Source organism: Myotis nattereri, assembly GCF_964212035.1.
Source record: "Myotis nattereri genome assembly, chromosome: 6".
NCBI classification, from domain to species: Eukaryota; Metazoa; Chordata; class Mammalia; order Chiroptera; family Vespertilionidae; genus Myotis; species Myotis nattereri.
In genome coordinates this window covers 51,757,403-52,045,760 of record NC_138081.1, presented here as the reverse complement: position 1 = coordinate 52,045,760, position 288,358 = coordinate 51,757,403, and the positions used below count along the sequence as shown (strand labels likewise).

The 288,358-nt window shown below is 36.2% G+C and overlaps 1 pseudogene across 1 annotated transcript; it reads right to left on the bottom strand.

Annotated features, from left to right (window-relative positions):
• Window positions 1–72,462: 72,462 nt before the first annotated feature.
• LOC308520842 (TCF3 fusion partner-like) lies at window positions 72,463–273,629 on the bottom strand (annotated as a pseudogene). Its single transcript has 4 exons — window positions 273,535–273,629; window positions 269,298–269,380; window positions 267,895–267,920; window positions 72,463–73,249 (listed from the first exon to the last, which is right to left on the bottom strand). The product of its transcript is annotated as a TCF3 fusion partner-like (transcript).
• Between the last annotated feature and the right edge of the window lie 14,729 nt (window positions 273,630–288,358).

Below are 288,358 nucleotides of genomic sequence, written 5' to 3'. Positions count from 1 at the left end.
GCCAGCCTGCAAACAGCCATCAGCCCCTCACTCAGTCCTGCCAGGCACCCCAGCAGGGACCCCCAGGCTGAAGGGACTGCAGACAGCCTGCAAACAGCCATCAGCCCCTCACCCAGGCTGGCCAGGCACACCAGCGGGACCCCCACCCTGATCCGGGCCACCCTTCAGGGCAAACCAGCCGGCCCCCACCCATGCACCAGACCTCTATCCTATATAGTAAAAGGGTAATATGCAAATTGACCCTAATAGCAGAACAACTTGGAATGACTAGTCACTATGAAACACACTGGCCACCAGAGGGCAGACGCTCAATGCAGGAGCTGCCCCCTGGTGGTCAGTGTGCTCCTACAGGGGGAGCTCTGCTCAGCCACAAGCCAGGCTGACCACTGCCAGTACAGCGGTGGTGGTGGAAGCCTCTCCTGCTTCCTCAGCAGCACCAAAGATGTTTGACTACAGCTTAGGCCTGCTCCCTGCTGGCAAGTGGACATCCCCCGAAGGCTCCCGAGCTGCCAGAGGGATGTCTTACTGCCAGCTTAGGCCCAATCCCCTGGGGAGCGGGCCTAAGCCAGCAGGTGGTCATTCCCTGAGTGGTCCCAGACTTTGAGAGGGCACAGGCCGGGCTGAGGGGACCCCCCCCCCCCAGTGCACAAATTTTTGTGCACTGGGCCTGTAGTTATGAGTATAGAGTAAGAACCCAAGTGAAGTGAAACTACCAACAGTATTTACAAAGAAGCAGAGAACATTTGAAAAGCTATTAAGAATAAACAGTATACAATGGGGCTGAGGGAAATTTATGGTTCATATTTAACTCTCAGAATAATATTCCTTTCCTTTTCTTTCATTCCTCTTTCCTTTCTTATTTAAATTGCTTTCAGATTCTTGATAGCACTTATCAATTTAATCCATTAAAACTGTTATGAGCCCTAGCAGGTTTGGCTGAGTAGATAGAGCATCAGCCTGTGGACTGAAAGGTCCCGGGTTCAATTCTGGTCAAGGGCACATGCCCAGTTGTAGGCTCAGTCCACAGTGGGGGGCATGCAGGAGGTGGCAGATCAATGATTCCCTGTCATTATTGATGTTTCTATCTCTCTTTCCCTCTCCCTTCCTATCTGAAATCAATAAAAATATTTTAATAACTTATGAATTCAGATTAAAAAGAAATACACAAAAACAGAGCCATGAACTGCAGAGTGGCAGTGAGAAATAACAAAGATACTTGTACAATTTTGCCTGTTGGATACTATTAGTATTTATTACTATAAATCCTATTCTGCTTTTAACTTGTAAAATGTAGAACTACAGAGAGTAGCAAGATTTACCGATCTTTGGTTTTGCAAATACTAATTTCACACTACTTTGATACCATCATGGTTTTCTAAATTTATAGAAATAATATCCACATTTCAGGTAATCTAGTATAATACATATATTTGTATAAGTACATGAAATTCAACATTGGTATATAAACCAGTGCCTATGTAGTCAAACTTGTAAATGGACGCTATTTCCTTTTTCCTCGTCTTTTATATAAGACCTCTGCAAATCATACACCAGTTGCATTAGGTGCTATATTGACATAACATCCATGATAGACTTGTCTGAGTAATAATAATGTTAGAGGAAATTCAACATAAATTGCAAGAAAGAGGCGATTGGATATTAATTGAATAGCTGTATATGCCAGATTTCAGATGTTTCACACACAATCTGTCATACCATCAGCCATTACGCCCTGGTGGTTTTTCCTACTAAATATATCTTGATCTGCCCTTCTTTCTTCATAACATTGCTTGCCTTTATTTAAAGTATGAACCATTCACTTCTTCTTGGGATACTCGGGTTATTTCCTAACTGTTCTTCCTGCCAAGAAGTTTTGTTTCAACATTCTGCCATCACTGATTATCTTTCCAAATCACAGCTTTAATCATGTTATTATTTTTGTCTCTTGAAATTATAATTTTTTGCCTTTGAAATGAATAATGTATAAGATTATTCCTGACCTACACACAAGCCTCTTTTCCCACAACTTTTACCAGTCCTTCCTTACCTTCCCCCCTTCCCAGCCCAAATGTAACCCATAATCAAATTACTTATGACTCCTGACATATGAATACCATTGTATATGAAACTCCATTTATCCGGTTTCCGAGTTTGCCCTTCTCTGAAAATGCCACTTGCCCTTCATAAATTTCCAACCTGCAAGCTGTGAGTTATAACCTTCTCAATGTCCCCATGCCTACTGTGCATCAATCACTGCTCTAATATATCTATCAGTCTCTACCTAATCAAAATTTAGTTTTCCAAAGAAGAGCACACATTTCACATTTCTCCAGTTAAGTATATTCCTGCACGAGATAAATCAGATCATTGTATCAAAAGATCGTTCCATGAGATTTAACCAAGGGAAGCTAAACTATCTCTATAATCATAAGGAGGACAATTACTGTGAACCTTACTTTTCTCATCTGTAAACTTATGTACTGGAATAGTGTCTTGAAATATTTATCTCTGTATTGTTTCCCTTCCCTCTCTCGTATGTGACCCTCCCCCGTTCAGTCAAAGAAGCCCATTTAGTCAGGCAAGAGGAAAATTGGTCAGGTTGACTTTAATTCTACCTCATATACATCTGAGAGAATTTTGAAAGCATAGACAAGAATGTTAACATGAAAGTCATTTACTCTGTAAAAGTGTGATTTTTGAAATAGAGAACATGTTTACAGACTTAAAGCAAACCCAAGAAAAATTCAGGCTTAAAATTTAGAATTCCAAGCCTCTCACAATTTTCTATATCTATGTTAGGAGACTAGGTAAGGACTACCAGAGAGAAGAGGAAGTGAAGCAGGTACAGGTGCATAGAGTTCTGAAAGGGGCTGCCACCTATTGTTGCTACCTAAGTACAAAGAACATTGGGAAGGAAATAAAAGGTTCTGGAAATGTGACGATCAGAAATTATGGGACACATTCTCAATTACATATCTATTTATTCTGAGTAGAGGCAATATTTTCAAGATTTTCCTTCAAAGTACTTTAAAATTCTTACCCAATAAATAATAAAAATAATAATAGTGGGCATTTTCTCAATTTCCATGATAATCATGACCATGTCAGATTAGCCAGGTAATATGAACTGTGAAATACAAGTAAAATTTTAACATGATCTCTAAATCTTGAAGATTCCATCTCATTTTTCACCTAGACCCCATTTCCTCAATTTATTAAAATTTAAATAAAATACTTATTTACATACAGTACTATATAAAGCAAGATCAAAGGTAAAGTAAACATAAGGTGTTCTGGAAAACAGTAGAAATTCCACGCTTGTATTATCTCTAATGCTGAAGAAGGTGGATTAGGAAATGTACTCATAAAGAAATTGTGCTATGATAAAAGAGTTCTCTCTATATAATGCTTTTGCTGATGATCGGTACTTACTAATAGGCCTATAATCTATATCTTTGATAGTTTTTTATTCCTTTTTTTTTTTTTACCTCGTACATTCTAAAGTCAACTTAGAAATATCCATGCATATTCCTTTTCCACTATCTACCTTTCTGTGTCATTCCTTTTCTTTTTTTAATATATATATTAAAATATATATATTAATGATTTCAGAGAGGAAGGGAGAAGGAAAGAAAGATAGAAACATCAATGATGAGAGAGAGCCACTGATCGGCTGCCTCCTGCACACCCCCCCGCCGGGGATCGAGTCCGCAACCTGGGATGTGTCCTTGACCGGAAATGAACCCAAGACCCTTTAGTCAACAGGCTGATGCTCTATCCACTGAGCAAAACCAGCTAGGACCCTGCTGTGTCTTTTCATGAAAATTCTCTCTTCATTCAGATTCCTAAGCAGATATCCCAAAAGAAGACAAAAACACTTCCTGGGCTCAAGCTAAATATAAAAATAAAGCAACACAGAAATTGACTATTATCAGTTAAGTGGAGCCATCTAGATAGCCAGACAATGTCAAAACAAAGAAAATCAAGTTATCTAGACTGATAAAATGAAATGGATAGTTGCCATATGCCCACTTCTCTTTCCACTCTGGGTACATCAGGCTTATTTATTTGCAATTTCATTGCAATGTGTAATAGTCTCTTCAGCTTGCCTGAACTTAATGTTGCTTGTACACTCCCAAAAACTTTCTTTCCAAAAATAAAAATAGAAATGTATTTTCTATGTGGATGTATATAACATTCTAATACGTGACAAAGTTTATTTCGGTTTTGACATGATGGTTGTCAGATAGAAACCTGTCATTTATAAAACTGAGAAGTCTTTCTTGCAAATCTGTGCATAATTTCTGGCTGGCTCTAGAGTCAAAGAAAGAAAAAAAAGATGTGGAGGAGGGCAGTGTCCTCTCCCCGACTGTCACTGTTTACCTGTAAGTCTCCTTTGTCTGTGTCATTTCCCCCAGATTAGGCGGAGGAAGAGAGTGCGGAGGCTATTGGCGAGGTTCTAGCAGGTTTCAAAGACAAAGTAGTACCTATTTAATATTATTCTTGCCAGGATTAAAGATAATGTATGCAAAACTTCATGATACAAACTGTTACCTGACTATTTTCTTAAACAATTTGAACAAGATTACTTAGTAACTAAGTGGAAGATTAAACATTTCAATTCCGGTCATCAGAAGCCTAAGTAAAATTAATGTTTCAGTTCTGTAATTGTTGATGTACTTCTTTCTACTTTCTAGTTTTTGGTATCCTGGTGTTTTCAGGGTTTCTCCTTAAAAAAAAAAAATACACTAGAATACTTCAATAATATCAAATGCACACGATGATTACTTTTTCCAGCATGTTTTCATTCAAGATACTTTACAGAATGATTGGTTCTAGCTTTCTAGTCTTACTTCCCACGAACCTTCACATATATCCTGTGATTCATAATCAATAACTCTAAAATTCTCCTAACAGATCCCAAAGTTTCCCTCTCCTGTGTCTTTGGTCACGCCTTTCCCTGGGTAATCTTTCCATGGCCTACCCAACTGAAGCCTTATAGGCACCCAATTTCCAAGGCTAGCTGTTCAAGATTCTTTTTCCTATTATCATTTTCCTATATTAGGCTTTCATCAACCCTTGCTTGAACCTATTTACTGATTCTGAATCTAGCCATTATGCAGAATTACCACTTTCGCTGTTGCCTAGGTGTTTTAACAGTGTAACAAATTTTACTGTTACTGTCTTGATTAAAATGCTCCGCCAACTACAGAAAAATTACAGCCTGCTTATCATGAAATGAAGTCATTCATAATCCTAGCCAACATGTATATTCTTATATTCCATAATGCGTGACTAGAAATCTCCTACTGTATTAATCCAGAATTATGCATAATTTTTCTTTACATATCTTGCTATTGCTTATCTCTTTCTTCCCAGTGGATGCTGTCTCCATTCTGTAACTGGTTTCATTAACTTTTCAGAATACAAACCTGTAGTAGACAGAATTCTAAGATGGTCTCCAAGATTTCTGTCCCAGTCTACACATTTTGTATAATCCATGGGATTGTGAATATGATGGATGTCATTCCCATTATTAGTTTTTTTGATATGGCACAGTCGACATTAAGAAAGGGAACTGATCTTTTAGTAGGCAGGATCTAATTAGTTGAAGACAGAGACTAGACTTTTCCTGGGGAAAAACAGGCAGGGTGGAGGGGGGGGGGGGGGCTCAAAGCATGAGAGGAATTCAACATGAGAGGTTTTCCTTTGCTGACTTTGAAATTGGAGAGACAATATGGAAAGGAATATGAATGACCTCTAAAGGTAAGAGTGGCACCTGAATGACAGCTGGAATAGGACCTCAGTCCTACAACTTCAAGGAACTCAGCTTCAGCAAACAACATAAACCTAAGAATCTCGAACTCCATATAAGAACACAGCCTGTCCAATAACTTTATGTTAGCAATGGGAGACTCTGAGCATGGGACCAGTTTAGTTGTGATTTGATTTTTGATCTGACAATACTGTGAAATGATAAATGAATGATTTTTTAAAGCCATAAATTATATGATAATTTACACATGGCAGTATACAATTAAAAAAAATCAAAATATTTTCTCAAGAGACCTTCTCACTATACTGGGTATAATGCCCGTCCTTTGCTTTCTTCCAATTATATATTCATTATCATATTTATGAAAAGATATGAACTATACCTCAAAGAGTCTTTGAATGAGACATAAAACATTTGTAATTAACTTGAACTGAAAAATCAATGAAGAAACAAAGTATTGCAGATGAATATATATATATATATATACACACACAAAAGAAATTATTTTATGGCTTTTTTTTTAGAAAAAAATTGCTACTGATAGCAATGATCCTGACACACACATCTTGGTTTCTAAGATCATTCTCCAATAAAAGAAATTATAGTCCCTAGGAGAAATGGCTAATTCTAGAACTGGGACAGAAAATATGCAAGAGGATCTTAAAGTGTCTTACATTGCCAATATTAAGGCACTAAAAACAAACAAATGAAAAACAAGAGAAAACAAAAGAAACAAAGATTTGTTAACTCAAATGGACATTAGAGCTTGGTAAATGAACCCCAATGTACTAAACTGAAGCATTGTAAGGGGGAAAACAAGTTGCATTGTATTATGCAGAAAGCATAAAAGAAAAATCCATTTTCATACTGATATAAATAAATTAAGTACTGAATAAATAAATGGAGTGAATTAGGTCAATGTCCCATGCAGAAGAATCCCAAATACTTCACAATCAAGGTGGAAGGGCATAACCCTTGACTCCTTCAGTGGGGTGACTTCCTTCCAAAGATTCTTGTATGGAAACGTAAAAAAATTAAAGAAGTAACTTTATAGCGGAGAACCTGACAAACATTACTTAAGCCAGCTGAGCAGAGTCAACATCGACAATGATAAGTTATGTAGATAATTTGTTCTCTTGGTATTGATGACATTGTAATAGCCTGGTTATTATTTAGCAGGAGGAAAGGGAAGACTAGATGTAGGTATGCCATTTATACAGCTTTGCCAAAGAGCTGCATTTAACATCATCCAAGTTTGTTCCACACTGATTGATGGTGAAAGTACTAGACAAAGGCAGATGAGATACATGATCAGTAAAGGTCTGATTGACATGGGACAATGCCTACCTGTCTGCCAGTCATACCTGGGAACAAATCAGTGGCCAGAATGGGCGTGGCCACTGCAAGCATGGGAGACCCAAATGTAGAAACTTCCAAACAAAGGACAGTCCTTCCTTCTTTCTCTCTCTCTTCTCTCTCTGGCATGCTGGGTTCCTGGCTCTCCTGGGGAAGGAAGATGCGCTCTCTGTGCCCACCTTGTGCATGGCCATGGGAGACCCACACAATGGACTGATGGATTTAATTAGCCTGAATGCTGTACTGGACCTGGCTGCAACATGGAACAGAAGCTCTGGACACTGGCCTTGCTTCTGTCTCTGCTGGAACCCCAGCTGCCCCTTGTCCAGGGCTGGCCTAAGGGGCAGGGACTTGGGACCCAGAAAATGTAACTCCATGCCAATAAAGCCTTCTTCCAAGTCCATCCTCCCATGGGGAGTTCTGAAAATGCTTATTTCAGCAGGTGCCCCAAGAACCTCTACATCACTCCCGCAAGTGACAGGGGGATTTAATTTTCTGGTAAAGTATGATGTAATGAAAATGACACTTTACAACTGTGGTCTTCTTACCAAAAAGCACATAGTGGGACTCCCAGTCTTATCCTGGGGAAAGCAAAGGATAATTCCCAATTAAAAGTCATTGTACAAAATATATAACCAGTCTTCCTCAAAATTGTCAAGGTCATCAATCCCAAAACGTGAGAAACTGTCACATCTAAGAGCAGCATATTATGACTAAGCAGTGGGAAAGCCTGGATGACATCCTGGGAGAGAATATAAACTAAGAAGACCTGACTAAAGTGCAGATTTAGCTAATAAGAATGTATCATTATGGTTCATTGTGACAGGTTTCCCTCACTAGTGTTAGAAGTTCATAAAAGGAGAATGTGGATGAGGGTATATGATAATTCTATGAACTACTTTTGCAATTTTTCTGTAAGTTCCAAATCATTCTAAAATTGCCATTTTTCTTTTAAATTGTAAAAAAGAAATCATTATGATACAGGGAAGGTGAAAAGATTAGAGCGGAGAGGGAGTAACTGCCTCTAGTGCACAGAGAGGCACGGCACATAACTAGGAGAAACGTCTCAGCGGATTAGGCAGCCCGTGGCTTATTAAATGCTCTCAAGCTGTGGTTTCCAGGCAACAATGTGGGTACAGTTTTGTGCCAGAAATTTGGAACAAACTTTTACCAATGTTTCATTGATATGTACTTAAATTTAGATAAACAATATTTGGATTGGATATATTTTATTTTTAGTGTTTGCTTTATAAATAGCAGGAAAATGAGGCTATCTGCTTTCTCTTGCTGAAAGCACTAATAGAAATGCTAATAATACCCTAATAGCTTAGCACTTGCATTCCTTAAAGTACATGAGACAATTCAAATGCAAAAAGTACACAATTAAAATGAGCTTTTCCTTTAGTTTATATTAGAATCTATACATATGGCCAGTTTTATTCAAAATTTGGATCTTGAGAAAAAAGAAATCTTGTTTAAAGTTACATTAAATTTAGAATCTATGCATGACCAAGATAAATATTGGAAACATGGTGATCCATTCAACGTTGAGAGAATTAAATAATTATTATTAACACTTACTTGTGGAAAAAAAGTATCCAATAAGCTGGAATACAACTTGTTTTAACTTGTAATGTTTTTAAAACACAATAAAATTTCTTCCAACCTTCACCTTTCAGTATATCCAATTACTATCTGTCTGCCTGTTATCATTCTCAGATCAGTCAGTTTCATCTACTACTTGTCTCCTGTATATAAACTCTAATACTCTGAGTGTGATGATGAAGTAAATTGATGCTCAGCTGTGACAGAAATCATATATATTGTACTTCAAAATATCCTACACATGGAATTGGTTGAAATAAAGAAAATTTTGTTTCTGTCCCTGAGAGCACAGATGGAATAATATATACTATCACCAAAACTGGTAGTGATCATACATTGTCAATAATGGTAAATGTACATTTACAGTTTTGTATAAAGGAGCAGATCCTATACCACAAAAAATAATTTTCTTCTATGTCCCCCAAGGTTATATGTTCTTCTGCAATAATATGTACGGTGGCACTGCCATCAACTCTCCCTTTCACACCTGCCATGTGGAGGTTATTGTAGATACTCTCTAACCCTCTCTTGCGATTCCGTTGGTCACTAAGTTCAGTTGGTTATATTTCTTAAAAGTTAGAAATTAGGGCAAAAATTGGAGTGCCACTGCCTGGCATTTTGATGGGATTATGCAGGGGCATAGGGACATCTTATTTGCTATTAATCTTATCTTGACAGAATCATCACCCTGCCCCAGTATATCCTGGATGGAGACAGACAAAAAGTAACGGAAAGTGGGATAAGTGGTACTCTTTTATTGTTAGCATTTTTTGTATGAGAAATCCCAAGATATATCTCTGGTGTACTGAGCAAATACATGTGACTTAGCACAACATTTACACATTGAAGAATATAACTTGTACTGTGCTTCTTCACTCAGAAACATCATCTTAAGGCTAATACATTTTTTTTGCAGTTACTCCTCCATGGACCTCTGACCCCTCACAGTTATCTACTCCTAAGCAGCTAAAACAGCTAGGAATGTAGATGATACCCACAGACTCACAAAGATACCGTGGGCTCCAAGCATTTATACCCCAAAGAGGTTGACCAGGAAGCAATATCCAGGTGAAAGGCACCCCACTATGCTGGTGGGTAACTACCTGAACTGCTGTAAGAAGAGACCACAAATCCCATGCTCTCTGTACCTTTTCTCTCTATCCTTACCATCACTATGAGAATCCACCGAAACGTCTAAATCCCATTCGTTATCATAAACTTTCTCATCTACAAAGATGTTCCATATGGGGGCAATGAATCTACACTGAAGAAATTGCTGCTGCCTCACCTCTTTATAGACTGTCTCCTGCTTAGGAATATAAAACACAGAAATTCATATTAGATTGTCTAACAGTGGTGAAGGCCTAATCTCAAACCTAGAAATAAAAAGGCAAGCAATGTTTTAACATCTGGCAAATTCTGAGAACCTCTAGTGGCACTTAGTGAATGAGTTTTTGAGTAGGAGGAGTTGACCCTATTAAATTTTAAGTCACACTACTAAAAATAACTATAGCAAAGTTTTATACATTGAAGAGGCTTTTGTTCAACAGCTCAGTTATTTCACTCTATACCCATTAGTTATCTATGGACATGGACTATTTTTTCTCTTGGCTTTCCTGACTCTTCCTATGTCAATTTAACTTGGTAGTTTTAATCTGGATGAATTTTTTTATTACTAACTCGTAAATTTCATAAATTTTTAAATTCCTCTCTTCAGAAATTGACTCATTGTCTCATAATGCCCAATAGTGGCCATAAAATACATTTAATATATGAGAATAGATATATAAAACCACCAAATATTTGGTTTAGATAATAGAATGAGTAGTGTTGCTATTAACTAGACAGCAATAGTTGATCTTAAAAGTTTGTTAGTTCAGTATTTCATTTATTGAATTTGAAGTATGTAATGAGATAAATATTACCCAGGAATAAATATTATCAAATTGAAGAGATGTAGCGTATATTTGATCTGTTTATCAAAGTCACTTAGAGATTACAAATATAAATAAAGATGCACAGATATAACACTGTAGGTTCTGATATAACAGGCCTCATATTAAGCATTTACAATAATATTCAAATGTTTCCAGGTGATTATAAGACATAAAGTTGAGAATCACCGGTATAGATAAAAGAAACACAGATATAAGAAAAATGTCAGTGTGCATGTCAGGTAGGAAGTTAGACAGGAGCGGCTGGGGTGGGGCCTGCCCTGGGGTCCAGAACAGGGGTCAGCCCGACATTGCCTTCAGACCGCCTCTCCACGGGCAGCCCAGCAGCCAGCGGACTGCCAGCAGGTGGGTTTGGAGCCAGTCGGTCGGTTCTTGGCACAAGCTCAGAGGAAAATGACATGACCTCAATGTGACCTTGCCAGAGTCTTGGACTAATTATAATAATATTTGCATTTAGGTTTTCACCCCGCCTACCTGTGGGTTTTTCTGTATGCATTATGGGTAAAGTCATGCCCAGAAGAAAGACAGTTTCAGTTACTCATCCCTGAATGCAAATTAAAGTCTCCACCCAGAAAATTCCTTTTAAACCCTGAGTTCGGGGGCCATGATCTCTCTTGACTGATCTGCTCGGCTATGAAATGTAAGCAGCCAGGACATACATTATCTCTCTCTCTCTCTCTCTCTCTCTCTCTCTCTCTCTCTCTCTATCTCTCCTTGCCTGCTCCATATTTGGAATGTATCTTCAGAATAACCCATTTTGCTTTACTTTCATTTTCATTGACCTTAAAATCTTTTCCTCATTGTTGAAAAGAACCAAGGACCCAGCTGGTAACCCCAATTGGTAACATTCAGACAAAGGAAAATTAGCAGAGAGTGGAAATCTTGATGATATGGAAGGTGTAGGCAAATCTTCAGATATCAGAGAAAGATTAAAAAAATGAAGAAAACTGCCAATTGAATTTTTCAACATAAAATCATATTTTGCAATAAAATTATTATAATCCTGGAAATACCATTTTCAGCATCAAGTTTGAGAATAAGTAAATGACCAAGCAGTATGACTCTTATTTATTTATATTTTTTTGGCAATCTAGTAGTCTAGAGAACCTAAAGCAAAACTTGGCACAAAACACCTAAAATGCTGTTTAAAACACAAGATACATCAGAGCTGAGGCAGCAATAGAGTTAGAGAAAAATCTCAAAGGTCAAAATCTAAATGGATGAAGCCTGAAGTTGGCACTTGATCTAGGGAAAATATAAATCTCGGTTTCCTATAGCTCAGGTTGTTACAGGCTCCATGCAGAGGAAAGAGCAAACACCTGAAGGCCTGCCCAAATGGAAACATCAATATAAGTCTGGAATCACTGTAAAGCAGGATCCACACTGAGTGCTCTAGGGAAGGAAAAACAAATAAACTGCCACACTAAGGAAGATGTTTAGGAAATTTTTGTGTCCTGTTCTTAGACCTGAGTGAAGGGGGGAAATAACTTTGTGGAAGAAAAAAATGACCAATTTGAAAAAAACTTAGGGTTTGGAATATGTCTTTTTGAAGTGAAGTTTCACTTCAAAACATAAAATAAACCATTGTAAAATGTACAATTTGGTGCCATTTAGTATAATCCCAATGTTGCATAACCATCATCTATATTAAGTGCCAAAACAATTTTATCATTTCTAAAGAAATTTCCAGCCCTGACCGGTTTGGCTCAGTGGAGAGAGCGTTGGCCTACGGACTGAAGGGTCCCAGGTTGGATTCCGGTCAAGGGCATGTATTTTGGTTGCAGGCACATCTCCATTAGGGGATGTGCAGGAGGCAGCTGCTTGGTGTTTCTCTCTCATCGATGATTCTAACTCTCTATCCCTCTCCCTTCCTCTCTGTAAGAAATCAATAAAATATGTTAAAAAAAAATTCCATGCCATTAAAGTTACTTCACTTTCTCCACTTCCTCTATTCCCTGGCAAACACCAACACATTTTTTGTAGTTATGGATTTAACTATTCTGGATATTTATATATATAAAAGCCTAAGTGACCATTAAGACTGGAATGACCAAAACAACCAGAACGACCAGTCGGCCAGTCGCTATGACGCGCACTGACCACCAGGGGACAGATGCTCAATGCAGGAGCTGCTCCTGGTGGTCAGTGCGCTCACACAGCAGGAGCACTGCTCAGCCAGAAACCAGGCTCATGGCTGGCTAGTGCAGCTGTAGTGGCAGGAGCCTCTCCCATCTCCACAGTGGCGGCAGGCACAGAGGGACTGGGGTCAGTGTGGCACCGGCCCTGGGTCAGGTTCTTCCCCGGCCACCGGATGCTTCAGCACTGCTACATCCCCCAGTGGGTCCCAGATTGCAAGAGGGCAAACGCCAGGTTGAGGGACCCCACCCGTGCATAAATTCGTGCACCTGGCCTCTAGTTTAATATAAATGGAATCACATAAATGTGTATCCTTTTATGACTATCTTCTCATAGTTAGTATGTTTTCATATTCAACCACATTGTACCTTGTATCAGTATGTTTTTCTATGAAGACATAGTTATGCATATGTCACATTTTGTTTCTCCATTCATCCATTTTTGGAAATGTGGGTTGTTTCCCCTTTATGCTTATTGTGAATAATGTTGCTATGAACGTTCATACACATGCAGTATTTACTTAGGCATTTGTGTTCAGCTCTGCACTATTTTCAATTGTGTACTTGTGTTCATAATATGTGTGGTCAGTTCTTTTGGGTATATACGCAGGAGTGCCATTGTTGGATCATATGGTATTTCTATGTTTAATTTTTTGAGGAACTGCCAAACTACGAGGTGTACCGGTTAATAATGTGAATTTTGTAATAAAAGAAAACACAATAATTTTAAGAGAAACATCAAAAGTGCTTTATTCAAAGTAATGTCCATCGCTAGCTACACATTTCCCTCATCTTTCAGGTAATTTGTGGATACCGTCCTAATAGAACTTTTCTTGTTTTGAGGCAAGCCATTCAGAGACCCAATTTTCCACTTCTTCATACGTTTTGAAGTGCTGCTCAGAAAGTGCATGTGCCATCGATTGGAACAAGTGGTCATCTGAAGGAACAAGGTCTGGTGAATATGGCAGGTGGGTTAATACTTCCTGGGCAAGATCCTTTAAGGTGTCTTTAACTGGTTTTGCAGTGTGTGATGGTGCGTTATCATGAAGCAAAATTACTTTGCTATGTCTTCTGGCACATTCTGGTCGTTTCACGATCAAAGCATTGTTCAAATAGATTATTTGTTGTCAGTAGCGATCAGTATTAATGGTTTCACCTGGTTTGAGAAGCTCATAATACACCACACCTTTCCGACCCCACCAAACGCAGTGCATTGTCTTCTTTCTGAAGCGATTTGGCCTTGCAGTCGATGTTGATGGTTGACTTATAATTTTGTGTCTTTGGGATTCTCAAAATAAATCCGCTTTTCATCGTCAGTCACAATTGAATGCAAAAAAGACTTTCTTTCGTGCCTTTGAAGCAACATTTTACTGATGACTTTTCAGTTTTCCATTTGTCTTTCATTCAGTTGATGTGGTACCCATCTTCCTTCCTTTACAGTCTTTCCCATTGCTTGTAAATGGTTGGAAATTGTTTGCTGAGCAACGTTTAATCTTTCTGCAAGTTGTTTTTGAGTTTGACACCCATCTTCATCCAATAATGCTTGTAATTGTTGGTCTTCAAACTTTTTCGGTTGACCTGGATGTTCTTTGTCTTTCACATCGAAATCATTAATTTTAAAGCGTTTAAACCAGCGTCACAAGTAGCTTGAGATGGAGCATGTTCACCATAAGCTTCCCGAAACATACAATAACATTCAGCAGCACTTTTCTTCAAAATAAAGTAATGAATTAAAACTTCCCACAAATGCTTTTTTTTTGGCACGAAATTCAACATTTTTAAGTGTAAAAATATCTATGATGTTAACACCTTCAGCAAATTTGACATATGAAGTTTTGAAGCTTGCTGTCAATACAACAAAATAGCATACATATCAGATCGCATATATGTCAATACATGTGTAACTCGATCTATTGAAAAAAATCTGCATTATTAACTGGTACACCTAGTATTTTCCCCAGTGGCAGCATGATTTTATATTACCACCAGCAATACTGTATATGAGGGTTGAAGTTTCTCCATATCCTTGTCAACACTCATTATTTTCCACATTTTTTTATTATTGCCATTCAAGTGGGTGTGAAGTGGTATTTCATTGTGGTTTAGGTTTTCATTTTCCTAATGACTAAGGATATCATCTATGGTACATACTTATAAATACTTCCCTATTCTGTAGGTGTTTTTTGTTTTTTTGTATTTACTTTATTGATAATGTCCTTCGATGCAAAAAGTTTTAATTTTGATGAAATTTATTTATTCTTTGTCATTATTATTTTTAATCAATTTATCTGTTTTTTCTTTTGTTGCTCATACTTTGATGCCATATCTAAGAACACCTTGCCAGATACAAAATTTATTCTTATAAATTTTTCCAAGATTTTATAATGTTAGCTTTTATATTTAATTCATTTGTACATTTTGAGTTATTTTTGCATATGGTGTGAGATAGGGTTTCAATTTCATTCCTTTATGGATATCTAGTTGTTTCCACACAATTTCTTGAAAAGACTATCATTTCCCTATTGAATTATCTTGGCACTCTTATTGGAAATCCACTAGCAATAGAGATTTGTGTTTATTTATGAACTCTCAATTCTATCCCATTGAATTTTATGGTAATCCTTATGCCAGTACCCCACTATTTTGGCCACTGCAGTTTTATATTAAGTTTTGAAATCTGGAAATACAAGTTCTCCAACTTTGTTCATCTTTTTCAAGATTGTTTTGGCTAGTCTGAGTCCCTAGAATTTCTATATTGTATATTTATATATTTATATATTTATTAATGTAATATCATCCAGGTATGCAAAGGAAGAAACTATTGATGCACTTAAATATGAATGCTTATTATAAAGATCATGTAGAGCAACATTCAGAGATAAAGGATTTTACAAATTATTCTGACTCATAAAATTGTTATACAAAAATAATTAACATATTATCTCAAGCTAAATGAAGAGATTTACAAGCATACTCTTTATGATAAATTTGATTTTAGTATAAAATATGTATTACTCCAATACTAGAAGATCTATTGATGTAATTTCATGGATTATTTAACAAAACAAAACAAATCAAATAAACAAAAACTGCTCAATAGATGCAAAAAAAAAATGTTTAAAAAGTACAAACTTTATGTCTCAATTTTTCTTAATCAGATAAAAAAAATCTTGAAAAAATTATGTCAATCATAAAATGTGATTTTTAAAAGTTAAATAACATTAACACTAAAATCAGGAATGAGGCAATAATATTTTCATTTTCTACATTCTATGAGACTTCAAATAGGAATAAAAACATTTATCTATAATAAATGTCTTTATACAAAAATGATAAAATTATCTATGTAAAAACACAGTAACATATTTAGGAAATACATTAGAATTAATAAGAGAGTTTACTGAGACTGTCATATCAATCTAATCTAATATATATAATATAAACCACAAAAACACATTAAGCTAGTATATAATATAAGCCACAAATATTTAGAACATAAAAGTTAAAAAAAATGTTATGACAGTATCAAAATTTGAAATATATTGGATGAACTCTAACAAAACACGTAATAGCCTTTTATAGAAAAATATATAAATGGCCTTAGTAAATATATTGATATTTTAAAAGTCTATGGCTAAGAGGATTTAAATATCTTAACAAGCTGAATATATATATATATATATATATATATATATATATATATATATATCCTCATACTCCTGATAAGTTGACCAAGGAAAAGTTTCCATAATATATTAAGAGTTCTTAAGAAAGTGAAATTTTGGTGAAGGAATTGGCATACAAATCAAAGGAACAGAATAGATTCCATGCACAGACTCATGTAAGCAAAACTTTTACATGACACAGGTGTTGGATGAAGATTAGTGTTGTAAGAATAGCTTAATCACTAAAGGTGCTAATGTAGTTGATTATTTTTAATGGAAATATCACAAAAATGATTTATTTTCTTAAATCACACTAAAAATCAAGCATAAATGAATTTCTGTCTTAATTGTAGAAAAATATTTTTATGAACTCAGAATAAACATGTTTATGGATTTAAGTATGGAAAATTACTTAGATAAAATATGAAAAGTGTTAAACATTAAAAAGTTTTGTGTTCTTTATACAAATTATAATCAAAAAGTGTGGTAAACAAGCTATAAACTAGAAAAATTATTTACAATGTAATTCAACATTAACACTAAGTAAGTTAGTATACATATAAAAATGGAAAGAAAGCCCTAACCGGTTTGGCTCAGTGGATAGAGCATTGGCCTGTGGACTGAAGGGACCCAGGTTCGATTCCAGTCAAGGGCATATACCTTGGTTGTAGGCACATCCCCAGTGGGGAGTGTGCAGGAGGCAGCTGATCGGTGTTTCTCATTGATGTTTCTAGCTCTCTATCCCTCTCCCTTCCTCTCTGTAAAAAAAAAAAAAAAACACAATAAAAAATAAAAAAAAATTTAAAAATGGAAAGAAAGACAGCTAAAAGATGATAATGAAAAATAAACATTAAAAATGATTGATTCATAATAAGACAAGAAACAAAGGAAAGAAAACAGTTGAAACAAATGAAAATAGCAAACTGATAAAATAAACAAAAAATATCAAGAATTACATTTCCCTCACTGGTGTGTCTAAGTAGTTAGAGTGCCAGGCCATGGACCAAAGTGTCTTGGGTTTGATTCCTGGTCATGAGCATGTACCTGGGTTGTGGGTTCACTCCCAGCCCACAGTCAGTGTACTTGTGGGAGGCAACCAGTTGATGTGGCTCTTACATTTATGTTTCTATCTCCCCACCCCTCCTTCCCTTCCACACTCTCTGAAGAAGCAATGGGGGGGGGGATATCCTCAGGTGAGGCTTAGCCAAAGGAAAAAAAAATAGAATTACATGAATTGCATTAAATGCAATTGATGCTTTCAATCAATAGACAGAAATTGTCAGCCTGAATGAAAAACAAGTACCAACTATGCGCAGCCTAACATGCATTTAAAATACAAAGGCACAAATAGATAACAGTAAGAGACTGGAAAAAGGATACTATACAGAGAATAATAATAAGAAAACTCAAGTTGTTCTAAAAATGTCAGGGAAAATAAGTTTAAAATCAAGAATTATTATGAGCAACTTCATAATAATAATGAATCCATATAGCAACCAATATAACAGTTATAAATATACATTTTCCTAATAAAAGGGCATCAATATATGTGAAGCAAAACTGACAGAAACAATTTTGCAGTTTCTTATATGTTAAGCATACATTTATCTCACTTCTAGGTATTTAAGGAAAAGAAATAAAAATATATGTCCACATAAAGAGTTGAATGAGAACTTTTATTCATAATATTCCTAAACTAGAAACAACCCAAGTAATCATCCATTGAAGAATGAATTACCAAGTTGATGTTTTCCCATATGATGAATTATAACTAAAAAAAATAAATGAATTGACTATTGCAACATACAAGTCAGACATACAATTCATTTACTCATTCATTTATTTAACATTCTAATAAATGTAAACTGTATGATAAGAAGCACATCACTGATTGTCAGGGTCTGTGATACAGGAGAGGATACTACAGAGGAACACAAGAAAAGTTTTTGGAAAAAACTACCATTATTATTATTGTGCTAAAATATGCACAGATTTATGCAATTGCTAACCTCATCAAACAGTACACTTAAACTTGGAAAATCATATTGTTTATAAATTGCATCTCAATTTTCAAACTGGGAAAAATGAATAAAAAAAAGAGACCAGGGTAAAATTAAGATAAGATGGTGATAGAAAGACAGAAGTAAAATTATTTTCTGATATAGCTTATATAATTATTGTTAATACATCATTATTTTTGCCTATAATTCTATCCTACATTAAAAGATTTATGAGTTTATGATATCTGTATGAAAAAAGAAACAAAAGCTTATAACCTAGGTAAAGTAGAAGAAACTCTCATAATCAACTAACGGAGAAACGTTTCTATTAGTAAGATAGACTATATTACTTTTCCAAATATTTTCAAGTCCTTCTTTATATACAAATATATACCTCTGTCCTGTCCCTATCTGTCTCTGCTAGGCATCTTAAAATGTTCCTTGCAAAGGAGGCATAATCAATCACCATGTTCCTTTCAGGAGCAACCACATCGATACTAGTGACTTGCTTTGCCAGATGAAATTGAAATGCAATGTGTGTTGCTCCTAAATATACTATACTTAAATTAAAGGCCATGAGATCTAACTACAGTTTTTATTAAGCCAACTGAAGGCAGATCATAAGTGCCAGATATATGGGATAACCTATTTTATGATGTTGGTGACAGGACAATGATAAACATAGAAAACATTACATTTTTAGATTTAAAATATATTACTGTGAAAGGATTTCGGGTCTAGTTTAATCTATGGGTAAACTAAAACTCCTTGATATTCACTAATCTAGACAAGAAGAGTCAGGAGAAGCTCTTGGATAACAACGTAAGTATCCTCACCCTCTAGTCCAGCACACTTTTCAGAAAAACACCTGTATCATTTGGACAGTGAAGATTGATACCTACTTTTTTTTTAATATATATTTTATTGATTTTTTACAGAGAGGAAGGGAGAGAGAGAGAGTTAGAAACATCAATGAGAGAGAAACATTGATCAGCTGCCTCCTGCACACCTCCCACTGGGGATGTGCCCGCAACCAAAGTACATGCCCTTGACCGGAATCAAACCCAGGACCTTTCAGTCCACAGGCCGACGCTCTATCCACTGAGCCAAACCAGTTAGGGCGATACCTACTTTTAATATCATGGTTATATAGTGGTCAAATATATCAACAACATAGACAAAAATTATATATATATATATATATATATATATATATATATGTGTGTGTGTGTGTGTGTGTGTGTATATGTGCACACACACATATAATTTTACATATATATATATACATACATGTATATATACTAGTATATACTTTAATTTATTTTTATTTTTGAAAGTATTGAAGATGCCCCCTTTTCCCCCTGATTCACCCTTTCTACCCCACACCTGTCCCTCCCAAGCCTTCACTACATTATTGTCTGTGTCCATGGGCTATGCATATCCTATATAATAAAACCTAATATGCAAATCGACTGAATAGCAGTACTACCAGCAGAACGACCAGTTGCTATGATGCACACTGACCACCAGGGGGCAGACACTCAATGCAGTCAATGCAGGAGCTGTCACAACTCCTGTGTTGAGCATCTGCCCCTTGATAAGGGGTGACCGTGGCAGCGATCGGGGGAGGAGGGGGTAGGGCTAGCCAGTGAGCGGCACCAGGCCAGCAGCCAGGGCAGGTGCCAGCAGGTGCCCCCCCAATCGCCCCTCCTGCCAGTCGCCCCACAGATCGGGCCTGATCGGGCCAGGCCTAGGGACCCTACCCTATATATTGGGAATAGTCTCTTAGATTTAAAAATTAAAACTTGGCAACGCTACTCTAACACTGCAAAAACAGGATGATGCAGCAATGACATGCATGGACTCTGGCTTGCACATTTTGTGGTCAGCCCTGATTCTGACACTTATGACTGTGTGACAAGCCAATTACTTAACTTCTCTCTGCTTCAGTTTTTCCACCCATAAGATGGGGAAATGGTACTACTGCCTCAGAAGGATCATGTTATGTACTACTTTTTATAATCAGGGCAAAAAAAATGTAGCTGCCCATACAACAGCAAGATGCCTTTCACCTGTATGAAAAGTATTGTCACTGGTGCATGCAGCATCCTGAATTATGAGAGGGATGTCCGATTGCCAGGCCTGATCTCTGCAGGCACAGGACCCCTGCTTCCCCCATGCATGAATTTTGTGCACTGGGCCTCTAGTATGCATATAAGTGTCCCAGTTAATCACTCCCCCCACCACAATAATTATATTTTATGTATTAAAATGAATACATCCAAAAATATATTAAATATTACTTTGTGTGGTAAGTAGAATAATATCCATTCCCCCTCCAAAGAAGACTACATACTAATTTCCAGAACCAGTAAACATATTGACTGTTATGGAAAAAGGGACTTTGTAGATATGATTAAGTTAAGGATTCTGAGATGATGAGATTGTCCTGAATTATCTGGGTGTGCCCAACATAACCAAAGGCTCCTTATAAATGACAGAAGAAAGGACGAGAGTCAGTCAGAGAAGACACCTGATGAGGAAAGTACAAGTAGGAATGATGTAACTGCAGGTTTTGAAGATGGAGGAAAAGGCCATGAACCAAGGAAGGAGGTGGCCTCTAGATGCTGAAAACAAGCAAGAAAACAAAAACAGAAATAAAAAGGTAGAGCTTCCCGAAGGAATAGTCATGTGCACATCTTCAGACTTCTAACCTGAAGAATGTAAGATAATAGATTTGTGTTTCAAGTTGCTAAGTTTGTGGTAATTTGTTATAACAATAGAAAATCAATATAATAGGAAATATCACAGAAATTAATGAAATTCACAGAATTTAAGAACTAGACACAGATAGTATCATTAAATATTACTGATAGTTTATGATAATTTGAGAGAGTTTGTTATGATCACTTAGAATAATATAAAGTTGAAAAAAATATACAGAGAACATGATGTTCTGAAAGAAATATAACAACAGCCTGGAGCATATTAAGAATAGTGAGGGAATATATTAAGAATGTAGATCCTGTTGTGGAAATTCAGATAACTGCAATTAAGCTAAGATTAAAACATTACATAGGACATGGAATAGTGATACAACAAAATCTTGTGTGTATGTGTGTGTTTAAGTTACATACATAATTATCCTATGCCTTTTATTGAAATATCATTTCACAGACTGTATGATAATTATATGTTTGGCATGATGAACGTTAAATAAACATAACGAGCATGGATTTTTGAATTTTTTTGGATCCTAGTTTTACCTTTGTAGATGAGCAACCTTGAGAACATTTCTTAATCTCTCTGCATCCTAGTATGATCAAAGATAAATTGTGAAAAATCATACACTCCTAATATGGAAGAGATGTGAAAAATAGATAAAATACCTGACATGGTTTCTGACACATCATGACACTTAAGGCATGTCAGGTTTCTTTTCTGCCCATGCCCTTTACTCCATATTAATCATGCTAACATACCTAGTTTTTAAATTATTACTATGATCTGCATATTTTGCATATATTTCCTCAAAATATCTTACCACTTGCTGTGAAACATGTTTGTTATAAGGTTTAACCCCAGATTCTATAAATGCACACAATTTTAATGGACAATTCCTTAACAGAATTCTGATAAAAATCAATTCTTGTTCAAGGGAATAATAATTGCTAAGTGTTTTTTTAGAAAACTGGAAGTTGTGCATTGATATCATGGAGAAAATATTAATCACTGACAAAAATAATTTTAGATCTAAGTCCTCCTCAGATTTACTGGTGGGCAAAATAAGGTAATATAGGCAAAATCTCTTAGAAATACTATGACAAAGAAAGTATAATTATTCTAATGAAAAAATGACAGTTTTCAGTAGAAGAAAATTTCACAATACTTTATCTCAACAGTTAAGATGTTGCTATTATGTTGATTAATTCTGATATCCTTAAAATAAGTATAATAAAGAGAAAACTTAATATTTGATGCTTGTCCATTAATAGCTTTCAAGCCCCTTGCTTCCCCTACACCTTTCACCCCATATCTGAACAAGCCTGCATGAAAGACAGCCCCACGTTTTAGCCAAAATGAAAATCAGTCTCCCCCCTCCAGCTCTCATGTTTCACTCAGACAACCTGAGCCATTCTCTTTGGAGAATCCTAGAATCCTTTGCTGTTTACAATGTAAGTAAAGATTTTTTTTTCACATACTCATTAGTGCCTAGATGTCATTTGTCCTGAGAGCTGTATTAATAACTAGTGTAGGGACTGCTCAGAGCCCTTAAATAAAAATAAATAAATAAAACAAGTAATATGTTAGTTGGGAAACTGTCATTTTTTCATTTTCTTTGTCTGTTTATTTTTCTCCTCACTCCCAAAAGTTTAAGAGTGGCTTACCAATTCAATAATCATGATCATTTAAAAAAAATCTGAAATCACTCTTTCTATCTCTATATATGCAATGCCAATAAGTAGCAACACACATAATTACTGACAAAAAATAAGATTCTTTTACATGTGTCATGAGACATAGTCCTTCAAAGACCAGTCTCATTTGTGTACTCAGGAAAGAGAGTAGTTTTAATGTATACAAAACACAAAAAAAGCTAAACATATTTGTCTGTGTTGTTTCTATCATCTTGAAAGGTAAATCTGTGGACATGTTTGCCTACTAAACTAAAACTGTCCCTGAGGTTTAACAGGAGACATATGGGAGCGAGATCGTACCTGTCAAAAGTCACTATAGAGAAAACTTTGGTGTGGGTGTATGTATTGATGTTCTTAATTGTTAATGTTTGCTTTGTGACCTTCCCATCAGCAGATATGTGTGCCTCTACTTTCTGATACATTCATCCATCTCTCTAATGGCTCTGCCCCTGTAGCTGCTGTTAGCAAGTTATTCATCACTGCAAGTAGTATAGTTCTACTCCTGACATGGCCTTCATTTCAGCTAAATGTGGGATGGAAAATTTATAAAATCAGGCAAATTTATCATTTTTAATATTTTATGTGGTTTAATACTACTTGCTACAAATTTAAGATTTGGAAACATAGACTTCTTTCCCCTTTCAAATTTGAGGGAAAATATCTTTTCTGAGCTAAAATATAAAGTAAGATGGAAGAGAAATTTACCTTAAGTGACAGATTATATGTTGAAAAATATTACTCTATACTTTAAATCAATACTTGTTATACTTTTATAGTATTAGAAATTAAATAAAAAGTAAATGATATATAAATAAGGCAGTTTCATTTTTAGGAAAATATAACCATATGGCGATACTCTTACAACATCCATGTAATTCTTTCCATTTATTCCATACATTTTTAAGTTCTTAGAATGAACTATATTTTCAGTATTTTCTTATCTTCAGATGTATGTATTTTTATTCCATCTATAAAGCCTAGATATAAACCCTTTCATTCAATCCTATATAATTTCTAACAGAGAAAACTGCCAAAGTAAGATCCCATTGCTCTGTGGTTTATAAGTAACTAAATGTCTTACTTTCATCCATAAGACAAGTTTAGAGTTAGATGTCTAATACATTAAAAAAAATAAATAATTTTGCTTGCATAAGATATTCACTGAGATAAATGATCTTTGTTTCATAAATGGCCTTTGCCCAAACAGAATAATTTCCAAATTATTAAGAATCCATTCCCTGAAATCTTTATGAAATTAAAACTAATGAGAATTTAAAATTTTAAAGTGTATATATAAATATGAGATGATGCATTCATGTTGAGACCCAATCTGAGATTATCTATTTCACATTTTTGCAAATAAATTGAATGAATCATATAAATACTGAAAGCACCCTATTAAGTCTTTTTAAATGAATGTATATAAAATTTTAAACATGAATCTATTGACAAGAATTATAATTACCTGTTGTATTTACATTGAAAGAAAAAAAAAACAGGCACACACGTTGATTGTAAAATTACTTATAGAAACAAGCACACTTGAAAGGCAGTGCTGTATAATAATTAAAGCAGTGATTTTTCAACCAGTGTGCTGCACTGCACTGGTGTGGTGCAAGGATTTTTAGAACATGCAATACCTACCTATTTAGTCCGGTGCACTGACCTCTTTTACCTTAGAGTGTCAGATAAGAAAATGACAACAGCTAATACAGCAACCGCCGTCCGGTGTAAATGAATCAAAATCATACCTATTTTTTGTCAGATAGGCAAAAAATTATTTTTTTTGTTTTTTTTATGGGTTTTTTTGTTTGTTTTTTTGTTTTTTGTTTTTTTGTTTTGTGTGTGTGTGTGTGTGTGTTTTGTTTTGTTTTTTTGTGTGTGTGTGTCTGTGTTTTTGGTGTGCCATAGAATTTTAATAATTAGTTTATGTGTGCCAGGCAATGAAAAAGGTTGAAAATCACTGGGGGAAAGCATCACTTTGCAACTGACAATCAATGTTGGTATTACCACTTACCAATTGTGTGACCATGGCCAACTATTTAGCTTTGTGGCTCAATTTCCTCAAATCCAAAATAGGAGTAATAAGACTAATTCTCTCAGAGAGGCTTTTGATGAATACATTTATTAGTTACTAGTATATGCAAAGCACTTAGAACAATGAGTGCTTAATACCTAGTAAGTACCATGGTAGTTTGCCATTATTATTGTTAAGCTGTTAAACAACATAAACAACAGAATCCCAGCAAACTATTTTAACAAAACCATATTTTCTCTCATTTTTATTTTAATAGATTTTCACATAAAAATCAAAGTTATGAAGAAATTAAATGACTTTCTCAAATACCCCCTGATGTAACAAGAACAAAATTTCATTTATGTTATATGCTAAGGGGCCCTACTCAGGAAATCGCTAGTGTCCAAGGTGAAGTGAGACTCTCAGTTCATATATATTTGGCAATAACAATAAACCTTTCATTGGTTAAGTGCACACTGCTTGACACCATACCTGTCTTTGTCTTTCTCTTCTCTTGTTATTTATTGTTTTAATCCCTACAACACTGTAAAGTAGAAATTATCAACTCACCTTGGACAAGAGAGAAAGTATAAAGATATAATTTGCCCAAGGTTATCTAACTAATAAGTGGGTGAACAGAGATTCAAGCTAAGGATTTCTCCGAAATCTCAGTTTTTTCCTATCACATCATTTTGGATGTAACTTTTATAAAATGTAGGGTAAGGAAAAATATAAGATAACTTCACAAAGCTTTTAAAAAAATTAAGTCCATAGGACCTCACCTGACAAACATAATCTGCTTCTTAATATAATTTAATATTTTGCTCTGCTCTAGTTTATGTAGTGCTAGATCAATAACTAGTCTGCACGATATTCAAGACTGAATTCTGAACTTCATAGATTCCTGTCAATTAACACTTTCCAGGAACTTTTCAGAGTCTGACAAGGCTATTGCTTGTGCAATGTACTGTAAAATCATTGAATGAAGTACTTTAAAATACAGAATATAATTTATTAAGTGGTTGCTATCTTGGTGGAATGGGAAAACAGTTCTGATTAATAAGTCTGGTGTTTCTCATTCGATCTGGTTTATAAACTTTGCTTGTATATCCGGTTTTAACCATCCATGCATGCTTAATAGCTTTTTCTATTGAGTCTACCTGAAGGTTAATCTAACATCTGTATTAGGTCAATAGATTCTGTAACAGAAATCTATGCAAATGGGCTATTAGATGTTATCAAAACTACTCAAGCAAGTTAAAATGGCCATTTATTTTACCTTAATTTCCTTAGAATATGGGGACGATCTTGAAAGTGTATATAAAAATGTTAATAGAGAAGGCTGAAATCTAGGAGCTATTGCATCAGTTCATCTATTTTTTCCCCAAGTGAAAAAGAAATATAACTAATTATATTATAAGTATAAAATATTGAAAATAAGGCTTTTTTCCTAATATATATTTTTAAAAAGCAGAATTAATCTCATATCCCATTTATCTTTAATACAATCTATAAACATATTGAAGGCTATGTGTGTGTATGTGTGTGTGTGTGTGTGTGTGTGATCACTGATTAATTTAGTGCAACACTAAAGAAATCATATGTCTTGACTTCAAGACTCTAACAACCTAGTGAACTGTGAATTAGATATTTAGCACAAGAAAAGTTGGTTTTTTAGAGGTATTCTTAAATATCCACTCAAGAAACCTTTATTAGAGGTCTAATATACATAGGTATTGTACTGTAAAAAGACTAAAATAATTAAGACAAACCATTCAAACAAAGAAAAATAAAAACAAAAATAAGTATTCTAACAGTGCTATGAAGGTGGTATTACAGTAAAAGATAAGAAGGTTTTTGAAAATTGATCTGTTGATTTCACGGGATTTTCTCTTTCATCATGGTTCAGTCTTGATTTGTTGTATATTTCTAGGAATTATCCATGTCTCCTAGGTTGTCCAACTTGTTAGCATATATTCATATTAGTCTAATGATTCTTTGTATTTCTGTGGTATCAAATATAATCTCTTTTTCAGTTCTGATTTTTTAAAAATATATATATTTTATTGATTTTTTACAGAGAGGAAGGGAGAGGGATAGAGAGTTAGAAACATCAGTGAGAGAGAAACATTGATCAGCTGCCTCCTACACACACTGAACTGGGGATGTGCCCGCAACCAAGGTACGTGCCCTTGACCGGAATCGAACCTGGGACCCTTAAGTCCACAGGCCGATGCTCTATCCACTGAGCCAAACCGGTTACGGCAGTTCTGATTTTTTAATTGACTCCTGTCTTTTCTTTCTTGGAGATTCTATGAAAAAGTTTGTCAATTTTTTTATTTCTTTTAAAAAAATCAGCTTAGTTTCATTGAGATAATTTTAAAAAGATTTTAAAGATATACATATATTTTTTAGAAACAGATTTGATCATGTCAATTCCCAATTAAAAACTTTTCGCTGATTCTATTTTGATGACAGGAGAAAGTTGTTGACCAAACACATTTCTCTTTCTTCTATCTCAACAAAACACCATTTTCCAAGTTTTCAACCTAACCCTATAATGACTGAGTGGAAAATGACCCCAAGCTGAGCCCCTGGACTGATGTTAATTATCTGAGCAAATAATAGCAATCTGTTGCTCCCTTGCTACTAATGGTTTTAGAGATAGGCATGTGGTCCAGTTCTGGCAAATGAGAAACAGTGTCCTTTAAGGGAAATACTAGAAAAAATTTCTTTACTCTTAAGAAAGATATATGAGATGACACCTCTTGATGTAGTACCTGGGAAAGCTGTACCCATTATTCAATCAGCTGAAGAATAAAGTGAACACAAATTTCAGTAAAACTTAACCCAGATCCTAAAGTTCCCAAGACTGTAGGACATATTGACTCTGGGCATGTAGCAAATGTCTTAATTTAATTAAAATTTACGAAGTGAGGGTTTCTCTTACCTATATCATTACAACATGCCAGACAAGGTCTTCCTTGTCTGCTTCTGCTTTTTAACCTCATCTCTGCATCCCTTACTTTTGGGGATTATGGTTTAAATTAAATTGGCTAAAACACCAAGGTATGAATAATAATCGTCTGGGAACTTGTTAGAATGCAATATTTGATTCAGTACGTTTGGGGTAGGGTTTAGGGTTTTGAGTTTTAGGTTACACCATGTTGCTGGTCCATGAATCACACTTTGATGAAGAAGGAACTAGATTACCTATCATCATGCTTCTTAAATCATTAAGACAGGAAAATTACAAAAGCAGAATTGGAGCTGTGTATATTATGATATATTTTGAATTCTCTGTCTTGTCAATCATTTCTCTATAAAACACTATTTCCTTTTGAAGTCAGCTGAATTTTCAATAGAATGAAAGGAATGGGCTGCCCACTACAACACTCGATCCAGGGGGAAAAAAGTACATATAGAAGATACACACACATACACACATATACTTAAATGATTTTATTTAATTATTATCATGTTTTCTTGTTTACTCTGTATGTTTCCTCTGAGATAACTCCAACAATAATCTAAATTAAGGATTTGAAAGTGGTACTTTTTTCTAAGTTGGGTCATTAATTTTTAAATTCTATGGCATTTAGAAGAATTCCTTAGGCAGAATATCTAGATAAATTTTAAGGCAATATTAATTACTTAACTAGTTTCCTGCAGCTAAGGAATGCAAATCATCTAGGGTAATTGAAGATAAATACCTACTGTTATTAGCACTAAACTTTGTTTTCTAAGTTACTGTTAAAATTATCTAGTTTTTACTAATTTTTTCCTATTCATTAGTATCCAGGGTGCTCTTTTTCTTTGGAACTGAAAAATTTTGAAATACTGATAATTTTGAAATTGAAAACCTTTAAACCATAGGATACATTTGTCTTCTTTTATGCACTTTTCAATTATGGGGAAAATGTAATTAGAGAGAAAACATCAAGATGATTATACATGACCATTTTTACTCAAATCAAGAGATTAATAAGTAATGTAAATTGTAAATTTTTAATAATTCATCCATAGAATAATTACAAAAGAACTATACCTTTAAAATAGAATACTTGTTTTTCCTAGAGACAAGGGTCCCAGAAGTCTCCCAATCTATATATTTCCCAGTTATTTCTTTGTCAGAAAGAATATACATTTAAATTTATAATTTTTACATTTAGTTGTCTACAGCTTATTTTTCATAAAGATACAATTTAAAATTTAGCACACAGTATAATTTTAGTTATAAAGTAAAACATTTATGAATGAATGTGGCCATTTCCCCTATTTCATTTGAACCCAAAGACTAACATATTTTTTAAAAATCTTGGAAGAAATATTTTCCTGTTTATGATTCTCTTCAATTCTTCCACTCACATTACAATTAATTAACCTAGAAAATTTATCTCTGTAAAATTCTCTTTTTACGGCAAACATCCAGAAGTCCATTATTCATAATAATTAGAGTATTAATATTATATTATTTTGTTTATTAAATTATGGCAAGTTTGTTTAAAATTATTATTTATAATGGACTCTAAGAGATGTTAATAGTTGCTAGGAAAATCATTAAACTCTGCAATAATTTTGATGAACCAGATTGAAAAAAAATTAATATTTCCTGTGTGCCAAACTATTCTCCTCTTCACTACAGCTTTGGTATCATTGTTTTCTCATTATTATTATACTATAGAGTACAATTGATTTAGCTTGGAAAATTGTTCTTTTAAAATTCTCTTCTTCCCAGAAATAGCCTGAGGTCCAATATTCATTCACACATGAATTTGAATAGCATGTTACCTTAAAATAAGATCTATTACATTTGTTTTTCCAATTATGATGCTTGTTCAATTACGATTCAATTATGAAAATATGTATTGTCTTACAATTATTATATTAAATAAATTCAAAAGGTATTAATGAATCCTTCAAAGATAATTAACTCATCTAGGGATTTTAATGACTCAGCAATTAAAACAATTAAAATAGCAGTAATAATAAAACAGTGATAATAATAGGCATATTTACTATGTGGTAAATGAGTTTGATATCATGAAAGCATGTATTTCTCCATACTTTTCTACTACACAGCCATTCCCCTTCTCGTAACACAGTTTATTTTATGAAGCCACAATTTTACTTCAATATGGTTAAATCTTCAGTTGGTCTGTTCAGTCTCGGCTTTCTTTTTCCTCTCTTTTCTCACTACATAAAGAAAATTAAGCTCTAATGTAATTGTTATAGCATTTTTGTAAGAATGCATATTTATTTCCTTATATTTTAAATGTGCCCAGAGGCTCCATACTCTATATCTGTGAATTTAAATGTAGGTCTAGTTATTTAGAACTAAATGAGAAAATAAATAAAATATGTAGGACGGATGCAAGCGGATATGCAGCAGAGCACAATACATTTTGATTGTTGACTAGAAAACATGGGAAATTTTGTCATCTTCAATTTACCTTTCTTCCTTCTGACCAAAACTTCCTTGACACAAATAATGATGTGTAGAATGGAGATGTGGTTTGTGGAATGGTTGAGATTTTGTGTGCATATGCGTGTGTTTTCCCCTGAAGCAGTATATAAGCACAGATGCCATTCAGCTGGAACATTGACTACAAGTTGAACACAAAAGGTCCTGACCTCATTGAAACAGTTATTTATGGTGAAGCAGTTTCTGCAAATAGCATCCATTAGGACTAAATGCCTACTGCATGAGATGCAGAAAAGGCACCTTCACACAAAAATGTAATATCCAGATTAGGTGCCTGCTGCTGAAATTATTGAGTTTGGGAAAAAAAAATCCATTTGCTCTCAGCTCTGAGGACTACACAATGCATTCTTCTATCTCCAAAATCAGCCCTGGGTAGAGAAGATAGAATTTTAGAAGTGAAATGGAATGTTAATATTCACTGGGTCCATTTCAAATTTTTATTGTCAGGGCATATGAAACTCAAAAGTTTTCATATTCTATGACATGTCTTGGCAAAAATATATGTGTATTTTTACATGTGCAAATAATCCTAATCTATGAATGTTAGAACTTGCAGAACCAAAAACTAAATTGAGTAACTAATTTCACTAAATCCAAATATTACTACAAATGTCCAAGTCTGGGTTTAAGAACATATTCTTCTTAAGCTGTCAGCTCTTAGAATGTGGTAATGGCATCAAACTTGAGTAAGGAAGTCAAGTCAGCTGTGGAGGAGAGGGTTAAAGCCTTGAGCCATGGCAATGAAAAGTTATGTCTCTTTCTTGGAGCATTGTTACAATATTTAACCCATTATATCTATTACATTATGCTCATTTGTCTAATAGCTCCAAAATCTATAACCACGAAAGTGGTATTCACTACTGGATTCATATGTAATGTGAAGAAGCAAGAGATTGGTACAGCCCTAGCCGGTTTGACTCACGGGATAGAGCTTCAGCCCTCAGACTGAGGAGTCCTGGGTTTGATCCTGGTCAAAGGCATATATCTCTGTAGCAGGCTCTATATCCAGCCCTGTTTGGAGCCTCTGCAGGAGGTAATCAATCAATGTGTCTCTCTCATACTGATGTTTCTCTCTCTCCTCCTTCTTTCCACTCTCTCAAATCAATGGAAAAATACCCTTGGGTGAGGATTAACAAAAGAAAAAAAAAAGACAGAGAGATTGGTAATATTTGCAAAGTTAATGTATGAATGTCATTTTCATACACTATTACAGTTATATAATAATTACAATTATAATAATTGCTTCTTACATGCATATGCAATTGATATTTTTTAAAAAAATTCTTAAAGAGGACTATGTCCTGCTCCTGCATTTAACTGCATCCTTTATGTGCTTGCATAGTGATTTTTACATAGTAGGTTCTCAAAATACATATTAATTTTTTTTATTTTTTAATCAAGGACATATCAGGAGTTAATTTAGGTAGGCATCTTGCTACATTAGAAAAAATAATCAAATAGAAAAAAAGCACACACATTTGCTTATATATGTCTACACTGTCAATTAGTAGCATTTACTCTGGAGTGTTAATCTACATATCATTTATCCTAATATATTTTAAACGTAATGAAATAACTAAGTTTTTGAAATTCAGTTACCAAGATAGGTAACGTAAAATAATGGCTCTATGTATTATAGTTTTAGTGTTTAACACATTTTTATTTTTCATATAGCTGTGGGAGTACAAGTGCTTTAGATCTTAGAAAAAACTAAATGTAGCTGTCCATGCATTGGTAGACACCATATTTTTCTCTTGATATCCAGTGAGTTAATGCCTGATTCACTATAGTTTTATTCTTATTCTAGCATTTCTTTTTTTACATGGAAAACTGTTGATTGTTCTACTTTTATATATAACTAGAGGCCCGGTGCACTGATTTGTGCACCGGTGATGTCCCTTGGCCTGGCCTGCAGGATCAGGCTGATATCAGCTCTCCAACATTCCCTGAGGGGTCCTGAATTGCGAGAGGGCAAAGGCCAGACCAAGGGACCCCACCAGTGCACAATCAGGGCTGGGGAGGGGCTAGGAGAGGGCTCCAGGGCGTGTCCAGCCTGTCTTGCCCAGTCCTGATTGGCCGGATCCCAGCAGCAAGCTAACCTACTGGTTGGAGGTTCTGCCCCCTGGTGGTCAGTGTGCTCCATAGTGACTGGTTGAATGGTCGAACAAACAGTGGGACACTTAGCATATTAGGCTTTTATTATGTAGGATACCTTATTCTCTGTTATGTGGATCAAAATAATAGTTCAAGTGCCTTCCTTTGATGATCTATACTAACTGAGGGAAGTTGTTATGTTTCTATGTATTTAGATCAACAGTACATACATACAACTTCTTACATTGCATGATTTTTTTGAAATGCTAACTTGGATTTCTCCATATTTTTCCTATTTCATCTCTTTATAATTGAGAATGAGGACCAGTGAAGGATGTTATATAAATTTCCAAATGCATAATAAAATTGATTGATGGGGTCATAAGTAACTATTCACATACTATATAGTATGCAATCAATTATAATATGTTGGAGCAGTATTAATAATTTGATATTAGAGTCTGGCTCCATTTTATTCATCAAACATATCTAGATTAGTATTATTATTTCTGCTTCCATTCAGTTCTGTTCTTTCTCCATCCTCTTGAAATGATCTTTGTAAGTTGAATTTTCTAAGATTCCTCATTTTGATGTAAACAATTGCAGCTGATTTCCTCAGCACCTTAACTGCTTGTCTAGTCTGACTTTTGATCACAAAAATAGCTCTAATTTTTGTGACATATTGAAATATCTGTAACACTGACAGTGACTTAAACATAGTTTTTTTTTGTTGTTGTTGTTTTTTTTAATATACCAAGTAAAAGAAGTACCTAACAAAACAGTTATTTTTGGGAAAAAAGTAGTATTTTAAGGGTTCAACAAAAAGGAATAATTCAAATAAAAAATAATTTGTGGTCCTGCTAGAAATGGTAAAATTTCACCAAAAATAAAATCCAAGTTATTAGAAAAACTTAGCAAGTCCTCACGATTCTGTCACTAGGCTCAAATGTGCAGCTGCAAGAAATAAACGGAGGGAACTCCTTCTCAGGACATTGACATTTAATTCTATTTGAGGCTTGTTAAAGGTCATTCAATTTCTTTGCTTGCATTTTGCTTTCATTATGTTGCAAGTTACTTTGGTGAATTAATTCATTTAATACTCTGAAAATGAAAATTGATTTGCATCAGATCATCTCATTCTGTAGATAACTTGCCAATTTCAGAACATTTCATTCTTTTTTTTTTTCGCTTTTCATTTTTTTTTTTTTTTGTAATGAGGGAGAGAGGGATGGAAAAGATTTATGAGAAAGAAAAGATGAAGGAAATTGGATATTATACTAAAGGCATTATCTTCCTGAGTTTCTTTTTTTAATAAGTACTATAATTTTATTTTGTTAAAATAGTAAACGGAAGAAGGAAATGGCTTCTATAAAAATGTTTATAAAAAACCAAGGGAGAGGAATAAAAGTATAAATAGTACTGGAAACATCATCCCAAGTAAAAATATCAAGAGATATCTAAAGTATGTGTTCAACCTGGGAGCAGTTATAGCAAACATGGAGAAGGCAAAATTATCCCTGCAAATCCTTCTGGTTGCAAATATAAACAAAAGAGGAGTGTAAACTAGGTAAGAGAATACAATAGACATGATTAGATCAATTCTATTAAAAGCCATGAAAGACAAGAAATGATTCAATAGAAGTAATCTGCATCCGGGTTTGTTTAGTAATCCACTGGAGGCCTTTGTCAAAATCTTTGGACAAGTTAATTAAAAGCAGGCAGTTAAGCAGCATTTGGTGTTTGTCTTGGTGAAATGAATCAACTCATCTTCAAGTCCCTCTATTCATATTTTCTCCACTGCCCTGTCATGGTGACCTTTATAGTACAAAACTAGGAGTAAACTGAATATTCATCTAGACAACCTCAGACTCACAATAAAAACCAAATGTCCCCAGAAAAGATTTTTAACCAATATTTAACTCAATGAAATAAACATTTATTGAACATAGAATGTGTCCTGAACATTCTACAGAGTGAGAGAAGCACACAAATAAAAGTCAAAGTCACTGCCCTTAAGGAGTTCATGATATACCAAATATCTTTTTAAAATATGTAGTATGAAATTTTCATTGTTATGTTTCTATTTAAATTTCTTTTTTTTTTCTGAGTTAGTGAGATATATTTTCCTCAAGGTAATAATGTTCCTTTTACAATACTGAGCAATATATATTCACAAAGAAAAAAATCTCAAAAAGGTTACTAAAATAAGGAAAAGATAGCAAAAGGTTGATTTTATTCTGTTGCTGGTTTTAATACATATTTTGGAATAATTTTGCCGTGGTTTCATAGGATAAGCTGATGCCTTGAGGCTAATCTAGTTTGTATTTTCCCTAGTGCCTGACAAATAAGTGGAAACTGGAATAAACTATTCTTTACACCGGTAACGTCCTTCAGGGTCATTTTTGCTCTAACAAATTCCTCCTATCGAAAGATTCAAAGTAGGCCAACTTTCCTTCTGTAATCCATCTCCGACTCAGGCTCACAACTAGGCCAGGAAGCTTGGCCAGGCCAGCTGTTTCTCCACACTGCTGGTTTTGAAAAATCACATTGCAACGTGTTAAGTGCTCTGGGAAAAAATAATCTTGAATATATGAATTAAATGGGCAAACAGAACCTGACTAATATGCTAGGAAACATTTCTTTAAGCAGACATAGGAGCACGGACTTTCAAAATCTCTTTTCATAGTTTAAATCTAGGAAAAATCAATGAAAATGTTGAAGGAAGAGTGATGTTTCTGTGTTCTTGTCACTAATTCTTCAGTACACATTTTAAAATGAAGCCAAGGTAACATTCTTATGATTCTGATATCACTTTTTTTTTTTACTATAATAGCCTGCAATATAGTACTTATTATGTACCGGTACTAAGCACTTCACAAATATTACCTCTTTGAATCCTCTTAACAGCCTTATGAGGCAGTTACAAATACTGTTTCCTTACTGCATGTTAGGAAATTGGGCATCAGTAAGTGAAGTAACATGTTCAAGTCTGACTTAATCAGTGGTAGAGCTGAGCTTCCAAACCGGGCAATCTGTATTCAGATCCTTAGCTTTAACCAGACACACTGAAGCTTCTGAGTATAAGTTTTGACCTGGTGATAACTTTTGTTTATGATTTATACTTTTAATCAAAATAATACATGTACAGATCTACTAACTAAATAATGACCAGCAGCCTCCTGCTCACGACTGCTCATCAGATTCCTACTGACCCAAAGCAACCACTTTTAATATTCGTGTTTTTTGTCATTTATCTCTGTAATTGCAAAATTAAACAAAACCTGCTTACACTATTATTATTTCTTGATCTTTAAGTGCATGCCATTTTCTAACAGCTACAAAGAGATGAGAGTCGGTGCTTTAAACCATAGACACACATGGATACATCCACTCCTGTTATCCCACTAATGATATTTCACCTATTTTGTTAAATAATTACGCATAATGACATCATATTATATAAATATTTGGCCTGGGTAAGCAGCCACAGATATTATATATTCATTCCTATACAACTTTTCATTTTCCCTGAAGTTGCTAATTATCTCATTTCATTCCCTTAGGTTTCTAGAGACCTGCCATTAATTAATTCTCAAGTATTTTGACAAATTACAAATTTCCTTGCTATATAGTAATACACACAGTTAATCTGCCCAGCATTCTTTATCCTATCTCTGGGCAGTTAATCTTCCCAGCATTCTTTATCCTATCTTTATCCTATCATCCATTTATTGGAATCATCTTCTTTCCTGCACTGACCTGAACTGAATGGTTACCTGTCACCGGAAGTCCTTTCACTATGATTCTCAACAGCTGTCTCCTCTTTGTCTGGGTTTGATGATTGTCTTTGTAAAGACTTACAATGAATTCTTCAGTTTTCAACAACATCCTAAAAAACAAGCCACCTTCAAAAGTACCTGGTGTCACCAAATTCCCAGCCTTCCTATGGATAATGATGTAAACAGAAATGCATGCCAGGGATATTGATAAAAACAGATGGGTCTGCTAGACATCTGAGTTGAGGAATCAGAGCTAAGAGCCCGAGGGGACCAAAGTAACTAGACTTACAAGAAAGTAATTGAGAGAACTATACAGAAATGAGAGATTAATAAAATGAGCAAACATGTTTCTATATACTACCAAAAACCAAAAATTGGAAAAAAACACACATGTATAATAGAATAAAAAATAAATGCTTACAGATAAAACTGTCCAGTCCAATGTTGCTCAGTGGGCCACAGGTTTGATTCCTGGTCAAGGTTGCCTGCCTGGATTATCGGCTTACTCCTGGCCCCAATTGCAGATTGGGTTGAGTATGGGAAGGCAACCAGTCAGTGTCTCTCTCACATGGATGCTTCTTTCTCTCTCTCTTTCTCTCTCTCTCTCTCTCTCTCTCTCTCTCTCTCTCTCTCTCTCTCTTCCCTTTACACTTTCTCTAAAAGAAAAGAAAAGAAATAAAATCAATGGAAAAAAATGTTCTCAGGTGAAAATTAGCAAAATCTAAATAAATGAAGATATTTACCTTGATTGTGATCAGAAGATCCAATATTATTTAGATATTAAGTGTCAAGATTGATCTATACCTTCAATATATATCCTAAATTAAAATTCCATAAGGCTTTTTTTATTTTTGTTTTGATAGAAATTGACAAACTGATTTGAAAATTCAGACAGAAAGGCAAAGGGTCAGTAAATACCAAAACATCTTGAAAAATAACAAAATTGATGGCTAACAAAAACTGATTTATAGACTTAATATAGAGCTACAGGTAATAAACATATGATGATACTGACAAAAAGTAAACACATGTCAATGGAATAATACAGAGTCTGGAAATAGGCTCCTTCACACATATATACAATTGATTTTTGATACAATTCCAAAGATAATCAGTGGAGAGAGAAAAATGATTTCAGCTTTTGATGCTGATACATTTAAATATGCAAACATAAAAATTAACTTTGATTCCTAGTTTTCACCATATAGAAATTTCAAAATAAATCATAGATCTAAAGGCAAAATGTAAAACTATAAAAATTATTGAAGATAACATAAGGGATTTGGATTAAACAGATTTGTTGGATACAATCCCAAAAGTCTGATCGATAAGAGAAAATTGATAAAATAGATGTCAAAATTTAAAAATTCATATGTATAAACTTGAATATGTATATAAATTTATATGTAACATATCATATATGATGGATAAATAATAAAAGATACATATATAGAATGACAGCAAGAAAAGGAGTAAGAGATCTCTCTCAATAATCATAGAAAAACAAGCTATAAAAATCCAAAGGAAAAAAATTGGAAGGTTTTGGAGTAACACTTAAGCAAAGAAGACAAATAAACATATGAAATGATACTTGACATCATTAGACACTAAGGAAATGCAAATTAAAATCACAATTAGACATCACTAAGTTCTTATTATAATGGGTAAAATGGAAGTCTATATCTAGTTGTCAAAATGGGGAATACCTTGAGTTCTCCTATTATACTGATGACAATGAAAATGTTACTTCAGAAAAGAGTTCGGCATTTCCTTAAATTATTAAACAATTATCTGACAGATGAACTTGCCATTTTATTTTTGATATCTATTGAAGGGAAATGATAACACATGCCCATATCAAAACTCGTGCATCAATGTTCCTATCTGCTTAATTTATAAAAGCCCAAATTAAAAACAAAAAATAAAATATCTATCGAATAGTCAATGGATAAATTTGGTATATCCATACACTGGAAAACATTTAGCAAGTCAAAGAATAAACATACAGAAACAACATAGGTGAATCTTTTATTCTGTTAAAGCCCAGGTTAAAAAAGCAGTATATTATATGATTTAATCCACATAAATTCCAAGAAAATGCAAACTAATCTAGTGATAGAAAGAAGAATTGTGATTGACTGAAGTGGTAGTAGGGCCATAAGGGAGATAAATATTACAAAGGAATAAAAATACTTTTTGGTGATGTATAAAGTCACTATCTAGATTATGATAATGAATCTTAGTTGTATACAGATGTCAAAATGTTTCAAATTTTATACACAGTACTAAACAAGCCAACAAAAAGTAAGGAAAAAGTATTTACTCTCCTGTTCTCTTTGTTTTTATAAAGTATTGCTGTTTAAAATTCTATCATTTCCCTAGTTGATTTGGCTCAGTGGATAGAGCATCCACTTGTGGACTGGAGGGTACCAGCTGATTTTGTTTGTTTGTTTGTTTGTTTGCTTGAATCCTTACCCAAGGATATTTTTCCATTGATTTGTAGAGAGTGGAAGAGAGAAAGACAGAGAGAATATCAATGTGAAAGAAACACATCAATTGGTTGCCTTCTGCATGAGCCCCAACCAGGCCCAGGCTGGGGAGGAGTCTGCAACTGAGGTATGTGCCCTTGACTGGATTCAAATCTGGACCCTTGGGCCAACCCTCTCTCTATCCACTGAGCCAAACCAACCAGGGTGCAGGTTTGATTCTGGTCAAGGGCACTTACCTCGGTTGCAGGCTTGATCTCTGGCCCTGGTCCAGGCGTATACAAGAGGCAACCAATTGGTGTCTCTCTCTCATATTGATGTTTTTCTCTCTCTGTCTCTCCCACTCCCTTCCAATTTCTCTAAAAATTCTTGGGTGAGGATTAACAACACCAACAAAAATTCCATCATTTTAGGGGCTTCTGGTCAAGATGACAGCATAGGTAAATGTGACATGCACATTCTCTCACAACCAAATCAAAATTACAACTAAACTACAGAACAACCATCATTCAGACTGCCTCACATCTAGCTGAACAGAAGTCCTATGATCAAGGATATAAGGAAGAAACTGCCAGGCCTGACTGGCAGACCCTGAGCAACGGATGAATGATTACTTTGACACATGTTCCTGCGAAAGAGAGGGCTAAGGGACTGCTTGTCTTGAGGAACCAAACAACCCTGTTTGCCTGCCTTCTTAGGCTTTTATTGTAACAACAGCTTGAACTAAAATTAACTATTAGATACTATCAGTAGGTTAAGCATCCTTGAGAAGGCACATGTATCTGCAGTGTCCTTTAAGCAAGGATGTCTGAAGACTAAGTATAAAGATTCTAGTAAACACCTGGGGGCTTAGACTTATTTGGAAAAGTCAAAGCAGGGTCTGCTGCCTTTGGCAAGGTCTCCCTAGAGGCCCCCAACCTTTTGGAGATTCCTCCTTACAGACTTTCCAACCAAGTCCCATGCTTCCCCACAAGAAACTACACTGACACTGGTAGGAGGAGCAGAGATGCAAAAGGGTCTCCTCCCACACCCTCATGTGGTAAGTAAAAATCAGGAGGGATATCTGGGCTATGGAGGTCCCCTGAGGAGCAGGGGTCCCAGTCCCACACTGGGTCCCCCAAGTCTAGGGTTCCAGGGCCAGGAAAATAAGTCTCTGTAAAATTTCTAGCTGTGAAAACCAACAGGGATAGGGCTGAGTGAGACAGAGGGCTCGTGGAGTCCTAGGACTCCTCTTAAATGACTCACACAAAGACTTTCTGGGACTCACTCTGAATTCCAGCACAAGGGCAGCAGCTTGAAAAGCACCATGTAGATACAGTGAAGAAATGAATTATTTGTCATCAGGGTTAAAGCAGGAAGGGCAACTTTCTCCCAGACAGAAATGTTGATAGAGGCCATTGTTCCTTTTCTGAACCCTCCTCCCACAGAAGTGGCAGGTGTGAGCCATATCTGAATCCATCAACCTGGCTATTACTGTTTTCCCTGCCTTTGAATTCCCTGAGACCCTGCCCCACCCAACTATTTGTAGCTTTTTCATACAAATGGCATTTCTTGGCTCATAGTTCAGATTTTCCTACAATTTCTCAAAAGCAGCATCTGGCTTTGTTGTGCCCGTACCTCTCACTAAATGACTTCAGGCCTGGCACTAGCAGCAGCTGGTCATATTTTGCATCTTGGCCTTTCCTGGGTACTGCAAACCCAGCAAAAGTAGCAGCCATCTGAAGATGGCTTTATAGCTCATGTTGAGTGTCCCTTGGAAGAACACAGGCAGCAGCAGACTGTGGCCTGTACTTTCTAGGAGGCCCTAGAGCCACCACACCCAGTGGACAGTTTCACACCATGTTGAAGCACCACCCAACCACCTCCACAAGCAACACACTCTAGGGGTGGACTCAGTAGGAACTATAACCCTACTAGAACCCTGCTCCTTGGGGTGGACTCCTGAAAAGCTGACTCTCCACAGTTGTTTCAGCCAGTCCAAGAAGCTGTTCAGCCTGGAATATAAATTCCTCCTATTTATGTACAAACAGCAATCAAGGCTTGACTACAAAAGGAGAATGTACACAGCCCACATGGGGGAAACACTTGGAGTGCCCAACTTGGGTAAGCAGGGAGGCTGTGCCACTGGATCCTACAGGATACCTACTTAAGAAGCCACTCTACCAAGCCCAAGAGACATAGCAACTCTACCTAATACTTAAAAAAAACTCAGAAAGGCAGCCAAATGAGAATACAAAGAAACATGTCCCAAATGAAAGAACAGAACAACAACAACAAAAGAACTAAATAAAGTAAAATGACAAGCAATCTACCAGATGCTGATTTCAAAACACTGATTATAAAATTGCCCCATGAACTTAGGGGAATAGTAGATGAACTGAGTGAGAACCTCAACAAAGAGATAGGAAACAAAAATAGAACTAGAACATATAAAAAAGAACCAGTATGAAATGACAACTACATGAAATGAAATGAAGAATAAATTTTAGGGAATTGACATTAGAGCAGATGAAGCAGAGGGTAAAATCAGTGACTTGGAAGATAAGGAAGCAAAAGATATCCAATCAAAACAGCAAAAAGAACAAAAATCCAAAAAATGAGTATAGTATAAGGAGCTTCTATGACAGGAGCTTCAAGCATACCTATAATCACATCATAGGGGTACTGGAAAAAAGAGAGAGACAGCAAGGAATTAAAAATCTATGTTAAAAAAAAATGACAGAAAAAGACATACAAGCCCAGATAGCACAGAGTGTCTCAAACAAAATGAACTCAAAGAGGCCCAACCAAAAAACATCATAATTAAAATACTAAAGGTTAAAGACAAAGAGAAACTCCTAAAAGCAGAAAGAGATACACAGTTTGTTACCTACAAGGGAGCCCCCATCAGACTGTAAACTGATTTCTCAACAGAACATTTGCTGGACAGAAGGGAGTGGCAAGAAATATTCAAAGTGATGAAAAGCAAAGACCTACAACCAAGAATACTCTACCCAGCAAAGCTATCATTTAGAATCAAAGGACATATAGATTCCCATATAAGAAAAAGCTAAAGAAGTTCATCACCACCAAACCAGTAATACATGAAATGTTAAAGGCTCTTCTTTAAGAGGAAGAAGAAACATGAAGATAAAAATATGAATAAAATGGCAATAAATACACATCTATCAACAATTGAATTTAAAAATCAAAATAAATGAACAAGCAGAACAGAAATGGACCCATAGATACAAGGAACATTTTGATGGTTGCTAGATGGGAGGGACGTTGAGGGAATAAGTAAAAAGATGAAGTGATTAAAAAGTAAAAATTGATAGATACAGAATAGTAATGGGGATATAAATTACAGCATAGGGAATATAGTCAATAATATTGTAACAACTATGTATGATGTCAGATGGGTATGAGATTTGTTTGAATTATCACTTAGTAAGTTAAATAATGTCTCATCACTGGGTTTTACACCTAAAATTAATATAATACAGTGGGGCCTTGACTTATGAGTTTAATTCATTCCGTGACGGGGCTTGAAACTCAAATTACTTGTATGTCAAATCAATTGTGAACGAGTGAGACACGTGATGCTGGGCTGATGTTGTGGCATTCACTGCGACGTTTGCTGTGCCAACTAGCAGTGGGGTATCTGGAGCTGGCTCATAACCCAAATTTTAGCTCGCAACTCAAAGCAAAAAATCTGCCGAGAGACAGCTTGTATCTCAAAAAACTCATTAGTCGGGACACTCGTAAGTCAAGGCCCCACTGTATTATACATCATCTGTAACTGAAAAATAAAAAATATATATTTAAAGACAAAAATTAAATAAATAAAACTATTCAAAAATTTAAAAAATTCCATCATTTTAGTGATTTTGGGGGTGGCGAAGTAAGGGATGAATGGGGAAAGCTGAGTTGAAATAAACTTGTATATTCAGCCATTTTTAACTTAGAGGTAAAATTTACTTTCAGTGTCTAGTTTATTTTATTTTAAAATTGAGACCATTTAATAATAGCACTATATTGAAGTTGTATTCAAAAAAAAGTTTCAAAATGTCAAATCAGTTAATTTCCATCAGCAATAACTAGAATACTACAACCTATCTCTTAGGGAGAAATGCAATACAGCACAATGGGAAAACGGATGAAAAGTGGCTTGCTTATAGCTTATAAATTACTTTCTCCTTTCTCCTGCACCTTCAAAACATATGGGCATGGTAGCAGGTGGGATTGTGAAAAATAATATTAAAATGCAAGGTGACATTATTACTCAGCCACCTGAAGAAAAGATATGAATCAGAACAAGGATTTTATGGTTAAATTAAGTGAGAACATTCTACACAACCAATAGTAGAAGGATTCCTGGAAAAACGGCTATATTTTATAATTGTTTCTTGAGAAGATATTTGACAGGAACAGAAAGAGGCCCTGAATGCCTTCAGTCCTAGATCATTAAGGTATACAGAACAAAGCTGAAACCCTATGGGCTAAGGTCATTGATCTCTATCACAAAGAAATTACCAGATTCCTGGAGGGCAATATTTACTGGCTCCTTGTTGGAATCTCATTCCGCTACACACAAGAACCCTGCTATCTACTGAATAGAGATTAGTGGTTAAGAGTCCTAAATGCCTGAGTATGCATCCTGCCTCAACCACTTCCTATCTGTAACCTTAGGATGTTAAGGCTGTTCGTAAGAAAGCATGTCTTTCAGGTATATGGTAGAACTCCATTTTCTCTTTGGAAAGCTGCTGTGACCTTGTGACATGATTTGACTTAAGAAATGTAAACTGAATATGTGTCACTTACGGTAAGAAGCTTTAGGATCCAGTGTATGATTTGTCACAGTTGTTTTCTCTTGTCAAAGTGAGAGAGGGAGCGGCTGTCAAAATGGGGACTTGGCTAACTTAGGCCCCTGAGCAACAATAGTGATCACAAACCCTTGTACACCTACTGACATGTAGTTTTAGGAAGAAGCTTTTGTTTTCTCAAGTCCCTTAAGTTTGCATTTATCACAGCACAACCTAACTTTTGCAGACCTTGTGTGAGACATTGGGCAAATTGACTGACCTCTTAGCTCCTCAGTTTCCTATTCTAAAAAATGAGAGTAATAATAGTATTTACCCTGGGCGTTGTCATGTGAATTAAATGAGAAAATGCAAGTGAAAATTTAAAAATATTACAAGCACATACTTACATTATCAGCACCGCCATGAAAGATTGAAAGCCCAATGATTCCCTTTCATTTTAATCCAATATTTAATGAATTCTAACTGTAAGCTTGGTAATATAATAATCATTTTGCATAAAATATGAAAAATAATACTCATAACATTGTAAAATTTTATGAGCACTATAGGCATTATTCAAATCTATAGTTTCCACATATGAGTACTGAGAAATATTTGTATGGCTTTGTTGTTGGCAAAAAATGTACTATTTTGATTTCAGCAATTTATTTCAAGTTTTCATTAGAAGGACTTAATTGAATCAAAATATCTAAAAGTAGATTATTCTCAACACAATCAGAGTTGATTTCTATCTTGGTTAGATTTATTCTGGCTGCAATAACAAAGTGACCCAAACCTGTGTAATGGCTTATATACAATACAAGCTTAATTTTTCTTCACATGCCAATGATGCATCTCTTTTCCATTCATGGAGCCATCCAGAGAGCCAGACACTTTGAACAAAGAATGCCCAAGGCCCCCTTGCAGCTTGTAACCATTCTATCACTTTGAAGAAAAAACAAAAATAAAATGAAAAAACTATAGAGAAGTCTACATGGAAGCTTTTCATGGGAAACATCTAGGTGTCAATTACATCATTCTGCTCATACTCTCCTTATTATGACTTAGTCACTCGGTCACACATAAAGGAAGACCTAGAAATATACTCTAGCAACTTGCCCAGGAAAAGTAGCAAACATAGATTTCTGTGATGTATATAGTAATCTCTCCCTCAGTTTTGTAGACCCTGAAATCTGTGATTAAAAGAACTATCCACTCAAGGCAGCCTCTAATAATAATTGTAACATTTATTACAACATTTTCAGCTTGTTAATGTGCTTTCACTTTCATTCATTCTCATTTTGCTGCCTACAACAACCCTCTGAGGGATAAGACAGGTGTTATTATTATTATAGAATTGAAATAGGGGTAAGAGTCTCTGGGTCAAATGAGGCAGAACTACCTGATAGAGAAGGTAAGTGGATGTGGTTAAAAAGGATGAAGTGAAGCTATGCTAGATTCCCAAACCTCTAAAGAGGGCTCAAGCGAGACCTAGTTTCAATAAGCCTTCATTTACTCATAGGGACATTGCTTTATGTATATCCTCAGTTCATGTTAAAGTAAACTATTTTTTTAATTTTCTGTAAGTATATGCTTGTATCAGGTTGATGTGTTATACATAAAAATACAGTACTTAAAATCATACATATATACAATCTGACACAGTCTTTTACTGCCCTTATCTTTTCTAAAGTTTGATTCAGTCTAGATGGGTGAAAATAGAAAAGGAATCAATAATTTAACAAGCAGATGTACATATGAAGCATTCTGCTCATATTCTGCATATATTTATTCATTTTAAAAAGTTTATGAGCAGTACTATTGTCTAAATTTTATACATCTGAATCATGAAGCTAGTACAATTAATAAAAATTCCTGTAAATAATACAATCAGGAATGAAATTCTGGGAGATTAAGTGTTTCCTGAAATAATGGTGATATAAAGCTATGAGGATTGTTCTGGAGATTGTGAAGGCGATTTTTAATAATAAGTATCACATAAATGGCAGGAGAATGTTTACCAATGGAATCTATACCAATTATAGTTGCCAATATTGACCTTAGCAAAACTAAATGTTGATGGTTAAAACATTAAAGAAGTCCTGTTGTGTTGTCAAATCAAATGGTAAAATCCAATTTCAATTTAATTCCATTATTAAAAATAAGCTGTAAGTCAATGAAGAAGGTAATTCTTGAGTAATTTGTGAGCTTAAACATGGTCCCTTCAAGACCAGCTGGGTTACTCCTGTGCCAAGTAACTCATCTATCCCAAGTACACAAGCTGAGACCCTGGCAGAGGGATGAGTAATTCTTCAGAGAATGGGTGGACAGCTGGTGCATGCAGAATCCCAAATAGCAGATCTAGAAGTGCTCTCCAATTGCTTGCCCTTTATCCACATGTGTTTTGATCAAAGCATTATATTTGTAAGAAAAGCCAATGTATCTGTGTTATCTTTCCAGTCACCTTGTGAATGCAGATGAGAATGTACAGTTTGGAATTCTATTTTAGTCTCTGTCATAGCTTGTCTGTGTTGTGCTGCTTAAAACCCTCCCAGTTGAGCCTGCTTCCTCATCTGTTAAACTGAGAGAATAATAGCAATCTTCAAAATAGAAAATATTAGAGATATTGTAAGTATCAGAAACCATTCCTAGCACATAGTAAACCATCACTAAATGCATGTAATTGATGTGATTGTTATCTTTAGGATGATAACAATGATAATATTGATTACAATTAAGATGATATTTGACTTCCAAAGCCCAATTCATGAAAAACAGCAGAAAATCTTTGTAGTGGTTATTTGCATTTCAGGCATAATACGTTTAAAATTAACTGTTATTTAGTGAAACCTTACTTTTGGGGAAAATTTCCACATATGTCATCTTGTATGATCCCCAAGCTATTACATCCTGTTTTAGAAATGCAGTCAGTCTAGCACTGATGTCTCAGAGCCAACTTATGACTCTGTTCCAATGCTATTTTTATCCGACCTCAACATTTCTATGAGAAACATTTTTTAATACTAAGCACAAATATGACATTGAGCATAAAATGGTTTCACCAACTCAATTTCATAATTTTAGTAAAAAATGTCACTATTCTCTAGTCAAAACCCAGAACTGCATACATGTGACACAAGTGAATCACTGTAAATGATTTCTCCAGAACAGATTCAGTGCCAAAGGGAATGTCTCTCACTTAGTATGGACTAAATAAAAAGTATAATGAGGCCTCTGGCTCTGCAACCAGGAAGAAGTGGAAATGATCTGTTAGATGATATATTTGCCTTCAGAGAGCAAAGGGTATAATCTAAAATATTAAAAGTATAATATGCTAATTAGACTGGATAGCTGAACGACCTTCCAGACGTCATTCTGGACATCCTTCCAGACAAAGCTGTGGTGGTGGGGGCCGAGGCAGAGGCTGATAGGGTTGATTAGGCAGGCAGGCAGGCGAGCAGTTAGGGACGATCAGGCAAGCAGGCAGACTGGTTAGGAGTGAACAGACAGGCAGGCAGGCAGATTAGTTAGGGGCAATGAGGCAGGCAGGCAAGTGGTTAGGGACGATGAGGCAGGCATGCAGAGTGGTTGGGAGCAATCAGGCAGGCAGGCAGGCAGGCCAGCAGTTGGGACCCAGCGATGCCAGATTTTGAGAGGGATGTCTAACTGCCAGTTTAGGAATTCCTGCGGGATCGGGCCTAATCTGACAGTCAGATATCCCCTGAGGGGTCCCAGATTGCGACAGGGGTGCAGGCTGGGCTGAGGGACCCCCCATGCACAAATTTCGTGCACCGGGCCTCTAGTCCAAGATAAAAATAAGTGTACACATTTAGAAAGAGCACAGTGAGTGCTCTAATCTATACTAATAATCTATACTAATAAACGGGTAATATGCTAATTAGACCAGACATCTTTCAGGTGACTTCCGGACAAAGTCACAGTGGTGGAGCCAAGGTAGAGGCAGTTAGGGCTGATCAGGCCGGCAAAGGAGAGCAGTTAGGGGGATCAGACCGGCAGGGGAGAGCAATTAAGGCAATCAGATCGGCAGGGGAGAGCAGTTAGGGGGATCAGGAAGATAGGCAGAGAGGTTAGGGGCAATCAGGCAGGAAGGCAGAGGCGGTTAGGGGCAATCAGGTCAGCAGGGGAGCAGTTAAGGGCATCAGGCCAGCAGGCAGAGGAGGTTAGGGATGATCAGGCAGGCAGGCAGGCGAGTGGTTAGGATCCAATTGTCCCAGATTGCAAGAGGAATGTCCGACTGCCAGTTTAGGCACGATCCCTAAACTGGCAGTTGGACATCCCCTGATGGGTCCCGGATTGTCGATGGTGCAGGCCGGACTGAGGGTCCACCCCCCCCCCCCGCCATGTGCACAAATTTTGTGCACCGGACCTCTAGTCCTATATAATAAAAAGGCTAATATGCAAATCGACCAAATGGCAGAACAATCAGTCGCTATGATGTGCACTGACCACCAGGGGGCAGATGCTCAAGACAGGAGCTGCCCCCTGATGGTCCAAGTGCTCCCACAGGGGTAGCGCCGCTCAGCCATAAGTTGGGCTCACAGCTGGCGAGTGCAGCAGTGGTGGGAGCACTCTCGCCTCTGTGGCAGCGCTAAGGATATCCATGGGAAGCGGGCCTAAGCCATCAGTTGGACATCCCCCAAGGGCTCCCGGACTGCAAAGGGGTGCAGGCCGGGCTGAGGGATCCCCCACCCCCACCCCCTGCCCTGCTGAGTTCACAAATTTTGTGCACCGGGCCTCTAGTATAGACAACTACTTCATTGTGCTCTCCTTTAGTAATGAATGGAGTGACATGAAGTGAAGTTCTGGATTTTACATAGAATCAAACCTGGTCCCAAACACTGTAAAATAGGGATAGATATAAGACTAACCTTAAGGACTTGTCATAATGGTTCAAAGTGTTATTGTATGTAAAAACTTTAAAATATAACCTTTGCATGCTTTTGTGTGTTCAATAAATGTTAACTGCTATTATTATTGTTTTTATATCCACTGTGACTATAATTGTCATATTTTAAACAATGATAATTAATATTATTTAAGTATTCATATTTTTGTTTTTAACATTTCATGTATACCTGACATGGTACCACAGAGGATAGTTTTTATGTTCCTTGGGAAAAACATAAAACACGGTGACATGGACTTTTATACATAATAGTTATCTGCAATAGCTGGACAGAGTCATTGTAATAAAAAGACAGTACACTTGGGTTACTCACTCAGTACTCCTGTTTTTCAAGATCCATATGAGAGAGACTCTTAAGTCAGTGGAGTTTAGCTTCAACTTATCCATGCTGAATTTCTGCAAGATTGTGGGAAATCTTGAGTGTGGCTTTCCAACAGCTCAATGTCCAACCAGGTAATCCTAAAACTCTGTGATAATTACTTGTTCTAATGCCTTTAGCAAACCATGTTGACTGACTCTAACATCTGGATTCTGAATATAAATTCTTACTATGCCATTGGAACCTTCTTACTTCCTTTCCACAATTGAAAAAAAAATGACCAGACATCACACATGCACAATTCCATAACAGTAATGAAATGACCAGGCGATAGACAAGAGCTGTCCCTATTCTATAAGATGGAAGAGGAACTCAGGACTCCAGTACTGGGTTGGGCCTATCCCACATTTTGGAGTCCTCTTTACTTCTATTTCCTCAATTTATTTCCTTGAATAAATTCGTAAAGGAGGATTTCTGGTTCAAACATTACACATAGTTTATGTGCTGATATCACTGTTATACTGTACTACAGAAAAGATTGAACAAATTTGTGTCCCCGTGAAAAATTATCTGGGGAAGGAGTCGCTGCATTTCTGCTTGGATGGATTGATGTGCTAGGCTCACCTCCTACATTCTAGTGCTTCACAGTTCTTGCCTCAGGACCATCACTGCATGATACTCACCGTCAATGCCTTGGTCCAGGCCCTTGCCCACTCCCGCAGAAACCTTCGCAAAATTTCCAGGTGGGCCTCCCTGGAACCATTCTGTCTCTAATCCACTTTTGCTCATCGGCATGATGATTTAGCCAAAACCACAGACAGTAATAATGATTGTACAGCAAGAAAATAGTATTCCTAAATATTTTCTACAATGTTGTCTGAGAAGCAAAATGTCCAGTTTTATTGTTACTAAAAAAAAAAAAAAAAAACAACCTTAACTAAAAAAATGTACCCCATAGTAACTATATTTATGCTTCATAAAAGACAATGGAAGGGCATGCATTTATCATAAAATAGCAATCAAGACTACCTTAAATATTGCTGTACTGCTTAGTGCAGCTTGTAATTATGAAAATTGCACCCTATTGTGTTTTATTGATTAATCTTTTTGGCTAAGACCCATATATTCATGCATTTTATAATTTGTATACCCAAGCAAATTCTTCTATGATAAGAAATGTAATCCAATGTCATTAATTTGTCAGTTCAAGTACATGTGCAGTCTTTTGAGGTTAATGCAGTTAGTTCAAATCTATACTTCACAAACTTAGTGAGAACTATATGCATCAAGTGCAAAAATACTATACATGTGATATTTTTATTCTATTGCTGAGAATCGGTCCCTTGAATTTTTTCTAGAGCACTGGTTGTTCTAGAAAAGCAGAGGAACTCCACTTGGAAGAAAGTACCCTCTCCTTTATTCCTTTTGCTTTATACCTTTAGAGAGACAAAAAGAATAAGAGTAAGGTTCGGAAAAATAGCAATGGTGAATTAAGCCTGCTGCAACAGACCTTATTTTCAGCACTTCTTAAGGCGTTTCCAACTCCCTCAAGTTATTGCCACTCTCACAAGAAGTTTAATTTATATTCTGGAATCAAATAAATATATTTTGTGCCAATGTATCAGGCTGTTTAGCTATAGATTCTGCATCTCTCTCTTTCAAAATCTATGGCATCTATAGGCAGTTGGTTTAGGGAAAACTATATTTTTGTTGTTGCAATTGCTTTGTTTTGTTTTCCAAATGTCAGAACTTTAATATGGTGAGAAAAAGAAATTGGGGTATAAATTATAATTACATACTACCACAGGATCACAATTCATGATTTCCATTTTACACACACACACACACACACACACACACACACACACACACACACACACGGTCCCAAATTCTAACAGCTGAACTCAGCCCCAGCAGCATCCACCTCTGAGGTAGAGCCTGGACCTAAACCGGTAGATAAAGGAGGCTGGTTGGCCCCACAACTTGGTACTGACACAGTGTCAGCACTGCACCTCTTCTGTCTGCTTTGGTGTAGTGGTTTCACTAACCTTTTTGCCTGTGTAAATATGTGTTTTGTATTGCTCTTTAACCACAGTTTCACTCGTTTATGATAAGCTAATCACACTCTCCATGTCTTTAACTTAAAATTTCTTAATAAAATACCCTTCAGGGCTTTTGTCTTCAAAACCAAATAATTACACAGTTATTTCTGTTTCCTCAACTAATGCCAGGAGCCATGTCACTAAGGGAGATACAATACTACGATTTAATAACAACATCAAAACTGAGACAGGGTGGTTTAAAAGATAAAAAGAGTTGCAACCTGCAGCGTGTTATTATTTCCCTGAAGTGAGAGGTTCTAGAAAGACACAAATAAGGTTTATGTGCTCACTATTAACTCCAGGCCAAACCGAGAGCTGGTAATACAGTGTCACCAATTATTTTTTAGTCTATTCTTCAGATATTTTAAATCACTAATATACATTTATTGCAGTGATACAGCCGACATTGGGTATATGGATGGGAGAATATCGTTGCTTTATGGAGTCTTAAATTCACATCAATGATAAACACAGGTTGTCAGGATTCTCTTCCCATTCTGTGATTTCATTTCTTTGGCATCTAAGTTTCCCATTCATTTGACAGGCTCAAAAATATTAGTTGTTTCCTGTGAGGATTGTCAGCGTTACTCTACTGATAGACTTGCCTGATAGGGTACCGTATCTAGGCGACCCACTCTGGAGTCTCCTCTTGGTCCTTATAACTACTTTACATTGATTTCATTTTTGCCATCACCATTTATCCCCTCTCTGCCCTCTTCCACCTCCACCCACACCCTGTCCTCCCCTAATCACCACACTGCTGTCCATGTCCATGAGTTCTCTCTCTTTTTCTTTTTTGCTCCATCCCTCCACCCCCAAATACCCTACACATACACTTACCCCAGAGCTGCTCTCTATCTATGAGTCTGTCTCTATTTTGCATGATAGTTCAGTTTGTTCATTAAATTTCACATATGAGTGAAATCATATGGTACTTGTCCCTCCCTCTCTGTCTGGCTTAGTTCACTTAGCATAATGTCCTCCAGGTCCATCCATGCTGTTGTAAAGGGTAAAGACAAAGGAGGCATAAACATACAATGAACTAAAGACAGTCTAATCAATAAGTAATGTTGGGAGAACTGGACAGATACATGCCAAACATGAAACTAGACCACCTTCTTACACCATACACAAGAATAAACTAAAAATGGATTAAAGACTTAAATGTTAGACTTGAAACCATAAAAATCCTAGAAGAAAGCATAAGCAGTAAAATCTCAAACATTTCTCATAGCAATATTTCTAATATGTCTCCTCAGGCAAGGAAAACAAAAGGAAAAATAAACACATGGGACTACATAAACTAAAGAGCTTTTGCACAGCAAAGGAAACCATCAACAAAATGAAAAGACAATCCTTATAATTATTTTGTATTGAAACTTTTCTGCAAAACACCTCTGAGTGCATTGAAATTTCAAGCTCAAAGCTGGTAAACTCTCAGTTTTCCTTTAACATAAAAACTTGTATCCTATCACTTATACGTGTATTTCTTCCATTGCAGGTATGCTGTATTCTAGTATAAAACATAACAAATTAAATGCAATGAAAAGTGATAACAATTCAAACACAATGATATAATACTCTCAAGCTAGTTTATGAAATTAGAAGAAGCAGAATGTACCATGATGGATAACACACAATACATGGAGGGGTTGAAGCAGGGACCCTGGGCGTGAATTCTGCACAACCCTGACTGAGTTCCTCCTGGTGTCTTAGTGATCCAGTAATAACAAACATGCCTAACTCAGGATGCTGTGCTAAGGATTAACTGAGTCAGCATGTGTTGAGGGGAACAATAGCTGACATTTGGAAACATGCCATTAAAATAAGCTACCATTTCTTCACAGTTTTCCACACTTACAATTACAGCAGTTGACCCTTCCCTTATTAAAGAGAGAATGCAACAACCTGTCCTCCACTACTTCCTTTCTCCCGGCCAATTTTGTAGATCCACTTTTGAGCATATGTACACTAAATGAGACTTTTTCCTGTCACTGAATACACTGCAAATTGATTTTTAAAAATTTTATCTTATATCCTAAGCCTTTGGACTGTCAGGAATCGACAGGGGGAAAATTTTTTTGTTTTTCTTTAGATACTGTTTTTCATAGTGGCTACACTAATTTACAGTTCCTCTAACACTGCAAAAGGATTCCCTTTTTTCTACATCCTCCCAATATTTATCACCTCTTGCCTTTTTGATAATAGCCTTCCTAACAGGTGCGAGGTGTCTGGTTATGATTAGCATTGCCCTGAGGGTTAGTGATATTGAGCTCCTTTTCATGTACTGTTGGCCTTTACAAGTTTTTCTTTTGTTGTTGTTTATTTGTTTGTTTGTGTGTGTGTTTTTTTTAGAAAAATGTCTATTCAAGTCCTCTGCCTATTTTTACTTGGATTATTTATGCTTTTTTTTTTTTTTTTTTTTTTGCTAATGAGATGTATGAGTTTCCTGTATATTTAGAATGACCCCTTATCAGACATATGTTTTGCAAATATTTCTCCCATTCTGTAGGTTGCCTTTTCATTTTGTTGATAGTGTCTTTTGCTGTGCAGAAGATTTTTAGTAGTCTAGGAGCTTTCCCCCTATTATTTCTTCTAAGTGTTTTATAGTTTCATGTCTATGTTTAATCCTTCAGTGCATTTCTAATCCTCACTACCTCTCTGACTTTGTTCTTTCCACACATTCTGCTCCAGCCACCTGTTTTCCATGATCCTAAAGCATACCTGATATACTTGTTTGCATACTACTGATCACCTTCTAAAACACTATATAATTTTCTGTGCAGAGAGAGTCTTTATTTCTTTGTTTTATTTTAAATTCAACAGGGAATTTTGGTCTGTTGTTTCATTGATGTTTCTAAGCACCTAGAACAGTAAATTCACACATAATCAGTGCTCAATAAATATTAGTTTATGAATGATGAACATAATTCCCTCAAATATTATGTGGAAGAAGACAAAGCATACGGAGATACATACATAATTCATGGTCAGGCTGTGCTGCTCGTAGGCTTTTATTAATAAAAGTATATTTTATGTTCCAGAGTGAGCCAGTAGGATAAACCCTTTGTGGTATGATGTAAGTTTAGAAAATACTGTTTAGTGTGACTTAGGTATATTTGGGGTCTCAGATACAAGTGACCTTTGTTTTAAAAACCATGTTGGAATTGATTAGCAATGCTTTCTTACTGAAGACAGGAAATACAGGCCCATTGTGGAAGTCATTTACAGTAAATGTGTCCTCACTGTTTGCAGCACATTTTCTTGCCCCTCTTATAAAAATATTTAGCACGTTTTGGATTAAAGCTTTCTATTTTTCTTTTAAACAACCTTGTCTCAATTTTTATTATATGAATTATATGATTATATTACACAGTGTCCTGTATGCTGTAACTATACGTATAGATTCTTTTTTTTTTTTTTAATCCTCACTCCATACTGTCTTCCATAGTGGATATCCTCACGAGGATATTTTTCATTGATTTTTAGAGAGAGTGGAAGAGAGAGGGAAAGACAGAGAGAAATATCAATGTGAGAGAAACACATCGATTGGTTGCCTCCTGCACAGGCCCTTGACCGAAATCAAACCTGGGACCCTTCGGTCTGTAGGCCCATGCTTTATCCACTGAGCCAAACTGGCTAGTGCTTTAACTATACCGATTCTAATACAAGTCTGGGAAATTTCAAAAAGTATAATTATTTATATTGAGAGAAAGCACAAAAGTTACTTCATTAGGGCACTAAACATTATGGAAATACAGAAACATGAAGAAACATCATCACCTTATTCTATTTTGAAGGTAGAGAAACTAAACAAATAGCAGTGTAGAAATTAAATTTAGTGTTGCTACTTTACAAAGTAGAAGTTAAATTTATGAGCCTTAGGACTAATATATGTTGCTCATGCCTAATCAAAAGAACCTCAAGTCCAGGGTTAAAAAAATTAAAGCAGCATTCTAATATATATTTATGAAGTTAAAAATAAAATATATTTTTATAAATTTAAAAAATCTTATTTATGCCAAACATAAGTAAGAGTTCCTGATTCAAAGTTAATGCTCAGTGAGTACCACCTCCTTTTATTAACTTCTTTGCAATCTTGCCAACATTTAACACTAAAAACTTTTTTTCAATGTGAAAAGTAAAATAAGTTATTTTATTATTGTTTTAATTAGCATTTTTTTGCCATTAAACCCACTTTCCATAGATTTATTAACTATTAGTACTCTTACTTTGCTTGCTTGGGTCTCCCTTTAATTTTCTAATTGATGTTTTTATCCCTTGCTATTCATTTCTTAAAAGTTTTATAGGAAGTGATTATAAAGCCTTTAATTAACCTATACAGCTAACATTTACCATTTGTTTATATCTTTTTCTTTTTACTTCAGAATAATTAAGTCTTTCCTTTGCTGAAATACTTAGGAAGAACTTTCCCAGTAAGATCAGACATATGTTTTCTTATACACTTTAAAAGCACCTGTCAGAATGGCTATCATCAACAAATCAAAAAATGACAAGTGCTGGAGAGGATGAGGAGAAAAAGGAACACTCATGCACTGCTGGTGGGAATGCAGGCTGGTGCAACCACTATGAAAGACAGTATGGAGTTTCCTCAAAAAGTTAAAATTGGAACTCCCATTTGACCCATTGATCCCACTGCTAGGAATATATCCCAAGAAACCAGAAACACCAATCAGAAAGGATATATGCATCCCTATGTTCATAGCAGCACAATTTACAATAGCTAAGATTTGGAAACAGCCTAAGTGCCCATCAATGGATGAATGGATTAGAAAACTGTGGTACATATACACAAAGGAATACTATGCTGCTGTAAAAAAAGAAGGAATTCTTACCATTTGCAACAGCATGGATGGAACTAGAGAGCATTATGCTAAGTGAAATAAGCCAGTCAATGAAAGAAAAATACCACATGATCTCACTTATGTATGGATAATAAAGAGCATTATAAACTGATGAACAAAAATAGTACAGAGGCAGAGCAGCATTAAACAGACTGTCAAACTACAGCAGGAATTTGGGGAGGGTTGGGGCAGGGGTAAGAGATCAACCAATGGATTTGTATGCATGCATATAAGCCTAACCAATGGACACAGACACCAGGGGGGTGAGAGCATGAGTGGAGGCATGGGGTGGGGGAGAGTGGAGGGGGGTTAAGGACACATATGTAATACCTTAATCAATAAAGAAAAAAATCATATTTAAAAAAGCGATTTTCTGGTTTCATTTATTATATTTAATCTATCTGTAATTTATTTTAGAAGAAATACAAAGTAAAACTCTAACTTGGGTTTTTGTTCTAAATAGATAACCAATCTGTATGAGCTTAATGACATGGTATTTATCTTTTATAATTAATACTAAGCTGTAATTATCATGATTTAGACTGCAAATAGAGATGTGTTCAACAAAATTAATTTTAGTTGAGTTACTCGGTGTCTATATTCAGGTTCTAGATGAAGAAATCCAAAATGGACATACTGAATGCATTCCATGAATGTGTTGATATGAGAATATTACTATTCCAGAAACTGATAATAAAAATTATGCTTTATAGAAATGACCTCCTAGAAAATAAAATAAAAAGTAATGGGGAAAGAACAGACAGGTCAATATAAATGAATGGAGACCATAAAAATAGACCCATACAAATGGAGTGGCCTAATTTTTGACAAAGGATGATCAAAAGCAACTTAATGAAGAAAGGGTGGTTCTTAAAACAAATGAAGCTGGAACAACTGAACATCCTTGGGGAAAAAATGAATTTTTGATGCATATTACTAAGTGAAAGAAGCCAATCTAAGAAGGTTGCATACTTTATGATTCCAATCATATGACATTATGAAAAAGGAAAAATTATGGAAATAGAAAAAAGTCAGTAGTTGTCAGGTGGTGGGAGGTGTGTGTAATAGACATTTTAGGGCAGGAAAAATATGCTGTTTACTATAATAATGGATATATGTCATTATACATTTGTCCAAACCCACAGGATGTACAGCACCAAGACTAAACTATAATGTAAATTAAAACACCAACGCGATACCACTACAGACTTATTAGAATGACTACCCTCTAAAGCACTTAAAGTACCAAATACTGACAATATGGGCAACAAAAACTCTCATTCTAATGCAAAATGATCCAACCACTTGGGAAGATAGTTTCTTACAAAATTAAACATACTCTCGCCATACTATTCAGCAACTGTGCTCCTTAGTATTTACTCAATGAGTCGAAAATGTATGTTCATACAAAACCTGCACATAGATGTTCATGGCAGCTTTATTCATAATTTCCAAAACTGGGAAGTAACCAAGTGGTTCTTCGGTAGGTAAATGACGTAATAAACTTTTGCAGATCAGGATAAAGGAATATTATCCAGCTCCAAAAGTAAGCCTAAGGGTAATAGTTGTACTCAAAAGGTATATCATTGTGTTGATAGGATGAATATTCCTTCCAAGTACTGAAATACTTATAAAGAAGAAAGTAATATCATATGATATCTAGAGAAAATAGAAAGTAAAGAATAGCGTTTTATAAAGATAACTGTAAAAATAAGATGATTCCCTTCACTTCCTACCTCTAAACACTTTGACTACTTTTAATTATTTTGGAGTTTATTTAGTAAAAAACATCTCTAATATGTTAGTACTACCTACCAGCATTACTATTGCAAAAGAAAATCCTCTATATCTTCAGATGCTAGACTAGCATTCCTGTGAAATTTGAGGGTTGGTAAACTAGCAAAGGGAAATACCGATACTCTGTTTATGGATATTGTTGTGAACAATAAACTATCCTTCACCTTTGATCCAGGAGTCTCATGTCTTCTTCTAGCATCCATGAAACTGGCAGGCTGAGCTGATAGCTTGAAAATAGGGTAAATCTCTAATCTTTAGCCATTTTTTACAAAGGGAAGTCGTGATCTGAAAAATCATTTATGTGAATTAATGTTCTGGAGGACTAGAGAAATACTGTATTCTGATAAAGGCTTTAGAAGCTAGGGTTCAGAGTTGTAACATATTCACAATGTCCAGAGTCCAAACGAACTTGCACAGTTACATAAACAAAGAAAAAACATAACCTGTTTTCTGGTTCAGGAAAGCTTGATTCCTCATGGAGCTGTAAATAGAGGGAAATGTCTCCACTAAGTATTAGAAACTCCATGCCTAAACCACGCATGGATATATAGACAGACTTTCCACAGTCCACAGGTGCTGGATTCTGGGAGATGTGATCATATCATAAAAACAAGTAAAACCCCTGGGGCTGAACAAGGGCAAAATCCCTCTCTAGAGATATTTCCTCATCTCAGGAATATATTGGAATTTCATAAATATAATCTCCCGCTGAAAATGAGTTCAATAAAAATGTAAAACTGCATAAAGAAGCAATTCACAATAGGAGAGAGATGACAAATTAATAAACAGGAGTATTACAACTCCAAGGCTAAAAGGTAATAAAGTCATCTGAAAGATAATATATAATAAATATATTTAAATGATTAAAATATAAAAGAAAAAAATTGAAAGAACAAGAATACAAACAAAAAACAACATATACTACATAGACTGGACAGAGATATATTGAAATTCCAAACATAAAATGAATTATTGCTTAAAAAAATATGTGGATTCATTAGTATAGTGGATACAATAGATGAAAAAAATGATAAACTGAGAAATATGACCCTGGCCAGTGTGTCCCAGTTGAGTCAACATTGCCCTGTGCTCTGAAAGGTCGCCAGTTCAATTCCTAGTCAGAGCATATACCCAGGTTGCAGATTTGGCACCTGGTCTGGGTGTGCGCGGAAAGCAAGTGATCTATGTTTCTTTTGCACATCAGTGTTTCTCTCTCTTTCTCCCTCTCCCTTCCTCTCTCTCTCTAAACACCAATAAACAAATTTTAAAAATAAAAAAAATGATCTTTAAAAAAAGAATTCTGAATAAGTTATAGGATATGAAATATATAGGAAATGAAATAATAGATAGCGTTGAATATGTTTATGCAATTTAAAACACAGCTTTGTTTAACCATAGAAATAATACAGTGAATTAAAAATATTAGATTGGAAGAAATGCAAGCACTAGTAACTAGAGTAAATATATATACATATACACTGAGTGGCCAGATTATTATGACCACCCCATCAGTACTTTGTTGGGCCACCTTTTGCCTTCAATACTTAATTTGTGGCTATTCTTCTTGGCATTGACTCCACGAGATGTTGAAAGGTGATGCGAGGAATCTGACACCATGCCTGATGAATAGCACTGTCCAGTTCTGTGAGATTTGATGGTTGTGGAACGAGCTGCCTGATGGCTCTTTTAACTTCGTCCCACAAATGCTCAATTGGATTGAGATTTGGTGATTGTGGGGGCCACCTAAGCAAGGTAAAGTCTCCCTCATGTTCTTGAAAGCACTCCTGCACAGTACAAGCACCGTGGCATGGTGCATTGTTTTGTTGGAAGAAGCCATCTCCAATGGGATACACTATCAACATGATAGGATGAACTTGATCAGCAACGATACTTAGGTATGTTGTGCTATTCAGACGTTTATAATGATCTGGCCCTCTAGCAACTTCAGCAGGAAATTATAGCTAATTTGCCTACAAATATCAGGTGGTCATAATAATCTGGCCACTCAGTGTATATATGTATATATACACACATACAGATATACGTGTGTGCTTATAAATATATATTGCACCATACAAAAATAAATATGTAAAGAATAAAATTATTTTAATATAGTGGAATATATATGAGTATATCCTATATAATAAAAGCCTAATATGCAAATTGAACGAATGGTTGAACCACCGGTGGAATGGCCAGTGACTATGAAGTGCATGACCACCATGGGGCAGATGCTCCATGCAGGAGCTGCCCCAGCCTGCAGGCCCCAGACGAACCAAGACAGGTGCCAGCGGGGGGGCCCCATATTGCCCCTCTGGTCACCCCTCAGAGGGAGGTGACCAGCGGCAGTGGCATGGGACAGGGCCAGCTGGCAAGCAGGAATAGTGCCACCCCCTGATCGCCCCACCAGTTGCCTCCCACAGAGGGAGGTGACTGGCAGCAGCAGTGGGGGACAGGGCCAGCGAGTGGGCGGCACCAGGCAGCCAAGGTGGGTGCCAGCAGGGGCCCCCTATTTTGCTCCACCAGTCACCTCACAGATCGGCCTTGACCACTAGCCAGGCCTAGGGACCCTACCCATGTACGAATTTTGTGCACCAGGCCTCTAGTTACTGTATATATAACTGTCAGAATTTACTTACACTTAGTTATACTGTTTGAGACTTTGGAACTATATCATTGTGTTCATATTGGGTCGCAAAAAGAAGTAATACAATTAGCAAATAGAAAAACATGTTTTATTTGCCTTTTAGAAAGTTTGATCAGTAGGCCTATATATTTACTTCATTTTGTCTATTAAAGGAAAACAACATATACTAAATATGATTTCCAATGTCCAGAAACTAGTTGCAATGTATGTACATTTGTTTTCAAGATTTATATGTTCCTACTGAACTAGTTATTCTCTTATCAGTGTACCTTAACTTTGCATTTTTCCTTCTATGCTGTATCAGTTGTAAGTCAACAAAACTCTACTTCCAGTAAAATGTTAAAGTTTATAGGACCTTAAGGAACAAATATTTTAATCCTAGCCTTTTCCATATGAAAGAAGTATCTGAGAACTTGAATGATTTTTCCAGGGACATATACATCTAGTTAGAAACTGAAATGATTACCTTCAAAATAATCACCGAAGTTGAAACAGAGTTCTTTATGCAGAGCCTCAGGGAAATGTAATATTTACACCAGTGATGAGAAAGTTAGAATATAATTACCTCACTATATGCTTTAAATTTTCATCTTTTTATGTTTTTAAATCTTTAAAATATTTTATTACTTGGTTCACAAATTTATACTGAGGGAAAAAGAACATTTAAGATGGGCCCTGTTACTCTCCTATGGAAAGAACCATCCTTATTCTTCAGCAGTGCTCGAACAATAGGACCCCTTGGACAAATGGACATGGAGGCTTTTATACTATTCTCAAAATGAAGGATCAGGTTTTAGCATTCATATTGGAATCAACTGTTATCATTTTATTTTGGTGTTCATTATAAAATAACTTTAATGTTTCCTCTTACTTTATAGACTCTAATATAAGCTAAATATGCAACACAACACACTTATACAATCATACATGGATCAGATTTTGAGCTAGAAATATTTCATGAATTTGGTTTTGTTCTTGGATTTATTTTTCCTTTTTATTTTTTAATAAAAAGTCACCAGTGTTCATGAATTGATCATGAATTCCATAAAGTTACAAATAGGATGTCAAATATCCAGATAAAAAGTGAAAAGTGTTAGAATGGATGTACATACTTGACTGCTGATCTAGCTTGATAAAAAGACTGGTGCTCAAATGATAGCCACAGTTAGCCTGTCAACACAAGAACCAGAAATATTGCTTTCTTCCCTTCATAAGGACAGGTTGCTTACATTGTTAGAGAATGGGCTCTGGAATAACACAAAGGTGGTGATAAGTGGTGGAATTCATCCCTTAAATATATTGCTGTATACCACAAATAATTTTTGTAGTGATTAAATAAGAGTGTATATAAAGCACATAACCACGTGTTGTCATCTGGGAGGCAACTATTCCTTGTATATTCCCTCTCTTTATATACCCAATTCCTCTGCCAACCTTCCCTTACTGAAATATTGCTACTTTTACTTAACATCTCTTCACAGAATTTCTTGGTGCTCCTGGCGGAGTGAATCATATCTTCCTCTACCTACTGTTTACCTGTGGCTTGCCCCTCTTTTGCGGTATCCCTCTTTTCATTAATATGAAATTGAGTTACGTCTGTGACCCTCTAAATAGTAGTGGCTCCTGAAGTGCTGATTTTATGCATAACTTATTCTTTTATATTAAATTTACTTGATTTTCGATAAAAATATACTTGTTCACTGAGCTAAAATAATTAAGTATTAAAAAAAATAAGTCTACTGAGAAGAGTGTTATGTCATGTCTTCATATTGTTATATATCTGATTAGCTTGAATCAGGTTTTATTTGTTCATTTCTAAATACATAGCTAAAATATATGTCTTTGTGTTGTCAAAACATTGTCATTCCTGAAAAAATGTGTTAATAATTTGTGTATATTTACATTGAACGTAGCCTTCAAGTCTGCATCTACATTATCAAAATATATTGCTCATTTTGCTTACTTTGCATAATATTTGCATTGATACTAATTTCTCTCAAAGCATTAAAATTACTTTTGCTAGCCTAGCCAATATGTTGCTAATAAATTAAAATTTAGGTGTTGGCCAGTTCTGGAAATAATTTCCAATATAACATATATAAAGCTTCTAAGAGATGCTAGTGTAATGTTAAAGAGACTAAAGAGAAAGTTATCCTTTGGATTATGTGTAATAATGGCTAGGACCATATATTTTAATGCTTATTAAAAAATCACCCATTTGTTTTATATTAAAAAGTAAACTTTCCCTGTTTCACGTGTTATATTTTATTTTTTCACTTGAACCTTGTTACACCTAAAGTGACAGGGGAAAAAAAAAAGACAATTTTATTTTAATCATAGGTCACTGACATTTGAAAATGTAATTAACATCCAAAACTGTAAAGAAAATAATACAAACTTTAAATTTAAACCCTTGATGTAAACATATTTGGTTTACAATATTGGAAAATATGAGGAAGGATTATACATGGTCTCATTATCTATTTATTATAATGTATAAATTTAGTACTTTTTTGCTTCGATGGAAGATATCTTCCTTCAATTATACCAGATTCTGCACTTCCCGAAGTATTGCATGTTATTTGTTACTATTCAAAACCATAGACCTCCTCCCTCCTGGCTCCTCCCCCAATTACCCTCCCCCCTTCCCTCTCCCCGACACAAAAAAAACCCCCATATATATGGTTTAATAATGCCTGAGGTGTTTCAAGAGTAAATATTAATTACATCTGTGATAAGTTTTTTATAGGGTTGCAAGCTTTTCTCCTTGATAGGTTAAATGCAAAATTAAATACTACATCCAAATAGGTCATCCTGGGTCATGAATCTGCCTTTTGCTTTTATCCTTCCAGTCCAAAACTTTATTTATTTATTTATTTATTTATTTATTTATTTATTTATTTATCTGGAAGAGATATTTAAGTTACTTCTGTAGGGCCAATTAGATCTGGACCAGAAAAAGGAACTTTTTTCATGAAATAATTCTATAATTCCTCAGATGAATAAGTTTGGGGAATTTTCATAGCAGCAATAATGGTATTCCTGCATATATTTATTACTTATGCATATCAAAATTCTGTCACCTAATAGATTTCTTTTCAAAGGAGATAAACAAATCCTTTAGTGCCTGCTACAAAATTAACCTTTATGTTCTCAACCTCTGTACCTTCCAAAGCTATGTTAAACCTGTACACCTCAGAAAAACCAAAAAGATAGCACTGATCAGAATTATCTCAAAGAGGAATAGCTTACAGTAATGGAGACACACTCTAGGTGGTATTAACCATGAGTTATAATCAGAAACTTAAGACAAATTCCCATTATGAACTTTAAAATCACTCTGAAACTAAGTTAGGAATAGAGAAAATGCACTGGCGTTGCATACTTGGTTGCTTTAACTTGTTCAAACTATCATTTTATGCATCCTCCTAAAGTTGCCATTACTTATTAAAATTTTATTTATTTTTTCTTTATCTGTCATTGATATTTTATTCTAATATTTCCCTCATTTCCATCTGATGATTCTAAATTCTTGGTCATTTTAACCAAGCATTCATAAGATATTAAACATGCATATGTACGTGACTATATAATACCAGTAACATGAAATTGGTATTGCACATGCATATAAAATTTCTAACTTATGTCATTTTCACATAGGTACAGATACAAAAATAATGAATTATGAAAGAGAATATTGGTAAAATATTATATACTTTTACAACGTGAAAAATATGACTAATGTCTCAAGTGCATTTATTTATGTTTTCTTGAGATTAAAAGTAAAGGGAGAAAATTGCTTTTTTACAATGTATTGGAGAAAAATTTGTCCAATACAAACTTCATTTGTACTGCAAAAGCAAAAGTTATGTTTTGTACTCAATTTCTCTCAAAACATTTAATAAAAGCTATAAGTAAATTTTTAATTTTAATTTGCATAACAAACTGGAATATTGCATATGACTGTTCAACCATATTATCATGGATATTTGGATTACAATAATTTTGAAATGGCAAATTTATTATTCTGTATTTTCTAAATGATTTGGAAAACATGTATGACTTTTATAATCAGAACAGAATATTTTTCTCCAAACAAAATAAAATGGTTTTTGAAAAAAAGTGTTTCTCTTTTTTATATGTTTTTCAAGTCTGCCCTCTCATTCAATGTATCACTGGAAAGGTCTGAATGTAAGTACAGGAGTTTCGTGCTCCTATTTTTATATTTTTATCACTAACATATGCTCCATTTTAGCGCTGGATAGAATATGGATTTTGTACTTTAAGTGGTTTAGTGTTGACATGCACAACCACCCCCAACTTATAGACTAGTTCACTGAACAAGAAAATTAGTATATAAGGATTTTCTGGACAAAATGAGAGTGCTGCAGATGTCCAAACTATCTAGATCATCAAGAGTATATTGTTTTATTTTAATTCAAAGTGTTATCACTTTGCAAATATCATTGACATTATTGATTATGCTTGTTAATAAGATGCTCAAGCTTTATGTCATTTTCTATCAGTAAAACAAATAATAAACTCAATTTTGCATTAACATATCTCTATGTAATTGTCATGAGAATTGCTAACATCACATATGGCATTTGTAGAATTATTCTAAGTGATCTGTAACGGGAATATTTGGGATTGTACTTGGCCACTCATCATGCAAATTTAAAGGCAAATCTTCCTAGAAATAACCCCAAACAATGTTTTCATAATTATTTTCCCCAGAATATGATAAGTTGACAAGTGTGAATCACCTAATTTGACTAAACTTTATTTAAATCTTCTCTTAGCTATTTTGAGAATTTTATATCATACTAATAGTAACTTTATTTCAATCTGTTATCTGTATTCTTAGCTCTAGTGCTGTACATTTAGTCTAAGTCTTTGGATAATACTCTCAAATACTTTCTGTTTTCAGTGAAACATCTGTGTGTTACCACCCGCCTACAACCACCCTGCAAAAATGTGGATTCTGGCAAGCTACCAAGAACAAACTGCCATCCCAGACATGCATAGCTGCGGGTGGGTCTAGGTCTTCCATCTGTGGCACACGCCACTTAGGCAGTCATTTGACAATTTATATATAGGTTGGAATAATATGTGCAAGGCAAAATTAAAAACGTATATCTAACCAATATTGGCGTGTTTTATTTCATTTACCCTTTTTAAAAGAATTTTTTTTAAAAAAGAGGGAGAGAGAGAGAGAAACATCAATGCTGAGAAAGAATCACTGATCAGTCACGTCCTGCACACTCCCCACTGGGGACCGCCTCCTGCACACTCCCACTGGGTATGGAGCCAGAAAACTGGGGCATGCTCCCTTACCTGGAATCTAACTGTGACCTCTTGGCTCATAGGTTGATGCTCAACCACTGAGTCATGCCAGCCAGGCTTTCACTTATCCTTTGATTATATTGCTAAATAAGAATAAAATCAACATTGGTAGTGTGCTACAAAATTATTACTCATAAATATTTACCAAATAAATATTATTGCTGTGACTTTAGCAATAGGTTAGATTATTGCATTTATTTTAAAATAGGATATAATTTTTAGAGGGGTTAATATATTCTCCTCTCTCTTACTTTGGAAATTTTCCTATCAACATGATACAGTGTAAAGTGTTAGCTTCTAACTATAAAATTTTGAAATTTTACTCTAGCACAGTTTAACTATATGTCTCTATTCTATGATTCAGATACCCAGTTAGCTATCAGGATGGTTTCACTTTGAATGCGATAATGTAAAGTCTAACTATTAATTATAATGCCTTTCTAATTATTAGAAGTTTTTATTTTAAAGAAAACTTCAATGCACAATAGGAAAGTAAGCAATTTTGTTTGGTATAAATGAGCAGGCCTTTCTACGCCATATTATGTAGCTTAATTTCAAATATTTATTTCTGTCTTATTCATCTTCAAGGAACAGATATTCAACTAATACATGATGAAATAATTGTTTTTTCTCTGGCAACAGAGCATACCGTATATTTATTTTTTATATTTTTATTGATTTCAGAGAGGAAGGGAGAGGTCGTGAGAGATAGAAACAGCAATGATAAGAGAGAATCAGTGACTGGCTGCCTCCTCACACCCCACACTGGGAATCGAGCCCTCAAGCAGGACATGTGCCCTGACCGGGAATTGAACCGTGACCTCCTAGTGCAGTGATGGCGAACCTATGACACACGTGTCAGAGGTGACACGCGAACTCATTTTTTGGTTGATTTTTCTTTGTTAAATGGCATTTAAATATACAAAATAAATATCAAAAATATAAATCTTTGTTTTACTATGGTTGCAAATATCAAAAATTTCTATATGTGACAGGGCACCAGAGTTAAGTTAGAGTTTTTCAAAATGCTGACATGCCGAGCTCAAAAAGTTTGTCATTACTGTCCTAGTTCATAGATTGAAGCTCAACCACTGAGCACACAGGCTGGGCCAATTTTTAAATTATATTTTAATATTTCAAGTCAAATCAATTCTTAATTTTATAGTTAGTGTTCTTTTGTGATTTTTCAAAGAAATATTTACCTACCCCAAATACAGAAAGATGATCTCTCTTTAGCTTTATTCTTTATATTTCATAGTTGGAGCTTTTAAATTTAGGTGTATGCTATATTTTGAATAAATTTTTGTTGATAGTGAAAAGTAAGGTTTGAAGTGTTTAGCTCATCTCTCAAGTGTATATTCATTTGGACTAATATAATTTGCTGATAACCTCATCTTTTCTTTTTTAATCTAACATCTTCATTGAAAGTCAGTTAATGATATACTTGCCAGTTTATTTATAGTATCTCTATTTTTCTTTATTCATATACAAGTCTATTATCACATTATCTTGAGTCCAGTTATTTTATAGTAACATTAGAGTCCCAGTGCACGAATTTGTGCATGGGTGGGGTCCCTCTGGGTGGCCTGCAGGGATCGGGACAAAACCCACAGTCCAATGCTACCTGCAGCTCCTACCTGCTGCTCCCACTCATCCAGGCCCCACTGTGTCTGCTGGGATCACGCCCAATCAGTCCCTATTGGGAGAGGCTTGCGCTGCCACAGCAGCACTCACCAGCCATGAGCCCTGTGTCTGGCACCCTCCCAAGGGGAGTGGCCTGCGGGATCGGGCTGAAACTGGCTCTCCGACATCCCCCAAGGGGTCCTGGATTGTGAGAGGGTGCAGGCCAGGCTGAGGGACCCCAATGGTGCATGACCAGGCCAGGGAGGGACCATAGGAGGGCTCTAGGGCATGTCCAGCGCATGTCACTCAGTCCCGATGTGCCTCTAGGGACCTTACCTGTTCCCAAATTTCATGTACAAGGCCTCTAGTTTATAATTTGTACTAGTTTTCGTTGTTCAGGATCCAGCAAAGTATTTTACAATGAAATTTTTTGTATATATAAAAAAAGCTTTGATAATCAAATGATACTAACTGAGCAGAAAAGACATACAATCCAAACTTACTTCTTGTGTCTGCTTTTAGCCAAAATGGAAGAAATGGAACTTAAATTACAGTATCATAATAGAAAACTAAGGAAAACCTACGAATCAAATGCTTTCAGATATTGAACGATAGGCAATGTCAGAGACAGATGTCAGAGTGTAAGGAGCTCAGCAGCTGGATCCTGTAAAGCAGGCTACTGGGAAGGAGAGGAAGCCACACAACGAAAGAGCTCCAGAGTAAAAATCTACGCAGGGGCAATCTTGAACGTTGGGGTACACACTTATGGTATGTGCATGGGATAAGGATTCATAAAGCCTTGCCAAGAATAAATTCAAGGGCAAGAAAAGCTAAGGTGATTTAAGATGAAATGCTCCTTAAATTTAAGCAGGGCACAGAGATGTCCAAGTTTCAATCAACCAGTTCAGAGAAAATTAATTGAATAACTCTGATATTCAGTAGAGACCCAAGAAGGTTTATATCTTGTAGTAAGGCTTAATTAACCCTAGAGTAAAGACTATGTTATCCTCCTCTAACAAAATTTGAAAGTATAAAACTGATCCTCACATAGTTTAACTGCCTCCCCAAAACTCCACTTTAAGGAATACTACTCCTAAAGCATTAGATTAAAAGTCCACCTCAGCCCACAAATTGATCTTAATAGTCATAACAAATCAAACATAAGCATCATAAGCTTAATAAAATAATAGCATAGCTTTTTTATAAGAACATATGGAAAGAAAAAGAAATAATGTAGTATAGAAAGGCTGTCTGTAGCAGATGGAAATTGAGTAGGGAAGAGCATGAAGAATATGAATGAAAGAAATTACCTTAAGTAAGAGAAAGTCTTTCTTTTATCAAGGACGATAGTGTAACCCTAAAAAAAGAATATTATTAACCTATCTCTCTCCAAATAGTTTAAAAACAAATAGCTTGACAATAGCATAAGAGTGTCTATTAGCTAAGGTCCATAAAACCAAAACAAAACATATAGGGAACAATGTTTAATTTGGTTAGTATAAAACATCAATGTGTGTCACTTCCTCTGAATATTGTCTTGTTTTTATTTACCTGAATCATCTGTAAAGCTGATTTAATTTGTCATGGTTTCACTGTAGATTACTGGCTGACACATTGCTCAGATGACTTTTTTTTTTTAATCAATTTAATGATCACAAGTAAAACTCCACAATCTAGAGAGAGAAGAAAGCAGAGAAACATAAAAAAGAAAATGGAAAAAAAAAATAGAGGAAGGAAAAATGAGAGATGCAGGAGGCAGATGTAGGAGAGAAGAAATAGCAGAAAAGTCATGAATAAGCTGGACATTATAGTTCCACTAGAGCAGTGGTTCTCAACCTTGGCTGCACATTAGAATCACCTGGGAATCTTTATATAATCAATCCTGATTTCTGGGCCTGGTCCTCCAGAAATTCTGTTTCTTTGTTACTAATGTTGTGGCCCCACCCCATAACAAAGAAACAGAATTTCCAGAGGATGAGGCCCATAAATCAGGATTTTAAAAAGATTCCCAGGTGATTCTAATGTGCAGCCAAGGTTGAGAACCACTGCACTAGAGGCCTGATGCACAAAATTTGTGCAGGAGTAGGCCTCCCTTCCCCCAGCTGCTGGCTCTGGTTTCCCTCTGGCACCCGGGACCGGGGCTTCCCTCTAGCCGCCAGCAGGCACCCAGGACCCAGGCTTCCCTTGCAGCCCTGGCTTTCATCCAGAAGGACATCCGGTGGATTTAGGTGGATGGTAAAGAATAGGAAGTACGTCGCTAAGCTTTAGCTGCACTCCTCTAACCCTCATGTCAGGGTCTTATCTTCTGTCAGTTCACACATTTCCATAAGCAGCAACACAACTGATGTTAGGAAGTTCAAAGTTTTCACATACACCACCTTAGAAAATTGACAATAAAAGGTTTTGACTATTAGTAAATTAGGGTATAGTAAACTTGGGTACAGCTTCATCCACAGAGAAGATCAGTGAAATAAAAATTACAGGCAAAGAAACACAAATGTTTTTAATCTTTCTGGTGCCAAACTAAACAAATGCTCTATTAGAGTTGGAGGGACAAAAGAAGAGAACATGTACTTTTCACAAAGACATATATTTCTGATACTTTCTGTCTAGGTTTTCCTTCCTTCTTTTTATCTATAATAATAAAAAAAGTGTAATATGCTAATTAGACATGACATCCTTCCTGACGAAGCCAGGGCTTCGAGGATGAAGCCCGGGTCTCAGGTGCCTGCCAGTGGCCCGAGGGAAGCCTGGGTCCTGGGTGCCAGAGGGAAGCCAGTGCCCGCAGCCATGGGAAGGAAGGCCTACTCTTGCATGAATTTCGTGCATTGGGCCTCTAGTTTTATTACAATACTTTAATAAGTTTACCTTTACTGAGAAACAAAAATGTAATTATACATTGTATACAGTAGCAAGCTCTGTAGAAGGAAGGGAATTTGTATGCCTAAGGGAAGGTGGTGAAGGCAAGAGGTTGACAACAAAACAAAAAGGCCCATAGTCTGATTTAATCAGACTTTAATCATAGACACAGGAATCTTTGGCATATATCTCTGTGTAACACACACATTCTCCCTCAATATATATACATAGATAATTAATATATATTAATATATAATATAATATATGACATTTTATAATATACTATACTCACTTTTTAACTACTACCTGCAGTTTCTTTCCCTTCTCACTCTACTCTTAATAAATGACCCCTCCAGCAGCTGCCTTCCCTGTGAGTTCTGCATCAGTCCCCACTGATAATTGCTTGTGTTAAGCATAATGTTTTCACAGCTGCAAGCAGGATTTTTAAATAGCCAAGGTGCACTGAAGCCATCCTCAGCAATTAATAAATACAATATTAACAATATTTGCACTTGTGCCTTTTTTTACTCTGAGCATACCAAAGCACTTTACAAATAAACATGTGTTATTAACCTAATTTTTTACAGATGGGGAGAAAACCCACTGGATTCAGGTTAAGGCCACATAAGTGACTTTCTTGAAGATTGCCCAACAAATCAGATGCATGACCTTGAATAACAGCCAGGACTCCAATAGGGCCTCTGCTTTGCTTTGTGAAAATCCATCCCCTATTAACATTTGAACTTTAAATGAGCACCATTTAATAAACTTTGCACATCACCATATTTGTAATAACATTTGCCATGAAAACCTCTGTGTCATTTCTGATTTCCAATAATTCTTTCCATATATTGTAAAAGCAAACATTACCTTTTAGAGAGATTTTTACAGAGGAAGAAAAGCTCAAATCAACCACTCAAACAATGAATGATATGTATTCTCAGAGGTCCTGTCGGTGGAACCCATGGGAGCAAAGGAGGAACAAGTTGATATGGACGTAAGGAAACTGATGTAGGGCCCTGGATGGCTTTCGGAGGATGAAAAGTAGGTAAAGACTCTAAGAGAAATAAAAGGAGATTTGTTTAATAAATGTCTTCCTACCCAGCTACCAAAGCTCATGAGCCTTTTTTATCAACATTGAGAGATTAGATATTTTAAGATTATATCTCAAGTTCACACTAAATGCCCAAAGGTTAAACTTGTACAATTTTTAATAAATTGTGCCCTACTTTCAACTATTTTATGAACTCTGCAGAAACATGAGTTTTGAGTTACATAACTAAAGCCACATTTCATTATTTTTAAAAAGATTACAGAAATATGTCAATCTTTATGAACATATATGTCCTCTATTTTGAACATTATGGTCCTAACACAGATTTTTTGTTTGTTTTGTTTTATTTTTGTTTTTTATCTTCTGGGACATTCTACCATCACTCTTCTTCAAGTCATTTAATACTTCAAGTATGACAGTACTAAATGAAAACATTAAAAAATACAATTAGATTTGTTAATTTAAGTTCCCAAACCATAAATCTATCTACTTATCATTGTGATATTTTAAAGCATTATTTTTATGGAAAACAGTACATGCAAAGGTATAGAAATTAGAATAGTCTTATATTTAACAGAAATACAGCTATTTCCTATTAAGATTATGCAAAGACTTTCTTCTAGATACTTTTTAAAAAACTAACACATTATTTTTTTTAAGTTAAAGAGCAACTGAAACACAAGTGAGATTATATATAATGACTAGAGGCCTGGTGCACAAAAATTTGTGCACTCAGGTGGGTACCTCAGCCCGGCCTGTGCCCTCTCGCAATCTGGGTCCCCTTGGGTGCCCCTTCCCCTGGCTGCTGGCACCAATTTTCCTCAGGTGCCCGGAACCCAGGCCTTCGCTCTTCGCCGGGAGGGACCCGTGCGGTGGGCGAGGGGCTTAGCTCTTTTAAAAATACTTCTGAATGTTTGGTAAATAACCCTGTAGGAATCTACTTTCTGAAACATGCTGGTTGTTAAGGGCTGATTTGGGTAATCAACAAAATGTATGTTAAAATCCTAATTCCCCAGAACCTCAAAATGTACCTGTATATATACGGAGATAAAATCTTTAAAGAGGGGATTACATTAAATTGAGGCATTTCCAGTGGGACCCTTAGCCCATCTCACTGAAGTCCTTATAAGAAGAGGAATGTTGGGGTCCAGCTCCAGCAGGTCCAGGGGTTCCCAAAGGTGTGGACGGAGTTGGCGAAGAAGAAATTACACAGAGGCAGCGTTCAGGTGATCATCATAGCCAGGTTCTCTTTTTATTGCCCTGTTACATATATATTTATACTATTTGATCCTATAAGCATGCCTCTATAAGCTTTTTTTTTTTTTTTTTTTTTTCCTGAGGAAAGCATGGGGCCTGTTTATTGGGGGGTCAGTCAAAGGGGGAGTTGGCTAAGGTGGGGTAGGGCAGCAGCTTGTCTGGCCGCCAAGAAACCCAACTTGAGTCCAGAGCCTCGACTGCTTTGAAGCCAAAGTCTTCCTCCACCTTTATCTGCATGGGGGCCAGATCCGGAGTCAGCGGGACTCCCGCCCGGCACCCTTCCGTGGCACTCACCGCCTCTTCCGCCCACTGGGCCCCTCACCAGGGGCTGGGCTGCTGGCTTCTGTGGGCGCTGGCGTCCTCCTGGGCAGGGACAGCCCCTCTTTCTCCGGAGGCTCGTTCTCAGTGTTGCCTGGGGTGGGGGCGTCTGTGCCCTGGCTGCCCTCGTCCTCCAGTAAGATGGTGAACTGGCTGGCCCAGGAGTTATCACCGTAGGAGTCCAGCACCCTCATGAGGAACCTCTGCTCCTGCTGGAGTCCCCCTGTTATCCTCTGTATCTGATGGACCCTGTTCAGGACCCGCTCATTCACCTGCTCGATCTCCCTGCCGCGCCGACCCAGCGCCTGGTACTTCCTGCGATTGAGTTCCCGTTGGCACCATCGCCGCTGGCCTTGGGCTGCCTCCTCCTCTTCCTCTAGCTCCTGGAGGCTGGAGCTGCCCAGACCCCCAGACACGAACTCCACTTTGGTCTCAAGCTCGCTCTCCAGGATGTGACCACCTGCAGCGGAGGCAGCGCCAGCTCCAAGCCGGGAGGTGCTGAGAACTCCTCAAAGCCCACAGCTGCCATGGACCCCTCTCTCTGCTCCAGCTCCCTTTCTCCCTGGCTCCCGCTGCAGAACTTTCAACCTTGCAAGCCTCTTAAAGTGCAAAAGGAGAGGGCCCCTCTGACTTCAAGGCCAGGAACCCAGGCCCCAGCCGCTAAGCCTCCTGGGAGTTGTAGTTCTCTATTTCTCGCTCGCCTCCCTTGCCCCACTGCCACCTCGAGGCTGAAAGGTCCTGCTGGCTGGTCTCATGCCTCGGCCAGGCATCTGAGTCACCTCCGTCCTTATTCCTGTCCCGACACCGCGCCATCTGACCATGGAGACTCTCCTCTTGGGAGGCCCTGGGTCTCCTTCTGGGACCTGGCTGCGTTGCCCCGGGGAACCGGATCGTGTCCCCAGGCAGCAACACAGTCTGTCCGCTGGCCCCACCTCTGGGTGTTCTCTGATCACTGGTGATCAGTGATCTGAGAAGCCGGGCGGGGTAGGGAAGAGGTGGACATCTGCCTCTTCCCTGCCCCACCCGGCTTCTCTGATTACTGGCCCAGGGCCGGCAAAGGCAGCCCGGCTTCTCCGATCACAAAGGCGGCCAGGTTCTCTGGCTCTTGGCTGCCTCCTGGGTTCCGTCAGCAACAGGCGGCTTCTTCCGTCCTTCCCCTTTCGCCTCCCATCATTGTGCCTACCCATGCAAATGAAACGCCATCTTTGTTGGCGGTTGACCACCATCTTTCTTGGCAGTTAATTTGCATATCACCCTGATTAGCCAATGGGAAGTGTAGTGGAGGTATGGTTAATTACCCTTTTTGTCTTTTATTAGATTAGACAAGTAAAATTCCTCTGTTGGTAAATAAGTTTTCACAATAAATAAGAGTTAAATTATTATAAAAGAGGGACATAGGTTTATGCCATTGACATGGCTATTACAAAAGGACACTATCTAATATGTCAAAATCCTGTTCTTAAGTGTTACATTCTGGAAATCATAGAATTATAAATTCTTTTTAGGGCTCTATTGATTATAAAGCTCTAATGCCCATCATATTCAAATCCTATAACAATCCTTTGAAATAGGATTTATTATTTTCTTTAAAATTCTTGTTTTTAATTAACTGAGTATTTTTTAATTTATAAAAATAATAAACATTATTTGAAAAAGAAACTATGAAATAAAAATAAAATACACACTAAAAAATATAACATTCCTCTTTGCTTCACCATCTCCAGTTCTATACCTCGGTTAAACAAAATAATACATAGACATGTTTTTATATAGACTAGTCACATATTCATATATGCATCTTCTTATTGTCATTATGTATATAAATGGATATTATGCATACTCTCTAAAACCTTGATTTAAAACTAGACATTGAATTTTGAGAAATTTATATACCAAAAAAAAGTAGATTTGTCACATATTACCAAGATATGCTTAATATCTAAATAATCCTCAATTGCTAAACATTTCTATTTTTTCCAGGTTTGTTTTTCTTTCAAGTAATGCAACAAAGAACAATGAACTGCACATTTTTGAACATATCTCCATAAACTTCCTCAAAGTAAAATTATTTGGTCATCAAATATATAAAATTTAGAATGCAATAGATATCACCAAATTACCCTTTTTTGTTTCAACTAATTTACAATTACTCTAGCAGTATATGAGAATACTTAGACAAATGTATATTTTCTCATTAAATAAATAATACATTCAATTCAAAATAGGATGACTAGAATACCACAAGATTATCTATACAGAACGTTCAGTAAATAACCATAAACAAATTGGTGTACTCTCCAAACTAGACTCTCAGACAATTGTGTACCTGATCACAGATGTATCAATATTAATTAAATAAGAGTAAGATTAAAAAAGAAATGCATTTATGCTTTTCAAGTCTGCCTAACATTCCTGTGTTTCAAAACATAATATAGATTAACTTAAAAAACTTAAGCATTATGCAGTCCCCTTCATTGTCTAATTTCAGTGTTAGGGACTCAGAGCATGTAACAATCAGAACACTGGTCAACTCTCAATCTGACATTTTCAGATTTTGTTCTCAGAATCTTTATGAGCCATCAGTACCTCTTTGAGACCATCTTCTTACAGTGAGTATATCACAAAATATATTTGTGCATTAAAAGAGCTCTAGGGAGAAAGTGCTATAAAAGGAATTGGTGGTGGTGGGGACCATTGTTTATGTTATTGGAAGAACAGTTTCTCAAATACACCACTGGAGAAAGAGTTGAAGACAAAAAAAAAAGCTCATAATTGTGCAGTATTTAGAACTTTTAGTTTGCACATGATTTAAAAGTATTAGAGAATCAAATGTGGAGTAGAGAGAAGTTCTGGAGGAAGCCTAAAATTATCCAAAATTATTGCATTGAAAACATGTCAAAACAACTTGTGCTGTAGCTCCTTGTATGAGAAGAGAGAAAGCAAGACATCAAAAATCTATTTGAAGAAATAATGACTTAAAACTTTGCAAACCTGGTAAAAGAAAAAGAAACCCAAAGAGGCTGTTTTTATTGATTTCAGAGAGGAAAAGAGAGGGAGAGAGGGAGATAGAAACATCAATGATGAAAGAGAATTATTGATTGGCTGCCTCCTGTACAACCCAACTGGTCAGCAAATATATAACCCGGGATGTACCCTGACCAAGAATCAAACTGTGATTTTTTGGTTCATGGGTCAATGCTCAACCACTGAACCGGCTAGGCCCCAGCAGTACTTTTTAATATTTACTTTAATATTGTTATTTGAATTTCAAATTATAAAAATTCAGGATGGAGTTTTGAGCCACTCTCTACTTTATAGAGCTATAAAAACCTAAAACAAAGGACTTGATCATTAATGGAAACAGATTAAAATGTTGAGTTTTAAATTTGGCATTAAATTCTATAGTATAATTTTAGTTATTTTGAGGTTATCAAAGGAATTGACATAGTCATGGAAATATTATGTCATAAAAAATCTTCTCAAAGGTGTTTCATTGTGTTTATTAAGTAACTTAAATAGACTTGTTCTTTCTAAAATATATTCCTTTGTATTTTCTTTCTTTACATTTAATTTTCTTTAGTAGCTCTTAACAATGATTCACTGGTTCCAGAGTTTATTATCCTGATTGAGAAAATGTGAAATGAAGTACCTCAGCCACTTGAGTTGTAAAACTACCACATCATTTAGCTTGGGAAATGGGATCTGTGTTCCACAACTCTCCATTCTCATATTCAGAGAAAGCCAATATAACTGAGGGGAATTTGTAGGAAAATATTTGAAATGAACAAGTAGATGAGACTTTTCTTTCCTCTAAATCATTGAACATATATTTCTTTTTGAGAAAGGAAAATTATTATCCCTCTGTGAAGTCATATTTGAGGCAAGAGCATTCAGCAGTGAGTGGGAAATGTAGTTCTGGCAGAAGTAGATATAAGAACTGCTTTTTAACTTATTGAGGAAGGGGAAGCAGATAAAATGATTTTACTGCTGTGAATGTCATTCTCTATCATGAATTCACAGGGAAATTTAATGAAACAGGCAGTTTTACTAGTGCCTACCTAAAGTCAAGAAACATTTGATTTCCATCAAGTAATTCATTTAAATATATTAACTGATTAGTTGATTGATTTGGTTGATTAATGGAATGCTGTCTGTATGTTAGGAATTGGGGGTATAATTCTGAATGTATAATTTAATGAAGAAAATATCTTCTTTGCTTTCTAGGGATCTTTTTTCTTTCAAAAAAATTATCTATATTCAGACCTGAAGAAATGAAATGATTTTTCCATTTGGATCTAAGTAGACGAAAAATTTTAAACTACTTCCTAGATTTAGTGCATACAGTAGAAGTAATGGAAATGCTGGAAGATCCTGAATTGGAATCAAATTCTCTAAAATGCTCCCATTACCATTTCAAGATAAAAGCACAAAAATACACTAATGGTTACAAAATATGTCAATTGGCTCTTTACAGAGGTTTACCATTTGTGTGTTTAATGTTGGATGTATTTATTCTACAGTATGCATTATTAATTAATCCTTTAAATATAGTTGAGTTGTATGGAAACACTCCTTATTTATAATTATTGTAATTCAGCTATATTCATAATGTAGTATAACAAGGCATATAGCAAGGCATTTTTCTAAGTGCCAAAACTTGTTAATATATTTAAAACTCATTGCATCTCTATGAAAGAGATACTAATTTTATACCCACTTTCAGGTGAGGTAACTGAAGAAATAATGTTAAGGAACTTTCCAGAAGTCACACAGCTATTAGCAGTGGACCTGGGATTTAGAAAGAAAAAAAAAGCTATACTCCAGATAACATGCTTTTTCAGTTTTGCTTTGTATGTAGAGATAAGAGTAAAGTTAATCCCATGTACCCTTCACCCAGTTTCAATAATTAGAAACATATATTTGTCCAATGTTGTTTCAACTATGTACTGCCCATATATGTACTTTTAATATATTTTGGTAGAGTAAAAGTGACTAAGTGACTACCTTGAATCTACAGCAAAAGAACATTTCCTTTTAGGGGAAGATAATGATGTTATTGACTTGGTAGAACTTTCTTAGAATGATAGTAGAATTGGCACAAGAAACATTCAAAGAAATGACTTTCTTTTGACCCAGAGTAACTAAGGAAGGCTAAGTCACAAATAACCATTTCTGCTATGGAAATGCAGGTACAATCAGCCCTGAACTTTTCAGGAACAGTGAGTGATGCTGGACGGAAGGGGTACCTAGATTTAGAAACTTGTAAGAAGCAGGATATAATGCTGGGAGTGGACAAGCAACCTGCTTCCCAAGAAAGCCAGGTAGAAAACATTGAACATACATGGAGATCTAAATAAAGTTAAATTCATTCAATATTACCTTAATACTGGTAAGAACAAAAACGTGTCACAGTTATCTGAAAGTTCACAGAAGGCAGAATTTAGTGATGTCAAAAATATTGAACCAGCGGGAATATACATCACTTAGTAGTCTTCTTCCACAGGCAGAGTGATCCCTCAACTAAGGGCAATAAAGAGCCAAATAAACCTGAGGGTGGGGAGGGAGAGGGAGAGGGAGAGGGAGAGGGAGAGGGAGAGGGAGAGGGAGAGGGAGAGGGAGAGGGAGAGGGAGAGGGAGAGGGAGAGGGAGAGAGAGAGAGAGAGACCCTTTCACTGCAACTGTGTTCTTCAACTTAAGAAAATATGAGAAAAGAATCTCTAGACTGCTCTTCAAAATCTACACTAGTTAACAGCTGCAAGGTACACAAATAGATAACAAATGTGAAATTCAGTTATGCCTATTAAAGAGAATTCAGGTAGCCACTGAAGTTATACTTTCTTCAAAAGATGAAAAAGGCAAGACTCCACTCATGTTTCTGTACATTAAAGTGGTAAAACCAATGCGAAAAACCCTTGCCACTCACACTGCAGTCATACACTTTCCAGTACTTTGGCAAACAAAGGTAGCAGCCAGATTACTGTCTTGCTGGTCCTTGGAAGAAAAGTTGTAAGAATATCTAAGACCATCATGGATCCAGGAAAGCCAGCAATTTTTTCCTATACACTAGTATCTGGCTAGTTGAGATGTGCTCACATTCACTGAGGATTAAGGGCATGTCAACTTTAAATCCTCCCTGTCTTCTCTGTAGCTCCAGAATCATGCACTTCTCTGGAACCAGCTGCCAATGACAGTGGTATTCTTAGGAGATTTGTAAAGTATCCAGAACTTGACTTACAAACCTGAGACATTCTGGTTTCCCTACTTTAACTCTGAGTATTAATTAAAACATAGTGGATAATTCCACCTTATTTTAATCATCTAGTATAGCAGTTTCCAAACCTGGTACTATTGATATTTTGAGCTGAATAATTCTTTGTTTGAGATGATGATGTGTGTTGTACAATGTTTAGTAGCATCTATGGCTTTTACCCACTAGATGCCAGTACGCACCTCCAACTGGGACAACCAAAAGTATCTCCACACACTAACAAATATCCATGGAGAGAAAAATTGCATCACATTGAGAACCACTGATCAAGTATTGGACCATTAGGCCGGGCCTATATTCCATTCTGAAAGAGACTGTAAGTAATAATGGCCAAAACATGTTGAAATTTGACAACTTCAAATATATATCATACTTAATTATATACACAGTACTATATTCATCTGTATATATTTTGTTTCCCTTAATAAATCCTAATTTTTTTGCAAAATATTTTATTAAGAAATTAACAAACCAATTTCCCCCAAATTTTCTGTGTTAATACTTAGTATGCATTTCTAATAGCTAGAACAGTTTTATATAAACCTGAACTTAGTAACCACAAAAATACAATTAATAATAATTCCTAAAAATTATCTAATATATAGCTGATATTCTAAAGTCACCTATTGTTTCAAAATATAATTTTATTGTTGACTCATGTGAATAAAGATCAAACAAGATCTACACATTGCATTTTGATTGATATGTCTCTTTGTGTCATTTTTACTGTAGGGAATTATCCATCTTTCTTATTTTCTTCTGGCCATTTATTAGTTGAATAAATGCACTAATTTGTTCTGTAGGATTTCCCACATTCCCACATTTAGTGAAATGTGCTACATGTATGACACTGAGTTATAGGAAGATAAGTATAAGTTTAGGAAACCTTTCTGTTCTGTAATAGTAATTACACTTACTCTTTGCTCTGGCAGGGAACATCTTAATTGTAATGGACACCAAGCATCTCTTCGCCGTGCTCTTAAGGGAGATACTATTTCTATCTTCCAAGGAGATCTCTATACAAATATCATTGAAAAGAGCCATCAGTGTCTCACTCATAAGGCATTCTGAGGTAGGAGAGATCTGTGTAGAATTGTCTCACAATATTATTCAGCTCTCATTTCCACATCATCTTGAATTCTGGAGAACTGTCCAAATATGACACTTCATTGGCCATTCTTATTAATCTGACCTTCAGAGGCTAGGAACAAAATCCATTCAATTGTTTCTTACAACATTTAATTAAGGCTATCCTTAATAAGATTCAAGAAGCCTAATGAGGACAACCTCAACTATTGACTAAAATATGCCCTGCAAGTTACCAGACGCAGCTGGCCAAACAAATCAGGTTTTCACGTAGAAAGCCTGGTGTTGTTCTCCATACATTCAGCACTGACCTTTCCACTTGGCTTATGGCATTACTCCAGGCATAGCAGTTGCATTAGTGATTGCACAGACTCTGCTTTGGATTGGAAGAAACATGTTTCAGGAAATCATTCATAACACACATGACCAGGGAGCCCAGGGTGCACTGAATGCCTTCCGGGGCCATTGCAATGTAATTGATCACTTCAGTTAAAGTCAGGGATAAATCTGGTACCAAGGTTTCTAATTTGTTGACTCACATTAAAGAGATAACTGCCTCCAAGGAGCACATAAATAATGAATTGGTTAGCCCTTTGGGAAGTACCCCAAGCAACCAAGAGCAGCCTCGTTTTGAAAGAACACCAATAGTCATATGTGGGCTGCATGATCTGCTGTTAAAGTTTCATAAATCACCTGAAGGTTACTTACATTTACCCCTAAGTTACAAATCACTGCGTTTTTAGGAGAGGAGTAAGTTAGTTCACTATTATAGGTAAGCAGTACAATGCTAGAAAAAGGTAAAGGGTCCCTAGAAAAAAATCATTTTCCAAAACTGTGGGCTCTTGCAAGTTGAACTAATATCCACTGAGAGAGGGCAGAAGTTGAGAATGCCTCCAATATAGTCTCCCCTCAAATTAATAAGTTTTAGGTTTCTAGGTTTAGTTTAAATAATTGATCTAATTCTTATTTGGAAGGGAGTGCCCAAGTTACCAAGGGTAGCATGTATAAATCCCACAGAATGACTAAGTGATGGCTCTGGAATGTGTGTGTAGAAGACATCCAAAGACTTTGAAAGGTATTTTGTGTTGGAACTGTAGTTGTTGGGGGTCTCTCCTCTGTTCTGATCTGAGAAACAAGAAAATTGAATTAAAAAATAAGCATATCCTCAGAATAGATCATATGTTAAGCCATAAAAAATGTCTCAAAAAACTTAAAAGGTATTGTCATCAGAGTTTGTTCTTCAATCACAATAAAAAAATTAGACACAAAAGGATATTTGGGAAATTCACAAATATGTAACAATTCAATGATATACACTTAAATAATCCATGGGCTGAAAAATAAATCATAAGAAAAATTTTTTAAATACTTTGAGATTAATATAAATGAAAACACAAAATGCCTAACTATTTTGAGTGTAGCTAAAATAGGGCCTAAAGGAAAACTTATAGCCGGAATGCATATATTAAAAAGAATAAATATCTCTAAGCAATAAACTGAAGTAGATGAGTAAAACCAAAACAAGTGGAAAGGAGGAAATAAAGATTAGAGCAGATAAATAAAATGGAGAAAATCAATCAAACAGAAAGTTTCTTTACAAAGTTCAACAAAATTTTAAAATGTTTACCCAGATTGCAAAGAAAAACATAGAAAAGACCCAAATTACCATACAAGAAACAAAATAAGGGACATTACTCAGGGCTTTATAGAAATTTAAAGTATATATATGAGGGAATACTTTGAACAAGTATATGAAAATAAATTAGACAACCTAGATAAAATGAACAAATGCCTTGAAAGACACACACTACTGAAAATGACTCAAGGAAAAATAGAAATCTGAATACATATTTAACAAGTAAAACAATTCAACTCTTGGTCAAAAAACTTCCCCTACACAAAAGTCCAACAAAACATTAGGGTAAATTAAATAATAATAATAATAATAATAATAATAATAATAATCTACACTAATAAAGGACAAACATGCAAATTGACTGTACTTTCACTATGCCTTAAGCCAGGGGTCCTCAAACTATAGCCTGTGGGCCACATGCAAATACAAATATTGTATTTGTTCCCGTTTTGTTTTTTTACTTCAAAATAAGATATATGCAGTATGCATAGGAATTTGTTCATAGTTTTTTTAAAACTATAGTCCGGTCCTCCAACGGTTTGAGGTACAGTGAACTGGCCCCCTGTTTAAAAAGTTTGAGGACCCCTGCCTTAAGCCATGCCCACCAGCCAATCAGAGTGACTATATGCAAATTAACCCAACCAAGATGGCGGCCGGCAACCATGGAGCTGGAGTAAGCAGGAGGCTTGGTTGCCCCATGATGGAGGAAGCCAAGCTTCCCGCCTGCCGCGGCCCAGCTCTGAGCTCCACTCAAAGCAACAAAGTTTCAATTATAGAAGGTAAATAAACCCCAGATACTTGCTTTCAGCCAGCCGTGGCCACTGAGCTGGAGGGAGCAGGAGATGGGTTGCCCCTGGCGATGGAGGAAGCCAAGCTTCCCTCCCTCCCATCCGCCCTGGCTGGCTCTGAGCTCCTCTCAAGGCTACAAACTTTCAATTATAGAAGGTAAATAAATCCCAGAATAAAAAAAAGAAAAGAAAAAAAGGAGAGGCTGGGAGCTTCTGTCAACAAGAGGCTTGGCAAGCCTGAAAATAGCCCTCAGCCCCTCACCCAAACAGGCCAGGTACCCCAGTGGGGACCCGCAACCCTAAAGGGGGTGTGGTCAGCCTGAAAACAGCCATCAGTCCCTCACCAAGTTTGGCCAAACCTCAATGGGGTGAGGGTCCCCACTGGGGGGGGCTTGACCAGCCAGCAAACAGCCATCATCCCCTTACCCAGGCTGGGCAGGCACCCCAGTGGGGACCCCCACACTGAAGGGGGTGTGACCAGCCTGCAAATAGCCATCAGCCCCTCACCCAGGCTGGCCAGGCACCCCAGCAGGGACCCCCACCATGATCCGGGACACCATTCAGGGCAAACCAGCCGGCCCCCACCCATGCACCAGGCCTCTATCCTATATAATAAAAGGATAATCTGCAAACTGACCCTAATAGCAGAACGACTGGGAATGACTGGTCACTATGACACACACTGACCACCAGGGGGCAGACGCTTAATGCAGGAGCTTCCCCCTGGTGGTCAGTGCGCTCCCACGGGGGGAGCTCTGCTCAGACACAAGTAAGGCTGTTGGTGGTGGGAGCCTCTCCCGCCTCCTCAGCAGCGCTAAGGATGTCCAACTGCAGCTTAAACCTGCTCCCTGCTGGCAAGTGGACATCCCCCGAGGGCTCCCGGGCTGCCAGAGGGATGTCTGACTGCCAGCTTGGGCTTGATCTCCCAGGGAGCAGGCCTAAGGCAGCAGGTGGACATCCTCTGAGGGGTCCCAGATTGCAAGAGGTCATAGGCAGGGCTGAGGGAGCCCACCCCCCCCCCCCCGAGTGCACAAATTTTTGTGTACCAGGCTTCTAGTAATAATAATAATAATAATAATAATAATAATAATAATAAAGATTTAACACAAATCCTTCTGCCAAATAGTAAGAGAGTAGTTTCAAATTCATTCTATTAGGTCAGTATCACTCTAAAATTAAAGCCAGCTTTAGAAAAATATTAACAGATTGTATCCAGCAACACAACCTAGTACGATTTAGCCCATGAAGGCAAAGTTGATTCAACCTATCAAAATTAATCAATGTAATTTCCTACATTTCTAGGATAAACAATAAATACTCATGATCATTTTCAATAGATGTAGTAAAAAAAAGTGTGACAAATAAACACCCTTTCATAATAAAAACACCCAAACAAGGAATAGAAGAGAATCTCCTCAAGTAGATAAAAGAAACATTTTTAAAAAGCTTAGGTAAACTCAAACTTAATGGTGAAACACAGAAAGTTATTATCCTAATAATTTGAACAAGCTAAGAGTGTCAATTTTTGTATTTTTATGTTGAACTGGAGATTATTTTTGCAATCAGGCAAAAATAAATGGAAGGAAAGGAAAGGAAAGGAAAGGAAAGGAAAGGAAAGGAAAGGAAAGGAAAGGAAAGGAAAGGAAAGGAAAGGAAAGGAAAAAGGAAAGGAAAAAGGAAAGGAAAAGGAAAGGAAAAAGGAAAGGAAAGGAAAGAAAGGAGGGAGGGAGGGAGGGAGGGAGGGGAGGATGAAGAAGGAGGAGGAGATAGTTGGGGAAGAGGAGGAGAAAGAGAAGAGGGAAAGAAGAAGAAGAAGAAGGAGGAGGAGAAGGAGGAGGAGGAGGAGGAGGAGGAGGAGGAGGAGGAGGAGGAGGAGGAGGAGGAGGAGGAGGAGGAGGAGGAGGAGGAGGAGGAGGAGGAGGAGAAGAAGAAGAAGAAGAAGAAGAAGAAGAAGAAGAAGAAGAAGAAGAAGAAGAAGAAGAAGAAGAAGAAGGAGGAGGAGGAGGAGGAGGAGAAGAAGGAGGAGAAAGAAGGAGAAGGAGGGGGAGGAGGAAGAAGCAGAGGAGGAGAAGGAGCAGAAGTAGGAAAAGCATCCAGTTTGGAAAAGAAGTAAAACTAAATCTATTCATGTATCATGTGATCTTATACTTAGAAACATTTAAGGAATAAACAAGAATGTATTAGATTTAATAAGCAAGTTCACCAAACTTGCAGAACATGAAATCTATAAAATGACTCTATTGCATTTCAATACTTAAGCAATGAACAATCCACAAATCAACAATTCATCTCCAATAGCATCAAAGTGAATAAAATATTTAGAAATAAACTTAACAAAAAAGCATTATACTTGCACACTGAAAAATACAAAACATTGTTCACTGAAATTAAAGAAGAATAAATAAATGGAAAATATATCAACTGGAAGACTAATATTTTTATGGTTGCTATACTCTCCAAATTGTTCTACAGTTTTCAATGCAGTATCACTAAAAGCTTCAGCTGCCTTATAGCAAAATTTGACAAGCTCATTAAAAAATTTATATGGACTTTTTAAATCCACACCCAGGGCATGTTCATTGATTTTAGAGAGAGGAAGGGAGAGAAAGAGAGTGAAAGAGAAACATTGATGTGATAGAAACATTGATCAGTTGCCTTGCCTACACACTTGGACCAGAGATTGAACCTGCAACCTCGGTATGTGCCCTGACTGGGAATCAAACCACAATCTTTTTAGTGTCTGGAATGATGCTCCAAACAACTGAGCCACCTGGCCAGGACTAGAATTTATATGGAATTTTAAAGGATGCAGATTATCTGAGAAATATCATGGGAAGTGGGGAGAACAGATTTAGATAATATTGGAGGACACAGCCTTCCTGGTCTCTAAATTTACTACAAAGCTTCAGTAATCAAGTGTGGTACTGAGATATATATATATATATATACACACACATAAATATATATATATATATATATATATATATATATATATATATATATACACACACACACACACACACACACACACACACACATCCTATATAATAAAAGCATAATATGCAAATCGACCAAACTGTGGAATAGTCGGCCGGGAGCGGGGCTGGTGAACAGGTGACTCCAGGCTAGGCAAGGTGCATGCCAGCGAGCAGAGGGAGGGTATGTCAATGGGGGGGGGTGGGCAGCGACCAGCGGTAGCAGAGGGGCGATGGATGGGGCCAGCACCATGCCCGTCCAGTTGCCTCTCATAGAGGGAGGCTGGGCAGCAGTAGCAGCATGGTGATGGGGTGGCACTATCCCCTGATTGGCCCAGTGGTGGCAGCAGCAGGATAATGGGGGCAGTGCCCTCTCTTGATTGTCTGCCTGGTTGCCTCCCCGTGGGGAGCTGGCCTAAGCCATCAGTAGGACATCCCTTGAGGACTCCAGATTGTGAGAGGGTGCAGGCTGGGCTGAGGGATCCACCTCTGCTCTCCAGTGCATGAATTGTCATGCACTGGGCCTCTAATATATATATATATATATATATGAATTGAGTCCAGAAATAAATGCTTAAATTAGGTCAATTGATTTTGAGCAAAGTTGCAAAGAAGAATAAATGGTGCAAGTATGCTCTTTTCAACAGATGATGACAGGACAATTGGATATCCACAAGCAAAAAGGTGAAGTTGAATTCTTACTTCATACATATACAAAAATTAATACAAAATGGATCACAGTCCTAAATACAAGAGCTAAAACTTTTAAAACTCATGGAAGAAAGCAACAGTGTAAATTCTTCTGATGCTGAATTATTCCAAAATCAAACTAACAAAAGAAAAATAATAGATAAATCAGAGATTTTTCAGAATTAACAACATATGATTTAAATGATACCATCACTAATTTGAAAAAGACAACTCATAGAGTCAAGGAAATATGTGAAAAATATAAGGGACTACTGTTAACACATTATAAAAAGCTTCTGCAACTCAACAATAAGAAAAAACTCAATTTTAAGAAAGACTAAGTAAATAAATTTCTCTAAAGAACCTATAAATATGGCCAGTAAGCACAGTAAAAGGTGTTCAAAATCAAGAATAATTAGTGAAATGCAAATCAGCCCACAATAAGATACTACTTCACACCCCCTAGGACTGCTCTAATAAAAAATGTAGACCATAACAATTTTGAGTATACTACTAAATTATAATACATACATTGTTAGTGGAAATGTAAAACAGTGTAGCCTCTTTGAATAACAATTTGGCATTTCCTCAAACATCTATACATAGAGTTATCACATGTCCCAGCAATTCCACTTCTAGGTATGTGCCCAAGAGAACTGAAAAATTATATTTACACAACTTGTACCTCAATGTTCGTAGAAGCATTGTTAAAAAAACAACTAAAATTGGAAACAACTCAAATGCCCTTCAACGAATAAATGGATACCCATGATTTATTCATACAGTGGAAAATTATTTAGCTATGAAAACAAATGAAGCACTAATACATGTTGCAAAATGTTCAAACCTTGAAAACATTATGTTGTTAAAAAGACAGAAAAAATGCTACATATTTTATGATGCTAATGATATGAAATGTCCAGGAACGACAAATTCACAAAGTAGATTTGTTGTTGCCAAGTACATAGAAAAGGGGGAAATGGGAGTGACTCCTGAAAGATATGTGGTTTCTTTAAAAAATGATACAAATATGGTGGCGATTGTTGCAATACTTCGTAAATACAGTAGAAAACCACTTAACTGTACACTTTAAAAGGGTGAGTTTTGTGGGATGTGAAGATATATTTGAATAGTAAACACACTGTTTTTCAATTTGGTATTTAGATGACATTACCTAGGGGAACTGATGTAGATGTAAAACAAAGAACCCCCAAACGTTCTTATCGCTGCCACTTAATAGTATCCTGTAAAAACAGGCCTGTGGAAATGGAGCTTCTCTTTGGAGACTTGTGAATGGTTCCAGAAGTTGATTTGCAATGCAGAGAACAGACTTTTTCATGAAGAACTCATCTGGTGTGCCGGGATGGACCAAGCTGACTAGTCTCAGTTTCATTCACATGCTAAAAATTTAATTTCTACCTGTTGGAATTTGTGCCCTGACTCTCTAGTATTAATGAAATAAATAATCATGACTGTAAAAAACTTACTATATTGTAAAAATATATATGCACTCTCCTAGAACTGAGTCATTCATACAAGTGGTCTTTTTTATATGCTATAAGCAGCTATAAGTCAGAAAATAACTGAAAATACTTTTCTGAAAGTGGTCCATATTTGAGGAAAGAAAATAATTTGAGGGAATTTTTTAGAAGAACTATACCTGTTTAGCTTAGCTTACCTGTAGGGAACGCCAAGAAGTAAATGCTCATGGTATTATGAATAAACTGTGAAGTGAATTTTCTTCAAAAAATCCCTTGTAATTATAACAGACACTTGTAACCTTAATACTGGAGGCAGCTGAAAAGTGATATAATTGTTAGTTAGCTATCTAGAATAATAAAAGCATAATATGCTAATTAGACCAGACAGCCTAACGACCTTCCAGCTTCCAGACGTCATTTCGTACATTCTTCCAGATGAATCCGTGGTGGTAGGGGCCAAGGCAGAGGCAGTTATGGGCAATCAGGCAGGCATGCAGAGTGGTTAGGGACGATCAGGCAGGCAGGGGAGCAGTTATGGGAGATCAGGCAGGCAGGCATGCAAGCGGTTAGGGGTGATCAGGCAGGCAGGCAGGCAGAGTGCTTAGGGGCAATCAGGCAGGCAGGCAGGCAAGCAATTAGGAGCTAGCAGTCCTGGATTGTGATAGGGATGTTCATCTGTGGGATTGGGCCTAAACCAGCATTTGGATATCCCCCAAGGGGTCTTGGATTTCGAGAGGGTGCAGGCCGGGCTGAGGGACCCACCCCCTCCGTACACAAATTTCGTACACCTAGCCTCTAGTAGTGATATAAGACTCAAGTATAAATGACTGGTTATGTTTAATAATCCTAAAAAGGATATATATATATATATATATATATATATATATATATATATATATATATATACCAAATGTTTAATTTGAATGTTGAACATCAAAGGCACATTTTTTTTCTTCTGACAGTTAAACTACTTTTAACACAGTCTGGAAATTGGTTTACAGACTTTTCTTACAGCCAAAGACATGAGAACAGAGATTCTGGCCATGTGGCTGCCTCAAGCTGTAGCCCTTGGCCTGCCATCGATGATTAAAAAGGTTCCATAGAGAAACAGTCAAGACTTTCCTGGTCTATGATATAAGTGAGTGTGGTTTGGAACAGTTTAAATGGGGAGAGACCCATATTTTTGGAAACCTGAGTCTTTTTTTTTTTTTTTACTTTCTCGTTCTTTCCAGCTGGCCAGAGCCCCTGCTTTTCTCCAAATCAGGTGCCTGTGTAGATGGAAGCCAACTTTTTAAGAATTAGATGGAAATAACACTTGTTATTTCATATTTTCAAATGTCAAATCTCCAATGAAAGGCAAGGGCAATTTAAGCCAAAAATATGCATGAGTTGGCTTGAAATTGCCAGGAGGAGTTAAATAAATAGATATGTTTTTGTAAATCATATGGCAGAAGTGCCACCTCCAGCCTGAGTCGCACGTGGTTTTCTTTAATAGAGGAGTCACTCTTATTATGCAGAAAATACTTCCCTGTAGCTAGTCACATCCATTTAGTGTTCACCAGCTTGCCAAAGCGAGTGTCTCTGAAAGCTTAAGTGTATTCATACGTTCATAAAAGTGACACACTCATTAACAATTATTGAAGACCAAAGAGAGCTTTGCGTTTTTTCTTCAACATTTCAAAAATAACAATAAAAGGAATCTCATGAATAGCAACTAAAGTGTTTTTGTTTGTTTTTCTTTTTAAATCTAATCCTTATTGATCCTGTATCACATGCTGGTACTTTACATAGCCCAAGGGGCCAGAGGAATCAAATCAGGTCAGTTTTCAGACCACTCTCTGTTTGAACTTAAGCAGTTTATTTAACCCTGTTTGTCTCATTTTCTTATCTATAAAATTGCTATAGAATAACACAATTTATGGAGTTGTTTAGGATTAAATAAAATTATGTCTGTGAAACTTTTAGGGTAGGACTTTTAGGGTACATCATACGCAGGCCTATACATGACATAGGAGGAACTCAACAAAACTACTACATAAAGATTACTTACTGCTGCCATTGTTGCAATTGATCCTCATGAAAACCCTGTGAGTAGGCGGTTTTATTAACAATTTTAATCTGATGCAATTGAGAATTTGTTTTTTCTCAAATTCATTCAGAGATCAGGTGAGGAGGTACACAAGCCAAGTCTCTCCTCACAGAGCCAACAACTCTTCTCTCCAGCTTGTCAAATACCATTCAATACAAATATTTTGAGACCCACGTATGTGTCAGGTCCTGTGCTTGGATCTAGGTAGGTAAGATGAATAAGTTATGATCCACCACCTAAAGAGTTTATTTTCTTCAGAGACAGTCATATGTGAAAATCATTTAAATAAAATACATTAAGGACATACAGAAACATTAAAGTAAGAGTAAAGGTGCTGCCTCACTGTAGCAATGTAGGCTGTTGTCCATGAGAAGGGGGTAGATATCACAAGTATCAAATGTCCTTACAAGGTATCAATAAACAAAATTTATATCTTTAATCACCAAAAGTTTTTAAGAAGAAATTAAATCACTAAAAGCAAAACCCAGAAAAATGTGTCAATAAGTGTTTTTATGTTATTTAAATCTGAAAACATTTTGTTTTATAAAATTTTTTAATTTAATTTTTAAATTACAGTTTACACTTAATGTTACTTTACATTAGTTTCAGTTGTACAGTAACCAATCATATACTTTACAACGTGTTGCCCCTGATATTTTCAAGTTATTACAATATTATTGACTACATTTCCTATGCTGTACTTTACATCTCCATGATTATTTCTGAAATTTCCCATCTGTAATTCTCAATCCCTTCACCTTTTTCATGCAGTCTCCCAAACCCCCTCTCCTCTGGCACCCATCAGTCTGTTCTCTGTATCTATGATTTTGTTTCTAGTTTGTTCACTTATATTGTTCTTTAGATTGCACATGCAGGTGAAATCATGTGGTATTTGTCTTTCTCTGACTGATGTGTTTCACTGAGCATAATACCCTCTTGGTTCATCCATGCTGTTATAGACGGTATGATTTTATTTTCTTAATGGCTGAGTAATACTGCATTGTATATATGTACCATGCTTTTTTATTCACTTGTCTATTGATGGGCACTTAGATCACTAGCATAGCTTGACTATTGTACATGACACTGCAATGAACACAGGGGTACATATATTCTTTTGAATTAGTGTTTTTTGTTCCTATACATGTACTAGTGTCCCAATGCACAGATTCATGTACATTGAAAGGAATTTAATTAGAAGAAATATTTTAATATCGCTATTCACCCTTCCTCTATAATAGAAGTGTCAGCCAAAGTAACGATTGACAATGACAGATGAAAACACATGTGTGAGATTGGCACCAGCAAGATATATATATATATATATATATATATATATATATATATATATATATATATATATATAAACTTGCTTAACTAGACCTACTTTCTGATTTACCTAAAATTTTTCCAGCCTAGTGAAGCACCCCAACTTCTCTTTCAGGTAATTGTCAGCAACACAGCAGTAAATATCAACACAAAGCATATTATTATTATAGATCATGCAGAGAGAACAAAAGATAAAATATTTAACTGCTGCAGTATTTGACTATATTCTGTGCAGAGAGAAAAGCTGAAGTCATTTTGAAGGTCCACCATTTCTTCTTTTCAGTTGGGTCAAGTTTCTAAGCTTTCTAAATCTCTGTTTTCTGACTAATGAGAAAAAAATAGGATTCTACCAAGTCTCCTTTCTACCTACTCCAGGATTTCTGTGAGGATCAAATGAGATGAGGCACATGAAAATGCTTCACAGACGTTTGGTTGAAGTGTAAAATGTTTGCACCTGGCTATAAAGCAAGTTGTGTTCCTGGGCTGAAGAAACTCCAAAGAGGCTAGTCGCTAGGGGGAGGAAGCTGGGCATTGCTACGTGATATCATTAATCAGCGTCCACAATGACTGTTTCTGGGCTCGGCTGGGCTGGGCTGTGGGTTGCATTTAGCTCCATGGGGTCTCAGCAATGTTGGCTGTGATTTGGTGAGGTGTCACCTGGGTGGTAATGGGGCCTGTATCCCACTCTGCTGTGCTGTTTCTTTGTACGTGGCCAGTACATGTCACAGCAGCTCCTGTGTTGAGCATCTGCCCCCTGGTGGTCAGTGTGCATCATAGTGACAGGTCAGACAGTCAGAGGGACACTTAGCATATTAGCCTTTTATATATGTAGATACCCAGAAGTAAATATGCTGGGTATTTTACATTTTTAATTTTTGAGGAACCTCCATATGGTTTTCCACTGTGGCTTCATCAATCTAAGCTCCCACCAACAGTGCAAACTAAAAACTAAAAAAAACACACACACAAAAACACAAGAAACTCAGAAATCTTTCACAAACCTGAGTAAAGCATGCATTATTACTTAGTGTGGTACATTAAAGACATGATTATGTATAATAGCTTTCCACCATAATTTTAACAGAACATTACTTTAATTAGCTTAACAAAATCCTGTTCATTGAAAAATGTTGTGGCAGTTAGTCTGGTGACAGTTCATTTTTTCTGATTATACACATAATAATATTTTATCGATTACATGAAATGTAGTTTTGTCCATGTGATAACATGGCAAGAAATCTTTCATAAGTATACTGAATATATTACTTTTAGTACTGTATTAAGATCACAATTCTGAGTTTCTTGTAAAGTTTTAAAACTTTTCCTTATAGTTGGAAAATAAATAATAAAAATGTTATCCATATTCAGTGGCAAAAAATATTTATGTTATTAAATTTAAGGGAGTGGCATGTCTACCAAGATATAGAGTAATCAAATTATTCTTTTTTAAAAATATTTTATTGATTTTTTACAGAGAGGAAGGGAGAGGGATAGAGAGTTAGAAACATCGATGAGAGAGAAACATCGGTCAGCTACCTCCTACACACCCCCCACTGGGGATGTGTCCACAACCAAGGTACATGCCCTTGACCGGAATCGAACCTGGGATCTTCCAGTCCACAGGCCGACGCTCTATCCACTGAGCCAAACCACCTACGGCTCAAATTATTCTCATTTCATATTTACTCTAGAACCTCATACCATGTTTTAATGGAAATGTGTTGAAGCCTTTGGAGTGAATCAGCCCTAACAAATAGCGCCAGGTTTCCCTTGGTCAAATTTAGTTCTCTTGGTGATTACTAAACTTGTGCTTCTCATCTAAGCTCTACTTCTCAAAGACCTAGTCCTAGACTGATATAATGATTGTCTTTGACAATGCAAAATCTTATAATAATTAAATTATTAAAATAAATTATAAAATTATAATCATACTAAAGGCCCAATGCATGAAATTCATGCAAAAGTAGGCCTTCCATCCTCCAGCTGCCAGCACCGACTTCCCTCTGGCACCCAGGACCCGGGCATTCCTCGCGGCCTTGACTTCACCCGGAAGGTTCCGATGTCTGATCTAATTAGCATATTATGCTTTTATTATTATAAATTAATTATATGAATGCCCTTTTTGTAGATTATGAAATTAGTGTATTATGTATGTTTGGTGCTTTTTCTCACTATCCCTCATTAGCATATCTCTTCTGTATTATATTTTCTGTCCTCTCAATTTTTGGACACATCTCAAATGTTACTGTATTTACATTTTGAACTGAGTAGTCAAATTGTGCAGTGGTAATAATTTTCACTCTGAATTCACATGGCACAGGCCTATGAATAATGGAAAATATTTATAAAGCTCATTCATTTTTTTAGTTATACTTATGTAGTTATACTTATGTCACACAAGAATAATTAGATCTTTGAAAACATCTTTTTTTTCAATAGTCTATGTTCAAGCTCAATAATCTGTATTGACCATGGTCAAACCACATGCAGATTCTTAAATTCTTAAACAAATTTGTTCCAACATTTTTTAATGACTGAAGGTAAATTGATGCTTTCAATTTTAGTAGATATTTATCTCATACAGAATATCTTATGTTCACCATCTGCTCTCCTATCTTAAAAAGAAATAATTCATTGGCCTACAACATAATACTATTAGTTGTGTCTTCTTTATAGAAAAAATGTCCATATGAACATTCTTCAACTTTCTTCTCCAATTTTTAAAAAGATTTACTTCAGCTCTAGCCAGTTTGCCTCAGTGGCTACAGCATCAGCCTGTAGACTGAAGGGTCCCAGGTTTGATTCCAGACAAGGGCACATGCCCTGAGATGTGGGCTGGATCTCCAGTAGGGGGAGTGCAGGAGGCAGCCGATCAATAACTCTTTCTCATTATTGATGTTTCTATCTCTCTCTCCTTCTCCCTTCCTCTCTGAAATCAATAATAATATATTTTTAAAAATAAAAAATATCTACTTCAGTTGTAATTTTTGTTACCACAATTACAAATAAATTTCTATCCCCAAATTCTTATTAATGTAAGATCCATTTACTAGTAACCTGATCCAAAATCAGTTCTTAATTCTCATCGATCTTCAACATTTAACTCAGATGATTATTTTCTTCTTCCTAAGAGCATTTCTCTGACTCTCATCCCACCCTGCCTTTCTAGGAGCTGTCCGAGCTCCTTAGCCAGTTTTGCTGCTTTCTTCACACTTCATCACTGTGGTAAGTGTAACTCACTTCTCAATCTCTGCCAACCTTTCTTTTCTACATACTTTCTCCTTAGAGGTTCTTATCAAGTCCCATGCCTTTAAATACTGTCTTCATACTGGTGACCACCTAAGTTTATCTCCAACTGGTAGTTAGTCTAAACACCCAGTTCATACAGCCAAGAGTTAATTCAGGTATCTTGTTTTATGTTTTTTTTTTCTTTATTGATTAAGGTATTACATATTTGTCCTTATCTCCCCATTGACCCCCAACCCCCACTTGTGCCCTCACCCCCCTGGTGTCTGTGTCCATTGGTTAGGCTGATATGCATGCATACAAGTCCTTTGGTTGATCTCCCCCCCTTATCCCCACCCTCCCTACCTTCCTTCTGAGCTTTGAGGGTCTGATCAATGCTTCTCTGTCTCTGAATCTGTTTCTGTTCATCAGTTTATGTTGATAATTATATCCCACATATGAGTGAGATCATGTGATATTTAACTTTCTCTGACTGGCTTATTTCGCTTAGCATAATGCTCTCCAGTTCCATCCATGCTGTCGCAAATTGTAAGAATTCCTTTTTTACCATAGCATAGTATTCCACTGTGTAGATGTGCCACAGTTTTTTAATCCACTCATCTGCTGATGGGCATTTAAGGTGTTTCCAAATCTCAGCTATGGTAATTTGTGCTGCTATGAACATAAGGGTGCATATAGCCTTTCTAATTGGTGTTTCTAGTTTCTTGGGATATATTCCTAGAAGTGGGATCACTGGGCCAAATGGGAGTTCCATTTTTATTTTTTTTGAGGAAACTCCATACTGTTCCCCACAGTGGCTGCACCAGTCTGCACTCCCACCAGCAGTGCACGAGGGTTTCTTTTTCTCCACATCCTTGCCAGCACTTGTAATTTGTTGATTTGTTGATGATAGCCATTCTGACAGGTGTGAGATGGTACCTCATTGTCATTTTGATTTGCATCTCTCGGATGGTTAGTGACTTTGAGCATTTTTCCTATGTCTCTTGGCCTTCCTTATGTCCTCTTTAGAAAGGTATCTATTTAGGTCCATTGCCCATTTTTGATTGAGTTGTTTATTTTCCTTTTGTAATCTATCTTCTTGGCTATCTAAAATGCATTTCAAATTTGACATGTCCAAAAACAAACATTTGTTTACCCTCATCATATATGATCTCTTGAGTTTTGCCCATATTAATAAATCACAATATAATTCCTCCAATTGTCTAGGACAAAATCCCAAAGACACATTATTATCTAATATTATTATCTCAAACACTACACATAATCCATGTGCAAAAGCTATCATGTCTTTATTCTATACACATCTCTAATCAACATTTATTTATTCATTATTTATTTATTTATTTGATTTTAGAGAGAGAGGCAGAGGGTGACAGAGAGAGGGAGAGAGGGAGAGAGAGAAACAGATGTGAGAGAGAAACATCAATCTGTTACTCCCATACCTGCCCTTAGTGGGGATTGAAGCCACAACCTGGATATGTGTCCTAAGGAGAAATCAAACCTGTGACCCTTCGATGGGTCACTGATCCAACCAACGTAGCCACACCAATCCAGCCAACCACTATTTAATTCTCCACCACTATCATCCAAATACCAACTCATTTAGAATCTTACTTGAATAATTGCTGTTTCTCTGTTGCTACCACTTCCATCTCTAACCTACAAGTCTCTATCTGACATTGAAAGCAAATACAGTTGACCCCTGAACAACAGGGTTTTGAACTGCATGGTTATTCTTATAGGAATATTATTTCCCAATAAATACAGTAGACCCTCTTTATCTACAGATTGCAGATTGGCAGATTCAACAGTATTTTTGGTGAATGACCGACTGTAGTTAAGCTTTGGGGAGTCAAGAGTTACACACAGATTTTTGACTGAGTAGGGATTGAGTCCCTAACTCTGAAGTTGTTCAATGGTCAACTGTATATATAAATATGTAGGAGTAAGTACTTCTCCATTGCATAACATATGATTGTATTCCACCTTTAATTCAAAGTAATACCTAAAATCCAGCATCCTTAATATGGCTTTAATGGTGCTGCATAATCTGACCTCACACTTCCCTTATGCAGTTCCCCATTCTTCTGCTTCAGGCACATTAGGCTTCTTGCTCCACACTCTAGGTTTGAAATGGCTTCCTCCGGGTTAATTATCTAGTCTAGTTTAATTCATTCATCTCAAAAATCACAACAGGTATTCCATACCTACTTTGTGTAAAAGAGCAAATGCAAATCACTACATTTACACTTGAAAATATAATACTGTGTGTCAACTGTACTTGAATAATAATAATAATTAGAGAGCAACCAAAGGACTTGTGTGCATGCATATTAGTGTAACCAATGGACACAGACACTGGGACAGCGGGGGTTTGCCTGGGGTGGAAATGGCTTGGGGGTGGGGGTTAAGCGGGGGGAAAAGGAGACATACGTAAAACTTTAGACAATAAATAAATTTAAAAAAATAAAACAAAGTAAATGCCACCAAGTGTTGACTACTTATCATTGCCTGCCTACCAAGAATTATTTTATGGAGTTATTTCAAATTTTGAACTTTTTTTTCCTAGCTAAACTTCTCTTGTGAAAAGCAATTGACCTATAGAGTGAGAACAGGTTTTATTTTTAGTGTAAAAAAAGCATTAATTGTTCAGGGTTAGAAAACTTGTACTGAATAGTGCGTCTCATGATATCATGTGAAGAAGAAGAGCTCCTAAGGGTGAGAGCCAATTTAACTTCTTCCCATTCTCTGAGATAATTGACATAGGGTATGTAATGGAAGAAAGCACTGAACAAATATCATATTTCTCTCTAGGATAGCTCAAATCCATATCCTGCTATTATTATAGTTTGCGCTACGAAATGACATTTCACAACATCAAAGTTCTTTAGGCAATTCAAAAGGTAACTGAGTTGTATCATTGATATTCTTCATATTTAAATGTTTACCTTTATTACATTAATTTAAAAAATAGTAATGTGCCGTGTTATGCCTTGAATTGATGGAATGGAAGTTCATGCTAGCATTCAAAAATCAAGGCCAACAGAGAATAATTACATGGAGGAAGAGATAAAGGAGGGTCATATGAGGCTCATTCAACAGTATTCCACTCAAGCATGTTCCACTTCCCCTCAGGCATGGTTATAAAGAAGGTTCCTGCTGAGTTGATGTTTACACATCACTTATTATATCTAGAGAGAGAGACACTTAATGGTTTTACATACCCCTTGCTGAGCTCAGAATCATATGCCCCTTCAATCAAATGATACAGATAATTAGTATTTCTAATAAAGACTCAAGCTTGACAAATTTTAAAGAATTGATTTAAATTTGTTTGCAGGATGTTTAAAATTCCCAAAGTTTTAAGGCAAGCTAGACTTGGCCTTGATTTTATACTATAACATGTATTTTAACAAACTGATTCAGGGTTAATTCATCTTTGAAATCAGGTTATAGATCTTTAACAGAGTTTAACATTCTGTTTTCTAATCTATGAAATGGAAGTATTTTATTAATAGAATGCAGGTTAGTAATCAATAGAGCAAAATACAAAAAGTGAGTTTTGTAGCTATTGTTTCACACATTGAAAGTATTGTTTTATATTGTAGAGTTAGATAAATAACAATTACATAACACTGAGTTTAATTAGTTCTTATTAATGTATGTTTCTGGAAAAATAAGGATACAAATAGAAGATAATCCTTAAATTACTTAGAATATAATACGTCTTTTAAGAAGAGATAGTGTGCAAATTAAAAGTTTTGGGACTAGCTTTCTTACATTTCATGAAGTATAAGAACACATCTTTCAATGTGGGGTGGAAGGATTTCAAGTAAATCACAGAAACATAAAGCATTCATTGGATAATTCAATAACAATTAAAATTTTTAACATTGAAGAATTCCTACAGTAAATCAATGAGTTTAACTTTGCTTAAATCAGATTTTCCAAAAATGTTTATTATAGTCCTAGAGACCCGGTGCACGAAATTCATGCACTGGCAGGGGGGGGGGGTGTGAGGGTTGTCCCTCTTCCCGGCCTGCACCTCTCCAATCTGGGACCCCTCAGGGGATATCCAACTGCCAGTTTAGGCAGAGATTGGGCTTAAACTGGCAGTCGGACAGCCCTCTCACAATCCGGGACTGCTGGCTCCCAACCACTCGCCTGCCTGCCTGCTTGATTGCCCCTAACTGCTTCTGGCTGCCAGCCTGGTCACTCCCTAACTACTCCCTTACCAGCCTGATCAACACCTAACTGCTCCCCTGCCAACCAGATTGCCCCCAACTGCCCTACCCTGCTGGCCCGTAACCCATAACTGCCCTCCCCTACCGGCCTGGTCACCCCCAACTGCCCTCCCCTGCAAACCTGGTCCAACCCCCCCAACTGCCCTCCCCTGCAGGCCTGATCCCCCCACCAACTGCCCTCCCCTGCAGGCCTGATCCCCCCGCCAACTGCCCTCCCCTGCAGGCTTGGTCACCCTCAACTGCTCTCCCATGCAGGCCTGGTTTCTCCTAACTGCCCTCCCCTGCTGGCATAATCACCCACAACTGCCCTCCCTCCCCTGCAGGCCCGGTTGCCCCCGACTTCCCTCCCCTGCCAGCCTGGTTGTCCCCAACTGCCCTCCCCTACTGGCCCAATCACTCCCCTCTGCCCTCCCCTGCTGGCCCAGTTGCCCCCAACTTCCCTCCCCTGCAGGCCTGGTCGCCCCCAACTGCCCTACCCTGCCAGCCTGGTTTCTCCTAACTGCCCTTCCCTGCTGGCATAATTGCCCACAACTGCTCTTCCTCCCCTGCAGGCCTGGTCACTCCCAACTGCTCTCCTCTGCTGGCCTGCTCGCCCCCAACTGCCCTCCCTCCCCTGCAGGCCCAGTTGCCCCTAACTGCCCTCCCTCTCCTGCAGGTCCGGTCACTCCCAACTGCCCTCCCCTGCTGGCCTGATTACCCACAACTGCCCTCCCCTGCCAGCCATCTTGTGGTGGCCATCTTGTTACCACATGGGGGCAGCCATATTTGACTGCATGGGGGTGGCCATCTTGTGCGAGGGCATGATGGTCAATTTGTATATTATCTCTTTATTATATAGGATATATTCAAAGGACATTTATTTTTACTATGTACAATATATCTCTTTAGCAAGACATACTTTCGTAAAGAGAAGTAAAGCCATAATTGTTTCTTTGCTTTCTTCTAAATATATTAACTATGATAATTATGGAAGAAACTTTTACTTCCTTTTATTGAGATGGGAGAAAACAAAAACAAATTTTTCAGGATTTTTTTTTTACCTTTTTATAACACATAAAGAAAGATTGTTTCATTATATTCCTAAAATAGTTTTTAATCATATTTCTGTTGAGTTGCTTCATTCTTACCTATGGACTTTGGAATAAAATATATGATGTAAATTAGAAGCACAATATCAAGCTATTTTATCAACCCCTGCATTAAAATTGTGTTAATAATTTAAAGTCACAGTTAGTGGCTTTATATTGTTTATATAGGTGGGCTGCTTTTTAATTTTGGATTTATAAGAATAAATCAAATGCAGAATGAACAGTTGGGGCAAGCTTCACATAAAATATGCAATCTTTTTTCAGCCTATTCTATTTTTATATTATCCTAAATTCTTCTGGTAATTCCACATCTCATCAGTTTGCATTGCTAATTATTGCATCATATTTTGAATACCCAATATGTGGTTTTTGTTTTATTGTTCTTTCATTTATTTCTTTGCTTATTTGTTAATACAATATGAAGAAGCTGTCTAAGCTATTATTGAAGAAAAAATAGATCATGAAAAATAAACACATTTATTCTTTCTTTCAAAAAGTGTATGCAAGATGTTTTTAAGTTCTTACTAAATATGTTTGTAATGTGCACCTTTGGGGTTCCATTGTGACAATATTAATTCTTCTGGACATATGGTCATTACACATGTATTAAGAAGAGCAGCCTTAGCTGGTTTGGCTCAGTGGATAGAGCGTCAGCCTGTGAACAACCAAAGGGTCCTGGTTTGATTCTGGCCAAGGGCACGTGCCTGGGTTGCGGGCTTGATCCCCAGTAGGGGGCATGCAGGAGGCAGCCAATCAATGATTCTCTCTCATTATGTTTCTCTCTCTCTCTCTCTCTCTCTCTCTCTCTCTCTCCCCCCTTTCCTCTCTGAAATACATATATATATATATATATATATATATATATATATAGAGAGAGAGAGAGAGAGAGAGAGAGAGAGAGAGAGAGAGAGACAGAGAGAGACAGAGAGAGACAGAGAGAGACAGAGAGAGACAGAGAGAGACAGAGAGACAGAGACAGAGACAGAGACAGATATAGGGCTTTTGATTATAAGGAATAGTGAAAGTGGATGGAAGTGGAGAGTGACCTGAGAACTACTAGTAGAACTTCAGTTTGGGGTGAGATTTCCTGAGCAGTTCAATGGTTTGAAGAAGGTTAACTAGCCATTAGACAGAGCCCATGTCGTGTTATTCTGTAAAATGAATGTAAACATGAGGAGTCCCAGTACATGTCTTTCTCTAGAATTGTAAGAACAGTGATAAGAGGGACCATTGCTCAGCTTCTCAATCTTGCACTCAGAATTGTGTCATCGGATACCTACTGGAATGGGAAGAAACCTGTATCAATAAATCGATGTCATTCTATGACATATTTGTGCATCTTGGGCTAGACAGATTGGACACTACCATCACTTGATATTTTTTCATTTGATTCATTCTTTTTAACATATTTCATTCTTTAATTATAGTTTACATTCAAATCACTTGATATTTTTAAGTTTTAAATCTCAGCTCCACAAATGTTTAGGCTGATATTATCTTATTACTGTGTGACAAGAAATTAAAATTCATGTATGCTTTGTTTCATTTTAATATTTTAATTTCATACCCCTGTTTAAATTACTATATTATGACCTTTACTGAATGCACGTAAGGTCAAAGGGCAGAGAAGCTTTTGTGCCCTAAAAACAAGTAGATAGGACAAATATAATTATTTCAGATTGTTGACCTTTCCATAATTCAGTCCTGAATTTTAAGTTAAAAATAAAGTTGTCAGAATTGGCCAGTTAATGTTGATGCCTATAGACTCTTGGGACAAAACACCTGCAAAAGTGTACTCCTGAGTTCTAACAAAATGAGCAGCCATTTAGACATTTTTTCTAGATTTCTTGGTTGGATAAACCTGGTGTTGAATGAAAATGTGAGGAAAGAATCAGAAATAAAAAAATGGCAAAATCATTTAATAACTTCAAAAGAAAATAAATTAGAAAAGTTTGCTTTTAGAAATGACTTAAAATGCAATTTAGCATTGAGTGGCTAACAGCAACTGGTAGGAAAGAAATGCTGAGAAACAGCATAGTGCACTGGCAAGTAGGGGTGCGGGGATCATAGATGCTGGTGGCAATCACGAAAGATAAATTCTTTTTTTTTTTTTTAATCCTCACTCTAGGATAGTTTTTGCATTGATTTTTAGACAGAGTGGAAGGGAGAGGGAGAGACAGAGAGAAACACAGATGTGAAAGAGACACAGAGATTGGTTGCCTCCTGCATGCCCCGACCAGGGTTGGGAGCCTGCAACCTAGGTATGTGCCCTTGACTGAAATCGAACCCAGGAACCTTTAATCTTCAGACTGATGCTCTATCCACTGAGCCAAACCAGCTAGGGCAAAAGACAAATTATTTAATTTAAATATTTAGACTATTTTAAAACTCTGATCTGTGATTATTGCTTCATAACTCTCCTCTCCTTGTTTTTTCCAAGCATTAGTCATAGCCTGTCTCATCACAGTAGAAATGATTTTATAATTATTTTACTTGAAAGTAAACCTTAATTGTTTTATTAAAATCTTCATAATATATAAAGTTTCTCTTCATATTCCATCTAAAGAAAATTCCTGTTAGCATTCATTTTACCAATTAATTTAAATCTTGATAGATATTTTAGATCTATAAATTTAAAATAGGATTAATATGTATAATGCTTCTTTCATGTGAAATTTCTTATCTATTATTTATTTATTTATTTATTTTAAATATGTTTTTATTGATTTCTTGAGAGGAAGGGAGAAAAAGACAGAGATAGAAACATCAATGATGAGAGAGAATCATTGATCGGCTGCCTCCTGCAGGCCCTCCCACTGAGGATGGAGCCCACAACCCGGGCATGTGCTCTTGACTGGAATCATACCTGGGACTCTTCAGTCTGAAGGCCGATGCTCTATCCACTGAGCCAAACCAGCCAGGGTTTATCTATTTTTACCATGTCAAATCAAATTGATTTCTAGCAATTTTTCATTTTATGAATACAAATGTATTTGATCCATTTGGTTGTATTAAATTTTCTGCTTCATAAACATTGGTGCAATTAATATGTTATAGAAGCATGTCAGGGAGTTATTAAGTTCTTTCTTTGAGATGAATTCCCAGAAGGAGGATTGCTGGGTCAATGGTTATGCATATTTTACATAACTATGCATGTTTACCAAGTGCCTTCTAGAAATTTTATACCAGATTCTGTCTTGCAGTCTGTTAGATTATCTGTTTCTTAATAACCTCTTCAACAATGGAAGTTTTTCATATATATATTTAAAATTGTTCATCTTTCATGATTATTTCTCAATATTTTGTAAGAATTTTGTGTATAATGGGCATGAATCTAATTTACCACATATTGCAAAAAAATGTATAATAGCTAAGATCTGCAAACAGCTCAAGTGCTTATCAGTAGATGAGTGGGTAAAATAGCAGTGGAATATTTAAGCCATGGAATACTATGCAGCTATAAAAAAGAAGGATCTCTTACACTATGAGCCAGCATGGAAAGATGTGGAGAATATTATGCTAAATGAAATAAGCCAGTCAGAGAAAGCCAAATATCACATGATCTTACACATATGTAGAATCTACAGAACAAAATAAACTAATTAACAAAATGGATCAGAGACATAGAAACATGACAGACTGATGAATCTAAGAGGGAAGGCAGAGGAGGGTGGGTAGGTGGGAAGAGATTAACCAAAGAATTTACATGCATATATGTATAACCCATGGACATAGATAATAATGTGGTGAAGGCCTGGGGTGGGGTGAGGGAGTGGGCTAGAAGGGGTCAATGGGGCAAAAAAGGGTACATTTGTATTATTTTCAACAATAAAGATACTTTTTAAAAAAATTTCCTTTGTTCTGCTTGTCTTTGTTTTATTTTAATTACTTATTCTGTTTAGAATCTCTTTAATTTTTATATCATTAAATTATCAACCTGATATGATGATCTTATTGGTATTATTTATAAAATGGATTTCCTGCTTGGCCAGTGTGTCTCAGTGGTTGAGAGTCTATGTATGACCCAGGGGGTCACAGTTCAATTCCTGGACAGGGCACATGCCTGGAATGAGGGCTTGATCCCCAGTAAGGGGCATGCAGGAGACAGCCAATCAATGATTCTCTCTAATCATTGATGTTTCTATCTCTCTCTCTCCCTCTGTGTGTTTAATAAAAAATGGCTTTCCTGGTTTTCTAAATTAGATAAACAAAGCCATACAGTTTGATATTAAAAAACACAACAATCCTACCCTATATAATAAGAGGCTAATATGCAAATTGACTGAATGGCCAGTTGCTATGATGCACACTGACCACCAGGGGGCAGACACTCAATGCAGTAGCTGCCCCCTGGTGGTCAGTGCGCTCCCACAGGGGCAGCGCCGCTCAGCCAGAAGCCTGGCTTATGACTAGCAAGTGCAGCAGCGGTGGCAAGAGCCTCCCCTGCCTCCGCAGCAGTGCTATGGATGTCAGGTCTGACTGACAGCTTAGGCCTGCTCCCCAGGGAGGGTGGGCCTAAGCCATCAGTTGGACATCCACCAACGGCTCCTGGACTGCAAGAGGGCGCAGGCCAGGCTGAGGGACACACCCCACTTTCCTGAGTGTGAGAATTTTGTGTACTGAGCCTCTAGTTATTTATATAACAGAAAAGTATCATGAGTAAATAAAAAGTTGTGATATAGGCCCTAACCGGTTTGGCTCAGTGGACAGAGCATCGGCCTGTGGACTGAAAGGCCCCAGGTTTGATTCCGGTCAAGGGCATGTACCTTGGTTGCAGGCACATCCCTAGTAGGAGGTGTGCAGGAGGCAGCTGATCGATGTTTCTCTCTCATCGATGTTTCTAACTCTCTATCCCTCTCCCTTTCTCTCTGTAAAAAATCAATAAAATATATTAAAAAAATAAGTTGTGATATAGGAGGACATTTTTAGCAATATGTATAACAAATGATTATTATGCATAATATATGCAAATAGCACCTTAAAATTTTAAAAATAATAATATAAATAATTTTTCTAAAGATGTTAAGATTATTGCCAGAGAAATTGCATATCAAAAACAGAAACGGCCAATATACATATAAACATTATAGACCAGTGATTCTCAACCTTCCTAATGCCATGACCCTTTAATACAGTTCCTCATGTTGTGGTGACCCCCAACCATAAAATTATTTTTGTTGCTACTTCATAACTGTAATTTGCTATTGTTATGAATCGTAATGTAAATATCTGATATGCAGGATGTATTTTCATTGCTCGCGACCCACAGGTTGAGAACCACTGTTATAGACCATGATAACCTTTACTAATATGTCATTATTCATCTGATTATAAAAAATATTGGTATTATTTAGTGTTGGCAAAGAAGTACTTGATCAATAATCTGTGTCATATGTAATGTAAGGTTAAATTAAAATAAAAAAGAACAAAATAATTTGATTACACTTATCAAAATTGAAACTATATAAATTGGACTCAAATAAGCAACTTCTAGCTATTTTTCCATAAAAAATATAGTTGCACATTTGCATGACTACATGGATTTATCCATTTTAGCATTAGTATGATAGGAAATATATACAGAGAAGAATAGGAGAGCGAGAGAGACTTAGCTCTCCATATTTATTAATTTTGGTTGCCAATGACAGAACCTAACTCAAACAAAATTAAGATAAAATGTATATATTCTACATGGAGATAGTCCTGGCATTAGTCAGAAAGAGATTCAGCAATATACTCAAGTCATACTATCACTTTCTCTCTCTCTTATGAATACTTTATTATTTGTGTTGGTTCTAGGTTGACTCTTTCTGGTGACAACATACTTGCCATTTATTTCAGGCTCAGTTTTCAACCCAGTAGAAATGTTAATCTTTTAAGTAACAATAAAAGAACAGAACACACTCTGAATTTTGTTGTACTGTACCAAACCAGATCATTTGCTTATCCCTAAACCAGACACTGTGCCTGGGAAGATTAAAATACCTATTTAACTAGGCTTGAGTCACATGACCACCTTTGGGGCTAGGGCAAATGCTGGCCCATCCAATCCACTTAGACTGGATTGATAGCTCAGAAATATTAAAATAATAGGAGGAATAGATGCTGGAAGCCCAATGACACATGCATTATAATGAATTATGTTAGGTGACAAAAATTCAATTTACAGAATGATATAATTATATATGGTTTTTAAAAAGTAAACAATAAGTAAAGATTTCCTTAAAATATACACGTGTTAAAATAGATACAATAAATGTTAAAGTGTACACATATCTGTGAATGTTGGTTACCTATGGGGAAGGGATATAATTTGAATGAGGTCTTTTTGTGTTAATATATTTCTGATTGTGTAAATTTTTAAAAGTTAAACAATAACACTTATTGAAATTTTATTTTTTAACTACAAGGCTTTTATATATTTAAATATACATAGTATACATATATGATAATTATGCATATATAAAATCAGACTATTTTTAAACATATTGCATATCATACTATATTTGTACACATTACATAAATATATAAACAAATATTAAACTGTATCTTGTGTTCATTATTTTATTTTATATTAAAATACTCTATTTTCCATATTCATACTATGAAATAATACCTATATTCTTCAACTACTTCTAAAATTTACGGTGTTTCATTGAAAACTTTAATTCATATACAAATTATATACGACATTTGGATGGTTAAATTTTAGGACTAGACAGGGCAAAAAAATAACCGAGTTTCTCTTCTTTCTAAAATGGTTCTGAGAATAATGACATTGGTATTTGTGGTTCCCTGTGGTCAATGGGTTACAAAAATGGGCCTTAGTGAATCAGACTGATTTAATCTTTGACCATGCTCAATTAGACTGCACACATATGAATATTTCCAATGTTAGAAGTTATTGACATTCTTGTGAATTAGTGTTTTGCCTACCCATTAATGTGATAGCTATAATAGGCTATTCTAAAACACCCACTGAACTTCCATTTAGTCTGACTGAAATTGAGATTATAGTTAAGATCCATTGACTTGTTCTCAGTATAACATTTATTTAATACAGTAAAGCAAAATCTTACTATAATTCTTGTTCAAATAGAATTAGGTGGTATTAGTCCCCACTTCCTAGGATGGAGCCTCCTAATCCTAGGAATTTCCCATTCTGAGGGAATGTGTTTGTTATTTATGGTGAGCTTCTTAGACCACACTTGAATTTATGCTAATGAGGTGGGGGCCTAGATTGATTTTGAATGGGGGCTGGCCATAATAAAAAGGCTGGCCAAGTGATGGTAGGGATTTTGAGTAAAGTGACATCAACACAATTTGTTGCAAAGAAATGAGGGCTGAAGTTTCAGTTCAATCAAATGCCCCATGACTTGATGAATCATGCCTCTGTAATAAAATCCAATAAAAACTATGGACACCCAAAGCTCAAGTATGCTTCCCAGTTAGTCATTGAAATTGATACACCAGGAGGGCATCCTGGTTCCTCATCTTGAGGATTCCTCTTGATTCCAAGGACAAGTACACAGAAGGTCCAAATTTGGGGCCTTCTCAGACCTTGTGCTCTGGGTCTCTAAAAATGGCTTTTCCTGATTGTTGTGCTTTATACAAAAAATAATACTATAATCATACCTATAGTCTTTCTAAGTTCTGTGAGTCATTTTTACTAATTATCAAACTTGAGTGAGTAGTTGGAACTCCCAAGTTTGTAGCCAATTAATCAAAAAAGGGTAACTGTGAGGAGATAGATGTGTCCATTAAATTGATTGTGGGAATTATTTCACAATGCATGCATGCATCTAATCATCATGTGTACACTTTAAGAATATTACAATTTTTGTCCATTATAAAGCTGAAAAAAAATAAAGGAGAAAATGGGAAATGGAGCGGTAATATGTTTTAGAAGCATACTTGGATATTCACTAAGTGTTAATGCTTATCTTTTGGGATTAAAGTTACTAAAAACTAGGAAATTTTAAATTAGTTTAAACCTTTATGTCATCTTGCAATTTATACAATTTCATGTATTTTCACAATATGGAAACAGCTGATTCTGCTCTAGTTCATTGTTCTGCCTCACATTGTGCATCCACCTTAATGAACATATCATTGACAATATTGTTTTCTGTAGAATTATCTTGATGCTATTTGATGGCACTCTTGTCCAGGATCTACCCATTATTAAATTATAATAATTTGATGATACTTTAATAATCAAATTTTTAATTTGGCAAGCTTTATTTATAGATTATCAGGTTTAAAATTAAGTACCTCTAAATGTGTTTTCTCTCTGGATTGCTTCCAGAAACCAAGGGAAATATATTCTCAGTCCAATTTATATAGCTACCTTCCAGAAGTGGCAGATCAACACATAAGCCTGGAGCTATTTTTATTTAGAGTTCTTTTGTGGCAGGCAACTGTAATGAATTTGTGATTTTAAAAAACCTGTACTCATATACATATATTCGTTAGAAAGGGCCAATTGACTTAACCTCCTGACAAAATCAAACAGGATCAGTTTGTAACATAAAGTTAATCTATCAAATTATAATGAAGACCCAAAAGAAAAATTAGGGGGGAAAGTTTCTGGTTAAAGAAAAACATCATAGTAGTAAGAAAAGGCAAGGTTTGATGAAGGAAAGAAATCATATGCCTGGGATAGTCTCAAACATAAAAGATATGCATACTAGCTTAAAGCATTAGAGTAAACAAATTATGAAAAATGTATACTGCAAAGGTTAAGCCACTCATCAAAATTGTTTATCTATTCATTCCAGTACTTTTCCTTGAATTTCTTTTATTTACTACTTTCATCAACTATATTTGCACAACAAAAATAGTGTACTTGTAATTTTTTCTCTATTATTTCTAGACTTACTTCCTTTATATTCTTACAAAGACTAAAGAGTCCGTCAAAATTGTATAGTGACTAGATAATGTAGTATTTTCTTTGCTAGCACTATTGCAACTTACAAAAATGATATGCATATTTTAAATTTGTGAAGTTAGCCTCAATAGAAATTATAAAAATGTGTTGTTTACTTATAAATTAATTAAATCATGTTATGATATTTTTGGATTTTAGTATCATAGGACATTCTCTTAATGTCCTTTCATTTTAAAATTATTTTTTTAATTTGCCATTCAATTTAAATAGCTTCTCTTCTGAATTCAGCAGTACACTCCTTTTATTTTGATAAATGTTAAAGTGGAAATGAGTCACTTATTTTACTTGCTTTAGACTATTTAACATAACTCATAGAGAATGACAGTTAGAATAAAATGAAATATTTGTAGTTAATCCCAATCAAGTCTGACCAATCCATGCTAATTTATCTGTTTCTCAGTGTGGCTACAGAAAATGAAGTTGTGATCAACTTGGAGAAGCTGGTGAGTTAACAATTAATATTATCTAAAAAAAGAATTTCAAATTAACATATCTACAGGAGGCCCCTAAAATTCTTCTAGAATGTGTACTATGAAGGGTCAGCTGACTTGAAGCATTTATGTTTTTGTTTTTCTGCCAAGTATAATGGGAGGGATGTCCCAACACTTAATCCTAGCTTTCTCTATAACTCTCAAAGATGTAGTATATGCTAAATGCTTTTTAAATTGTAAATATCAAGGTATTAGAATTACAAAAAAGAAATGAACCTTCCCTGGCTCAATATCTCATCTGGTTAGAGCATCGTCCCCAATATGCTAAGGTTGTGTGTTCAATCCCTGGTCAGGGCACATATAAGAATAAACCAATGAGTGCATAAATAAGCAGAACAACAAACAGATCTCTCTCTGACACACACACTCTCTCTCTCTCCCTCTCTCTCTATTTCTCTCCCTTCCTTTCTCTTTAAAATCAATAAATCATTTTTGTAAAAAAAAGAAATGAGCCTATGAAGAAAAATAATTGGAGAATGTAGAATTCTAATAGTTAATGCAGATGGGAAATCGCTTATTAAAGTTTTTGTTTGCATCATAAATACCAACTTCAGATGAGATGGTATCACAGCCAAGAATTTCAAATTCATAATAATTTGAATTCATGTTATTAAAATAATATAAAAATATTAAGTGACTTTGGTTTTACCATGCTTTTCCTTCTACTGTAAACATTTTCAAACCTGAAAAAGCTGAGATTTTCAGTGTGCATTTTTATGTAATTTATATATATCCTATCTAATAAAAGACAACAAGGGTAATTAACCGTACCTCTGCTATGCTTCCCATTGGCCAATCAGCAAGATATGCAAATTAACTGCCAACCAAGATGGCGGCCGGCAGCCATGCAGCTGAAGTGAGCAGGAGGCTTGCTTGCTCCAGTGATGGAGGAAGCCAAGGTTTCCCGCCTGCCGCGGCCCGGCTCTGAGCTCCATAAGCAACAAAGCTTTAATTATAGAAGGTAAATAAATCACAGAATAAAAAAAGAAAAGAAAAAAAGGAGAGGCTGGGAGCTTCAGTTGCCGGTAAGCCTGAAAATGGCCCTCAGCCCCTCATCCAGGCTGGCCAGGCACCCCAGTGGGGACCCCCACCCTGCAAACAGCCATCAGCCCCTCACCCAGGCTGGCCAGGCACCCCAGTGGGGACCCCCACCCTGATCCGGGACACCCTTCAGGGAAAACCAGCCAGCCCCCACCCGTGCACCAGGCCTCTATCCTATATAGTAAAACTGTAATATGCAAACTGACCCTAACAGCAGAAAGACTGGGAATGACTGGTCACTATGACACAAACTGACCACCAGGGTGCAGACGCTCAATGCAGGAGCTGCCCTCTGGTGGTCAGTGCACTCCCACATGGGGAAGCTCTGCTCAGCCACAAGCCAGGCTGATGGCTGCCAGTACAGCGGTGGTGGTGGGAGCCTCTCCTGCCTCCTCAGCAGCATTAAGGATGTCCGACTGCAGCTTAGGTCTGCTCCCTGCTGGCAAGTGGACATCCCCCGAGGGCTGCTGGGCTGCCAGAGGGATGTCTGATTACCAGCTTAGGCCCAATCACCTGGGGAGCAGGCCTAAGCCAGCAGGTGGTCATCCCCTGAGGGGTACCAAACTGCGAGAGGGCACAGGTCGGGCTGAGGGACTGCCCCCCCCCCAGTGCACAAATTTTGTGCACCGGGCCTCTAGTATATATATATATATATAGTATAGTATAGTATAGTATAGTATAGTATAGTATAGTATATATATACTATATATATATAGTATAGTATAGTATACTATAGTATATATATACTATATATATAGTATAATATATATATATATATATATATATATATATATATATATATATATATATATATATACTAGAGGCCCGAGGCACAAAACTTCATGCAAGAGTAGGCCTTCCTTCCCCCAGCTGCCTGCACTGGCTTCCCTCCGGCACTTGGGACCCGGGCTTCCCTCCTTGGGCTGCTGGCAGGCACCCAAGGCCTGAACTTGCTTCCCCTGGGCTGCCCGCAGGCACCCAGGACCTGGGCTGGCTTCCCTCCAGCCCCAGCTTCGTCAGGAAGAACTTCTGGGATGATGTCCAGAAGACATCTGGTCTAATTAGCATAGTACCCTTTTATTATTATAGATATCTTCTTAAATGTCAGTTTTGGCCATATTTAGAGTTTTTTTTTTTACTTATTTTAGAAAGATACCATCATGCTGCAGAGAAATGGACCGAATATTTAAAAGTAACATAACATCTTAAATGATTTACTACAATGAAATATTAAAATGTAGACTTGATGGTTATCACTTGAAATGCAATAACTATTCTTAGTATTGATCACATTCACAATGTGGTATATAACATATTAGATCTTTTTTTATATCCTCAACTAAGCAATACAAGAAAAATCATGACATTCTAATATGTATAGAGCTATAATTAATGGCATCATCAAAATCGGAAATTTTCTTAAACTTATTGGATAGATTTCATTAAAAAGTAACTTTAACAGTGTGCATTGTGAAACATGAGAGTATATAGCTCATGAAGAAAAAAAAGAAAAAATGTATTTTTTATTTCACTAGGAAGATAGAATTAGAAAACCAATATTTTAATTTTGTGGCACGACTCCATGTGTATAAAAATGTATTTGGTATTCATAGTAATATAATAAGTTCCCAATGATATATACAGTAAGACATGCAGTAAAATAATAAAAGCAATTCCTATGTTTTAAATGACTACTGCACAAAGTTTATATATATTTTGTTGGAGGGAATTACCCTCCAACAAAAGGATTTCACCTGACAGCCAATTTTCTTAATAGAGTTGTCAGCATTTGCAAGTTGGAATATTTTGCAGAAATGCATGAAATTCTAAATTCTTATTGAAAAATTTTAAGATCAGGAAAATTGGGCCCGAATTCTCTCACACACAAAAAGTCATTTAAAGCACTGAAGTGGAATAACAGTGACCCCACTTACAAGGAGTACATTCTTTTTGTCACATTCCAAGTCATACCCAACTCTACCCACACTGTGAAGCTAGGTGTCAATCGATATTTATTATCTGTTTGTTCTGCACTGCTTTGCTTCAACCCCACTGGCCTGGCCTTGTGGGCACATGTGTCTTTGATCCACAAAGCACTAGGTGAGGGTGTAATAACAACCATAACCCGGGAGACTGCAATGGTACACTGGCTCTGGTTGCAAAATCCTTATCAGAAAGTATTTTCAAGATAAGATACAAAAGTTAACCAGTGAGAGAGATTTAAGCTTTTGGAAGTAAAGCACAAGCATAATCCCTGGTGATCTAGTGAGATGCCCCAAGCTGTGCATGAAAGGCTCTGAGTGACCAGGAGGACCTCATTGTTAAAGGGCTGTGAATGAGGGCCTTCAGGATCTTCCTCATCAATTTACTTTTAAACAGTTCCTTCTTTCTTGCCTCAGTATGAAGTGTCAAATCTGGTATTTTTAGAACTTTTTTCTTTCCTTGAATGGTTCCCCAACAGGCTTTTTTGAAAAAAAAAAAAAAATAGTACATTTAGAAGTTTTATGTAATTACAACCTGAGGTCCACTAGCACTGAGAGGAGCTTTATGGTTAGAATGCCTTGCTGTTTGCACAGAAAAACCCTGTGGTTCACTGCTTGTCTGATACTTCAATTACTTGGCTGTAATAACCTACTAAATCAGATATTGATTGCCTAGGTATTCAAATTATACCCCTAATTGCAAGCACCATTAAAAGGGCTTTTTATCATTTTAAATGATATACAATTTGGTGTAATGGGCTTGTTCTCATTTAAGGGTATATATTCATGTATTTTTAAAGCTATATTATAAACCTCTGTCATGGGGATATTTTTTTGGACATATTTAGACTTGTTCTTGTAGGACGTGTTCTTTTCATTGGCATGTAAAGGAAAGGTATATTAAGATTAGAAGATCATGGCATTCATGACAGTAAACAGCTTTATTTTCTTCTCTTACAATGTAAGCAGCCCATATATATTTATTATTATATTTTGTGATTTATAAAAGGTCTCTGATTATAGATTATAGAATCTTCAGGTATATCTAAAATATAAAAATAGTATTAGCAAATTAATGGAAGCTTGCATCACCCATCGTGGTTATCAAACTGTTTTTTTTTTCTCAGTATACCAAGGGCATATCAGGGAAAGATAGTTAATGTGGAGCCTATTTGAAAATGATTGATTAAATTAGTTTGAGTTCATAACTAGTGTTTAAATATTCCTATTAACAACTCTTGACTGGCAACAGCAAAAACATCTGACTAGCCATTCACAAATTTGGCCCTAATTTTTTTTTTTCCGCCAAAGAAACTATATTATTTTCAATGTGTTCCAAAAGCTGAGGAATAAAAATGATGCTCCTAAATTTTAAAAAAGGAAACATTTCCGAGTTGTTCTTATAGGTTGGGGTAGCAAATCTGAGTTGGAACAGACAAGCTATATCCCGGGAGAAAGGAACTGGTACAGTCCAATAAGTTCAAGCCAACAAGTGAGAACTTTCGAAATGAACCTTTCTTCTTGTCTGTGAAGAGTTTGGGTTAAATCATTGACACATTTATATTAATGCCTTGGACAGAAATATGTCCAACTTTTTTGCCCTCCTCCAATTAAATGAAACACTGTGAGAAATCTTCTATAGATGACTGAAATTTTTCCTTGTTTTTCTAATGGCCACAGGTTTAAAAGAAAATAGCATGTACAGAGGTGTATATTTAATACTTGAATTTTGTGCCAGTTTTCTTTTCTTAAGGATTTGCTCAATCCATCAAAATAATTTATCTTAAAATATAGTCACCATCTTTGTCTTGATATGCTTTCTCATATATTTCATTAAGTAATAATGAAAATCAGGATTAGTTATTCTTCCATTTCTAAGTCTTCCATTACATATTCAATACATAATCAACATAATTAATATGATTCAAAATGACAGTCACACTATTTGCAAGGATACCAAATATCAAACTGAATATATTGTTTTGACTTTATTATAAAATTATTTGACATTTATCTCCCCAACAAAGATGCATTAACAAGGAAAAGAGAAACACTATTGGTGTCTGTGATCTTAAGTTTTCTAATTATATGAAGCTCTGAGTGGTAAGCATTTACAGAGAATACTAAGCCTATGGAGTAACTATTGAGAAGTAATTCTATGATTGGTTTTATATTATACACTTTTTTGCTCATTTTTAAAAACTATTGAGAACATCAAGAAAAGTAAACCCCTTGCACATCTGTTTAAAGCATGTGTCTATGCAATAATAATCATGATTTTCACAAACACACAAAATCAAGTGTACAATGAAATGAGTGGCAGTATCTTACTGACTAAGTTTACTTAGAACTCAATCTCTCTCTTTTTTCATACGCTTATTAGGTTTTATTTTGGAAAGCTGCTATACGATAACTACAAAGCATTTGACAGCAGAATAAACTGTGTTGGAACCCAGTTCCAATTTACCTATTGAGTGACCCTTAACAGATACTTAACTTTTGATACTTTCCATGTTCAATAAAATGGTGATCATTAAGTGCATTGCCTAGTGTTTCTCAGCATTTGTTAACTGACAGGGGAGCTACCACCTATACTACCTTTCAGTTTATAGCCTAAAAGTTTTAAAATTATTTTCAAAATGCCATGTGGTAAAGTGAGCAGCTATTAAAAGGTACTTAAGTTTTTAATAACCAAATTAGTTTCAAAAAGAATGACTGTAGGGTGAATTGTGTCCCTTTCTCCACACCCTCAAAAAGACATGTCCCATCCTTAAGCACCTGGTACTTGTGAATTTAAACTTATTTTGAATTATGACGTTGAAGGTGAAATAAAGTTATGATGCAGTCATTCCAGGTTAGAGTGGGCCTTAAATCCAAAATGACTGGTGTCCTTGTAAGAATAAGAGATGCCACAGAGACAAAGGGGGAACAAAGGGGAATACCATGTCAAGGCGGAGACAGACATTGGAACGATGAGTCCACAACCAAAGGAACACCATGGATTGCCTGCAACAGCCAGAAGCAAGGGAGAGGCAGGGGAAGATCTTCCCCACGGGCTTTCAGAGACCAAGGCCTTGTTGACACCTTGATTATGGACTTCTAGTCCCTAGAACTCAATGTTTTAAGCCATAAGCTTTGTAGTTCTTTGTTAAGGCAGCGCCAAGGAACAAAAAATTGGTCATATTTCATTACAATAAGCTACTTTAAACTCCTAAATAATGAGTTAGGTATGGATTACATTGTACCAGGTGTCCGTCAGATGGATATAATTTTCTTTAGTAAATTTTACTTATGAACAAATAATTATTTCTACTACTTATTAGTACTTACCTCATGATTTATATATATTTCTATATATCATTTAATTCTCAGAACCTCTGAGATATATATTTATATTTTACAGTTTTCACTCTATTTTATTTCATTTGGTAAGCACATCAGATTCAAAATTGATCTTAAAGTTCTGTTTCTTTTCCCTTTTTCTCCCTAGGATAGTTAACGTCATAACCAACAGAACCCAGGATAGTACCTGGCCTAAATAAACCTACATTTACAATAGTTGTTGTTTTTTTTTTCTGTGAATGGTTTCACAGGTGTTTGCTTTGTTTGTTAAGGTTGTTTACGAGGACCCTGGTCGGAAAACTGCATCTCGCGAGCCACATGCGGCTCTTTGGCCCCTTGAGTGTGGCTCTTCCTAAGCCTTAGGAGTATCCTAATTAAGTTAATAACAATGTACCTACCTATATAGTTTAAGTTTAAAAAATTTGGCTCTCAAAAGAAATTTCAATTGTTGTATGTTGATATTTGGCTCTGTTGACTAATGAGTTTGCAGACCACTGTACTGGATATCTATATATATATACTAGTATAAGCCTAAGTGACTGTTCGACCATTTGACCATTCGCTATGATGCGCACTAACCACCAGGGGGCAGACACTCAATGCACAGACATGAAAACATGGAACAGACTGATGAATCTCAGTGAGAAGGGTAGAGTGGGGAGGGCAGGAAGAGATTAACCAAATATCTTATATGCATACTAGAGGCCCAGTGCACAAATTCATGCACCAGTGGGGTCCCTCGGCCTGGCCTGCAGGGATAGGGCTGAAACCGGACCAGTGCATGGATTCGTGCACTGATGGGTTCCCTTGGATGACATCTCCCGAGGGGTCTGGATTGCGAGAAGGCTGAGGCCAGGCTGAGGGATCCCACTAGTGCACGAATCCATGCACCGGGCCTCTAGTATTTGAATAAATAAGATGAAAGTACTGACAATATTCCAACCTCCCATGTTTGATGTGTACAATGTATATAAGGAGAGGGCTTACCTTACCTATCACGTGTGGGTGCTGATTTAATCAATATCCTTGTCAGAGCTACTAGGAGCAGCCAGACCCATCTGAGAACTGTGAGGGCTAATTGAGTTCTCCATTCTGTGGGCATGCAGTTTTATTGTGATCATCATTATATGCCTGGTGTTTAATACAGTGTCTGGCACATACCTTACACTCAGTACTCTTTTCATTTAAATGAATGAACAGATTTGATCAATTGACAGATGCTACAAATTCATAATAAGTAAGAAGTTTCATGAGATTCCTGAGATTCTGTGGGAAAAACTACAAAGGGGAGGAATGTATCCATGAAGAGGGTGACACTCACTCATCTATCTTCCTAATAATCTCGAATTACTACGGGTTATACAGGTTTCTGTTGTGTTGAAGGTAAGAACAACAAACTGAAAAGGATAGAAAAAATGATGCAATATGGAAAGGGCTTAATCTACATATAAAATGTTGTTAAATCCATTGAATATAAAATCTTACATCACCTATTTCAGTTCCAGGTTGCTCATATTAATCAGAAAAGCTGTATAAATATTGACTTTTGTCCTCTTTAGGTTAATCCAGAAATTGCATGAGTTAGGACTAGTGGACAGGGGTACCCTGAAATATTAGGAGACTTTCTCAAAAGTACTCCTTTGGTAGAGAATCATTTGCTGTTGAAACTTGAAGAACTTTTTTCAGTTAAGTTAGAAAAAATAAAATTTTGAATATGTTAGGGTGCTAAACTTGCTTGTGACTAAATATCTTAAGATTATTTTACTGCTGATAAGATGGCCAAAGAGAATATGTGTCTTCAGAGCTTACTGAAGTTGGCAATTAAGAACTGGCATTTCAGTTCTGATACATATTCAGGATGACTGCTACCTTCAGCAGCATGGAAGCAGTTAAGATGTATAGTTCACAGAGCCATAAAGAGTCTCTAGGATTGATTAGATGCCAAATAAAAAACATTAGTCTTGTCAGTTAATCAGAACTAAATAACTTTTTATAGCAAATATACTAAAAAGTACCTGATATCATTGCTGCTCTGAAAGCAACTAATATGCAGAAGTAAAACTTAGAAGAAATGGACCATATGGATCTATATGGGAACTACTTTGGCTGACACATTGAAATTATTCCTGAGTGACTATATGCCAGCCCATAAAACAGTGAAAATCCCCAATCATTTGCATACTAGAAATGTAGTTTTACCTTTTACCTGATTTCTGCTCCTCATTTTTATTTTGTGACTAGAATAAACGCAATTGTAACTTGTTCTTAAATTAATTCTTAGATACTACATGACCACTTGCGAGTTGTGAATAATTATCAAATTGTTAACTATAAAATATTTGAAAATACTTTTCAAAACTTTAAATAAAAATTTCATATACATATGCCTCTGAATTAATGCAGGAATATAAAAATATCTTCATGAATATAACTGAATCAAAATTTACTTTTTGCCTTTAATACATTTTCATGAGCTGTGCACCTCACTGAGTTGCTTTAAAGGAGACAGTCCTTTAGACGTATTCCATAGACAAGAGTGGTTGAAATGACAACAAAGTATTTAGAATATTACATACTAGTTAACTTGGTTGATAAAGCATTGGCAGGTTTTGACAGCATTGAGTTCAATTTTGAGAAAAGTTATACTGTGGGTAAAATGCTAACAAAAGAGCATCACATGCTACAGAGAATTTTTTCATGAAAGGAAGAGTCAATTGATGCTGCAAATGTCATTGTCTTATTTTAGAAATTGCCACAGTCACCCCAACATTTACAACCACCATCCTGATCGGTCAGCAGCCATCGACACTGAAGTAAGACCGTGCACCAGCAAACTAGCTTATGACGCAATGAGGGCTCAGGTAATGTTTAGCATGTTTTAGAAATAAGCTTATTTTTTATCAATTAAGGTATGCACATTTTTTAGACATAATGCTATTGAACACTTAATGACTACAGTATAATGTAAATATAACTTTCATATGGATTGGAAAAAAAATTGTGTGACTCTATTGTCATAGTCTCTTTCTTGTGGTGGTCTAGGAACCAGTAAATCCAAGGTATGCCTGTATTGACATCAGTAATCTAAAACAAACAAGAATATCCAATCAAAAGGGAAATCCCTGTGACAGGAAACACCAGCAGACCAGTTTCAGGAATTCATATAGGCAAATCATCAGCTTGAGTTGTCTATGCCCAGGAAATGGATCCTTGGTTCTCCACCTAAAGATTAAAGCTCTGACATGGTAAAGGGACCAATTCTCTTTGATAAATTATGTAGAATGACTTTCTGCCTTGTAAAATGCTGAACATTAAAAATATGATTTGATAAAATTTAGACTTTCATATTATAAATATAACATTATTCTAAAGAATAAAACAAAATGATTAAAAATCTGAACTAATTAACCTTATTTTTCTAACACTCTCATCTTTGTATACCAATAAATATATCTCGCTTTTAAATTTTAATAGTTATATCATAATAGAATTAAAAACCTTATATATTTATTCTAAAGTTTTGCATTAATTTCAAATTTATTTTTATATTATTGCAAAATATTTCATTCCCCCTGATGTTCATTAAGTAATTGACATACTAGTAGAAGGCATGCTGTGCCCACAAAGCACGTTGCATTACAATTTTCTTTTCCCTCCAACTAATTTTAAAACCTGAGACGGCAGAAAATTCATCAATCATGATGTTGAAATGATTTTTCAGGCTTACATAGGCACATAAGGATATCATTATGGAGGTTTGAATCATTTGCCTTCAGTAAAAAAATCTGATACAAATCATTGGTTTGCCATATTTTAAGACAGTTAGACAATGACAAAAGTATTAAAGATTTGTTTCCTTTTTGTATGCTTTTAAAGCCCTTATTTCTTATTATATAGTCTTACCAGTTAAACTATTAATCCAAATTAATAAAAAGTTTAGTTATAAGTACATCTAAAAATAAAAGTGGGCATGAGTGTTATTGGTATTAGAGGAAAATACAAATATACTAGTAGCTCTTGGGAAGAATCCTGGTACACAGTGCCTTCTTTATGAAGAGTCACCAGTCCATTGGAATGCACTTACCTTATATTCTCCCCCAGCTATTGCTGCTGAATTGCTCCTAGAGCTTGCTCTAGCTGATTGACATGGAGGGGACAATCAATCTACTGGACTTACAAATTTCTTTCAATTATAAAACTAATATCTAAGTAATGCAACATCTGACAGGAATTTTAACTGGAAGCTATGCAAAACTGTTTGATATATAAAGAAAATGTATCAGCAGAAAGAGCTAAGCATGAAAGCAACCAAATGGAGAAGCAGAGACAAGCAAAGACAAAAGCATGTTCTCCAAGAAAAAGAACTGCATTCCAAATTTATCTGTTCTTTAAAAACTATAGATTTTTCTTACTCAGCCTGGGTTCTGTAAAATGGCTTTCTCACCTTTCAATTTATTTCTCAGTTTACGTAAAACATAAACACACATAGCCCTGGATGGTTTGGCTCAATGGATAGAGCATCAGTCTGTGGACTGAAGGGTCTGGGTTCAATTTGGGTCAAGGGTACATACCTAGGTTGCAGGATCAATCCCTGGCCCTGGTCAGGTTGCATGTGGGAGGCAACCAATCAATGTGCCTCACATTGATGTTTCTCTCTGTGTCTCTCCCTTCCCCTCTCTCTAAAAATAATAAATGGAAAAATATCCTCTGATGAGGATTTTTAAAAAAACAACAAAAAGTACATACACACAAAACTGAATGATTCTTGCAAGGAAGTAAACCTTGAATAAGTATTAATTGCCCCAATTAAATAATTAGTTGTTGAACACTTAATTAAAAGATACTTTCATGTATTTTGCTAAATTTTTATCTCCGAATATAAAGTAGTTTAGGATTATTGGTATTATTCTTGACTAGCATTCCAAAGTGGAAAGTGCCCACTGGTCATGGAATGACGTTAGGAGTAGAGCATTAAGGTCTAGCCTATCAAGATGGTCAGAGTTGTCCCAGTTGTTAATCTGCCTAAGACTCAGATATAAAATTTCCCGATGCTTATGTAAAATATGTCATTAAAACAATACCCTTGTTTCCTTTTATAAACTATTTTGTGGAACTTTACTTGCTTCCGACCAGAGGGAACCTAAGACAAAAATTAACAAGTGTTGATACTTCTTTTTCTCATAATTAATTGTGTGATATTAAGAAAACTTTAAAATTTATATTTGCCCTAGCCGGTTTGGCTCAGTGGATAGAGAGTCAGCCTGGGAACTGAAAGGTCCCAGGTTCGATTCCGGTCAAGGGCACACGCCCGGGTTGTGGGCTCGATCCCCAGTGAAAACTTGCAGGAGGCAGCCAATCCACGATTCTCTCTCATCATGGATGTTTCTATCTCTCTCTTTCTTCCTTCCTCTCTGAAATCAATAAAAATATATTTAAAAAAATTATATTCAACCTCTGTTTTATTTTTGATTAAAGAAAAATATAAGCATTTATAAAAATTAAAAGGGATACTGTACTTTCTGGGTAGATAGTTTTGCACCACTCTCTCCCTTTGATGCAATAAAAAAGTTATAAATCAATCTATCATCAAGAATTAGGAATGCATTTTCCCTAGAAGTAATTTTATTCAGATTATGTTTCTAAACTATTCCATAAAATATTATAAATCCCATCATTGTCAAACTATTCATTATAAAAAAGAAAAATAACATCGTTAAATAAAACTTAAAATTTGTCTATACACTAGGTTTTTACCTTTTTCATGAATGCCGGTACTTAAGGAAAAGTAATGTTAATTAGAAGAGGATGAGAAGCAACATGAAGATTAATCACAGGGGCTTCTTGGAATTTTCAATGGTTTTAGAAGTTTATGGTTCTGATACATTATAATGCCTAATTTCACTTCCAGATTTAACTTTGTTTTTCTTTATGCAGGACTTCTCAAAACACTTTTCAACAAATTAATAATGAGAAAGGGGTAAGAAGGACAACTAGTCTTCCTGCTAATTTAATTGAAAGGAAAATTTAGGATTTTACTTTTATAAGTGAGTACCAGAGTTACCCAAATATTCAGTTTTAATTATTCATGCTTTAAAAAAAGTTAACAAAAATTGACTTCCCTTAAAAAACTGTGGTACATCTACACAATGGAATACTACGCTGATGTAAAAAATAACTCCTACCATTTGCAACAGCATGGATGGACACGGAGAGCATTATGCTAAGCAAAATAATCCAGTCGGAGAAAGGTAAATATCACATGATCTCATTCATTTGTGGAATATAATGAACAACATAAACTAATGAACAAAAATAGATCCAGAGACAGACAAGTATGGAACAGGCTGCCAAACTTCAGAGGGAAGGCAGGGGAGGGAGTGGGGCAAGAGATCAACCAAAGGACTTGTTTGCATGCATATAAGCATAACCCATGGACACAGACACTAGGGGGGTGAGGGCATATGATGGGGGATGGGAGTGGCCAGGGAGAGGTTAATGGGGATAAAGGAAACATATGTAATATTATATGTAATACTTTAAACAATAAAGAATCTAAACAACAACAAACTGATTTCCTCTAATCTGTTCCTCCTTTCTTTCTCTCCCTCCCTTCCTCCCTCCCTCCCTCACTCTCACCTTCCCTCCCTCCTTCTTGTGCTATTTTTGCTTTCTAGTATAATGAAAAATAAATGAGGATTTTTTAAAACCAACTGAAAAAGGTACTGCTATTTGCCAGCTGTATGTATCGAAAAGGTTCCATAATACCTCCAAGGATCAGATTCTTCATGTTCTAAATGAAGAGATAGCACCTGTCCATTAGAATTATTATGAAGATTTAGATAATGTCCTATTTGTCACATCAAATCTTAATAAGTTTTGTATTTATTAAAAGGCCTTTCTTGTCTCTATTCCTAAGGTAATCTTTGTTTTCTGTTTTTGGTATTTCTGCATGCCAAACTAAAAGTAGCCACATTTCTCCAGGGTTCTTAAATATGAAGAAATTTGGATGCTCTATAGATATAAAATTTGACTTTATTATAAGAAATTTACTTCAAACACTACTCCCTTTGGGATTATAGGGTAAAACAATATTCTTAGAAAACCTTCATTTTTATTTTTAAATGCCCACATCTTCACAATTTTTAAATAAATCAAAGTGGGATATAAGCATGCAAACAAATAAAATACTCTTTATGGGTGTCCTTCATTGATGAACAATGTATCCATCGATGCAAGAATTGCCGGTATGTGATGTTATAATCACCTCCTCTTCTCCCAATTTGGTGTAGTAACTCCCCCTCTGGGGATATAGAGATGGGTATATTCATGATACAAGCACTGGGCAAGAATTTATGACACATTCACTCACAGCCCAGGGGAGGACACTGCATGCTCAACAGGGCCACACAAGGGATGCAGTCTGGAACAGAGTGAAGAACCAGGGATGTGGGAGGCAGACGCACAAGAAGGTACGTTGCTGCCTAATTCTCCTGGGAGGATGTGATGGACTTGCTTCAATCACTCTGTGGGCTGGCACAAAACTGAAATTTGCTACTTGATGATGAATAGACTTCATTGGGTCCCTTTGATGAGGAGGCTTATTTCACCTGGAGCCCTTACACTCAGGACAGATCAAAGACATTCAACTTTTGGTTAGGCAATTTAAAGCTTCCCTGCTTTCACCAGTCAAGGCTGCACATAATATCTGACCTTGACTTTAGACATTATACCTAACATGAGAGAAAGAAAGTCCAGGAGTTAAGTCTTGAATTTCCACCAAGCCAAGAGTCCCGAACAGGGTAATGTGACTCAAATAACCAGAAAAGATCCCTCTAAAATACGTAATATACGTGGAGAAGAGGCATTCCCAGAATGTAACACTGAAATCTATACGTCTGATGGCTATTTGCCAGATTCAAGTCGCCTCAATTAATATTGAGTGCAATTACTCTTAGTTTTTAACATATTGGCAATTCATTATTCTTTGAACAAAAATTATTTTAACTCAAAAAACAAAATTGGCAAAGTTATACTTTTCTAAGTTACTCTTAATACACACAAAAAAGTGCTCTTTCTAGTTTGAAAAGAATATATCAAAGTTATCATTATGTTCACTTGTTCTTTCTATTGCTAGAATATTAACAATGCCTTTTACTAAGTTCCTATCAAATTAACATTTTAAATATATTTTTAATGAAAAATTTCTTTAAAGAATGATTTAGATGCACCTCTAGTGATTTGAGTTAGTTTTAACCTCTTTGTACTGTTTCCAAAAATCATGCTAATAGTTCCCAGAAAGATTGTAAAGAGAAACTGTAAAGCACTTAAATAAATGAAATGGTATATAAATGCAAATTAATAGTATTAATATATGTTATAATCATATATTGAGTCTTCCAATGTGAAGCACTGTCTTAAGTTAGGATGCATTCCCCAGGGGGAAGATAAGGATGAAAGGGTTCACAAAAGGACACATAAAATGGTTAAAGTAGAATGAAACTTATGCGCATACAGAAGGAAAGTAGGGAAGCTAAAATTATTTAGCCTGGAAATGTGAAGAGATAGTGTGAATATAATTGAGTTATTTAAGATTTTGAAATGTATAATAAAAAAATGATAAGATCCTTTTTCTTTATGCTATTCCATAATATAAGAAGGAGAGATCACTCAAAACTAATAGAACGTTAATTTGAAAGGAACAAAAGAAAATATTTAATCTTCACACAGTGTAAAGTCAAACCACATAATTCAATACCTAAGTAGATTATAGATTAAAATACAGAGGCTACATTTTAAAAATAGAAAAAAATAATTGGCATTTTAAGCCAAGGCAATTTTCCATATTTAATAGAGGAAAATCAAAATGCATTTCCAACATAATTAAATGATGATCATCTGTATTAGTAATATGGTTATTCCATCTCTCAATTTAGATATGGAATTAGCAATGGACCATAAAGACTGCTGAATTTTTATCATTATTGAATCATTCGTAATTTTATTTTCAAGAAGGAAATCATTGAACCTGTTGATGTGCCTACACCTCATCATCACCACATTCCATATTCATTCCACATTCTTTTCCCCTACTGTAGACCTGGATTCCTTTTATTAACTTATCATTGTATCTATATACATAATGTAAGCAGCCAATTAATTATTGGAAGCACTGCTACAGAATCAAATATTATATATTAAAGTTTAAATTTTATAAACTTATTTTATATTGAGCTGTGGGAATAAACTCAGTAAGTAGTCTGATCTTATAATGTTCAATATTTTGTGCTGTCTTAATTATATGAATTAATACTTTAAAAATTTCAATACAGATATTTGGAAAAAGAGAATATATTTCCAGCATCTATGCACTTTTATGTAAAGCAAATGTGAGAAATTATTTCTTTTTAAGTGTTTGAGGACATTAAAAAACGGGGAGATCAAATTAAATATATGAAGTAAAAAAAAAGTCTTTCTAGATACAAATAGTAATGATATATATTTGTTTTATTTTGAAAGTTTGAGTTATATTAACTTAAAATAAATTATTAACATTAATAAATGTGACATTAATAGGCACTGTGTCATTTTTGTTAAATTGAAATTGCTTCTAAAATGTTTTGAAATGAAAGCCAGTTAGTTATTTTTTTGAAAAGTAAAGCAGACTAAAATTTTACCAGAACAAATGTTTGCTTCAGAAAAATAAAACAATAAAGAGTTACTTTGACTCTTCTTTTGTGTACTAGAGAGACTGACAGCATAAGGATCAGTCCATTTTTTTTTTTATTGGTTCTCAAGCTACTTTCCTGGGTAGTCTCCCAATGTCAGAGAACTGTAAGTTCTAGGAACAATCCAATTGACTGTTTTAGTTGACAGTTGATTTTAACAGCTCAAGATTTAGTGACTAAAGAATTTGCTTGAATAGGAACTTTAACAATCCCCTATTGGGCTGATATTTTAGGATTACCAAACTTGGAAACTTCAAAGCACAGTGTATGATAGCTGTGACTTTAAGTCACATCTTCCAATAAATTAAAGTCAAGAAATTAAAAATGTTAAAAAAAAATGGATGAACATATTGAGTCTTAATTGGCAGCAACATGAGAAGATGTTAGGGCAAGCTGAAAGAAGTGGCATATATTATGATAGGGAGTAGTAGTTTGTTTTGTTTTGCTTTATAATTAAATGTTTACATGCAATAAATGCACATTTTAATCATTATTACATGCTTGAGGTAAATTATTTTCAAGTTAGAAAATCAGTCTCATGAGAAAAATTTATAAAAGTATGGCTACAAAATCCACTTTCAAAGATTAATTTTTTCTAATGTAGTATAAGGAAGCCCTAAGCTATGAATATGTGCTTCAACTATATTGCTAAATTTTAATATAATGAGGTTATAAAAGAATCTTAAATTTCCCAAAGCACTCCTTTATATATTGAAACTTAATTGCTCCCTTCATGAAATCATTAATGCCATCATATTATGATTTATTTGCCAACTTATGGTTGCCATTGTCTTGTAATGATCTGAATGTTATTCAACTATATCAATACCATTAGAATTTATACTTAGTGAAGAAATTGTTCATTTTATTCTGGCCATTTTTGTTCTTTTAAGAATATTATGATCAGGTGTATAGAAAATCTAGAATTACTTAATTAATAATGCCTTAAAATTAGGGCATGGTGAATAAATATCCCTTTGGTAGAGTGAATCAAGTTTTATATTTTTTGAATAGCCTACTATTTTTAAAATGAGATATTCTTATTATATTTAAAATAACATATGAGGAATTTGCAGGGTAATTTGCCTCTATCTTCAAACTTTGAAAGAGCATTTACTGATCAGAAAATGGAGACTTGGAGAACAATAATGACTGTCCACTTTTCCAAAAAAGTTTCTATCGCTTTCATATCTTATGTCTTTATTTGAATTAGGAATCAAGGCTAATACAGATGTGGAGCTTCTAGAATAAGGCTGTTGGTGGGCATTCTTATGGTACCCTGGAACTACAGAGGTAAGTTAAAATGGCATATCAATATCAACTGCTATTTGTAATGTCACTAGCAATTGTAAATCTAATTTAGCCACAATTGATTAGTTAGGTATCTTGGAGCTGAAGAATTTTTGATATCACATATTAAAAGTTCCTTGATAATGCAATAGTGTTTCTTGTAATATTAAGGTAAACTGACTATAATATTAAAAAAATGCACAGGGCAGAATTAAATAGGCAAGTAAGTCTTTATTTATTCATGACACTGCTATAGGGAAGAGAGACTGAGTTCAATTCTCCCAAAACAAAAGGCAGGAGGGGCGGGCTGGTGAAAAAGTGCTGAAAGGCATTAGGGAGGAAATGGATGGATGTGATGAGGCCATCCCTTGCCCTTTGCACATATGAAAGTTAGGCGTTCATCCTCCCACAGTGGCTGGAATATAAGGGTGTTTTCTCTATGATTACATTTCAAAGGGATGATTCTCAGGTCCTTGAGAAAGGCATCCCTGAATTGTAAAACTGGCAAGAGGCTGGGAGAAATTGTACCTCTCAAAGGTGCAGAAAAATAATTTACAATGGCAACATTTCAGAAGTAAGTGCCCTAAGAAAAGGAAAATCAGGGACCCACAGTCAGGAAAAACAAAATAAAACAAAACAAAAAAACTGTCTAAAGATTAGCCAAGCTACAGGGAATGTAAAGGCCATCTTGATCACTAATAAATCTCTCTATTAATTTTTCAGAATTCAATAAATAAATGGGGAGATATGAATATAGTATTTAAAATGGGTACTGTAATTGTTGTACTCCAACAGCACATGCAGTAGTGTCAAGGTTGGAATGTTTCAGTCTAGTCTCTAGGTCCCCATATAAGGGATCATTTTGGAGAGTGTACTTTAGCAAACGCAACTCTCACATTCAGACAGACCTTGAATTGTGTCTAACAGAGAAGAAAAACAAATTCCCCTGCAGATTAAAGTTATGGTAATACAAAGAATACATTGTTATACATTAAACACATAGAAACTATTACTGATACCCTTTCTATTGACTCTCCTACTATTATTGTTGGTGGTGTTGCTCATTTTAAACTTCAATGTGAGTTTATAGATTCACTTATGCTATTGGTCTTGAATTTTACTCTAGGTAGTATGTTTCTCAACCAAAAGTTGTCTACTGATTGTGTAAATAAAATAGCATCAACTTGTGGAGAAACTCCTGTGTTTCCAGTTTACATTGGTTTCTATATTTCTTTATCTCTCCTGTTAATGATGTACCATTTCAAACCAATAACACATTACAATTTACAGAAATGTTTAATTAACATATTTCTCTGTTTTCTCAAATTTCCCAAGTTATCTTTCATTTATGTTGTCCAATAACCATCTGCATTAGGATCATCGAAGCTATATGCAAAACCTCATTCCTTCAACACCCCTGTAAACTCATTATATCAGAATACATTATAATATAACTCAGGAATTTAGAGATCCATGGGCTGATATACGAAGAATGCAAAAATAAAAAGAAAGAAAGAAAAGAAAGAAGGGAGGAAATACATAGAAATATAAAATTATAAAATTTATAAAATTATAAAGTGAACAAAAAATATATGGATGGAAAATTTTCATAGCAATCATAGTATTACAATAGTATATTTACATAATGAATATAATATATGCGAAATAGAGTACCATGTTATAGTATTACAAATATTTTAATATGTTTCTTAAAAGTTAAATTGATTTTAGAATTCAGTTCAACAAATATATCTTTCACTTCTATTATTACCTGGGCAATATGCTAGGTTCCAGTAATGCAAAGGGTAATAAGACAGAGAAATGGTTCTTCTCCTCAGAAAATAAATGTAACTCATAAAATAGTAAGGCTATCGTATTGATATATAAATATGATTCATAAATTTTAAGTTCAATAGTTTATTTATCCCTAGGTCTAGTATTTATATCCTTTGGAATCACTTTTAAAAATGTGTATGCATAAGCTATATTTGGTACTAATGAAATACTATCATGAGAAAGGAAGTTAGGAAGCAATGATAAAATTCTATAAATTCTTTCCATCTATAATTTTTGGGGCCAGTATTCGCCAAACTACCACTGGTGGTATGTGAGATAGTTTTACATAAAAAAATGGTGAATATTTTTATTTTATATACTCACTAAATGTATACATTAGAAAATACAGCACATGAAAGCTATGATTTTATGGAGACTATTGCTTTGGAGGAGGCTCTTGTGGGAATGCTTTATATTCTAGCTTGTTCTGATCACCAGAATTATGGACTTGGTGCTCAGGCATGTCTATGACAGCTTCAAACTGCAAAATCTTTGCCTGGCCAGGGTGGCTCCATGGTTGAGTGTTGACCTATGAACCAGGAGGTTACTGTTTAATTCCTGAGTCCCCTGACCAGGTTGCATGGCTTAGTTCTCCAGCTCCAACCCCAATAGGGGGCCTGTAGGAGGTAGCTGGTCAATGATTTTCTCTCATCATTCATTCTATCCCACTCTTTGAAATCAATAAAAACATTAAAAATAAAAACAAAAAACACAAAGCTGTAGAAACTTAGTCTTCTCCTATAAGTGTTGAGACACTTGGCTAAGAATAAACAACATGGGAGACTAAAATACATGTGTTTTTGAATTTCCATGCAGAGTTGTGATCTTTTGGCTCATATATTGAAACTAGAGGCCCGGTGCACGTTATCCATGGATGGGGGGAAGGGTCACTCAGCCCAACCTGCACTCTCTCGCAATCCAGGACCCCTGAGGGGATGTCCAACTGCCGGTTTAGGCCCATTCTCACAGGGATCAGGACTAAACCGGCAATCGGACATACCTCTTGCAATCCAGGACCACTGACTCCTAACTGCTCGCCTGCCTGCCTGCCTGCCTGATCATCCCTAACTGCTCATCTGACTGCCTGATTGCCCCTAACTGCCTCTGCCTCAGACCCTGCCACTGTGGGTTTGACAGGAAGAACATCCAGAATGACGTCCAGAAGGTTGTTTGGCTATCTGGTCTAATTAGCATATTACACTCTTGAAATCTGGAACCCCTCCATGGGATTGGGCCTAAACCAGCAGTCAGACATCCCTCTCGCAATCGGGGACCGCTGGCTCCTAAATGCTTGCCTGCCTGTCTTCATGATTGCCCCTAACCACTCTGCTGCCAGCCTGATCAACCCCAACTCCCCCCCCCCCCCCGACCTGATTGCCCCTAACCACCCGCCCCTGCCAGACTGATTGTCCCCAACTTCCCCCCTACCCCGCCAGCCTGCTTGCCCCCAACTGCCCTCCCCTGCCAGCCTGATCACCTATAACTGCCTCTGTCTCGGCCCCGCCACCATGGCTTTGTCTGGAAGGATATCCAAAAGTTCTCCCAGTCTAATTAGCATATTACCCTTTTATTAATATAGATAAGATTTCTAGAGACACACATATACAGCAACAACCATGATGAGCAAATAATATGGCAAACACTGCATTTGGCATCTAGTAGATGTCTACCATAAGTAATTGTGATCAGAGTGTCCAACAGTACGGGGTATAAAATACTGTAGTAATTTTAAATCTCATGCATTATTTAACAAAGGTTTTATGACACAAGAGACTCAAGTTAGCAAGAATTAACATTATCCTATAGCACTGAGTGAGAATGGAAAGTTTAGACAAGTTCAACAGAGATAAACATGCAAAATCATTGCCAGTCAGAATATACTGAGAAGAGATTCATAGTTGATGTGTTATTTGAAAAGGAAGTAGATTTTTTTTTTTTACTTTATCATTAAAATCCTATGAGAGAAAAAGTGGAGTTTAAAAAGTGATATTTATAGCAATTTTTAAAAATTATTATTGAAATAACTTGCCAAGCATAGTGAAAGAGTGGCACAGAAGTTTGGGGGTGAAAAGGACCTTAGAGAGGATGAATCATACACATGAATGTGAAAGCAGGAAGTGGAGCCACCCTGAGAGTGTGTGCAGGTTACTAGGTCTCTGTTTCCTAAGATGCTATACAGGAATTCAGGAAAAAGTAGAGAGAAAAGTAAAAAATAAACCTCTTTTAAAAGCTCAGAGATAGTTTTAAATAATTAGCTGGCTAAATTAAGTTAAACCAATGTATAAAGTAAAATAATAATATTAAGTAACGCCAACGGGCTTATTTATGAGAAACTTATAGTGAAAAACAGTGCTGTGCCAAGTAACTTTTCCTTACTTATATTTATTTACTTTTGTGAAACAATGACTTGGAAACAAAAGTATTTTAAAGTAGTGTTGCAAAACCAAGCAAGTAACTATTTTATTTGTATCAGTAATTAAAACTAAATGTGCCCTTTTTATATCTATAGAAAATAATTATGTGAAAGCAACATAAAATTTGTAATTATTTTATTTTATATGAACAATCTTTGAGTGTGAAGCATGAGATATGAATGCTCTTCTATTAGATAGGATAAATATAAAAAATGTGAATCATAAAATTAATCAGCAACTTAAATGTACCCTTTTTGAAAATACTTATTATTGTATTTAATTTTATGCTCATTTATAGCTGTTTACTTTGACATTATGTGTACGTACAATTTAACTGCTCTAAAAGTATTGAATGTTTTAAATATTAACAGTAGATAAAAATATTTTTATTATATTTAATTATTAAGTGATAGAGTTCATGTAATAAAATTATTAAAAAATTATACCATCTAGTGGGTAATTGCCATTAGCTTTTGAGATACAGTTTTCCAATCCATAACCTGTGTGTTTCAAATATCCACATGAGAGAACTGTTTGTAGAATATAGCCTAATTACAAATAGGACATTTACTATATATAGGTTATGATCTAAGATGGACATATGCAGATTTTAATTAAAACATAGTTTGTGATCATTTTATTAATTTTATAATTTCACAACTTAATCTTTTTTAATATTAGTAGATAGAAATCAATGAATAATGAATGCAAATGCAAAAAACCTACAGAAAAATTTTATTGTTGCAATCATTAAAATAGAAATAAAATTGTTAAAATGTATATATAACTGTGTGTATGTACACATGTATTATGTCTGTCTATATCTGTGCATGAAAACTCAAATAACATGTTTGCATATATTTTTGGATTATTAGGTTTGATCTAGTAATGTGTTTAACCACATTTTTTAACCTATGCTTTTTATATTTGTCTTTGAACATTTGAAGACCAAATACAAGTTTGCAGGCACTATATTTGCTATCCTGTTTATAGTGATTAAGTATGGATTGGATTTCACAAGGAGTTATATAAAACTGAAAGAAAAAATCAAAATGTCAGAGGTAAAATGAGCATGTAACTTAAAAAATTTTAGAACATAAGCATGCCATGTTTGAGAGATATTGTCTGTTATTATAAAGATAAATATTATACTTAGAAACCATTTTCATGAGCCTAATCTCATAGTTTGTTGCACAGATATTCTTAAGGAGAAATCAAATCCTTATGTCACATTGTACTAGTGGCACTAAATAATAGTTTATTTAAAAAAAGGAGTTAAAATAAAAATTTTAAAGACAATACTGAAGGGAGAGCCTTTCTTTTCCTTCCCTCTTACGCGTGCATCTTTACTTTTCCCTCCTAAACTCTCCAGGTCTCCAGGGGAGCAGCAGACAGCAGAAGCCCGTGTTAGTCCAATCCCCCGAACCTGCCTCCAATGCCCCTTTTCTGACTTTTCAGTGAGCCAACAGAAGCCCCGTCTCGGCTGACTTCTTTTCTGTGGAGTTTGTAGAGAGCCAAAGTAGCCCCACCTATGCTCTCTCCTGTTGCTTCTTCTGTCCTAAGCCCTTCCTTGTTTCACTGTCCCCTGCTTTACTAAAGGTTCTGTGCAGATACATATCAACCTGTCCCTGTGGTTGGGAGTGTAAGGATTTATTTAAAAGTGGCGGCACATGCAAATTCCTTGAGATTGTGAAACGGCTCTTTATCTTGTGGTGATAGTTACATACCGCTGTGTATTCATCAAAACTCATTAAAAGAGTATTCCAAAAATAGTGCATTTCAGTGGGTGTAGATAGATAGATAGATAGATAGATAGATAGATAGATAGATGATAAATAGACAGACAGATAAAAATAATCCTGATGTTAAGGCAATGATCAGATATAGTCTTCTTCCTTATTTGTAATATCTAAAATGCAAATTACATTGTTTTGATAATATGAATTGTAATTGAGGGTGAATAGTATAACTATGGAGTGAGTTCAGGTTTGAGAACAGAAAATGGAATTTCTATTAAGAATTATAGATGTGTAACTTTGAGAAAGTAATGACCTTGTTAACATAAGTATTCAAGTTAAAGTTAGTAATTCCTACTATCAGGATCTCTTAAAAACCTTATTTTGCAATAATTTAATTACTTTATTAGATTTTTAATAATAATAATACCCATGTAACTATTATTTTAAATTGATGTTAACATCTTCATTTTAGACATGAGTCACAATTAAGCATCCTTTTTTGCAAAGAATGAAAAATTGCAGTTATTAGTACATTACAGTGCAAGCTCTAGCAATATTCTCAATATAGGCAGAACATAACCTAGCAGCATGTTATAGCTATAACGTACATGTGAAAGCTTTTGCTTGTGATATTCAAATACCCATCCAGACTTAATGGAGAGTGTGTGTGTGTGTGTGTGTGTGTGTGTGTGTGTGTGTGTTTTAAAATATATTTTATTAATTTTTTACAGAGAGGAAGGGAGAGGGAATAGAGAGTTAGAAAGATCGATGAGAGAGAAACATCCATCAGCTGCCACCTGCACACCTGCTACTGGGGATGTGCTTGCAACCAAGGTACATGCCCTTAACCGGAATCAAACCTGGGACCCCTCAGTCCGCAGGCCGATGCTCTATCCACTGAGCCAAACAGGTCAGGGCATGTGTGTGTGTGTTTTTTAGTGCAACAATCCATGTCAACTAATCTGAAATATTTAATTCTTTTACAGAAAAATAATCAGTTTTATTATCTTTGGGCTGTTACTATTTTTATCTAGTCAATTTTATTGCTAATTTCCAAAATACATTTTTGCCAAATATCTTTTTTAATTAAAACAACAGAAATAATGGCTTTTGATAAAGAATTTGAAGTTATAGAAAATGTGTATCCACCAATTATTTGTCATTTGTCTTTAAAAATTTACTCCTTGAATGACATTTATAACGTTGTAAATGAAAGTGTCTGTCCTTTTTTTAAAAGTGCACTCTATCCCTAACTTTTCCCTTGAAATATTAGCACAAACTATTTCTTTCCACCTGTTGTCCCTCTTATGCTCTATCATTTGGGATACATGCTACTTAAAATAAAAATATCTGTGGGCATTTCTAGATAGTGATTTACTTTCTCTTACCTGAAAGGTTTGAAGGGTGAAGCTCCAGGATGTTATAGAGGTTCCATGAATATCAGAGATTCACAATCTTCCTGTTCTTTAACCCCTTCTCTGCCTTCTTAGTGAGTAGATTTCATCCTCTGTTTCAAATCCCTATTTCATGGGTGAGAAAAAGATTATAGGTGAAGGTCAGAATACACATTGTCCAGCTTTGACAACCCCTTTAAGATGACTTTTTATAGCTCTATTCAGTCTTTCATTTCTTTTGTTATCTTAGCAGGAAAGGAAGATGTAAACTATCATTTATTAACTGTGCTAACATCGATGTTTCATTAGTCACATTCATCCCTCCCAATAAGACAATCACAGAGAGAGAAAGTGAACTTTCCAGTCACAGCATCATTTTATATTTCTTAAAGTGTATGTTCTCTGAAACTTCAGCTTTGAGAATGGTTGGTAAACCTGCTTAATAACTGAACATAAGCAAACAATAAATAAAAATGACAAATGCTCAATGAAGTAATATTTATTCTAGTTTTAAAGCCTCTAATATTTATCAATTACATTGCCTTTATGTAGCTATGGGTATTGTGATTCCACAACTTCACTAAATTCAGTTAAAATATGATGGATTATATATTTTTTAAGAAAAATGTATTTCCAGGTTGCTAAGTGTTTAAACATAATCAACAGAACATCTTGTCGTGTGTTAATTACAATGAATAAACCACACAGCAGTCAAGATAAGCATATCTTGTTCTCAAAACAAGAATCACTCTAATTTCATTCTTTAAAAAAAAAAAATTCAGTTATGAAAGTGGCTCACATTTAAGCAGCAGATTAAAAACAAAGACATAATATTCCTCTCCAACCCATTAATCTAACCTACATAATAATTCTAAGTAATAACATATTAATGTTTTCTAATAACTCAAAATCAGAGAACAGTCAAATGCTTGCAGTTCTGTAAGCATTTACTGTGCTGACCTGACATGAGAGAGCTTTTCAATGATGAATGCCTAGTGACAGGCTAGAGGCTCATTAAAAGAACATCCTCATTCTTTAAACTGTGTTTTCTCATTTTCAGAGGAAATCATCAATATCATGTTATTCTTAATATTCTGTTTCCCAGGACACATGTGAGTTTCTTTAGCTATCGCTTTTCAAATAGGGTTGTAAGAATTAGCATTATTGTGCTGGCTCTTATGTATATGCTTCAGTTTGTCAGTTTTTTTGTCAATTTTGTCACCTAAAACAAAGTGTCACACTTTGGGTGTTGGATATTTTTACAAGTGGAAATCACCTCAAATATCAATGGAATGGAAGTATTGTCCATGACTGAAACACTATTTAAACACTTATCTTCGAGTCATTTATTTGGAAGCCACAACTATTCACAGGAGAGACAAAAACCAAAATGCCTCTCTAGGTTTGTCAGGGCAGCCGGGAATCCTGGCAGTTACTCGGAGCAGATGGTGTAGGCCAGGCCTTGGCAGAGTCAGATCCCAAGACAGTTGGGTTAAGAATGTAGAGATGGACCATTCACAAATCAAGCAGAGGCTGGCCAGCTAAATGTATCAAAATGAATACAGACAATGGGGACATTACAGCTAGTTCTGTGTGAACTGCTATTATTGGGTTGCTTCACTCTCATAAGAATTCTCTGCACTTAAGGCAAGAAAATTCTTGTCTCTACCTCTTAGAAAGGGTAGACTTAAAGAGATCTTAATATTACAGTGGAGTTGAATTATTCTCCTCCAGAGAGAAAGTAAGTTATTTGCGTAGGCATTTATCTCCACTTTTTCATATTACATACTATAATACGAATCTTTTTTCCCTGATAGTGTAAATTTGACAAAATACTAAATGTGATTCTTATGTTTTAGGCTCATATTTTAACCTAAATGGCCCTTAAATCAAAGCAGCTATCCTATCTAATAAAGAGGGAATATGCTAATTGACCCTCACACCCTCGCAAAGATGGCGGCGCCCACAGTCAATAAAGAGGGGATATGATAATTGACTTCCCCGCCCTCAAATATGGTGGCACCCACAGCCAATAAGGAGGAAATATGCTAATTGACCACCACACCCTCAAAGATTGTGGTGCCCACAGCCACAAGATGGCTGGCAGGGGAGTGTAGTTGGGGGTGACCAAGCCTACAAGGGAGGGCACTTGGGGAGGTCCAGGAAGGCAGGGGAGGGCAGTTGGGGGCGATTGGGCCAGCAGAGGAGCAGTTAGGCATCAATCAGGCTGGCAGGGGAGTGATTAGGGGGTGATCAGGCTGGCAGGCAGAAGCAGTTAGGGGCAATCAGGCAGGCAGGTAGGCAGGCGAGCGGTTGGGAGCCAGCAGTCCCTGATTGTGAGAGGGATGTCCGACTGCCCTGTGGGATTGGGCCTAAACCGGCAGTCAGACATCCCCTGAGGGGTCCCAGATTGAAGAGGGTGCAGGTTGGGCTGAGGGACAACCCCCTCCCCAAGTGCATGAATTTCATGCACCGGGCCTCTAGTAGCATGTAATATTTAACTAAATAAATAATAATCTGTTTTAGACAAGAAATAAAACCAGCTGGGTTGGACTTATTGTGGGATGGATTTATTGTAGTTTAAGGTCATGGATTCATAAAGTATTTTCAAAAATAACTTTCCTTATATGAGATTTTCTTCTATATTGAATTAAGAATCTATAACTCTCTCCCTAGATTTTAATACTATAGGGTATTCAAGGAAAATAAACATAAATAAATAGCCAGTCTGAAATTATGGCTTTTTTTTCTGATCTCTAAATAAAATTCAGTGGGGAAAATAAGTATAGGAGACAAATACATGTCTTATCAACAAGATTAACTAAAACTTGTTAGCGGCCCTAGAGATTTTTGACAGCATCCTTATCATTGACAAAGGGCTGTATTAAATGCCACATACTAAAATAAAATAGAAGTTACATAATGTAGACAATGTGGGTCAAGTTTTTAACACTTAATTTAGAAAATTCAGTTGTTCATTTAATTATTTTATTCCAATAACCTCTATTTGATTGAGCATATACTATGCATCATATACTGTTATTTTTTAATTATTTATTTTTTCCATCACCATTTATCCCCTCTATGTCCTCTTCCATTGCCACCGAACCTCCTTCCCCCATACACCCCCCCCAATTCACCACACTATTGTCCATGAGTTCTCTCTCACTTTTTTTTTCTAAATATCTCCACCCTCACCCTCACTAATACCCTGCTCCCCAACAGAGCTGTCCTCTTGATTTCTTTCTAGGAGTCTGTCTATATTTTGCTTGGTTGTTCAGTTTGTTCATTAAATTAAACCTATGAGTGAAATTATATGGTACTTGTATTTCTCTGACTGGCTTATTTCACTTAGCATAATGTTCCCCAGGACAATCCATGAAGACCTGTACTCAGAAAATTATAAGACATTGAAGAAAGAAATTTAGGAAAATACAAATAAGTAGAAGCATATACCATGTTCATGAATACAAAGAATTAACATTATTAAAATGTTCATACTGTGCTAAGCAATCTACACATTCAACACAATTCCTACCAAGATACCAATGACATATTTCATAGAACTAGAACAAAGGTTTCAAAAATTTATATGGAACCAGAAAAGCAATAGCAATAGCAATACTGAGAAAGAACAAAGTTGGAGGAATCACACTATGTGATATCAAACTACTACAAGGCCATAGTAATCAGAACAGCATGGTATTGGCATAAAAACAGACATATAGAACAATGGAACAGACTAGAGAGCCCAGAAATAAATCCATGCCTTATAGTCAATTAATATTTGACAAAGAAGGTACAAACATACAATGGACTAAATATAGTCTATTCATGCACTGTTCTTGACATCTTCAGAATAGCAATGAATTAAATAGCTAAAGGTGCTAACGTTAAAGGACTCTTACATTCTATTTTAGAAATTCAGACAACAAATTCAACTAAATCAAAAGAAATAAATAAAAGAATTTTTATATGAACAAAATAGGAGTGAGTCAGGGAAGGTGTTATCCAAGGAGATAAACTTAGGGTTTACACATGAGGCATAAGTGGCAAGTGAACTGCATACTTATTTGGTCTCTGTAAATAGCATATTATGAGTTATAAATGATGGAGGGCTGTACAGGTTAATTGGATCAAAAGAAATGTTTGGAGACATAAGTCCTATAATCTTCACTGGATAATTGTTTTTTTCCATATACAAAACAAACTTCTAAATATAAAAGTAATACTTTTTAAAAGTATATATATATTTTATTGATTTTTTACAGAGAGGAAGGGAGAGGGATAGAGAGTCAGAAACATCAATGACAGAGAAACATCGATCAGCTGCCTCCTGCACGCCTCCTACTGGAGATGTGCCAGTAACCAAGGTACATACCCTTGACTAGAATCGAACCTGGGACCTTTCAGTCCGTAGGCCGATGCTCCATCCACTGAGCCAAACCGGCCAGGGCGAAAATTAATACTTTTTATCTCAGCTTTCTTTACCCTCTTTTTTGTTATAGTAGTATTGATAATTTCCTGCTGCAAACAGAATTATGTGTAATTATAATCTTTAGTATCACACTATAAACCACTTTATTATTCAATATTGGATGAAAACAGCATTATATAAATTTCATAGTTAAAAACTACACCAAATATTACAAAATAAACAAGATAAAGAAAAGTAACTAAAAAAATGTGCTTTGTTTAAAAAAAATATGGTTGAAATAATAATTTCAGATGATTCCAAGTTATAATGTAACTTTTTCAAAATGCAATGGGTTTGGTTAGAGATTCTTTTTAAATCAACTTGTTAAAATTAAAGCTCAAATACAAATATATTTAGTATATTCATATATGAATAAAAACTAATATGACAATAAAAGTATTGATAAATACACAAATACCTGACATTTTATTTATCATTAATGAAGAGGGATACTTACAAAAACTGTCAATACAAATCGTTTTTGAACAGTTCCTAAAATGCTACTGGATTTCCCTCCACCATAAAAGTAAAATAATAACATTCCTTAAAAACGCACTCAACAAATATAATTGATCAAAAACTCAAGAATTATTTTGTCTTTGATTATTTTGTTCTAAAGAAGAATACATTTGATCATGTGACAACTTGTTCAATTTTGTGTGAAATAAGTAACAATGTAGACAGTACATCCTAATTTGGAGAAAAATAACTGATGGTGTACCCACATTCAAACATAGCTTACCTTTACAAATGCATTACATAAATAATTTGAAACAAGAGTAAAACAATTATTTAAAACATCATATCCAGATCTTTTAATTTTGTCTGGAGTATATTAATACATAAAATTCAAGGAAAAAGTCTAATGTATTCTCAATCACCCTTACTTTTATAAATACTCTTGACTTAATTCATTTTAAAAGAAACCTTATATTAAAACAAAACATATTTGGATAATAATAGAAAACATGAAGCATATACCTCACGGCTATGTCTCATAACTGGTTTCCTGCTCTTTGCCATGAATGATTCTAACCTTTACCTGAGGCATCATAATCTGTCATCATGGAAATAGTAACATATGCCAGCATCCCGCTGCTTGTGTTCAATTTGCAAACAGTATGTGAAAGTTTGTCAAATTCATGTGTTTTCAGCATGATACTTTGTCACCATCTTACAGGTTAAAATGCCACCACATCTACTGCTGCATTTTTCCCAGCAGAAAACAGGTGTGTATTGATTACACTGTCAGCAGGGACACAACAGTTTTGTCTCTTCCTTACCATGTCATTATAATGTAAAGTAGCAGCTAAAATGTGGCAACAAGCTGATATGCAGTGAACTGGAGGTAAAGCTTCCAGGTGTTTCAGAAGTTCTCAATGTGAATGGGCACAAAGGTTTGATTTTTCTCATTTAATGATAGCATTTTGCTTATTGCCTGTTTTAGGAGAAACTACAGTTTCTACAAGGATATATATTTTATTGAAAAGCAGTGTAATATGTTAGCTGCCGTTGGGGGGCATGGGATTATAGCTAATCTCTTTTTTTCATTATTTATTTATTTTTATTCATAATGTTATTCCTTCCTTAAACATAACAATACACAATATCATATGGAGTGTAAGTACCTCTGAGAGTGTATTCCCGTCTTTCTCACGTCACTGGTGTCATTGCTTTTATTTCACTTATCCATGTGCTACAATGACCCAATATTTTCTTACTATTATTTTATTTGTTTAGTAGTTGTATTATTTTGGTGCCACACCCAAGAACAATGTCAAGTCCCTAGACATGAATATTTTCTTCTATGATTTCTTCTAAAAGTCTTATCATTTTCCTCTTTATATTAATCTCTAATCCATGACAAGTTTGTGTGTGTGTGTGTGTGTGTGTGTGTGTCTTTTTTTCATATGATAAGAAAAGATATGGAAAAGGTTTATTTTCCTTTATTTTGCATATTACCTTTTCTAGTGTACTTTGTTCTTTATGTAGATACAAATTTCCATCTGCTATTATTTCTTTGCTTCCTGAGGAAATTTATTCAACAATTTCTTTAGTATAGTTCTGTTGGGGAGGAATTCTTTTTGTTTTTTGTTTGTTTGTTTATTTTGCTTTTTTATTTCAGAGAAGACGGGAGAGAGAGAGAGAGAGAGAGAGAGAGAGAGAGAGAGAGAGAGAGAGAGAGAGAGAGAGACATCAATGATTAGAGAGAATCACTGATTAGCTGCCTCCTGCATGCCCCACACTGAGGATCGAGCCAGCAGCACAAATATATGCCATGACCTGGAATTGAATCATGACTTCTTCACTCATAGGTTGACACTCAACCACCAAACCACGCTGGCCGGGCTTTTCTCTGCCCTTCTTTTTGAAAGATACTTTCATCTGTTTTGGAATTCTGAATAGTCTTCTTTTTTTTTTCTTCCTTTTATTGCACTGAAAGAGTGTTCTTGCTTGTTTTCAATGAGCAATCTATTGCCAATCTTATATTTCCCTTTAACGTGTACATAATGTGCCTGCCTTTAAGATTTTTTTCTTTTCCACTGGTTTCAAATGATTTGATTATAATGTGTTCAGAGGTCATTTTCTTCAGGATTCTTCTGTTTGAAAGTTTTGGAGCTATGAATTTATAATATCTTCCTATTTGGAAAACTTTCAGTCGTTATTTCTTCTCATAGTTTTATTCCCAGACCCACTTGGAAAACTTCGCAAACAGGTATGGTCGCATTCAAAGTTGTACCAAAACTCATAGTCTCTTTTTCATTGCTTCTTATTTTATGTTTCATGTTAGTGGTTTCTATGCTTTATTTTGAAGAGTTTCTACTACTAGATCTTTAGATTATTTAATCTTTTCTTCCTGCAATTTTTACCTAGTGTATTTTTCACCCCTTGTAGTGTAGTAATCTCTAGATGTTCTGTTTGGATTATTTCAGACTTCTATATTCCACAGAGGTCTGTGAACATATGGAATATAGTTTTATTGTCTTTTTTAAACATCTGTGTCAAATCTGTGACAATCCTAGGTATGTTTTGATAGACTGACTCCCCCCCCCCATCCCATCCATGGATTATATTTACTTCTTTGCATGCTTGTGTTTTTGTTTTTTTTAATTAAATGGCATACATTGTGAATTTTACACTTTTGGGTGCTGAATATTTTGTATTCTCAGATGCAGTTAATTTACTAGAAAGTACTTTAATCCTTTCATGTTTTGCTTTTAAACTTCATCAGATGGCAGCAGTGTCTATTCTAGGATTAAATATTGCCTACTGCTGAGGCAGGACCTTTCTGTTTATTTCACCCATACCCCATGAATTATAAAATTTGCTTCTAATCTGCCTGGTGGGAACAGACTCTATTCTTAGCTCTTTTACAAGTGCTGGGCTCTGTTGTCTCCAATTTTTGAAATGGTTCTTTCCCTAGCCATGGGCAGTTTCATCACATGCATGTCCTAATCAATATTCTTCAGAACACTCAGGAGGGTCGCTCTGTAGCTCTCTGAGGTTCTTTCTTGCAAAGCTGTGTCCTGCTTTATTTGTTTGCCTCTTAGAGTTCTCTGAACTTCTGGAAACTGTGGATTGTTTTTTTTTTATTAGTATTAGAATATTTTCAGCTATTTCCCCTGACTCATTCTATTCTCTTTTCTTTCCAGGATTCCAATTACTTCTATATTAGGCTACTTAATATTGCCTTACTAGTATATCTTCTTCATGCTTTTATAATGATAATGATTGATGATGGTTTTCACTCTTTTTTTCCCTCGTTTTGATTCAGTTTAAGTAATGCCTGTGGATGTATCTTCAAATTTAATGATTTATTCTCAGCTGCATTCTTGCTGCTGGTAACCTGTCATGCACTGTAGGGCGTGGCTATAGGGTTAAGCCTAGGACTGGCCTGTTGGCAAAGCCACAAACAAGTCCCAGCTTAGAGGGCACAGTCCTCTTAGCATAATTAGGCTTGACCTTATGACACTCCCTAGATCCTTCCTAGGTAACTAATGGGCTGTGGGAGGTGCAGCAAGTGCAGCCAAAACAAGTGAAACTCACAAGAACACTGTAACTATGGTGACCACTACCTTGTTTACCTCTGGCTATAAAATAAAGGCTCAGCTTGCCTCTGGGTCTCTCTCTGTGGCCTCAGCCAGGCACAGGAAGATCCACCTGGACCCAGCTTATTCTCTTTGTCATTTCTCCATCCTTCACCGCCCTCACTCAGGCTTGCCAACCCTTTGCTGAGCTGGCTTGGCCCAATGCACATCTTATATTTTTGTTTCCATCACTTAATTCTTTAGTATATTAACTAAAATTATTTTATGTTATTGTTTGATAATTAAAAATCTATGTCATAAGTATACATTTCAAATGAATAACATGATATAGTCAGTGTTTCTGATACAACTAATGTGAAAAATTAAACAAACCCTCAAATGTATAGTGCAACAATTTGTGTTCTAAAATGACACTAAGTAGAATTTCTACAATAATGAAAAATTTTACTTTGTGAGTCAGTAGCCACGTATATCTAGATATCATTTGAAATGTGGCTAATGCAACTGAGAAACTAAATTTTATTCCATTTTAATTAAACTTAAGTAGCCACATTGAGCTGGTGGTTACCATATTATCATTGTTCTAGAATTTATCAAATCAAACATATTCTTTCAATTTTCTATTAAAGGAAATAGTATAATGCAGCATGCATTGTGCCATTATGCACTGGGATATACATAAATAAAATGTTATAAAGCTATTAATAAACTCATTAGATAAAGGGTCAGTCTAGATGTGTTCATAACTAAGACTTTGTCAAGCATAAGCAATAATCTTTCATGTATCTATCAAGAGACATTGATAACTACTGACAAACTATTTTTTTCATAATAAAGAAAGGCATATTACACAAAAGTTCAGACAAATACTTTACTTATCAGTATTATTCTTAGAATAAGGGGTCCCTGGAATCTCTAGGGTATTATGGATTTATTCTCCTATGAAATGAAATATACATACATTTACAAAGCATGATTACTTAAAATAAAGGGATATACTTATTTTATCCCTGTACTCCATTTTATCATATTTATAAATATTGTCATAGTCCAATATAAAGAGGTCAAAATTTGAAATTAGAAATGGACATCTTGGCTTATTGTGCACCTGTCTTGAGCATCAATTGTTTGAGTGATATTGTTCTCTCGTGTAAATTGGAGACAATGATCTACCTCACATAATTGCTGATAGTGCAAAGGAACTAGACATATTTCAAGGATTATGATTTCTTCTTTTTTTAGCTCAGAAGACGCCCCAGAATTCTGAAATTACAACTCAATATAAACACTGACAATAACAAGTGTTTACTTTTATTTGTGTATATTATGTGCATAGTACAAAATATCACATATACATTTTAATTACAAAAACTAACATCTACATAACATTACCTCCAAAATACATGACCAAATATCACTAAAGTAGCTTCCTTTTTAATTATTTATAGGAGAAAATGTAGGATAGTAAGATATAATTCAGATGGCCATGACCTGAATCTAGTTATCATTTTGCAGGTTTGCCCCATTCACCCCCTACTGTTCCCCTGCATTATTCCAACTAGATGAGGTGGTGTACATACTACTGGTAATTCAGCGAGCTGATAATGGATGCATACCACTTTAACATTACAGCAGGGAGTCCTTGTCTTGCCTTTTCAGTTCATAGCATTGTTACTCAATGTAACACCAATTAACACTTAAGTGATAGAGTTTCAGTTTCTAGGTAAAAACTGGAAATCTGTCTTTCATGCCTCTGAACTGCAGCCTGTGCAGTTATGATATTTAATCAGCTGAAAGCCCAGGGCATGCACTTGTAGTTATGTTATTATTTATAATTGAGTGCAGTACTGCTGCTGTGCCAAACCTTACTGGCATCATTTGTATAGGATTTAATGGTTTCTGGTACTGCTCCTAGCTCCTCACTCACCAGGCTATTCTGCTATAAGGGGCAGAGTATTTTAAATGAATTGTTTGTGACTAAAGTCAATGGGGGTGGGGAAATAGTAGGGGAAATTGAAACAGAATAATTAATTTTCAAACATAGGCGTGATCCTGTTCCAATCCTGGCCACTTTTCAAACTCACAAATATAATGACTCAAAAGGGGATAAATAGTAAAGCCCAGAAGAGGAAAAAGTGTAATAAATCAGATATCCATTTTGAAGTTTAAAAAGACTTTAGAATCTGGTCTAATTTTACACACAGTGCCAATGATATGCAAATGAGAAAAGATATCAGATTCACAAAACATATTCTAGAAACCTAGTTTTCTGAGTGCTAATGTACTAACATTGGCTATATTCACAACAGGGCTGCTGGACTACTGCTAGCATGGAAATTGGCATCACCGCTATTACAATGTACATTTTACACAATGACAAACAATATTACAATACAATAGTGCCTGAAATAGACCTGCACAAGTTTCTCTCAGGAAACTTACATGAAATCCTTAGGCTATCATATCTTTATGGAAACACTATAAGATAGTTTTAATTAGACAAATATATAGGCCACTATGTAGGTAAATGCACAATTATAATAATTTTATATGTTTTGTGACTTCTTCCAATATCTTTCCTCTGATTTTTCTATTCAAATCCTCATTTTATTATCCAAATGTGGATCTGATTATTTATTGATATCTCAAAAAAAGCAAAATTTGTGAAATATCTAGTATGTGCTAAACTGTAGCCAATATTTTAGTGATGCAGCTTTAAACAAGATAAACTCAGATTTAGCCAAGCAAATTCCACTGTTACAAATACTGCCTTCATGGAGTTTATATTCTATCATAAAAAGCCATAATAAGGCCATCATGTCAAACTCAAGGCCTGCGGGCCGCATATGGTCCACAATAAATATTTTTGTGGCCCAGTTAATATAACGGTATGTAAGAAACATTTTAATAAAAATTTTATATCCTAGTTGGTTTGGCTTGATGGATAGAGTGTCGGCCTGTGGACTGAAGTGTCCCAGGTTTGATTCTAGTCAAGGGCACATGCCTGGGTTGTGGGCTCAATCCCCAGTGTGGGGTATGCAGGAGACAGCCCATCAATGATTCTCTCTCTCATCATTATGCTTCTCTCTCTCTCCCCCTCCCTTCCTCTCTGAAATTAATAAGGATATATTTTAAAAAAATTGTAACTTAATTTTTACAGCATCTCATTGTGCATAATATTCTATAATTATAAAAGAGTAATATGCTACTTAGGCCATAAAGCCGAACGACCTTCCAGGTGTCATTCCGGACGACCTTCCAGAACGACCAGTGGGCAGAGGATGGGGCCAAAGAGCCTTCTCTGCCAAGCCAGCCATGGCGGTCCCAGCGACCCCCCTTCCACAGAGATGGCCAGAGATGCTGCAGCATGGGCCCTTCCACAGAGGCGGCCACAGAGGCAGTGGTGCAGGCCCAGCCGGGTGCCATGCCACCATAGAGGCAGGTGGACAGAGGGCGACGCGGTCCTGGAGCCTCCGCAGAAGCTGCACATGGTGCGACTGCAGTGCCTCAAACTCCAGTAGCCCCTCCCCCAGTCGGCCTGGCCCCAGATTGCCCCCCCCCCCACCAATGGGTGGGGGTGGGGCCAGCGCTAAGAAGCAGTAAGAGCCTGGCTTCTGGTTGAGCCACACTCTTCCCCCCCCACCCCTTCTCAGCCAGAAGCTGGGCTCATGGCTGGAGAGGACGGCGAAGGTGGTGTGAGCCTCTCTGTATCCACAGCAGGCAGGTGTTAAGGAGCAAGGGGTCCTGGATTGCAAGAGCCCCTGACTGCAAGAGGGATGTCTGAGTTCCAGCTTAGGCCTGATCCCCGGGGGGTCTGGGACTGTGAGCGGTCACAGGCCAGGCTGAAGGTCCCTCCCCACCCCCCAGTGCACGATTTCGTGCACCGGGCCTCTAGTTATTAATAATGAACTACAAAGTTTGCTAATGACTGATTATTACAATCATCTTGCATTCATTTCCCTTACATGCCTTACTTGCAGGCACACCATTTCTCTCCACTAATACTAGCAGAGAATATTTTAGCAGCCAATTGCCTCCTCATTAGTCTTGGACTGACTTGTTTGGTATGTGCAACAGGAAATATTTCGCTTTCAGGGAACAAGAAAAATAGGTTTATTTGCATTACACTCATTAACTTATGCAGTTATTCAGTGTCTGGTAAGTTAATGTTCAAGAAAAAAATTTTTTATTAAAGTGTTTTATTATTTTATGTTAACGATTACTCATTTATTCCAGACCTTTGTATTCAGCATGTCTCTATCAAAATAAACCTATGTTTTTATGAAAATTGAAACTTTTGTTTTTTGTGGCCCACATAAATGTAAACCTTGTTTATTTGGCTGGTGTTAGCTTTTGAGTTTAAGGGATATTATCATTCTCCCTTCCAAAGATATGCAAATGCAATAAGGAATCACTAAACTAGAATCAGATTTATTAGTATAAAAATTTAAACATAAATGTTCTGGTATCTTGACAAACTATGGCCAAAAGACAATCTAACCTCCATCTTTTGTGCTTACCAACTTTTTCCTAAATTTTGAGACTGATATCTATGGTAAGAGACTGTGATTTTTGCTACTGCAATGGTCTTTCTATGAACAAAAAGCTGCTGTTTTTAGAATAGCTGCTGGTTATATCCTGGAGCAGTGATTTAAAAAAAAATGGTAACATAATTAAGTTTATTCATCTATTCTTTTAAATCTAACTATCATTTTGCAGGTTTGCACCATTCACAAAAAGTTAGCAACACACAAACTAAGATAACAACAAACTTCTATAGTACATCTGTGAGGATCAAATTAATTTAGATATGAATATCCCCTTCATGTTTCCTGGGACATTATAGATACTTTTAAATATGTTGGCTTCTTATATTACTTCTATCAGTGAGCAAACACATTATGTGGGGACCTACATTTGTCTACCCTAATGGCACAGAAAAGAAAAACAAAGAAAAGTCATTGGATAAGGGTTTAAATGATATGAGGTTATTATTCAGATATGCTACAATTAGCAGACTTTCAGTTTCCACAATTCTCATGGGTTGAGAGTAGATGAGCTAATAATTGAAGGATTATTTTATAATTTCAGAGATAATTAATTGCAAAGTAGTTTACTCTTTTTAAAGTACTAAGAATTATGTGATACAAATATTAGCTTTTCATTTATTTAAGTGATTAAATATATTTCCCTGTGAATTAATAAGACAGTAAATCTGATTCAAAATGTTTATAATTATATTCAGTGTTTCATCCTTACCTTCAACATGAACAATGAATTAAAAGGAAATTAACTTTGTTTTTAATGATTTGAAATTTTAGGATGGGCATAAAAGATAAACTTTGTTAGAATTGATGAAATAAGTAATCATCATGACTAAGTGATGATATAGCTTATTATTATTCTATGAAATTAACCAATACTTACTATCATTGTGCTCAAATAGAACCCATTACAGGGATCAATTCAAAAAAAAAAAAAAAGAGAGAGAGAAGACATATAATTTACTTTTGCACATATTTGATTGGGTAAAAAGAGCACGTGGCTAGACCTAACTTCAATAGGGCAAAGAAAAGCAGTCTTACTCTATTTTTAGTAAGCAGACAGCTGGACATGGTTGAACAGCATTAATAGGACCATTTTATAATATTTTAAAAAATATGTTCACTGTTTTCTTAACAGAGTTTATTATTTATTTTTCATAATAATTTCCTAATGTTAACAATGATTATTTTACATTCTGATGAACAACTATGTATATTTTATAAGCTTTGGGTTAGTTAACAATTCTTAAAACTATTTCATATAACACAATTCTGACTACTTTGTAATGTAGTTCTGGACTAACATGTACATTTTGTTAATGTTATATAAATTATTTAAACAAAGTTCCAATTTGGAAATAATTATTTTATTAAGTAAATTCCATATATATCCGCCATTAAGAACAATTCCCATACATTTTTTAAAAAATTAAATATTTTCTATGGTCTAATAAAATCTTACCATATAGATTTAACTAATCATGATTTACTTCCCCACCATTATTGACATTGAGCAATAAATCCATTTTTTTCTATTGTTTTAAGTTACTCATTTTCTGTTATATGACTTGGGACTCTACTCCAATGGTTAAAATAGGAGACTTTAAAGAAGAGAATACTTACAGAACTAGGAGATGTTTTACAGGAATGGTGCTCGGCTAGTGTGTGTGGTGGAGGAGAGAGGTTGATGTTGTCCTCCAAAGGACATTTCACAAAGTCTAGAGATATTTTTGATTGTCATTACGGAGGAGGGGTGCTACTTGCTTCTAGTAGGAATAATGCTAAACATCCTCAATGCACAGGATAGCTCTGCAAAATGAAGAACCATCCAGTCTCAAACGTCAATGGTGTCAAGGTGAAGCATCCTGGGTTAAAAGATCAAACCAGAGAGTGGAATACCAGAGGACAGCTACCGAGGGGGACAGGAATACCAGCTCGAAGGCCTCGAGTAGGCACAAGGGAGAAACTATTTATTGGTGCGCAGTCAATGCTAGAATCTTGGATAAGTGGGCTGGCTAGTGGAAGTGATTACCACAGAGGGCACAATGACTTCCAGGAACAAATAGGACAAAATGGATTTAAAATTTTAAATGAAGATAACTATAAATCTCTGTAATGCCTTGAGGAATTGTACATTTTAAAAACATGATAAAAAAAGTACTTCTGATGTTAATATTAAATAATTTATCTAATACAGTGATTTTCAAAAGTTACTCTGCATGAGAATCATCTGGTGAGGAACAAATACTTTAGCTTTAGTCTTCAATATGAACAGCCTGTGCTGCCATTATCCAAATCCACCTAAGGATAGATATTAATCTTCAAGATGCCTCATCCAGGGGTCAGCCTTCTGGGATGATAGCAACATAGAAAAGGGTAGAGGATGGAGCCAGGGTGTGTAAATGGAGAAAAAAAACAGCAGATCTATCAGACTTCTGTTTGTTTTGACCTCTTATCATGCTATGTTGGATAACTTGGTCTCCTCAAATAACATACAGAAACAAACCTCATTTCCAGGACAGCTTGTTCTGACTGGCGCATTTTTTTAAGGAGCAATTTGAGAAATTTTATATTAGATCAAAATCTTTATTTTTTCTTGCATAGGAGAAAAAATTTTACATGAAGTTCCATAGTTTAAGATATTTGAAACAGTTGCTTCCTATTCACATTTTTTGTTTAAATATATAATTCTCAGGAAATGTTCTCAACAAATGCCTTGTGGCAATTAAACCTGTGTGGGAGCATAGTTTTGAGAAAGTTGCATAATGTTATTACCTTATAATCTAGCTATATTAAAAATCTCTATTGCATATATAGAGCCAATTTCAGTGTTTCTTTTTTGCTCTTAAAACAGGACCCCTCGCTGAGGATTAAATTAAAGAAAGTCTTTTCATAGATGGCTCCCACTGGAATGTAAATTACAATTTTAAGATTGCTGGTTCTCATGACCTGTCTTTGCTATTTTTCTATTAAAGCTTCTAATTTTAGTACACACTATTTAGTATGTTTTGGATCTAATGAGATAATGATGGCCAGAAAGGATGAAGTTTAAAAGGGAAATCACATGGGTTGGATTAGTTTCTGTCTAAATAGCTGATCAAATGTACATTTCATTAGAGACACTTGCGGAGCTTGTCTTTGACTATTCAGAGAGTCTACAAGTGACATACTTCAGGCCTAATTTTTGTTAGTTTTTGTTTTCCAAGTAGACTTCCAGCTTGGACAGTTAACAGACCAGGAAATAAATAAAAAGAAACACTTACACTAGGAACATTTCTAGCTATCTTTTGTATTTTGACTGTTTTGCTTTTGTTTAATTTCACAATGTTATCTTAAATGTGGACTACAGAAACACTCCTAGAGTGTGGGGCATGAAATAGCCACTTCAGCTCCACCTGGAGGCCAGTAAGACAGGCAAAGTCACTGGCTCTATCCTAGATGCATAGGTTCAAGCAGCAATAAGACTGTCAAACCTCAGAGGGAAAGTAGGGGAGGGTGGGTGTAAGGGGGAGAGATCAACCAAAGGACTTGTATGCGTGCATATAAGCCCAACCAATGGACACAGACAAAAGGGGGGCGAGGGCATGGGTGGGGGGGGGTTATGGGGGGAATGAGGTCACATATGTAATACCTGAATCAATAAAGAAACTAAAGATTGAAAAAAAAATCTCTGGGGTTAGGGACTAGGAATCAGCATTTTAACAAGTCTTCCAGATGGTTCTGATGAAAGCTAAAGTTTTAAAAGCAATATATTAGATTATTTAAAAACAGAAGAGCTTTCTGAATATGTTTTTAAAATACATTACCCCTCAAGGCACTATAGAGATGTATAGTTATCTTCATGTTGTTTCTAAGTCAAATATACTAGGAATAAATACTTGAAAATTGATTTATATTTACTTTAATATTATTGTTTTCTGTCACTAAAAAAATTATGAATTGTTTGTGACTACAGATTCTGCCTCCAAATTGCCTCTTCTCTGGAAATGATGCAGGCAGATTACACTTGAAAATGATCATACACTTTTAAAAAAATATATATTATACTCATTTTTTACAGAGAGGAAAGGAGAGGGATAGAGAGTTAGAAACATTGATGAGAGAGAAACATTGATCAGCTGCCTCCTTCACACCCACTACCGGGGATGTGCCTGCAACCAAGGTACATGCCTTTGACCAGAATCAAACTTGGGACCCTTCAGTCTGCAGGCGACGCTCTATCCACTGAGCCAAACTGGTTAGGGCTGACCATACACTTTTAAAATGACTTTGGTAATAAACACTTTAAAGAAATTATTTTTCAAATTATTCTAATCATTTGGATATGAAGTGATCGAAAGTAAAAACTTTACTTGTGGCAAATTCTGATAGATATAATCAGCCTCCACTAAAAATGTTTTATCGGTATTTATAATATCAATTTTGTGTGAAAATTACATATTGGAAATTCAGTTATTTCTTTCCTAACTATTTTGTTCTTACAGTCAATATTTGCCCACAGATATCTGAATAATTACACATACTTGTCTGATCTCTCATCTGAAGCAACAGGGACCATAACTTACAACAAAAACCCCAAACTCTGGGTCTCCTGACTTGATGAAACTTCACGATGTTTTTAGAATCCTCTGGAAATTCAGGCTATTTCTATAATGTCTTTATTAGAGTTTGTCTAGCCAACTCTGAGACTGGGGAATTGCCATTTATAAGCAGGCATGCTGTTTTTAACTTTTAAAATTGTTTCTGCTCTTATGTTTCCTGCAATGGCTGGCCTCCCATTCTGCTCAGTGTCAAAGGCTTTTTCCCATCTGGGCTTGTCCAATCTGTCAAACTCTGCTCCTTTCTCCCTCCAACCGCCAGCATGGAAACTCCTGCCTGTCTCCTCAAGTCAACTCCTTCAGAGAAGTTATTCACAGCAGAGTTCTTGGGCCAATCATGGTATATTTCCTTAATTTACATCATAGCTCGAAGGGGTATCACATCAAAGAGCTGTTGGACATAGATTCACATTATAACAAGGAACATTACTTAATCTTACATTCAGGCCCTGCTTCCTTTGTGACTCAGACAGCCATACTACTGAATTCTTATGATTTTTTTCCCTTATAATTTCCATTATCTCTCCCTACTTCCAACTTCTGGAGCATCCAGTCTACCTGACAGGCTTATTTTAATTAGAACCGCCATGGTGAATTAAGATTAACTCCTCTCCTCATTGAAATCAAAAGGCATCACTGTGTACATTTCAATATCCCCAACATTCTGAGACTATTAAGATAGACCATAAACTTTCTGCTATTCATGAAAGCAGGCTTCAGAGAACCCAAACAGAAACATATAGGCATTATTGCATAAGTTCTCAAAATAAAATTTAGTCAGGTTCTGACCCAGCCAATGTAGTATCACAAATACATTTTGAATGGTTATTAAAATTTTGAGCACTGTTACAAAAATAATTAGATTGAATGCTATGAGGAAAGAAAGAGATAGTCATGCTCATTTGATATCACAAGAGAAAAACACCCATGGACTTTTAAATCAAAGGCAAAAGATGAACTATATAACTGTGCTTTGATATGGAGCAGAAACTCTGGGAAGTGGCCTTAATTCTGTTACTGCAAAAGACAGAGTTGGACTTTTTACATGGTGGGATGGAGGGAGATAGGACCCTGGAGGGGAACCTCCTCAAAGTTACATCATCAATAAAGCTTCCCATGATGATTCATCCTGCTATGGAGTCCTCAGGAGATCCTTGCTCCTATGAACCCCAGCTCCACTTTCACCAGTAACAGGTGATGCAGCAGATACCCCACCGATAACAAGAATAGTAATTTTATAAGATACTAACCTATATGCAGGATATATATTTCACAATAGATTAAATATACTATCAGAGTGATGCTAGGATTATTACACTTTAATTTTGATGAGAGTACATATGCTTTGGATAAAATTCTTCCTGTGCTTTTTGTGCAAAATTTATATATTTAAAAATGATATTTTAAACAGGCAAAAATATATGAGTAGTGCTCTAGAATTATGAAACAGAAGAAACAACATGATAAACTATTACATTAACAAAAGCATATCACATAAGTGAAAATTCCAATTAACAAATACTGTTTAAATGGAAATAATATCTAATTTCAATATCAGTTGTCTTCATTTTAATCTAACTTTATCACAGTTAACTGTCCTATGGAAGTACAAGAGCCCAGATCTGTGAACAGTTGGTGAACAAAGCCTTCAGCTACATTTTTTTTCTGCCTACATTAGCAATGCTGATCTCAGTGAAGGCTCACACAAATCATCCATATTTGATCACAGCCTTCTGACTAGTCATCCCAACTGAACATTGTAGAGGCTTCAGGTTCCTCATGAAATTCGATGAAAACCTTTAGGCAACCCTCAGGAGCATTGCTAAAGCAGGTGAGCTCCATTACCTTAGCTCGAGTGTGGAGGCCGGGGAAAGATTCCTTGAACTCAGAGCTCTGATATTGTCCAGCAGTTTGCAACGCAGCAGCAGAGGCTGGGGCTGAAGGTCCCACAGAACAGAATTCTTGAGACTGTTCAAGTGATAGTGAACAGAGGAGATGCCCTTGAGTACAGCAGGGCTGTAAAATAGCTGGCAGTGTCCTTCTACCTCTGCTTTAGTGGGAGAAGAACCCATATTTCATGTAATGCACAGGTCTCATGAGACTGTAGTGACCAGTCACCTTCCCTTCCAGAAATTTGTGAGAGGGCCATTCGTTCTGGAGAAATGAAAAGGGACTCAGACACTCTAAGGCAGCGGTTCTCAACCTGTGGGTCACGACCCCTTTGGGGGTCGAACGACCCTTTCACAGGGATTGCCTAAGACCATCAGAAAACACATATATAATTACAATTTTTTTGTGATCAATCACTATGCTTTAATTATGTTCAATTTGTAACAATGAAAATACATCCTGCATATCAGATATTTACATTATGATTCATAACAGTAGCAAAATTACAGTTATGAAGTAGCAACAAAAATAATTTTATGGTTGGGGGTCACCACAACATGAGGAACTGTATTAAAGGGTTGTGGCATTCGGACGGTTGAGAACCACTGCTCTAAGGGCTCATTACTACAATCCTCAAAAGCATAATAAGCTTTCTTACTTACTAATTTGTTTAAGAGATTAAAATTAATTATCCAACCACAACAAAATATCTAAATTTTATATTAACAGAGCCAAGATTAGCTTTGCCACTGTTGTGACACTGGGGGATTACCCTTAGGTATTGACTCTGTGTTACCGGTTTTTATAACTTTACAAAATATTTTCTGGTGTTAACTTAATCTGCAACATGTTGAATATAAAAATTCAATAATATGCTAAAGACAATTAGTAGAGTTATTTGTGGGTGGGGTGAAGACAAAGTGAATTTCTATTATTAAAAGAGAACAAAGTGCATGCTTGGATATGTAGTTAGATAACCTCAATTTAAGCATAGTCATGAGCTTGAGTTAAAGCGTTACAAAATCACAGTTATATTGTTGTGTCTAAACTAATAGTTATTTGGTAGGGTTTTGGAAATACTAATTCTGAGGTTCTGATCAAGATAGTGATCATTATGGCCTTAAAGTTCCTCTCAGTTTGATGAATTTTAGACAGGTTTCTTCCTGATGCTAGGCACCTCATCTTCCTTTTTGTGGAACATTTACAACCCAGAAATGTGTTTCTCAAGGACCTGGGCGCCATTCCTTTGAATATGAACATGGAGAAAGACAGTTTCATTCTTTTGCACGTGGCTTTCCAGTTTTTTAAGCATATTTATTACAGAGACCTTACTTTCTCCATTGTATGTTTTTGGTACCTTTGTCAAAAATTAGTTTCCCATATATGTATGGGTTTATTTATGGGATCTCCATTCCGTTCTACTGATCTGTGTGTCTATTTTTATGCCGATATCATACTGTTCGATCAGCTTTTTAGTACAGTTTGAAGTAAGGGAGTACAGTAACTCCCTTTGTTCTTTTTTTCTCAGGATTTCTTTGGCTATTCCTTTATGGTTCCAGAGAAATTTGAGAATTTTTAATTCTATTTTTTTGTGTAAAATGTCATTGGTTTTTGATAGGGATTGCACCGAACCTGTAGATTGTTTCAGATGACATGAAAATTTTAACAATGCTAATTATTAAAATCCATAAACATGGAATTATCTTTCCATTTATTTGTGTGTTATTCAATTTCTATCTGATATCATACACAAAATTTAACTCAAAATTGATTAAAAACTTGAATATAAGACCTGAAACAATAAAATGCATGGAAAAAACAGGCATTAAAATTATGGACGTTGTTCTCAGAAGAATTTTTGTGAACTTGACTGCAAAGGCAAAGGAAGTAAAAAAAAAAAAAAATGAATGAACGTAACTACATCAAACTAAGCAGTTCCTGGATGACAAAAGAAAGCACCAACAAAACAAAGTTAACCAAACAAATGGGAGAATATATTTACAAATATGACTCTGATAAGAGGCTAACATAAATATATAAAGAACTCATACAACTACAAAGCAACTAAAAAAAAAAAACAAACCCAAAATTTGATTTAAAAATGGGGGGGAATCTGAATAGACTTTTCTAAGGATTACAGACAAATGGCCAATAGAAATATGAAAATATGCTCAATAGCTTTTCAATACAAAAACATCTAGCACTGACAGAACTGAGGAGGTTTAAGACAACAGGAAAGTGTGGTCTTTTAATAACTGATGTTAGGTCAGTTCAATCTACATATGGACATAGACTCAAGAAGCTTTGTTGTTTTGCTACTTCTACAAGTGGCCTGGAATTATTTTCTGCATACGATGTAAGAATTAAGTTTATTATTGTCACTACTTACTTATTCATTTGTCCATCACTCATGTTACCAGAAAATAACTGAATAACCTTAAAATAAACAATGATTCGCTAAAACAGATGAAGCGCTAAAGGATCAGAAAGTGTTCAATTGGACTACATAAAAACTTTTTAAAGCTTCTATTAAATGACACCATAAGATACAGAAAGGAAGCTATGGAGTTAGAGAAAATGACTATATATAAAGAGCTCACATCGAATTATATAAAGAACTATATATAATAAGAAGTGGCAGGCAAACCAAACGGAAAATGAGCAAGAGATTTAAGTAGGCACTACACAAAAAGGACATCCAAATAGCCATTTAATTATTAAAGTAACTTAATCATAAGATGATGCCCAGCAGTATGTTTAAAATTTAATAATATTGACAGTTCCAAGCGGTGAGAATGGGAGGAAAAAATAGGAAGAAATCAAATGTCCTTGCAAAAGGGTTTAAGTAAGACCCAGGTAATGGTTTATGAATGCGGCAACAAAGAAAGTACCAGAGATAAGTTTAATATCACAAAAAGGTTTTTCATGACATGTGACTCTGCATGCGAGAGTGACTGAGGAAGAGAAAGACAAGATAATCAGGATAATAGTAATACACATAATGATTTGACATTTAAAAAAACAAATGAGAGAATATACAAGGTGATATGAAAAGTTTTTTTCTGCTAACATAATAAAATAGGGATACTTTTAGATTTATCTAAAAATAAAACATAGAAATAATGTATTATATTTTTGTATATGTTTCAATTATTTTAAGATGAGAGTATTTTTGCCGAAACCGGTTTGGCTCAGTGGATAGAGCATCGGCTTGCGGACTGAAAGGTCCCAGGTTCGATTCCGGTCAAGGGCATGTACCTGGGTTGCGGGCACATCCCCAGTAGGAGATGTGCAGGAGGCAGCTGATCAATGTTTCTCTCTCATCGATGTTTCTAACTCTCTCTCTCCCTTCCTCTCTGTAAAAAATCAATAAAATATATTTTAAAAAAAAGATGAGAGTATTTTTGTATTATGATTATATTAAGCTTCTTTCTACACTAAAGAACAAACAAGGAGACAGAGGAATATAATTTCTTAATTCTTGTTTCTGATCACAGTGGCTTTTGTCTTATCCCACTGACCCTCTCTGCCAAATTACACACATACATACACACTCACATTCACACTCACTCCACATTCTCCTACAGCAGTGGTTCTCAACCTTCTGGCCCTTTAAATACAGTTCCTCATGTTGTGACCCAACCATAAAATTATTTTCGTTGCTACTTCATAACTGTAATGTTGCTACTGTTATGAATTGTAATATAAATATCTGATATGCAGGATGGTCTTAGGCGACCCCTGTGAAAGGGTCATTTGACCGCCAAAGGGGTTGCGACCCACAGGTTGAGAACCGCTGTCCTACAGGAACAGTAAATTATTTGATGGGCATCTTGAAGAAGGGACTACAAAGTTGTTCCTTAGCCTCCTTCCTTGCCTTTGGTATCTCCTGTTTTCCAAGTCTGAGTGCCATGTAACCAGAGCCATGCAGTGAGCTCAGTGGAGCAGGTCCTGCCCCGTCCTGGGCACAAGACCTATAGGCGTTTAGCTCTGCCAATGTCTGTGGGAGGAAAAGATCCTTATTCATGGGCAAAGTCTGAACAAGATACTGCAGCCACCACCAATCCAAGTAAACTTTTTCATTGAGAATCAATAACAAAATGTATATTCCATTTCTTTGTCTCCCCTATCTTTCCGCTGGAACTCAACTTGGACAGCCAACATAGTGTTACTTCTTGGACTGCCTACAATGTCTAGAAACAACAACAGAATATGTGCTCTGTGCTTGTTCTTTTATCATGATATTTCTTTTAAAATATTCATACCTTTGGGCTTGGTTTATATTCTATTGAATATTGTATCACATCGTATGAGTATTTTCTATTCCATTGCCTCTGCTATACTGTTAACCAGAAGATTATAGAATAAACTATTTCCATGTCCATGAATGGTTTGAGAACTAGCAGAATAACAGTTACCATCATTTAGGCAAAAGTTAAAGTTGTAGAAGACAGGAGAAAGGCGGTGAATTAGAAAGAAGGAAATGGAAAGTCCAAGAACATTTCTTGTAATCCTCCCTCATGATTATGTCCAATGTAATATATCTGCATTAATCTGTGGTTCCTCTAATTTAAATTAATGAGATGTGGAGAGTAGTATTTCAAAAAAGAGGCTCTAGAATTAAAATCTCTGGGTTAAAATCCCAGATCCACTGCTTACTGGATCTGTTCTTCAAGACAGGTAATCTTGTCCTGGCTGAGCTTTATAGTCTACAGAGGAGGATAATGACCAAATCTACCTCATACAACTGTGGAGAAGATGTGAGAAAATTTATGTACAGTACTGGTACAATATTTGCATGATGACCTCATAAATGTGATATTTATTATGATTACTATTTATCTTATTTTTATTACTGTGCTAACATGGAACATTTGTCCTTCATATTTTATAGACAAATTTGCTAAATATTCAAAGTTAGTTGACTATGAATTCAGTTTTATATTAAATACCTTATTTGATTTGCAGCTTCTTATAAAATTACTTTTGTGCAAAAAAAACCTGTCAAGAGCCCCTGAAAATAGAAAGGAATCATTTGGATTATTTTGATCTTACTTGAATCCATGCTATCTTCCTCTTGTTTAATAGACTAGAAATTTTTGGTAGAGATGAGTTACTACACTAGCAGTTCAACACTATAAAGTTTCCAGTAGCTTAAAATAAAGTGACTTTTTTTTCCATAGCTTTGCCACTACAGGCCTCAAAGCTCTACTTGGTAGTCAAGTTATCAGATGACTGTCAAGAGCCACAATAAATGTATTCAAATCTCTGAAGAATATTTTTCTTTTTGCCATTATTTCCATGGTCTACAAGTCAGTAAGACTATTTCAAGTGCCTTTAGAGCACTGAAACTTTGTGTTTAAAGAAGTGGGCTCAGATGATGTTTCCTTCTCTTTTAAATAAACTCAAAAAAATATCACAAGTGCCTTCAGTAGCTTTAGGACAGTGTCAAATTCCAAATACTGCATATTAAATCATCCATGCTAGAGCAGTGGTTCTCAACCTTCTGGCCTTTAAATACAGTTCCTCATGTTGTGACCCAACCACAAAATTATTTTCATTGCTACTTCATAACTGTAATGTTGCTATTGTTATGAATCGTAATGTAAATATCTGATATGCAGGATGGTCTTAGGCGACCCCTGTGAAAGGGTCGTTCGACTGCCACAGGGGTCGCTACCCACAGGTTGAGAACTGCTGCTATAGAGGATACCTTTCCTAAATAGTGTTTTCGATTCCTGGCTGATTAATATATATATATATATATATATATATATATATATATATATCTCCCCCTCCCTCCCTCTCTCCCTCACTTTTCCTCTTTCTCTCTCCCTCTCTACATCCTTCCCTCACCACCACCACCACCCCTCTTTCTTGGCTTTTAGCTTTAGAGATGCATGTGGGGTCTTTGAAATTAGTGTCATCATTACATTTTGGTTATAAATATTTCTTAAATGTAATGATATTTTCAAGTAAAAGGTATATTTTAAGAAGTTCAATGTGGCATAAACAGGTAAATGTCTTAAAAACAAACCATCTTTGAACAAAATTATACATACATTTGTTAAATGAAAAGTGCCAGTTATGGACTAATGTGCACAATAATGTATTATAAGTATGAATTCGAATGTTTACCTGCATATTCTTGTATTTGTTTGTAAAATCATAGAAATAGGTGTGAAAGGTAAGAGTAAATGCTATTTTCCCCACAAATACCAAATTAAAGACAATGGAGAATGACTTTTCCTTATATATCTATTTATATATTTTTTTTAGATTTTTATTGATTTCTAGAGAGAAAGGAAGGGAGAAACATTGATATTAGAGTGAAACATTGGCTGTATCCTACACGTCCCCTATTGGGGATGGAGCTTGCAACTGGGGTATGTGCCCTTCAAGGAATCAAACTAGCAATCCTATAGTGCATGGGGATGATGCCCACCCAACTGAACCATACTGGCCAGGGCTATTTATATATGTTTTTACTAGAGGTCTGGTGCACGATATTTGTGCATGGGCAGGGTCCATAGGCCTGGCCAGCGATCAGGGATGATCATGGCCTTCCTTCCCCAGGCTGCTGGCCTGGGTTTCCTTTGTTCTGCACCACCCCTTGGTGGTCAGCACACATCATAGTGAGTGGTCAAACTCCTGGTCAGTTGAACTCCCGAGAGTACAATTTGCAATGTTAGCTTTTTATTATATAGGATTTTACAAGCATGTACTAAGAAATGAATGTGTATAGAGTTTTCTCAAAGTTTAAAACTTTAATAATTTTACACGTATACATAAGCAGAAAAAAACATGGAGTAGTTTGCCAAGACAATTAAGTACTGATTAGTTTTTTATTTTTTCTTTCTAATGTATTTGCCAATTCCCCAATGATTATATATTGCTTTTATATTATAGATTAATTTACAAATGATAATATTCCAAATTGATGTTTGACGTAACAGATGGTAATACCCAATATTTTAATTCATATACATGTCCATACACATCTATATGTAATTTCTAGAGGAAAGAGTAGAAATAAAACCTAACATTTAAAGAGGTTATTTTAAGTTTGAGATAGAGATAATTACTCCATCATATATTTTCTCTAATAAGTATTTTTATACACTTACCTATAATTTATTTTATAAACAGAATTTATTTTTTTTGAAAATAAGTATTTATGGTTAAGATAGTAATGCAGTTTATGAATACTAAAATCTGTAACAGATGTGTTTTTCAAGAGCAAAAGAAATTGCAGACATCTATCATAAAACATATTTCTCGCTTTGTCTGAGAAGCCAGTATCCAAATTTACACAAATAAGCAAGTGTCACTCATGTCTTAACCAGATCAAAGTTGACAAAAAAGCCCCAGAGCAGGTGGATTGCTTCAATTATATGCCTTCTATGATGAATACAAAATAAGTTCTAAAAGATTCCTGGATATTTGTAGGATGCTGGCGATAGCTCAAAGCAATATGACATTGATGATGAAGATTGGGCAAGATAACCCCCCTCCAAATAGAACAGGGCACTGTGTTTTTTTGTTTGTTTTTGTGGCCTTTGGTTTGGGAACCATTTAACTATAAATGTAACAGCTGGCCAGTGAAAGGACGGTCTCAGGACCAGTTGAAGGGTGCCGAGATGTGATGCTATTGGCAGGCCGCCTATGCATTTGAGATGAAATAAGCCGAGCAACTGGACATTTTAGCAGCTGGCCAGACAAAGGGTATTGTTCGGATATTTAACAGATGATAATTGAACATTCTAGTGCTACTTTTTGAAAAGAAAGTGGTTACCAAATGGGTTGGCAAATGTTTGGGGACAATCGATAGTCAAAGTTTGAAACAAAGATTTATGGGAAGGTAAGCCAACAAGCATAAGATTGTCAACTCATTCAGAAAGATTAGACAAAAGAGTCCATATTATAAAATGAAATGGATCATGCTTAAACTCCAACATGTATTACCCATTTTAAACTCTGGCCTTTCCCCCCACCCACCTCAGATGAATCCTCTTACCATAATAAAAAGCCATTACTTCTTTATTACCACCTCACTGTTTTTCCTAAACTGATAATACTATTTAATTTACATCTGTAAACATTCTTTCTGTTATCTTATAGTGCAAGATTGTGTGTACTTTTCATTAACTAATATATTTAACTTTAATAAGTCCATACAACAAACAATTGAAAGAGCATTCATTAAGAATAAATTAAACCTGGAAAAAATTATACATTTAATTGACAATAAAGATTAAGTCATCTTGCTTTATTGGAGATACCCTTAAATACAGTATAAAATGTGGTAATTTAAAATAGGTCTCTAAAAGTTTGGTTTTCAAAACTTAAACTATACCTTATAATTTTAAAATTATTTACAAAGTAATGTAATTTTACGTTATTGGAAGAGATTCATAAACCCAAGGGTTAACTAAAAATGCTAACATAAATTTTGGTTTCTCATTAAGATACCTGCAATTTAAAAGTAACGTATGAATACTCTCTAATTGGAAAAAAGTCACTTTTAACTCAAATTTACTGCTTTATTAAAGTTTTCCTATGGAACTCATCAGGTACTTCTCTTAGAAGAGATATGCTATAAAAGCATAATTGTCCAAAAAAAAATAATAAAACTGGAAAAATCTGATTACAGCAATTCCCATAGATTTAACTTGAAGAGATCTCTGAATTGAATACCAAATGGATTTTCCAGGACCTGATGCCAAGTGTAATAGACCATACAAAGTTAAGAGGCAAATAAAAATCTCAACTTATCTCATTTTATCTGTTACATGCATCACATTAAAAACAAGGGTCAGAGAGTAAGAGAAGCATTGTCTATTATTCTAAAAGGACATATGGGTAAAATAAGAAATGTAAAGACATTAACCAGAAAGAGAGGTCAAATCTGTGAAATGGTGATTTGAGCTCCATAGGGTTTAATGAGCATTGAAAAGAGTTTATAAGCTCTGTAAAAGTAGGGTCATGTTTCACTAAATAACATGCTGGCCAACAAAAGGAAAAAAAACAACACTTTCTTGTTTGCCATAAAGAAGTGCCATAATCCTTAAAATACCTTGATATTTGTGAGAAATAGAAGTTTTTAAAAGGTAATGCTACTATTTTCAACATTGTTTTCTAAAATTATGGAACTTCAAATAATTCAATTCCAAATGGTTTCAAGATAAAACCTGAATAATGTTGTCCATTTTATAAAAACAATATAGACTACATTAAGAAAAACCACACAATAATAAGAATGTATGTTTTTGCGTAACTTATCCATATGTATATTACATACATAACATATATTACATATAATCTACCTTCCTTTCAGAATAATAATTGGTTAAGTATCTAGTATTCTCAAACTGCCCCATCATTATTTGTGTTATGAAAATTGTCAGGAATTTTTCTTTAGCCTTTTTAAATACCTTCTGTGTGTTAATAGAAATAATAATAATTAGAAAAAGAAAAACTGTATATGAGTATATTTAAATATTTTTTTAATAATTTCAGTGAGGAAGGGAGGGGGTGAGAGAGACAGAAACATCAATGATGTTTGTATGGGGGATTGAGCCTGCAATCTGGGCATGTGCCCTGACTGGGAATTGAACTGTGACTTCCTGATTCACAGTTCAGTGCTCAACCACTGGGCAACACTGGCTGGTCATGAATATTTTTTAAAATTATTTCTTTCATTGCTACATTGGGTGTCATCAAAACACAAGCTCATGTAAGCATTTTAGGGTCATCATAACTTTACTACTTCCTCTTGCTTTTTAAACCAGCTATCTTATTGATCACCTTACAAAAGATATTATATTCCCAGTGCGATTCCTATTCTTAAAATATGATTATATTTCTGCTTAACTTAGAAAAACTAAATATTGAACAGCCATATTACTTTTTAAATTATACTTTAAGAAAGAAAATAAATTATGTTTGGCTCATAATTTATGAGTGTATATTTCATTACTTCGTCTGCAAAGCTATATGCATAATATTATTATCCCTACTTACTGATAAGAAAATTGGAAAAGAATGCCTAAAGATGCTAATTGATTCATCCACAGGAATATGTGCTTTAGTGAACAATCAAGTTTACAAATTTTTTCTACTATCTTGGAGAAATTTATAATAATAAACTTATATTTTCTGGACTTCACTATTATAAAACAAATTATTTTATATGTAACTAACCAAATTCATTTTGAAACAGAATTTTAGAGTAGAATATACATTTTAAAAATCACCAGTTTCCTAGAAGTGGGATTACTGGGTCAAATAGGAGTACCCCAATCAGAAAGGATATATGCACCCCTATGTTCATAGCAGCACCATTTACAATAGCTAAGGTTTGGAAACAGCCTAAGTGCCCATCAGCAGATGAGTGGATTAAAAACCTGTGATACATCTACACAATGGAATACTGTACTGCTGTAAAAAAAGAAAGAACTCTTATCATTTGAAACAGCATTAATGGACCTGAACAACATTATGCTAAGCTAAGTGAAATAAGCCATTTGAAGAAAGATAAATATCACATGATCTCACTCATTTTTGGAATATAATGAACAAAAATAGATCCAGAGACACAGAAGCATCGAACAGACTGTCAAACCTCAGAGGAAAAGGAGGGAAGGGTGAGGGGAGAGGTAAGAGATCAACCAAAGGACTTGTATGCATGCATATAAGCATAACCAATGGACACAGACACCAGGGGGGTGAGGTCATATGTTGGGGGAGGGGGGAATTGGCTGGGGAAAGGTCAATGGTTGGAAAAGGAGACATATGTAATAGTTTAAACAATAAAGAATTCAAATTTAAAAAGCCATGAGTTTCTTCATATTAAGACATGGAAGTTAGGACATGGAGAGGTGACGTTAGAATTCTAGCTATAGTTTATGTCAGAAGCTGCATAATTATCATCATCTCTTAACTGTTAGCACTGGGCTTTTTCAACTACTCCATCTCTCCTGTCCCACATATTAAGTATATATGCAGTATCACACACAATACATTAAGAATCCTATATAATAAAGAGCTAATATGGTAATTAGACTGGATGGTGGAACAACCTTCCGGAATGACCAGTGGGTGTGGGGCGGGGCCACAGGGCTGCAAGGCAGCTAGGGCTGCAAGGGACGAACCCCTTGCACAAATTTCGTGCATTGGCCCACTAGTAGTCTATAAAATTCAAGCCCCAAATAGTTTCCATTATTTCCTGTGCTTTACATATCAAGGTGAAATGGTGAACATAATTTAGTAAAATAAAACTTCAGATTTTAATATATGTTCCTCTATGTAACTAGCATATAAATTTTTAATATGAGCATCAAAGACTTGAAACCTCTAACCACTTTTAATTGCTCCCTTCTCTCCCATTCTGGCTATCTATCTGTATTTCTGCTTTGGAGAAAAGTAGAGAAAATTAATGTTACTGTGAATCAAAATGATAGATATGAAAGAAACAGAGTGTAATATTTGTGGCTTTGCTCTGACTTCTTGGGGTTAAAAGAAGAAAAATAAAATAATTGAGTTTTATTTCCCTTCTACTCTCATTTAAACTTCAAAACTGTCTTTCATATTAAAAAAAAAAGATACAATGATCTCTAGATATTAGTACCTTGTAATAAAGGGAAAATAGTTCCTTAAATCTACATGGTAAATATTATACACATCTAATCAGAGATGACAATAAAACAAAGTAAAACACCTTTATATTGGAATAATGTCAGTGTTGTTACATCCATAAATTAAGACAATGACTTTTTAAGTTGAACACACACACACACACACACACACACACACACACGTACTGTTGTTTATCTGTAAAATCCTTTTGAAACCATGATCTCGTATTCAGTATCTGAGAAATTTTGTAACTGTGACAGTTTGATAGTCAACCATATAATAGAAAAGAAAATGCACTCTTTATCTGTATCTCTCAAAACACATTAAAGGGGAAGCAATACATACTCCCCCAAATTTTCTTCTTACATCTTCTACAGGCTTGGACTCAATTTTATTCCAGCCAACATTGTGGAGCCTATTTTTTCCCCTTCAAATGTTTCTTCCTAAGTTACCAGCTCAGAAGACTTTTATTCTCTCTTCCCCAAAAAACTGTTCCTTAGCTTTTATATATGTAGACTAAATATGTTTTCTATCCTCTTACTGACATTTATTGTAGAAGGATATTTCTTTAAAAAAAACAATCAGTAAGCATTGTCTTGAAAGCCAAAAAGTAGGTATTAGAGACACTGTTTTGTATGCTTGAAAGATGGCAATCAACATTATGCAGTGGTAAAAATGGAAAAAGTGTCACCTGTAGTACTTGGAAGCATGTACCACATACATGTAATGTATGAAATAAACTTATAGGATGAGAAAAAGCTAGAAAACAATGTTATTACTGGGTGCATTGCGTGTCTGTATTGATATCTCATTAATTAGAAAAAGAAGAGCTCAGAAAAAGTTTGGCAGTTTATAAGCAAGATTGCAAGGTTTTAGAGAAATTCCAGAAACTCATGGCTTTGCAATGAAAAAAGTCAACCAATTTTAGATTCCAAACAGTAAGAGAAGAAAATGAGAAAAGTTTTGAGGAAATAAAAAAATAATAACTTAAGGGTGTAATATCACACATTTTAAAAACTGAAAAATGAATAGAAGGATTCCTCATCAAAACAAAACAAAACAAAAAAACAACAACTAAGGATGTAGAAACAACCAAGTCCTTTCAGTTAGACAAAATGACGTATGGGAGAAAAAATAGAATATCGACTATTCTACCAAAGTAGATCAAGTCAAGGTATTTATAAACATAACAGAGTAAAGTGCAACAAGATGAGGATAGAGAAGCAAAAGAATATACTGCTTCTGGAAATTATGTCCCCAAAAGAACGTTGGGCTTGTTATTTCACACATAGATTTCACTAACTGATGATTATGAGAGGTGTTCATGATTCACTGACAAGAGGGGGAAAGGTTACTATTTAAGAAATTATCTTTAGTGGGGCCAGCATGGCTCAGTGGTTGAGCACTGACCTATGAACCAGGAGGCCATGGTTCAATTCCCGGTCATGGCACATACCTGGGTCGCAGGCTAGATCCCCAGTGTGCAGCATGCAGGAAGCAGCTAATCAATTATTCCCCTCATCGTTGATGTTTTTATCTCTCTCCCTCTCCCTTCCTCTCTGGAATCAACAAAGATATATTAAAGAAAAAAAAGAAATTATCTTTAGACTGTTTAGAGACTATAGGTGTGTAACAAGCTAAAAATGCTAGTCATCTTTGCATTCCCTGATGGCCCCTCCACATAAGGACAAGGTAGAAAAGTGAGCAACTCCTGGAATGCAACACCATGTGAAAGTTGATTTATTGTAATAAACTACAAACATATATATATATATATATATATATATATATATATATATATATATATTTGGGGATAAAACATGTTAAATTTTTATTTCATGTCCACAATGTAAGACTCTTTTATTCTGGTTTTAGAAGTTTAATAATGTGTTTCAAGTTAGCAGAGTGGACATAAAAAGTGGTTTAAGTTTTTCTTATCATGGTCTTAAAAATCAAATTTAAATATAAGTTCGATGAGGGTAGGAATTTTGTCTGTTTTGTTCTCAGGTGTATCCTCAACAACTAGAACAATGCTTGCTACATGATAAGTGCTCAATAAATATTCACTGACTAAATAAAGCAAAAATGCTCTTTTGGATTTTGTTTAGTTGAATATCCCCCTCCATTGTATTATATGCAGATCACACAAATTATGAGGCACTCTATTATCAATAGCATTGTAAAGCTTCAATTTTAACGTGTATATACATTTCATCACCTCTGTGCCCCCAGAGCAGACCAAAGCTGGGATTCTGGACTACAAGGAATAAAGAAGAGGCATTGTCTGGATCTGAGATAATTGTCCTCTTTATCAAGATCCAGTCCATCTTGTTTATTGGGCAGTGGAGAAAGAGAAATTGGCTAAGCCCTGCAAAAGTGCTAGAGTGTAGTTGTAACTTTCTAAGCTTCTCTGGACAACACTGAAGAATAGAGAGCTTTTTGTAGACTGAGTTAAAATGCTGGTCCTCTCTTGGGTAAGTGTGTGAGTTTTTCAGAGTTTCCTTTACTCATTCCTGCCTGGCAGTTTTCTTTGAATCCCTGTGGGACATTTTTCTGAAGTTCAATATCCCATCCCCATCAGCTGGCTGCAGGCACCTCTCACTATGCACCTGATGAGCAACACGATCGGAGTTGAGTATACATCTGTAACAGTGTGCAAGACACTCTTTAGTAATATATTAAAATAGTTCATACGTTTTTATGTCAAATGGTAACAATTAGGTTTCCTTAGGAACCAAATGAAGAGCCAAATAAAATTTCAAAATATTAGAATCTGAGAAGTTTCATTGCATATTAAACAAGCCATTGAACAAGCTCTCTAGGTCATTGGCAAGATGTTATAAAAAGCTTTTAACTGCACTCAACCTCTCAATTTTATTGAAGTGAGCATATAAGTGGAAGGAGCCCTGTCTTTCACAGTCAATACCAACTTACTCCACTTGAGCACTAACTCATTGCATTTCTCTGGATTACAGGGCCCTGTGGGAAATTAAGAACCAGTAACACACACACACACACACACACACACACACACACTCAAAATTCACATTTTTCTAGCCTATGTAATAGCAGTATAAAAATCACTACTTCTTCCCCAGACAAAATTAAGTGTCTTGAAATTTTGGAAAGGTAACTTAAAAATTCAAGATGCTTTAATATTCATGAAATTGTGCTTGAACTAATGCATAATTGTTACACTAAAATAAAGTGTTAATAAATAAACATTACATATGTACCTTGTCACTCACATATAGTTTGATACCAGAAGAAACAGAGTTTGGCCTTTTCTTTAAAGGGTCTCTAAAACACTGTGAATTAAGAGGAAGAAGGCAGCACAGAGGAAAGGGAGCTGCAGAAGTGACAAGAGAAAATGGCTATGATTTTCTACATGCTACCTGGTAGGGATCTTAGCTATTGGTGTTTACAGTGTGGTGAAGAAATCATTATAAAGCTGAGAAATATAAAAAACCTCAAAATGCTTGCTAATATCAAAAGTTAAGATTCTTTGGTTTGGAGAAATTCTAGGGTTATGAAACTAGAATGGCATTTATGTGGTTCAATCATAACTGAGATAAAAAACAACAAACAATAGAAGCTGGCTGTCCTGAAAAATTGGGCACTTATAAACTTCAAACCTTAGAATCCCCCTGAGTCTCCTGCAAGGTGGAGGGCACAAGGGAAAGTTGTACTGTCAGTGATAAATGGATACTTATAAACCACTGCACAACCAGGGGACATGTCTGTACTCAGTCGTACATTCATCCCAATATCCTTTTGTCATCAAATGAGGCAAGAAGAGTAGGAGAATGTTGCTTTACATAATCAAGACACACTTTATTGTAACATTTTATCTCCAAAGTCCAGTGGAGCAAAAGGGGAAAAATGATGTGTACAAGACTAAAGTTTTGTTTCCTTGGTTTTAAAGGTTGATAACCTAATACAGTTTCATTCAGGGTAAGTTAATGTGCTTTTCTTTTGTCTATAACAATGCAGAACATAAAGGTACAGGGAGAGCAAAATCTCACTTTTCTTGAGTTGGGATATCCATTTTGTCCTCACAAACATTGGAGCTCTCTTATGTCTATGTCTATGTCTATGTCTATGTCTATGTCTATGTCTATGTCTATGTCTATGTCTATGTCTATCTATCTATCTATATCTCTATCTCTCTATCTTTATCTCTATATCTTCATTTCTTTCTTTTTAAAATATGTTTTTGATTTCAGAGAGAGGAAGGGAGAGGGAGAGAAGGATAGAAACATCAATGATGAGAATCATCGATCGGCTGCCTCCTTCACTCTCCCTCTTGGGGTTCAAGCTCACAACCTGGGCATGTGTCCTGACCAAAATGGAACCTTTACCTCCTATTTTATGAGTCTAGGCTCGACCATTGGGCAGCACCTGCAGGACCCTGTATCCTGCAGGTGCTATTTCCTAAATACCACACTCCACTTGTTTCCCTCTTACATTACTGATTGGTTCTTTTCCACTTTATTCTCTGGCTTGTTCTCTGCTTGCAAGACTATGAATATTAAATTATTCCAATGGTTGATTATTCATGTACACTTAGCCTTGATTGATTCTGTACAATGTTATAGCTTTAAATGTAATTGATAAGCTATGTCTTCCATAATACGTATATCCAGTTTAGACCACTCCTCTGGGATTCAAACTCCTATAGCTAATTGTTTATTCAAGGTCTCCACTTGGATACAGAAATGGTACCTCACTCTACAAGACAATGCTAATTTTTTTCTCCCTCTCAACCCTATTGCTCTCTGTGTTTCTCCTCCTGTCAAATGACACTATCGTTAAACCAGTTGCTCTCGTAAAAATCTAGGAAACCACCCATTACTCCTCTCATTCTACCTCATCTTATATTCATTCCTACTTTACCCCCCAATATCTTCACAGGTGCTACCTCCCTCCAACCTCCTGCACTTCTAACTTCATACCCATGTTTATGTATTTTGAAGGACCAGACTCGCACACTCTGCATGGCCTATAAGATTACCAAGGATTGTCAAGGCACCCATCTACTCAAATAACTAATTAGATACCACCCTCTCATATTCTTGTCATTTCTTTAAAAAAGCAAAACAAACAGCACATCGTAAGTTCTTTTCCTTTACTCTTACATTTTTAACCAATGGCATGATCAACTGAAGAACTCAGCCAGAAAGAAACTTCTGGCAGTAGTTGTATCCAATCTTTGTTAGACAGAGACATGTTATGTTAAATTATAATTTATTTTCTAGATTCGTGCTAGCCTCTTCATGTCCCCAACAGTCATTTAGTGTGTATTCTGCATTATAAGCCCGCCTTGTATGAATAGTGATTTTGAGAAATCAAGAATAATGAAGCCTTCTCCTCATTTAGATTATGCTAAGGGGGCTAAAAGTCAAGCTACAGAAAGTGAAATTGAGAATTACTCTTGGTCAATAATTGGAAATGTAGGTCTCATCCTCTTATTTTCTCATTTGAAAGACAATAGGGTGGGGGAAAAAAAAACACAACTAACAAACACATGTCCTTGGCAAGGCTGATCTAGCAAGATATGAAATCAAATGCTAAAGAAGCTTTTCAGGATCCTATAAAATGTTAAACCTATTATAAATTTCTTATTGCACCACAAAAGCATAAGCCTAATTAATCAAATCATTTTGGAGAGTACCAGGTCTAAATTTTAGAACTGATAGAAATGTGGGTTTTGAGCATAGATGTTTAAGTTTTGGCACTTAAAGAAAGGGTGTAGATAAACAACGATGTCAGACATTGTTCAGCATGCTTAGCTCTTAGAGTTTATAGCATTGGGAACAAAGCCTCTAGTTTCCTGGTGCCTAGTGTCTCATGAATCTGAAACTCTTATTCTTCTTTAAACAGTTCATTTGATTTAACTACACTCAGTGAATGCTTTAGTAACTATAATTATTGAAAGGCTGTTCTAATAGGAGAACTTTGAATATATTTATGATCATTAGCCAATCTATGAATGTAAATCAGGAAAGTAGCCACACATTCATGGGGCTTTTGTGCACTTGAAATGTAATAGGCCTGAATTGAGATATGCTGGAAATGTAAAACACACACTACATTTTGAAAGCCTTATTATTAAATAAATAAATAAATAAATAAATAAATATTTATGAATAATGTATATATTCATTTTGAATATTAGCACATTTTGATATATTTTATGAAATAAAAGATTATTAAATATCTATTTTACCTGCATCTTTTTATACTTTTAAATGTGGCTACTAGAATATGTAAAATTATAAATGTGACTTCCATTACATTACATTTCTACAAGCTGTGTCTAGTCTATGTATCTCTTAAAAATATCATCCCACATGGCTAGATAGTCCTTAATATGACTATCAATTACCAGGGGTCCTCAAACTAAGGCCTGCGGGCCACGTGCAAATACAAATATTGTATTTGTTCCCATTTTGTGTTTTTACTTCAAAATAAGATATGTGCAGTGTGCATAGGAATTTGTTCATAGTTTTTTTTTTTTTTAAACTATAGTCTGGCCCTCCAAGGTCTGAGGGATAGTGAACTGGCCCCCTGTTTAAAAAGTTTGAGGACCCCTGAATTAGACATTTTAAATAAATTGCCACAGCGGGTCTCCCTTTTTCAGTCTACAAAATATGAAAAGAAACAAGGGCGCGGACACGTGATCCATTATTAACCATTGCGATATATTATCTTGTAAAACATTCTATCAAGAAAAACAAAAGTATGTATAGCATCTTGATCTTTTTACATTATCTACATTTGGGGAAAACACCAATCTCATCCCGTCTCTGGCACTTTAACCACACAAACACAAGTGCCATCACCACATTTGACACCTGACTACAACCTCCTTTGGCTGTCTATCATTCTTACTTTTCCCACTGGTATTTAACATGCGTCCACTCAAATGCTCTTTCTGGACTACTCTGAACTCAGTCTTTTTTTTAGCTTTTCTCATCTCATGGTCTGTAGGTCTGTTCTCCAGTGCTAGCGTCTGCCACTTGGTTCTTGACTTTTCCTAAATGACTTTTGTTGATTTCACTTCAGCTTTCTCCTAGCTGTTTTTATACCAAACTGCTATTCTTTAGTTTCCAGACTGTGGGTCTGTTCCCTCGAAACCATGGGGATTTTTCACATACCTTGGGGTTAAAGAAGGAGGGAGACAAACAGTACTCTCTCTACATCCCAGTGGATAAGCAACTTGAGGATACAAGTCTTTTCTCAACAATTTATTTCTGTATTTCATCCTCTATAGAAAAGGGAGTAGAAATGTTTTCCATATTCCTGTATATATTTATGTCAACAAGTGTTATAATACAGGATAGTATGATTTTATTTTCATTTATACATTTGGAGTTCACAACACTATTGAAGGACGCTAGTGAAATTGCACCTTCATTTTCTGTTTTTCAATAATTTTTGCTTCTATATATAACTATGACTAGGGTTAAGAAATATTTAAAATTCATACAAAACATACACACCCACACAAATGCACAGATGCATACACGTACGAACTGCTCCCTCACAACAATTAAATTGGCCTATGCACTTTACCTGCTCAAATAGATTTTAATACACCCTAAAACTGCTGTTTAGGTTACTGCCTATATATTTTGCCCTTTATTATCTTTTGCTCTTTTACCCAGAGGTGTCTATCAAGAGACCATGTAAAAAAATATCAAGTAAAACATATCATAAAAAAGAAACTCTGAGAACCTAGTGACCTGAAAAAATGTTACTTATGAAACTAATGATCTAAGAAAGCCTTTAAATCGCAGATCATCTAGTATGGCAAAGAGACCTTCAAAATGGACTTGTAAGCATTGATCCAGATAGAGGATTAAATAGCACGATATATTTAAAAGCATAAGGTAAAATAGAAAATGTTGGACTTTTTCACTCCATACAAATATGTCACTCTGCATCTGAGAGCCTTCCATCTTTCCTTCCTTCCTTCCTTCCTTCCTTCCTTCCTTCCTTCCTTCCTTCCCTTCTTCTTTCCTTCTTTCTGTTTCCTTCTTTCTTACAGTACTTTACAATCTCTTCTTTGTTGGGTATTAGACTAGTTTATATTTTTCCTATATTCAAATAAATTATACATATATATAGTCAAATATCAATCTATGGGTAAAAAATGTGGCATTCCACTATGATAATTAGGATTCTATGGGCTTATTAATCTGAGTAATAATTGAAAATTATCTTTGTATGCTTTTATGCATATAGTTCTCTACTAAAATTATTTTTTCATAATAACCCTATATAATAAAAGCCTAATATGCTAAGTGTCCAGTCATCCATTCAACCAATCAAAACATAATATGCTAATGATATGCTAAGGCCACTCAACTGCTCGCTATGACATAAACTGACCTCCAGGGGGCAGACACTCAAAATAGGAGCTGCCCCTGGTGGTCATGTGAGCTGGGCTCACAGCTGGCAAGTGCAGCAGCAATGGTGGGAGAGGACTCTGTGGCAGAGCTAAGGATGTCTGACTGCTGTCTTAAGCCCGCTCCATGAGGGCCTAAGCCGTCAGTTGGACATCCCCTGGGGGCTCCTGAACTGTAAGAGGGCACAGGCCGGGCTGATAGACACCCCCCCACCTGAACGCACTAATTTCATGCATCGGGCCTCTAGTCCTATATAATAAAAGGCTAATATACAAATAGACCGAATGGCAGAACAACCAAACAACTGAACAACTGGTCGCTATGACGTGTGCTGACCATCAGGGGGTGTGCGTGGAACATGGAGGGCATTGGCAGCAGGTGGCAAATTGCAGAACATGGTGGGCTTCAGCTGCAGCGGGATGGTAGAGCAGGTGAGTGGGGCTGCCAGATCGAGGCAGGGCTCCAGCTGCTGTCATTGGGGCGAGCCTCTGGTGGTTACTGAAAATTCTTTGCTCCCACATGCTGCAGTCTCGCCCAGAGCTCACACCTGCCGCCAGTGCCAGCCCTGCTTGCACCTGCTGCCAGCATTGGTAGTGCCGCTTGCACCTGCTGCCGGCACCAGTCCAGATCACTCAGCACCATCAGTGGGTGCAAGCAGCAGCTGTCGGCCCCGATCACCCCTAAGGACTTCTCCACGCCCCCCCCCCCCCGTTCCTGAGGGTCGATTGGGGCAGCAGCCACCACTCCCACCTGCTGCTGGCACCAGCCCCAATCACTGTGAACCATCAGTGGGTGACAGCAGGGCTGGTGCCAGCAGCGCATGGGAGAGGTGGTGGTAGGAGCAGGTTTGCCAGCAGACAGGGGACTGGGAGCTATGGCGGGAGGGGCTGGGCAGAGGCATGGAGAATAGGCCAAGACCCGCTCCTATGCCCACCACAGCTTTGGGGCCCACAGTTCCTTTCAAGGTGCACAAATTCAAGGGCCCCTAGTTTCTAATAATAAACTTCTAAATTAATTGTTAGTATACTTACCTTGCTTTATATGTCTGATTGTGAGCATACATTAAATATACAGTTGGTTATAGTGGATAAAACCATTGACCTTTCATTCTCTAATCAATACAATATTGATAGATTTTACAGTCAAGTGACAAAACCAAAAGGAGAAATCTACAACACTTAGCTAAAGAATAAATAAACAGATGACGTTTTTATTAATGCTCAGAATGACAGTTTTATTTCAGTTGACAGTAGAAAACACAGTTGTTATGTCATTTTGCATTTAGAATAAAGGGGCAGAGGTAAAAAATGCATAATTAATTTGAATCTGCAATTTATTTAGATCAAAAAACCCTTGAGGCTCAGAAATTCATTTTTAAACAGATATATTATCCCTGGTGTACAGTTCAATAGACTTCATTAGAAATTATGGATGAACAGTTACAATCCTGAAAGAGACCACAGGCTTATTTATACACAACTATCAGTAATCCAACATTAATGTACAATGCAAATTTCCTGTTTTCTAATCAGATGGTTATTTTTCTTTATTTGTCCTGTCACATTTAAATATGTTACTTATCATGCAATTTTCTGTGCTTCTCAGGAAATCTTTATAAACATCTACATCAAGTCTTAAAATTGAACTAATTAGAAGTCAATTTGTTTCAGATTTGCTTTCTATTTTAGGATTGCTAGAAAAAGTGAACAAAATATATTAATTTAATTTCTAATTTTGATTTCATTTACTAGATCTAAATAATTTTTTATTGAGGTTTGACAATGTTCTTCATCCAATACATTTTTGCGTATTTTTATTCTTTTCCAAATGTTATAATTGAAGAGAAAATCAGATCATATTCATTCAAAAGACACTGGGTGACAGAAAATATTGCACCATAATTCCATGTCCTTGAGTAAAAGACTTTTATCTTTTTGTACAAATCCACATACTGTAATTACCACACATCCTGCTTTTGGATACTTTCTAAATGTATTTTCTTCAGTCACAAAACAGTATTCTACAAACTGACTTGGAATAATTTTAAAAATGTCATTTACCTATGCAATATCATCTTTAAGGAAATGATTATTTCTAATTTTATACAGTATTATTGTGATTCACATTCTGATGAATATCTTTATAGTTTGTTTTCTATTCTTTTTACAATTATAAATTTTCACATGATGATTTCCTGTTTTAAGTATACATTAATTTTAGAGTTTTTCATTTCCATTTCCACTTGATTTCCAGTGCTTGTAGCATTTTAAACTCCTACCAGCATTGTCAAATCATGTCTTTATGTGCCCTCTAACACTGGCAGATAGATGGATAAATAGCTCCCCAAATAGAACTAAATCCTTCCAATTCAATAGGCAGAATATAGTATTTTAATATTATTTAATTTCATATTTTTTATTGCAAGTGATTTTAAATATTTGTATGTTTATTATTATATATTGATAAATGTTCTTGTGCAAAATGCTTATTTACATTTTTGCGAAATTATTCTTAGAAGGTTTTCCCTCATTGTCAATTGATGTCAATTTTTATTTTATCAATGCTAAAATATAAGTAATGCATCAATCATATGTAACACACCAGTTTTCCTACTTTGTCCTTAAACTTTTGTTTTCTTATTTTAAGAAGACTTTCTTTATTAAATTTTATTTTATGCCTTATGTCTTTTTTTCCTGTCCTTTTAATGCACTTCAGACCATAATCTTAGTTACATTTTTAAAAGGTTATATTTTTGCCTTGTAGCAAGACACCAGAGAAGGGTCAAAGAAAAATAACCGATTTTACCATTTGGTTTTTACTCAGTTCCAAAGGTTAATGTAGTCTTTCATAAGGTCTGTTTTAAACCTTGACCAGGGATGATAATGGAGCATGAACTCTAGATTCCTTCCAGATTAAGAGAAGTGTGCTGAAAGAGCATAAAATATTTCAGAGACAAGCCATTTCTGGGACAATAAATATCTAAAGAGAGCACTTTGGAATGAATTAAAATAAACTCAATTCATTCTATATATAAACATTGCAGAAGTTTACTTAGTAGTTATTGCTAACAAATACCACTGATGAAGAATCATCAATTTCTGCAACTGATGTTAGAAGATATGAACTAGGAATTGGCCGTTACAGTGGAACAATGTAAATTCTAAATTGTCTGGATCAAAATAAGAGGATAATTTAATGCAGAAAAAGGAACTGAATGAATTCTGGAATAGGACAGACACTTTCCTTTAAATAATTATTGTATTTTTATTTTTTATTGATTTCAGAAAGGAAGGGAGAGAGAGAGAGAGAGAGAGAGAGAGAGAGAGAGAGAGAGAGAGAGAGAGAAACATCAGTGAGGAGAGAGAATCACTGATCAGCTGCCTCCTGCATGCCCCACACTGGGGATTGATCCCACAACCCAGACATGTGCCCTAACCAGGAATCCAACCTTGACCTCCTGGTTCATACATTGATGCTCAAACACTGAGCCACACTGGCCAGGACCTTAAAGAATTCTTACTAATAATTCTCTTAATTACTGATTCATTCAGAATTGAGAGGTAAAGCTACAACCAAATTAATGATGCTTAGTTTCATGCTCAAAGTTCAGCCATGGAAAATTTCCAAAGTGAGAAGAGGTACTGTGTCATCATGACTTAATACTGTTATATCTAGCAGTTTGGGAAGAATAGTACTTGTATACAAAATTCTCTATGTAGAAGGGACAGACCTAGTTAAGAGTTTGGCTTATAGATTATTACCATAAGAGTAACCACAATGAACAAAAAATACACGCTTACCATATATCCAGCTTTGTATTCAGCATGTTACATGGAGTCCCTTAATTTTTCCTCTTAACAGCCCTAAGAGGTGGCTCTACATTTATATGCATTTTATAGATGAGAACAATGAGGCCAGGAAAGCCAAATAAAATTAATAAGGAAAATAATGAATGAAGGAATGAACAAATGAGTGAATAAAAATAATCAGATTTTTCTGACCTGAAAACCAATGCTCTCAACCTGGCTGATTCCTTTAAAATATTTACAAATATATTCCTTTCTCTTTAAGTATTTCCCTGATAAATTTATAATTTTTAAACTCCCCTCCCCATACATTGTCTTCATCCTACTTGGTCTGCACATACTACTTTGCGTCCATCTGACTCATGTAAAAATCTGGCTATTAACATTAATACCCTCGTCACAATCCCATTGCAAAAATAAGTCATGATAATGGCTTTCAGAATAATTTTATTTTATTTTAAAACTCTATACAAATATAATTTATTATTATACCAGAGGTTTTACTTCCTGTGATGGTTAGTTTATGTGCCCACTGGAGTGGGATATAATTCCCACTTACTAAATAAAATATGAATCTTGATGTCACTGTGAGAGTATTTTGCAAATATGGTTAACATCTACAATTTGTTTAAGTAAAGGATACTTTTACTTAATAATGGGGATGGGCATCATCTAATCAACTGTAAATCCTTAAGAACAAAACTGAGGTTTTCCAAAAGAAATTCTGCTTCAAGACTACAGCTTTAGCTACTGCCCTACAGATTTCTGACTTTCTAGTCCTCAACAAAATAAGCAATTCTTTAAAATAAATCTATCTCTTTATCTCTATACCTATATCTACATCTATCTATCATCTATCTATCAGTTATCTATCTATCATCTCCCTCCTTCCCTTCCTCCCTTCCTTCCTCCTATAGTTCTGTTTCTCTGAATGCCCACTGATACATTCCCTATCACTCTGAATGTTCCTTGGGGATAGATGCTCATGCAGTAATTTTCTTCCAATTGATCTCAGAGTGCACTTCAGACTTTCAATAAGTATAAGATAATTAAATGAAACTTCATATTAGTACCAGAAAGGGAGCATAGAGTTCTCAAAAAAGTGGGGACATTAAGAAAAAAAAACCAAGTCAAGATAAAATTATTTCATTCCATCTAATCCATAGAAATAAAGTTCAATGAGATATCTGTTCTACTTAATCTCTAAAAAAAAGTTTTTCCCTTTATTTCTTTTTGCCTTATTAACCTCATTATTGTGATCATTGTTATAATTACTTATTTCTCAAATAATCTAGATTTTTGAAATAATATGTGCAAAGACTCTTCCTGCAATGCATGTTTTTCAAAAGAATCCCAGTATATGTTCTCCATGTATATGTGTGTTTATGTGTTATAATTTTTTCTATCTATATAATTATATCTATAAATTTATGTTTCATTGAATAATGTTGCCTTTTACATCTACCAAAATCTGGGGCTAGTTTAAATGGAAATTCACAGTCACATTCTAAAGTCTACTTGTTTCTTATAAATGTATTTTTGTAACATTTCCAGTCTGACATTTCTGCTTTAAGTCAAAAGTACTTATGTGAAAGCAACTGTGTGTTTTTTTTCTTTTCACCCATCTTCTCCAAAAGTGTGTAGGAGGAAGCGAATCGTTACCACTCAATCTTTGACATTAATTCAACAGATGTATATTTTGATTTCAGAATAATTTTGGAAACATTCTTTCAGAAGAGAACAATGAAAAACAGCATTCTGTGTTTAGTACATTTCCCTTTTCCAAGTGGCAATGGAGCGTTGTAATGGCAAAGTAAATTGCTTCCTATTTCTATCTGCTTTATAAAACTGTGACACTGACTGAGTTGAATCATTGAGAACACATCTGTACATAGCTATATGAAAAGTTTTACGTGATGGTAGAACTAGGCAGAATTGCTTTGTCCTTGGATGTTTTGATGATTAACGATGCTTAGGTCAGTGATTTGCACACAGTGGAGTAACATTTAGGGCACTGGCAGGAAACTCAGTGTTTAATTGAACATATTTTATGAAGGGATTCTTTACACAGGTGTGAACTGAATTAAGGGACACAACAGAGTATGGCTGTATACTGGAGCACTAGTGACAGGCCTCCTGGCTAGATGTAAATGATGTTACTGAATCCACACAGAGTTTGAAGCAATAAAAGCAGAGATGCCCAATACAAATTCCAATTATAGAATACTGCCCTTGTCAAAACCAAAGCAAGGCCAGAGAGAGGTTGCTAAAAGTGATAAACATCTTCTCTTCTCCAGACCTCTGGTTTCTGCTGATATCACTGACCAAATCTAATCAGAAGCCAGAAATCAACAGAACCTCAGTGATGCCATATGTAGGAATAAGCCTCCTGAGCAAAGAACAGGGCAGAGAAGGGAGAAGAAAGAAATTTTTAGGGGAGTGGCAAGTACATATAGTAGGAATACATGAGCTGTCTGGCAGTTACTTGATTAACTCTAGGCTGTTTAATGGAATAGTGTCAGGTACAAAGACCTTATTTATTAGCCATCTGGATACAAATATTTTATATGTGAAAATATATGTATAATAAATTAATGGATATAGAATGAATATAATGATGGTGATTATTATATCAAAATCAATGCTTTTCAATATTGAATGACCATTCATTTCTACAGGGCAATATACTATGTATTTAGCATACATTTCCTCTAATCATCACAAGATAGATCTTATTAGACTTACTTTACTTATGATGTAAATGGGTTTCAGAATAGTTAACTAAACTGCCCTAGTTTACCCAGGTAAAAAGTAGTAGAATCAGTATACTTCACTTCTTTTTTGGTTTGTTTTTTGAGAGTTACAATAGCAATATTATTTATCTGATTGCATATTGGCTTTCTGATATGAAAGTAGTTTACGAAAAACAAAACAAAACAAAACAAAAAAAACACTACCACTAACAACATTAGGTTGAGAACCCAGAGTTATTTCAATGACTGCTAATCACTTTTAATTGAGCTGTTCTTTTGCAACTTGAAGGAAAGCTATGGAAAACTCTGCAACAGCTCATCCCTGCCAAATTTTCATAATAAAACATAAAAAATCCTAAAAACAGCATATAATTTCAGAGGATTTAAAGATATTAAAATTCAACTATAAATTCTTTCTAGAAGAGAATGAATGAACAGGACTTACCAAAATTGCATACAGAAAATAAGAAAAATAAATACGTGGAGTTTAATACCTGGGTTTCTGGCTTCATTAACTCTGTGGACTGTAATGCCATTTATAACATGAATAACAAGTTCTGAAGAAATAGAAATAATTTTTTAATTTTATTTTAAAATCTTTATTGTTGAAAGTATTACATATGTCCCCTTTCCCTCCCATTGAAAGGCCTTTACCCCCCTCCCAAGCCTTTATCACCCTACTGTCTGTGTCCATGGGTTATGCATATATGCATATAAGTTCTTTGATCTCTTCCCACCCACCCACACACCCCTGCCTTACTTCTGAGATCCAACAATCTGTTTCAGGCTTCTTTGTCTCTAGATCTATTTTGTTCATCAGTTTATTTTGTTCATTAAATTCCATAATATCAATGAGATCATGTGAAACTTGTCTTTCTCTGATGGCTTATTTCACTTAGCATAATACTTTCCAGGTCCCTCTATGCTGTCTCAAAGGGTAAGAGATTCTCCTTTTTCACTGCTGCGTAGGAGTCCATGGTATAAATGTACCACTGCTTTTTTTATCCACTCATCTACTGATGGGCCCTTGGGCTGTTCCTAGATCTTAGCTATTGTAAATTGCACTGCTATGAACATTGTGGTGTATACATTTTTTCTGATTGGTGTTTTGGGTTTCTTAGGATATATTCCTAGAAGTGGGATCACTGGTTCAAATGCCAGTTCCATTTTAAATTGTTTGAGGAAACTCCACACTGTTTTCCATAATGGCTGCATCAGTCTGCATTGCCACCAGCAGTGCACTAGGGTTCTCTTTTCTCCACATCCTCGCCAGCACTTGTCATTTGTTGATTTGTTAATAGCCATTCTGACAGGTGTGAGGTAATATCTCATTGTCCTTTTAACTGCATCTCTCTGATAATCAGCGACTTTGAGCATTTTTTCATATGTTTCTTAGCCATTTGTGTGTCCACTTTGGAGAAGTGTCTATTTAGGCCTTTGCCAATTTTTTAATTGATTATTCATCTTCCTTTTGTTAAGCTGTAGGAATTCCCTATATATTTTGGAGATGCTTGATATGATTTCAATCTTCTTGAACTTGTAGAAACTTGTTTTGTGTCATACTATGTGGTCTATCTTTGAGAATGACCCATGTGCACTTGAGAAGAATGTATACTCTGCAGCTTTGCGTGAAATCCTATATAGTAAAAGCCTAATATGGTAAGTGTCCAGTTATCCGTTCAATCAATCAAAGTGTAATATGCTAATGATATGCTAAGGCCACTCAACCGCTCACCATGACATGCACTGACCACCAGGCAGATAGTTGACTGATTGACCAGTCGCTATGACGTGCACTGACCACCAGGGGGCAGACACTCTGACCTGTAGGTTAGCTTGTTGCTGGGGTCCAGCTGATCAGGACTGAGCAAGATGGGCTGGACACACCCTGGAGCCCTCCTATGGTCCCTCTCCGGTTGGCCAATCTCCTGCGTCCCTCCCCACCCTGATCATACACCTGTGGGATCCATCAGCCTGGCATGCCCCCTCTCACAATCCAGGACCCCTCGGGGGTACTTATGCCCCCATTATCCCCCACCCCCCCATTCATGCCCTTACCCGCCTGGTGTCTGTGTCCATTGTTTAGGCTTATATGCATGCATACAAGTCCTTTGGTTGATCTTTCCCCCATCAAATCATGGCAATTTGTTTTTAGCCCTTTAATTATCTCCCAGTTTCCTATTTTATTATACCAAAAGAGTAGACCTTTTTCCTGTGTCTATTTTCAAATAATTACTTCTATATAGCAAAAGGACCTTTTCTTTTTCCAACATCCATCAGTATACAATACATCCCCCAAATAAAGACTAGACCTCTAAGCTTTCTGAGATTTATTTAAAGAACTAAACTTAGAACAGAAAATCTAGGGAGCCTTAAATAACTCTTTTTCTTTGATGTTTTAACCTGTGAATTATCAATGGTCTTCTAATCTGTTTTCATTAACAAATAAAGAACTATGAATAATGGATATCTAATTACTAGTGCATGGATCCTGAAAAGAAGTTCACATACTGATTTAACCTTAATATGCATGTTATAAATCATCATATTAATCATAGCATTTGCAATTGTGTAATGCTGTTCACCCATGAACATGTGATACTTGTGGCAGAAAGTTGAACCTCACATTTAACTAATCATCTCACAAGCATATATGCTTCATGACAGCAAAACTTTAGGCAAGGCACTCATCAATAACTTATACCACTGAAGGCTATATTGAAAGCTCACCCAAGTAATATTGAGTCATCTTTTTAGTATTTATAAACACTCATATATAAACCTATAGACAATGTGTGAGAATAAATTTATATATAAGCCTAGTTCTGAGTAATAGAATGAATGTGTACAAATTTCACCTGTGTTAGTTTATTTAAATAGTAACACATTTTTCTAGGTTGAAGAGTAGTATAATCAATTTTAAATGAAAGCACATGTTGACTATCTCACTGTCAGTTGTAGAAACCTAAACTGTTCAGTGCCATAATAACCCTGTGCCTTACAGCCTGAGGCAGAACTAGGATGTTGTTACAGAAAGAAGCTTTGAGAAGTGGTAGACACTGCTTTATTTGCTCCAAGTAACTCTGAGAGAGAAAAAATGTTGGCTTAGAAAGCAAACTTCCTATTCTGCTCAATCTGTTTTACAAATAAATTTAACTATGAATAGATTGAAAATTAGATTTTTTTTTTCTTTACCTAAAACCTTCCTCTCAAGCTAGGTTTCTCAGAGGTTTTAGAGTATGTTGGTCCTTTGTCATGGCCTTTTTAGATGACTGTAAGAAAATATTATGAACAACTATATGCCAGCAAATTGTACAATCTGGAAGAAATGGATAAATTCCTACAAACATACAATCTTCCAAAACTGAATGAGGAAGAATCAGAGAAGATGAACAAATAGTTTACAACTAGTGAAACTGAAGCAGTAATAAAACAATAACAACAAAAAAACAATAACAAATAAAAGACCTGGACCAGATGGCTTCACAGGTGAATTTTACGAACATTCAAAGAACTATGACTATCTTTCTCAAACTATGCCATTTGTAATACTTTCAACAGCAAAGATAAATTAAAAATAAACAAACAAATAAATAAAATAAAAAGGGGGAATGGCCATAGATTGAAGAAAAAGTAACAAATAACACTCTTGAGGATATAAACTATAAATTCAAATAAAAAAATATATATCTGAGGGTGAAAAAGCAGAAAGTATTTGAAGGAAAGTTAATACTTGGAGGAAGCAACTAGGTATGCAGTGACGTTCCAGGTTCCTTCCTACCTTCTTATCTTTCCACTGACAGCAACAATCAAGGTGGAGATTTGTGGTAGTTAAACTCTTACTAGAGCAATGGATATACTTCTAGAAAGATAAATCCGGACACCTAGAACTTTTGAAGAAGGAGAAGTGAATAAGAAAGGAGAAAGTCAAGGAAAAGTAACCCAATCAGATGATCCGTTCTGTGGAGGTATCTGAATAACTCCTGATCCAGGCATTAATAGGCAAATTAAAGCAATCTGAACTGGGCCAACACTGCAGGTACATTAGTAAAAGCTGTTTGAGTCTACACCAATTAATTTTGGGGGTGATAGAGTATTTTATAATGTCCTTTTAGTGATGACTTTAAAATTATCTAAATTTACTTAAAAGCATTTACTTGTACACCCAAAACAGGTGAAGTCCATGTTTAAATCACACCTCAATAAAGCTCCTGAAAAAACAAAGGGCAGCCCTAGCCGGTTTGGCTCAGTGGATAGAGCATCGGCCTGCGGACTGAAGGGTCCCAGGTTTGATTCAGATCAAGAGCACATGATCGGGATGTGAGCTCGATCCCCAATAGGGCGCGTGCAGCAGGCAGCCGATCAATAATTCTCTCTCAGCATGATGTTTCTATCTCTTTCCCTCCCCTTCCTCTCTGAAATCAATAACAATATAAATAAAATTAAAAAAAAAATAACAAGGACAAAAAAAAGGAACATGTACAGTGGTTCTGTCCAATTTTTAAAACAAACAAAAACACAAATGAAATGTATAAACATTATAAAAGAAAAAATAAAGCCTTCATTATCTACAAGAGAATATCATCTAAATAGGCTACCCAAGATAAATATGAGAGAGATTAACAAGGTCTCTGACTACTAGACCATCATACAAAACACATGATCTTCCCATATGTCATAGGTAACCCAAAAGGCAAAGTAATGGAAGAGGTTTTCAGATGCAATTACTCCACAATAAGTGACAAAATATAAAATGAAATGACGAAGACCAATAAGAATAAAAATTATAAAACTTTACTAAAAAACATAAAAAGAAACAGTAAATGAAAAGGATGTATCAGTGGTCTGGATGAAGGACTCACCAAAGATAATGACATTTTTTTAGAAATTATTACATTACTGAAAAGAAATCTGAATAAAATTTTTAAAAAGTTAATAAAACTTCATAAGCCAATTAGAAAAGTCTTATAGAAGAATAAGTAGATAGGAATTACCAAGATGATAAATAAAAATAACACTGAGAAAGGACTTCACATGTATTAGTAATAAGAAATAGAACTTGAAACAAGCTATAACAATTTGTAAATGTTCTATCTCAATTGATTCAGTAAGTCCACTACTGAAAAAATTTCTACAAAAATAAACACATATGAAATGATGTATGTATTAGGAAAATTATTGTTTATAGTAGGAAATAGTAAAGAACAACATTAATAGAATTTGAATGGAATAGTATGCAGCAGTGAAAAATACTAGTAATCCACTAGTGGAATAGTCTTCAAGATTATATGGTTGCAGTTAAGAACAAAGACACTAAATTGCATTGATATAAATTCTGGCTCTTCTAGTCATTAAACATTTAATCTTTGGTTGGTTATCATTCTGTGCCTCAGTTTTCTCATATACAACAAGGATACAATGATATGGATACCTCAGAGGGTTTTTGTGATGTTAAAATAATACCCTCATATCATATATCATCTAGGAAAAGCAAATTATAACAATAGTAAATAAAATAAAATGTGACACCACTCCATATTTATTAGTCTAGGACACTGGCAAGACCAAAATCCAATGAAGATATGGAGCCAAAGGAACTCTTATTCATGGCTTGCGGGAGTGCAAAATGGTATAGTCACTTCAGAAGACAGTTAGACAGTTTCTTACAAAATGGAACATACTTTCACCATAGGACCCAGCAATCTTGCCCATTGGTATTTACCCAAAGAGGTTGAAAACTTACATCCATGCAAAAACCTGCACACAGATGTAAGCAGCATTATTCATAATAGCTAAAAGTTGGAAGTAATCAAGATGCTCTTTAGTGGGAGCATAGATAAATAAACAACCAGACAACAGAATACTATTCTGTGATAAAATGTAATTAGCTATAAAGTCATTAAAGAAATGAAGGAACCTTAAAAGCATGTTACTAATGAAAGTAGCTAACATGAAAAGGCTAGATACTGTGTGATTCCAACTACAGAACATTATGAAAAGGCAAATCATGGAGACAGTAAAACAGTCAAGGTTTCCAGAGGTTAGGGGGTATGGACAAAGAGACGAATAGACACAACACAATTTATTTGGCAGTGAAAATACTCTGTATAATACCATAATGATGGATATGTCATAAAATTACTCCACACCCATATAATATACAACACCAAGGGTGAACAACAATGCCAATTATAGACTTAGAGTGATTATGACATGTCAATGTAGGTTCATCCTTGGTAACAAAACAAACAAATAAACAAACAAAAAACCTGTACCATTTTGGTGAGTGATGTTGATAATGGAGGAGGCTCTTCATGTATAGTGGCAGGGGTTATATGGTAATCTCTGTACCCCTCAATTTTGTTGCAAATGTAAAACTGCTTTAAAAAAATAAAACCTTAAAAACCAAAAAGCAAAAGAATTAATGCATGTAAAGTTCTTTAAAGGATCACCATGATAGCGTTACATAAGTTGCCTAAAATAATTATTGCTCATTCTTATATAATAAAAACAAGAATCAGTTATAGTATACGCTAAATCAGTAAAACATACATTGTATCTATTTCTATGTATACAAACATACATGTCTATTATATGCATATGTATATAATGTTTCCAGGGAATACATAAAAATTGGTAAATATAATTTATACAATGGTGCAAGTGGCGCAAGACATATTTCACTGTGCATGACTTGCAGGTATGTATGCTATTCTTTCATTAATTTCTAAATATTAAATAAAAAGCTTATTTCAAAATAGCATGGAATCAAGGACTTTCTATTAAAATAGACATTTTTAGTCTTTGGACAATCAAGATAAAAAGTCCAGTAAATTTAGTAAATGATGAAGGTGGCTTTTCGAATTAGTGAACATTTTATTGTGAAGTATATTATGGGTTTATTTTGCAATGATTAATCTCTCCCCTTTGCCAGAGACAGGAGTAATAGTTCTCATCTTTTCCATGAGAACCTATTGGGGTTACTGGAGGCAGAGCCCATAAAAGAGTGGCCTCCATTTTTTTTCTTTTTTCTTTTTTTTTACTCTCATGCTATACCGCACTCAGCCTCCAGCTACTCATCAATACAATACTGCTGTTACTTCCATTTCTTCCATCTATTGACCTATCCAGAGGCTTCTACATCAGATAGCTAGACCCTGGCTGTGGCTCTGTGGTTGAGCCAATGTTTCTACATTTGGGGATAATAATTTGCCCTGCCATGTCAGTTTCAAATTAGACCAATAAGTTCATATTTTCAGTTCACATTTTTTGTCTTATTTAAGGGATGGAAGTGGAAACTTGTAAGTTTTTACATGTCATAACTAAGTACGGAAGTCCAGCCTCAGCCTTTTTATTCACCTACCTGGCCCTCTTTATCTTCCGCATGTAAATTTTAGATTGCCCTGTTAAGTTTTATAGTTGCTTTCCTTCTCAATCCATGTTCAATGATGAAGTTGAATCTTACATATGAGTTACCTTAATACAATTTGAAGGTGCACGATGTCCAAATTTGTATATTAAACCTTGAAATTTCCACTGAGCCCCAGACTCATACACTCAGTAACCCCCCGTGTTCTTTACACACAATCTCATTCATCTATGTGGGGATGGGGAGTGGGGAAAATATCAGTGGAACATCTATAGATCCTGAAATTTAAGAAGAGGTGAGAATAAGATTTATGTCAAAAATAAAGCAGGCATAGAGTCACTAACCCTGGAGCATGCTGTCAGTCAATACTCATACCCTAACAATAGCTAACTTCAACAGATATTTATTAAAAGAATGGAGGATGATTTGCATTAAATTTGTTTAAATACTTAAATGTATTATGAAAATAACATGATTTCAATATGTTTACTATTTATACAATTAAGTTGAGATTGAACCACCATTTTAATTTTATTACAATGTGTTTTTTATAGATAGCATATGATATCTTCTAAATAAAAACTTTATCTTAATCTTAAAAATACTTTAAATAAATTTTAGTGTATAACATTTTCATTTTGTTTTTCTTTAAAAATAATTTCTGGGGACTCAGTAGGATGTTGTATCAAGAATGACTACTTATTCCTAAAGAAACTCTAACGCTTTGGTTAAAAATAAGGAAAAACAATGATCTATGAGGAAATGAGAGAAGAAAATTAACCTGCTATACCACTGCAGACACTTTAAATCCATTTGCTTCAAGTGAACCAATATACATTTTTTGAATACAGCATGTCTCTTTCTGTTATTTTTAATAAAATGGATTCCTTGCTGTGATAAAAGGAGCAATTGTTAATTTCAGCTCAAAATGGATCCTACCAAAGCAGTAGGTAGTGCTTTCATTTTGGCTGCTGAACAGTTAGTCATTGCTACAAATAGTCTAAAATATTATACTAAAAATATCTTTTCAAAAAATAAAGTTATTAAAAGAGTGGACATAATATTTATTGGTTTCCACTATATATTCACTGGTAGGTTTCTTGATATAACCTTCATGGTAACATATCAATGCAGATATTACAAAACACATTTTATTGGTATAAAAACTGAGTCCCAAGAGGTTATCTCACCCCGGTACCATGAATACTATGTGCCAGCTGTGATATGAGCTCTGTGAGAGTCCAAAATGCATATAACTTTAGGTGCTTCTTACAAATGGATAATTTTGTAAATTTGTATTCAGGTTCCAACTCAGAGTATATCTTTATGTGTAAATATTAGCATGGATTCAATATTTTGGTATTAATTAGGGAAACCATATATTTATTGTCAAAATATAGACACTTTTGAGAGTAAATCAGGTGCTATTAATTATGCCATAGCAATAGATGTAAACCAGGACTTCTTTAATCATCCTCTAGATGACTCTGTATGACACTGCTAATCTCAATGTTGCTAGTACAGTTAGGATATCATTAATTGCCTATATTTGAGTTAAGAAAGACATGCGGTTACCATGGGCACAAGTAAATAGAAAAACCAAAGAAACTAAAAAAATCCCAAGTTATCTATTTTAAACCCCCCAAAAAAATGTGTCCTGAGAGTTCATTCAAATCACATTGAATATCAGTTGTTTGCGGAAGAATGAATATCATGAATTTCTCACCAGCTCCATGGGTCTCAAAAAATATGGAAGTTATACTAATAAAAGATGAGCATAAAAAAGATGCCAATCATATTATATATTTTATGTTGTTCATAATTAAAAATAGATTGGTTTTGCTTTATTTATTATCATTACTCTATATTAATCTTGATTATGAAGCAAGAGAATATGTGGTAAATTAAGAAATAGAAACCACAGCAACAATGCAACTCTCCTATTAGATGAGGCATAGCACCACATTTTTTACACCTGCATGTCTTTACTTTAGTAATTACTGTATTGACTTTCATCACTGAGACAGAGGAGATAAGTAATCTCAATAGAGCACTTGGCAATGATGGCTCTATCGGCCTGGTGAACACATCTGAAGAAGTGTATTCAGACTTTGCTTTAGTTATCTATTTCATATACTGTCTTGTTCTAAAGATCTTAGTGTACTAAGTGTACAGACACAGATTCTCTATGTTTTAGTCTTTGAAGCAAATAGAAACTTGGATTTCTGAAAAGTTTTGAGATTCAGTTTGCATTGAATTGCTCAGATTATATTTTAATGGAAAATGAAGTTTGAAAAGAAGAATTGGGCACCCTGTCAGAATATCTAATTCAAGATGGTAGTCATAACCCAACCACGTTTCCTTAGCCCCTTTCAAGCTTTAAAAGTTTTATTTTCAATTTGAATATTATAAGCATGGAAATACTCCCCACAGGCTACATTCAAAGAGTGTGCTGTAATGTGTATATCTTGAACACAGTTGTTGGAATGTGCTTCTTAAAGAAACGGATCTTGAAAGAGAGCAAGCATATTGCTCTTTCAGGGAGATAGGGAAAAATGGTTCACTGCATTTTTGAAATAGGTATTAAATTGTTGCAAACAGTGCAAGAATCAAGGGAAATGGAGTAAAAGTGATAGAATTATAATTTTTCTGAATGATTACATTGGAAAAGACTAAACTTAAAGCTCTGTTAACTTCCAAAAATAAAGCACAAAAATCTAACAACATATTGCTTTTATTATTTTCTATATGTTTTTGTAAAAATAAAAACATATGAAGGAAAAACTAACACATTGCTTTTATAAACATAATTAATCAGTTACTTCACAAATTTTTCACATCATTAGTGGAGAAACACTTCATTCATAATTAAGAGTCAGAGAGATAAAAGGTAATGTGTACCAGTATAACCATAGAAATATTTATAATTTTTGACATTCTGACTTAAAAAGAACTCTTTATAAAATGGAGATAATTTTTTAAAATATAAAGTGTTTTTTTTAAATATATTTTATTGATTTTTTACAGAGAAGAAGGGAGAGAGATAGAGAGTTAGAAACATCGATGAGAGAGAAACATCGATCAGCTGCCTCCTGCACACCTCCTACTGGGGATGTGCCCGCAACCAAGGTACATGCCCTTGACCAGAATCGAACCTGCGACCTTTTAGTCCGCAGGCTGACGCTATATCCACTGAGCCAAACCGGTTTCGGCAAGTTGTTTTTGATAAGCCAATATCTGATGCTGACCTTTTCAAGCAGTTAAAATAATAGGTTCAGTTGAGAATGCTATATAATAAAACCCTGATATGCAAATTGACTGAATGGCGGAACGACGGGTCGCTATGACACACACTGACAACCAGGGGGCAGATGCTGAAGGCAGGAGCTGCTGAGCTGCAGTGACTTGGCAGCTGCAATTCTCAGGTGACGCACCAGGAACCAGAGGGAGGGATTCCGATTCTGGGGTGCATGACCCAAGAACTGCCCTCTCGCAATCTGGGACCCATTGGGGAATGTTGGAGAGCCATTTTCAGCCTGATCCCCGCAAGCCAGGCTGAGGGACCCCACCAGTGAATGAATCCATGCACTGGGCCTCTAGTAAATAACTAAATAATGCTATACTGCCTTTATTTAAATAATTTGGTCACAGAATTCTAAAACCCACTGGACAACAAATTTACTATACACATACACATGCTGTTCTGTTCTGTAAGAAGCGGGAGGTGAATGGAGGTGAAAGAGGGCATGGGGGTAAATGGTGATAGAAAAGAAAACAAAATAAAATAAAGGGGAAAAAGAAGATAAACAAATTATCAATAAACATATTAGAAAGTTTAACTTTACTAGTGGTTAAATTAAAATTTACCTAATGATACCATTATATCTGAACAAAGCATAAATAGTTTTAAATGCTAATATTCAGTGCAATCAGAAGCAGTATGAGATATGCTGACTAGAATGTAAATTTTTAAAGAGTATTTTATTAATATGTATCATCACCACTCCTCTTTGCAAAAAGTCTATATCTTTTTACCCAAAACTCAACTTCTGGAAAATTCTCTAAGGAAATATTAAAAAATGCAAACAAAGAGGTATATGTATAGAAATGTTCAAGGATATATTATTTTTAACAACACAAATAAAATAAATAAGGAAAAATGGTATAAATACCCAATAATAAGAAATTGATTAAACAAATTATGATAACTCAATACAATAAAATACCATGTGCTCATTACAAAATCATGTTTTCAATGACATGGGAAAGCACTTGTAATATAAAGCTATTTTAAAAAAGAGTGTATGTAAATATGTGAGGAAATATAGTAAAATGTTAAGAGTTAATATCTGTAATGAAGGAAGTAGAATGATATTTATTTTCTGTATGATTTTTGTATTTCAAATTTTCTGTAATAGACATGAATTCCTTTTAAAATATGTAAATAAATAAATAATTTGGGCATAGAGTTAAAAAACCCACTGGACAACAAATTAGCTGTACACATTATATTTACTGTTCTAAATACTTCTAGAGTTATTTACAATGTTTTAAAAAATATGTTTTCATTTATTTTAGAGAGAAAGGGAGAGGAGAAAAAGAAAAAACATCAATATGAAATCAAAACATTGACTCCTTGCTTCCCATATACACCCAAACTGGTGATCAAAATGGCAACTTGGGGATGTGGCCTCACCAGGAATCGAACAGAAGGCCTTCAGTGCATGGGAAGATGCTCAATCAACTGAGACACACTGGCCAGAGCATAATTTTTTAAAAAATTCGATTGTGTCTTACCAAATTAAAAAATTAAATGTATTTTTTTAAAAAGGAATTTTTAAAAATGCATTTAATAAAATTATTTGCATACATTTATATTGGTCATAAAACTGACCTTACTATATTGAAATATAGCATTTTTAAATTTTTTTTATGGACCTATATGTAATGTGTAATGTACTAAGATACTGTTTATATAAGTAGGATATTATTTTAAATGTACCATTAAAGTAATTAAAAACAGCTGTATTTTACCATCCCAATTATTTTTCTCAAATAAACATAAGCATTAAAATAATTCTGGAATATCAGAGCTGGATTCTATCCAATAATGAGGCACAGACTTTGGATTTCATTTAATTTCATGAATAGATAATTTAGGAGGTATGTTAACAAATAATTTATTCCTTGAGAGTACATAGGGATTAAGTGCTCTCAGAACTGGACAGCATTAAAATGTTTCCCTTTATGGAAATATGCAATGTCAAATATTTAAACAAATCACTTTAAAATGTTTCTCTCTCGCTCTCTTTCTCCCTCCTTCCCTCCCTCCCTTTTTCTCACTCCCTTTCTCTCTCTCTGTCTCAAATCAATTAATCAATAAAAGTTAAAAAAGAAGGAAGAAGAACATGACTAAAGCCATTAAACGAGTATGTTTCTGTTTTGTCCAGCCCATTTTCCTTCAGGCCTATTTACTGAATCCTGAATATGCCCCTGAACTTTCCTTCTGATGGCAGGGGATTACACTAGGAGAGAGGAGTAATTCAAGAGCCACTGCAGGATTATAGGAGTTTACCCAACCAGCCAATGATTATGTAGTCATTAAAAAACTGTTTTAATTCTGAAGATCAACTACATCCTAAGCATTTGAGTAACTATAACCCACATTTAGTAAATTAACTTTCATTTAAAATAGCTTTTCTTAGCATTTAATAGAGAGAAAAATATTAAAAATTATAGTGTAGATCTTAATGATTATAAACTGACCATACCTACATACCCTCAACTCATCAAGGATAACTGTTACCAGTATCTAAGAAGATTCTTTATACCCATTGCCATTAATACTTTGTTTTAGTTTTTTTTTTTTCCCCCCAGACTTTGACTACTATAGATTTATGTGTTTCTGAACTTTAAATTAATATAAACCTAAGGCACATATTAGTTTCCCTTTGTTTCTCTCAAAACTATTTTTGGAGTATTCATTCATGTTGTTATGTTAAAAAATGCATTCATTTCCTTGAATGATATCAGTACTTCATAGGCCAATTATTATAAAATCATGCATATCACACACACACACACACACACACACACATACACACACACACACATTTGGAGATGCATATTTTTCCCAGAGTTGAAATATTGTGATTAATGCTGATACGAAAATCTTGCACCTTTGTGACACACAAATGTTCGTGTTTTTATTAATACATACTCAGGAGTATGTACTAATACTTAAGGAATACTGCTGTGTCACAGAATATGCATACAATAAACTTAAGTGGATACTGCCAACCATGTGTACAGGGGAGTTGTTCCAATTTATATTCTCACCAACAATGCATAAAGCTCAAATTGGTCATATTCCAGTCAACTCTTGGGATTGCTACTTTTTTAAATTTACCCATTTGGATACTAAAATAGTATGACAGTATAGTTTTATTTTGCATTTTATTGACGTTTAGCAATGTTGAGATGTTAAGCAAGTTTTAGTATTGTTTGGTGGCCATTTGCATAAACTCTCTTGTCAAGTACTGTTAAAGTATTTTTGCTCTTTTGCCTTTTTTTTAAGGATATTTTCTAGATAGCATTCAATTACATATAATGGACATATCCTCTACAATTCTTTAAAAATCCTTTGGGGAAAAATGAGAGCAAATATATTTTACATAGATATTTAAACACAGAAATCTAGGTGTATATATATATGCACTGGGGGTTGGGGGCGTCCCTCAGCCTGGCCTGCGGCCTCTTGCAGTCTGGGACCCCTCAGGGGATGCCTGACTACCACCTTAGGCCTGCTCCCTGTGGGCAGTGGGACATTCCCCTAAGGGTCCTTTAGCACTGACACAGAGGCGGGAGTGGCTTCCGCAGCCGCACTGCACTTGCCAGCCATGAGCCTGACTTCTGGCTGAGCTGTGCTCCCCCTGTGGGAGCACACTGACCACTAGGGAGCAACTCCTGCATTTAGCGTCTGTCCCCTGGTGGTCAGTATGCGTCATAGCAACCGGGTGTTCTGCCATTCGGTCGATTTGCCTCTTAGGGTTTTATTATATAGGATATATAGCCAGCTACAACTATCTAATTCCCTATAATCTCTCCATCTGTATCTAATTTTCACAGTGAGAATTTCAATTTCCTATGAAACATCCACAAAGATGATCTAGAAAGCAAAATTGAGCTCAAAATTGTCACGACAACAGATTTGTTTAGGTCATTATTAAGTGGATACATCTCTAGAGTAAAGAATACAGAGAGAATACAGATATAGCAAGTTCAGGAAAATATGTAGGATATTTTAGAAATGTGAGGAAATATAATTGAAAGAGATGAATTTTTTTTTCTCCAATGTTTCTATATGAGAAATAGTACATATTACATTACAGTAATTGAATTATGTAATGAGTTATCTATTAAGCTGTAACAACTATGATAAAGTTTTCAATTTTTACTTGGAACTTAATGGATATTTAATATATCAATTAATAAATAAAAGATTTTTATCTAGCCAGCATAGTAAAAAAGTAAATGGAAGATAAATGACATAAATAGCATATTTTTACTTATTTAAAAATATTATTAAAAGCTATCAAATTAATATCTAAACTAACAATACAGAGCATCATACATGAAAGAGATATATTTAGGGGCTTGAAAGGTATTTAAGAAGAGAGAGATAATATGAATGTTAAAGAATGTAGAGTATTTGGACTGGCTCTTCAAATTTCTCCTGAAAATATCACTGGTAGTTCTGCTATGATGATCTCATTTGGAGTATATAGGACTTCAGCAGATGACCAAAACAATAGGCACTTCTCTCTTCTGGAGAGTGGTTATTAGCACAACCTCACGAGACAGCATATTGGGGGATACAGTGGCTGAAGGTTACATCCTAGTTATGCCTTGTTGATAAATAGCCTAGGGAATTCATGGTTACCATGCACAGGAGAAAGGATTTTCCCTTGTTTAGGACCATGTGATGTAGCTCAGAAGATTTTATGACTGGCTGAACACTCACTTCTTTTAAGAATTAAAATCTACCTTCAAACACACTTTCAAAATTTATAAATCATCATAGTTTCTAAATACAAGTATTTGAAATTGTACCTTCATTTCACTTGAACATTCCATATCTTCTTTCCCCTACCTTTGGAAAATGTATTATAGTTTAGATTATTCGGTGACATACAATTGGAAAAATATTAATAGTATTAGAAAAATGCCATTGTTAAAAAAATTAGGTTTGTCAGCACTAGAGAGGTAATCACTTCTTGTTGGGAATGAAGACTAGTTTTATATTGTTGAGCCAGAAATACTTAGTATCTGGTTTTATATTTTTTATAGACTGCAGAACTATGTATCATTTGTAGTCTTGTACAGCAATATCTCCAGTATTTTTTTTTAATTGTTATAGCCAAGAAAATGATAACATTAGAAAATTATGCTTCAGATCAGCAATTTTCAACTGGTGTGCCACAATAAATTTTAAAACATGCAATACCTGACTATTTTAGTCAGGAGCACTGACCTCTTTTCCCTTAGATTGTCAAATTAAAGAATGACCACAGCCAACACAACAATAGCCGTGTGGTGTGAATGCCCTGTCTTCAACCATAAATATATAGGTTATATAATAAAGTTCCATTTTATTGGTCACATCAAATAAGTTTGTGCCTGATTGATTAATTCTTGTTACCAGAAACTTTATATAAAAGTATAGGCACTTGATTTTTGCCGGGAGCCGGTCCATCCTTGCTGTTTCAAGGGACCTGGCATATATAGCATACTGTTCTTAATATGTTTGCTCCCCTTAGCGCTGTGTGTTTTAACCAAGGTCACCTCTCCGAGAAAGGTTGTTTCCCCAGGTAGGAACTTTTCCCTGAAGTCAGGGAGGGGATGCCTCTCCTAGAAAGGTTGTTTCCCCAGGTAGGAATTTTCCCCTGAAGTTAGGGAGGGAATAAAACCCCTCAACTAAGTGTCAGGTGGGTAATTAATCACTTTAACTATGAACAATCATGCTTAAGCTACATAATCTTTACTCCCTGGAATGGAGATAAGAAACGCCCTAACCTTTGTAATAGAGATTGATAGGATTGAATCAACTGGTATAAATACAGATGTAATAAGACAGCAAGACACAGAACTTAGGAGACAGAAAGAAGACAGCACCTACACAGAACCTACAGACAGAAGAACTTCACTGGAGAGAACATGGCAAAAGATCCTGGACTGAACCTGACTACAGAAATTGGTAAGAGAACCTGACTAGAACCTGGTGACTGAACTTGGCTGGAGAACCTGGACAGAACCTGGCTGGAGAACCTAGCGAGGGAACATGGCTACAGAACCTGGCTGGAGAATCTGGAGAACCTGGCTGGAGAACCTAGCAAGAGACCATGGACACAGAACCTGGCTGGAGATCCAGACCAGAACTTGGCAGGAGACCCTGACAAGAGAACCCGGCTATGATGATCAACTGAACGCTGCCTCCGTGTCATTCCTTCTTCGCCGACTCCGTCCACACCTTTGGGGACCCCTGGACCCGCTGGGGTTGGACCCCGGCAGATTTTTTTAAAAATGTCACTTTGGAGCAAAAATATTAGGTAATTACTATTATTATTTGTTTTTATAAATCAATCAAAAGTATAACTATATTTTTTCAGATCAACAAAAATTGGGTTTTTTTGTATGTGCTGTAGAATCATAGTAATTAGTTTATGTGTGCCATGAGATGAAAAAAGTTGAACATCGCTGCTTTAGATTAAAAAGGACAGCTGACAATACATACTCATAGGTTTTAAACAGTGGGGAGATCTACACAAAATTTGTATCCAAAACTCATTTTTGGATGACTCAGAGAAGTGGTCCACATTGCATGCCCTTAGCTGCCTTAAACAGTAGAGAGATCCATCAGCTTTACTAACAAACCTATAGTGGTAAAAAAAAATGTCCAAAAGGCATGCACTAAGCAGTTTGTCACATTGTAAGAATTATTAGAATCTTGTGTTGATGTAAATACCATTTCCAAAAGCATCTCATCTCAGTGAAATTTGTAGTCAACCTAGTCTGTAAATCAATGGCAAAAAAAAAATCTGTTGCTGATAAAGACTCCGTGAAAGTTTAAAATAACATGATATTCTCATATCAAATTGTTCAAAGTTCTTACCTTTTGAACAAAAATCATTTTGACCATTCTCAGGGTTTTCAAGGAGGCACATATTATACTCCAATAATTCTTTAATTTATTCCTGTGTGGCCAAAATTCTTACTGTCCACTAAGTGGGAAAACTGAGGAATAAGAATTAAATTAGCCCAAAGTCAACACATCTAGCAATAGACAATGACAGAATGTAAACCTATCTTAACTTATTACAAACATGTGCTTTGAATTTACATGTCTAATCAAAGGGCCGATATGTTTCAACATTAATCATTAAAAATTAAATATACTTTTTATTTCTTAACATACACACACAATCATTTTGGGGTTTATTTCTTATTTCGTATTATAAAATAGGATTCCTTAGGCACCTAAAGAAAAGTAGGAATTACTTTAATCAACTTTCTTAAAAATATGTTTTTATTGATTTTAGAGGAAAGTGAGAGGGAGAGAGAAACATCAATGATGAGAGAGAATCATCAATTGGCCACCTCCTGTACGTCCTCCACAGGGAATTGCGTCAATAACCTAAGCATGTGCCCTAAAGAGGAAACAAACCCAAACCTCCTGGTTCATGGGTTGATGTTCAAACACTAGCCAGACTTAACACATTGCATACCGCATAGAAATCTCTAAGACATACGCCAGGGACCGCACGCTTTTGGGCAAAATGCACATTATTTAAATCATCATAATGCACTTTAGGTGTTGTTTTCCAATAATTATAACATTTTTATTTACAAAAACAATTAAACAATTAAAGTTCCTAGTACTTTTTTAACGTATGGTACTGCGTAAAACATTTTCCTCTATGAAGAGGGACCAAACAAAATGTACATAAGTATCTAGGTTCGCTCCTTTTTCCATGGGCGTGAAAAACGAGCACACTCATGAGTGGTCCTTAACAGATGGCGTACGAAACATGAGAAAATTCCTGAGCAGTACGAAATGTGTTAATAGCACAGAGAAAGAAGCCCCGCTCTGTATACTTATTCAAATATATAGCTACCCTATATAATAAAAGCCTAATATGCAAATTGACCAAACAGCAGAACCACCGGTGGAACGAGAGGTCACTCTGATGCGCACTGACCACCAGGGGACAGACACTCAATGCAGGAGCTGCCCCCAGCCCACAAGTGCCAGGCCAGCCAAGGTGGGTGCCAGCGGGGTCCCCCAATTGCCCCACCAGTCGCCCCTCAGATCAGTCCTGATCACTGTTAGGCCTAGGGACCCTACCCGTGCATGAATTTTGTGCATCGGGCCTCTAGTTAAATAATATTGAGCAATAACAATTCAGACTTGACTAAATCAGTGCTATTATGAAGGAATAGGAAGAGGGAAGGATGTTACTGGTGGGACTGGAGCAAGGTACAAGGTCACCACTACTTCCTATAACTCTGTGGGCATCATTCATATTTCAGTCTATATCTATGGTGCTTCTTTAAGCACAAATCCCAAACTGTGAAAAGTGGCAGCCCAGAGTGAATGGGCCCAAATATTATTTTTATTTGAGAGAAGTCAATACACAGTATCCAAATTAAAGGGGATAGGTAGGAATAATATAAGCATAGCATATTAAAATATGAAGTAAAATACTTGGAGAAACTTCTAAAATAAATAAAAGGCATAACTCACAGGCACTGACCTATTTTTTTATTGTAAGTCTTCTAATTACTTTAAGTGGGTATGTGGACTATTTTGTTATTTAAAAAAAATACAGAACATAATCGAATCATCTTGATATGGCAGAAGATATATGAGTGTTCAGTTTAATTAAGCAGAATAGTGGAAAAGATAAAAAAAATAAATAAAAATCCATGTTCATGTGAACTGCTTCCAATATCTATGGATTGTTTAATGATATTTAATTGATAAAATGTTAAATTTCTTAACATACTTTATCTGTAAAATAACCAACATAGGGCAGCTATAAGCTTTGGTTTGCTATCTAACGGTGTTTTCTAAAAGAATAAAACTGAAGTGTTTTATTGCTAATTTTAAAAGATTATTTTTACCACTGGATATCACATAGGGGAAAAAAAAGGTTTCAGCAAAATAGGATGAGGCAGGAGGAGGAATGAGAAAGCAGAAAGGTCGAGAAGATGTGCCAATAGTTGAGAGAAAGTCAGAGACAAGGACTCAAGGATATCATGGTTCGGATATTGCCAGAGAAGGGGGGCCGATTGTGGATTTCCCTATTTTAAAAGCAGTACAGGCTTCAAATGCCCAGAGGTCTCTTATTGTAAGAGAGAGTTGGACAATCACTGTTCTTTCCTGACAAAATTGGAGGCTGTTCGAGTGATTATCTGCCATCTGTTGTCTACAGCAGTTCAATTGCTGAAGAGCCCTCTAGAAGGGGAGAGAAAGAGTTCCTTCTCATCTGAAGGTTGAATGTGCATTCAGAGGTAGATTCAGCTGAGCAAGTGCCCAGCTAATCCCCTTTGCACACAGGGACAAGACTGCCACCAACCCTAATTGATTCTGAAATGAATCTGTATAGAAAATTAGGAGGTTTTGGATTCCCATGTGAGCTCCAATAAAGAGCCAGGATGTAAGCCTGACAACTGAATGGATTCAGAAATGAAAATCTGATAAGCAGCTTAAAACTGTACTTAAGTCCAGAAATGATTTGAATGCTGTTGTTAATGGCACATTGTATGTTGTCACCTAGTTAATTATCTTTGAAGATGAGTTCTTGCAGAGGAGAAGATATGCGATGCTTCCACAGCTTTTCCTCATCACATATTTATTAACCCACCCCTTCTCCCCTCCCTTTCCCAACTATCATTGCTAGAAGGCAGAAAGAAAGGATTAAGCCACTGCAGCTCCTCTGTGGCTGTCAGTTCACTGTGCCAAACTTCAAATATGAACTGTTGCATGTACTGTCACTGACATTTCCTTTTACATCTTCATTTGCAAATGAGGAGCTGACATTTGCTAGGCCTTGTATTTGCACACAGTCCCACCACATGAAAAGCAAACACTGTCACTGCTGGCTACTTTGTTTATTCCTTTGCAGATAGTATATGGCCTATTTAGGAATTTTCTTCAGATTTCTTTTTTTTTTTAACTAACAGAGATGAGATAGATAGTCACCGAGCTACATGGCCTCATATTTTATTCAGGAAGCCGTCTGCAGTTTATGGAGCGTGCACTGCATTTAATAGCTATTTAAAACTGTATTTTTAAAACCAATTTGCACTTTTCTGGTTTATATTCTCTGGGTTTGTTTTCTATAGATAGATGTTCATTTAGGAGTTCAGGTTTCTTACCATTACATTTTTTTAATAATAGGAAAATATTTTCCAACCCAATAAAAACAATGAAGTAAAATCTAAAAAGCACAATACATTTTCCAAATATTGTTCTTGATTTAATAAAGTTTAATCTTTCCAAAAGTAGCTTGACAATGTCAACATACTCAACTTCATTAATAATCACCACTTTTCATTAAGTGTCTTTCTGTAAGACTGAAACTGTAAGACAATCTCACAAACCACTATCTATGCCTGAGGGTGTTGCATCCCAGACCAGAAACCTGAAGTTCTGTTTGCTAAGTAGCCATTAAAGGGTAGAATGCATGAATAGTTCTCAATGAACAAAAAAGGCTGTGAGTGCTAATTTTAAGAGTTTTGTAAAAATAATGAATCAAAATCACCTAGTAGCGCAATTGCATCAGCTAAAAAGAGGAAAACAAACAAACAAAAAGAATATTTCATGGTGATTATAAAATTAAAAAACTAATACATTAAGAATGTTCATTCTATTTCTGTCAGGTTTCTAGGTGGTATTTGTCAGTAATTATTTTTTATGACACATATCCCACAAATAGCTTTTCCCTAACATACCGAGCCACAATCCTTTCCCTTAACCTCCAATCTAATGCTCCTCCTTTTTTCATTTCACTACACCTATTAATTCACCAAAGTTTGGAAATGGCTGTTCTTTACCTCACACCTACTCAGAAGTCAAGAATTAACAAATAAGTTAAATATTTTAAATGAGAAATTTAGAGCACTTTATAAAGTCAGTGTTCTCTTTATGACGAGGACAACAGAGAGAATGACTTGTGTCGGTCTCACAGGCAGACAGACACAAGTTTTTGGGAGTCAGAATGTGTGTGCGTATCTTTGTATCTCACCCTTGTTTTTTCTCACAGCTAAATAATGATCAGCTAACTTGAATTGAATAATCTCTCATTCGATCAATTTTTTTTAAAAAAAAAGGTTTCTCTTTGTGTGATGTTTTCCTGCTTTGTCACCTTGCAAAAAAAAAAAAAATACAGCTAATACAACTCATATTACTAAAACACTAGTCTATGTTCAAAAATGCAAAGGATACAAGTAAATGCCAAAGGGAATATCTGCCTAGATATCATGTCAATGACAAAGAACTAAAAATGGTAAGAAAATGTCAGAAGTACAGTAAGTGAAAATTAATTGAGCTCAACTACTCAGGCTTAGAATTGTCTTAACTTTTTGAAAAATAAGAACTATGTCCAAAATTGGTTTAAATAAAGAGTACAAATTAGATTTTGTGAAAAAATGTCTCCATTAGTGTACCACTTTCATTGAGATTTATGTTGTTTATGTAATATTTCTCTCAAAAGAAAATAAGAAACTTTGCCAGGCTGGTGTTGCTCAGTCATTGAGCATTGACCTAGGAACCAAGAGGTCACCGGCTCGATTCCCAGGCAGGACACATGCCCCGGTTGTGGGCTTGATCCCAATAGAGGACATGCAGGAGTCAGCCGGTCAATGATGTTTCTATCTCTCTGTCCCTCTCCTCTCCCTTCTTCTCTCTCTAGAAATCAATACACACATATTTATAAAAGAAAATAAGGAACTTGAAATAAGCCAGAGGACAAGTATGTTCATAAAATAAGACTAATATTTAGAATGATGTTTAGTGAAGGTAGTTTAACAAAAGGAAAACGGGAACTTTTAAAAGTACACTTTATGTTAATTAAAAATCATAGTCTTAACAGGGTCACTCTGTGCCTTTTCACTGAGCACATAAATATTTCTATTAACTTAACACTTTATGGGCCTATTATCTCTGGTAAGCAAGGAGAACAGAAGATCCGTGCAAAGAGAACATAGACCCCTATTAAAACAAAATCGTTCAATCAGATCCACAGGCTGCTTGGACTGGGAGTCATTTGAAAGCACTGTGAAAAGTATCACTTACTTTTGGTCTTTCACCTTCCTCGATTAATTTATTTACTCATTGGCTACTTTGGTATCTTCCCATGTTGCTTTTTCCCCCACCTTCACTTAATACCATTTTCTTTTCAATAATTGGATATCAGCTGCACTGACATCATGGCAAAAATTAATACCAGGATAACAGTATTGCTTATCATCTAGCTTTTCATAACACTTAATTTGTTTCCATGTTTGCATAAAATACCTTTTTTTCAACATTATATAACCACAATGTTATGTTTGTTCTCTTAAAATAATATCTTCTTAAATTTTCAAATTACTTTATTTCTTTTATTAAAATACAATTTGTGATGGTTTAAAACAGATAAATTGTTTAAATATTCAATATTTAAATATTGAATACATGACTTAGAAAGTACTTACTTTTATTTTTAATCCAAGGCCCTTGTTTTGGGAATTATTGTAAAAATGTAATTATCCAAATCTTGGTGGTACTGAATATAATCCTACAAGTGGTAGCCAATTGCACAGCTTGCTTCCAAGTAAGCAGTGAGAAGCAGCTCTTAACACACAGGAGGCCACGTTTAGTACAACATGACTCCCACAAAGGCCACAATTTACTGCATCAGGAATCAAAGAGTGATGCCTCAAATTAGGCCAGATAGCTGTGCCTGAGGTGCAAGGCAGGAAAGCAAGGTCTAGCAAAGTAACAACATGTTAATTATTAACGAATTGCCTCTAGTAGATCTCATTTTGGGCTCAGTCCTCTTTTGAGGAGTGTAGCGACAACATAAAAATAAATGGGGAATACATAATTATAAGAGAAGTAGTAGAATGGAACCAAAAAAATTTATTTTAATATAATGAGTAGTACTAGAATAAAGAACAGGGATATTTCCACAGAAAGTAAAATAAAATGACCAACTCATTAGAGCTTATTCTATCTAGAACTGTGTGTCTGCTGACAAGTTTTCTATTTTGCCTTTGCAGCGCATCCATTCAGTAAATAATCACTAACAGATTAGCCTGAACAAGGCTCTCTTTTTGCAATATAAAAGAGGATAAAACAAAATGTAGGAAAGATTAAGTGTCAAACATTCTGAGGAAATATATATACATATATATATATATATATATATATATATATATATATATATAATTTATGAACATAATGTTTCTCAAACTGTATACAAGTAAATATTATTGTTCATAAGATAAATGGGTAACATGCTATATATATACAACAATTAGCTCACTAAAGATTTTATGTATTTGATAGATAATTTTATGTGACAACTTAGCTAGACCATGGCCCCCAGATATTTCGTCAAAAACTGGTGTAGACATTTCTGTGAAGATATAATTAAGAAGAGATTAGTACCTAAATGAATAGTCTTAATGAAAAGCAGATTACTCTCCATAATGTGGGTGTGCCTTAACTAATCAGTTGAAGGCTTTAAGAAAGAAAAGACTGACATCCTCCAGGGAGGAGGGAATTCTGCCTCCAGAATATTTCCACCCACAAGTTGCAACATAAACTGCTAGGATTCCAGCCTGTGGGCCTCCCCTGCAAATTTTAGACTTGCCAGCCTCCTCCTCAAGAGAATGAGCTAATCCCTTAAATCAATCCCCCCCTCTCTAATATATATATATATATATATATATATATATATATATATATATATATATATATATATATATAACACCCTGGGTGGTGTTCATCACAACCAGAACTTCGACCAAGCAGAAGGAAGTCAATCCTACAGGGGTTGTCTTGGCAACGGCTGGGCCCTCCCTTGAGCTATTTCCCGAAACTGTTTCCTGTAAGGGAGGGGTTTGAGACAGGAACCTGCCCTGGGAGCATGGAGGCATATCATTATAAAGTGTGCCACGCCAGCACGGCCAAGGGTGAACCTGAGTGGGGGCGGCTGAAAAGCTTAGAAAAGACAGACAAGAGAATGAAAGCCGGGTCTCGGTGGGACGCTGCTTCTCTGAGAGACAGAGACCACGCCCACAGCCATGTCTTTATTTTATAGCAGATGCTAGGAGGCAAAGTAAGGGTGTGACCAAGATGTTTACATAATTCTCCTGGGTTTCAATCCTACTCAACTACATGCACCTGAACTCTGTCAAGCCCACATCACTCAGGCACATGGGGACACGTGTTCATGTTCAGACCATAGGTTCAAGCTTACAACTACAGCTATTGGCTATAATTGTGCTGGGAGAGCCCTGCCCTCCAAGCTGGAACTTGCACATGGCAATGAAAGGACTGTGCCCTCTCCTCAGTCCAAGGCTTGAACCTGTCCAAAACACTGCAGCGGCTCCCCACAATAAAGTTTTAACTCTGTTTCTTTGTAACTAATGTGGTGGCCCCACCCCATAACAAAGAAACAATTTCTGGAGGATGAGGCCCAGGAATCAGGATTTTAAAAAGATTCCCAGATGATTCTAATGTGCAGCCAAGTTGAGAACCACTGCTATAGATAATATTAAAAATATATCTAAACGTGCAATTCTTTGTCCAAAAAATGAGCATGTTCAAAAATTAAATGAAGAAAATTTGGATATACTCGATGGAGATTTTGACACATATTTGAGTGATGATTCCATTGATTCCACAGATGATGCTGAAAAGGAAAATTTTCCCATTGAATTTCTTAATAGTATTACTCCTTCGAGAATGTTGTGTCATAAATTAAAATGAAAGTGGGTGCAATCATCATGCTATTGAGAAATCTCAATAGTAAATGGGGTCTTTGTAATGGCACCAGATCTATTATCAAAAGATTATGACCTAACATTATCGAAGCTGAAGTATTAACAGGATCTGCAGAGGGAGAGGCTGTTCTGATTCCAAGAATTAATTTGTCCCCATCTGACACTGGCCTCCATTTAAAGTGATTCGAGGATGGTTTCCCACAATGCCATGATGACTATGGATACATCACAAGGACAAGCTCTAGACAAAGTAGGCATATTCCTAACCTGAACCCTTTTTTGCACATGATCAGTTATATGTTGCTTTCTCTCGAGTTTGAAGAGCATGTGATGTTACAGTTAAAGTTCTAAGTACTTCATCACACGGGAAATTAGTCAAGCACTCTGAAAGTGTTTTCACTCTTAATGTGGTGTACAGGGAGATATTAGAATAAGTTTAATCACTTTATCAGTCATTGTATCACTGTTGTTTTTATATCATGTTTTTGTCATTTTTATATCATGCCTCTGTTGTTGTTATACCCTTTTGTTACTGTTTATTTATTAATAAATTTATATATTATTTTCATATACATTTTACTAATTTCCTTTCAGCTCTCACACTTCTATTATAGAGAAAGGGCAAATAGCAATATTAAAATATCTCTGCTAATTAATTCCTTTTAAAAAAATACATTTTATTGATTTTTTACAGAGAGGAAGGGTGAGGGCTAGAGAGTTAGAAACATCAATGAGAGAGAAACATCAATCAGCTGCCTCCTGCACACTCCCCACTGGGGATGTGCCCACAACCAAGGTACATGCCTTTGGCTGGAATCGAACCTGGGACCCTTTAGTCCACTGGACGATGCTCTATCCACTGAGCCAAACTGGTTAGGGCAATTAATTCCCTTATAATATACACAAATTTCATGCACCGGGCTACCATTATATGTATGTGTGTATATATATATATATCCCTAATATGCAAATAGACAGAAGATAGAATGGTGGAACAACCAAACAACCGGTTGCCATTATGTGCACTGATCACTAGGGGACGTGCACTGAAGATGGCAGGTATTTTCCCTGGTAGGATGGTGGAGCAGGTGAGCAGGGGCGCCAGACCAAGGCGGGGTGCCAGTCGCTGTCATCAGGGCAAATCTCTGGTGGTTATTGAAAATTTCTTGCTCCCGTGCACCATGGTCCCACCAGGTGCTCGCACCTGCTACTGGTGCTGGCCTGGCTTGCACCCACTGCCAGCACCTGGCATCAGTCCCAATTGCTTGGTGCCATCAGCTTGCACCTGCTGCTGGTGTCCGCCCCAATCACTCCACACTGTCAGAGGGTGTGAGCAGGGCTGGTGCCATCAGCTCATGGGAGCAGTGGCGGTGGGAGCAGGGCTGCTGGCAGTCAGGTGACTGGGAGCCAAGGCTGGCAGGGCTGTGTGGGGGCACAGAGGATGAGCTGAGACCCACCGTGTGGCCACCACAGCCTTGTGGCTCACAGTTCCTTTCAAGGTACACAAATTCGTGCACTAGGCCCCTAGTAATATATAATATTGCACGCATGCATGCACACACATGCACACACATACACAGGTTTTCCTCCCACTGTCCCTCCACTTTTGAAAGTTTGCCACTTCACTATTACTAAAGACTTTACATTAGTACAGCAAGTCCTCAAATAAGAATTAACATCCTTTCAGTGTTATTTCCTTATAATGTTGATGAAGGCTATAGATACACACCTCTTGTTTGTATCCATTATAGCCTACGATAAAATTAGTTTTATTTTAGTTGTTTTGCCACAATTCTAAAAACCTCATTATAATGTTAAGTTTAGGACTTACTGTACCTCTGTTCGCTAATGGAAAGAAAGCCACAGTATTTTTGCCTTTGCAAAAAAAAAAAAAGTGAAATGTGAAAACAGCATTTAACATGTTTTGTAGTGAGCACCCTGAGCAGCCAGAGTGGTACCATCAAGCTCCTTCCCTGAGAACTACACTAAGCACCTCAACATCAGCCCCCATAGCTCTGGATTGTGTCTGTGAGCATCTATGTTTTATCCCGTTTTAATTCGTGCATCTTTTAGCAATATGTTTCCTAAGGTGAATTATTTTATGACAACAATCTTATTGCATATATTAGGCTTTCAACATTAGTTTGTGTTAATATTGTGATGCATTCATTCAACAAATATATAAGGACTTCCTACCCTGCTCTACCCTGTTTTACCAGATACAGCCATGAACAAGACACACACATCTATATCTCATGGGATTCATATTCTGAAGGGAAAAAAAAGGCAAGCATTACATTAATTTATCATGCAATTTATATGAAAAAATACCAGTTAAAATTTATACATATGAAAAGAGTTAATCCATGAAACTTCAGGGAATAAAGGTTTAGGCAGAAGCACAGCTAGCACAAAGTCCCTTAGGTGTAAACAATGGGTATATTTGTGGGAGGCATAGGTAGTCAGTTCTGATGGTATGTTACTGGTGACAGGAGAGTAATACAGAGAGTAAATCAGTTCACAAATCATTATGGAATGGAAAGTAAGGGGAGACATTTGTATTTTATTCTATTTGTGAGGTAAGTTACATTGATGAAGTATGCTGGGATTTGCAAGTGCACATTGAACACAGGACGGCAATATGCCCACCAAATCCATGTTGCTTGGCTCCTGGTCTGCCTAGTAGAGTCACTACTTATTAGAGTTTGTCACAGAAGGCACAGCAGGGCAGGGAGATCTGGGGTCATTGTCTCTTATGCTCTTTCTTTCTAAATAAAATAAAGCTACTAGAGAAGGATTTTCACTTAGCACATCAACATATTTTCATTAGGACTAGCAAATTATTGTTTTTTTCAATATCCTCTTCAGTCACTTTAAACCAGTTTCACATGCAACATTATTTTTTTTTTGGTAGGATATTAAGATGAATGACCTGAATGAATATGGTACAATTCACACATGGGAATTTCTCAACAGAATTTGAACCAGTTCACATATGCAGAATACTACTATAAAATTAACACTTAGCTACATTGATCTTATAGAAGACTAGAGGCCCAGTGCCCAAAAATTTGTGCACTTAGCGGGGGGTCCCTCAGCCTGGCCTGTGACCTCTCGCAGTCTGGGACCCCTCGGGGGATGTCCACCAGCTGGCTTAGGCTCGCTCACTGGGGGATCGGGCCTAAGCTGATAGTCAGACATCCCTCTGTCAGCCCGGGAGCTCCCGCCATCACCACTGTGCTGGCAGCCGTCAGCCTGGCTTGTGGCCGAGCAGAGCTCCCCCTGTGGGAGTCACTGACCACCAGGGGGCAGCTCCTGCATTGAGCATCTGCCCCCTGGTGATCAGTTTGTGTCATAGTGACCAGTCATTCCCAGTCTTTCTGCTGTTAAGGTCAATTTGCACATTTCCCTTTTATTATATAGGATAGAGGCCTGGTGCACGGGTAGAGGCTGGCTTGTTAGCCCTGAAGGGTGTCCTGGATAAGGGTGGGGGTTTTGCTGGGGTGCCTGGCCAGCCTGGGTGAGGGGCTGAGGGCCGTTTTCAGGCTGACCATGCCCCCCAGCGACCCAAGCTCCCAGCCTCTCCTTTTTTTTTCTTTCTGGGATTTATTTATCTTCTATATTTGAAACTTTGTAGCCTTGTGTGGAGCCCAGGACCAGCCAGGGCAGGCGGGAAGCTTGGCTTCCTCCATCACCAGGGGCAACCCAAGCCTCCTGCTCGCTCCAGCTCCATGGCTGCTGCCATCTTAGTTGGGCTAATTTGCATACTCACTTAGTTGGGCTAATTTGCATGGTGGGTATGACTTGTGGGTGTGGCTTGAACATAGTGGAGGGATGGTTAATTTACTTTTATTATATAGGATATCTATTGTCTTGAAAACTTTTATTAGAAGTCATCATGAAAGCTCTGAGTCACAAAGAAGTTCACAGAACTTTCCCCTGTGACTCAAGGTAACTTTTAGTTATGAAATAAACATAGTCTGGGCTTTTTGCCCCACCGAGGAAAGGCAGCTACAGTTCATTCCCTTTGATTTGACATATTTTCCAAGCTTAGAAAAAATTAGGAGAGGTGGAGAAAATATATTCTAATGGTAAACTAATGTTTGTGACACATATAAATTTAATACCTTAGATAAAAATTGTCATTGTTAGAATATACATAACAATGGGTTTTGCTCTAAGAAGGCCCCAGTGGACAAAGTCAGTGATATCTATTGAAATTTCTTTATTGACTTTTCTCATTACCACATTTATAATGCTGCAATTATAATGAGTTTTCTGTGCATGAGCTGAGGCAAACCTGTCCATCTATGTTAGAGCCAGGAACTACTACTGAGAGAATATTTTAAGGAGTTTCTAATACACCCTGGCAATAATCCAAAGGTAACCTATTCCAGGAAAGAAATCTCACATTTGGGAAATTAAAGTAGGTGTTTGACTTTTTTGTGTTTATAAAGGGAAGGAGAAAGGTGAAAGGAAGGACCATAAAGACAAGGTCTGTAAGAGCAACATATAAGGGGTTATTTTGGAAATAAAATTGTGGAAAATGCGGTCAAGTCCATATCCAATAAAATAATTTCATGTTTAAAGTAGGAATAATTTAGTAAATATTCTATTGCCTTCAACTAACACACAACAAACTGGGATAGCTCAAACAGTAAGTGATTGTGATAGAAGATCCTAAGGGAATCAAAGCCAATAGGTATGGGTATTTTTGGTGAATACGACGTAGGAATTAGAAAGCTAACTGGGACTGACAGTGTTTTCTGTTAATTCTACTTCATTCTGCTTTATTTTTCTGATTCATTTTTTTTCTTCTGAAGATATATTTCTCTACATCTCCATGTAAATGTGTATCATTACATTCGTACCATTGAAAAATCTGAGTGCACAAACCCAAAGTCTTTTGTGTTGCCCGTTTGGGAGTAGATGCATATCTCTGTAGAGAACATCTATAGCCAAGAGTTAGTGGTCACATCATGCAAACATTGGCAGGAGACTAATTTCTATGGCGGACTTCTTTTCTCATTGAAAAGCTTTCATGAAATTGATTTCATCTTCCTGTATGCAGAAAGAGATGTGCTCAGATCTAATATTAGGTCACAAATATCTCTATCATGATAAGGTGGTAATGAGGTATCTAATAAATGTGGTAGATTTATTGCAAACAAGTCAAGATGAGAATGTATGTCCTTCCACTCTTACCTCCAGATCAAAATCCTCACACATAAATTGAACTTCATAAACTTAAGCACATATGCTTACATTTTCTTATTTTTCATATCCAAAATTATTCTCTAAAGTGGTCATATATTGTTGTGGTTCAATAACTTTTAATGTTTCCCTCATTTTAAAATAATGAACTTTCTGAAATAATATAGTGATGAAAAGATTTAAAAAGTCACAAGAACAAAACAATTACAATTAGCTATTTCCCAATAGAGGGTATCTTTGAAGTCAAATAGAACAAAGCAGAGACTGTCCAAAATATAATTAAGGGGATTAAATATTGTCTACAGAAAGTATGATTATATATTTTAAAGAAAGCAATGGTGCAGTGAATTTTATTAATATATCTAAGAAAAGACTATAACAGAAAGAATGTGATATCCATTAATGTACTTAAATGAAGTTAGATTTGAGTAGTGGTAATTTGTTCAAGGTTCTACTGTCTTCTGATTCCATTTCTTGTCACCCTCTCGTGACTAATTCTTTACTTTCTTCTATAACTAAAAAAAATAGTAGTAAATCAATGAAGGAGGTAAGTGATTTTCCCAATATCATGTATGAATTGTGTATCAAGAAACAAACTAACAGGACTCCAGCTTATGTTGTATTTTTATATTTTACTTATTTTTTATATATCTTTGTTGTTGAAAGTATTACAGATATCCCCCATCTTTACCCCATTCACTCCCTCCACCCAGCTCTTGCCCACTCGCCTTGCCTTCACTGCACTAGTGTCTCTGTCCATGGGTTATGCATATATACATATTGGTTATTTTGTTAATTTCATATATATATATATATATATATTGATTTTTACAGAGAGGAAGGGAGAAAGAGGGATACAGAGTTAGAAACATTAATCAGCTGCTTCCTGCAGACCCCATACTGGGGATGTGCCTGTAACCAAGGTACATGCCCTTGAACCCGGAATCCAGCCTGGGACCTTTCAGTCCGCAGGCCAACGTTCTATCCACTGAGCAAAACCGGTTAGGGCTATTTGGTTAATTTCTTCCTGCCCCTCCCAACTTCCCTCTGAGATTTGTCAGTCTGTTGCATGCAGTTGCATTCGTCAATCTGGATCTATTTTCTTTGTCAGCTTATTTTGTTCATTAGATTCCACATATAAGTTATATATATCCTGCATTTTCTAATTGTTTCCAGGAACAAAGAATGAAGTTGAGTCTTAAAAAGGAGAAAGGCTATACATGGTGTCTCATCGTTTAAAAGAAAAGGTGTGTGTGTGTGTGTGTGTGTGTGTGTGTGTGTAAGTAAAAAGAGAAGCAACATATTCTCACTTTAAAGGTATTTTTTGGCATTTCAATTTTTATAGATCGTTATGTATAAATAAAATATATTAATGTAAATAAGTTTTCATAAATGCATACTATTTAGTTCAAAAGCATACTAATGTTCAAGCACAAAAACTGGTATAATATTTGCCTATAATCTGATTTATATTTCTAAATTGTATGCACTAATCAGGGACAATCAGTAATCAGTGTGGTATGTCTCATGGCATAAATCAAAAGGCCCGAGACAACTGTCAATGTCCTCACCATATATGTTCTCACTATGAGGGCAATCACTGACTACCGGCTTATAAACTAATTGTGTGCTATCCCTCAAGGGAGGTTTCTAGTCTCTTTCATTTTGATAATGCAGGCACATAAGTCATTACCAAGAACAGCTTCATTTTATCCCCATAGCACAGATAAATTCTCTCCAGTCTTAAATCAGCATTCATATGGTAAATTCACTCAAAATTCCTAAGCATGTTTCTGGCCCATTTCCCATCTTCCAAAGTCATAAACCTGGCAAAACTCTAAAAGCAAGAGCCAAAGGCCTATCTGAATATTAAAAGATGGATTTTAAGCATTCACTTTTTTCAAATGACATGCTCTTAGCATTGTCTATTTTCTGGATGATGATTTTTCATCCCATAGTTTTTGGATTTCCAACTTAGTGTATACTAAATCACTTATTCAGTGACTGAGGTACCCATTTAGGAGGGACTGTAATCATAGTGCTTTGAAAGATACTGCCCATCATCCAGAAACACTATTTCCTTATTCTCTTTAGTTATTAATGAAAATTAAAAGATCAAATAATATATTTAAAACAAAATTTGAAAATTAGCTGAAGAATTATCACTGCTATGGCATAGGGTAATGCCATTAGCCTTAATGACTTTCAGAACTTCACCAAAGGAAATCAGAGATATCATTGTACGAACTAATCACAGCCACCCTGTGGGAATTACACCTCTCATAACTGATTATAAATTTTTTACAGTTATGAATGGTGTATTAGTCTGCTCAGTCTGCCATAACAGAATGTCATAAACTGGGTGGCTTAAACAGCATTTTCTTCTTCTTACAGTCCTGGAAGCTGGGAAGTCTAAGATCAAAGTGCTGGCTGATTCAGTTCTGGTTAGGGCCCTCAGCCCTCTTCCTAGTTTGCAAAGTGACACCTTCCCACTGCAGAGAGAGAGAGAGAGAGAGAGAGAGAGACAGAGAGAGAGAGAGAGAGAGAGAGAGGACGGTGCCTGTATTTACTTGGGTAAATGAAACATTCGAACAAATAGGAAGGTAGGAGATTAAAAAAAGGTAGTTTGGTATGACAATTCTCATGATCTGAGACTTTGAGTATCATTTCATCTATTAACATACATATTGAATATACATGCTAACTAACACAATGGTTCTACTGGCTTATTGTCTTTTTCAGCAGATTTTTACACAGTACATCATGTATGCAGGCATTGAATTAATAAGCTCTTGGGATTCAAAGATCTCTCTCTGTTACTCCTTTACATTCATACTAGAGGCCCGATGCATGAAGATTCATGCAAGAATGGGCCTTCCTTCCCCTGGCTGCTGGCACCGCCTTTGCTCGGTCCCAGAGACACCTTTCTGCCTTCATTCAGGACTGGAGCCGCCTTCCACCTTCCCCCACTGCCCAGAGGCCCGGAGAGGCTGGGGCAGTGTGGCAAATGACTCGCCCTGCCCCTGGCCGCTCAGCGCCTGTATATGCAAATTAACCTGCCATCTTTGTTGGGTTAATTTGCATACTCACTCCTGATTGGCTGGTGGGCGTCGCAAAGGTATGCTCAATTTTCATATTTCTCTTTTATTAGTGTAGATGTATTCCTTTCCCCAACACAATCCCTAACACTGGCAACCACTAATGTTTTTCTATCACCGTAATTTAATCATTCAAGCATGTTATATAAGTGGATGCTAAAAGTTTTTCACTTAGCATAATGCCCTTGAGATTCATCCAAGTTGTGTGTATCAATGGTTCATTCCTTTTTTAGAGCTAAGAAGTATTTTATGATATGAATACAGTGGGGCCTCGACTTATGAGTTTAATTCATTCCATGATGGAGCTCATAACTCAAATTACTCGTATGTCAAATCAAAAAGTGAATGAGTGAGACACGTGATGCTGGGCTGATGTTGTGGCGTTCACTGTGACGTTCACTGCGCCAACTAGCGGTGGGGTATCTGAAGCTGGCTCATAACACAAATTTTAGCTCGCAATTCAAAGCAAAAAATCGGCCGAGAGACGGCTCATATCCCGAAAAACTCGTTAGTCAGGACACTCATAAGTCAAGGCCCCACTGTATATCACAGTTTGTTTAACCATTCACTTGTTGAGGCATATTTTTGTTGTTTTCAGGTTTTGGCTATTACACATAAAGTTGCTATGAACATTCTCATACATACTTTCCTGTGGACATAAATTTTCAATTCTCTGTGATAAATATAATCTTTGAGTCTTAAAATAGTTCTATGTTTATTTTTATAAGAAAATGCCAGACTCTTTAGAGTGACTATTTTACTTTATATTCCCACCGTCAATATTGAGAGATTCAGTTTATGTGTATACTCACCAGCACTTGGGATTGTCATTAACATTATTTTTTCTGCTATTTTAGCTCTTCTATTGTATGCATGGTGATATCTCATCAAAGCCTTAATTCCGATTTTCCGAATGGCTCATAATGACAAACATGTTTTTTATGTGCTTATTTGCCAATCTGAGATGCTAATCAGTAAACTGACCATTTGTATTCAAATATTTTCCCATTTAATGATTTTTTTTAACCATTGAGTTTTGAGAGTTCTTTATATAATTTATTTATTATTTTTCAAATATGTAGTTAAGTTTGCAATAGTTTTTCTCGGTCTGTAACTTGTCGTTTCATTCTACTGTTAACTGGAAATTTCACAAACAAAAGTTTTAAATTTTTATGGATCAGATATTTAGTGTCAAGCTTAAAAATTCTTCACTCAGTCCTAGGTACCAAAGATTTTAGCCTATGTTATCTTCTAAAAGTTTATAATTATAATTTTTATGATTTTTTATTTAATTATGTGATCCAAATATAATATTTTTGCATAAGGTGTGAAGATAAAGTCAAAGTTTTTTGTCTTCCACAGTGAATTCCTTTTGCATTTTCATCAAAAATCAGTTGGCCATACATTTGTGGAACTATTCCTGCTACACTGATCTATGTGCCTATTCCTCTACCAGAACGATATGCCTTTATTACTGTTTCTATGTATTAAATCTTGAAATTGGATAGGCTGGTTATTCATAACTTAGTCTTCTTTTTAAAAGTGCTTTAGCTATTCTAGTTCCTTTGCTTTTCTATTTAGAATAATCTTGTTTATATCTACAAAAAATACTGATAGGAATTGCATTAAATGTATATATCCTTTTTGGGAAAATTAACATATATGTTCTGGTATGCCTTCCAAACCACAAGCAAGGCATGTCTCACCATCTTATTAAATATTTAATTTCTTTCATCAAAATTTTATAGGGTTTTTGAAAATAATTTTCAGCATATGTGCTCTGTACAGTTTTGTTAGATTTATACCTAAGTATTATAATTTTATTTCAGTTCTATGTGTCCACTACCAGTCTATAGAAATGAAATTGGTTTTGTATGTTAATCTTTTATATTCAGACTTTGCTGAACTCCTTTATTAGTTTTAGATTATTTTGAAGTAAATTTCTTGATATTTTATACATACTCATATCATGCACAAATAGCAACAGTTTTATTTCTCCCCTTCTGATCTGTATGCCTTTTATTTCCTTTTCTTACCCTACTTCCTTGGCTAAAACTTCTAGTGCTATAAATCTCTCTTCTCAGCATGCTACCATGTGTTTGCATTTTCATTAAATTCATTGTATTTTTTAGATTCCCCTTTACTAGTAAACTGCCTCATTGACCCCTGCACAATTCAGAAGTGTCTATTTTAGCTTCCAAATGCTTGTAGATTTTCCCATTGTCTCTCTTTTATTAATTTGTAATTTGATATCCTTTTGCCCAGATAATGCATTCTGTATTATCAGTGATTTAAATTTACTGAAGTTATAGGGACCAGAATATGATCTTTCTATATGTTCAATAATCACTAAAAATAATATGTATTCTTTAGTTATTGAGGGAATGTTCTATAAATGTCAATTAGATCCTGTTGACTGATGGTGTTAAGTTCTGCATCTTGCTGATCTCATGTCTAGTTTTCCTATCAATTGTTGAGAGCAATGTTGAAATTTTAATAGTAATTAGTGATTTGGTTATTCCCCATTTTCGTTTCATTCATTTTTCCCCACATAGTTTGCAGCTCTGTTAGGGGAAGGCCACCTTGTTACTGCTGGGTGGTTGTAAAATTTTGAGTTCCCTATGTGTTCTCTACTAGCTCACATGGGGGATAGGGTGTGGCTGTTTCTTAAAAGTGGGCAAGAACAAAAATCTTCACTCCTACTTGCTCTTGTCTACTACCTCAGCATGCAGACGGAGACACACCCTTAAGGCCTGTTGCGGTGGAAGCCTAGGCTCCCCATTTATCCTTTTGTTGTTGTTTGTTTTGTTTTGGCTGGAGTAGAATTGTTATTTTGTAAAACATTGTCCCTTTCCTGGTCTTTTTGCTAAAGAGAGCAAGATTTATTTATTTATTTGTTTGTTTGTTTGTTTTTTGTCTATGTTAATTAATATTTCTGATTCATCAACTTCTCCAATAGCCAGTGCGGAATATAAAAAACAAAAATAAATCACCAGGTGAACTCACCATCATTTCAAACCATGGGTTTCATGGCCCCTAGCCAGAATGCCTCCTTTCCTCCCCCTTTCAGAATTTTTGTATTGTTGTTTTCTATTTTATATCCAATTATTTTAGCTGTATTTAGCAAGATGTATAAAAATTGTCTGTGTACTCACGTTCCCTTAAACATGATCCTTTTTATTTTCAAATGATTTTATTTATTTTATAATAAAGTAAGCAAGACAGGTTTCATAGATCTTATATTGTACTTCTAATTTCTACCATCATTTGTACTAGTTTGTGAGATGCATGCTCATTAACCAGAGTTTTTATTTTAATATGACCAGCAATATAGCCCACGTTTCTTTCCTAATACTTTGCAGATGTGAAATAGCTAAGTCCTCCTTTTTAAAAACAGCATTCTGGGATTTCAATGATAACGTGAGTTTGGACAAGAGTTCATAGGAAGATCTAGCTTTCTGCTATACCTTGGTAGTGCAAAAAAAAAAAAAAATGCTTCTAGTCAGTTGTGCCCTCACCCAGGTCTCAGGCTGCAAGATGCCAAATCTCCCAAATCAAGAGACAAAAATAAAGAAAATTATAGGTTAAGTGTATTTAAAATATGAGTGGCAACATAAAGGTCTAACAGTCCTAATAACGATTAAGTAGCAGAAATCTGAATGATATTGCTAAAGTGGCTTTATTATTTTACTGTCTGCCTTAAATCTATATATGTATTATTAAATTTTATTCTTTGGTAACATTATTTATTGTTTAATAATCCTGTTTGGTAGCAATGGATTCAAAATAACAACAAAAATCTCACATGTAGTGGAAACCGAAATAGAGATTTATCAATTTTTATAAAAGTTGATGGTGAGTTTCAACATGTTCCTTATCTACAATCCAGGAAATTATGTGGACCATAGAAATAATAATTCCATATTGAAACCAATATGGAGGGAAGTGCAAAATTTGCAAATTACAGTCTCTATTGGACATGGGCAAGGATTCAGAAAAGCGCTTTCCTTTGATACTGGGTCTAAGTCACCAGTCTAGGCTAGACTCTCAATACTCTATGGTGAATTGGTTTCAGCAATTTTTATCCTTACTCTCCTTTTATAAAATTTATTTGAATTTTAATTCACCTCCCACAGCTCATTAACTGTATTTAATGTGTTAATTTCAAGAGCAATTTTCAGAATCAAATACCTTTTATCTACCCCAGTAAGACCCAGATTTATTGATACAATAGTACTATCAGTTTCACAGTTTGGATGCAGGAATAATGGGAATTAAAATAAAAGAGGATAGGTTCATTATTGCTATAACAGCTACCTTCCCTGCCTCTAATAGCTTCAGCCCTTTCTTACTTGCCTTTTTATCCCATAACTTATCCTACTATGTCATGTAAGATACACTTACTATGTAATGAAAGATAATCTTGTTAGAGGAAAAGGGACAATTTATATTATATATTATTATACACATGTGACAACAATCTTATACTTTATGAGAACCACAGAGCACAATTTTTGTAAGTCAGATGATTATAGTGTTGGCCTATTACATTTTTATAAACAGCTTACTGAAATTTCTGTCTCAATATGACACTTTGTAAATTTATTTTAATGATTATCCTGCAATTGGGCCATATACAATCCTCCTTCACTTTCACATAAAATCATTCTTCAGTGGATTAAGTAACTTTCTGATTAATCCAGTTTAACTTTATAATTTTACTAGGGGCCCGGTGCACGAAATTCGTGCACTGGGTGTGTGTGTGGGGGGAGTGTCCCTCAGCCCAGCCTGCCCCCTCTCACATACTGGGAGCCCTCAGGCGTTGACCCCAGCCCAGGCCTGACGCCTCTGACAGAGGCGTCAGGCCTGGGCTGGGGGAAGAACCAGTGATGGGGGGAAATGAGGGTCCCCTGCTGGGCGGGAGAGCGGGTTGGGGGCGAGTTGTCCTGCCGGCCCACGTGATCGGTCCCGGGCAACCACCGGCACTCACGCCCCCAACCCGCTCTCCCGGGTTGAGGGCGTGAGTGCAGGCAGATGCCACAGCCGCCCCGCCGGCTCGCGTCCGGGTTTGCCGGCCGGATCGGGTCCTGGGCAACCACTGGCACTCACGCCGCCAACCCACTCTCGCGGGTTGGCGGCGTGAGTGTGGGCAGACGCCGCAGCCGCCTCGCCGGCCCGCGTCCAGGTCTACCGGCGGGATCAGGTCTCGGGTGACTGCTGGCACTCATACCCCCAACCTGCTCTCTGATGGCGCTGTACCATCCTGCCTGCAATATGCAAATTAGCCGCCATCTTTTTTGGCGGTTAACTGCCAATCTTAGTTGGCAGTTAATTTGCATATCTCACTGATTAGCCAATGAAAAAGGTATCGGTCATACGCCAATTACCATTTTTCTCTTTTATTAGTATAGGATAACTGATCCACAGCTTTCCTCCTATTGTTGGTAGTAAAATGTGTAGCTCGGAAGAGAGGATAGGAGGAAGATAGTGGTCTGCTTTTCTATTCTGCCGCCATCTTTGCCTCTGGCAGTTGCCCTGAGCATGGGAATCCAATTTGGCAAATTGCCATACTAGTGCCAAAGCAAAAATCTATTCCTGGCTCTAACTTGGTCCTGTTTCATCTCACACTAGTGGTCTCTGTTGGTGTGAGAAGGAATGTGTTTGTGCTTGAGATCCTACTCAAATTGCTATCCACCCTACCCATTATTAAAGTCTTTCTCATATAGGGTGGCTATGTCTCCCATTGGTCATACATCTCTACATCTCTCTCCTAGTTGGGCATCACCTTGAAATAGAGGTCAATTGAATAGCTCTCTTTTCTGCTTCCTGCTCTTACCATAGTCTATTATTCATTCCTATTTAGACTATATTATAGTTTCTTCTCACTCTGCTGATTAAGTATCACTTTATCCTCCATAGCTCTGAAGATTCTGCAGTTAAATGATAGTCTCCCCTTTTGTAGATATTCTCTACAAGGTGAATCTCTTGGGAAGTTCCCATATGTCCCTTTTCCCATCCTCCAATTTGTCAGCCATTCCATGACCCATTATTCTGTCTTTATTGATGAGACAATATTGTCTACCTTGCAGAAAGGTTGTTAGGATTGTATATAAAATAAGTAAAAAAAAATGTACAGAATAGCAGTTATTATCAGAATGTTAAACTGAGAACAGAGAAGAGAATCATTTAGGGGAAAATCTGCAAGATACCTTTTGCTAGCAACTAGGAATTAATGTAGTGGCAGAGACAAGATGCCAAATATAGACATTTTTGTCTTTTTGTCAGCTTCACACAATATTAATTTTACTGATATAATCATACCAAGATATGCTAGTATAAATTACCATTGTAGCCTAAAATCTAGAGCATGTTTATGTTACTTCCCAAAGTACATTTCTACTATCAAATTATCGACAGCATTTCCATTTTTGCAGACTACTTTTATAGCTACCACCATTCTTTAACATTTTTTAAACCACATTTTTAAGGCAGTGTGAATGACAGCTACATAAAAATGGTCGTGATTTAATACATTGTCTTAAGAACACAGCTGTTGGTTTCATCCCCAAGTTACTTTGCTAGTGGTTAAATTGTGGTTCTTTCCCAGACAAAAGCTAAATTTAGCACATCTCCTTGGGTAAAATAAAGAAGAATATTGATGCTATGCAAGAATTTTATCAACTACTGGTCTTTCAGCCTCTTGGTAGTTTTAAATGAAACAAATACATCATAGAGTGAAATTATTTGGACATATGTCAGAGGAAACTCAAAGAAAAAATAACCAGCCCTCTGTGAAGGACTCTTCAGTTTCCAAAGGAGTGCACAGGAGGTGTGCAGACAAATCTTATTACTGGGTAATGGGATTTATTTGCGTGGCCAGACACCAGTTTGAAAATGCAATTCTGATCAAGACATAGGCAGAAGAGTTCTTAAATGGAACAAAATTCTGTCTTCAGGAAAGATGGAATATATTTCACTGAAGTCAATCTGATTCCCATTTTATTAGGTGGCTTGAAGGAACAGAAAATCTTTGCTGACACAGGAAATGCTAAAGCCTCCTGAGCTTAGTCCTGTGAAGTAAGGTCTACAGTAGACAGCAGGCAAAAGAACAAGGCATCCTGGGAAAGGTGGGCTCGGAAACTCTATGGATTTCTACATGGCATCACTTTTCTTGCCCAAGTAAGGCCTAGATTATGAACAGTAGAGCATTTTAAAGTATTACATAATTTATACTAAACATAGTACAAATCTACCAGATGCAGTGTCAAAATCTATTCACCCTCCAAAAAATAAAGCCACATGACTGTTAACATATTTTTCTCAATAATTATTATCTAAAATAATGCATTAACTAGAATAATGCTGTCTCAGAGCAGGAACTGGCTGTTTTTTTTTCCTTTGAAGAGGCAGGTAGTAAATATTTTAGGCTTTGTTGGCCAAAAGCTCTATATCACTAGTACTCCATTTTGCCATTACAGTACAAAGTAGCCATAAAAAATCCGTGAATAATTGGCCATAGCTGGATTTGGCCAGAAATTTGTGGGCTGCTAATATTGAGGCTAGTCAGTTAACATCTTTCTCAATGGCAGCCCTAGCAGCAATTACAGTTTCTGCCATGTGATAGCTGTTAATAAATAAATAATTAAAAAGCATCTGATTTATGTCCATGGTTGTTCATCCTCTCTTCACTCTTTTATACATGACTTCTTCTTTGACACCATTGCAGTTGGTTAGTTCTTAGACTACCAGAACATTCTGAAAAAATTAACTTAAAAATATCAAATGGACACAATATCATTTCTATGGTATCACTGTCAAAAAAATCCATAACATGAATCTATTCATGAGGAAATATTAGAATAAACCAAACTGTGGGAGCTTCTACAAAAATGTCCAGGCCGAGAAAGATAAAGGAAGGCTGACATAATGTCCCCAAATAAAGGAGGCTAGAACAGCATGAAAAACAAATACAATGGGTATCCCTGGAGTAGAACCTAGATAACGGGGAAAAAAGCTATAGATGTCATTTAGTGGACAAATAAAAAAGCTGGAATATACATTGTACATTAAATAAAAGTGCTGAATTTATGTTAAAGGTGCTTAATGGGGTTATGAAAAACAAATTCTTAAGTACTTAGTAATGGAGTTTTGGGTAATAATATGGACATCTCACTCATAAATGAATCAGGTGGAATAATATACTAGCACATATAAACTGATAGTGATAAAGCAAATGGGGGCAAATCAGGCTAAATTATATGCAAAATTTACTTGTAAAAAGTTATTTTAAAAGTACTCTTGCCCAGCCTCCCCAGATGTTGATACATATGAAATAGGAAACATCAAGGTATTTTCACAGATGATTTTTAGCACTACATAATATCTTCTGCTTTAGACAGATGAACAGAAAAAACAGTAGATACTTGGTAAAGCAATGAATGGATGCAACAATTGCAGAAACTTCTAAAAATAATGTTTTTTTCCTCTAAGAAAATCATTCTTAAAGATTTTCCAATAACTAAAACTTTTCAGCCTTGAAAAATTTAACCAAGGAAATTCCAAGTAATTCTCTCAAAGTACCCAATCAGCAGGAACTACCTAAAATACTTTCTTCAGCTATTTTTTAATTAGATTATGTTTTGCCTGTAAACCAGATTAACAAGAACAAAAATACACAGTGTTTGAGCTCAGTGCTGAGTAAGAGCACAGCAAAATAATTTGATGAACCAAGAAAACAAGTTTTCAAAATGAGAATAAAATGGAGGAGTTTTCAGACAGATGGGGCCTGAAAGAATGAAACGAACAATAGGAAGTTTCAAATCCCTGAGGGTCGAGGTGGAAGTTGGTTAGGGGGACAAATGTTATTTTCTGGATAGGTAATCTTCAGGGTTAGAAGAATATTCCTTCTCTGGCAATTTTAGAAGAGCTTTTTGTTCATTCTAAATGAGCTTTGCTTTTAAACAGGTTGATGTTGCCTATATTATATTTAGTGTTTTTAAAATTAATGTAAGTGTATAAGATCTTGGGATCTACATGCTGGTTTATGCTAAGGTCTTCCAACTTAGAATACTGAAAAAATATGGAAAATCTTGAATTATTTGAAATTGCTTTTTAAAAAACCTTTTTGCTGAACTATAATTGACATACAAAAGGCTACAGGTATTTAATATATACAATTTTATGAGTTTGGATATAAGTATACAGCTATGAAATCATTATAGTTATTAAGGCCATAAATTTATCCATCACTTCTACAAGTTTCCTCCTGCCACCCTTATTTATTAAATTATTTTTACATTGATGTTTATGTGTGTGGTAATAACACTTAGCATAAGCTCTACCTTATTAGCAACACTTTAAGTATTAAATACAGTATTTTCAACTATAGGCCCAATATTGTACAGTCGATATCCAGAACTTATTAATCCTGAATCACTGAAACTTTTACCCTTAGACTGACTTGTGTCTAAACCATGAGTTGAACCAATCACTATACGCATGGGTACTGAGGGTATTTCAAAACTGGGGAAATAGAATGAACCCTGAAGAGCATTGCCAGGTCTAACAAAAAATACTAATTGTGTTATATAAAATAAATTAACTTATAAAAATATTAAAAGCATATTATTATAATTTCTATTTTTAAACCAGGGGCTGAACTGAGACTTATGGTTTCCCAAATAATGTCTTTTGAAGAAACCTGAACTCAGATCTGGTTATAGTTTTTAAAGTGTCAATACATTCTATTGCTAGAAAAATACCTGAAAGCTACAAATGGCAATATTATAAGATTAGATAAAGCAATTCCAAAGTGACCAGTAAAACAATTCCTTGAAAATTAAAATATCCTCAAATTGTGATTTTCCAGAAATTCTGTTGATATATTTACAGCTTTGCAGCAATATCAACTATTTTGATCTGAAGTTGTCCAACTGACTTCCATAAAATGTCATTTATCTTGCTCCAGACCTTGAAACATTTCTTCTTCTACAAACTCTTTTCAAATTATAGATATTGTTATCACAGTGGAAGGTCATTTTAAATATGTTTGTTCAAATAATGCTTAAAATCAATAGCATTTCTGCATATCTCCACACAGTGATTCAGCAGGTAAAGAATCAAAGAATATAGAATTTTTGCTGCTGAAAGTCACCTTTATTAAAAAAATAGCATTAGACCTTATTTATTTTTGTTTTGAAGCTTTACTTTGATTGACGTATATCATACCCGTTCCTGTTTATGACTGATGTTTCTTGGATATGAAACATATTAATATAATTATGAATCATAATTTGGCATTAGAGTATTTTTACAGATATTATTGAATCCTTCAAGTAACTTCTTTTTAAACAAAAGCAAGTAGCTTGTGGATATAGGAAATAGTTATCTGTTAAATGTCAATCACAGGCATATATTCACACACACACACAATAAGTGTAACTGTTTGTAGGAAGTCCTATTTTCAATGATTCCTGATCTCTATCTACAACTCCAAAGCCATTTTGATCCTGCCTGTGTGAAATATACTAGTTACCATCCTGTGGCTTAACCACTGATTTCCCATTCTTCACTTTTAGCACCAGGTAAAGAACTGCAGTGGTAATTTTGCCTTAATATATGGTATCAAATTATTTGTTTTAAATGATATATTCCTTTCCTCTAGTCCATGGTCGGCAAACTGCAGCTCGCGAGCCACATGCGGCTCTTTGACCCCTTGAGTGTGGCTCTTCCTAAGCCTTAGGAGTACCCTAATTAAGTTAATAACAATGTACCTACCTCATTGGCTCTCAAAAGAAATTTCAATCATTGTACTGTTGATATTTGGCTCTGTAGACTGAGTTTGCCAACCACTGCCCTAGATCAAAAATAAATGTAGCTATAGAATATTTTACCATTATAACTGTATCTATAAATTTGTACTGAAAAATCAATTATGATTTTACATATATACTAGAGGCCCGGTACACAAAAATTTGTGCACTCAGGGGGGAAGGAGGAGGGGTCCCTCAGCCTGGCCTGTGCCCCCTCGCAGTCTGGGACCCCTCGGAAGATAACGACCTGCTGGCTTAGGCCTGCTCCCGGGTGGAAGAGGGCAGGCCCAATCCCTAGGTGCAGCCCCTGGTCGGGCTCAGAGCAGGGCTGATTAGGGAGTTGGGGCGCCACCCCTGTCATGCACAGAGCAGGGCGGATCGGGAGGTTGCGATGCCACCCTCAGTCATGCTCAGGGTAGGGCCGATTGGGGGGTTGGGGCAACGTCCCCTGTCACACTCAAGGCAGGGTCGATGGGGAGGTTGCAGCGCCACGCCCTGTCACGCACAGAGCAGGGCTGATCAGAGGATTGGGGCGCTGCCCCCTGTCACTCACAGAGCAGGGCCCATCAGGGGGGTTGGGGTTCCGTACCCTGTCATGCACAGAGCAGGGTCGATCAGAGGGTTGGGGAGCTCCCCCTTGTCATGCACAGAGCAGGGCCAATCAGGAGGTTGGGGAGCTCGCCCCTGTCACTGACAGAGTAGGGCCGATAGGGGAGTTGGGGAACCACCCCGTCACACACAGAGCAGGGCGGATCAGGGGGTTGGGGCATCGCACCCTGTCACACTAGGGCGGGGCTGATGGGGAGGTTATGGCTCTACCCCGTCACACACAGAGCAGGGCCCGTGGGGGGGGGGGGCGGTTGGGGCGCCGCACCCTGTCACACACAGAGCAGGGCTGATCAGGGGGTTGTGGCCCCGCCCCCTGTCACACACAGAGTCGCAGGGCGATCAGGTGGTTTGGGCGCTGCCCCCTGTCACGCTGCTCCAGGGGCCAGGAAGCCTCGCGGCTCCACTGATCCCGGTGCCGGGAGGCCTCATGGCTCCGCTGATCCCGGTGCTGGGAGGCATATTACCCTTTTACTATATAGGATAGAGGCCTGGTGCATGGGTGGGGGCCGGCTGGTTTGCCTTGAAGGGTGTCCTGGATCAGGGTGGGGGTCCCGCTTGGGTGCCTACCCAGCCTGGGTGAGGGGCTGATGGCTGTTTGCAGCTGGTCACACCCTCTTCAGGGTGGGGGTCCCCACTGCGGTGCCTGGCCAGTCTTGGTGAGGGGCTGAGGGCTGTTTTCAGGCTGGCGGGTGACTGAAGCTCCCAACCACTCCTTTTTTTCTTTTCGTTTTTATTCTGGGCCAGCTTTAGCCTGAGGCTTGGCTCCAGCTCTGAAGCCTCGGCTGCTGAAAGCAGGTATCTGGTTTGTTTAGGTTCTATAATCGAAACACTGTTTCAACTCCAGCTCTGAGATCCCGGCTGGCTGAAAGCAGGTTTCTGGAGTTTGTTCAGATTCTATATTTGTAACATTGCTTCAAACTGCAAGCTCAGAGGCCGGCAGCGGTGGGTGGGGAACATTGGCTTCCTCCGTCACTGAAGCAAGCAAGCCTCATGTTCACTTCAAGCTGCCTGGCTGCCGACCGCCATCTTGGCTGGCAGTTAATTTGCATATCGCTCTGATTAGTCAATGTGAAGGGTAGCGGAGGTATGGATAATTACCATGGTTCTCTTTTATTAGATAGGATTTTGTTATTTTTAAAAAATCATAATCATAGGCATTCATCTCAAAAACTCTAAAATGACTTTAACAATGATATTAATTTCCCTTAAACTTATTTTTAAAATGTTTGATTTTTTATGAAAATATTTAACTATCATCTGATTTTGTCATTTATTTCAAATTGTCTCTTTTCATTTTTGTGTAACAAACATTTACACAGGTATATTTTTACATAAACAACTGTGAATCCATATTATCTAGTATTTGTATTATACTAATTCCTCTATTTTTACCACCAATATACAAAGTCCATTCCCAACAGTGCAAAATTCTATTCTTTAAAATAAATCTATATAGAATGCATATTCTTCTACATCACATTGTGCCAATAGTTTAAGTATTTTTTTCATTATATATGTTTATAACAAATGAGATCATTCAATTCCCCCACTGCCAACCAGGTAGTAGAGGTGGCCCAGGACTATGTCTGTGTAGGTTAGCCTTGGGGGCAGGTTGAGATATCTTAAACACTCCCATCATCTAACATCTGGAGAATCAAGGCAGACCATCATGGTCAAGGGCCTGGATGCTAGGGGTATCAGTGAGGGAAGATTTCTATAAAATCTATATTATCTCCTGTCATAATATTAATCACCCAAATATGCAGCCATCTCTATAAAAAGTAAAATAAATTTTGAAAAATCAAGTATTATTTTCAAACTCAGAAATGAGGTAAGGATGTCATCACTTATCACCACTTCTACTCAACAGTGTACTATTACATGTGGTATTAACCAACACACTAATATGAGAAAAACAAATTAGAGGCATAAAGTTTAGAGAGAAAATGCAGAAAAAATAAATAAAATAAAAAAGTAGTGAGCATTAATAAAAAGTTTTTTATGAAAGACTATTCTTTTATATCACTGAAAACTCTGAGTTCTCATTTTAAAATCTTAAGTGTAAGTACACACACCCAGACTGTGCTGACATGTGGAAATCAGGTAATTATGACTTCCTATGGAAGTGCAGAAGCACTTGCACTTTTGTAGGTAAACTTGCTAAATAAAAATATATTTTTGCATATTCATCATTGATAATTATAGAATGATATGAAAAGACCTTGCTACATTTCCCTAATACTTTTCATCAAAATTGCATTATCAGAAGGCAAGAGTATTGCATCTTTGTTCATGTTCCAGCTTTTACCAAAGACTCAGGTCAAATGTTAGTAAATTAAAATGATCTAAAACAAAAGGAATACATTATAGTAACATTAAGCAAAAATGCTAATAAGGGTGTATCCATAACATTCACATAAGTGCTCAAGAGTGCTGTGCACATAAAATAAATTGAGGCTTTGCTCTAAATTAAATTATTATATTTTAATTGTAAAATAATACATTTGATGATTTATGTTGTGTATTGATAATGTCACACAGGAAACATAAAAATGATAGTACCATAAAACAAATACATACTTGCTATACATTTAGTAGCTTGATTTTTTCTTAACCTGTTCTTATGAGATTATTTTCAATCACAATAAACAGAGTTTGATTTTTAAATTTAAAAAGTCATTCTGCCTTAAGAGATTTATTTTTACTTTATTAGAGGTAAAGTAAAATATATTTCAAAAATATATAATTAAGGTACTAATTAACTCTAAATCATGTTTAAATGATTGTTTTCATCTAACAGATTTAATTTTCAGATCCACTTATTATCCCATGCCATATGTAGAACTCTGAAAGTCATTTTCAACTGTTCTTCTGAATCTTTTAAAACATCTGTTTCTTTACATTGCTATTGGGTACATTAGCTGAAGTTAAAAAAAATAGAGAGAGAAACTTATCTTGCCTACTGTTAAAATATGGCAAAAAAATAATTCAGGGGAAAACATGCAGCTGTTGATCACTTATACTTCTGACTATATAATACATATTCGGGGTTAGCATAACAATATTAGCTAAGGGCAATGCAATAGAGGAGTGTTCATTTATAAGTCATTTATTTACATTTAAATCATATCACCAGTAAGTCATCCCTAAGTGTTAACAGTAAACTATTTCTGGACACAAAATGAGACCCGAGCATTTTTCCTTGGTAGTAGTCTCATTAAAGCCAGCACAGATAATAGTGTCCTGGATTGAAACTATGACAGTTAAACTTCAAGCAGCAATAAATAGAATAGATTCCATTACTGTTTATTTCCTATTAGAAGCATTTGAGATTTAATTTATTAAAAATATGTATTGAATCCCAGGCAAAAATCACCTGCAGTGACAGGCTTTCTGGAATAATCAGAGTGAGGGCCACAAACTGCCTGCCCACAGGGAGTTCTCAGTCCTGTGAAGTAACATTGACCTGCCCACATGGAAATTCTACATGTGCTTTTAAAACAGTCACATGTTGTTTTTTAGGATGCATGAATTCAATTGGAACAAGACAATATTTGACTGTTTTTAATCCAGTAACTTGTTAAATTAGAACTACTTAAGACTCATGAACTAAAATAATAAAATTTGATATAGAGAAAGAAGAAGAGAATCTGAGGTGTGAGGTCTTTTGTGGTCCTAATGGGAATGGAATTTGCAGAGAGAGGTAATATTATAGGAGAAACTAAACCTGAATATCAAAGAAAAACTGAAAACAAAATAAACCAAACAAGATTTTTATTAACTACATAATTTCAGAGAAATGTCTTTGAGAAACTGGCCTTTTATCTCGCCAAAAATATGGAAATATCTACCTGTTCATTTGTTTTAATCTAATTCTATGTGTGATATCGAATGACTTGTGGTCTTTGTGATTGACTTCTTTTTCTGAAACATGGGGATAGCAATTTATTAATTCATAAATATTTATTATCATTTCATTTGTGTCAAGCAGAATTTTCTTCTAGATTGGGAAAGAGAAGAGATGAAAAGCATAATCAATGTTTTCAAATATCTCAAAGTTTTGTGGATAGTAACATTTATTTTCTGACCTGCTTCTCATGAATGAATTGAAGACAAATTTATATACTATTTTATGAAAGACACATAAGTAACCAAAATTATGTAATTAGGCAGCAACACCCAAGAAACCAGATCATATTTGAGGTTAGAAATAAGTTAAGGAAATTTTTCTAAGTTAACCTTCAAATCTAAGAATATAGATTACTAGTTTTAATTGTACTTCATAAGGTATTTCTGTTTAAAAAATAACATTACTAACAGCTGTTAAGAATATTACTAGAGATATTTTAACTAAGATTACTGAAACGTTATTAGGATTTATGATTAAAGCATGATCCTTCATGCATCCAAATAAGAGTGTTTACTTCCATGTGTAAAAGCAACAAGTGCCCTAGCATTCTGGGATCATTCAGAGAAATTACCACTGTGAAATTTTATCACTTTGACTGTGTATTAAACTACTATTTATTGGGAATGTTTGCATCATTTATTGTGGGATCTCTGTTACTTCAAGAAACAGCTGAACAATAGACACCACAACTGGCTCACTGACTTTAGTGACAAGGCAAGACACTCACTTCTAGCACTCCATACCTTGTCAAAGTCAAATATATGAAAACTGAAAATTACAATTTCAAAACACTGGAAATGAATCAAAGAGGATTATGAATCACTTGATATATCTGTTAGGGTCTTTTAAAACTCTTTCTTTTCCATAAATACATTGAGAATTTTACTTAATTCCTTTCCTCCTCTAACTTTGTTTATTTAATGATGGTCAATTACTCCTTCATTGTTAAACATGCTCCTTCTTTGTCATTAAATAGAGTGTACTTTAGAATTGCTCCTCTGATGTCCTTCACTAGCACAGACTTTGAACTGATTTTTCTATACACACTGTTTTAAAAATCTTATCAATTCCCTTCAATCTCCTCTCTGTCAATATAATCTCTAAAATCTTTAGAGTCACCTGTCTACGGATGACAGCAACATTTATTTGTCATCAATAATAAATTAAAATGTCTAAAATAACATTTATTTGCTCTATTGATGGAAATTTCTACTTATCCAATAGCTTTTATTTATTTTTTATGTTTTGATTAGTACTATAAATTTTTGGTCCTCAAGTGTATAAAACTTGGAGTTAATTTTCTTTCTTTTATGATAAGAGTTTACTATTCCTTGTAATTTTCTCAGCCACTCTTCGCAGATAACAATGAAAATTCTTCTGAGACTTCAGGGGACTCTATTCCAACATGGCTCAAGACAACTCTCCAACAAGATCACAGCAATGAATCATAGGTGAAGCAGCACCAAATTTACATAAGACCAAGAGAAGATCCTCATCAAAGCATTCATCCAAAAACCTTATCCATGCTATGCTTGCTTTTGAAATCAACACAGAAGAATCTGAAATCCAGATTTAGTTTCAAAATCAAAGAGCTGGGCACCAATTCCAGAAAAGACCTGAACCTGTGGAGGACTTAGGAACAAACCAAGACAAAGATCATCCTGAAGAGAACATTCAAAGTACAGAATATAGACGGTTGTACCAGCTACACTTCCTCTCAGTTACACAGCCTCATCGTGACATTTGTGAACAATACATATCCTAGGATTGATTTCAGAGAGCAACTTGAAAAATAAATTGGGGTTCCAGAGTCAATAATCCAAATTTTGTTTCAAAAGTGAAGATCTGGATTCCATGTCCAGCGAAAAAGAGAACCTGATGAGCCTTTAGAACAAACACAAGGCCATGAATGAGATCTCTGATATGAGAGAGTTCAAAGTACAGAAATTAGACACAATGACACCAATCTCATTAGCAGCTCTCTTATTTCTCTTAAACCAGAACAGGATGGATCAAGAGACAAATCAGGGAAAATCAGGGTATTTGATGTCATTAGTCTGGGTTACAAATCTCTCTCACTCTTTTTGGAAACATATCCTTCTAAACACACCTTCAAGAGCTTCTCCAAAAACTGAGTCTTCTGGACATGGTAAACAGGACTTCAAAAGGCAAACAGATACAAGGCACCACACAGCCCTACCGACGGAGCCTATCTCCACAGTTCAGCAGAAGGCAAGGGCTATAAAAATAAACATATCCATATCATTAAAAAAAAAAAAGGAAAATTCTTCATCAACATCTACCTTCCCTTCTTGGCTTCTTCTTCTTCTTCTTTTTTTCAATCTTCCTGATGATCTTGCACTTTCCTAACAGAATAAAGTCCCCAGAAGATTTTTACATATTAGCAAATTTTATAGCAAATTTAATTAGGGCTCTATCATTCCTGGGGGTGGGGGGGAGAGAACAACAATTGTTTTTTTATAGGAAATTTACTTTGGTGTATCATTCCTCAGGGGGAAAAAATTGTTTTACCATATATTATTTAAGGTACTCCACAGTACCACTTTAATTGTATTAACTCTCTAAAATCAAGTCCTCTATTTGAGTCAGGCCTTCAGTACTGTGCTAATTCTCACTTCTTGGTTAGTTTCCCTATCAGAAATGATCCCATGTCCATTTCAAGCTGTATTCCATCATTTCCTCAACATACAGTAAAGACTCACTCTGATTTTTGCTTCTCCATGGCCTTTATATTTGTTTCTTAATTCCTTCAGCATTTGTAAATAGAGTTGGGCAACTTTATACATTTCTTCAACTTACAGCTTGAAATTAAACTACAAATGTTTTCTTGTGCCACACAGGATTTAAATGTACACACAGAGTCTAATTTTCTTTAGGATTATAACTGCTTTCCCTATATCTGTTGAGAATTTATTTCTTCAGAATTTACCAGATATCTAGATCACAAAATGTTCTGATAAATTCAGTGTAAAAATCTTCCATTTACATTTTGATTCTGTGAAGATCATATTCTCCATAAATTCACATTACTATTTTTTATATCCTCTCCTCTTTGGTTTTATTTTGTTTTTAATTAATTGCTGGTTATGATTAAAACAGAGGAAAAAGGATCTGATATAAAACTCAACTCCAAATCTAATTTTTACTTATTGCTATTTTTAATGGAAAAATTCTGAGGAACGTATGTGTCATGTTAAAATAGGTCAATGATGTTTGTGGAATTGTACTAAAATGAAATTAGTTCTAATAGTCCTTTTAAAGTCCAGTGTCAGTCAGAATTTTCATGTAAGTTGTTAGATTAAAAATTCGGATACTTTTGGATTTCTTTCCTCTACTTTTTCCTTATATCACATGTCTTTTTTAATACAGCAAGCACATGCCTACAGATTCTTCCCTCTGTTTAAACTGCTGTTCCCTTGCCAATACTGAGTCTATTAAATAAGCATCTGGTTAGTTGCCACTTACTAATGTCGGAGGAGAGGTACTTATTATTCTTTCCTTTTACCATGCCTACTAATTTTCATACAACCACTGTTTCCTAGTATATCTCCAAATCCCTTGAGCTAGTGTCACCAGTGAAAAGGAATTACACAAATTTACAAATTTTAATTATAGTCATTTGTTCTTGACAATTTTTTAGGAACAGGAGGAAAATGAAGAAATACATACATACAGATAAATGTATAAAATTATGTTATATATTAAAGTATATATAACAGTCAAAATATATCAGTTCACAACCTGGTTTTGGTCTCTTACAATTGTATAATTTACCTCACTGGTGTCTCAGTTTGTTCATCTATAAAAGAGATATAACAACAGGACTTAACATATAGTGTTTTTAGAGCATTAGAAAATATAATCCATGTAAAATCTTTAGGACAGTGATGGGCACACATAAGCATTGTCAGTGTTGTGTTTCCGTTGTATTAATTGTAAATAATTTGCTAAGGGATTGAACTAAAGATAATCATTTTCCCAACTCTTCCCTAATTCATTTATGGGATTTCTTTTAAGTTTTGAGGTTGAGAAATGAGCAACTGCAGTTATCCTTATTCTACCACAAAAGCAGAATAAAGCTGTCGCAGTCAGTAGGCAAACACATCAAATTTACTCCCCTATTTTTGCTACATTATCCGTAATCCTTATTCCCATTGCACATCCTCTCAGACTCATATAAGAGAATGTGACTAAACTGATGCCCACACAGCATGAATTCATACACAGATGTTCCAACAGTATTGATGGTAGCAACCATATGCTGCCTATTCCACGTGGGATATTCAAGCCCACTTTGCTTTGCACAGTGGGAGTAACTGGGTTCAGGGGAAGCTCGACTTACTGAGATGGTGCACCTTTTCAGGTGAGAATACAAATAAGCTGTAGATAAAAGGAAATTACTGTGTCTGGTGGTGACAAAGTTAGAAGGAGAATGCACAAGAGACAATTAGAAATAAACAATTACAAAAGAAAGAGATAAGGACACCCAGGGCACAGTAAAGAAAACACATTGTGTCAAAATTAAACCTGGCATCTTTGGAACGTACACTGAGTGGCCAGATTATTATGACCACCTGACGTTTGTAGGCAAATTAGCTATAATTTCCCACTGAAGTTGCTAGAGGGCCAGATCATTAGAAACGCCTGAATAGCACAACATACCTAAGTATCCCTGCTGATCAAGTTCATCCTATCATGTTGATGGCATATCCCAATGGAGATGGCTTCTTCCAACAAGACAATGAGCCATGCCATGGTGCTCATATTGTGCAGGAGTGCTTTCAAGAACATGAGGGAGACTTTACCTTGCTAGGGTGGCCCCCACAATCACCAGATCTCAATCCAATTGAGCATTTGTGGGATGAAGTTAAAAGAGCCATGAGGCAGCTGGTTCCACAACCATCAAATCTTACAGAACTGGACAGTGCTATTCATCAGGCATGGTGTCAGATTCCTCGCATCACCTTTCAACATCTCATGGAGTCAATGCCAAGAAGAATCGCCGCAGTATTGAAGGCAAAAGGTGGCCCAATGAAGTACTGATGGGGTGGTCATAATAATCTGGCCGGTCATAATAATCTGGCCACTCAGTATATTATATAATGGTGCCCAATGATTTGCCTAAAAATTAGAGTATGTTACTGAGGAAATTAGAGGATGGTGCTTAGGATCATTTGGGTCAGGGATTTGGCAGTGAACAGTTTTCTGATCCCTGACCCACATACAGAAATTTGCAAAAATTAAAGAAGTATATGCAGGAAAGGAAATTGTAACGATGGCATTATCAAGGCAGTGCTATGAATAGATAGCTAACTACTGATATCCAGTGACTTCCTTGAAGGCGGCTGAATATTAATAAGGGAATCCTTACCAGAACTACCAGAACCCAGTAGTGCCATTAATTATGCAATACCTTGTCTATTATTTATTTTATCAGAGGTATCACAAAGAAATTGGACTTCTGAGTGTAGATTTAGCATATTCTGAAATTTATCTGGTATGTGCTTTTTAAAGGAGTGACCAGATTTATAATGTATATAAAAAATTAACTAAATTCTCTGAAGCTATGGGTAGTCACCATACCTGTGTATTATTCCTGGCTTGGAATTCGTTAAGGATATTTATAAAGCAAAATACACCCTTAAATCTGAAAGAAATTTGCTGGTTTAATTTTTTTCCCTAAAAAGGGCTTTTAAAATTTGCCCTCATGATTTATTTGACTGAAAGGAAGCAAATACAGTTTATAAAAGTCCATCCATAAATCTTCAAAGTGATATGCAAGTGTGAATACGCAAAGGAGTGAATTTACTTTGCTTTAGTTTAGGTTAAGGTAAGGATGGCATCCTGCATTAAAGAGAATATATTACCATATGGCTAAACTCCCATTGGCAATGGATGTTCCAAGAATGCTAAGAAACAAGCCCACTGCCAGTTTTTGTACAACCAGAATGCTAAATAGAGTTTTTGAATTTTTTAAATGTTTGAAAACAGATCAAAATAACATTATTAGTTTGTGACAGGTGAAAATTATATGAAATTTACATTTTTGTTTTACCACAAATAATGTTTTCTTTCAACACAGTACATCTTGTCTATGGCTGCTTTCCTACTAAAATGACAGAGTTGACTGGTTATGACAGATACCATGTGGCCTGTCCAGAAAAAGTTGACCAAACCACATTATAAGGCAAAATAGGATAACAGCACATTCTCCTTCCTTAGGAGGCTTAGTGATTTGAGAGCTGACTCTGGTGGAAACTGAGGGTGTGAGATTTTAAATTAAAGCAGCTCATTGGTTGCAATAATAGGAAACTTAAGTCTGAGGCGTTCTTGGCACCACCATTTAGGATCTTCTCTTTCTATCTTTATTTATATCAGAGCAAACAGAAAATTCTATGACTCACACTGAGCCCTCTGGAGCCTATTTTGATTTTATCTTTAACTTAATGAAAATGAAGAGTTAAAAGGTAAATCTATGTATTTTCTAACCTAATATTTGTATTTACTTACGGATAGGAAAATAAGAGTGTGCCAAGCCCTCTGCTGAGCAGAGGTCATCCATCACACGTCTGTTATAGCGATAGTCCATTAGTCTCAGGGTAAAGATGCAGGGCAAGACCACATCCTCCTCCTGGTGCCTCCATCACTTACCCTTGGCCTGTGGAAAAGTTGCTTTGAAGAAAGGGTGGAAGTTCATGGAAAAGGATGATTTGTGTGCCACAGCTGCCCAATTAGTGGGGCATGGTGTTGAGCTTAAGGACTAATTATAAGAAACAGATGGACTTCTTAAAAATCCCTTCTTAAAAAGGAATGGTGGAGTAACTGATCACAAAAGTCACCAGAAAGTGAATGCATATGAGTATTTATATTCTTCTGATTTGAATGTTTTTAATCTCTAAAAGTTCTAAAAACTGAGTTGTTTCCTAGTTTTCTATGTTGTTCATTCACAAAGATCTGAAATGAATGAGGAGGAAGCTACTTGATTGCACAGCATGCACTCTTGAGGAGTGATGGTCTGATAATGGGGCTTATTAGTAAGCACATATAGTGGCAGTCATTGTGGGCCAATATGGATCCTCTTGCAATCTGTTCAATGGCAAGTACTCACAAGATTATTTTCTTAAAAATCAAAGAAGCTCTTAGGAAATGATAACACTATCTGACCTATCAAGCATTCACTAACTGTTCAGTCATTTCAGTGCCTTTGATGCTATTGAACAAAATGCTTCACATTTTTTTTTTACTCTACCTTTTGGTTAGTTACATGTATTTCAGGATTTTCCAAAATTTGGAGTCTTTTTTTTAATGTTTCATGATATGCAGTAGAGGATAAATTATTCTGCTTTCTACTAGCCAGCTTTTTACTTGATTTTTGTCATATTGACAGCAAATGGCTCACTCTGGAGCAAATAGAAAATGAACACTGTCGTATTAAATACATATCTAAAGTTTAAAAGGAAAGGTCACGACAAGTCTTTTCAATGGGCATTGTCCACTGTTCCACTACCAGTATTACTATATTTACTTCCATAAAAATTCCAGTGAAGCATAATACATTTTTAGGCAAGAGATATAAAGATGGAGAAAAACTAAAAGGTGTGTGCTTAAAAATTAAAATGCCTGAGATGAAAACATTTAGAATGTCAAAAATAGCAAGTCCTTGTTCATCATCTATTTTACAGCTAATACTTCATCCAATGAAGGGTAAACTCATTTTCTGAAGTGAAAGTAAAAGTAAACATACATGATAACTACACTGTAGTTAACAATGCTGAGTGTATATATGAAAGGTGCTAAGAAAGTAGACCCTACAAGTCTTCATCACAAGGAAAAAATTGTAACTATATGAAGTGATGCATGCTAACTAAACTTCCTGTGGTAATTGTTTTGCAAAATACACATATGTCCAATAATTATGCTGTTCACCTTAAATTTATACAGTGTTTTATTCCAATTATATCTCAATACAAATGGAGGAGAAAAAAGTAAGCAATTCCTCATCATATGAAAATCAGTAAAGGAAGTTTCATATTTAGGGATTGGGAAATTTTATTTAAAGCATGTAAACATACACTTTTAATATGATATTTGATATTCATGTACATGTTTGCAAGGCTATCAAGAATGTAGTGAGCTCCCAGGAGTCTACCACTAAACCCAAAAAAGAACACTACCAAGTAACTGAAGTTTAGAGAACTCTTCTCAAATACATAGATGTCATGACACTCGGGCAGAAAATTTGGGGAATGGAGGAAAAGGATTGGAATAGTTGCAGAAAGAACATAGTGAAAGAGGAAATAAGAGGTGGCAGCACAGTGGTAGTTGCTATCTCAACTAAAAAACAAGACATGAATCCATGTCTGACCCACTTGGCAATATAAATGTGTTGCTGAAGTGAGCACCTGGATATTACTAATATTTTTTATGGATCTTAAATTTTGTTATTTATGTATTATAAATAAGCATTATATATGTAGTTTTATAACCCATAAGATATATACAGACAAAAATCATAACCCACTTTAGTCTTAGTTGTAATATTACTGAGGAAACAACAATTACATTTGGTATGCTTTGATTTCTATCCTTCCAAGTCATGCCTATTTGTGTTAAGCCACTAACTTAGAAAATAAGGTGGAATTGGTTTTTGTTTTTAATGTATAATTCTTAGATGATTGCCAATAATTTTTAAAAGGCTCTACTTAATATTTTATTTCTTTTTGTCATTCCATCCACAAAAGAAAATGGAAGGTGAGATTAGATATAATATTACTTTTTAAATTAACTTCAATAAAAACAGAGAACAAGAATAAATGAGAGAAATTTACAGAAAAAATAGTGTTTATTATTGGCTGTTTAATTCTACATTTGTGTTCACATTTCTAATACACAAATAAAAAGTGTTATTTAATAGATCTCTTTCTCTAAGGTTTTCTTAATAATCTGAAAACAGGCAATAATGCAAAAGATAAGATGTATTTTATTAAACTGGATCACAATTGATAGAACCTGTTTTGAAACTATGAATGAATGGACAACATAGTTTTCTGTTGAACCAAAATACCACTTAACCTTGCTGAGAGTGTCTGAATTGTTTCCTTGCATGACTATTTGTAACTCTACTTACTTTCTTCACTTTGTTTTGTTTTGTTTTTTTTAAATCTTCACCCAAGGATATTTTTCCATTGATTTTTAGAGAGAGTAGAAGGGAGGGGGAGAGAAACAGAGAGAGAGACACTGATGTGAAAGCGACACATTGATTGGTTGCCTCCTGCAGGTGCCCTATCAGGACCAGGAATCTAGCCTGCAACTGAGGTACTGGCCCTGACTGGAATTAAACCCTGGACCCTTTGGTCCAAGGGCCAAGGCTCTACTCACTGAGCCAAACCAAACCGGCTAGGGCACTTTGTTTACTTTGAATAAAGACAGCAAGTCCAGCGTGCCTGCTAATGGTAGGAAAAACACTTATTTCCTCATTCTTGCCATTTAGTTTCTGATGGCAATGTCTACCAAATTTGCTCTTCTTTCTAGGATCTCTGCCTCTAAATCAGCTATATAAGTTCAAAACTACAGCTCTTTTTTGTTTGTTTGCCTCCCCTCCCACCCGCCACCCGCCACCTTTGAGAACAAAAGGAAAAAGCAACCAGCTTAGTGACATGTATCAATGAGAACTATTATCTTCCTGAGAGCAAATACAATTGCATTTACTACTATAAGACTTGAACATATATACTGTTTTTTTAAAATATATATGAACAGTTTAAGCTTCCCATTAGAATAAATTTTAACTAATGAATTACAAATTTTTTACAATGCATTTAAACATTTGCAATCACTTTTACTAAGTAGTTATGTCTCAAAATATAGTCAATTATAATGCAATCATACCAAATTATCAAGAATGCATGTAAAATAGCTCAGTTATCAAAGACTACATTTTATTGCCATACAAAAAAAAGTATGTATCACTGTTTCTCTCATTTTAAAATGTCTATATACTCTTGTGAAAAATGGCATTTGGAAAACCAAATCTTCAGTTTCCAATGAGCAACAATACCCATATACATACTGAAAACACCAGTATGAAAAGAAAGCTTTTAAACTTCTAAAAATTACTGATAATTTACATATCAGGGCTTATGTTGCAAAATAAAATAAAAAGCAAAAGCTATAACGAGAGTGGCTACAAAATGAAAATACAAATCCTGAAAGTAAGATTAGCAGGTTTCATTCTGGGTAAGACTGATGACATTAATCATAATTTGATTAATGCTGAATTTGCAGTGTTTTTACTTTGAATAAATTTTATAGTATGTTAGAAATTGTGCACAGTTGATTTTCAAAGAGTAAACTGTTCTTTAAAATCACAATCTCAGTAACTTTTACTTAGCTTTTTCTCCCCTCTTTTTATAACATTTTATATAACCAATAAAAAAAAAGTGCTCGTATAAAAAGTCACACAAAGTTGCTAGAGAGCATACAATTTCCAAAAATGTCCTGGGTTTTTGGTACATTCAGCTTTCTAAGGATGCACTCAAATCAATGGTAACATGCAGACACTAGTATTTTACTTGACTTTTTTGCTCTTTATTTATTGTAATACATTAGTGCTACTGTAGAGAGCAGACATATTTATGAAAAATTTTAGGAGAAACCAAGATGGCGGCATAGGTAAACACCAGAAAGTGCTGCCTCCCACAACAACTTCAAAAATACAACAAAAAGACAAAACGGACATCATCCAGAACTACAGGAAGGCTGGCTGAGTGGAAATTCTACAACTAGAAGGAAAGAGAAAAGCACACTGAGACTCAGAGGAGGTGCGGAAGTAAAGTGCAGAGGTACGGAGGCTCGAGCGCTAGTGGAAAGGGGCTGGCACCTGAGGACACGGCTGTCTTTTTGAATTGGGAGGGAGTCACAAGCTCCTGACTGCTCTGAACTCCAATTCCAGGAAGTCTCTGGGAACCCAGGACTCATATGGGAAGAAACTAGACTGTCTGGAAGCAGGCAGAACTCGGAACTTGAGGGCAGCTTTCCCTCAGAGGTGCTTGCAGCAATTACCGGGACACTGAGACGCAGGACCCCTTAGGGCAGGGCTGAGGATCAGCCATAGCTGCTTGCTCCACCCTTTGATTCCCTGAGACCCTGCCCCACCCAGGCTGCAGCAGAGGTTTTTGCATATGAAAGGCCTGGCCCTTGGCAATCTGAAAATTACCTAACAAATTACAGCTGGGCCAGACAGACCTGGAACTTCCAAGAGAAGGCCTAAGGCCCCAGAGCAGCTTGCATTGCTTCACAGCTGGGCCTCTTCTGGGCACCTCCAAACCCCCCAAAAAGGAAGGGGAATCTGCAGATCTTTTCGTAGCTCCTGCTGGGTAGCCTTAGGCAGAGGCTAAATTAGCACCTCCTTAGATCCAAGGGTCAGTGTACCCAGTGGTCAGAGTGGGACCATCCAGATTACAACTCAGATCCATAAGGAACACACTCAGGGGGCAGACTCAGTGAGCACCAAAGCCCCACTGAAGCAAGTCTTGCCCCAGAGGGTGTCTTCAGCACAGAAGTTCTCCCACTGCAGACACAGCTGATTCTCACAGCCAACTGGCCTGGAGGTCAATTCCTCCAGTGATACCTACAACAATCAAGGCTTAACTACAACAAGACTACAAGACTGTGCACAAAGCCCACGAAGGGGTGCACCAAGAGTGTCCACCTCAGGTAATTGGGGAGGCTGAGCCACTGGGCCCTATAGGACACCTAGCACACAAAGCCACTCTAACAACACAGGGAAGCATAAAAAATGCAGAGGCAAAGAAACAGGTCACAAATGACAGAAATGGAGGAAAGCAAACTACTGGATATAGAGTTCAAAACCAAGGTTATAAGGTTTTTCAAGAATTTTCTAGAAACCGCCAATAAATTTAGTGAGACCCTGGAGGATATGAAAAAAGACCAACTAGAAATTAAGACTGACTGAAATAAAGAATAATAAACAGAGATCCAACAGCAGACAAGAAGATCCCAAGAATCAAGTCAAAGATTTGAAATATGAAGAAACAAAAAATACCCAACTGGAAAAGCAAAAAGAAAAAAGAATCCAAAAATATGAAGATAGTGTAAGGAGCCTCTGGGACAACTTCAAGCGTACCAACATCCGAATTATAGGGTTGCCAGAAAAAGAGAGAGGGCAAGATATTGAAAACCTATTTGAAGAAATAATGACAGAAAACTTCCCCTACCTGGTGAAAGATATAGACTTACAAGTCCAGGAAGCACAGAGAACCCCAAACAAAAGGAATCCAAAGGGGACCACACCAAGACACATCATAATTAAAATGCCAAGAGCAAAAGACAAAGAGAGAATCCTAAAAGCAGCAAGAGAAAGACAGTCAGTTATCTACAAGGGAGTACCCATATGAATGTCAGCTGATTTCTCAACAGAAACTATGCAGGCCAGAAGAGAGTGGCAAGAAATATTCAAAGAGATGAATAGCAAGAACCTACAACCAAGGTTACTTTATCCAGCAAAGCTATCATTCAGAATTGAAGGTCAGATAAAGAGCTTCACAGATAAGGAAAAGCTAAAGGAGTTCATCACCACCAAACCAGCATTATATGAAATGCTGAAAGGTATTCTTTAAGAAGAGGAAGAAGAAAAAGGTAAAGATAAAAATCATGAACAGCAAATACATATCTATCAACAAGTGAATCTAAAAATCAAGTGAATAAAAAATCTGATGAACAGAGTAAACTGGTGAATATAATAGAACCAGGGGCATGGAAAGGGAGTGGATTGATAATTCTTGGGGGGAAAGGGGCATGGGGGTGCAGGAAGAGACTGGACAAAAATCGTGCACCTATGGATGAGGACAGTGGGAGGGGTAAGGGCAGAGGGTGGGGTGGGAACTGGGTGGAGGAGAGCTATGGGGGGAAAAAAAGTGGAACTGTAATAGTCTGAACAATAAAGATTTAATTAAAAAAAGTTAAAAAAAAGAGAAAAATTTCATGTCAATTTTGTTAAAAGATTTTCAGAGAAATAGTACAAGCTCTTTTGTAGGATTAAATAAATAGTCTGATTTTGAAGTTGTATGTATTTTTATTTTTACATTCATTTTCATGAAAAAGTGATAAATGTTTATGTTAGTCCAATAAACAAAGATGTACTAAAATGTGCCGTCCTTCCCATATGAAGATCATACTACTGTCTTGCTGAAAGAGGGTTGATGGATTTGGACTGAGATTGACATTTTAGCAAACAGAACTCACTGTCATGTATGGGTGCATGAATTTCATAGGGATGGACCAAAAGATATTTAGATTACCCTAAACATTGAATCAGACTTTTACCAGACAAGCATATGACCATCAAATTGGAGCCTAATATCACAGCAAAATCTCTCATGATCAATGTAACATTTAAAGATGTAATAAAGCAACTTAGTTATCAAGTGAGACTTAAGAGCCCTGGCCAGGTGGCACAGTTGTTTGGAGAATTTTCTTGTGCACCAAAAGGTTGGGGTTCAATTCTTTGTCAGGACACATACCTAAGTTGTGGGTTCAATCCCTGGTCAGGGTACGTATGGGAGGCAACTAATCAATGTTTCTCTCACATCGATGTTTCTGTCTCTCTTCCTCACTCTCTAAAATCAATAAAAAATCAAGTGAGGATTTATAAAAAAGGACTCAAGATTTATTGAATCTAATTGATGTTAGCCCTGAAAATCATGTTCCTGATTCATTTCTTTACACTGAATTTTTTCAATATTCCACTTAAATTTCTTTATGAGTACAGTTTTATTCCAATAGAATATACATAGTAAATACTACTTTACTATCTACCAGGTGAGGTAATAATAATATATAAAATTACATATTGTTAGGTTAATATTCAGTTGAAGGTTTCCTAAAAGCTTGACATTTCAGCATGGCTTATAAGGACTATGCTACCTCTCCAAATCCTGCTGCTCCCCTACATTCTGCATATCTCATGTTTTCCTCATGCTGTGTTCTGCTTTCTACTTCCACAAATTTCAATTTCATTCTTTACTAGTGAGCTTCTAATCTCTACTAGAGATACACTTTATTATCAACTCCCCTAAAAGTCTTTTCCTGGTTCTCAATCATAAGAGTTGCACTTCTCAGTGGCATTGATCAGAGACTATTATTTCAGTCTGTGTGTGCTCCATTCCCACTGTCCCCCAGCTGACTGAGCATCTTAAAGGCTGGCAATGTGCCATTAACATCTATCCCAATGACTAGTATAATTTTAACTTAATAGACATTTGAATGAATCATTAAATGGATGAACTCTATTCATCTGTCAACAACTGTACATGAGTGCAGCAACTATCTCATTTAGTTCCAGAATTCTTTGGAAGATCTATAAACCTAGTTTTATTCAACAAAGCATAGAAAATATTGTGGCATATTTAGATTTCAATAGTACATTAAGTTCATGAGATAAAACCACTTTAAAATAATTTACTTTCAATAGTGTTTCATAAACATAAACTATTTTTTATGTTCCTATTTAGATTTAGTTGGAGAGAACTGGATTGAATTTATGTCAAAGGACTTTTATATTAAGAGCATTACTGCTTCAGAACACTGGAAAAGGAGTTCTGAATATCAGTGTAAAATTTCCTTTGCATTTTTTAAGCATTTACTTTCATACATTGTTAGTTTTTTTATGAAAGTATAAACATCAAGAATAAGAGATAGTATGTACCCCAAGTGCTGCTCCAAATAAGGGCAAATAACATAAACATCAACAACAAAAAAGACAGACAAAAATAAGAAGGCTTCTATAAAGTACTTGGGTTGCTAGGGTAAGCCATGCATCAACATGAGCCACATGCTGAAAGGAGTTTTTAGGGGTGAAATAGGCAGCTTTAGGAAATTTGAAGAATTAAGGGGTTCATAGAAAAAAACACAGGGCTACAGAGCTGAAAAGGGTACATTTCCATAGAATAACGGAGCTGGAAAAGGCAGAAGTTCTATATTTATAAAATACTACAGGCCTGATGCATGAAATTCATGCAAAAGTAGGCCTTCCTTCCCTGGGCTGCTGGCACCGACTTTCCTCTGGCACCCAGGACCCGGGCTTCCCTCACAGCCCCGGCTTCATTAGGAAGGTCATCCAGAAGGACATCTGGTCTAATTAGCATATTACACTTTTATTATTATAGAAAGGGAAGGAATCCTGTCATTCGGGGGGAAGATGAAAGCCCAAAAGGATATGAAAACAATAAGGGAGGAAGGGAGGACCTCAACCTTTGAGCTCTGGAGTTGCTATAGTGATCAAATCAGAAGGGGAGAGTGACCAATCAGAAGGGATATCAAGGTACAAAGATCTGCAGCCTTTATAAACCATAGGAAAAAGGGAGTCAGTGGGACTCTTTCCCTGTCCCCACATGGGAGTCTGTGCTTGTTTCTCAATAAATTTCCACCTTTTGCTATAGCACCTTTTGCTCGTGGTTTAATTCTTTTGACTCCAGCGGACAAGAGCCTGGGAACCATCCTGCCCAGGGGAACACCGCATGTTTCAGTCCAAATTTCCCATATCCATGTCAATGAAATGGCATATTTAAAGTGTGGGGGAAATGTTTTTAAAAGGCTATTATTCTTTATTATAAAAGTATATTTTGGCAATATGAGTGCAATTCCATTTCTACTCAAGCTAATTTAACTTCAGGCTATATTTGTGAAAACATGGAAAAACATGGTTAGAACTCTGGTTCTAGCCTATATTAACTGTACTAAATTATTTTTTTTCTGTGCTTTTATTTTTTATTTATTTATACTAAGGTCTTTATGCTACGTCTTTCTCATTTGTACTATATGAAAAGTAATCCTATCTAATAATAGAGAAACATGGTAATTAACCATAACTTCGCTACCCTTCCCATTGGCTAATCAGTGAGATATGCAAATTAATCACCAGCCAAGATGGCAGTTAACTGCCAAAATAGATGGCGGCTAATTTGCATACTGCAGGCAGGGCAGGACAGCGCCATCCTGCCTGCCCCGCTGCCATTGGGCCTGCTATTTGCGACCCGGGTGGCAGGCGGCCCGTATGGGAACAGACCCAGGGCTGGTGCAGAACCCCAGTGATCGGCCACTGGCCACGCCCACAAATGGCCCTCCAGTGGGGATCCCTGGACAGGTGCTAATGCACTGATCTGTCACTGGCCACGCCCACAAAGGGCCCTCCAGGGGGATTCCCAGCTGACCGGTGCTAATGCACCCATCTTCCACTGGCAAGGCCCACAAACGGCCCTCCAGGGGGATCCCCAGCCAACAGGTGCTAATGCACTGATTTGCCAAAATGCACACCCAGGCAGCCTTTGCCTTGCATGAACTATGCAGCCTGGAGAGGGGAGTGGGGCTGCTGGGAGCAGGGCGGGAACTTCCCAGGGTTGGCGTCAGGCAGCTCAGAGCAGAGTGTGAACTATCCCTGCTGGTAGCTGCTTGCTCATTCACTTACTCCTCATTCATTCACTCATTCACTCACTCATTATTCACTCACTCAGCAAACCCACTCAGGTCCATGGCACCAGACCAGGCACTGAAGTTGAAGCAGGATAAGACAGAGCTATGTCCTCAAGATGTTAGTAATTCAGTATGCAGCCAGGAGAGGGGCGCCAGGACTCTGGGAGCAGGGGGGAACTTTCCCGGGTTAGGCTTCAGGGAGCCGGGAGTGGGGCCAGAAGGTCTGCCATGTTGCCATGGCAACGTGGCATAAGTTCCCACCCCTTAGCTGCTTGCTCATTCACTTACTTGCTCATTCATTCACTCATTCACTCACTCATTATTCACTCACTCACTCAGCAGACCCTCTCAGGTCCATGGCACCAGGCCAGGCACTGAAGTTGAAGCAGGATAAGACAGAGCTATGTCCTCAAGATGTTAGTAATTCAGTAGGGCGAAGCAGGCACATGAACGAGGCAGCTGTATGCACAGATGCAGTGTGCTGGGTTCTGTGAGGGCTGTAACTAACGCTGACTTTGTTCTCTTGATAAAATGGGGCTTTGGGAGCCAGGCTGCCCAAGCCTGTAGGCCTGTGCCTAAGCCAGGAGTGGCTGGGGTCCCGGAACATGACAGAGGGTGCAGATTGGGCTGAGGGGTCTGGCCCCACTCCTCACCCTCACCCTCGAGTGCACAAATTTTTGTGCACCGGGCTACTAGTCCTATATAATAAAAGGTTAATATGCAAATTGACCAAACAGCAGAATGACCGGTCACTATGATGAGCACTGACCACCAGGGGGCAGACGCTCAATGCAGGAGTTTCCCCCTAGTGGTCTATGTGCTCTCACAGGGGGAGCGCCGCCACAAGCCGGGCTCACACTGGTGAGTGCAATGACAGTGGCAGGAGCCTCTTCTGCCTCCGCAGTAGCTCTAAGGATGTCCCACTGAAGGCTTAGGCCTAAGCCATCAGTCAGATGTCCCCTGAGGGTTCTCAGACTGTGAGAGAGTGCAGGCCGGGATGAGGAAACTCCCCCCCCCCCCGCCCCCCGCCCCCCCGGGAATTCATGCACTGGGCCACTAGTAATATGTAAAAAATAATGTTCTGAAAATTAAATGAGATGTGAACAACTAAGCACAGTGTCTATCATATAGTAAGCGTTTAATACATGTTAATTATTTTACTTATAAATGTACAACTTGAGCAATACTTGTATCTATGACTTAAAAAATAGAAACAAAAATAACTGTTTTAAATTGACATATATTAGTTTGAGCACACATTGAAATCTAATAGTTCCACTTTTTCTACAGTTTGGAACAATCCACATTTATTATATCCTTTCCTTTATAACATTTGTTTAGCATTATGTAGCCCTGACCCTACATCACTTTCTAAAAATCACACAGGGCTTATTCTCAGCAAATTAGTCAAAATAAAATGTTTCTTTTAAGTGGTTTTTATTGTTGAGTTCAATCACATACTTATTAGAATATACAATAAGAAAATTAATTACATAGCTTTCAAATACTATGTGACTAATTAGTATTTCTTAGAATAAATGTATTTTTTTTTTCAAATCATTTGTTTGTATTTACCATTTATAAAGTACTAGTGGCCTGGTGCACAGATTCATGAACATTGAAAGGAAATTAATTAGAAGAAATATTTTAATATCGCTATTCGTCCTTTCTCTATAATAGAAGTGTCAGAGATGAAAGAAAATTAGTAAAATGTATATTAAAATAATATATAAGTTGATTAATAAATAAACAATAACAACATGCTCTAACAACAAAGACATGATTTAAAAACAATAAAAATGTGACATAAAAACAATATTGATAAAAACAATGACTGATAAATTGATTAAACTTATTCTAATATCTCCTTGTATACCACATTAAGAGTAAAAACACTTTCAGAGTGCTTGACTAATTTCCCTTGTGATGAAGTATTTACAACTTTAACTTTAACGTCATACACTCTTCGAACTCGAGAGAAAGCAACATATAACTGACATGTCCGAAAACAGGTTCAGGTAGGAATATCCCTACTCTGTCTAGAGTTTGTCCTTGTGATTTATTAATAGTCATCGCAAATGCTGGCATCACAGGAAATTGTCTACAAATTAATTTAAATGGGAGGCCAGTGTCAGATGGGGACAAATCAATTCTTGGAATCAGAACAACCTCTCCTTCCACAGATCTGGTTAATACTTCAGCTTTGATTATGTTAGGTCACAATCTTGTGATAATAAATCTAGTACCATTACAAAGACCCCACTTACTATTAAGATTTCTCAGTAGCATGATTATTGCACCTACATTCAATTTTAATTTATGACACAGCATTCCTAAAGGAGTAATACTATTAAGAAATTCGATGGGAAAATTTTCCTTTTCGGCATCATCCATTGAATTGATGAAATCATCACTCAAATAGGTGTGAAAATCTGCTTTCCTTCAGCTTCAGAATGTCAACAAACACAACCAAATTCATGATCGACAATGACAGATCGAAACACATGCATGCAATTGGTGCCAGTGAGAGCTTTATATGTATTGCGCATGCACGAGTCAACGTTTATTTTTAAATTGCTAGTGTGTGTCATGTGTACCAGCTGGTTGGTTGGTCGGATGGTCGGACGTATGCACGATCAGTCACATAGCCATATATATATATATATTCACAGTAATTTCTTATAAACTATTATTTTATAGTGAAGTCATTATAATGAAAAATAACAGAATAAAAATATTCCACATAAATGAAAGTCAGGCCATAAAATCTTTAATTCAGATTTAGCTATTGTCAAAGAGATATTGTTGAAGTATCACGTTTTATGAAACTGTCTGTAGGTGCTACAATTAAATAGGTTCATATTAACTTGTAAATGTATAACTATTGTATGCATTCCATTTCAAGTCTTGACCAATTATTTCCCTGTTGTTTCTAAATCAGAAAGCAGATGCCAGGAAGTTGAACTATTGTTATGCTTACAGCTGCAGCTGCACCATCTCAGAAATAGCTATGAAAAAGGGAAAGCACTATAGGATGGTTTGGAAAAGGTATGGAAGTCATCTCAGATTTCTAAAAATCTCAGTCAAACCACCTGCACCTGGGTTCCCAAGAGGCACATTTTCTTCTAGATGACAATAGTGTAGTGGGGAAGTTTCTTTATCATGGGTACATAGAAGCATGTATAGCTATTTGATTTTTTATTTTGTTATTTCAATGTATTCTTATCCTTGGAGACAGTAAAATAATCACATATGCCTTTTGTTTATTTGCTTACTTTTAGTTCAAAATTTAAAATGCATGTATGTGTGCATATGTATGTGGGTGTTTTATGAAACCCATGGTTGTTACAGAATCCTACCTTAATGCATATTTCATAAAAGATAAAATATCAATGCTTAAGCATGTTATAATAAAGAAAACAAAATAACAGGTTTTGCAAAAATATTTAAGGTTATGAGCTAATCAGTCAAATAAAAAAATCCTATCTCATATCACTATAATACTTTCAGTGCAATATGTTTTGTATTCTGTTAGCAAGAGCAGTACTGTTATAACATTTCATAATCAATGCTGTGGTTGCTACACTGGTATTTCAGATTTAAGAAACAATATCATCAAACAGTATGTAAACAACCCATTTAAAATTTTTATTTATTGATTGATTTCAGAGAGAAATAGAAAGGGGGAGGAAAGAGAGAGAGAGAGAAAGGAGAGAGAGAGAGAGAGAGAGAGAGAGAGAGAGAGAGAGAGAGAGAGAGATAACCATTTATTTGTTATTCCACCCATTTAAGATTCATTGGTTTACTCTTGAATGTGCCCTGAGTGGGGGTCAAACAAACAAAACAACCTTGGCATATAGAGATAACTCTTCAACCAACTGAGCTCCCAGCCAGGGCTCCAAGAAAACAAATAACCCATTTAAGAAATGAACTACAGACATTAATAGATACCCCATTAAAGATGATATATAGATGACAAGAAACCAGTGAAAAAGATTCTCCATGTCACATGTCATCAGGAAAATGTAAATTAAAACAACAATGAGATGCCACTACCACATGCTAGTGAGGTTGCAGAGCAACAGGGATTCTCACACAGTGCTGGTGGAAATACAAAATGGAGAGCCACTTTGGGAGACAGTTTGACAGTATCTTATCTACTCGGTATCTACCAAAAGGAGTTGAAAATGTACATCTACCCAAAAACTTGCACACAAACGTCTACAGCCATTTCATTCATTAGTGTCAAGCCTTGGAAACAACTAAGATGTCCTTCAGCAGGCAAATGTATAAATAAACCGTGATCCTTGTAGACAATGGAAATTATTCAGTAGTAAAAAGAAATAAGCTATCAAACCATGGAAAAGCATGGAGGAACCTTCAATACATATTACCAAGTTAAAGAAGCCAATCTGAAAAGGCTATATAATGTATGATTCCAACTATATGAGGTAATTAAAAAGGCAAAACTATAAAGACAGTACAAAAATTTAGTGGTTTTCTGCGGTTGGTGAGGGAGGGATGAATAGGCAGAGCACAGAGGGTATTTAGGGTAGTGAAAAATACTCTGTATGATATTATATGGTAATAATGGATATATGCCATTATGTTTTCCCAAACCCATAGAATGTACAACACAAGAAGTGAGCTGTAATGTAAACTATGGGCTTTTGGGTAGTTATGATTGTCATTGTAGATGTATCCTTGTTAAAAGTACCTTTATAAGGGTGATGTTGATCATGGGGTAGACTATGCATGGGAGTGGGCACATGGGAAATCTGTACTTCCCTCTCAATTTGGTTGGAAACCTGGAACTCAACAAAAATAGTCTTTTCTAAGAAAACAAAACAAAACAAAACAGAAGTTCATAATTTTTACTTTATTTATAAACTATGTGTGTAAATAATTTCTTATTCCAATCTTATTTATTCTGGAATCAAGATTTCTAAAACATTTTCTTCAATCTCCAGCTCCATGACAATTTTATCCCAGAGAAAGTAGAGTTCAAAACTAAAATGTGTAACATGGCATTTTTAATGGCACATTATATACCAGGTTTTGTTGTATTTTTTTTTTCATTTGTTTACCAATTCTACGCACACACACACAAAGGGAAAAATAATAGATCTAGATATAGAAAATGTCAAAGTAAGTATTCAAAAAGATCTGTAAATCTCAAATTCAAAGGTTCTTTCCATTTTGGCACACTCATACCCTCTTCAAATGCCTACAATGTAGTTGTTGTTTTTTAATATATTTTTATTGATTTCAGAGAGGAAGGGAGAGGGAGCGAGAGATAGAAACATCAATGATGAGAATCTTTGATTGGCTGCCTCCTGCCTGCCCCCTAGTGGGGATCAAGCCAGCAACGAGGGCATCTGCCCTCAACCTGCATGGAATCTGGGACCCTTTAGTCTGCAGGCCAGTTGGCTTTTAATGAGAATGGTGTTGTGTTTAAAAAATCAATACCTCTCGTGATTCTCACTTTTAAATATTTTACTACATAGGTCAACAAAGATGCTTCTGTATCTTGAGAGTACTATCTACTGTGATTACCTGGTGTTTTTTTGGGCCACCATGGAGTGAATGACAAAAGGCAGTTTTTTCAATCCCAGGCAGAACAGTTTGGCAATGACAAAGAGAGAACCCTGACTGACACTATCACCCTCACTTCGTTCCTCTCTACAACAGGCCAAGACTTGAATATACACTTTCCATCCCAAAGAAGGGTTATTCTTGGAAGGCAGCTATGCTCACCACTATACCACCAACGCCTTCGAAGAGGGGTTATTCTTGATTCTAACTTTTTCCTAACTATAGTCCTTGAATTTATTCTTAAGGATAACAGGGTCTATTAAAAAATAAAAATACTACCAAACAAAGCACATTTGGAAAACATTGGGATGAATGAAGATAAACAAATTTCTTTGTGGCAGGACTATTCAATGCCTACACATGCTAATAAACATGATTCTCCAAAAAGACAAGCAGTAGTTTTTCTCAAGCTTATTTGACTATGGAAATTTGACCTAGCTAAATACCCGATAATATGGTTTGGCAAATCCAGTTTGAGAAACATAGACTTAACTAGTTATCAATTATTTATACTTTAGTGCAGTGGTTCTCAACCTTCCTAATGCCGCAACCTTTTAATACAGTTCCTCATGTTGTGGTGACCCCAACCATAAAATTATATTTGTTGCTACTTCATAACTGTAATTTTGCTACTGTTATGAATCGTAATGTAAATATCTGATATGCAGGATGTATTTTCATTGTTATAAATTGAACATAATTAAAGCATAGTGATTAATCACAAAAACAATATGTAATTATATATGTGTTTCCAATGGTCTTAGGCGACCCCTGTGAAAGGGTCCTTCAACACCCAAAGGGGTCGCGTCCCACAGGTTGAGAACCGCTGCTTTAGTGTAAAGGAAAGATAGGAGAGCAGTGTTTGATAAGAGGAAAATTTACTTGGTGTTACTGAGCTTCCAAATATAAATGCTATTTTGGGGGCAATTTTACTTGGGGCTCCTCTGGAGCAAGCCACCATCACAGGTATAGCTGATGGGCAGGGTAGTAGAAGGAAACAGATTCTCTGTTTTTGCATAAGTGTGTGCCAATAGTATTAGCACAATTGTTCATTTTCAGCACAAATTTTAAGAACAGCTACATAAATACTTTTGCCAATATAACTTGCAATGCAAGAGCAGAGTAATAGATGTCTTTAGTGCAACAGACAGCACACACTTAATCAGGTAATAGAATAATATTACCTAAATGTGCTAATAGTCTACCAGGGGGGAAAAAAGAAACAAACAGACATAAAAAACAGATCCAGTTGAGCAAATTCTTAGTGAACCAGTTTGTTTTTATTGTCAAACTCACTTACAAAATCACTCCCTCTTAGTAAGGTAGGAATTTAGGAAGTTAGTAAGCTGCTTGAGGAACCCACTTAATTATCCCACTTGCGCATATATATTTAGTTTCTGTTTCAGTAAAGAGACATAATAATGTTGGAGTTTATTCCATTTTCATATGCTTTCTGTCCCCAATTAAGGGTGAATTTAAGGTGATGCCTTCTTATCTATTATTTTTCAACTTTTTCATTGTTGCACTGCTTTTTTATAGTCTGGGCACTTAACACATTCAATCCACTTGACACTCAAATAAGACACAGCTGTATTTATGAACAGAATCTTATTAAATTGAAAGAGTTCAGTATTTTCTTAAGTACCTATTTTAATGCCCAGATTTACTTAAATCATAGAGTGAATCAAGAGATCGCTTTTATTTTGTTCTTCAGGAGGATCACTCATTGCCTTTTCCCATTGACATCTCATTTCCTAAATAATTACTCCAGTATGAAAAATCTAGGAGTGATAATGTTTCTCCTCACCTACCGAAGTAGAGATTGTACCTGCAAAAAGCGTGAGTTGTCAAAAATGTTATGTATACTGTTTAATTTCGGTTAAGTCTCTTGTAATACTTAGATGTCAATTTTTTTTTTTGTAACTTCACTAGTGCGCTGCAGAATTATCCAAAAACAAGGAAAACCCAATAACTGTCCATTTCTTTGTGATCCAGTCCTTCAATCAAAACAGTACCCAGCAAAGCAAGGCCACTGGCTACAAATAGGGCCAATTATCACTCAGAGAAGAAAAATGCTAAGTTTGTCTTTTATTTAGCACAAGATATGCATTAATTTTATTTAATGACAATCTAAAACACTTTTCTGAGTCTGTGAAGTGTAAAAATACCCACCGAAAGGCATGGCCCTGGGAGCCTGGGTGAGTTGCACTATTTACCCCAGGCAGGCAGCTGGTGCTTTTTCTTCTACTTCTCTATTAACGGTACTAATGGACTTTGAAAGATCTGCATTCCTTTGGCAGCATTATTCTGCCTCATTTTCTTAATGCTATCCTGTGGGTTTTGTCATGCTCCCCTTTTATCTACTCTTTCGGTCTAAATTAAATTCAAACAAGCATACATCAATCTCTATGAATATAATAAAACGTGCAAAGCAAACTCTTCCGTGAACATAGTAAATAACACTTCTGAAGGTAATATTTAAGTGCAATTTTAAGCAAAGTCATCCTACTTTGTAATGGAACTAGATAATTAAACAAAATAAACTGCCTAAAATAACATTTAAGAGGTTGGTACAGGAAAAATCTGCACGACAACTGAACTAAGGGTTTTTTCTCCTCATTAGTTCAGGTGAAGTGACTAGGCATGATTGTTCCTCCTCTCTCTCATAAAAGGCTGTGTTGTCAGGTTCCTGACTAGTTGTCCCTGCCTTTGAGGTTGCTTAGTAAGCAGGATCCTCAGACATGAAAAAACAGTAAGGGCTGCATGTAGAACAGATATTGTGACCTATTTCTATCCAATGTCCTTCTCCTCTCACCTGCCACTCAGTGCCCTGAGAATTCCGGTAAATAGTGAAAATTAGGCCTCAAGGCTGCTGATACTTCTCTGAACTACAGATTTTCACCTCAGGAAACCTGACTGTGTATCTGAAGTCCACTTGGTGCATACATGCAACTAGACTACTTCCCAAACAAGAGGGTATTTTCCTTTTGGAGGTTCCCCAATGGCAGGGACACACTTAAATCCACTTACCCTTTGGTCCAGATGGGAAAGAGGACTTATGTGGACCAAGGTGACAAACTTTGACCCAAAGCATGAAACACAGAAAAGAATTTGGTTGATCCCACTGGACCAGCCTTTTTAGATCACTAGCAGGTAACTGGCTTCTGGCATTCCCACCATCTTCTGCTGCACCAGGAATTAATTCGGGGCACAGGTGCTTTCTAACCCGACTTTGTCTGCTTCTGCTATCTATTCCTCACTTGTAAACAAACAAGAGACTGCAGCTCATACTGACTTTTCTTTACCCTAAATCTTAAAAATTTTATTGAAAATGAGCCATAAACAATAAATAGACTTTTACCACTTATTATTCAGAGACTCAATGTTTTGGCTCCTCTTTCCTAAGAAAGGCCAGTTGTGTTAGAAGACGACTAGCTGGGGCTACTTCATAACTACCAGAATCCAGTCAACTAGAAATAAGAAACATAAGTATTTCAAGATCAGTATGATATTGTTTGCTATAATACACTGTCATTCAGCTAATTAGTCCCCTTCCTATTTTAAGGTAAAGTAGCCAGTTTTGTGCTTTAATGTTTGATAGATACAGAAGAGTTTATAGTTTCAGTGAAAAGAGGTAAGAATTCTGAGCTATGACAGAATTATCTACCAAACCAAGAGACCAGTTGGCTCTTTACAGAACTACATACCAAAAGAGTTACAAAGTCAGCTACAAGGACAAAATTAGGAGCCAGAACATGTGGTTGCTTCTGAACATCATATCTTTGATTTCTATGAGATCTTTCTTTGTCCTGGCAGCCCACACACCAAACCTTACTCTGGCACTTCCTGATCATTGTGGCTCACCCAGAGCATTTCAAAACTTATCTCAGATCTCCTTTTCTTCCTTTTTGTAGAGCCCTCCTCGGATAAGGAGAAACTTGAACCTCCTTCTCAGAAAGACATTCAAGTGCATAGTTGCATTTTTTTTTAAAAACTATTTTTCTTCCAACCTCCTCATCTGGAGAAAACTTTAACTATTACAAGGATGAGGAAAAAAATGAATGAATACCCTTTCAAATATTTTCACTACAAAACATAAGCCAGTAACAGAAAGAAAAATATCACATGATTTCATGTGTATAAGAAATATAAAGTAGTCAAATACATAGAAGCAGAAAATACAATGGTATCTGGCCACAGGAGGAAATGGGGAGTTTCTATTCTATGGGTATACTATTAGTTCTGCAAAAATTCTAGAGATCTGCTGTACGACATTTTGCCTGTGGTATTGTTAACCTAAAACTTTAAGAAGGTAGATCTTATGTTTAGTGTTCTTACAACAATAAAAAAACAAAAATATATAAAATAGAAAAAGAAAACAACACCCATAATTTTTCTATCTCTGTCATTTTCTTTATGAATTTTAGAAATTACTTTGCAAACTATATTTTTAAAGAAATGTAATCATAAAGTGTGTGGATTTTTGTTTGGTGATTTTATGTTTCTATATAGTCATAATAACTGTGATTGGTTCTACTGGTTGTGCTCTATCCCCTACTGAGGCATATAATAGGTAAGCAACTCTGTTTCTGGACCACCAGGGCTAGAATTCTCACTCCCCATTTATTACCTGTGGGATCAGAGGAAGGTTTCATATTTGCTAATGTTTTGGTGTTTTTATCTTCAAAAGAATAAATGCATCTATTTATTTTGATTTATTTTGAGACTTAGAATGATTTACTAAATGACAATTACTTAGAACAGTGTTTGACAATAGTGAACCCTCAATATATGTAAGGTAGCATGATTCTTATCATTGAACATGCATGCAGTATGAATTTTCAACAATTACCCATGCAATCTTACCATGAAAAAAAGTTTAATAAATGAATATATTTTATATTAAGTATATTAGATTTTTATATATTAGATTTTTTGCACACAAATTAGTTTTTTTAATTCAGCGTATAAGGGAGTTTTAGTAGCTACCTACTATCTTCTAAAATTCATACAATATCCCAAAATAGCTATTTTATATTTTATGTAATCGAACTTAGGGTCCTATTAGTATTTTATTATAAATATAGAGGCCCGATGTATGAAATTTGTGCAAGGGACTCGGCTCTCACAGCCCGGGCTTTGTCTGGAAGGTTGTCCGGAAGGACATCTGGTCTAATTAGCATATTACTCTTTTATTATTATAAATAATTTAATATCATTCTTCTGTATCACATCTCACCTGCCTAGAATTCAGTAATTTTCAAAACATATATAATGATATACAAAGTATGAAGTAAGGAACAAGAAAACTTTTGAAGCATTATAATTCATGTCGCACAATATATGAGATAATGCTCAAGCAGTACATGCACTCAGGTTCTCATTCACAACTATGGAACATTGTTTTACATGAATTCTTAACAGCCTTTTCTGGGTTGCCAGTAGAATAGAAGACAAATAAAATAAGATTGTTAAAATGTAAGGTAAAAAAAAACCTAAATTACATTAACTAAATTAAACTGAAATACAGACTAACAGTTTCAATAAGAACAATAAAATATGCCGGCCTATGGCCAGGCATCAGAGGAAAACATAAAAAATATCCACCAAAGTAGAACATAAGAACTGCAGATACAACACAGACTAAGGTCACTTAGCATAATGGCTAACAGCCTTACATAACTCAATATGCCCTAGGGAACTGCTGCATTAGATCACAATACAATGATTTAAATTCTGACTGAATTGTCATTGACAGTTTAAATGACTTTCTGTGTGCTCTCTTTATACAGTCAGGAAGATATACATTAAATTTCAAAAATATATGACAAAATGGCTATGATTTTTTAAGTGCATTTGCTTTAAGCGTTAGGAAAAAAATCATAAAATAATTGATTCAAAATGAGTCATTCACAGAAGGTTTGCATTTTGTTTCAGAGACAGCCACAACCTAGTGAAGTTCTGTGCCTACTTCCCTCACAGACACACTGACTAAGAAACGCACGGGGGGAAGGGAAGCCTGGACAAGACAGTTGTTATAATGAACCAGGAGCCCCAGCACCCTGTCCTCTGTCCTACCCTAAAACTGGGTAATGAAAGACAGTCACCTTAGAAACTACATTGCATTTTCCAGGTCTCATTAGTTTACATTTCAGAATTAATGATGTAGTTGATATATTTCTTTCTGGCACTTACTTTAAGTAAAAATTTTAACACTGTATTTTCTGAATTTGCATGTTGTTTTTTTTTGGTTTTTTTTTTTGCTTGTTTACTCTGGAGTATCCCAGTTTTATTAAGGAAAGACTATTCTCTTAAGAGCTGCCATCCCACAGACAGCAAAGCAGCTTAGTCAGAAAGAGACCAGCAAACTACTGGTTCTATATTCTGCTCCATTAAGCAAGGCAAGGCTCTAACATCATAATGAAACACTCAGCTGTATAATTTATTCAGTGAAAAGAATATTATGGTTATATTTATTCATTTCAATCACATCACAATTATCAGCCCCTTCCAATGTTTATATTATAAAACTGCCTTTCATAAAATATATGTTAATACTTCTCATTCATTCCTCCTTTCTATATATAGTGAGTTGTTTAAAAATTTGAGTGAGACATAAATATAAAGAGTTCCTCACGTTTATAAATTTATTTTGTTTTTAATTGAAGCCAGATGCTAAAGGCATATGCAAAAACAACATAAAACTGTTTATTAATGTTAATATATATCTAACCTGTTTAAGCAACTACAAAACACAGAACCAATTTTACCTGCAGATATTTGATTATTAAGATTGTGAAGAGAGTTTTAATTTATTTTTTCCCCCTTTAAATGCTATTTCTTAAATTGCCTGAAAATACTGCCTGGCAAAAGTGCTCTGGCTAATACTGTAATTTAGAAGAGCATTGAAATGCGCCCTTAGCTAAGAAAGTCACAGGTTCTTGGTTCTCGTGTTACTTGTGCCATAGGGAGTTTATAATGGAAATGACAACAGACCATTAACTATAGCACTGCTTGTAGGCATTGATATAAATATCATTACAGATTAAAGACCTCTGCAAGAATTTAGTCAAGTAGGATTAGCAAATAAACTATTAGAGCTGAAGATTAAATTGTGATAGACCAAATAAAGTAAATCCGCTATATCCTCACTTTCATTTGTTTCCAGAGTGGCAACAATTATTGCTGGTTTCAAAAATGATTCATAAGTGAATCCTGTGGAGAGAGTACAGCCAAGAGGCGTGGAAGTAAACCTAAGGTTAAGGTCGACATTAAGGAGATGGGAGAGGACATTTTGGGCTCAGTGTGTTTTAACTGTGGCTCGCAATCAGAGAAATGGAAATTTCAGAGCAAGCCATTAATCGCTGTGCATATCCACAATTCTTGGCAATATAAATTGGATATTTTAATCTTCTCTACTTCATGGCCTTGTCAGATCTCATGGCAAATCTCCTAGGTTTTGATATCTCCTGTGATAGTTTTTATGTGTGTTTGTTCCCTCCTAGGAAATCTATGTTTTATCTCTGTTTGGCTTCCCCCATTTGTTGATTATGTTTTTTTGAATGTCATGACCCACGTAAGCAATGACATTTTCATCTTAATATTGATAGGTAAAAATTTAAATTGCATACATGCAGACTGGCATTTTTATATGCCTTCACTGCATTAGAGACTTTACTGGCTTCCATTTATATTCATACTTTGGTTTCCTGTGCTAAATTTCCACCTCCTTCTAAATTATGCTATGATACTGGTATCACTGAACACATAGAATTACGCTACAGAGAATTATAAATTAATTATGCTAATTTACACAGTTACTATTAATTCCTCTGTCATTTGTTTTATTCAGATATTCAATGTTTATCTACACAACAGTTGAAAGAGGATCAGGGAGAAGGAATGGCACTGTGTAATAAAGCTTCTGCAGGGAATTCAGCTGCTTCTGACACCCATGTTCAGAGAAGAAACTGGAAGCAATGGGATATTCTTGCCCAGCAACACCATCCTGGGCTAGGAACTGATGGGTGAAATAAAATATATACACTCAGCACACTACTTGGTTTTACTTTTTTTTCTTTATCTCAAAAAGATATGAAAGTAAAGATTCTGAGATCAGTGTCTATCACCAAAATCATAGAATAATGACAAAGCTGTAATAGGAAAATTCAAAAGAAAAAAGAAAAGATAGATACCATGGTTGGTTTTTTTTTTTTTTTAAATGTTGGTTTATGATGGTAAGTGCTGGCAGGACCAATGTGAGCCAATCAACAAACAAATCCAAACAAAAATTAGTGCAAGAATTGTGGTGCTTTATGTCAGAGTAGAATGGGTGGTAGGGACAATAAACTAATGATGGCAGCAAGATTGATAACAATGGGTCACACTAAGGCTCCACCTTCAATGAGTAATGCCAAGAATTTAGGCTGTGAGCAGTGCAGCAAGAACATGAAAAGTTCCCCATGGTTGTGAATAGGATGTGTCTTGATTTTTTAAGTTGCAACAGAAGTTTTAAGGAAATTAAATCTCTTTCCTTGTGACTAAAGTAACATATTTTGCCTAATATAAATATCTGAGTTTGTCAGAGACTCATTTATTTGTTTATTTGTGAAAGAAGCACATATAGTCTCATGATGGTCATAATAAAAGATTTAAGCATTTACGTGTTTATTAAATAAAAACAAACAAGCAAAACCTGATAGCTTTTTTATGAGCCAGGCATTGTTCTACGCAATTTACCAATTTTTTAAAAAAATATATTTTATTGATTTTTTACAGAGAGGAAGGGAGAGAGATAGAGAGTTAGAAACATCAATGAGAGAGAAACATCGATCAGCTGCCTCCTGCACATCTCCTACTGGGGATGTGCCCGCAACCCAGGTACATGCCCTTGACCGGAATCGAACCCGGGACCCTTCAGTCCACAGGCCGACGCTTTATCCCCTGAGCCAAACCGGTTTCGGCAATTTACCAATTTTTAACACACATTTAATCTTGTAATAATGATATGAGGTTGATACTATTAATATCTTCAGCTTATAGGTAAAGAACCTGAAGCCCAGGCCCCTAGTAATAGACAGCAGAGTGGAAAGGACACAGGCAATCTGATTCTGTGTACCTGTTAAATCATTTTTGATGGCAAAAAAGCACATTTATGAGATGGCCTTTATATCCATGGAGTGCTTAAGAGTGGGGTTAGGCATTTTGTAGAGCAGAGGTGGGCCAGACTTAGGGGAATTTCTGTGGAATATAAGTAATTATCCTTTAACTTTAGCATATCATGTAGTACAGTGGTTCTCAACCTGTGGGTCGCAACCTCTTTGGGGAACGAACGACCCTTTCACAGGGGTCGCCTAAGACCATCGGAAAACACGTATATAATTACATATTGTTTTTGTGATTAATCACTGTGCTTTAATTATGTTCAATTTGTAACAATGAAATTGGGGGTCAGCACAACATGAGGAACTGTATTAAAGGGTCGCGGCATTAGGAAGGTTGAGAATCACTACACAGTATTTACTAATGTAAGAAACAAAATCTGCTTTATGCTTTCAGGGTGTATCTCATATACAGTAATAAAGAGTTACTCATATGGTAATAATAACAATCATTGCACTTACTAGAAAATGAAGGTGCTACAATAGTCCCTAAGATTTCATAAAGTAAGTCTGGAAGCAATATACTGTACTATTTTATTGTACTGCACTGATTTACAGTATATGACATATCTTTCTGTCATGGATATAAGTATCCTATCTAATAATAGAGAAACATGGTTATTAACCATAACTTCACGACCCTTCCCATTGGCTAATCAGCAAGACATGCAAATTAACTGCCAATCAAGATGGCGGCCGGCAGCCAGGCAGCTGAAGCGAACAGGAGGCTTGCTTGCTCCAGTGACAGAGGAAGCCAAGGTTCCCTGCCTGCTGCTGCTGGCCTCTGAGCTGCAGTCTAAGAAACAATGTTGCAATTATAGAAGCTAAACAATCCCCAGAAACCTGCTTTCAGCCAGCTGGGCCTTAGAGCTGGAGTTGCAACAGTGTTACAATTATAGAACTCAAATAAACCAAGATACCTGCTTTCAGCAGCCGAGGTCTCAGAGCTGGAGCTGAGCCTCAGAGCTAAAGCCAGCTCTCAGCTCCAGTGACAGCCATAGAAGGTAAATAAATCCCAGAATAAAAAAGGAAAAAAGAAAAAAAGGAGAGGTTGGGAGCTTCAGTCACCCGCTAGCCTGAAAACGGTTCTCAGCCCCTCACCCAGACTGGCCAGGCACCCCAGTGGGTATACCCACCCTGAAGGGGGTGTGACCAGCTGCAAACAGCCATCATCCCCTCATCCACACTGGCCAGGCACCCAAGCAGGACCCCCACCCTGAAGGGTGTGTGACCAGCTGCAAACAGCCATCATCCCCTCATCCAGGCTGGCCAGGCACCCAAGCGGGACCCCCATCCTGATCCAGGACACCCTTCAGGGCAAACTAGCCGGCCCCCACCCGTGTACCAGGCCTCTATCCTATATAGTAAAAGGGTAATATGCAAACTGACCCTAACAGCAGAAAGACTGGGAATGACTGGTCACTATGACACACACTGACCACCAGGGTGCAGACGCTCAATGCAGGAGCTGCCTCTGGTGGTCAGGTCACTCTCACATGGGAGGATCTCTGATCAGCCACAAGCCAGGCTGATGGCTGCCAGTAGAGTGGTGGTGGTGGGAGCCTCTCCCGCCTCCTCAGCAGTGCTAAGGATGTCTGACTGCAGTTTAGGCCCGCTCCCCGCTGGCAAGTGGACATCCCCCTAGGGCTGCCGGGCTGCCAGAGGGATGTCTGATTGCCATCTTAGGCCCAATTCCCCGGGGAGCGGGCCTAAGCCAGCAGGTGGTCATCCCCTGAGGGGTCCCAGACTGCGAGAGGGCACAGGCCAGGCTGAGGTACCCCCCTACCCCTGAGTGCACAAATTTTTGTGCACTGGGCCTCTAGTCCTATATAATAAAAGAAAAACATGCAAATTAACCATCCCTCCGCTATGCTCAAGCCATGCCCAGAAGCCACGCCCAGAAGCCAATGAGGCATGCGTATGCAAATTAACCTGACAAAGATGGCGGATGATTTGCATACACAGAGCAGAGAGGGAGAACTGGCAGCTTGGGGGACATGTCTCCCTCGGCTGCTCCCGTGGTCGCTCCTTTGTGGGGACGTGGCTCCCTCGGTCACCAGATGGAGAGCAGAGTAAGAGAGCCGGAGGCTTGGGGGAATGTGACTCCCTTGGTTGGGGAAAACCCAGAGCGTGGGGAGCACCAGGAATGCTGGGAATCGTAGTTCTGGTGGCAGATGGATCTCCTAGACACTAGAGCAGCCGTGGGCAAACTACGGCCCGCGGGCCGGATCCGGCCCATTTGAAATGAATAAAACTTAAAAAAAAAGACCGTACCCTTTTATGTAATGATGTTTACTTTGAATTTATATTAGTTCACACAAACACTCCATCCATGCTTTTGTTCCGGCCCTCCGGTCCAGTTTAAGAACCCATTGTGGCCCTCGAGTCAAAAAGTTTGCCCACCCCTGCACTAGAGCAGAGTGAGCCTGGAGCAAGTTACTGTTGCGGTTGGGGATGGAGGGAAAGCAAAGGTGAGAGACATAAGTAAAATCAGAGTGTCTAGGAAAAATTAAAGGGAAGATATCCTAGAACTTCCAGGAAATCTCCACCAATGAAGCAAAGAAAAAAAAAGCCTCTATTATTTTGTAAGCAACAAACCAGACTGGGTTGGGGGTCTCAGACAATTCGCTCATATGATTGCAAAGACAGACAGAAACTTCCGGATTGGACAGGGTTCCCCTGAGGACTCCCAGATTGGAGAGGGTGCAGGTTGGGCTAAGGGACCCCCCTCACCCCCCACCCCCACCCCCAGTGCATGAATCTTTGTGCACCAGGCCCCTAGTCTACATAATAAAAGCCGAAGTGACTGTTATGATGGAATGACTGTGATGTGCACTGACCACCAGGGGGCTGATGCTCAGTGCAGGAGCTGCCCCATGGTGGTCAGTTCATTCCCACAGGGGGAGCACCGCTCAGCCAGAAGCCGGGATCACAGCTCATGAGTGCAGTGGTGGTGGTGGGAGCCTCTCCCACCTCTATGGCAGCGCTAAAGAGCAGCAAGCTGAGCGATAAGGAGCAGTGAGCAGGCAGGTGGTAAGGAGTGCGGGCTCCCAGACTGAGAGAGGGCACAGGCGAGGCTGAGGGAACCTCCCCTCCCCCGCTGCCAAGGGCATGAATTTCGTGCACTGGGCCTCTAGTGGGAATATAATAAAGATGTATGAATAAGATAATTGCTTGAAATATGTCTGTGGGGCGGGTTCTATTTGTCTAATTCATTTGCTATGCATTTAATTCTTATAGTTTAATTTTTCATGCCATGGAATTATTATAAATCTATGCTCAAATGCTTAATTTCTATTTCTAGAGCATTTTGAATTTATGTTGTGATCTAGAGTCAAGCTTATTGAGACATCTTGAAAAAATATATATCTAGCAAAACCACCTTTTAAAGAAAATCATTAGAATTAAAATTATGAAGAAAAGAATTTACAGTGAAGATTTTATTGGAATGCCTGGCTAGTGTAGCTCAGTGGTTGAGCATCAACCTATGAACCAGGAGGTCTGGCTTGATTTCAAGTCAGGGCACCAGCCCAGGTTGCAGGCTTGATCCCCAGTAGGGGATGTGCCAGAAGCAGCCAATCAATGATTCTTCCTCATCATTGATATTTCTATCTCTCTCCCTCTTCCTTCCTCTTACTCTAAAAACATATATATTTTTAATTTAAAAGAATATTGTGGGAAGGAGGAAGGCATGCCACGTATTTGGAGACTGAATTAGTGTATAATTCAGAATCAGCTGGGCCTCACAACAGTAACAAATTAGTCCCAAAATATCAATAGTTTAATCCTATAAAATTTGTTGCTCTTTCAAGTAAGATAAATATCCAGTGGCCTTCTTTCATCATAGAGCTATCTCATCCATAAATCCTGGTCTCTGACATTGGTGGGGCCTGGGATAGAGTGGTGAGGAAAGCACATCATTGCTCATTGTTTTCAGTTAGTAAGTGAAACATTGTCTGTTCTATAAGTCCACTGGCTAAAACTAGTTACATCAACTTAGTTTGAGACAAATTACGAAATCAACTTACTTTCAAGGATTACGGGAAATATTGGTAATCACATGGAAATATTTGAAAAATTAAAGAATTATTTTTCTCCCTCTGGTACAATATAATATTAAGTGGAATATGAATTTAATATCTAAGAAGTAGTATAAATATAAAAATACATTTATTTAATTTTAATAGTACCTTATAATACTGCTACTTGCTTATATATTTAATAAATAAAGCTAATAAAGGCTAATGTGCTAATATATGTTTCAACCTACTTTAGCAAAAAAAAAAAATAGGTGAATGAAAAGCAGAGGCCTGGGAACTAATAAAAACAGGCAGATTTCAAGGGAGCAGAGACAAGGTGGGGTGTGAGTGAGGTTAAAATAGTAGAATATAAAGAGATTAGTTTACTCCAGCAATGGTTAGAATTATTGTTTGAGTCATCTGTTCAACTACCATCTTAGAATTCTCCTTTAATGTAGGAATTATTATTTATAGAGAAATGTGATGAGCTAAAATTAGAACAGCTATAAAATAACAAAATTTGCAAAGCAAGAGGGCAAACATGTTCTATTATAGTAACCAAGGCCATGCTACTCTTCTGGTAGTAATTCTATTTTCATAAAGAGCAAGACTAATGAAGAGAAAATAAATGGTCCCCTTTTTGTTTAACTTTTGAAATAGGCCAATCTCAATCAATAAACTGATGCATCAGGTCCTAAATGACTGAGAAGCCACCATTAAAATATCGCTGGAAGCATTGATTCTTACCTTATAGTAGATAAACACTAGCTCTGGGAAGGATTCAGTATAATGACATAGCTGGGCATATATCTTAAGCTTACCAACTAGATAGGTATACATGAGTATACCACTTAAACAGACTAAACTCATCTTTAAAGTGAGGATAAATTATAACTATTAAGTTTATTATTAAAATTATACAAGATAATGAATATAAATTTCCAAGGACAGTACTTTTGAACAGATGGCATTAAAAAATAGTGGTTTTCGAAACAATAGGCATTAGAAAAATAAATATCAAAGATAAACTGTGTAGGAGTGTGCATTCTAGTAACAAAGTCCTCCCAGAGATGGCCCCCTCTGTTCCTACAAGCACGCAAGCAAGTGTGACTGGGTTAAAAAATACTCCTTTCTCAGGGCAAACACATGATAGGATCATATATGAGGGAATTGCCTCTGCAGAGCTCAAGGGAAAAAATGAAAGAATAGTTTTCTCTTTCTAGCCTAGAAAAATAGCTACCCCTTACACTGAACCAGAGAATCAAGTTTGTTGATTATGTATTAAGTGACCATAGAGGGAATTAGGTAATCTTGGGACTGAATCATTAAACAATGAAAACATTCATTTCAGCTAAGAAATAGAAAAAAATCTTAGATTGAATACATCTTTTATAATGTTTATAAAATGCCAAGAAGGAAAGGAAACAAGCTGTAAGATTTCAACAGTCCTGCTAGCATTCATAATTTTATTTGAAAAGCAATTATTATATTGATATGAATTTTTCATAAATGAAAATAACTGACTTATTTTCATTCATTTTTCCAAATTTGCTTATTAAATACACATTTTTGATATTAATGTAAAAATAAATTGTAGGAATATATTTATAACCAATGGGAATTGGTAGTTATAATATTGTATCCTTGTAAGGTTTAAAATCACACCCACTTAATAATAACTTGTTCCTAATTCATAAAATGATAAATACTCATATTTAAGCAATATTTAATTAAAATAAGTTGGTATACTTACTAAAATTGCATAAAAATTTCGTGACCTAATTTCTGTGTTAATAGCATATCTATTTACATTAAAGATCTTTTAACAATATGAAAACAAATTAAAATGCTAAAGCTACAATCTCTGTTCTCTTCCAGGTTTATTTATGCACAACTATTTTGGGGTTGATAAGTTCAGAAGCTTTGCCTCCAAATACTTACAGGTTAATAAACTAATCTTATATAATAAAAGCCTAATATGCTAAGTGTCCGACAGTTCATTTGACCATTTGACCAGTAGCTATGATTTGCACTGCCCACCAGGGGGCAGACGCTCTGACTGGTAGGTTAGCTTGCTGCTGGGGTCCAGTCAATCAGGGCTGGGTGAGATGGGCCGAATATGCTCTGGAGACCTCCCATGGTCCCTCCCCAGTCCTGATTGTGCACCGGTGGGGTCCCTCGGCCTGGCCTGCACCCATTCACAATCCGGGACCCCTCGGGGGGATGTTGGAGAGCTGGTTTTGGCCCAATCCCCACAGGCCAGACCAATGGACCCTACTGGTGCACAAATCTATGCACCGGGCTTTTAGTAATAGCATAACCATGGAAGGTACTCATGAGATTTCTCTATAAACGGTACAGCATTGTGTAGGAAAATTTAGGGCACTGTCCAATTACAAAGGAGTCACTTTAGAACTTCCTGAGAACTTAGTTTCTGTATTTCTTTGTAATTGACCATTTTTTAAAAGATCAATTTAGTGTAAGGGGATGAGTAAAGAGTTAATTCTATATAAAGTGCTAGAAACTCCTGGAGTGATTTGAAACACTCCAGTGCCTCAGCTCTATTTCATCACTTTGAACTCCCCTGATCAGAATCATCATTGGCAAATGTAAATGAATGCTCAATTTTCTATATCTTTCCTCCAAGCTAAGTTCAATTTTTAGAAATCATCTTTACTTAGCTTAAGATTTCATGGGGTTGATATTGGATAACCACATTTATGCTCCTCTGAAAACTAGCTTATGCTTCTTAAACTGGGAAGCATGCCCTGAAGTCATTGACATTATTTGATAGACACTGTTAGAGGAAATGCAATGGTCAGTTTTATATGTCAGCCTGGCTCGGCTGTAGTAATCCATTGCTTAATCAAACATTCACCTAGGTGTTATGGTGAAGGTATTTTGTAGAAGCAGTTCACATCCACATCTCCTAGTTACCCTTGATGATGTGGGTGAGACTCATCCCATCAATTGGAGGTTTCAAGAGAAAAAACTAAGGTTTTCAGGAAAGAAGAAATGTGGCCTCAACACCATACCATCAACTCCTGAATGAATTTCCAGTTTGCCAGCCTTCCCTACAAATTCAAAAATTGCCAGCCCCTATAATCACAAGTCAGTTCCTTTAATATTTTTTCAGATAGATAGACAGAGAGATTTAGTTATATCTATAGCTAGAGACAAAAATATAGATACAGAGATGTCACAATGTCCTTATTATAAAAAATGAACAGAAATAAACAGTATCTAATATAATCTTTTAAAAGGTGATTTTCTTTACTTTTAGTTATTCTAAACTGGAAAAATATCCACTTTGTTGGTAATGGAGAAAATTAAATGTTAAAATGTTGTCAGTGGCCTATGCTGCCCACCCAATGCATTTACACATTATTTGACTTTCACTTACTAAGATATTTTATTTTTCAATACACAAGGCTTCAGAAACAAGCTATCAGTAAAGAAAGAAAAACATTTTTGTTAAATCAAAGTTATTCTGATTCTTAGAATATGTTGCAATCCGGTTTTGCATAGAGTGAAAATTTAGGTGAAACTTTGCTAACAAACGGTCACAAAGATCAACTTACTATTTCCTGTTTGATCAAACCCTTTCCTAAAACAGTTGGAGAAGAGAAACATTTTTAATAAAAACAATGTAAGCTGAAATCTACAAAACCTTTAATTCAAGCTGCTGAAGTTGTGTTATTTCATCATAAGCTCACTACAGAAAAATGATTCAAGAAATAGTTATTTACTCAAAGATACAAAATGACTTAAAAAGTAATAACAAACTAAAGTTCCAGCTGCAACGATGCAAAAGTTCTATCCAAAACCATGATGAGCGTTCCTAATAAGCATCCTGTAAGATAATGCATCAAATCCCTCTAGCCTGCCTCTCACAGTCTGAAATCCATTCCTTTCTCCTTAACCTGGATTAACTGCTGCTCAAACCTACTGAAACCACATCCATCCTTGAAGAACCAGTTAAACTGCCACTGCCTACAATCCAACAAATGTTCTTCCTTCCTTCAAGCACGCTGGGTGCTTCTTGTCATTATTACTTAGGACATTTTACATTTTATGCCTTAGGTAGTTATTTTTATGTCTTACATCTCCAGTAAGGATCATATTCTCAAAGACAAGATCTGCCTGCATGTTACTGCAATGCTCACAACCACCCCCATATGCCCACACAGAAAACTATGTACACTTAGTAATGTTTCTTCAAAAAACATCATCTAATTATATTTTAAAAGATGGACTTTATATTTGTTGACAAACATAACAAATGTATGTAGGGGCCAAGGAAGATGAAGCGGGTTTTGGAAAAATTATTTTTTTAAAAATAAAATTATATCTTCTAGGGGAAGTAGCAGTAAAAAAAAAAATCTTTGATTCCCATTGCAATGCTCAGTGTATGTGTGTGTGCATGTGTGTGCCTGTATGTGTGCGTGTGGCTTGAGTTCTTAAAACTGGGAAAGTATGGACACAATCATCTAGTATATTCAAGGAATTTATTTCTGCTACATAAAGAATGGATACTGGCAGATGTAGAATATTCTAGACATTCACTAATGCCCCCACGGAGGGAAGGAACAGAACCTAGAGGAATAAAAGAGTGAATATCACAGCTCCCCCAAACATTTCTTCACTTACAGTATGAGGACACAAGGCACTGGTGCATCAAATCAAAATGAACATACTGATTCATCAGCAACTCCAGCAACAGAGTCAGATACAAGAAGCTATACTCCTTAGAGATTCTAAACTTGCAATTACCCCTGGTTTATAATTTTCAGAGACAACCCTAACAGGCAAAAAACTAAAGGCCATGCCAAACCTGCTGTTTTAAGGATGGCTACTATGTTGCATAAACAGTAGGAATAGTCACCTACCAAAGCAAGGAAGTCATACCAAACACAGCAGGGGGAAATCTAGGAGAGAAGAGGACACTTTCTGTTCAAATTACATTGAACTATAGCCAACTTACCTTTCTCCTCAAGGTACCTGGCAAATGAAGCTGATAAGGAAATCACCGAAAATCTAGCATTTTTCCTCTTCTTTTGTCTAGATCTGAAAGACATAAAGAACAGTTATTACAAATATGAATACCAGGAAATAAAAAAAAAATAAGCATCTTGAAAAAAATCTCAAACTATATGCAAATACTGTACTAGTATATTGAAAGAAGGGAATCACTGAAATAAACTGTAAGCAGTGTCATATAAGAAACAACTTTGAGAAAATGTCTCATTCAAGTTCTCAATAGAATTCAATGAAATCTATGCAAGATTAATGACGTTCTGATTAGGAAACTGAAAAGACAGTGTATGACTATATAACTGCTTAAATAAAAACTACAAAGGAGCTGAAACCGGTTTGGCTCAGTGGATAGAGCGTCGGCCTGCAGACTGAAGGGTCCCAGGTTCGATTCCGGTCAAGGGCATGTACCTGGGTTGCGGGCACATCCCCAGTGGGAGGTGTGCAGGAGGCAGCTGACTGATGTTTCTCTCTCATCGATGTTTCTAACTCTCTATCTCTCTCCCTTCCTCTCTGTAAAAAATCAATAAAATATATTTTTTTTAAAAAAACTACAAAGGATGTTAATATGAAATTAATAAAATAAAAAATGATCATAAAAAATTATGGTGACTCAACCCAAAAGGAGGGAAGATGTCCAGTTATGCAATCGTAGATTAAAAATAATTTTTAAAAATCTTCCTGTGATAAAGACTTTAATTTGCATATAGGAAAAGTTCACAGAGGATTAGGCAATGTTAATTAAAATATACTAGAACTTAGAAATAACTCTGTTCATATGTTGCACTTTTAAATGACTTAAAAATAATCTATAAATTGCTTTTTGTAAAAGAATAATTAGTACCTACAAAAGGGAAACTATCTGCCTACTTCAAACTCTGAAAACAAGAATGCCAAAAGATAAGGAAGACTGTTAAACAAGGTTTCCAGATACAGCCAACATGATATTTACGTAGAGGAGGAAAAATTAAAAAATAAATTTAAAAAGTTGTTCTTAGATAAATAATGTCTTATAAAATGTGCCACCTACATGTGTTTTTTTTTACAAAAAATAAGTATTCAATGACATACTCCAAATAACTGAGAGATTAATTAAACCCTAAAATCGCAGACTAGAACTTTGTATACTTAAAGAACCAGTACTACTCAATGTAACTAATAAAACAGAAATAGATATAATTACTTCCATGTAATAATAAAACTTCATCCAAATATCCAAACTCATTATTATAGAACTTCCTTTATTTGAAATAATGATATTAACATTAATGATATCAAATTATAATTAGGTTAATATTAACAGAATCTCAGCAGAGAATTAAAAAAGCACAAAACTGTTGTACCAGTAGAAAAAAAGAATATAAATAGCCCTAATATATAACACTAAACCATGTTATGGATTATAAAGTCAAATTGTTGAAAGATATTTATATTGTAAAAATGATCAAAATGAAGTAAGGGAAAAATCAATTTCTAAAATGGTACAAATACTCAATACACAAATACATTCACATAGATGTACAAACATACATGAATACCTCAAAATATTAACAGACATCTACCTTGAATGGTAGGATTACTAGTGTTTGATTGTTTTATAATTTTGCATATTCAAATTTTCAAAATGAATACATATTCCTTTAACAATCAGAAGAGTTTTAATAAGAAACAAATTTTTACAGTCATACAGATAAAAAACCACTTTAACACATATTTTTTCAGTCTCTTTAATGGATATAAATTAGATTACTCTTAGCTTAAAATATACATATTTTCTATAAATGTCTCTATAAGAGATTTGTCTGAGCTGGGCCCAAGTTGTTACTGGCCTGGTGGAACTCAGTACTAAATATTGATGTGTAGTTGAATTAGTGAATATGCTAGTATGCTTTGTATTTGTTCATTTGTTTGCTTGGTTTAGCTAAAAAATCAGGAAATTAAGTAAGAGTCCAATAAAAATGTCCAAAGAAATGGACATTTCTAGCTCCTGAAAGAAAGGGGTGTACATAGGATACTACTATGCTACGTTAAGGCTTGTTAGAGTCACAATAACAAGGATACCTGTAGAACCAAAGGACAAAATACACCATGGAGTGAAGACAAAGACTCCACCTTTGCTAATTCTTCCACTGCTACTGGGGTGGCTTTAACACCCAAAGGCTTTGGGACAACAGGCAGAGAAATGCTGTAACAAGTGCAGAAACAGGAAAGGCAGAAGCAGTCTGCAGAAGAACATTTCCATGAATGAGAACAACAATGTGGGATGTAGAAATAGCATCAGGTAGCTTCTTGCAAACACATTCGAGTCGAAGAGGAAAACCACTAGGAAAACTTCTTGATAACTATCAGAAAGGTTCATGAAATATCTGCTGAGATTCTTACTGGTATTCCAGTACCTTCCCAATACACTTAGAATAGCTGCCTAGCAATGACTGTGGCCAACGCCTTTCTACCTAATATGGCATCTGCCTAGCAGATCAGCCTCATTTGTTCTCTAGTCAACCTACACTTTCACCAACACAATTTTGCTTGATCATGGAAAATTGTCTATTCTTACTGTGCTCATGTCTTTGTTTACATCATTTACTTGTCATCCAAGACTAATGTTACCTCCTGAGGGAAAACTTCCCTATGTTCATAAAAATAACCACTTCTAGCCTGCACTACTCACCAGAAGCACTCTTTATCTAAGTGTCCTATTATAATTCACAGACTTTCTTGATATGTACAAATGTATCATTTATGTATTTGTGTGTTTTTAGGATCTCAATATCCCACCATGATAAAGGCAGTGAATTAGTCTTATTCACTGATATGTAATAGCATCTTAAACAAGGGACTTACTGTATTTCAATAAAATACAGATAGATAGATAGATAGATAGATAGATAGATAGATAGATAGATATAGTAGATAGATTTAGAGATAGACACAGAGATAGACACAAATAAATTAAGAAATATCAAATAGGGTATGAGAAGGAGGGAGAAAGGGAGGAAGAACAAGTGTTAGGTGTAGGGTTTTTACTGGGTATTACAAGAGAAAATAGTTGTCAAATCTAGGGAAATTCATTGTTTATTGATAACATTGTCTACTGAGGAGACACAGGTGCATATGTTTTAGAGATTCATGACTTAAAGGAGAATTAATAGTTATACAGGGATTATTTGAATAGGTTTATTTAGGATCTATGGCTAAAATATCTTTCAGAAGTCAAAATGTTACTTTCCTTCCAAAATACAATGTAGGACTCTTTCAAGATTTGGATATGTTAGGAAAAAATACAATAATTTATACAGTGGGAGAATGCTATACTTTTATTAGTAAACTTTCACAATAATGTAAGTTACTTGGGTAGCAAACATGATTATCATTTTTAAGGGTTTTTTAAAATATATTTTATTGATTTTTTTACAGAGAGGAAGGGAGAGGAATAGAGAGTTAGAAACATCGATGAGAGAGAAACATCAATCAGCTGGCTCCTGCACACCCCCTACTGGGGATATGCCCGCAACCAAGGTACATGCCCTTGACCGGAATTGAACCTGGGACCCTTGAAGTCCGCAGGCTGACGCTCTACCCACTGACCCAAACCGGTTAGGGCTTTTTAAGGTTTTTAAGTAATATGCTCAGAGTTAATGAACTAAATCTTGCCCAAATGTAGTACTCCAGAGGTTGTTGGCCAGCACTGTTCTCAGTCATGGTGATTCCTGCCTAAAAAAGCCACCACATACCATTTTAAAAGCTTCTCTCAGTAACCCTTCAATTAAAGTCAAGCTTTTCACTTTGTCATTATATTATCTACTAGTATGCAATATGCAAAACCCTAATATGCAAAAGGACCAAACGGTGAAACAACCAAACAACCAAACAACCAGTCACTATGACGTGCGCTGACCACCAGGGGGTGTGCATGGAACATGGTGGGCATCAGCCGCTGCAGGATGGTGGAGCAGCTGAGCGGGGGTGCCAGACCAAGGCGAGGTGATAGTAGCTGTCATTGGGGCAAGACTCTGATGGTGACTGAAAATTCTTTGCTCCTGCACGCTGCGGTCCTGCACAGTGCTCACACCCAATTGCTCGGCGCCATCAGTGGGCAGCGACTGCCAACCTCAATCACCCCTCAGGGCTTCTCCACCTCCCCCTGCTCCTGAGGGGTGATCAGGGCTGGCAGCTGCCTCTCATACCCGCTGCTGGCGATAGCACCACTTGCACCCGCTGCTGGTGCCGGAGACACTGCTTGCACCTGTTGCTGGTGCCAGCCCCAATAGCTCTGCGCCATCAGCAGGTGTGACCAGGGCCAGCGCCACCCGCACATGAGAGTGGTGGTGGCAGGAGAGGGGCTTCCAGCAGACAAGGGACCAGGGGCCGTGGCAGGAGGGACCAGGTGGGAGTGCAGAGGATGGGCTAAGACCTGCCCCTGTGCCTTGCGGCCCACAAAGTAACCAAACGGCAGAACGACCTGTGGGTCACGAACAATGAAAATACATCCTGCATATCAGATATTTACATTATGATTCATAACAGTAGCAAAATTACAGTTATTAAGTAACAACAAAAATAATTTTATGGTTGGGGGTCACCACAACATGAGGAACTGTTTTAAAGGGTCACGGCATTAGGAAGGTTGAGAACCACTGCATATAGCAGCCGTGGGCAAACTATGGCCCGCGGGTCAGATCCGGCCTGTTTGAAATGAATACAACTAAAAAAAAAAAAAAAGACCGTACCCTTTTATGCAATGATGTTTACTTTGAATTTATATTAGTTCACACAAACACTCCATCCATGGTTTTGTTCCGGCCCTCTGGTCCAGTTTAAGAACCCATTGTGGCCCTTGAGTCAAAAAGTTTGCCCATCCCTGGCATAGAGTGTCGGCCTGCGGACTGAAGGGTCCTAGGTTTGATTCCGGTCAAGGGCATGTACCTTGGTTGCAGGCACATCCCCAGTAGGGGGCGTGCAGGAGGCAGCTGATGGATGCTTCTCACTCATCGATGTGTCTAATTTTCTATCTCTCTCTCTTCCTCTCTGGAAAAAATCAATAAAATATATTTTAAAAAACAGTAAGTGCTTGATTTAAACTTGTCATCTTTTGGCCAATCCATGGATTAGAGTACTTTTTAATTGTTTTAAGATTTATAAATAGGAGCTCTAGTCACATGTCTAATATGCTGCGTACCTTATGTCTGCTACCCAGGCTAGCAGTTTCTGGGAAAACTCAATCTGAGCATTCAGATGTTATTCCATCTGTAATTGTTGTACGAATAACTAGGTAGAAATTGCCGGTGCATGCAACATATTTATGTAGGCCCATGTTAAAATTAAGTGAAATGTTTTCTAAGAAAAAAAAAATGTTCGGAAGATGATGTCTGAGAAAACTCCATAGAAAATAAAGGAAATAGGAAATATCTGAAGAATTTCACAAAACGAGATACATTTGTAGCCAAACAGCCAAACAGCCTAAGACTTCTTAGAAAAGTGAGTTCTTACTGAATATTGTGACTCTTTATATTCTATAGCAAAAAAAAAAAAAAAAAAAAAAAAAAAAAAATTTAAGGGACATTTGAAATGGCCACTTGATAGCCAATGAGATTGCCATTCTTATAAATATGAAACTATAGAAATACAAAGAAATCCTGTGAGAGAAGATATGAGTTTTGAGTAATTAAACACATTAACTTCTGTTACTTCGTTTGCAACCTTTGGGTACTTTTCCTTTTCATAAGTAAATTCAGATACAATAATAAAATAAGAAAATTTTAGGCAACTTTTAATTTGATTGGCTCAAATTATACTTTTTGCCCCCAAAAGCTATTAAAATAGCCACATTTCAAAACTATTTTGAAGTTTTGTTTTTTGTTTTTTTTACTTGGAAAGAATAGATGCATTGTAATTTATAAAAGGAAATTTTCTTTCTCTATGAACAATCACATCCTATTGTTCATAACATTTATAATCATGAGAGTATGTACAAAAATCTTGAAAAATACTGCTTTGATTGTGTTATTTAAAGCTGCCAATTTGCTGAGGCTTATTAAAATCAAGGCTAAATCATTCCAGCGAGCAAAGTCTTAAGTTTTAGTTGTACTGTCACAGGCCTAAGAATAAATTAAAATGTAAAACTTGAACTTGGAAGACATTTAAATGATTAAACTACAGTGTCAATGCAGGATAAACTTAATCTTAGCAGTACAGGAATGAGCCTTTACTAGCAAGTCTCTTTCAAGAATCAATAAATGTTAGCGAATAATATTAAATGACGTGCTTAACAGTCCAACCATTAGTATGCCTCACCTGGTTTTCTTAAGAGAGAAGGTTTGGCCACTTTGGACAGAAACAGCCTAATCTATTAAAAGGCGAACTGAATGGCTCTTTGTAAGATAATTTTCTTTATAAAACTACATAACCCATTAGTATCAAAACTAATTTGTTCTAAACTAGAACATATCATTTCTTTTGCATATGGTAAACTTTCAATATAAAAGTGTTAATACCATAAAATCTGGATAAACCATCCAGGCTTAAGCAATCTCTGTGTAACAATATCCCTTGTTAAAAAGAATCATTATTAATAATTAGTTATTTTCATACTTTTAACAGTTTTATAGTATAGAGACAGAACTAAAGATAACTCTTATTTGTGACTTTTTTTTTTCATTTCATTTAAAAACAAACATAATATCGAACCAATATGATCTCAATGACTCAAATGCACTGAATACTTAAAAATGTTTAAAGATATCTGGTTGTTCTTAGATTTAGTTAGATTTTGAAAGTGTATTCTATATGTGCTTTGACTCCCCCCCCCTTCCTCCCCTCCCCTTAATTTATCTTTATTGTTGAAAGTATTAGAATGTCCCCTTTGTTTCCCCTTTGGTATACCTCTCCACTCTGCTCCAGACCCTAGTCAGGCCTTCACCACAATACTGTCTGTGTCCATGGGCTATGCATATATGCATATAAGTTATTTGGTTAATCTCTTCCTGCCCCCCTTCCCTCTGAGATTCTTCAGTCTTTTGCATGCTTCAATGTCTTTGGATCTATTTTGTTCATCAGTTAATTTTGTTCATCAAATTTCAGATACGATTGAGATCATGTGATACTTGTCTTCCTCTGACTGGCTTATTTTGCTAAGCATAGATAAGATTATCATATATAAAGGGTGAACAATCAAGCTGAAAAAGGGGAATTTACCTGAAAGTAAGCAAAACCTTTACAATATTAATTATAATGAATATATCTAGAGTTATTCATAATGAAAAAGAATTAACGAGAAACTTTTCTAGAAAAATAACAATTAAATATAATTCTCAAAAATGAATTAAAAGTGTAACAGATAAAGTTACGCAGAAACATGGCAGAAAAATAAGAAAATACACAATAGAAGATAAATACTATAAATTAAAGTTATATGTGTTTTCAGATTTAAGAGCTAAAAAAGATAAATGAGAACATTTTGATTTTGACATGTGGCTTGTGAAATTTTATAACAGAGAAAATTAGTAGCTACAAAAAATTTGAGAGGGATGAAAATCAGCTTATCCTATAAAAGTATGAAAATCAGACTATCCTCAGACTGTCTCATGTGACAGACTATAATCAGTCACATTAGATGTTAGAGAAATAGAGGCATAATTTCACTACTCATGGGAATATAGATGCTATCTATATACGGAAACTAGAAAATTATGCAACAGAAAGCTTTTTTAACCATTCAAAAATTCAGGAATTAGCCCTGACCCGTTTGGCTCAGTGGATAGAGCATTGGCCTGCGGACCAAAGGGTCCCAGGTTTGATTCAGGTCAAAGGCATGTACCTTGGTTGTGAGCACATCCCCAGTTGGGGATTTGCAGGAGGCAGCTGATCGATGTTTCTCACTCATCGATGTTTCTAACTCTCTATTCCTCTCCCTTCCGTTCTGTAAAAAATCAATAAAATATATTCAAAAATTCAGGAATTAATTTTCATTTATATTTCTATGTTGTAGTAACAGAAGACGGCCTTAAACCATAAAGCCAAGTATCCTTAACAAACTTGAGTATTATATGAATACTAGTGGCCCGGTGCACAAAATTCATGCACATTGAAAGGGAATTAACTAGAGGAAATATTTTAATATTGCTATTTGCCTTTCCCTATAATAGAAGTGTCAGAGATGAAAGAAAATTAGTAAAATGTATATGAAAATCTCCCTCCTGTCAGAGTCTGGGGTGTGCCATGGGACCTAGAGTCAAGTTCCCACCCTCCCACGCGCCTTGAAATTGTGTGAGACCCAGACCCGGACAGTCCCACCCCCATTAAACCCCACAGGGTAGTGGGGTGCAGCCTCAGGTCCCCCGTCAAGCCCCGGTGGGCAGGGGGTATAGCCTCAGGTCCCCTGGAGCAGCCTCAGGTACCCTGGTCCAGCACCAGGGGACACAGCCTCAGATCCTCTGGCCCAGCACCCGGGTGGGGAGCATGGCCTCAGGTTCCCCGGCCTGGTGCAGGGCGGGGGGCACAGCCTCAGGTCCCCTGGCCCCAACGCCAACGTGGGGGTGCAGCCTCAGGTCCCCCAGCCTGGCCACAGGTCCCCCGGCTTTGGCACGAGGGTGCAAGGGCATGACAAATATTTACCTATTAGCTCTTTATTATATAGGATGAGAGATGAACTACTGTAGTGACTGAGAGCCTTGATTCTAGTACTCTATTGCCTGCAGTACCACTTACTAGTTCTGTGATCTTTGTCAAGTAGGTTTACCTCTCTGTGCCTCAGTTTCATCATTTTTAAAATGGGCAAGGATTATCTAGCTACCATAGCTCAGTAGTTGAGCATAGACCTATGAACCAGGAGGTCATGGTTCGATTCCTGGTCAGGGCACATGCCTGGGTTGTGGGCTCAATCCCCAGTTTGGGGCATGCAAGAGGCAGCTGATCAATGATTCTCTCTCATCATTGATGTTTCTATCTCTCGCTCCCTCTCCCTTCCTCTCTGAAATCAATAAAAATATATTTTTAAGAAACTAAAAATAAATAAAATGGGCGATAATTAAACCAACCTGATAGGGTTGTTATAATGATTAAATGAGTTAATATTTATGAATAACTAACAACTGTGCTCTAGATATAAGTATTATACTACCCATACCACTATTGCCATTGGTATTATCTGTAAGATGAACATATAATTTCAGGTTATATATTGATCATCAAAAGTTGAAGTAAGTACAGTAAGAATGTTAAGTGTATGAAGGAATATACAAGAAAATGGATAAGAGGAGAAAGAAACTGGAAGATTGGTAAAAACTCATAAAATTTATTTATACAATGAAACAAAAAAATTTCATATCTGCAATCTTTCTATGATATGCAGAATATGTAAATGGAAATATGGGGATTTGGCTAATGGTGTACTTGACTGATTACAAACTGTAGGTTTAGAAAAAGTGTGTCAAGGTATGTACTACAAAGGACAAGTCTAGGCAATTTCTCAGTTCCTCACTGGTAAGATATGCCCAATGGACAGAGAAGGTGGATGAGCTTCTTTCCTGGTTACAGGAAGCTCTGGCTTCAACCTACTCTATCTGCTAACACAGCTGTCTAAGACAGTGGTTCTCAACCTTCCTAATGCCGCGACCCTTTAATACAGTTCCTCATGTTGTGGTGACCCCCTCAACCATAAAATTATTTTTGTTGCTACTTCATAACTGTAATTTTGCTACTGTTATGAATCATAATGTAAATATCTGATATGCAGGATGTATTTTCATGGTTACAAATTGAACATAATTAAAGCATAGTGATTAATCACAAAAACAATATGTAATTATAGATGTGTTTTCCGATGGTCTTAGGCAACCCCTGTGAAAGGGTCTTTCGACTCCCAAAGGGGTCGCGACCCACAGGTTGAGAACCGCTAGTCTAAGAGAAGAAAGCTGCTGGGTATAGTGGAATTAACTCGGTGGTGAGGAGTTGGAGTTGCCTCTGGCTTACACACCAGGCTGTAAGTTTCCTACTCTAAGAGCAGCTACAGAGTCAGTAAGCCCAAAGTTCATGGGCCTAGGCTCCGTAGATATAACGTGGCAAAGAATGAGAAGTTTCCCCACAGTTAGAAGTTTAAGCCAGACCATCAAAAATTGTTAATAATAACATAGTGAATATTCTCTATTAGTTTTTATTGCTTTGACATTTCATAAACAAGTGATTTTTTTTAGCATTAAAAATATAAAAGTCATGATATAGAAGAAATAGGAATATTTAGCAGGTAAAAAGAAAAAAAAAATAGATGCCTTAACTGGTTTGGCTCAGTGGATAGAGTGTCAGCCTGCGGACTGAAGGGTCCCAGGTTCAATTTCGGTCAAGGGCATGTACCTTGGTTGTGGGCACATCCCCAGTAGGGGGTGTGCAGGAGGCAGCTGATTGATGTTTCTTTTTTATCAATGTTTCTAACTCTCTATCCCTCTCCCTTCCTCTCTGTAAAAAAATCAATAAAATATATTTTAAGAAAATAGAAAAACAAGTAAGAATGACATTTTCTTCTTACATAATGTGCTAATGACACATAATACTGAATTTTGCTATATCAGGAAATAGCAGGTTATATATTGCCGGGAGCCGGTCCATCCTTGCTGTTTCAAGGGACCTGGCATATATAGCATACTGTTCTTAATATGTTTGCTCCCCTTAGCGCTGTGTGTTTTAACCAAGGTCAACTCTCTGAGAAAGGTTGTTTCCCCAGGTAGGAATTTTTCCCTGAAGTCAGGGAGGGGATGCCTCTCCTAGAAAGGTTGTTTCCCCAGGTAGGAATTTTTCCCTGAAGTTAGGGAGGGAATAAAACCCCTCAACTAAGTGCCAGGCGGGTAATTAATCACTTTAACTATGAACAATCATGCTTAAGCTACATAATCTTTACTCCCTGGAATGGAGATAAGAAACGCCCTAACCTTTGTAATAGAGATTGACAGGATTAAAATCAACTGGTATAAATACAGATGTAATAAGACAGCAAGACACAGATGTAAGGAGACAGAGAGAGAGACAGAAATTGGCACAGAACCTACACAGAACGTTCTCTAGAGACAGAAGAACTTCGCTGGAGAGAACATGGCAAAAGATCCTGGACAGAAACTGGCCTCAGAACCTAGAGACAGAACCTAGCGAGAGAACATGGCAAAAGATCCTGGACTGAACCTGACTACAGAAATTGGCAAGAGAACCTGACTAAAACTTGGCTACAGAACCTGGCTGGAGAACCTGGACAGAACCTGGCTGGAGAACCTAGCGAGGGAACATGGCTACAGAACCTGGCTGGAGAACCTGGAGAACCTGGCTGGAGAACCTAGCAAGAGACCATGGACACAGAACCTGGCTGGAGATCCTAAGCAGAACTTTGCTGGAGATCCAGACCAGAACTTGGCTGGAGATCCTGGCTAGGCTGCTGATCAACTGAACGCTGTCTCCGTGTCATTCCTTCTTCGCCGACTCTGTCCACACCTTTGGGGACCCCTGGACCTGCTGGGGTCAGACCCCGGCAATATATATGTAATTTAATTTTTAAATTAACCAATGAAAAATTTAATAATGAAATGTAAGTAAAAAAATTAAATGGAGGATAAAGAGAGTTAGGGTGCATTAATCTCTTATTCTTCATAGAAAATAGCCATCAGTAACTGTCTAAAGTTGATTAATAAAACTATGGACATGTAAGCACATTATATAATAAGAACAACTAGCAGAAACATTAAAAATAAAATGTAATTTGAATATTTTTGGAGAGAGGAAAAGGGAGTTGGGGCGGAGAGGGAGGGAGGGAAGGAGAGACAATCAAGCAGTCCTTATTTCAGCCAACTGGAATGAACACTTCTGTAAGAATCTGCATTGTTTTGGTGTTTACTCAGGTACAGCAGGCTAACTATACAGCAGGGACTAGTGCCCAAAATTACTTGACCATCTTCAACTTACGCAAAGCCAGACAAAGAGGAAAGGAATGAATAATGAAGATAGAACATTAAGCACCTAAATTACAATTGTTTTGAGAATTTTATAGCTACCTTAGTAATCCATACACAGATATGCACAAAGCAATCATGGTTAGCCAACACAATGAATTAATATCATCAGCTGACTCATCAAGAAACCTCCCACATTCAAGAAGTGTATTTTTAATTTGCACTATTTGTACATTTTTTTTTCTGTTCAAAAGAATAAACCATGAGGAATCAAATACTCAAGGTGGTCTTGAGATAAAATTGCTAGTTAATGAACTGTGTTAAATAGTTTCTTCAGCCACAAGTATAAAATGCTTCAGACATGCTAGCTGTTTCAAATGAAGCACACAATGGTGAAATGAATATAGAGAAAAGACACTTTTGAATGAGATTTGGGGGACTCTGTTAATGCACTAAATGACATTATGTAGTTTCTTGATGAGACCATTTCAACATTTCCTAATTTCGACCACAATTTAACAGTTACAGCAGACCTAGTTTCATTGAAATTTGTTGTGAGATTAGTAATGAGTTAATTCCACCTGCACTAGATAGAGGATTAAAGAACTAACTTTACCTAAAATAGCTTCAAATCTTATTATGTTGACTATCAACACTTTGGCTGCCCAAGAAACCTTGAGAACTATTTTAACCTCCCCCCACCCAGGTAGGTAGGGAATTAAATTTAAAGTCAAAGAACAAAATGAACTCTCTCTCTCAACACACCAAGTATATATATACATGTAGATTGCTCGCCTCCCACATGAGCCCCAACCAGGGTCAGGGATCCAGCCTGCAACTGAAGTACCTATTCTTGACCAGATGGGAACCTGGGAACTTTTAGTCTGCTGGCCAACAATATATCCACTGAGCCAACATTTTAAAAATATTTGGGGGTGAAAACAGAGAAAGAATATGTTATAATAATAAGTAGTAGAAAGAAATGGAACTGTTACTTTTCTATTTTATACTTACCTTGTCAAAAATATTTCCCCTGCCTGGTATGCTGCCATTCTGCTTCCAAGACAATGTTATATTTTCCCCTTTGGATTCTTATAAACATATGAGAAGTTGCCCATCCTCTATTGTGGGCAATATACATGAATTAATTTATCATTCTTTACCACATGTTGCCAGAAGTTTCAATAAGCCTAGAGGGCGCTGTATAAGGCTGCTCAAATTTGAATCCTTGCTTCATTCCTTACAAGTTTGTGACCTAGGAAAGTCATTAGATTTCCCTGTCACACATTTCCTCATCTGCAAAATAATATGAGAATAAAATGAGTTAGTATACATAAAATATTAAAAGATCTTAAAGGCTTACATGTCTATTATACATGATTCTATAATTATACAATCACAAACACAGAATAACAGAATGTTGTATATAAACTAATGTATAAGAAAATCATTTTTATCATATAAAAAATGAAAATGCATCTGTAAAATAGATTTTTACTCTTACTTAATCAGTAGTGTCTTAAAATATTATAAAAGATTATAAGCCCCAAATAAATACCAATATCCTATATTTTAGTGTGACTTATGTTTATGTTATCAAAGTCCAGTTAAAGGTCAAGAAATATTGTAAATGGTTCTGATTTACTTTTAGCATCTCAAAGATAGAAAAAAAAATTTTTCAGCAAGTGAGAATTTTGAGAATACGTTTGAAAGATGTGCCCTTTAAATTTCAATAAAACAGCCACTGTAGGGAAAAGATGGAAAAATCAAGAGGTGATATTTGAGAAGTACCATTCTAGAAGTATCTCATCCTAAAGGAAAATCTGTAAATATGTGGAATATCCCCCAAATACAATCAGGATGACTAGAGTACACTTACTGGGAAAAAGCAATTATTAAACTTAGAAAAAGTTATAACCTAATCACTGTTACCCCTCATGAAACCTTATGATTAGAATTCAGTTCCATGCACATTTATACCAGGCTGGTATGCCAAGAATGATGAACATTAGTGTTCCAGTATCTCAAAAACCAATGGCATAGTAAAAGTAATAAATTGCCTGTTGGCTTAAGTCTAAATCTCCCATGTGTTTGTCATTAAAAATATCATTCCATGACTCTGCCTGATTAAAACAAACATGTAATTGATTTGAATATCAGAGGAACCAAGTAAAATATCTTATTTTATAAAAGATATTTGGGGTAAACCTAAGATAAATCATTGGGTTTGCAAATTATTAAATCAACATTATGAGGACATGCTATTATAATTAGGTTTATATAAGCCATACACTATATTCAAATACATCTTGCTAGTCTTAATAACAATAAACAAAGTCTCACAATAAGGGAGATCTTTTTGTAAGAGTCTCAGAAGTCAGTTTCTGAGAATTGAGGACTTTAATATTGATGAGGATTTTGGTGAGTTATGGACAGCATGAAAGATGTTATCTAAGAGATATTATTATGTAAGCAGAATTTTGAAAAAGTAGGAATAGAACATTAAAAAAAATAGCATTGTATCTTCCTCACTCTCCCATAAAAAGGCACTAAGTACAAAGATAGTGCAATTTATGATTAAAAAAAGAATGGTTAAAAACAACTGAAGTCATAATGGACATTAAATCCCAGAAATCGTGGGTATAGTAGGTAAAACAGTTGAAATTTTGGAAGGTTTGAACAACATAGTTTATGAACTGTTCTAATAGAAATACCTATAACACTGCTCTGATCCCAAACAGACACAGAATACACATCCTTTTTCATTATTTTTTAAATAAAAGAGACAGTATATAAATATATATGGCACACATCATGATGTCTTGATATAGATACACAGAGCTAATGAACACAATCATCTCCTTATGTGGTTACCAGGTTTCCTGCATGAGACTAGGGTGTTAGATACCTTATGCAATTAGATACCTGAGACCAGCAAGCTGGGAAAGTTGGGGTGCCAGATGTGTGATCCAATTCCCTCGCTCCTAACAGAGAGCCTGGGAGCTGGAGTTTATTGCCCAGCGGCTCTGCACTGAGCTCTCTCCATCTCTGGAGTTAGGGAGGAGGAGGGGCGCTGCAGGACATACCCACCAGCTTGTTCAAACGTCTGGGAGACTAAGGATTCCTGCTCCTCAGCTCGGGCCTCCCAGACACAAGCTAGTTAAGCTAGGAGAGGCCTACCCCGGGAAGCTCTTGCAAAAGTTGGGGCCTAGGTGTGTCACTGAACTCCTTCCAGCAGAAACTGGGAGCTGGGCACACCCAGAAAAGTCGCCGAAGAGCCTCCGAGAATCACGGAAACTGCGTGCCAGGCCCCACCCAGGCACAGGAGAATCTGAAGCCAGACCCTCACGCAGCTGCCGGAAGTCAGGGCACGCTAAGGGCAGTCCCCTTCCTTGGGTTAAAGCTGCAGTTTTAAACATTTTCCCTGAAAGGGGGAGGAGCAGAGGAGGCCCCACCGGAAGTGTCCATTCGCCCCGCCTCCTTCAGCGGCTCCCACATCTGCCGCTGAAAGGCCGCAGAATGGCTGTGCCTGGCGACGTCTTCAACTTGCTCAAGTCTCACCAGGAAGGTGCGAAGCCCCCAGAGGACGCAGTCCGCAGCCCACGGTAGGCGAGCGAGTGGAAGGGCAGCGTAGCCCTTGGGGAGAGCCTCTGTCCGGCTGGGCCCCATGGCGCAGGGCCTTCGCCGGGGCTCAGCTGCGGCTCTCGCGGCTGCACCTGCTCCTCCAGGGATTTGAACAGGCCTCGTGGTTCTCTGGGTCGCAGGGTCTGCGGAAAGCCGGGCCTGGCAGCAGCCAGCAACAGGAGAGGTAGGGGGCCCTTCCTTCAGGTAGCAGCAGTAAAAGTGGGTGCATTAAATGTGCAGTCCATTCTCTCCTCTCCTCAGGGAACAGCTGGGAAATTGGGGGTTCCTTCTGGCGCTGTGCCAGCGGTGGGGTTGTTAATGGAAGCGTATCTCAGTTGTTCCTACCCTTTGCAATGTGTTTTCTCAGTTGCTTGGTGTGAACCTCCTATTCTGTTGTTGCTCCCCACATCCTTTGCAAAGACGCATGCAGTATTTATAAAAAGGTATTGCTTTTAGGTTGCAAAGACAGTTTCATCAAATTATAAAATATTAACTCCACATAGAGAAACATTCCTTGACTGCAGTATAACATTAAAAATTCAATAATAAACATGTTACACCTGAAACCTATATAATTTTATTAACCAATGGCACCCCAGTAAATTCAATTAAAAAATCAGAAAAAAAACCATATGTTCTCAAACCTATGGATTTGGAACATAAAATGGATTTATGAATAGTAAAAAGTAAAATATTTTATAAACTTCTATAAATTAATTATGAGTATCAGCACGATTATGAAGTTTAATGAAGCTAAATATGAATTTGGAGAAAAATTAATATTCTTAAATTTGTTTTAGAAAATAGGAAATATTAAACATTAATGAGAATTTTGCTAAGCGTGCTGGGAAAGTGTCATCAACCAAAGAAATTTTAGAAAAGAAATGGATAAAAATAAAAAGAACAGAAGTTAAAGATTAATCAACTCCCCATTGAGATGATCAACAAAACAATGTTATTTTTTTTTAAATAAATAAAAAAGATCTTAGCGTAAGAAAATAAAAGTACTGAACTGATTTATAATTAAATATGAAAGCAATGAAAGAAATCTTACAATTCAAAATATTAAAAAAGAAAATTTAAGTATAGTTAAGAAACTAGAAAAATATTTGGCACATATAGAAATGATAAGGAAAATACTTAGACAAAGATAATATAATCCTCAGAAAAAGTAATAAGGGCATAAACTGTTTACAAAAAAGGAACACAGTTAAAATTTTAAAAATGTAACTATCATATGATCCATCAATCCCATTTCTGTGTACATATATACATGAAGGAAATGAAATCTGTATCTCAAAACCATCTACAAACCCATATTTACTGCAGCATTTTTCAAGATAGCCAAGATATGAAAACAACTTAAGTATCCCTTGATGCATGAACGGATAAAGAAAATGTAGTATATACACATGCAGTGGAATATAATTCAGCAATAAAAAATGTTGGGAATCCTATCATTTGCAACATCATGGATGAACCTGGAGGGCATTATGCTAAGTGAAATAGAAAAAGGACAGTGAAAGACAAATAGTGTATGTTCTAACATGTACAGTCTAAAACAGTTGAACTTATAGAAATAACAGAGTAGAATGGTACTTGTCAAGGGGCAGGAGATGAGGGAAATGGAGAGATGTTGGCTAAGGGGTATATATTTTCAGTTATAAGATCAATAAGTTCTGGAGATCTAATGTACAGCATGGTGACTATAGTTAATCTATCTTGTATACGTGAAAATTGCTGAGAGTAGATCTTAAGTCAAATAATAACTATGTGAGGTGATGATGTGTGAATTAACTTAATTGTGATAATCATCCTATATAAAAAAAGGCGAATATGCAAATTGTCCCCTTGGTAGTTCAACCAGAGAGTTTGACCATCTGGGAGTTCGACCGCTTGCTATGCTATGCAGTGACCACCAGGGGGTGGCGCGGAACAAAGGAAGGGCCCTGCTGGCAGCCAGCAGCCAGGGGAAGGAAGGGCTCGATCAGCCCTGATTGCTGGCCAGGCCCAGGGACCCTACCAGTGTATGGCTTTCGTGTACTGGTCCTCTAGTTTCATTATATATGTATATTTGTATATTTATAAAATCATAATGTTATATTCCTTAAAATACATACAATTTTATTTATAAATTATAGATTTTTCTGTCATTATTTCTTCAAATAGGTTTTCAATATCTTGCCCTCTCTCTTCTTCTGGTACCCCTATAATTCTGATGCTGGTATGCTTGAAGTTGTCCCAGAGGCTCCTTACACTATCTTCATATTTTTGGAATCTTTTTTCTTTTTCGGTTGGGTATTTTTTGTTTCTTCGTATTTCAAATCTTTGACTTGATTCTTGGGATTCTCTTGTCTGCTGTTGGATCTCTGTATATTATTCTTTATTTCAGTCAGTGTATGCTTAATTTCTAGTTGGTCTTTTTTCATATCCTCCAGGATCTCACTAAATTTATCGGCGGTTTCCATAAAATTCTCGAAAAACCTTATAAACGTGGTTTTGAACTCTATATCCAGTCATTTGCTTTCCTCCAATTCTGTCATTTGTGACCTGTTTCTTTGTCTCCGCATTTTTTATGCTTCCCTGTGTTGGTAGAGTGGTTTTGTGTGCTAGGTGTCCTGTATGGCCCAGTGGCTCAGCCTTCCCAGTTACCTGAGGTGGACACTCTTGGTGCACCCCCTTGTGGGCTTTGTGCAAAGTCTTGTTGTAGTTATGCATTGACTGTTGTAAGATCACTGGGAGGAATTGACCTCCAGGCCAATTGGCAGTGAGAATCAGCTGTGTCTGCAGTGGGAGAACTTCTGTGCTGAAGACACCCTCTGGGGCAAGACTTGCTTCAGTGGGGCTTTGGTGCTCACTGAGTCGGCCCCCTGAGTGTGTTCCTTATGGATCTGAGGAGTTTTAATCTGGATGGTCCCCCTCTGACCACTGGGTACACTGGCTCTTGGATCTAAGGAGGTGCTAATTTAGCCTCTGCCAGAGGTTACCCAGCAGGAGCTACGAAGAGAACTGCAGATTCCCTTCCGTTTTTTGGAGTTTGGAGGTGCCCTGATGAGGCCCAGCTGTGAAGCAATGCAAGCTGCTGTGTGGCCTTGGGCCTTCTCTTGGAAGTTCTGGGTCTGTCTGGCCCAGCTGCAATTTGTTAGGTAATTTTCAGGTTGCAAAAGGCCAGGGCATTCATATGCAAAAGCCTCTGCTGCAGCCTGGGTGGGGCGGGGCTCAGGGAATCAAAGGGCGGAGCAAACAGCTATGGCTGGTCCTCAGCCCTGCCCTAAGGGGCTGCACGTCTCATAGACTTACAAGTCCAGGAAGTGCAGAGAACCCCAAACAAAAGGAACCCAAAGAGGACCACACCAAGACACATCATAGTTAAAATGCCAAGAGCAAAAGACAAAGAGAGGATCTTAAAAGCAGCAAGAGATAGACAGTTACCTACAAGGGAGTACCCATACGACTGTCAGCT